Source organism: Panthera tigris, chromosome A3 (genome assembly GCF_018350195.1).
Source record: "Panthera tigris isolate Pti1 chromosome A3, P.tigris_Pti1_mat1.1, whole genome shotgun sequence".
Lineage (NCBI taxonomy): Eukaryota > Metazoa > Chordata > Mammalia > Carnivora > Felidae > Panthera > Panthera tigris.
Window position 1 is genome coordinate 48,710,177 of NC_056662.1, and position 288,358 is coordinate 48,998,534.

The 288,358-nt window shown below is 42.6% G+C and overlaps 1 protein-coding gene across 1 annotated transcript; it reads left to right on the top strand.

Moving 5' to 3' along the window:
• Nucleotides 1–121,360: 121,360 nt before the first annotated feature.
• On the top strand, nucleotides 121,361–243,054 carry SYNDIG1 (synapse differentiation inducing 1). Its single transcript, XM_007096579.2, has 4 exons — nucleotides 121,361–121,395; nucleotides 142,395–142,954; nucleotides 174,082–174,219; nucleotides 241,861–243,054. Exons 2-4 carry the CDS (start codon nucleotides 142,475–142,477, stop codon nucleotides 242,017–242,019), a joined length of 777 nt encoding a protein of 258 aa, XP_007096641.1. The 5' UTR covers nucleotides 121,361–121,395; nucleotides 142,395–142,474; the 3' UTR covers nucleotides 242,020–243,054.
• The last annotated feature ends 45,304 nt before the right edge of the window (nucleotides 243,055–288,358 follow it).

Below are 288,358 nucleotides of genomic sequence, written 5' to 3' on the forward strand. Positions count from 1 at the left end.
TAGGCACCTCTTCCTATTTGTGATGGGTTTCTTTGCTTTCCTTTCTGAGACATGTCCATTGACATATGGAAATATATTATGAATATAATTCAATAACCAAGCTTCAGTGGTAAGAACCATTCATTCATTTTATGGGACATTTCAAGTTTTATGCAAGAGGCAGCTGGAGTTTTATTAAGCACATTGATTATTAATTTATCACACTTACAAGTCTTATTTGCTTATTATGCATATTAGCTCTGTCTACTAGTTGAACTGAGTTGATTTTTATTACATTGGTTTTCACTGTTGATAGTAAAATGTAATAACAATGAGAGTTTTCATTCTCCTGTCCTCCCTTTTCCTTCAGATTAGCTGAGTTTGAGATGGGAGGAAAGAGAGACAGAGAAGATAGAGAGAGAAATATAGGGACCTTTACATCATTCACAGGTGAGTCATTAATCTGTGTGATGGGATAAGAACATCCCACAATCCATCCCAGGACCAAAGTATATCCCTACTACTCACATGGATTTGTCACACCCATAAGTAAAGGCCCTCCCTGCCTCTCCAGCTTGCTAGACCTATGCCTGCTCTCTGTGTTTCCCCCAGAAATTCCTGCCAGCTGTGTCTGGCTTGATATCTCTGACCATCTGATGTGACTTATCTTTTATCACACATATGAAACCGCTCTCAATCAAGAAGTCTTCTCTGAAGCTAATTTCTCTGGCATTTCCTTTCTAAATGTGTATAACATTTATAGCCCACAAAACAGCAACAAAAACAATTTCACTATAAAGTATACACTCTGTTCAAAGACAGTAGATCTAGAGATCCTTGCAAAGAGATATATAACCCACTATGTGTCTTCTACATAAAATACTTTGGACAGTTTCCCACTTCTCAAAACTGTCATCTGATCAATAGTTTACTTTCCATTTGTGTTTAATAAAAAGAGGACTGGAACTTTTACTCAAAAAACATGAGTCTGAAGGCTACCGCCATCTCTTACTATCTGGGGGCTTATCTGAGCTTCCATTTTCTCATCAGTTTGTTGAGAAAACAATAAAAACCTTACAGGACTATTGTTAAGATCAAAGAAGACAAGCCTTGTAAAAGACCTTTGTGAGCTATAAGATAACATAAATATGATCATCATTAATTCACCTGACTACATTGTAGAGAAAGAGTCAGTTGAGTCCTATGGCTTCATTAAATATCTATATACCATCTTCTAATTTGATTTGCACCAAGTTAGCTGCACAGTGAATTTTCATCTTTCTGCACCCAGTGATGGGGTTCTGGGACGAGGGGAGAAGGATAGGGTGGGAAGCACATGCACTACACAAAGGGCTCAGGTTTCAGGGTCTTGTAAAAATGGTTCAAATCCTGTCTGCCACTTCTTGCTGTGTGGTCTTGTCAAAGTTGTTTGACTTATCTGCTCCTCAGTGTACTCATCTATAAAACAGGTTTGGCTGTGAGGAGGCTATAATTCACAAACCTTTTCCTTGGAGTCTCATGATGAAGCTTCATTTCCCACCCACCCCCCTGCACTTCTATTGGGGACATGAGACTGGGTTCTGGGAGATGATATGTGCTGCTTCCAGACCTACCCATAAACTCCCCTTCAAGATCTCTACATATCAATTAGCTTTTACTGAATAACAAATCACCCCAAACACAGTGACATAAAACAACAGCTATTCATTTTTGCTCATGTATCTCTGGGTCCCCTGGGCAGTTCTTCTGATCTGGGCCAGCTTCGGATCTTGGCTGGGCTTGCTCATGCTTCTGGAGTGAGCTATCAGCTCAGTCCAGTGCCCGCAGCTCTAGGGTGGTCTCCCTAACCTGACTGGTGGTTGTTTTGCTGTCAGGTGAGGGGACAGAGATGACCGGGCCATGTATCTCTGATCATCCAGTAAGCAAGCCTGTGTCTGTTCACACAGAAGTGACAGGATTTGAAGAGTGACAGCAGAAATTCCCAAGGTCTCCTAAGGTGCAATTCAGAATCCCAGCAACATAACTTCCGCACTGTGTATTGGCAAATCAAGTCCCAAGGCAGGACCAGGTTCAAGGGGTAGGGGGAATAGTTTACACCTGCTTATGACATGAGTTACAAAGAATCATGTCCATTTTTATAATCTACCACAACAGCATGCAGGGAAGAGGGCAGCATTACAAGATGGCAACATCACAAGTCTCCCTGCCATGCACTCAAGTATGATGTGTACACCCAGCGCACCCAATGAACTCCTGAAAGTGGAGCTGTTGGTTTCAGCAGTCTATACTCTAATACAGTGTGTATAAGAATTGTTTGCTCACAGAGCTCTCATAAGGATTGAATAAGGCAAGTTATGGAATATGCTAACACAGCGTCTCCCATGTGCTCAATACATGGTGGCTATTTTAATAATTTATTTTTATTATAATTAGCATTGCAGTTAAGGATTTGTGACAAACAGATCCACAACAGTACCATAATTATGTATCTTAATGGTCACATGGCTCTGAGGACACACACTCAGCAAGATTTACAAGAAGTACTAGATAAATGCTCCTGGACAACCTGTGAATTCTGCCATTGGAACAATCAAGAGGAAGTCTGCAAGGAGCCCCTTCTCTAAATCTGCACAAGGCTTTGCTTCCTTCTGTCATTACAAGCAGGAAAACAATACCCTCACTAGTGACCCCCTGATACTGCTACTGACCCAAATAAAAAGACCCCATATCTATCTTTTCATTCATCCTTGTGATTCCAGGTTATGGAGGGGAGAAGTCAGACAAACCTTGGTAAGAGTCAGTAGGATTTAGGGGCAATAAAAGCATTTTCTAAACAAATAAATATTAATCTTGAGCAAAAGAAGTTAAATAAAAGTAAGTACACAGAGTAAGATTGCAAAGTACATGCTGTATGATTTCATTTAAATAAAAACTAATTTATGCTGCCAAAATCAGGATAGTGACCCACTTTTGGGAAGCAGGGAACTGATGGGGAGAGGACACTTAAAGGGCTTCTGGGGTACTGCTGATGTTCTGTTTCTTGGTTTAGGTGCTGGTTACATAGCTGTGTCTTGTTTCTCAAGATTAATCAAGCTACACAGTTATGATTTGTGCACATTCTGCATCTATATTTTATATCAAAAGGAAAGTTTAAAGAGAACACGTGCTTTAATAATTTTTAATTAGTGAAGACATTGGTATGTTATCAGTAGTAATGCCTTTAATGTGTATTAGTAAAATACTTATGAAATTATATCAATTAAATCACATTTAACCATGAATTTAATAATTTTTTTAATGAAGATAAAAGGAACTGTCCTAGAAAACCCAGGGGGCATGATTTTTGTTGCAGTTCACAAAACAAACAGTCTTTTATTTTGCCAGAAGGCAGCTCCCTGAAGTCCTCACTGCCTCCCCTTACCCAACCATAAACCAGCACCACCCTTCCATGCACATACACATGGACACCTTTTTTTTTGTCAAAGAAAAACATGACAGGCAACTATTTTGAACTTAAGAAATTATGGTTACTTTAAGGATCACATTTTCTCTCAAATCTCAGCTTCTGCTTTCCCTTTATATTTGCCATTCTATTTGTTCTTTACCTGAACTTGGTTGATCCTTGTTATTCATTTGGCTTTAGGGACATAGTCCTTTCTTTCCTTGGTCCATTTCATGATACAAGGAAAGTCATCAAAAAGGCCATGTGATGGTGAATTACTTACTCCCCATAATAGTGACTGAGGTGTAACAACTCCCTTGCTCCACATCCAGCAACTATAAGAGATGATCTGGCAATCTCCTGGGTGGAAGCTTCTCAGAAAATTGATGGTATTAAATACATAGAATACCTCACAGTCAGCAGTCCAGAACACACATTGACATATTTGGGATTAAGTCACCAATAACTACCATCATGTTAAACCCACAAACTTCTACCTTTTTTTTTTTTTTTTAACCAACAAATGGTCATCAGCCGACTTTTCTTCTAATATATTATGTGAGAAAGTAAACAAAAGGATATTAAACTACCTTTTTCTAAACCACATAATTTCTCACCTTTTGACTGTTGGCCCAGCTTGACTGTCTTTTATGAAAACTGAGACTCCTCTATTTATCATTTAACCCCAAGGAAAGAACAGCTCTGACTTCCTTCCTCTTGTCTCTTTGCTAGAGATGGGTGGATTTTAACCAGCTTTCTCCATTCTCAACAATAGATAATTGGATTAAAGATTCTGCTCAGGACTTTAGCCTTGAACTTTTGAACTGGCCCTAACACAACATGTTAATAAGCCTTCTTGTTCTTCCCAGTTCCAGATCAAGCTTTATCTTAGTTCAGGTGTCCCTCAAAAGCAGACCTTGGGAGGACAACTTAGGTGCAGGTAGTTTATTTGGGAGATGATCCCAAAAGGCTTGATAAGGGGGAAGAATGAGGGAGAAGAAAGGTTTGAAAGCAAAGGGAATTAATGAGTTATGGGGAGGGATGCTGAGGCTCCATCCTGATGGGGACCCTCCAAGAAACCCTCATAACTTTTTTTTTTTCCCTGAGGGACAGGGAACCTAAGATATTTATCTCATGACTTGTCTCTCATTGGTTGAAGTTTTCTCCTGAGGGTATTACATATTTGGCACTTCCAGGATTTCCCTCAAATGTCTGGGCAAGCTGTCATATTGCTGCAGAAATCCTCAGGTAGGGATGTGGATCCGTGCAGGTGTATGAGGTGCAATGCTGTCAGTACACTTGAAATTGACCATCACTGCAAAAGTGGCTTGGACATGAGCCAATGGGATACAGGTCATGCATCAACACATCTGCCACAGTTTCTCACCCGAACCCAGTTTATGCTAATATCCACAGATACATTAACACCTGATTCACATACACAGCTTAGAGTAGAAAAGGCCATGTAAGCTGCTGAAGCCATATGGTGAGGAATAGGCATCCACACTCACACGTCCCACTGAATGAACCAAATTACTCAGGAACAATTAAAGCTGGCACTCTGTTCCCCAAGCCTCTACTCATCATGTATATATTTGTTCAGAAAGCATCTGGACCCCCAGACAGCACCAAATCTACTCATTTCAGTTACCAACATTAAACATCACCAACAGAAAAAATAGGAGCTTTCAAGTCTGTGCAGGAAGCAGGAACCTTCTTCACGTTTATATGCGACGGATGACAGAAAAGAATTCTGTCCTCAGCTGTATTCCCTGGAGCTGAAAAATAATGTTTAATGCCAAAATAATTAATTTGAGTATCTTTGCGGTGCAATATGGTATTTTTCTATTAGTCATAGAACCAGATTATTCATGAGTTTTGGCAGCTTTCCTTTGCTATTTTTCTCATTCTTAAAATTGAAACGTTAACTATCTATTTGGAGGAATAAGTGCATGCACAAGGAGCCCAAGATTTTCCCATTGAAATCTATTTCTTCAGACATGATTGGCCAAAAGTGACTTTTAAGTCAGATGTGATAGGCAAACCTAAACCTGTATTTAGCAATAGAGAAGCCAAGAGACACCAAGTCCCCAGCCAAGTCCCCAGCTACCAGGATACCTGTGGAGGAAGCAACATTGGTTCTGGGTGTGAGCTTGGCTCTAGAACTGCTCCAAGGTCAGAACTGCCCCAAGGTCAGAACTGCCCCAATTTAAGCCTCTCTGGCAGGATAGGAGGAAGCCAGACAAGCAGAACAGACCTGAGTTACACTGAATGCAGCTCAGTGTCCCTGCCCCTGTTAGGGAATTGCCCTTGATATATATGGACTCCAGGCTCTTTCCTTGATCTGGTATGCAAGGTCTCAGGACCCTAACCTAAATGCGCTGACCTGGATCTACCTTTGCCCGTGTATGCATCTCTTGTACGATGACCTTCAGGCTCGCATTTGCCAACAATGTTACTCTGTCACCTTCTGGTCTTCTTACCTGAGCCTTACCTTCCAGTTTAGGCAGGGTGGCAGTCTTGAACCTTGTCATTGCCTGGGTAGAATAAGAAGTCCATTCAGAGTCAGCAGTGGCACCAAAGTGGACATCCACCTAATACCACACTCGCATCACTGCAGGGAGATGGAATGGAGGGTAAATTCTCCAAGGCCTGGTGATTTCAACCCTGGAGGCCCACAAGAATCACCTGGAGAGCTTTAAGAAACTCCTGATGCCTGGGTCTCAACCACAGAGATTCTGGTTTCATGGGCCTGGGGAATGCTCTGTCTTTGGGAATTTAAAATATCCTCAAATGACTTTAATATGGAGTCAAGGCTGAGAACCATTGCCTAAAACAAGCCCAAGGGTCAAGAATTTGGGGCCCACTCTCCCATACCCTCCATACCCACATGAACACCATGCTCATGTTCTTGGGTGATGTGCAATCACCTCCTATTATTTCCTAGGGTACTTCTTAACACTAGAGCCACAAGGACTAGGACAGAGCCCTGGAATTGTCTCTTTCACATCCTTCTTTAAGGGTCTATCTGGTGTTCTGGGAGGCACATAGGTTTTAGGAGTCAGGAGATCTAAGCTCAAGTCTAGGTCTGCACTTGTCAACATGGAATCTCAGGCAAGTCTTAACTTCTGTGCTGTCTTTAAAACACAAAGATTAGACAAGATATTCACAAAAGTCCCTTCTTTTTCTACTGTTGCCACAACTTAGGGATGAATTACTCTTGATATGCTGGGGGCGAGGAAAATGTGGACCTGTCTGTGGCTAGAATGGGGTCTCCTGAGTGACTTCAGAGCATGAAACTGCGCTCTCCCCTTGTGGTACTGCCTGTGGTGAGCAGTTCTCCAATTGCCTGCTTTTTACCCTAATTCACAAGTTCCTCAGGTGTTTCATTGGTGTCAAGATCTACCCACAACCCAGCTCAGAAGACACCCAATCTTTTTTGACTGCTTAGCCAAGCTCCAAAGCATCATGATGGAGGCTCCATTCTGAGGCTCCTTCATTTCTGTTTCCAGCCAGTGCAAACCTTTGGAATTTCTCCAACCCATCGTGTATTATACCACGAGAATGGAGGATCTCCACCGCTCCCTAAAATGCTTATTTAAAAATAGAAGTCTTTTGCTGTATCTAAATCTAAAACAACTCATGTGGAAGATGATTAAGAGTCTGCACTCTGGAGTTGGCCCTAAGTTTGAAGCCTGATCCTGGCACGTACCATTGTACAACACATGTCAGGTGACATACCCTCTCCAAGCCGCAGTATCCTCCTTGGTAAGTGGAGAGGACAATGGGAATTACCTCATCTACTGGTTATGAGGGTTAAAAGAAAGGTGACCTATAATACTGGTGACAGAATACCAAATGTGTCTGGAGTGTAATGACATTAGTCACTGAGCACAGGCCAGGCTCAAGACCAGCTCTCATCAGCTTTAGAACACAAGGCTTCTACACACACAAGAATCAAGGGGGTAGGCCAGTCTTGCTCCATTATGTCTTTTAGCTGAAGTCCAGCCCCATTATGGGCAAGTCTGACCTTAGGAATCCACTATTATTCTCTTATAGTATTAATGGCCAATTCTGAAGAAGAGGATCCCTGGGATCTCTACCTCTGTGTCCAGCCTGCTGGTGCTGCTACTGATTGATGTTGCCTAGATGACAGCTGTCATGTGCTATGGGAACTTTTGGGAAATAAAACCATTTCCTCCTGGAACCCAAAGCATCCTACTGAGATTCTACAGGGGTCTTTGGGGAAGCAGGGAGGGCATGAGGAGCCCATTTACCTTCATGCAGTCTACATATTCTCTTCACCATCTTCGTCTATAGATGCCACTTGAAGAAAGAGGTATGTGCTCATGTATATTAGCTAATAAATACATGTTAATTAATAAAATGATACTTTGTATGTGCATGACTCACCAAGGGGTCTTTTTAAAGTGCAGGTTCTGGTTCAAATGCACATTCAGATGCAGGTCTGGGGGGAGCTGAATCTGCTTTCCTGACAAGCTCCCAGATGTTGCCTATGCTGCTGGTCTGGGAACCACTCTGGGAATAGAGAGGTTCCGGGGACCCCAAAAGACAAGAATGGATGAGACCTTATTACGACTGAGGATATAATTGGAAACTCTCTGGAAGAAAGATCTTGGGGAGACCCTACAAACTTGAAGAGGGGTAAGAGTATTTAAGAAAAAGAAACTTAGCTGAATTTGGAGGTTAGCTCAGAAAGAAAGACCTGTTGATGCTGCATCTGGCCCTTGGATTGGCCTGGACCCCTTAGGGTTCAGTGTAGACCTCCACCAATGCCAATGTAAGTTTTGGGGGGCACTCTGGGCCCTGGGGACTGGGAATCTCATAGCAAAGATTACAGTCAGGCCTGGGAGGTGAGCTTTGACCTAGAGGAGAGCCATGGATTTTTCCACCATGTCTCTGATTGTGCCCATGTGCTGAGCTGGAGAAGCAAGGCCAGGAAAGGCCCTTAGGAAATGCATCAATGGCTTATTCAAAAATCCAGGCAAGACAGTGTGCCAGAAGTCAAGTACAGCCATCACAAACCTCCACAGAAGCTCAGGCAAGAGCATGGCTGAACCCACCCAGAACAGTGGGGAAATGAGAAAGTGAGAGTCGGGAGGGTTCTGCCTCAGGAAGAAGCAAGAGAAGAGGGAGCCTCCCATTATGACCTATTCATATTTCAGGTCTGAGTTCCATTGTGTCAGCATTCTTTAGGTTCATGTTTCTCAGGGAAAAAAAAACACAAAGATATATTGTGCTTTGTGCTTTTTGCTTTGTGCTTTTGTTTGATAGTAAATGAGGTAAGAAAGTATTTAATAAACTTTAAAGCATGATACAAATACAAAGAGCAATTTTTATTTACCTGCATGTAACCAAACTATTTATATTCATCATCAGGTAGGTCACATAGAAATACATTTGGAAAAATTTGCACCTGTTCTTGCTAATACAGTTAACTTAGGATCTGAGATTAACTCAGCAGCCTATGGTGAATAATTCCTGTGTTTCTGTTGTTCTCATTCTCAAGTGAGCAGTCGAACACTTACTCTGTACCACTGACTGTTAGCAAATGCTGTTGGTGGGCTTAGACACCTAAGCCCAGCTGCTGTGAGGGATGGGAGCTTCTCCGTGGGACTGCCCTTGGCTCATGCAACCTCTGCACCTAGAGATGCTGGCAGATTGCCCAAGCCTCTACCCAGAAGGGGCCCATAGCCCCTGATTAGTGATGTGGGTTTAACAGTTCAGACCCTTGCTTCCAGGTGAATAAGTACCTTGGAACCACTGTCAGTCCAGAGGGTCTGTGCAACCAGGCTGTTATGGGACTTCTCCTAAACCACATCTTTGCCCAGCTTCTTTCCCAAACCTCCCCTGCTTCCCTCACCTGTAGATTTCTCCTGAGGGTCCTCCATCAGTAAACCATGTGCTCAGGCCCTGCTTCTAGGGAACTGACCTCAGATGATTTTAAACACTTTACAATAAGACCTATACACATATACACAAGGTACACATAATTCCAGATGAAGAACTTTTCCTCAGTTCCTACAACTAGCAAGTGTCAGAGCTGGGACTTGCATTCAGCTCAGCACATGACATACCTTCTCCCAGTTTTCACTGGTAGGCCTGTAGCATGAAGCTCCTTAGCTGCATCGAAATGGGCCATCCTTTAAAGTATCCATTGTTCACAACTCCTTTATGTATTAATAGAAATATAAAAATGATGCTGCTGCATATTAAATACTAAAAGTTGAGCCCTCATCAAAATAACTGCCATCTGCCCCAGGGCTCAAAGAGAAAAGTTGAGACTTCCACCTCTCCCTAAAGTCAGCTTTACAAAGAAGGCAATCATTTAGTACACAAAATTGCGAATGTGGACCTTGGAGATCTATGTGTGGGCAGTGGGGATTTTCCACATGTAAAACTCTGAGAATTATCAGAAACCAGAATTCTAACAGCCACAGTCTTTTAGTTTCTGTCTCGGGCACTGGAGCCTAAGCACATTTGTCTTCAGACCCAGAAACAGTGTGTCAAGTGTTTTCTGGAGCAGCACTCTGCACTGATTTATGTGCCCAGAGACGACAATGGAACAGTGTGCTTGCAGTTTGTATTCGTCATAAATAACTCATCTGCATGTGAGCTCTGCCACAGCTGGTTTCTGGGCCTGGGCCTTAGAAAACTGCATTTATGCCATGCTCTCGTGGTGATGCTTGTGTATCCTAATCTGACACACCACTCCCCTAGTGGAAAGTTTTGATTTTCAATGCAGGATTGAAAAGGTGCCTGTTACAGAGATAAAGATCTTGAATTTTAGATTGAAAACATATCCTGTCTCCTCTTCTCTAGTGTGCAGCATGGGCTATCGGCTGAAAATGGTCCAACAGATAGTAAAGGTAGTGAGCAGAGTGCAGGGCCATGGGCTTCCACTCATTCCTCCTATGTTATTGTCAAAAATTCCTGAACCTTCTCATCCTTCATTTTGCTGTGAATCACATGAGTACCATAATGCCCACCTGGAGGAGAAGTGAACCAAATAAAACTCCTTTCAAATCTCTGAAGCCTCAAGCTTTAGGTTTTGCAAGTGAAGAAAAAAATTTATCTGTTTGCATCAGGGTAATAGATTTCTGAGGTTTCCATTTAAGCAAAATTTAATTAAAGCACTATTTGCTTTTCTTCAAGCTCCTAAACTAGGCACCTACTCTAAAATTCAAAGTAGGGTCACCTGGCTGGCTCAGTCAGTGGAGTGTGCAACTCTTGATCTTGGGGTCTTGAGGTTGAGCTCCATGTTGGGGGTAGAGATCAATTAATAAATACAAAATTTAAAAAATATAAAATAAAATAAAATAAAATAAAATAAAATAAAAGTAAAATCCAGACAAAGTGTTCTCCTTTTTTGCCCAGGCCAAGTCTGCAAGTTTTCACCCAATTCTCCCAATGTCACTCATCACAGATTGTCTCCAAATACCCTAAAGTAATCTCAGCCACTAGATGGGGTCCACACTTGGTCAGAGTGACTGCAGTAATAGGAACTGGTCTGGAATGTCCCCAAGGCCAGGGCCCCAGTAGCCTTGGGAAATACCCCACTGTTTCCTCCCACTGGAGGGAACTCTGGCAGGATGTGTGGAGTCCCTAATCTGAATGGTTCTTTTGAGAGTTTAAGGTTATATATAATCCAGGCACAAAATGCATATCTGGCTTTGAAGTTGGTCTGCACCTGTGACAACTCCAAGGGCGGCTGCCACAAGTGACAGTCAGAGCCCATGGTGAGGACTTCACTCTGATAGAAAGTATGTGGGTCTGCAGCACTCACTTTACAGTTAATCCTTAGAATCAGAATGGTATGTTTATTTTTTTTCCAATTAATAATAGGTTTATTAAATGTCCTCTGTGAGCCATGTCTGTTATGGGGATGAAAGATGAGGACAAATAAGACCCAGCCTTCATGCAGATTACAGTCTAATAGGGGAAGTAGGCACTAACCAGAAGGCCAAGAAATGCACACAATAAAGTGACAAGTACCATGACAAAAATTGTGCCAAGGATAGAAAATAGATACCATCCTGATCTGGCTTGAGAGAGGTAAGGGTAGGAGTGAAGAAACCTTTGTATAGAGTTGGATCCAGACACAAAGTTGAGTAGAAGTCCACTTAGGGAGGTGGGTGAAGGTGGAGGCAGGTGATGATGTGTGCAAAGGCCCTGAGGCAGGAAGAAGAGTGGAACTGCTCAGAGAACAATCAAAGGCCTGTGGCCTCCTGTGGTGAAAGAGCACTGTCAGGTGGCAGGTCCAGGTTGTCCAGAGCCTGATCACATCCCATACATATCCCACCTGGGGGCAGGGTGTGTGCTAGCTTGTATTTTGCCTTCAGCCTTCATTATGCTCTCTCATCAACAGGGAGCCATGGGTAACTATAAACAAGAGAAGATGACAGGACTCCACAGGTACCTAGACCCATGTGGCTTTACAGTTCTGCTTAAGGATTCTCAGTGAGGGTTCAGCCAGCCCTAGTTCAAACACTGGAGGCCAAGGGACCTCAGGAAAGGCACAGCTATAATGAGGGAGCCTGGGGCAGGCTGAGGACAAAGCGCAAGCTAGGGCATCCCCCACTCCCACAGGATGGGACATGTGTGATATTCCTCAGGCACTCCTGGCTGCGCAAGGACAAAATAAAGGACAGAAAACAAATGGTTAAATTGATAGAGTCTCCATCAGTTTACATATATCTTAGCAAATTATAAGAAAAAGGCAATCTTATCAATAGTCTAATTTCCAGAAACCTATAGACTCAGTTTCCTGGAGCCCCAACATCATGCCTCCATAGTGATGTGGGGAACAAAGAAAGTAGGAAATGGCAGGTAAAATTAAATTTCCTTATAACCTGCAACACATTGACAGATAATTGAGGCAAATACAGAGTATAACATTTCTCCAGGAACCCCCTACTGTCCTAAACAACCTTAACTTGACAATAGCAAGGCCTCAGGTATCTTAAGAGTCCTCTTTAGCATATCAAAGTCCCTCTGGAGGCCTCCCTTTTGACTTTACCTCCCCCAATTCCATAGTATAAAACCAGCCACTCTTCACAACCCCAGTGCAGCCCTTTCTGCCCATGGGTCCTGTCCCTGTGCTTTAATAAAATCACCTTTTTGCACCAAAGAAATTTTCAAGAATTCTTTCTTTGCTATCAGCTCCGGACCACCCCACCATCGCTCCAAAACCTCATCAGTTCCTTTGATTCTATTTAACAGCATCTGGATAATGCTCCCAGCAACGGGACAGCTGACCTCAGAATCCCTGGGCTTTGCAGGTCATTAGTCAGCAAGTTCCCATCTTGGGCATTTCACTAGCCCAGTAAAGCCCACCACATTGAGGAAGAGGCAGGAAGGCTCTTCCAAGGCAGCCCAGAGGAAGGCCCCGCCACTGAGCTTCACCAGCTGCACTGGCTTTTCCTCCACAAGGTTGAGTGGGGACAGAGGTAGAAGGGGTGGGGTGCAAAGACTGCAGGCAGACCCCCATGCCCTCTCTGGAGTCTCACATTCCTCTTCCTCCAGAAGCTAGCAAATAGCTCCTGAGCATGAGTGATGGGGAAGTCACAGGGGGCATCCAAGGACTGCCGACCTCATCCCAATAGAGATCTGACTTCTGTTCCAAAAGCTGGCCACACTGTGGACAGGGAGCCAGAGAATGGTTGTATTTTCTGGACTTTACAGGAAACACAAAGGGAATGCTCCCATCAGCAGTGGTCCTATGCTGAGCAGCAATATGGGGATAATGGCAGGTACTGACTATAGAACAGAATGCAGACCCAGGACAGGGGATGGACCACAAATTCAAAACTGCATGTTGGCTCCATGCCCAATCATTGAACTGAATCAGGACAGAACCTGGCAGGAAATAGCTGTGGGGAAGTGGGAGTGGTCAGCTGGGGAGAAGAGAGGGATCTGGGTTGTGAGCAGGAATGTTGTTAACCACCCCCAGGGTCTCTCCATTGACCTTATTGGCAACTGGCTTCCCAAACAGGAATGGAGATCCAGTTTCCTATTGACTAAAAGCCTCTCTGGGGACTCAGAGAGTTTCTTGGAGTCGCTGATGTCAAGTGGACAGCCTGTGCCCGTCTTTTGTCCATGGAGGACTGGCCAGCAAGATGGCCAGTTTGTCCTCTGAAATGGATATGAGCCTCGGTCTCTGCTAGAGCCCCACCAAGAGAAGGATCCTGGCTAGTAAATCATCCTGCTTAGGAAAAAATCTGTATTTTTGATCCAAAATCAAAGCCTGAAATCCCACAGAGTGACCTCTGTCAAATTCTTATCATTGTTGTGTGTAGTGTGATGTGTGTGAGGTTAGTGGGCACTGAGAACTCTTGTTAACCCTAAAGAGACTTGACAGAGCTGCCTGCTTCTCTGTGCCTGTGGTCCAGGGTGGTGACCCTCCTTTAGCACAGGGCTTGGGCTCTAATAACAGGCTCTGTGAGGCACTGACTGCCTTCTGGGCCTTTATTTTTCTGCTTCAAAGTATGAATTAAATTAATAAAAATTTCATCTTTCACATGAAGTTTTAAAGTAGATAGAGCTCTAAATATCAGATATCATGATATCTAAATATCATAAAAGCAAATGAAAACATGATATAAATTGAAAATATATTTTCCTTCTTTTAGAATAGTTGTTTCCTTCCTTTCTTCCCTCCTCCCTTCTTCCCTCCTCTCTCTCCCTCCTTCCCTTTCTTTTTCTTCCTTCTGCAAAATGGAAAATAAAAATAATGATGTTAGCCATCCTCAGCAGAGTAACAAATGCATCCATTGCAAGTGTACCTGCTGTGCTCTTGTTATTCTTTAGGGGCTGGCGGACATTAGTGAGACAGAATACACAAGTCACCGCTCTGTAGTGCTTAGGAGATCCTGTGCACAGGTGAACATTCACAATTAGAAATCAGGCTCAAGATGTGATTGTCATTGGTAATCCCTTCAGGTGAGACAACTCCATCGTTAGAATCAGTTTCTACCTTCATTTTTTTAGTAAGCATCTGGCCTATGGGTAAGTTCCAACCCCAGCGTGGGATGGTGAATGAGGGGTGGGGGAGGGGCTAAAGGAAAGGGGAAGAGGGAGCAAAAGGTTTATACACCAAGCACCTCCTGTGTGTCATAAATACATTCTCAGATTTGGAAAAGGTAGGATTTCTGATATAAAGTCAGAATCACATCAAATTCAGCAAGCCTCTTTTTATAATAAAGACATATACGGAACTGAAGAATCTCATAACCATCTGTTGACCAGGCCATTCTCCTTTGAAGTTGAGCTAGTAGGTGGGTAGAAGGAGGGCTTCCAGCAGACCTGAGAGTTGGTAAACCACTCTTCACCACCTCACTGAGGTTTTCTCCAATATTAGAATTGTAATATCACTGCTTGGGGACACCTGTCTCCACCTCCACCTCCACTGCCACCTGCACCTCCACCTCCACCCCCACTCCACCTGCACTTCCACTTCCACCTCCACTGGTGGAGGTGGGCAGGTTTATCCCAGAGTAATTAACTAGCAATGTATCCCTAGTTGGAGGGCCTAAAGCTCACCCAAGGCTGAACCTGACATACCTGAGGTTGTCACAAGACTCCTGTAAAGACAGTGCTCAATATTTGGACTCTAACAATGTGAATGTGTTAGGACTACACTTTTCTCCCCCCTTTACTTCAGATACCTTTCTCCCACCTGCTCATTGTTATGTTGTTACAGTACTATGAGGTCATATGTCATGCAAAATTTAATTATGCAGTCCTGTATTAATATGGTAAATATTAATGAACTCATTCATTTTGTGCCCAAAATTTGAAATAATATAAGTGATCTACATTAATAGTTCATCAGGATCCCTAGATTTCAAGGCAGGTGGCCCATGCCAAGTACAGGCCGTGTTTACACTGGGGACCCAGGGATGAGCCTCTTCATGTTTAAACCAAAGACCTGCTCTCCTTTGTCAGGATTGGCCTCAAGTCAGGTAAGGTTAGAATTTGCAAGGTCTCCCACAGAGACAGCTCTTGCATGAAATGTAAATCAACTTTTAGATTCATTGTGTTCTCAATGAAAAGTTCCCATGGGCCATCTCTTACATGTTATGGTAGGTTAGCTTTTCCAAATCAGAAAGAATGTCCTCTAAGTGAATATAAAGTAATATAAATATGCTGATTTAACCATTTTGTCTTTTAATAATGCTGGGTAGTTTCCAAATGGCTTTCAGATGCGTTGTTCCTTTTAATTCTGAGAACAACTTATAAGCTAGTTATATTAGGCAGGATAGGCAAGGCATTATTGTAGTAACAAATGAACCCCAATATTTCAATGGTTTAACCATTATCATAGTCTAATGCAGGTTGGGTAGTCTACCTCCATCTTGTAGCCAGCTACATGATCCAAACACATGGCCTCTGAGGATGCCACAGAAGGTAAAGACCAAAGGATTACACTAGATATACTTTTATGGGTTGGTTCTGGAAGGGATCACACTGCTTCTGCCCATGTTTCATTGGCCAGAAGTCAGTAGCATCACCCAAGCCAATTGAAGGAGCAGGCAAGCAGAGCCTCTGTCTGTGTCCAGAAAGCAGAAACATGTGGAGTCAACACAGCAGTGACTATGTCCAAACCAACATTTCAGCAAATTTTTATTGAACATCTCCTATATTCCTGTCAATGTGTTGTGTTTTAAGGATATTATTCCTTTTAAATATGTTGAAAAATGAGGCTCAGAAGTATTATATGATTTCCTCAAAGCTGTGTCATGAATGAATTGGAGACTTGGATCTCACATTGAATGGTCTTTGTTTTTGTCCTCTTCTTTTAGTTTTAACTGCTATCTTGGTGCAGGTGAAGAGATTTTCTTGGAGGTTTCATCTCCCAGACTCCAAAACTGACCTAACAGTTTTTAATCCTATGAGGAAAATATTTATAATAAATAGTTGTCTTTGTTGTCATGCCGACTACTATGTACAATGGCAAAAGGACTGCTAAATGTGGTGTTAGCCTCTCTAGAAATTAGAAGGTGGACAGAATTAATGTAATCTCTTTACTGATGGTGTGGCCATGTTATATAGAACAAATTCTATGCCACTCAGTAGCTACATTCTCTAAGATTCTTTCTGAAAGAGTGATTCATTTTCAGTCCATGTTATTTCTGGGTGTCAAGATTCCCTTTCACAGGATGGAGAGTGCTCCTGAATGTTAGACATCATTCCTTTGGGCACATTGGTCACATTTGCAGGGGCCATTTTCTGCTGTTTGTGTTGCTTTATCTTTTATTGTTTTTATTCCCAGACATGAAAGTAGGTATAAACAAATATACCAAATGTATCACTATTTGCCTGGGGCTACTTTTGCTTATAGGGATTCTTTGTTCTGTGTTTTATCGAGAAAGCTTCTAATTACTCCTGCCCTTCATTCCTTTTTTAGAGAATGCTTTACTATATTTCTTCACAGTACATAATAGTTTAATGGACTTCAAATAATGGATAACAGTGTCAAGTTAACAGTGACTCAGTCATCTTAATTTTCAAGGTCATATGTTTTCCCTTTGTAGTGAATTTGATCATATGTATACTAAGTTCTGATCTGTTGTTGCCCTTTATGTGCTAGAGTTCAATTAATAAGCATGCAAAAAACCAGGTCTTTGAGCTTGTCTAAATTCTATATTAAGAAAAGTGAAATATTTTTATGCATAAAAATTATTTGAGAAATTGTACATTCTTGAACCAAAACCATTCCTGTCCTTTGTACTGGGACTTATCACTGCACCATTGAGAGCACTTCACAGTAAGTGTGGAGATCTCTCATAATAGCCCCAATCAGAACACTGCAGCTGAAGGGGGTGCTTTCAGTAATGTGTCAACAGCAGATATAAACTTGTACTGTCAGGCAAACCAGGACATAGACCACTCTGAATAAAGCATGCGTGAATCTAGTGAGATTTGGTTTCTTAAATCCCCATATTGTCTTTTTAATGTTTATTATAGAGAGAGAGGGACAGAGCATGAGCTGAGGAGGGGCAGAGAGAGAGGGAGACACAGAATCCAAAACAGGCTCCAGGCTCTGAGATGTTGGATGTGGGGCTTGAACCCATGAAGTACAAGATCATGACCTGAGCCGAAGTCTGACGTTTAATCAAATGAGCCACCCAGGCACTCCAATCCCTACATTGGCTTATCTGAAGTGTTTTGTTGAAAGGATAATTCTGAGACATTAATAAATTCCATTTAATCAATTTTGAAACTTCAAAGACTTTACTATATTTGCCATCATATTTGACCTGAAACACACACATGCACACACATGCACATGAAGCCAAGTCATAGGTCAGTTTGTCTTTCTGCTGCAGCAGAACCAGGCCTGGAAGCAGGTTTCTGCCCCTTGAGCTCTAGTGCTTTTCAATCACACCAGATTTCCAGATGGAGGGGTTTCTAGGCTCCAGGAAACCATCATACAGAGGGATTGCTTCAAGCACAATGTTGTAGAGAGTAAATATTTGTTATAAATGTAGGTATCAAGGTGTCTATCTTATTTCAAAAACAGATTTTCCATTTTCATAAACAAAGTGTAAATTGAATATGGTGATGTATGGCACTTTATGTGAAGACTTTAAGACAAGCATATTGACATTTCATTTCAAAATATTAATCCATTTCCTATGGCTTGTCAAGCACTGAACTCCTTGGGATTTTGTTAAATAATCTAAAAACAAATATATCTTAGTATTTTAAAGAAAGCTATTTCTCTGAAAGCCATCAAGAGTTCACACAATGCATGTAGCATGTTAAATAAAAGAAAATGACACATTAAATAGTTCAATCCTTATACAGAATTAACTTTAACATTTTCTTGTCTTTTTAATATTATAGAAGTATGTATTTACATGGTTAAAACATACCGAAAAGTAGGGTCACTTGATTTGTTTCAGGAAACAACTGAGGAAAATACTGAAACAAATCGAGTCTAAAAAGAAATAAAATAAAATCTAGCTTGACTGTAAGCTTGACCAAAGGACCTTTCAGCAATTTAACTTCTTGTCACACAAAACCTAATATCTTTCAAAGAGTATATAATCCAGATTCCCTATAATGTAAAATTCACAATATTTAACATACAATTAAAAATTATTAGACATGCAAAAAAGCAGGAAATTATGATCTACAATTTAGGGGAAAAAATAGTAGGAACACATGTAAAGCTGGCCCAGATGTAAGAATTAGCATTAAAATAATTTAAGGGGCACCTGGGTGGCTCAGTTGAGCAGTCAACTCTTGATTTGGGTTCAGGTTATGATCCCAGAGTCGTGCGATTGAGCCCTATGTTGGGCTCCACACTAAACATGGAGCCTGCTTAAGATTCTCTCTCTCTCTTCCCCGTCCCTCTCCCAGGCTCACACACACATACTTTATCTCTAAAATATAAATTAAAAAACAAACAAACAAAAGCATTTAAGTAGTGCTTATAAATGCATTCCAAGACTTAAAGGAGAAGTTGAATAGTCATGATTGAACAGATAGAGAATGCCAGCAAAAATGGAAATTGTAAAATAAAGAACAAAATGGAAATTCTAGAACTGATAATTATAATATATAAATTATAAATTCCCTTAGGTCACCTAAGCATATTATAGACTAAAGACGAAAAGAGTCGATGATCTTAATCATAATTAGAAATTATGCAACCTGAAGAATAGACACAAAGAATGTTTGAAAAAAATTTAAGCAGAGCATAAATGATCTGGGCATAATATCATTATATTAACTGGAATTCCAGAAAAAGAAGATAATGAGAAGAGGTAGAAAAATATTTGAAGAAATAATGATGAAAAACTTCTCAACGATTGAGAAAAATATTAACTTCTATATGAAGGAATCTCTGCAAACCCCCATCAGAATAAATACAAGGAAAACCATCAGACCTAGATATATTTTAGAAGTATCAAGAAGAAAAAGATTCATTATCTATGGGAACCAATGAAAGAAATGATGGTGACTTCCTCTCTTAAGCAATGCATCAAAAGACAGTGAGAAGGTAGCCTTAAGGTGTTAAGAAAAAAAAAAACATGCTTCAATCCATAATTTATGTACAGCAAAAATATCCTTAAATATGAGAGTGAAATGGAAACGTATGAAGATAAATAAAATCCAAGAAAAGTTGTCACCAACAGACCTTTACAGTAACAAATGGTAATGACATTCTTCAGGCTGAAGGGAAATAATACCAGATGGATAAATGAATCCAAAGAAAGGAATGAAAACATTGATAATATTAAAGAAACTATTAAGTATAAAAGATTATGTATTTTTCTTCTTATAATTTTCTTAAAATATACTTAAATGTTTAAATAATATACAATTGACATGATGCTGAGAGCTGTAACATATTTATAAAAAATATATGATATGAATATGAATTATGTGGGGTAAATGGAATTATTCTGTTGTAATATTTGAACATTTTATATGAAGTGATGCAGAATTAATTTAATGCAGACTGTGGCTAATGAAAATGCATACTGAAATTCCTAGAACCATTAAAAAATAAAATTATGGAGGGCAACAAAAATGAAAAAACTAACAATTTCATTACCTCAAAGGAAGCTGTCTAGGAAACAAGAGAGAAATAAAAAATTTGGGAGCCAATATTTAAATGAACAAATTAGTAAAATTAGGTATGGTAGATAAGTATAATATACATATATATATATACATATATATATACATATATATATATATCTGTAGTTATAAATGTTATGTACCTATATAAATATAATAGCATATACCATATAGTTACATGTATATATGAATATACATATGAATATATGTGTATATATGTTAACATATATATAATACACAAAAGAATATATAAACATAAGACCTCACTGCTCAAAGAGAAGAATCAAGCTTAATCAAGTAAAATCACTGAAACTATGTTAAATATAAGGAACAAGTCAACCTAAAAGCACTTCTCATTGGCAATCAGTAGTCAGAACAATAAAGATGTTGCACGCAAAAAACAAAAAGAGGCTGATATGAAAAAAAAGAGCAGAGAACAAGAAAGACGATGAGAAAATTTAAGACAGTTATTGCTGATAAGTTATATACATGTGCATACATAGCTATGTGTGTAAGAGCAGAATGGACAATAATTAACAGGGCCACACAAACACCACCAGGAAGCATTTGTCTAGAAAGAAGAGCAAGAAGGAAAAGAAATTATGCATTTCCCACAGTAGAGGGTCTCAACCTGAGAGCACAGAGCTCTCCCCTTGTGTCCAGCTACCTTCTAAGAAATCTCTTACTCCTTCATCTCAAGCATTGGCAGACTTTTCCTCCTTGCAGATTTGCTGAAGGCAAAGGCAACAAACAGTTCTGACCTCAGGCTAGAAAGCCACTGAATAGAATGGTAGTTTACAGGGTGCTGAGATGCAGGGAGGCCACCAGTTGTGAAAACAGCAAGGAAGGGGCTCAGGATACATGGATTCTTGATATTACATGACAGTACACAGTACAGCAATATCATACATGTGTCGTCTAACAATACCCAGGATGAGTGAGGAGAGAACTATGATGTATAGAAAAAATAAAAGAGGAGAGCTCAGACGCTTGGGGAGTTGATTCCTAAGCTGCTATAGATATTCTAGGCTTCTAACAGGAGCACTGAAAAACCCAAGGGATAACTTCCCAGAGTGGACCACTCACCCTGGGGTCCCTGAGGAGCAGAAATGTCTGCCCTGCTGGAACTTACAGATATTGTTTTCCTTATTCCAATTCTTTTGTTTTCCTGAATAAATTGGGAATGCAGTGAATGCACATTCTTTTTTTTAATATGAAATTTATTGTCAAATTGGTTTCCATACAACACCCAGTGCTCATCCCAACAGGTGCCCTCCTCAATACCCATCACCCAACCTCCCGAATGCACATTCCTTTACAGAAATTATTTAACTCTGCCTTTTGCCCTTATTCTGAAAAAGCCTTAAGGCAAAACTGTTTAATGGAAAGGAAATGATTAACAACCTTAATTTTTGTTTCTGAAATTCAAACTCCAAATATTTGTCTACTTAAAAACTCCAGTAAAATCAACTGACCAAGTGGTGGAACTACTACTGGGATTGAACAAGGCAGCTTGACAACAGCTCAACATATAAAACCCAACTGTTCTGTTTCCTGGAAATGATCAGCAAAAGAAAAAAGAGATTACATTCAAAAGAGTGAAAACATGACAAAATACCTAGGGATAAACAAATTAAGAAATGCAATCACTGTTGGTTATAAAAATCCATATCCACACATATCTACATATAGCTTTATACAGCAACATAAAACAGAGGAATACATGTAGAATACACCATGTCCCTAAAAAGGAAATCCCAGTACTATAAAAATATAAATACTCTTAAATTAATCACTAAACTCTAATAATCTTTATCAAAATCCTGTGATAATTTTTAATGAACCTTGGTAAGGTATCTGTAAATTAATACAGAAAAGATAATATAAAATAATAATATGATTTTCATCATATTAATATTGAGATACTTGCTCTACCAGATATGAAACAGGGTATAAGGTTACAGTAATTAAATCTATGTGGTACTGATATAGAGTCAAATAGACAAATGAGAGAGAATAGATAGTGCAGGAGCAGATCCACATATAATACGCCTATGATATTTGATTCAGTGGGGGAAAGATGGATTTCACACATTGTATTTTGGAAAATCCACACCCATTTGTGGTAAGCAGAATAATAGGCTCCCTCCTATGCCCCCATCCCTCCCCATCCTACTCCCTGGACTCTATTAACTTACATGCAGAAGGAACTTCACACATGTGATTAAGGTTATAGACCTTTAAGTAAGGAGATTATCCTGGACTATCCTGGTGGGCTCATATGAATCACATGAGCCTTTAAAACCTGAGCTTTCCTCGCCTTAGTCAGTGACCCTTTAAGAAGGGTCAGGAAGATGAAATGCTGTTGGCCTTGAGGATAAAGGAAGAGGTTGTGAGATGGAAGGAATGCCTGTTGTCTCTACAGACTGAGATAGGCAAGGGAATATATCCTCTCCTGGAGCCTGCAGGCTGCTCCAGGATACTGCCCTGCCAGCAGCTTGATTTTGACCCAATGAGACTGCTGTTGGACCTCCAGTTTACAGAACTGTAATATAAATAGCTGTGTTGATTTAAGTGACAACATGTTTGATAATTTGTTAAAACAGCAATTTAAAACTAATACAACTTTGAAAAAGTAAGATTTCTACCTCATTTAAAAAAAAAAACACAAATTCTGGATTACTTAATTGGCCAAACAAAATATTTGGTTAGACAGTTACACACATACACACACATACACACATTTGTAAGATGTGTGGGGAGAGAGGAATAAAAGAAGCTTTCATAGAACGTGTGCATGCATTTGAGGTGGAGGAAAGCTCTCTAACCAACACATAAAATCTAGAATCAAGAAAATTAAAAGATGGCCAAATTTGACTTCAAAAAAATAAAAATGTTCTGAAGGAGAAAATAAAAACCAAAAAATAAAATTAAAAACAAAAATAGCCTGAGGAAGAATGTAGTTAACATATGTAATTGGCAAAGGGATAGTGTCTTTATTATAGAAAACAAATACTATGACATTCAAAAACGACATAAATGGATAGAAAAAAGATTATACAGTATGAGACCCAGTGATTCCCAGAATAAGCAATTCAAATGGCCAGAAAATGAAAAAAAAAAAAAAAATCTGGGAAATGGTAATGAAACTAACAATACTTCACCCATCAGATTGGCAAACTTTTCAATTATTAATAATAGACATTGAATGAACATTATATAAAGATTTTCCTTTTTCCTCCATAGTGTGTAAATGTATGAATATATAAAAATGAAACAAAATAAAACATTTTTGTATCTAGCTCATGTCACACTTGAGTAAACCCAAACTTTTTTTCCTTTTCTTTCTATTATACAATATAAACATGTGCGTGCACTCACATGTGTACACACACACTCACCCACATGAACATACATGCACATGTGCATCCATGCACTTGCATACAAGGGTCAGAGCAGCTGAGCTGATGCTGAGGGAATTAAAATCCCAGAGACAATAAATCAGTTGCTTAATTCTGCCATTGCTGTAAGGTTGTGCAAATCCACCCACCTGGGCAGATGCAGGAGAGAGGGAGAACTGCTTTTAATTCTTTCAAGGGCTTCCTGTCCTTGACCCTATGGCTGGCAAACTCCCTGCTACTGGTGTTAACATGTTGCCCTTTCCCCTTCTCTAGGGAGCTTTGAATGATTTTATGGGTGGGAGAAAATAAAACTTTAGGTTTATTAATTTGAGACATTACTTGTGAGATTCTCTACCCAGGAGCACAGATTCTGAGTCTAATAAAAGGAATCAAAATAAAACATAAGAGCTTGGCCTCTACCCCACCCTGCAACCAAAAGATATAAAATATAAATATTTCATATTATATATAACATTTTATAATATAAAAATATACAATATTTTATATTATATATAATTATATGTTATATGAATAAATATTATAAATATTTTAAATATATTACATATATTTATACATATACCTAAGGTACACATTATTGCAGATGAAGAAATTTTCCCCAGTTCCTATAACTAGCATATGTCAGAGCTGGGACTTGTGTTCAGCTTAGTCTATGACATATTCCCTCCCAGTTTTCACTGTTAAGTCTTTAGTATGAAGCTGGTTACATGACAAAATGGGCCATCCTTTAAAGTATCTGTTGTTCACAACCACTTCATGTGATAACAGAAATATAAAAATGATACAACTGCATACTAAATAGAAAAAGAGTTGAGCCCTTGCTGAAATAACCCCAGTCTGCCAACACAGTATAAATCCATGCAGCACGTTGAAGAGTGATAGGGCCCTAGCCACTCCTGCAGGTGAAGAAAGATACATGCAACATGGGTGTCACTGCAGCTTGGTTTATAATAAGTTGGAAATTTAAGATAAACCAAATGTTCACTTATCAGGTTGTGCCTGAACAATTGACTACTCTATCCACCCCTCAGAGGCTATATGGTGTATGTGTGCCCACGCACATACTTTCTTTGACTGCCATGGAGGAACTGATGAAGAATGCCACCACTGCCACATTTTAAATCATACTCTGTGCAAAACTGCAGGTACTTAAGCCAGATGCCAGGCCTGACGTTCCCTACACCTGCCTACAAGTGTTCCCTCTTCCTCAAACAAAGCAATGGTTTTAGCAGGAATGTGGGAGGAATGCAAACATCAGAGTCCATCTCAAGAGAAATCATGACACAGAAATGTTTTTAAGTACCTGCTCTAAATATGTCATTGGTTATATTATATCATTTCTGGAGGTGGGGAACATGAATTCTCCAAAATAAGCAGAAAACATGGTATGATGCTTAGAGCTTTGGATTTGGATTGTAGCTCTGTCATTTGTTAAACACATAATTTTGAGCAATTTATTTAATTCTCTGAACCCTGGCTATCTATTTTATGGAGTAGCTCTGAAGACCAAGTAAGTAAATATACATAAAACTTTCAATGGTGCCTAACACTTGACAAATGTCAATTGTTTTTACTTTCCTAGAATAGTATCTCTGCAGCCAGCACACAATAACCTGCAGGCCATATCCAACCTGCCATCTGTTCTTTAAGTCATTTTTTTTAGTGTTTGTTTATTTTTGACAGAGAAAGACAGAGAATGAGTGGGGGAGGGGCAGAAAGACACAGAGACACAGAATCCGAAGCAGGCTCCAGGCTCTGAGGTGTCAGAAAAGAACCCGATGCAGGGCTCAAACTCATGGACCACAAGATCATGACCTGAGACGAAATCAGAAGCTTAACTGACTGAGCCACCCAAGAGCCCCAACCTTCCACCTGTACTCATAAATAAAATTTCACTGGGACACAGCCAGTGTCATTTGTTTATGTATTGTCTGTAGCCACTTCGACTACAACAGAACTGAGTGTCCGTGTCAGAGACAGTCTGGTCCACAGAGTCTAAAATATTTACTTTTGGCCCTTTAAGCAAAAACTCCCTGGACTATCTCATGTTTTTACATCTCTACTGATTTTTCATGAGTGTAATAAAATGATTACAGTATGTGTATGACATAGGAAAAGTTACAATTTCAAGTGTAGTTTATGAATAAAAACCTTCTTGATTGACCTGGGAGAAGATGGCGGCAATAGGAGGATGCTGGGCTCACCGCGTCCTGCTGATCACTTAGATTCCACACACACCTGCCTAAATAACCCAGAAAACTGCCAGAAGACTAGCAGAATGGATTCTCCAGAGCCAAGCATAGACAAGAGGCCCACGGAAGAGGGTAGGAAGGGCAGAAAGGCAGGGTGCACTACACTGATTGGCGGGAGGGAGCCAGGGCAGAGGGGCAGCCCGCCAGCAAAGCAGAGCACTCGAGTCAGGCTTGCAAAAGCCGAGGGGCTGGACGGAGTGTGTTCTGACAACAAGCGGGACTTAACATCTGGAAGGTTATAAGTTAACAGCTCTGCTCGGAAAGCAGGAGGCCTAGAGGACAACAGGAGGGACAGTTGTTGAGCCCCGGACTACAGAGCTCAGCTTGGCAGAGAACAAAGCCACTCACCAGTGCCATCTCCCTCGCCCATTCCCCCAGCCAAAATCCCAAAGGGAACCAGATCCTGTCAGGGAACTTGCTTGCACTGTGCAAACACCCAACACTGTGCTTCTGCGGTTCCATCCCTCCCGCCGGTCTGAGGGAACCACAGGGCCCCTCCTGAAGTGGATCACCAAGGAAAAGCAAGCTGAGCCTACCTCTCCCGCCACTGTGCACCTTGCCAATCCATCCCAGCTAATACGCCAGATCCTCAGCACCACAAGCCTGGCAGTGTGCAAGTAGCCCAGAAAGGGACCACACTACCCCCACAGTGAATCCCGCCCCTAGGAGAGGGGAAGAGAAGGTACACACCAGTCTGACTGTGGCCCCAGCGGTGGGCTGGGGGCAGACATCAGGTCTGACTGCGGCCCCACCTACGGATGCAAGTTATTCAAGACAGCACAGGGGAAGTCCCCTGCAGGTCCGCACCACTCCAGGGACTATCCAAAATGACCAAACAGAAGAATTCTCCACAAAAGAAACTCCAGGAAGTAGCGACAGCTAATGAACTGATCAAAAACGATTTAAACAATATAACAGAAAGTGAATTTAAAATAATAGTCATAAAATTAATTGCTGGGTTTGAAAACAGTATAGAGGGCAGCAGGGAATCTATTGCTACAGAGATCAAGGGACTAAAAAAAAGCCAAGAGGAGCTAAAAAATGCTATAAATGAGCTGCAAAATAAAATGGAGGCGAACACAGCCCGGACTAAAGAGGCAGAAGAGAGAATAGGTGAACTAGAACATAAAATTATGAAAAAGAGGAAGCTGAGGAAAAGAGAGATAAAAAAATCCAGGAGTATGAGGCCAAATTAGAGAACGAAGTGATGCACTAAAGAGAAATAATCTACGTATAATTGGTATTCCAGAGGAGGAAGAGAGAGAAAGGTGCTGAAGGTTTACTTGGAGAAATAATAGCTGAGAACTTCCCTGATCTGGGGAAGGAAAAAGACATTGAAATCCAAGAGGCACAGAGAACTCCCTTAAGACGTAACTTGAATTGATCTTCTGCATGACATATCATAGTAAAACTGGCAAAATACAAGGATAAAGAGAGAATTCTGAAAGCAGCTGGGATAAACACGACCTAACATATAAAAGGAGAAAGATAAGACTCGTGACGGATCTCTCTACTGAAACTTGGTAGGCCAGAAAGGAATGGCAGGAAATCTTCAATGTGATGAACAGAAAAAAAATATGCAGCTGAGAATCCTTTATCCAGCAAGTCTGTCATTCAGAATAGAAGGAGAGATAAAGGTCTTCCCAAACAAACAAAAACTGAAGGAATTCATCACCACTACAAGAGATCCTAAGGGGGATCCTGTGAGACAAAGTACCAGAGACATCACTACAAGCATGAAACCTGCAGACATCACAATGACTCTAAACCCATATCTTTCTATAATAACACCAAATGTAAATGGACTAAATCCTCCAACCAAAAGACATAGGGTATCAGAATGGATAAAAAAAAACAAGACCCATCTATTTGCTGTCTACAAGAGACTCATTTTAGACCTGAGGACACCTTCAGATTGAAAGTGAGGGGATGGAGAACTAACTATCATGCTACTGGAAATCAAAAGAAAGCTGGAGTAGCCATACTTAAATCAGAGAAACCAGACTTTAAGTTGAAGGCTGTAATAAGAGATGAAGAAGGGCATTATATAATAATTACAGGGTCTATCCATCAGGAAGAGCTAACAATTATAAATGTCTGCACCGAATATGGGAGCCCCCAAATATACAAAACAATTACTCACAAACATAAGCAACCTTATTGATAAGAATGTGGTAATTGCAGGGGAATTTAATGCTCCACTTACAACAATGGATAGATCATCTAGACACACAGTCAATAAAGAAACAAGGGCCATGAATGATACATTGGATCAGATGGACTTGACATATATTTAGAACTCTGCATCCCAAAGCAACAGAATATACTTTCTTCTCGAGTACACATGGAACATTCTCCAAGATAGATCACATACGGGGTCACAAAACAGCCCTTCATAAGTATACAAGAATTGAAATCATACCATGCATACTTTCAGACCACAATGCTATGAAGCTTGAAATCAACCACAGGAAAAGTCTGGAAAACCTCCAAATGCATGGAGGTTAAAGAACACCCTACTAAAGAATGAATGGGTCAACCAGGCAATTAGAGAAGAAATTAAAAAATATATGGAAACAAATGAAAATGAAAATGCAACAATCCAAACACTTTGGGATGCAGCAAAGGCAGTCCTGAGAGGAAAATACATTGCAATCCAGGCCTATCTCAAGAAACAAGAAAAATCCCAAATACAAAACCTAAAAGCACACCTAAAGGAACTAGAAGCAAATAAGCAAAGACACCCCAAACCCAGCAGAAGAGACATAATAAAGATCAGGACAGAAATAAACAATACAGAATCTAAAAAATCTGTAGAGCAGATCAACGAAACCAAGAGTTGGTTTTTTGAAAAAATAAACAAAATTGACAAACCTCTAGCCAGGCTTCTCAAAAAGAAAAGGGAGATGACCCAAATAGATAAAATCATGAATGAAAATGGAATTATTACAACCAATCCCTCAGAAATGCAAGCAATTATCAGGGAATACTATGAAAAGTTATATGCCAACAAACTGGACAACCTGGAAGAAATGGACAAATTCCAAAATACCCACACACTTCCAAAACTCAAACAGGAGGAAATAGAAAGTTTGAATAGACCCAAAACCAGCGAAGAAATTGAATCACTTATCAAAAATCTCCCAACAAATAAGAGTCCAGGACAGATGGCTTCCCAGGGGAGTTCTACCAGACGTTTAAAGCAGAGATAATACCTATCCTTCTCAAGCTATTCCAAAAAATAGAAAGGGAAGGAAAACTTCCAGACTGATTCTATGAAGCCAGTATTACTTTGATTCCTACACCAGACAGAGACCCAGTAAAAAAAGAGAACTACAGGCCTACATCCCTGCTGAATATGGCTGCAAAAATTCTCAATAAGATACTAGCAAATCGAATTCAACAGCATATAAAAAGAATTATTCACCATGATCAAGTGGGATTCATTCCTGGGATGCAGGGCTGGTTCAACATTCGTAAATCAATCAACGTGATACATCACATTAATAACAGAAAAGATAAGAACCATATAATCCTGTCAATCGATGCAGAAAAAGCATTTGACAAAATTCAGCATCCTTTCTTAATAAAATCCCTCGAGAAACTTGGGATAGAAGGAACATACTTAAACATCATAAAAGTCATTTATGAAAAGCCCACAGCTAACATCATCCTCAGTGGGGAAAAGGTGAGAGCTTTTTCCTGAGATCAGGAACACGACAGGGATGTCCACTCTCACTGCTGTTGTTTCACATGGTGTTGGAAGTTCTAGCATCAGCAATCAGACAACAAAAGGAAATCAAAGGCATCAAAATTGGCAAAGATGAAGTCAAGCTTTCACTTTTTGCAGATGACATGATATTATACATGGAAAATCTGATAGACTCCAAAAGTCTGCTAGAATGGATACATGAATTCAACAAAGTTGCAGGATACAAAGTCAATGTACAGAAATCAGTTGCATTCTTATACACTAATAACGAAGGAACAGAAAGACAAATAAAGAAACTGATCCCATTCACAATTGCACCAAGAAGCATAAAATACCTAGGAATCAATCTAACCAAAGATGTACAAAATCGGTATACTGAAAACTATAGAAAGCTTATGAAGGAAATTGAAGAAGATATAAAGAAATGGAAAAATATTCCGTGCTCATGGGTTGGAAGAATAAATATTGTCGAAATGTCAATACTACCCAAAGCTATCTACACATTCAATGCAACCCCAATCAAAATTGCACCAGCATTCTTCTCAAAGCTAGAACATGCAACCCTACAATTCATTTTGAAGAAGACCAAAGCAGGAGGCATTAGAATCCCAGACTTTAGCCTCTACTACAAAGCTGTAATCATCAAGACAGCATGGTATTGGCACAAAAACAGACACATAGACCAATGGAATAGAGTAGAAACCCCAGAACTAGACCCACAAACGTATGGCCAACTAATCTTTGACAAAGCAGGAAAGAAGATCCAATGGAAAAAAGACAGTCTCTTTAACAAGTGGTGCTGGGAGAACTGGACAGCAACATGCAGAAGGTTGAAACTAGACCACTTTCTCACACCATTCACAAAAATAAACTCAAAATGGATAAAGGACCTGAATGTGAGACAGGAAACCATCAAAACCCTAGATGAGAAAGCAGGAAAAGACCTCTCTGACCTCAGCCGTAGCAATCTCTTACTTGACACATTCCCAAAGGCAAGGGAATTAAAAGCAAAAATGAGCTATTGGGACCTCATGAAGATAAAAAGCTTCTGCACAGCAAAGGAAACAACCAACTAAAAGGCAACCAATGGAATGGGAAAAGATATTTGCAAATGACATGTCAGACAAAGGGCTTGTATCCAAAATCTATAAAGAGCTCACCAAACTCCACACCCGAAAAACAAATAACCCAGTGAATAAATGGGCAGAAGACATGAATAGACACTTCTCTAAAGAAGACATCGAACACACACATGAAAAGATGGCCAACATGCACATGAAAAGATGCTCAACGTCGCTCCTCATCAGGGAAATACAAATCAAAACCACACTCAGATATCACCTCACGCCAGTCAGAGTGGCCAAAATGAAGAAATCAGGAGACTATAGATGCTGGAGAGGATATGGAGAAACAGGAACCCTCTTGCACTGTTGGTGGGAATGCAAATTGGTGCAGCCACTCTGGAAAACAGTGTGGAGGTTCCTCAAAAAATTAAAAATAGACCTACCCTATGACCCAGCAGTAGCACTGCTAAGAATTTACCCAAGGGATACAGGAGTTCTGATGCATAGGGGCACTTGTACCCCAATGTTTATAGCAGCACTCTCAACAATAGCCAAATTATTGAAAGAGCCGAAATGTCCATCAACTGATGAATGGATAAAGAAATTGTGGTTTATATACATAATGGAGTACTATGTGGCAATGGGAAAGAATGAAATATGGCCCTTTGTAGCAACATGGATGGAACTGGAGAGTGTATGCTAAGTGAAATAAGCCATACAGAGAAAGACAGATTGCTTATGTTTTCACTCTGACTTTTATCCTGAGAAACTTAACAGAAACCAATGGGGGAGGGGAAGGAAAAAAAAGAGGTTAGAGTGGGAGAGAGCCAAAGCATAAGAGACTCTTAAAAACTGAGAAGAAACTGAGGGTTGATGGGGGGTGGGAAGGAGGGGAGGGTGAGTGATGGGTATTGAAGAGGGCACCATTTGGGGTGAGCACTGGGTGTTGTATGGAAACCAATTTGACAATAAATTTCATATTAAAAAATACCTTCTTTATACTTTTATTGGTAAATGTTCTTTTAACTTCATCTAAATCTTCTCCTATAAAAGTTTGACCATATAAGATAATAAGCTGAATTTCCATGTTTTAAATTTCATACATCTTTTGTTAAAAGAAGGATCCAAACTCTTTCAATATATTCTCAAAATGCAGTATTAGTTAAGGTATACCTCATCGAATAGTATATATTTGTCTGCAAGGACCAGAATTCACAACTAAAAGTAATTTTTTTTATGTTTATTTATTTTTGAGAGATAGTCAGGGAGCGAGACACAGAATCTGAAGCAAGCTCCAGGCTCTGAGCTGTCAGCACAGAACCTAATGCGGGGCTCAAACTCACAAACCGTGAGATCATGACTTGAGTTGAAGTCAGAAGCTTAACCAATTGAACCACCTAGGCTCCCCACAACTAAAAGTAGTTTAAATGATACCAAGCTGATTCATCTCACTTTATAAGAACTAAGGGGTTGCCCAGTTTTCCAGGGCTTGTCAATGATCTTGGTTCTTTTTGTCCTTCTACTATGCCATCATCAAGGTTTGGAATTTTCATCCAAGTACCTGTTTGCCTCATGGTCAACTCCAAACAACCACATCCAAAGAAAAGAAGTATGGTTGGGGAAGGGTAGGGGAGGATTAGTGGGAAAAAGATGCTTCCTCTTGCCTTTCTCCTTTTATTAGGGAGGATCCCCCCCCCCCGCCCGGAAATTCTGCAGCCTATCTCATCTTACCTTTCACTGGCCAGAACTTAGTTACATGATCCCTCCTAGCTACCAAAGATGCTGGGAAATGAGCTTCTGAGTTTAGGTAAGTATTTCTGTCTTTAGATGAGCGTTTATCTCAGTTTCCATGGGTATCTGGGTTTAGAGAGATAAAGACAGATAAAGACCTGTCTGAGCAAACAAAAAGGGTTTGCCCTGTGTGTTGGGAGACCAACCAGCACTTGTTGCCACACACAGTGACTGACCTACGTCACGACACCACCATACAGGTGGAAGCAGTCCCTGGCTTATGAATCTGCTGATTCTTCTGGGTGGACCTTTGCTGTCTGCTCCTGCTGTGTCATCCACATGGAAAACTATTCAAGAGCTTGTGGGAAGCCAGTTTAGGTAGCCACTTTGTTGTGCTCGGTGCCCTGGCCCAGTGTCCTTTCCCCCAGAATGACAGAACTCCTCACTAAAGGATAGTTTCCCAAGCAGGAGCTCCTGCATCCCATATGCTATGGTGGAAATTGCAGTGCTATGTGCTATCTTCACCCCAGCCTCACATGGTCCCTTTTACTGCACCTCTGCTAGGGACCGCTGTAGAGCATATGTTTTCCCTATCATTTGGGCATTGGTCTCTTCTGTAAATGAGACTTTCATTGTTTCTGGCCAAAGGACTGCCACAAGATTTATAAAGGAACTAGTGGCTTCAGAGTTAGAGGGAATTCCAGAGCCTGGAAGTAGCTCTCACTACAGAGATGAAGTCACTTTGTAAGAAGAAACCATGGGACCATGAGATAAGAGATCACTGTGATGGCCTGGTGTGATAATTTCACACCCCTCCTCCTTGAGTCCTGATGTCTAAAGCAGTCACTGTCAGATCAAAAGTAAAGTTCAGTTCTGACAATGCAGAAATGCCTGTGGTAAATTCAGACACACAGAGCTAGAAGAAACCAACACGGGTGATTGTACGTTCAAGTTTAAAGGTGTGAGAAGCCTGATGTAATGTGAGAGAAGTCTTACTTCTTCCTACATTAGGAGAACAACAGTAACAAGACAACAAACAAATGACTTGGAAGATAGATTTTACAATAAGTAGTCACCAGAGTCTCCATACCACAAACAACCACTATTAAATGTGATATACTTCTGGTCTTTTTTATATCTTTCTAGCCCTTTGTTTTTTAATGGCATTATATACATATATCTTGCATATGTATTTTGTATCCCTACGTTTTTCATTCAACATCTAAACCAAAGCATTTTTCCATGTTGTATAACAAGAAGGGTTTGATGCAAACCACCACAGAGTTCATTTTATTTTGCAGTGAGGTGTCAATTCCCAAATCTCTGCTCTTGGAGTTGAGGTCACTGATTTGAAACAATCTTAAAGGGGGGTCATTCCTTCAACATGAACATACAGTTCCTCTATTTTTTCAGTTGAGCTTGAAAAATAACCTGAGACATGATGTACAAGACACACCTTGAAAAATCAGCATCTGAAATTATTCATTTGTCCACTTTCCCTGTTTATTTTTTATCTTCAAAACTTAATTTTATTTTGAGTAATCAATATTTAATGATTTGTTAATGAAGTGATGCCAGCAGACTATAGTAACACAAGTTAGACAACCCCAGGTTGGATAGGAAGCAAGTAGGAGAGAGCTTATAAATACAGGAAAAAAAAAATACCATTTGGGAAAGAAAAATTCTGAGTTACACCACATCTGTAATGAAATTAAGATAAAAACTAGAAAGTCTTGCTTTACCCATGGTCTAGAGAAAACTGTTTCTGCCCAAGAGCAAAAGATCTCTGATTTTCCTTGTGCAATTGTATCATATCAGAGCTGCAGAAACTAAATGCCATCTCTACCTATAATAACATCAAGAAGTCTGAGACATGGTCAGTTTTTATTGAAACCACCTACAGTTCAAAAAAATAATACTCATCATCTGCTGAGAATTGGCCTCATGAATGGATGATACTTAACCCTTCATCCGCATTCCTCTGTATTTTATGGAGGAAGGGCTTGGGGGTCAGAGGTGAAGTAACTGACCTCCAGTTTATGGATGATTCAACTCAGAATTTATGCCTGGTTATTCTGGTTACTACCAAATCCCACATTCTCTCCCCAACCTGCAAAATCGGTCTTGAAAAAGCAGCGAAGTAATGTCTTATAAGGTGCCACATTTTTTGGTTAAATAACAATGTGGTAATAGTCCATGGGTATTCTTTGCCCTATAATCCAACTTACTTGGAGTGGATACTACTTCCATACCATCTGTACTATAAATGTGGCTCCATGATAAGGAAATTGGGAGACAGGGTGTAACAACCATCTATCCACCTAGGTGTGACTCTGAGGGATAGCACTAATGAATAGTTAGTTCATTCACTCATTTATTCAACAGACAGCAACTGAGCATCTCTTTTGTGTCTGGCACTGTCTTTCAAAGACTTGAGAAGGTTAATGCCTCTGTGGCTCATAGTTTTCTCTAACTTATCAAGGGCAAGTGTTCTAGTCATCCGTTGCTGAAGAATATACTTCCTCAGAAGTTACTCACTTAATGAAATGGCACTATTCAGGTTGTTCACAAATCTAACTTGTACAGGGCATGGTAGGTCAGTTTGTTCCCACAGTGCATCAGGGGGACAGCACCAAGGCTGGGAAATGGAACCCCTTGCCAGCTTGCCCCTTTCCTGTCTTGCGGCAGAGTAAGGTTGTGGTTGGAGCACATAGCCTGCCCATGGGGCTGCTTGGCTTCCTCACTGCATGGTGGCTGTCTCAAAAGCAAGTGTCCAAGTATACAGACAGAGGCTGTGCCACCTCTGATGATTTTGTCTGTTAAGTTCTGTAGCATTCTTTGCCCATAGTCAAATTCTTGTAGCTCCAAAAGATATCTGCAAAGGTGGAGCCTCCCTCCACATAGCCCTCCAATGCAATATTGTTTGTAATTAAGATTGATCCATGTTTGTTTTTCTCTACTCATCTAGCCAAGAGGAAGAGTGTAGTGTGGCTGTAATGTCATGACACAGAGGTATTATTATTTTATCATGTACTATGATAATCAACAATATACTATAATCAATAAACCATGTGGTAGGTACTTGTATGTGATTGCTGGCTTGTTGGTGGCCACCTTGATTATTCTCATAACAACCTTGAAGAAATGTCCCTGCTATATGGATGTAGGATCAGAGACCGAGAAAGATTGATCATGAATTAGTTATGACGCAAGTACTAAGACTCAATTTCATTTCAGTTGGGAGTTAAACACATAGTCTTTCCAGTGAGCCAGGCTGAAGAGCATAAAGAACAACCCAAGAAAGAAAATGCTGTATCTCCCCCATCAGGAAAGGCTCCCTTGCTGCTAATCTGGGTAGACCATCTGGCCAGTACAGTACACTTCACTGCGAGTTGTTTAAACATCTCTCTGTCTTCACACTTCCCCAGGGAGGTGCTCAAGAAGCCCTCATTTCAATTATACTATGCAGGGTCCCCAGGGACAAACCCTCAGTGGTGTCTCCCACATTCATCCTTGTGCACCTTCTCTTTGAAGATCTTATCCCAGAATGCTGCAGTGACCCTAACCTGAAACATACATCTCCTCACCTAAAAGAAGAGCTGATATTCCACCTACCTCTTCCCACTCAGCAGAGTGAAAACTGGACCCAAGGTATCACACTGCAAATTCACAAGTGTTAATAGCTGGATGTTATTAAAAGTCACTTTCCATGACAGCTTAGAGACATGCTAAATAGCATTCATTTTTTTTTAATTTTTTTTTTTCAACGTTTTTTATTTATTTTTGGGACAGAGAGAAAATAGCATTCATTTTGATGGCAAGGAACAAATAGTTGAGAATTCCTATCTGGTTAGCAGAGATACCCGGGCATGAGTAAAGGAATAAGCATAAGATTATAAGGAAAAGAACTAAATTTTGAAATGCTATATTCCTCCCATTGTTGAGGCATCCCTGTCCTGGCCTGTCCCCCTGCCACCTAGCCATGTAGTTTAGGTCAGAGTTGCACCTGTGAATCAGAACAGCACCTTCCTAATTTCTTCTTTCCCTGATGCCAGTCTGGGCTGGTCACAGAGCAGTCTCTGTGAGTGCAGCTGGCAGGTGCTCCCTACCACAGGCTCCATGAGAGAGCTGCAATCAGATGCTCACTGCAGAGAAAGCCTCAGTGACAGGTAAACATACGGTGGCTGCTTCCCCATAATCAGGGCATGCATCAGAGTGTGTCTGCGTGGTTGTCTCAGCTCTATGTGGGAAGGTGGTGGGTCCTTTCCATCTGTTAGAAGCTTAGCAATGACTGCTTCCTCTGCCCACATGCTGTGTGCCATGTCATGTTAGTGAAAAACAGTCTGTCCTGTCTGGGCATGGGGCATGGACAGCAGCAAAGGGAAGCTCCCAGCCAGGCATTGCCCCAGCCCTGCTAGAGAAGGGGTATTACTCAGGAAGTGCTGACTAGAAAGGGGAGACCAGGATGTGCCAGGAGGGTTGCTAGAATGGAGCCCATTTTTCCATCACAAAGCTGTGCAAACATGAGTGAGTGAGTTGACCTCTCTGAGTCTCAGTTCCTCAACTAGAAATGTGACTTCAATAGTTAACTTTTCCTGGAGGCATCTGTAAGTGTGAATGGGATCACATGTGTAGAGGGTGCTCTGGGAAACTGGCTGTGATTATAAGTGTGATATAAACATGATGTCACTAACGGCTGGTTTCAGCTTTATCATCAAGTTACATTTGGTAAACCAGTTTAACCACAGTGTGACAGGTGAGCTGCCTCTTTTGCTAAGAGAAGCAAAGCCATACTTTCTCAACATAAAGAAATTTTCCTAGAGAGCTAGACCTGGATATGACAGACCTTCCTGGAAAGTCCCATCTGCTTCCTTCATTAAACTCTGAAGGTTATAGCATGAGAGAGCACATCCAGGGACCTACACTCTCAAGAGCCCCACACAGCCACATCCACAACAAATAGGGCCCCTAATTTTGTACTAATATCCCACAAAGTTTACCAGTGATTCTGAATGCTTGCACAGCATCCTCCTGATTCAGTTTTCTAAGTGCTTAACTGGTTCCTCGTGCACATGGCCCTTATTTCTTTTATAGCAGCTTCCAATATCATAGAAGCTCTCTTCTCTTTTCTAGCTCTCTCTTGCCAGATGAGTTGCTTATTCACCTTTGCCCCTTGGAGTGGTGGGGGGGATCCCTATGAGTGGCACATGTATCAGTTTTCTCTCACTTCATAACAAATTATCACAGACCGAGACACTAAAAGAGCACCCATTTGTTGCCTCATACTTCTGTCATTCGGAGCCAGGCACAGCGTGGTGGGGTTCTCTGCTTGGATTCATACATGGCTGAAGCCAGGGTGGCAGCCAGGCCTACTGAGTTCTCACCTGAAAGCTGTGGGTGGGGGGACCTGCTTCCAGGCTCATGAAGGTTCCTATTTTCTAGATGGTCTCAGGGACCACACTCAGCTTCTAAAGGCATGTTCAGGTGCCTGCCACATGACCACTCAGTCCTCAGCAGAGAACCTCTCCTGCTGACTTCCTGTATCTGATCTCTAGACAAGATTGGCAGAGTTCCTGTGGTCAGATAAGACCTACTGGGTATCTTCCCATCTTAAAGTGGACAGCTGTGAAACCCTAATTACATCTGTGAGATTCTTTCTCAGCACTCCCCAGAGTCACACTTTGCTGAGTGACTGGGATGCAGTGCACAGCCAGGAGCAGGACCCTTGGGACCATCCTAGAATTCTGACAACCACATTACACAAAACTAGTGCAACAAATATTCATAACGTGACTGAACAGGATTGAGTTAAATTTTTCGCCAAGTGAAACAAATTGTGTCTTTGCCATAGACCAGGGTTTATATATGTGCTCTAGCTCAGGTCTGGCTCCACCAAAACTAGCTGGCTCCTTTCAGATGAAGGTCCTGGGCCCCAGGGTTTCCCATATGGGTGCTTGGAGGTGAGGTGTGGGCTGTCTGCCTTCTAAGGGTCCCTCCTCAGGGAATTGTGGTGTGTAGTCCTTGATGAAAGCCCCTTGGAATACTATTCTCCTTCCTGGCCTCATCTGAAAATGACAAGAATCTGCCATTACAACTAGGGAATTTGCCAGGCAGGCAATAAAAGAACATTCACCAAGGAGGTCCCACTGGGAGAAATCCAGAGACCACATACCAAGGCAGCCTGGGCCCATGGCTTGCCATGGATTAAAGATGCTGCCAAGGAAACAGTACAAGTCCTCGGGTCCAGGAAGAGAAATGTGGAAATTAGAAAGCCAACCAGAAGAGGAAGTAACAACAGCTGATTCTTATATCTTGTTAACAAGTACAGGCAAATATTTGTAAGAATAGCAGTACAGTACATGTACATCATGGCAATTTGTGGGTCAGTTGAATGGAGAAGTCATAGTCATCAACTGGAACTACATTTATCCATTTAGCCAGCTTTGGATGAGTCAGGTTCTGGGCATTCCTTCTTGGTAGGGACAGGCAGGTACACAAAGACCTCAGAGAGTCAGTAAGCACAAAGTGCATGGTCTTGCTGCAGTCAAAGAGATCATGGAAGGTTAACAGGCAAGATTATGTGTGAGGCCCAGTTTCCCATTTCTCCAGGCTTATCAGCCAGGACAGACCACATTCTCATTACACAGCCAACATTTCAGCCCCCAGGATTGACCCCGTGGCCCATGTCTGGAACCCCCTCTGGAGCTGAGCCATACTTAGCTGTCCAACAGGGTCAGAAGTCGAACTTCCTGTGGCTGGGTGAAGTAAGGTCACCACTAATGATTCCGCTCACTCATGAGACTTGATAAAGACTCAGTGCAACCACAAGTTGTATTAAAATAGCCAGTGTTTTGTTCTGATTGCAAGTGACTCCTGCCCTTCCCTAACCTTCCCCAAAGGTAGTCAGACTTTGTGTTCCTCATCTGGGGGTGGACACAAAAAAGGGGGAGGGCTTCCATGAACTGAGTTGAAGCAGTAGTCACCAGGTACCCAGAAGACAACCACCATTTCCTTCTGGTTTTTAGACCAGTGCCACATATGGAAGAGATCAGATAGGAGGGATGTGTGGAGCTGGAAAGATTACCATGTTTTGTGAGGCTTGGACTAAGTGCAGTAACCAGGGCTGCTTCCAATAATGATGTAGTGCAGACAGCTGCTCTCAATGACCTCTGTGTTAACTCTAACTACGTGGTCTACATGGTCCAGTAAAATCCTACCCATGACAAGTTTAGGGGAACCTTCAAAGTCAAACACAGGAAAAAAGCCTGTGGTCCTCATCTTGCATAAGCATAAGATCCTGCAGGCATGCAATGGGTGAGGGAAGCTCTATGAAGTCCACTTGTACCATGACCTCCTTAGACAAGGTAGGGCTTACTTGAATGGTGAAGCCAAAGAATCATCATCTCAACCCCTCTTCTGATTCCCTTGCTTGTGATGGAGGATAACAAATATGTGCACAACTCCCTCCAGACTCAACAATTCCTCCTGCACGATGAGCCCCTTGTCTTGCCTTCCCTGGGGCAATGTTAGCATCATGGAGTGTCTCAGTACTGGGGTCTACATTGTCCTGTCACCCAGAATATTCTGGATGACTATGGCTAGGAGGACATGAAGCTGCCCAAGCACCACCCCAGCATCCACTGGCATGCTAAAGCCACCCCTGACCTGAATGGGGCACTCACTGCATAGCCTTCCCTGCTTCTACACCCAGTGGGTCTGCCGTTGAGCTGACTTGCATATTTACAGAAATATACCAAATGCAATGACATCAACAAGGTTGTAAAGAGGGTATCAGAGGGACCTCAATAGGCAATTCTGGTTTCAGTAAGGACCAAGTCAACTTCTGAGACATGAACAGTCCCCCAACCTTAGCACTGAGGCTAGCATTACTCTGGATAGCCTATTTGTCAGTCTCATTTCCTGTTATGATAACAAATTCAGCTACAATGACCACTTTGTGGCCCTATGGTCCTCATGGCCTCCAAGAAGAAAAACCCCTGGACCACCAGCACCAACAATAGCATGAGAGGAAGAGAGAGGCCCTCAGCTGCTAGGGACACTTTGACACAACTCACCCTCATACAATATCTCCCACCCTTTACTCTGTTCTCATCTCAAACCCTCTGAAGCAAGGGCTTGGAGAGCCCTACCTTGCCTTGAACCCTCATCATACCATTAAAACCTCTGTACTACACCCAGAAAAGAAAAACACACACACACACACACACACACACACACACACACACACACACATCAACAAGCTTCAGATTGCAAAGAGGAAGCCAAAACACTTGTTGAAAGTAAATATGAACTGCCCTTGGAGTCACAGCAGATTGTCAAGTTATTGTTTTCAGTTGCAATGAAAAAGAAAGAAATTCCAGTAGGGAATTCAACAAAATTGTCTTAAAATGACTAAAGCCTAGGAAAGATGATTGCTGTTCAGCCATGCGTTTTCCATGTGGATTTCCACAGACTGTGAATCTCAAAAGTGAATTTCTATTATATTTAATGATTATCTTTTTTATTTTTTATTTTACTCTATCTGGAAGGATTAAAAAGAAGGCATGTTAAATCATGCAATTAATCCTCTTTCCAGTAGAATTTTATCCCTGTGGTAGGAATGACCTTGTAGAAGGTCAGCACAGACTTTGAGAAAAATTAGTCTCCAACACCGCAAGGCAAACCTAGGTGTCTGGACAGGATTGCCACAGGGCAAGGTGACCTCTGCCAAGTTTGGGTAAAGGTGAATTGTCCTTTGTCTGGTTCCTCTGCCATCTTGTGACACCACTGTCCTTGTCTTAGTGGCCCCACAGTAGCCTCCTGTCTCTCTCATTCAAGTTGTGGCCTGTGACATAAGCTCTCATTCTTATTTTTTATCCCAAACCCAACTGGTTCAGTTCTTTCCATTCAGGTCAAATGTTAGCTCATGTACATCACTTTACCCCAGAAACTGTGGCTTTCCTAGAAGGTGTGGCTTTGAGACCCCTATGTAACCCTGGATCCACATATCCTTGCCCCACTGCCTGCCACCCTATGTCACTGTTGTACCACAGACACAGCATGTTATACCACCACCACCCCAAGAATTGTTTTATTATGTAAAATATACATAAACATAAAATTTAATAGTTTACCCATTTTTAAGTGGATTAACAGCATTAAGAACATTCACATTATTGTACAATTGTCACCACCATCCATCTCCAGAACTTGTTCAACATCTCAGATGTAGATTCTGTCTCCATTAAACAGTAACTCTTGGTTCACCCTTCTCCTAGCCCCTGGAACCACTATTCTAATTTTTGTCTCTGTGAATCTGACTTTCCTAGGTATCTCATATAAGAGGAATCACATAATATTTGTCCCTTTGTGACTGGCTTATTTGACTTAGCATAATGTCTTCAAGATTCATCCATGTTGTAGTATATACTATTCCATCACATGTGATCCTACATCTTATTTATCTGTTCATAATCAATAGAAACTTGGGTTCTGTCCATTGGCTATTGTGAATAATGATACTATGAATACAAATGTGCAAATAACTGATCATGTTTCAGCTTTAAATTTTTTGAGTATGTATAATAGGAGTGGAACTGCTAGATCATATGGTAATTTTTAATTTTTGAGGAACTGCCAAACTGTTCCTAGCAGCTGTGTTACTTTAGATTCTTAACAACAATGTGTAAGGGTTCCAATTTCAATTTCTCCACATCCTTGCCTACACTGACTATTTTCTGGTTTGGAGTTTTGTTTTATTTTAATAGCCACCCTAATGGGTGAGAAGTGGTATTGATTTGCATTTTCCTAATCATTAGCACGTGTTGAAGACATGTGCTTATTGGCCATTTACTTTTTTTGGAGAAATGCCTTTCTTTGCACATTTTTTTAAATTGGGTTGCTTTGTTGTTGATTTGTAGGAGCTTATTATATACTCTAGATATCAACCTCTTATCAGACCTATCATTTGCAAATATTTTCTCCCCTTAAATGAGTTAGATGCCTTTTCATTCTGTTGATAAGGCCACTGGATGCACAAAACTATTTAGTTTTGATTAAGTCCTACTTATCTCTTTTATCTTTTGTTGCATGTGCTTTTGGTGTCATATCCCCTGTGCATTTTAGAACCTGGGAGTCTAGTGCATATCTATGCCTGTTAAAGAGGTTGGGAAAGCCTTGCCCCACCTTCTGTGTCTGCAGCACACATATTTAGGCCTTTGGACTTTCTTAACCATCTAGGTGAGTTATAATTTTTAGCATTTCTTACTCCTGTTATTTTCCTCTTATTACATGCCTTATTTGTCCTCCCAGTAGGGTGTCTGTGAGAAGTACTAACAAGTTTTCAAATTTCTCTGTGTCACTTCCTGGGAGGTATCCCAGATCTCAGTATGATTTTAAGTTAATTGGGAAAAATTGATGCTTTTATTTATTTTTATTGTGCTTTGTGATGCTTTTAATGGGAATCAAATAGAAAAAAAATATTAGTTGAAATACTATGATACTTATATTCCTTACAGTAAAATGGGACAGTCCAGCTAGTCAACTGCTAAAAAAATGTCATCTGGGAGCTTCACCAGAAGGTGAAGCATATGGTATGATCAGATAACAAAAAATGATATAATCTAATAATAAAGTATACAAGGAATGGTAACATGACTGAATTGTGATAATGTAATGTTTTGTGAAAAAAACAAAACTATAGTGTATGAATCCAATTTCATTAAAGGAGAAATATAAAGACAAAAAAAGATTGCACAGGTGGTTTTATCTGGACATTGGAATTAGGGGTGAAATTTTTTTTGTAATTTTACATATTTATAAAGAAAATGTAAATGGGGGCACCTGGGTGACTCAGTTGGATTAGCAACTGACTTCAGCTCAGGTCATGATTTCATGGTTCCTGAGTTCCAGCCGTGCGTGCGTCGGCTCTGTGTGGACAGCTCAGAGCCTGGAGTCTCCTTGGAGTTCTCTGTCTCCCTCTCTCTCTGCCCCTCCCCCACTCACACTCCATCTCTCTCTCTCTCTCTCTCTCTCTCTCAAAAATAAATAATTTTTTTTAAATTAAAAAAAGGAAAAGAAAACTTAAATGGATATACATTGTTTTTTATATTAGAAACACAGCTATGGGGCACCTGGGTGGATCTGTTGGTTGAGCATCTGATTCTGGATTTCAGCTTAGGTCATGGTCCCAGAGTCCTGGGATGGAGCCCTGCATTGGCTCAGCATGGAATCTGCTTAAGATTCTCTCTCTCCCTCTGCCCTTCTCCCCTACTCATGCTCTCTCTCGATCTCTCTCTCATTCAAATAAAAAAAAAAAAGAAAGTAATGCAGCTAATGGATATTTATTAAACACACAGCCCGCTCCTGCCCTTACACCTTTCTGCTCCTTCCCCTACCCTATAGACTGGGACATTCAGGTAGGACCTATGGAGCCTTGGTGGTCACTATGTAAAGAGAAGACTGAAGATCCTTCATGCGGCCTTACGGACAGGTACTCTCATGTTGGCAGAGACACATGAAATGCAGGGATCTTGCCTGATTTCATTAATAAGTTGTTTAAAAGAAAATTTACATAATCACCATAAAATGTATGTGTGGGTAAGTGTGTGTGTGTGTGTGTGTGTGTGTGTGTGTAACCACAGCAAGAAAATCTAGGTTGTGAAGATAACATACTAAATGTATTTCTTTATTTTGGGGCCATAGTTGTTTTCTTATGGGTCCTACTGGAAAACACCAAATTTATTTTTCTGCCAACTATGAACAGGTATGGTACCTGAGGTCTCTCATAATTGGAGACTGAATAAATGCTTGGAGGTGTGGGGTTTTAAGACAAGAGGTATGCTTTCTTGCCCCCATGTCATCCTTACCCCTATTCCAGGTCATCTCATAGGGACTCATGTCCACACTACCTGGGGTGTGAGAAAGCCCCATGACTCTATGCTTGTGAGTAGACCCAGCACATTCACAGGTGCCATACTGCCTCACTCCCCCCCACCCTTTTATCCTTGCTTCAGTGACAGTGGGACCCCTCATCCTCCCAGCAAATACAAACAATGATTCTGGCCTCTAATTGTTTTTCCCAGTGACTGGTTTTCATTCTGGTATTCACCGCATCAGTGGGCTTTCATTTCCCCACCTTGTGTGCTCACACCCAAAAATTTACATGATGGGGGATAATCACAACTTACTCTTTTTCACCTCTCATTCATATTACAATTAGGGCATTAAATGGACTTCAGTTTGAAATTATTTGAGAGGGTTGATGGGGGGTGGGAGGGAGGGGAGGGTGGGTGATGGGTATTGAGGAGGGCACCTTTTGGGATGAGCACTGGGTGTTGTACGGAAACCAATTTGACAATAAATTTCATATTTAAAAAAATATATTTAAAAAGTTAAAAAAAGGAAAAAATTAAAAAAAAGAAATTTGAATTGATGTATGTACCTACATTTTGATGTATATTTTATATGTATATTTGATGTACCTATGTAATTGATGTATATTACCTGCATTTCATTTTGGAAGAGCAGATGGGTGTTAGTTATTTCTTATATATGAGTTGAGGACCAGCTGGTTGTGCCTGCTTAGGTGTAAGTTCCTTTTGTGGCAAAGGTGTATGAAGCCTTGCTTTTGCCTCAACTTCAACTCACATTCTCTGGGTCAGCTTTTACCAACAAAAAACTGAAATGTTGCTATGTACCTGGCCCCTGGGTGTCTGTCAGATGGTCCAAAAGCTAGAAGACTGGGTCCTCTTCACCAATGTTGGTCTTCCAACAAGGAATATGATACAAGGTTAAAGCAAGCTGGAAGGCCATCAAGAAACCTTAACTATGAAAAGGAGAGATGTGACACAACCTCTGTTCACCCCCTTTCATTTGCTCACTACACTGTTCTTGGTAAGTAACTGAGACCCTACTGCGCTTTGCATGGCCGGGGCCAAGAGTGCCTGACAGCTACTGAGTTTTTCCTTCACCTTTCCCCTGTAAAACTCCGCTAGGTGTTGGAAATCATTAGAATACTTAAAATCATACTACAGATGAGGAAATGGAGGCAAAGAGAAGTTAAATGACTCCTTCAGAGTCACACAGCCTTGGATCTGAATGTGAGTCTTCTACTGTCTCCAGTATGAGGGTGTTTTCACATTCCCCATTTACAGAACTTTGGCTTTCTCACTATTAGTGCAACAATAAAATCTTTGAGTTGAAAGGGCCTGAGTACTTTCAGCCACTTAGGACAAGGACACCGTTGGTGGCCCATTCAGAACCAGACTTGCAGGTGCAGGCCTTCCCTCAGGAGCTGTTGATACTGTTGAGGCTGACTCCTTCCCTGCAGCCACTGGCACTTTTGACTCAGCTAGAAGCAGAACAGGTCCAGTCCCCAAGCTGAGCACACATGTAGATACTGCTGCCCTGCTCTTCTGGCCATGTCTCTTTTGTTGGCTAAAAGTGCCAGGTCATGTCCCCTGCCCTCCTGACCAGAGTGCTCATTTATGCATCCCTCCCACGTGTGACTACCTTCTGTACCAGAGTCAGATTTATCAGTGTCCCTCTCAACACAGAGAAGCCAGGGTTATCCTCTTAAATTTGTTCCTTTCAATTCAGGTCCAGCTTCTGGCTTTTCAAGGCCACTTTGAATCTTGCAAGGTGGTGGAGAAAATCAGCAATGCATTTCTATCCTCCATGCCCAGAATTTGTGTTTGTGTCTAAATATGGTAAGTTTGCCTCATACCAGTTGTTTGTGAAGAAGGTAGACTGGACAGACCAGGGACTGAGTCTGTGGCATGAGGCCAAAGACCTCCTTTCTGCCACCGTGGCTATTACTCATGACCACCCACACTCCCCTGAATACTCACACACACCTCCAACATTCCACCCTGGGCACTGTGCCCCCACATACTCTGTGTGCCCCTCCTGAGGGCACTCACTCCTTAATTCTTTCTGCCACCTCTGCTCTGTCTGCTGCTCCAGATCCTCTTCCAGCCTCACTCCAGATTTGTCTTGAAAAGAGTCCAACACATAACCCACTTTCCAAGGGCAGATATAGGTGGAAATAATTGCTTTTATATAGGACATGGCTCTGGTTGCACTTGGGAGATGCCCTCCTTTTAGATAGAGGCCACTATCTCTCACCCCACTGCAATGGTGTTCTGGCCTCACCCCTGCCCTGACCCCGCTGTCATCCAGGCCACAGTGACTTCTTTGAGACCCAACTCAGAGCTGTTCATGTCCAGGGAACCTCTCTCGCATGACACTCTGGGGTGTCACAGAGAGGTGTACTGGTGCCCCATGGAGTTGGGTAAGACAAGCGACTGGCAGGCTGCATCCTCCTTAGTCCAGGGGTCTCCTTTCTGCTTAGGTTATTCAACATTTCCTGCTTGTAGAAATACCCTCTCTTCTTGGTTATGAGGATGGCTCACCCCTGCCTCCCCCATATCCTCATGGTCACCCACCCTCCACCTCTTCTGTTGATCTCTCATTTGCTCTCCCTCTGGAGACATGTGTATTCTAGCTCTTGGTCCCAGACCCTGTCCTGTGCCCCATCTTCATTCTTAGTCAAGGTGATGTCATCAAGCAAGATGGGTGTCAATGCATTGAGATGACCGTGGCAACTCCCATACCTCCCATATTCCAGTCTGGTTTAGAAGGCCACCTGAATTCTCATATTAGCACCTGCCTCTCTGACACCACCCCCCCTTGAGGTGGAAAGACACCTGGAACTCAGCCCAGATGCCCTCTGCCCCTTATCAGTGCTGACAGTCACAGTGATGGGCAGCATCAGCATCAGGTTGCTGTGGCCACAAACCCAGGATTCCTCCTGATTGTTCTCCTTCCCTCATGCCCTGCTTTCACCATCAGCTGAGTTCCATGACTCTGCTGCATGTACATATCAGGCAGGTCCACTCTCCCTACCACCTCCACTGCCCCATCTTGGTCAATGTCCCTATCATCCCACACTGGGCCTTTGAAGTAGCCTCATGACTATTTTCACAGCTCCATCCCCTGCTCCCTCTCATCCATTCTCTGAGCAGCAACCTGTGTGGTTGCATTAGAGATGTAGATCAGGGCACGAGCCTTGTTGAGAACACTCCCTGAACCTGAATTTCTGCAAAGGTCTCTCACTGGACTTGCTGTAACATGCAACCTTCTTCCCATGGCCTATGAGGTTCTCGCAGACCACTTTTCTCTTGGCCCCATGTAGTCCAGCTGTATTGACCTGCTTTCTGTTCTGTAAATAATCCAGGCTCACACCTGATTTAGTTTCTCCCCATGCCCTTCCTTCTGCCTGTGTGTTATCCCCAGATGTTCACATGACAGCTCCTTCTAACAGGAGGCCTCAGCTCCCAGGGTGTCTCCTCATAGAGGTTTCTGACCATGTGAGGTAGAGCAGAAGCTTACCCCACTCATCCATCACCCACCACTCTGTCTTTATTGTCCTCATAGATACTTATAACCATGGGACTGTGTTCTTTCTTCCCCCAATGTAATGTAAGTTCCTTGAGTACAGGGACTAAGCTGCTTTTGTTTAGATTTTATTTCCAGTGCCAGAAAGTGACCTGGCATGTATAAGGTAGCCACTATCATTTGTTAAGTGAATGACTCAATAATCAAGAGATAAATGTAGACCTTCTGTTTCTGTATTTCTCAACCCTGGAGGTACAAAAGAGTCAACTAGGAGCTTTACAAAAATATGAATACTAGCGCACCATACACAGAATTGCTGATTTAATTATTTGGGGGAAGGTCCAGGCATTAATGTCTGTTAAAGCTACAAATGTGAACCAGTTGTGCATCCAAGGCTGAGACTCACCTTGAGCGGAGGTTTCAGACCTGAGTCCAAATACTGTCCACTACCAACTTCTCAAAAGGCCTCCAGGAGAAGCCCTGAAACAGTAAGGTAGGCCCACTTGCATGGTGTCTGCAGCGATCTGCAGAGCAGAGTCAGGGACAGCATTTCTCCGTCTCAGGGTCTGAGCTCAGGGATTCTTAGGCAGGTCTTGAAAAGTGAGGAACTGACTGGAATTGGGCAGAGTTGACAAAACAGCCTTGGACTGTGGGCACAGCAAACAGAGGGTGTTGAAGGGAATCCTGATGAGCAGAATCTTTGTGGTGTTTTGGATTCCAGGAGGAGGAGTTTCCTGGAGCACCCACCTTGTTGTCACCTGTCTGGGCTTCTTTGGCTGCCTCCAGCATGCTCACATGGGAACAGAAATCATGTTGGTTTCAGCTCTCAGCATTAATCACAAGGAAGGCAAGGTTGAATGGGTGCAAAAAGAAGTCTTTTCAGAAAAGGATAAATGGAAAAAAGGATTAGAGATTCAGCAGATGTAGGTGACTCGACAGTCCCCAGGGGAGGAGACCTGAAAGACTTCTTGCTTCTCTGGGTTAGCTACTAATTTTTATTCCAATGTAAACCATTGCATGATTAATGATATAACTCAATCTATTAAGCATAGTTTAATGAATCAATCTAATGCTTTTACAATGAGTGAAACATATTAACAATATGAATGTATTAGTGAATCAAATGATTTGTTCTAAATAATGTAACATAATGATGCTGCATCTAATTAAAAATTGAAATCAAGAAACTGATTAGAGAAAATCATAAAAAATATTTATTTTGTTAAATACGTAGAAGGTTGAAGCTAGGAAAATACACAGTTATTTACCTAGTGTTCCGACAAGAGAAAACACGCACAGAGGTGACCCTGTGGAAATAAGTATCATCAGCCACTTGTGCCATGTCCAGAAAGACTAGCATGAGCATGTGATGTTGTAGCTGAGAAGCCAATTGGGAAAGTTTTGGTAAATGCTTTCTCCAAATTGAGCTACAACAACAGCTAACTGACCACTTCACTGAGTCGGAGCTCCCAATCAAGTCATCTTGATTCAGACCTTTACTTTCTGTATTCATGATGCAATGAAAGGGAATCTTCTTTCTGGGAAGGACATTTATATCATGAAAATATTTAAATTGATCACAAAGCTACATGAAAATAAAACAAAACACTATCTCTGCAAGAATGCATACTTTTAATGTTTTTATGCCACATGTTGAATTAAAAGGTTCTGTGGGGAGATAAGCAGTATGACCCCAGAGGCTCCTTCCAGCTGCCTGGAAACCAGCTGGTGTGGGGGTGGGGTAGGCAGGGGTGGTGAGTTAGGGGCTGTGCACAGCCCAGCCCTCAGGTCAGGCACAACTTCCCTTTCTTTGACCCCACGTCTCCCACTTGGCAATTCCTTCATAGCACTTTCTCCCTTTACTTTGGATGTTTTTGGAGACTCTGTTGTAGTCATCTTTATAACCTCTGTTAACATTTAAGACATTTTCACCCACTAAATGTTTGAGTGAACTGAGTTTCTTGCCTGCCTACTGATCTGAAGGCAGGATGCTTTCTGTAGATGCAGAATCTACTTTCTCAAGGCATGGTTTTATGACTACTCAGGAGTTCCTGCTGATCAATAGCCAGAGATTCAATCATCCCTTCAAAAGTGTGGCCTGACTAGGGCAAAGAAAAGAGACAGGATAGTATAGTAGAAAAAAATAGCAATTGTCTTCTGTCAATTGAAATTCAAAAGATTCCCCAGGGATTTATTTTCTAAATGGTTTCTAATTTCCCTAAGTGTTTTGTCCTTTTTTTCTCTTATATGTGGGCATCCAATGAGCAGACACTAGTGCCATAAATTTCTGACATTCCTTCCCTGGCAAAATCCTCTAATTATAAAGCACTGCTTGCTGTGCAAGCCAAAGGGAAGGGTAAATTACTTCACTTTTGTTTTTACTATTGACCCCAGAGATGGATGTGTTCATGTGCCTCATAGAGCTGAAGCCATCCTTCTTCTGACCCTTTGCAAAGGCAGGTGACAGAAGCTTGTGCCCACCCCACAGCCCATGAGTTGGGTTCTGTCTCCTTCACCCTGGGAATGGGCTGTGCATCTCCTGGCTCCCAGTATGCCTTTACAGAATGCCAGGGACAGCATCTTCTTGATGTATGAGTCTCTCCACCTGTTCCAACCCCAGGGAATAAGACAGGGCCTCAGAGATTCATGACTGGGAGAGAGATCCCCTAGAAACATGACCAGATGCTTCAGGCCTATGACTTCAATGGGAAAAGTGTAAAGGATAGGGTGTTTAATGCATATTGAACGCTAGCATGTGGCTCTATGCCAGACATATTATATGGGTGATCCCATTTAATCCTCCCAAATGGTGAAGATGGTATTATTATCCACATTTTGCAGTTTAGACCGGAGGCCTGAAGAGATTAAGCAGCTTGCCCAAGATCTCTCCCTCACTCTCATAGACATAAACATACATGTATACATGTGTGCACACACTCACACACAGCAATAAGGCAGAGCAGCCTTTTGTCTTGGAGATCTACCTCCAGAGTAGGATGTTATAATGCCTTCTAAAAGCAGTCTCCTTTTATGTTCCTTAGGTGTAGAGTCTTAGGAAGTTAGAACTGGCAGACTCTAGATCAAGTGAGAAATCTGAGCATAGCAGCGCTAAACAAAGTGCCCAAGGTCACACAGAGGAAGTTAACTAGACAGCCTTCCAGACCTTGATCCAGTCTTGAAACCCAAGTGTCTTATGCAAGCTCTTCCAGAATCAGACCCCAGGTGAGGATCAATGGGCCAGTGACTGATTATGGAAGAAGTCCCCCAGGAGAGGCAATAAGGGATCAGGATGGGAGGTTGGAAAGGGAGGAATGCAAGCTTGTGCAGGATATCAGGAAAATCCCAGAGAGGCTTCAGCCTGACCCTTCAGAGGGCTTTGGAGGGTAAGCAATGCCTCTGAGTCCATCCTGCCTTGAGGCAAGGGAGCTGGACTCTCACACCCCTACCGGTCTGTTACTGGTTACTGGCCACAGTGGAGGACATCAACCCATAAGCATCCCCAGTTCTCTGAGCTCCAGTGGACCAAGTTCTCTGAAGACAGTGCACATGCTGGAGTGAGGAGAAAAGCATATAGAAACTGCAGGGTGGGTACACAGGTGAGATAAAGAAGTGAGGGGTTTCTGGATGGAGACTGCTGCACTGGACCCCTGGTGACTAGTATGGTGTTTTCACATGGAGCCAGAGGCAGGCCCCACAACCACACAGTCCCACAGCCTCATGAGGGAGTGAGGGAAGGGAAAGGCATCTGAAATCATGCAGAGAAGTTGGTCAAGAATATTGGAAATAGATTTTGAAAGAAAGGTTGACAGAATTAGAATGGTTAATAGCTTCAAAAGCAGACTAATAATGATCCAGCGACATGCAGGTAAACAGAGGCTTACTACAAAGACAATAACCGCTGATTCAGCAACCAAGATATATAACTGGATGTACAAGAAAATGTATGACATTAGAATGGGCAGCCTCAGAAGGCACTAAGGAGATGGGCACTCATCACACCTGGGATCTGTTCTGCGGGTGACACGGGGTCCCTCTGAAGTGATTGGCTGTGAACATACAAAGCATGACCACAAAGACATTTCTTTTTTTTAAAGTGTATTCATTTATTTTGAGACAGACAAAAAGAGTGTGAGTAGGGGAGGGCAGAGAGCAAGAAAGAATCCCAAGCAGGCTCTACCCTGCCAGTTCAGAACCCCATGTGGGGTTTGAACCCACAAAACTGTGAGATCATGACCTGAACTGAAACCAAGAATTGGATGCTCAACAGACTGAGCCACCCAGGTGCCCCAACAAAGACATTTCTGAGCATCTCTGAAGGATGCATATTTGGGAATAGAAGTACATGAAGACAAGGCTACCACAAAAACAGGAATAGCAGACCTTTTACACCCACCCTGGGCCCTGAGTGAGGGGAGTGGAAGCACTTTTATCCTTCCAAGCATGGGCCTGATATCAGGATGCTCCAGATCATGACCTTTGCCAGCTGAGTGACCTCAGGACATCATCTAACCTCTGTGGACCTCATTCCCCTCCATTGTGTGAGCAATGTCAGCAGCTGTGATCCTTGCCTTGCTAAGCTTCTGCCAGATGCCATCAGTGGGCATAGAGACACTTAGAGGTGGGAACAAATCACAGAATAACTAGAAGGGCTCTTTAAATGTGAATGCATGCCCATGCCTGGTGGAAAGGTGGCATTTGTTGCTTAAAAAACTCATCTGTTAGAGCAGAATTTATTTTGATTCAATACAGTATCATCAAGGGACACCCAAGCATCCTGAATATCTGGTTCATACCCTACTTATATTTCTTCCAGCTATTGACATAGCACCTTCCATCACATCAGTGCTGTGTGGAAATGCAAGTTCATTCATCCTCCCAACGTCCTTGGATGTGAGCTAAAATCTGTAAATTAGCATCTCCATTTTGCAGATACAGAAACTGAGAAACAGATCAAGTCACCACTTCCTGAATGTGGAGCAAAAGCAGGCTTTGCTGCTGGTTTCCTTCCTTGAATCTCCAGTCTCCACTTTGTAAGCCACGCTTGCAAGGCACTTTGTTCCTCAGCCTGCTCTGATATGTATTTTTTCTTACTTCATGTTTTCGTAAAAATGAATGGAGCTTTCTTTGATAGGAGTAACAAATGAGCATGGAGGAGAGGTATGGTAATCTCAGAACTCAGGCCAGGGATCTGGCATACAGAATCTGACACTGCACCCTGATTTATACCCCGAGCCCTGCCCCGTGAGCAGTAAACAAATGGCATATAGCAGGTCGGGCACATTATCACCCATCCAATCAGCTCACTGGGTGCAAGAGTAGGCATCAACTGTGGGGAATTTTCAGTCTTAAGCACAGCCTTCCAAGGTGAATGGGTACACGTGCAGGCCACCTCTGGACTACAGCTGAGGATGGGAGAAAACCCATGGTCTGTAGGCCTGGATGCAATACCATCTCTGCCTCTTTCCAAATGGGACTTTTGGCACCCCCACTCTGGGTTCTGTGGGCCACAGGGAGGTCTGAGTGCTGCCCCCTCCCCTGCTCACACAGACTGTGCTATGAGAGTGGTTGGCCAAGGCAGGACAGCTGGTGTCCAGCATCAGATATAGGGCTGGGAGAAGCTGAGGTCTGAAACAGGGAAAACGATGCTAAGTCCAAAGACTTCCCAACGAGGATAATGGAAGTAAATAACTAGGTCAGTAGCTAGGAAAGTAAAAGTCAAGAAGAGTCAGGGGCAAAAATAGGTTTTGGAGTGTGGTTCAGAGCAAAGCTCCTCGCACAGCAAGGCAGCAACCAGGAGCCAGATATCCCCTTCAAACAGGGTCAATGATACCAGTGAAAGGGGCCACCCCTGAGGAGCAGAGACAACAGGTATGAGTGGCCTCTGCTAAGTGCTGGTGGACAGGGAGGCTCTGGGTTCCTTGGAGAAGGCAGAGACTCCCCTGTCACCACCCAGCCACACCCAGAAACTGCAGATGTTCTCAACTGTATATTGTGGGCTCTTGTACTAGTCTTACATCCTCGGATTCACTCACTCTTCACAACACAGAATGTGGGAAGGGAAAGAACTGACTCATCCAAGGTCACTCTGCAGCAGGTGGAGGTAAGATAGCATCTGGTCTGGCCCTGCTTCTGGCCACCAGGTGGCCCTTCAAGCCCCTCTTGCCCCCTCAAGGAGGATATGGCCAAGCTGTGAGGGGATCCCCATCAGATCCTTCCTTTTAAGTTATAGTGCAAGTTATTGTTGGCATTTGCATCTGAAGACACTGGTGACTCTCCTGTTACTATTTTGGTTTTGGCTAGCAGCTATTTCTGTGACAGTGAGAGCTCAGGGGTCTGCAGACTGTGTCAAGGAAAGATGTGAACATCTTTTGTTTCTCAGGCAAACAAGCTTTGTGGGTCTTGCTTCTTTAAACTTCCCATCCACTCAGCTGGGAGGATTAGCTTATTGTGCCACTGGGGGTAGGGGGTAGCAGACATAAGGCCACCTGAAAGATCCTGACTTTTCCTTTCCTTTTCTCCTTGAACTTGTCAGAAGGGCAGTGGGAGGCAGGGGGCAGTGAGGTGATCTGGAGAGGCTGGAGCGACAGAGCACTGGAGCAGAAATAATCAGACGAGATTCCAGAGAAAGACAGAGATTAGAATGCCCTGTCTAAGCACAAATTGCTGCTAGTTCTAGAAGGTGTGGGGAGGCCTGCCAGCCTGCCAGCAGCTTCCTCTCAGCATGATGCCACCATGGCCTCTGGTCACCCCATATCATGCTGTGGTTTCTATGCCATGAGACTGTCGCAGGTGCCAACCTACAACCTCCACCCTGCATGTCCCTTCCATTTGCACACCGTCTTGAGAACAGACACAGAGGAGAGGGCAGCCACGGGATGCAGGCTTATAGGTGCCACTTCCAAGCAGCTGCCTTGGCATCCTCTTTGCTTCTCCAGAATTTGCCTTTGTCTTGATAATTAGGGAATAGTTGATTTGCAGGAAAAAGACGTGTTTCTATTGAAAAGTGTTTTCAGTGTCTTTAGTGAAGCAACAAAATGTATTTTTCTACCTGTTGACATTTTTGGTACCTTGACAGGATTTCTTGACAAGACGAAATACATTATCCTGGATGCAGCCAGTCTATGTGGGTGAATAAGAGAGGGTGGGCTCAATTCCAGCAGGCCCCGCTGACTATTCCAGTGTCTCAGAGGTGAACTGCCTGTTGCTGGCTTAGCGGGAGATCAGTTGCCCCTGCTGAAAGCCTGCAGCAATGAAAACCTTGACAAAAAATAGTTAAAATTATTGTTACAGTTTTTAATTATCCAATATATTTGTGTAGGAAAGAAAAGCCAAGTAATATGTATAAATTCTAGGAAATAAGTAATTTTGTTTGCAGTTAGAATGTCCTGCAGTTTTCTATGGTATGCACTCAGCTCTAATGCTTTGTAGGTTTTACCATTAACAGGGTTCAGGGCAGCTGCTGTTGGGAATATGCAGATACATAGCTCAAAAAGTCCAGACACCACCAAATGTTGCTGAACCAATGACAAACACACAGACTAGGAAAGACCCATCCAGTTACTTGGCTGCCCAGAGCAGTCTACTATATCAGATACTGCCGCTTTCTATTATTTGTTAAATCATTTTATTCTGTTATTCTTTCCATGTCTGTGGGGATATAATTTAAGTACATTTGGCAAGCTGCACCTTAGCTGACAAAACCTGTTTTGGGGTATATTTTGGATTGTCAGGTGGTCCTTAAACCAAGGGAGCTCTTTCCTTCATGCCACCAGCCAGGGTTTATTTGTCCTGCACTTCCAAGCTGTATAGATTGTGTGTGGCCATGCTCAATCTCTGCTGTGGGAGGAGATCCTCATGGCATCCTAGTGCCCTGATATCAAAGAAACCACATTTTAGTGACCCTGGGAAGGGCTAGCTGCCAGGACAGCTGTGGCACTGCCAAGCCCTGCTTCTCTGGGCCCCTACTCATGTGTAGGACAACCACCCAGGGTATACACCTAGAGTGCAGAGGAGAATGCCATATGGTTTGGTTCTGACACTTGCCTAGTAAGGTTGTTTCAGAGGTGTTCTTTTCTTGAAATATGAGTGATAAACTGGGAATTGCAAAAGTGAAATTGCTTACCTTTGTGCTTTTCCCTCCACTTCCACATCCTGCAAAATTACAGAAGTGCTTATTTTTACAATAGAACTCTTTCTTTTTTGCAGAAAAAAAGAGCACATGCAGCAAAAAATATTTTTCTTGTGCCAAAAACAAGTTCTTAGACCTTTTAGAAAGTGCCAGAAATCATGCTAATAATTAATGACATGTTTAAATGCTTAGTTCTGCACCAGCAATGTTTTCAATGATCCCAACCTCTTAGTTCGTCATTATGTTAGAGCTGCACTAGTACATGTAGTTCTTTTGTACAGCAAGGAAAACATGCTCTCTTTCCATTTAAGTGAAGGTACATCGCTCTGTCCACTTCAGCATGTAGACTGAAGTGGACAACTGAATCTATTTTTTGAGGCTAGTGCTCTGAGCACATGCTAAAAATTCTGGCCTCATTGTTGATCCTGATAGTAAGGTTTTGCAAAGCTAACCTTTTTTCTAATTTCTCTTCTCTTTAACAGTCTTGGAAACAGCCATATTTTCCAATGTTTGACAAATACATTTTCTCAAAGATACTGATTATTCTGATACTGCACTCTGTCATAATAATAGATTTATGTTATGGATCATTAATTAGATCATAGAAATTAGTAACTAGATAAAATTCAAGTAGGAGTTGTCTGCCAAGACAGGACAGGGTTATGTCAGGAGATATAAGGACAAGCTACATCAGGGACACAGGGAGTAAGGGTTGGAGGCTCTGGTGTGAACAGGCTGGGCTGTTACCTGACATCTCCAGAAATGCTCAAGAGAATGTGTGACAGTCTAGGAAGAAGAAATGAACTGTCGAAGTCAGTAGAAGGAATAAATTCAGGGTGGGAAACAAGCAGATAACAGCGGTAAGGATCCACAATATTTGCAGTGAGCACAGAGGGAGCATTGAACTTGACCTCTCTTTACTGATTGATCTCTGGCTGCATGGTGTGTATGGCCTGTTTGCTGGGAAAGGAAGAGGACCTATATCAACTGGATAGCATAACCAAACCTGTCTCTGTGTTTATCAGTTGTCACCCACAAAAATGACCAGCCTCTGGCTGAGTGTCAACACAGGGCCGCATTCAAATAAACAGCAATTTGACATCTAACATCTTGAAGTAAAAGACACATCCTTAAAGTACACGCAAATGATATAAGAATTTCACACACTAAATCATGCAGCAAAATTTTCCAGGATCCTACTTAGTCACTTCTCTTGTGCCAGAGGAACCCTGTTTGATACACAGATACCGCCCAGAAATGTGGGGTGGATGGAGGCTTCTGGACACACACATCCTCTTCATCCCTCTCCTGGGTGATTCTAAGAAATACTTTTTGTCCAAGGGGAGAGAGAGCTGGTTGTTACCTACTGTGACCACCTCAGGAATTAATTCCTCCTTAGACTGGCTCCCCCTTCCTCCCCATGGACCATGCAGGTGGTCCTTCACTTTTTGCTCCTGGGATCCATTCCCCAGTAAACTGCCTGATTGCACTGTTGGGCTCTGGTTTCAGAAAAGGAGACCCAGACCAAGGTATCTTTCTCTATATTGCAGCACCTCTACTTTATTGAGGTGTGACAGTTTTTGTAATTCAGGTGTGTGAAATCATGAGCTCCACTGAGGAAAACTATGCCAACAGTGGATGGGCAGATTTCAGTTTCAGTGGGTCTTGAGGGAAAGGGGGAGAACTCTCTCGCCAGCACAATTCATCATGCTCACAACAACCCAGCTCTTCCTTGGCATCTCCACTCCTATAACTGCCCTGGAGTAGCTCTCCATGGCAAATGTTGTCATACCCATTTTGTAGATGGAGAAACTGACATTTCAAGAGGTTGAGGAGTTGGCTGAATGTCCACTATACCATGGTCCCAGACGTGCTCAGGTGTCTCTCCAGGCTCTGGCTTTAAAGGCCTGGGGCTGAGTGGAGCAGGAAACTCATATTTTCATGCTCTTACAAGAGAAATTAAGGCTGTCTCAGGAATTGGCATAACATCGAAATATGTAGGTATGAGTCATTAGCAGTGAGGTCCACAGAACTGGAGAGTGGGCAGATGGAATCAGTCAGCTAAAGGGATCTGGGAGAACCTGAAGGAATACAACTGTGTTGGCCACACCCAGCCTCTGCCCCCTCAAAACAAGAAGAAACTTGGATGAGAGAGATAGTATCAATCACCCCTCTTATGTAGCGTTTTGGGGGGCTTCCAAGCACCAGCATAGGTTTTGTGCTAAAAATGTAGAATTTGCCATTCCCCTCAACTACCTTGGAAAAAAAGTACCCAGCAACCTTGTCTTCGAAGCTATCTTTAAGAATAATAACCAGCCAACTCTGGTCAGGAAAACATGCTGAGTGCATTGAACCACATTCATGCCTCATACAATGTCAGGTGACAGATATTATAATTATGCTCATATTAGATATGCAGGAATCCAGGCTCTGGAGTAAGTGAGGACAAAGTGATAGGAAGTAGAAAATGCTTACTTGGAGCCTAGGTAAATGTCTGAGCTCCTAACCTTGATGGTAAGCATTCCTCCGACTCCTAACAGACACCTTCTATTAATGTTGGCTACTAGGGAAGTAGAAGACAGGCTGGATCTGCACCTTACTCCTCCTCTCACTAGCTATATGATGACAGGTGAACTATTCAGTCCTTAACACTCAGCCTCTTGAGCTCCTGGGATCACTCCTACCAGGCCCATTGAGCTCAGGTCAGAATTCAGTGAGCTTATATGTATAAAGAACCTATCTCATTTCTAGGTGCAGTAGATAGCAAAAATGGTCCCTAATTCCTCCCACCCCTCATCACATGCCTATTTCTAATGTGACTTTATGGCTCCACCCATCGAAGGTAAAAGCTATTTCCCCATCTCCTATATCTGAGCTGGGCCACCTGACCTGCTTTGGTCAATGACACATTAGCTAATGTGAAGTCAGCTTGAAATCTGTGTGCATTGAAGCCTGTTGCCATTGAGTGTCCTGCAGCCACCACTTTGTAAGGAATGCTGGGCCAGCCTTCTGGAGGGCAGACTTATAGCCCTGTCAGCCCATCACCAAGTCCACAACCAACCTATCCCCAGACAGGTGAGTAAGGCTTTTGGCTGCCAGCTGACTACAGATGCCTAAGTGAGCCCAGGAAACATCATGTGAAAAAGAGGCAATCCATCCCAGTGGACTTAGCCCTCATTGTCAACCCTCAAAATTGTGAGCAAGTAAGTAGTTGCCATTTTAAGTCACTGAGTTTGGGGGAAGTTTGTTATGTAGCAGTAGACAAGGGATATTCTGGCACTATAGGGTTGCTTATAACACACTAACTTTGTGTTTTCTTTGATTCTTTCCAAGTGATGTAATGGATGCAGAGGCAAGATCTGCTAATATGGAAATCAGTAACCTAGACGTGGGTTGACTGTTCCTCCATGCAGCCCTTCTGGAACTGTCTCCTTACAGGAAGAATCAGAGGATGGGCCTAGGTGGTCACCAAGAATTCCTCCAGCTACAACGTTCTGACATTCTACTGCATCTTTTTTTTTTTTTTTCCTATTCTAAACTCTCATGTCAACACGGCCTCGGAAATTATCCTAGGTTTTGTTTCTTTCTCCCTTTATTTCTGATTACAGTTCATGTTTTTTTTTTTCTTAGAATCTTGCCCATCATGTTTACATTGAATATCTGAATGCTCATCTTCCCATCTTTCTAAGTCAGAAAGATTCTACTATCATAAGACTGCAGCTTTTCAATTCCCGGATGTCATCAACTTAAGAAAAACAATTTAGTAATAGATTTGGGGGACAGAAAAGGGAAAAAAACTGTATGATATTAATTAGATTGCTTTAAAATTGCATATACTATTCATCATCTTTAATACTACAATTGACATTTGGGGCAGATCATTTTACACATTTCATCTTACAATGGTTTCTGAATGAGCACTGTTGACCTCCAGACACCATGCACAGCACTATAGCCCCTGGGCTAATGGCTTTCAGTTTGAGACATTTTAAGAAATATTTATTATTTGAAAAACTCAAATATATATTTCCTCTCATCAAGCCTACCTATCTCTAGGGAGGTAACAGCTTCTCTGGAAAGTTGCTGAGAAGCCTGACCGCTGGCTCAATGCTTTAGTGACAGCTCTTCACAACATGTGAATTGGGCCCACTGATCTTGCCTAGCTCTGAAAGTTCTAGAATCTCTTCTAAGAGGTAAGCATCATTGAGAAGGATTCCCATTTTCCAGGAAAATTGGCAATATCTACTGTGTCCCACTGCCCAGCTCTTGGCAACCCCTCATTCCCTTTCTCATTGTAATGTTACATCATGGTGTAATTGTTATGATCACACTCCAGTCAACAAGTAGGGAGGCACACTTCAAACAAACTGCCCTATGTGTGTAGCTACCATTCCAGATCAGCCAAGGTGCCCACCAGGAGCCCTGGATCCCTCCTTGAGCTGCCACATTTGCTGTAAGCAGGTGACATTCCTCTCTTCAAGTTTGAAATGCCTGGTCCTGGCAAGATTCTTTTGCAGTAAAGTGTAAGGTCAATTAGGATTGCAGAAATACTTAAACGCGTGTGTGTGTGTGTGTGTGTGTGTGTGTGTGTGTGTGTGTAGGGGGTAGTGTCAAGAAAGAATACATCTGTAGATCTTGAAGCTCTGTGAGTGGCATGGGAGAATAAGAAGAGGAAGGGAACAGGAGGAGGAAGAGAAGAAATAAACTCACCACATTGTGAACTGTTCCTTTTTCTTTCAAATTACCCCATTTTTTCAGAGACATCTGGTTTTTGACCCCACAATCCAATGTGGTTTTTTTGACAACTATCAATCATTGAGTATTTGGTCAGTATTGTGAATGGAGTAACCTATCGGAGTCCACCCATAACTTTCAGAAAGAAGTTACATATTCATTCCACAACAAAAATAAATGTGAATATTTAAATACTACACCAAATGAGGTGCATTATGAAAACCAACTCTTAGAAAATTTTAGCAAATACAAGCATACAACCCCTATACCCCCATCAATGTATCCATGCTCAATCCATCACCCAGATGAGCCAGGGCATACATATAGTTCCAAAACATCAACCTACAAAGTTTCAAAGCACCTAGGACATGAAGACAGTCCACAACACTCAATACAAAGGCATTTTCTTCTTTTAAATTCTGCAACACTCACTTTTGGAAGGAACACTTCACAGGCAACCAGCAGTGACCAGTGATCATGTTTTACACTGCGAAAGAGGATGCCTGACTACTCTATTAGGACAAACCCAATTTAAAATTCAAACATTACCTAGAGTCAGAGGCAAGTCACAGCTGCAACCCAGGCTGGTGCTCTCTTAGCAAAACAAAACTGTCCTCCAAAGCCCAACCCAAAGACCAGTAAGCAAAAGTTCACTGGCTGAAAGGCAGGAACCTGAGTTCCAGGCTACTTCTGCATATTCTGTAGCTATAGAAATCTTAGTTAACTTTTGTAAAGAAAAACCTCAGCTGCTTCATCTGATAAATGGGAATAATGATTCTCCAACTCAAATGAGTCTAACAAAGTCTTCTCAGCCCAGTGGTTCAGAAGAGAGAATTTTCTGTTTAGGGAAGGACTTCAGGAACAACTAGCAACGTTACTAAGGCAAGGGGAAGGGGGGCATTTTCCTCCCATTTGAGAAGTTCTCCTAGATGAGAGAGATGTACAATGCCCTTTTCTGAGTGTTGCAGACCAGGGACTTGCAGCTCTGGGGATCTAGAGGAAGAATCCCCAGTTGTGCTTTGCCATGCTGCAGAGTTGCAGATGGAACACAGTTCAAGTTGATTAAAGGAAACCACAGATGCCCCTGGTTCTGCTGACCAGCTCCTCCACCCATATGCCTTTTTACAGCCCCACTCTGACTTTAGCATTCTCTTTGTGGGGCTGATGCTCCACAGGTGCCAAGTCCCCCACAAAGGCAAGACAGGGTGGACCTGTGGTTCTGGCACCACCTGCAATGCCTGCCCTTTGCAAAGTCTAACAGAGGCAGCCTGGCAGTGGAAGTAGTGCTTTCTGAGGGGATGAGGGGGGCAAAGCGTTGGTTACTAGGTCAGGAGGAGGTCAGGAGGAGGCTCCTCACCAAGCAGGGTTTCATCGGGGTATAACCAGCCTTGATTATCAGAGCCTAGGCTGGCAAGGCTAGACTGTGGCAGGTCTGCCCCTGGGGTAGAAATGGGCTAACATTGTTTTCCTAAATCACTTTCGCCCCCCTTTCTGACACACCTTTCTTTCCTGGTTCTTTCTCTATGGAATTCACACTGAAAACACTATTTCCCCCTTCCCCCAACACTTGAAATTGATACTATCTTGGGAGGCGGCCTTTCCTTGGCTCTACTTCCCTCTATTCACTCTGCTCACCACAGTTATGCCCTCTACCCACCCATCCCCACAGCCCTAGCTTCCTTTTAATTCCAACAGCCAAGAGGCTGCCTGGTGAGAAAAACAAACCGGTTTGGGGCTGGGCAGGGGGTCTGAGAGTCTGAGCCCACACCTGGTTTCTCCTGGATAGCTGGCTGGTCAGGACATGAACAGATGCCAGGCCTATAAAGTGGGTCCTACGAACCTCAAAACGAACAAGAGCCTGGGGATGCCTTTAGGACCGAGGGGAACCTTCTCAGAGCCAGGCTGCAAATCCCTGTCCACTGAGTACCCAGCGGCTGCCCCCCTCCCCCAGTCTCTGTCGCCTTCACAGTCCCAGACAGCGGCCCCAGGCCAACCGCCTGACGTGGTCACCCGCGGGGCCCGATAGGCCTGGGGCAAAGTTGGCGGCCGCCTTCTCACCCAGCCATTCCCTTCTCCTCTTCGCTCATCCTCCCTCGGAGCCCGTGGCCACCTCCTCCAGCACGCGTGTCGCCAGGCTTGGCCAACCAAGCGGCGCGTCCCGGGACGGCCCTTGCCCAACCAGCCCGCCAGGCGTGCGTCGCGGGAGTCTCCCCGCACCTTTTTTTTTTTTTTTTTTTTTTCCTGGGGGCTGGAGCGCCGGCCTCCGCCCCATCATCGCTTCTAGCAAGCTCCCCGCAGCCCCGGGCTGCCGCCGCTGCCCCTAGCCTGGCGCTCCTGCACGCTCGGGGCAGCCTGGGGCGCGGGTGGCGAGTGCAGGGCGGGGAGCGGCGCGGAGGGGAGGGGAAGGGAAAGAAGAGGAGGGCAGAGGAGGAGAGAGCTGGGGAGCTGAGGAGCAGAGGCGGGCGCCGCACCGCCCCGCGCCCCGCACGCTCACTGGCTCCGGAGACGCGCGGGCGGGCTACTGGGCGCACTGGCTGGGTCACCTTGTCCGGGAGGTAAGTCCCGACCGTCCCGGCAGCGCCGGCTGGCGGAGGGGCTGGCAGGAGCCGGGAGGGGGCCGCGGGCGGGCGGGCGGGCGGGCGCAGGAGGCGGCTCTCACGCGGGAGGGCGCCCAGGCTCCGCCTCGGAGCGCGCAGACCCAGCGGCGGCGCGACGCCCGCGGTGAGTCCGGGTGGTCGCTGTGGCGGGACCTAGGAGCCTCGGGGTCGCCAGGATCTAGGGGAGAACGGAACTGGCGAGGAAGATGCGGAGGAAGGGGTCGGGTGCTGTGAACCCCGGCTGCAGCTTGGCGCCTCGCCACCCCAGTCGCCCCGGCGACGCGGAAGGGCTGTTGTGCAAAGTCGGTGGGAGCTAGTGAGACCTAGACCTCGGAGCGCAGTGGAGCGGGACTGCCCAAGGCCTTGACGGTGCGGAGCTGACATTGGCTCTGCAGGTTCGGGCGACCCCCTGAAGCGACCCAAAGGAGACCAGCTGGGGCTGGTGAGCAGGGCAGCCGCGGAGCTGGGGACCGAGGTCCAACTGGGACTGGGAAGGGAAACCGGCTTGGATTGTCTTTGCCAAACCAAGGGAAAAAGGAAGGCGAGGGTGCGAGAGCATTGGGATGGGGACTCCCAACCCGAGACCGGGACGGAGGTGGGGACTCCGGGAGACCCCGTGTCCGCGAGCTGTCTGGTCCCTGGCAGCTACGACAGCCTGCAGCCTTGGGAGCCGCCAGCCCCGCGCAGAAAGGGGACCGAGTGAGCGGACGCGCTTTTGGAGATCAAGTTCTAGTCTCGCATTCCCTAGGCATGATTTCTGTCCCTTGGTGTACGCTCTCCGAGCTGCTGCGGAGGAAGGAATGGATTGCAGGCAGAGTTGGGCACTTTTCTTAGGGAAGGGGGTTTGATCGCTGTGCGTTTTCTGAAAGACTCCAACAGAGTGGGTGCTTGCATCCTTGCTTTTGAGAGGCTGTCAGTGGGGTCGCTTGGCTTTTCTGAAAGACTAGAGGAAGGCGTCATCTGGTCGCCTTCATTTCCTTGTAGGGGGATCCCCTTGAATGCAGAGGCGTGGGCGCCTGGCACCCAGACTTCAGGTGAGCGCAGCCTTTCTGCGGCGTCAGATGCTCTGGCGCCTCGTGGCTAGTGGCCCGGACTCAATGTCTGTGCCTTCTCTGGCCTCGTTCCGGTGTTTAGTGCAGCAGACGCAAGTCGAGGACTCGGTTGTTTTGAGGGATAGAGGGTGGATAGCTCCGTTTTCAGGTTAGAATCAGGCTCAGGCGGTGGTGCGTGCGCGCGTGTCTGTGTATCTGTCCGTTTCCCTCCTACTGGCCAGCGTGTTTAGTCAGAGCCCAAAGGGAGAGGCGTGCTGCGCAGACCCGCAGCCTGTGGGGTGAGCAGCCTGGTAACGAACCCCAGAGCGGGCCAACTTTTCTTTGCGGAGGTGTGATCGCCAGGACAGTCTGCGTGGTGCTGGGATGTGGTCCTCCTCTGAGAGGGGTCCGATTCAAAAATCCTCACAGCAGCAGAACCGAAGAGGTGCCACCGAGGTGGCACCGCAGCAGTCTGATGTCCCTTCTTGCTAGGACAGGAAGTAGCAGGAGCCAAATTTTCAGATGAATTATTGAATGCTGTGTGCCTGGTGGTTGTGTGGAGTGTCTTTTTGGAGATCAGACCACAGGTGCCACCAGGCCTGTGAGAAGGTGTGAGGAAGAGCCCTCCACCTCCTTCCTTCCCTCCCTCTCTCCAACACCCCTGGCACCTTTTCAAGGAGCAAAACTTGGTTTGTAGCTGGTCTGGTCCCCTCTTCCACCCCTCCCAAACCCACTGCATAAAAATGGAATTGCCATAATCAAGAGGACCTTGTTAAATAAAGGGGAAAAATAGGAAAATCTGTGCTTAAAGGTTTTTTTTTTTTTTAAGATTGAAAATTTCAATAGTACACCAAAGTTGAGAGAATATTACACTGAACCCCAGGTGTACCCCTCATCCAGTACCACTGGCTGGATGTCCTTTGTCCTGGCCCTTTGTCCTGGCCTCTTTTCAACCACCTCTCCTCAGAGTTTTGGAGGCCGTGTTTGATGAAATTTTAAGAACCCATTCCAAGTCCACTTCATCTCTAAATGCAACCCCAGGTATCTCCAGTTGATGATATTTCATTCCATTTCACCTATCACCAGAAACGACTGCTTTAAATGATTCCATTAGAACGGGTGCTATCTTAAAATAGAAATGAAGGCAGCCCCATTTCCATTTTGGGGTAGTCAAACTTGCTGATGTTCCCTGAGGTATGGGGGGGGGGATTGAAGGAAGAAAAAGAAATCTAGATCCTGAGAAAAAGAGACATTTGAAACCATTAGATTTCACTTATACCAGTTGATATTCAGGGAATAAACAAGATTCCAGCTGAACCATAAGAGGGAAAAGAATTTTTTTTTTTTGGTAAAAACTTTAAACTCAATTCATAAATCATAGGCAATTAATTAATTCCATATTTAGCATGACATAAATTAAAAGTGCTACACACTGGACTCATCTTCCTCATTAACTCTGACCTGTATTTTCTAGGGAATTATTTCTATTATAAGAGAATAAAAAGGTATTTTCTTATGTAAGTTTTCTATCCAAGACACTAGCCAGTGCTATTCAGGGGTTCATGAGCAGTACTGAATATTTCATGTCTCAAATAGAAAATAAATGTTTGGTCATCACACTAGCCACATCAGATACACCCTCTGGAGAGACACTAGCTTGCTCAGATTTGAGCTCAAGTGTGGTTTCTGGTGGCTGGAGAAGAATAGCATGGTGAAGCCTCTAGAGACAATGGGAGGGTGCTCCCCCCACATTTGTACATGGCTCCCTCCCACCCTGCCACCTCTGTGCCTTCCCTTTATATAAAAGCTCTTCCTAAAAATTGTCAGTGTTCTTAGAGGATTCAGTCAGACATTTGAATACCTTTATGAAGTGCATTATTTAAAGGCATCCTTAGTTAACCTTTCATAATATGAATAACCATCCTGTAAGTGAGCAGTTTTAAATAAAACCTTATCTTTCTGTGATACCAGCATGGCCCCGAGCCCCTCACTTTGGCCTTTGCAGATCCCCATGCACACTGGAGAATCTCATGACCCACATGGACTGATTGTAATACTGTGACCTGTAGCTTGAGCAGACTTCATGTTACCAGCAAAATTATTTGAGTAAGTGGGCACAGGTGGCAAGGATTGAAGGGTGGGGTGTTCATTTGTCAGCATCAGCAAAGCATTGGGGCAAAATGAGTAGCAAAACAGCCTGTACATTCAGTGGGAAGTCCTGAAGCTGTTTTGCTGAAACATACTGATATGAGGAGGTATTGGAGCCATAGCTTTTGACTTGGCATCACCACACTTGAGACATTGTGCCAACATGTCAAAAAAAGCAAAACGTTGAAGATGTGCATATATTAAATATCCCAAATATTGAAGACAGGCTTACCAGGTCCTTGCCTATGTCACCAAAATTGGAATAATGAAGGTAGTAGCAGGTGGTTTTTAACAAATATGATTTTAAGCATTCTCTGTGCAAGATACTTAGACATTTCCAGTTATTCCTGAGAGTTCATAAGTGTGTGTTTTAATTTTAAGAAAGATTTATTTATTTATTTTGAGGGAGGGAGAGACAGAAAGAGAAAGAGGGAGAGAGAGAGAGAGAGAGAGAGAGAGAGAGAGAGAGAGAGAGAGAATGGGGGAGGGGCAGAGAAAGAGGGACAGTGGGAGAGAGAGGATCCTAAGCAGGTTCTGCACTGTCAGTGCAGAGCCCGATGTGGGGCTTGAACTCACAAACTGTGAGATCATGCCCTGAGCCAAAATCAGGGGCTGAACACAACTGACTGAGCCACCCAGGTGCCCCTCATAAATGTGTTTTAAAGAGGGGCTGAGTAACGTTTTTAGGCATTGGGCTACAATCAGCGTCCCCACAGTGGTTTTCTTTGCCATCCAGTGTACTGGATTTCAGCTGGATGTATAGGGGGAGACAGTGGGGGGTGATTTGGAATTTTCCCAGTACTGTGATTGCCCACCCAACAGGCTTTTCCTGAAGGTCCTGTGAGGAGACCCTTGCTTATTGGGTGATCTTAGAGACTTCACTTAGCTTTTCTGAGCTGCTTCTGTTTCTTTTCATCTGCTTCTTTTTGGGATTTTGAAAACAATGTTTATAGTTGACACAGTGTTTTTTTTAAATGGGGAAGGCGGGACTGAGAACACTTTGATGTTTTAACTGTATGTCTCTTCAGGTGAAGTACCCCTCCCCCCCCACCACCACCACCATCCCTCTGAGTCCCTCTGAGCGCTGGGAGTGAGTCCAGCCCCTGCTCTGCACCTGCAGCAAAAGTCAGAATGGGGACATTGTGCGTTCCTCCTTGTGATCCTGCGGTCCTATGTAGGAATGTGTTTGGGTGATGTAGACATTCATGTCAGGGAATTGAAAGGGAATGTACAAGAGAAGCTTGTGAGCAGAAATATATCCTTAACACAACTCAATTTAGACTCATATCACATTTAAGAAATTACATGGTGCATGTTCTCTAGGAGAAAACATTTTGAAGCAGATTATCAACAAGCTACAAAGTACCAAACCTGTTAAGTTGCATTACATAAAATACTGAAGACCCAAACCTGTTAAGTTTCATTAAATAAAATACTGAAGACCAACAACAACAAATAAGCATTGGGATCCAAGATAACTGTTAGAACCAAGAATAACATGACCAGGAAAAAATATACATACATAGAAAATAACGAAGATAAAACATGCTTCTGAAAGCATGCTTCAGACCAGCCCAGGGGATGGCTTTGCATATTTACTTGCATGAGAATGATTTATCTAGGAGTTCAATTAACATTATTCCAGAAAGATGGAGAGTTTTGCCCTTGAGGTTAAAATCAATGTTCAGTCAGTGTGAAACATTTTGAGTTTTTAGTTCTCAATTGATTCTCAAGATGTTCAAAGATATTTGAAACTTAGGTCTTGATAATGCCATAATGTGATGGCATTTAGGGCGTGTGACTCCGAGGAAGAGGAAACAGAGTGATTTACTGATTGCATGGTGAGTCTCTCAGAAAGGGCCCGCTTAGTTTAAATTCTTATTTTATCTTATTAATGTTTATTTATTTATTCTGTGTGTGTGTGTGTGTGTGTGTGAGAGAGAGAGAGAGAGAGAGAGAGAGAGAGAGCAAGCAGGGGAGGGACAGAGAGAGGATGTTGGGGAGAGAATCCCAAGCAGGCTCCACACTATTAGTGCTGAGCCTGACTCAGGGCTTGATCTCATGAACGGTGAGATCATAACCTGAACCAAAATCAAGAGTCAGATGCTTAACCGACTTAGCTACCCAGTTGCCTCTAAATTCCTCTTTAAAAAAATTTTTGCTTCTCAAGCCTTCGACCTCATTGGGTAACTACTTTCACATGTATCTTCCATCTGTCCCTTTTTAATCTTCTAGAATGGGGAATGTCATTGTTGAAAACAAACCAAAAAACAAACATTTCAGATGTCAGAACTACAAGCATTGTATTCCATTGCCTCAACTTTAAATTAAAGATACTTCTGAAAGAGAAAAATATATTTTACCTCAAATATCCTAGAGCTTCACCTCTGCTTAGGGAAGCAAAGAAAAAAATGTTACATAAACTCACCTTTCTGCCATGTGTACAATATGCAGTTTTTTACTTATTCTTATGACCTTATCCTCAGACCTTCGTGGCATAGACTTATAGCTGGTGTAGATGTTTGAAGTAAGAGGGTTTGTTTTTGGGGTCCTAATGGGATTAAGTCCTGGGACAGGATTAGCAAACCCTGTAGTATTGCTGAGTGGTAGGCTCAGGTTCTGTGTGGCATTGGAATGGACCCCAAGGATGCCTAACTCATCCTACCATTGATGGCTACTAATTCTTTTGTTATTTGCAGTGTCTAAAATTGCCTTTAAATACAGTCCTCCCTTATCTGCAGGGGATGTGTTCCAAGACACCCAGTGGATGCCTGAAACAGTGAATAGTACCAAGTCCTCTATATACTCCTTTTTTCTTATACATACATTCCATACATATCTATGGTAAAGTTTAATTTATCAGTTAGGTACAAGAAGAGATTAACAACAATAGCTAATAGTAAAACAGAAGATTTATAAAAACATACTGTAATAACAGTTATGTGGATGTGGTCTCTCTCTCTCAAAATATCTTACCGAACTGTACTCACCCTTGTTGTGATGATGTGAGATGATAACATGCCCAGGTGATGAGATGAAGTGAGGTGAATGGTGTAGGCATTGTGATGGAGGCTACTGTTGACCTTCTCACTATATGTCAGTATGAGAGGGTCATCTACTTCTGGACCTCAGTTGATGGTTTGTAAATAAAACTGCAAAAAGTGAAACCAGGGGTCAGGGAGAGCATTTCTGAAGGCAACCTTAATACCTGAAATCTGAGCATTAGCCCCTAAACGTTTCCTGTAGAAGGGACCTTATGCTTACCAGTTGGGATAATGGGGCTGTGTCCTGTATGGCAGTCAGAAAAGTTGAGATGTGACAGGTAAACAGGGTGCACCGTCTAACCTCAGGGTATGGCCTGTGCTAGTAGCTCAGACATTTGTGTACGTATTTTGAGAGCCACTCAGACATTCACAGATGTATTTTAAGAGCACCAGGTCTCCTGTAGCCCCTGCATGCGCACAGACAGTGGACAGGACCCTGCACTGGTCAGTCCTTTCACTCGCAGCCCAGTCCTGAAATGCGTTCCAGCATCCCTTGCCTGCATGCAATCCTATTTTCACTTTTCTCCCCCAATCTCTTTCCTTTCCCATAATTCTCTTTGGTATAAAAGCAGTTCCTCCACAAAGAACCATGAGCGGATTAATTAATGGGCATACTGTCCCACAGCTTTTCTTTCATACACTAAACCCAGAATCACAGCACATTCATTATCAGTACTGCCACATAGTACAGTACTCTAAATTCCCTCACAAAGATGGATTTCCACTGAAAGCCAATTTTAAGTAAAGGGGAATTATCTGTTTTGTTATTTTTAAGTTCATTCTCTTCCTTTTATTCTTATATTGATTTTTTTTTTTTAAGCCGCGAACATAAGGGTCCCACCTTTGCACAGGGGCAACTGCTTTGTTGTTCTTTATTCAGAATTAGATCATTGGGGTTCTTTTTGGAAATTTCTTGTAACTGCATCTGGGCTCTAAGGGCCATGCAACCTGCAACCATGTCCCACTCACTAACTCAGAATAAGGAAGACGGTGGTCACTGTTTTGATGGTCTTGGTCCTTCTGTCATGCCCTGTGACCCTTCTTGTTGGGGTCCTCTTGCATAATATTCATTGGCACAATTGCTAATCTGAATGTTCTTGGTGTAGGTATATTAATTGTGAATAGGAGCATTGAATATATTTTGGAACATCACAGTCTATTCTAAAGCACAAGGAAAAATATATGTGTTGATTCAAAATGTGCAGAACAATGTAGTTTCCTGTCCTGATAGTAGGCCTTGAGTAACTGAATTGCCAAGTACCTTTCCAGGAAAAGTATGTACTTCAGATTCTTGGGTCCCAAACATATATTTGCAATCCAGATTCCAGTAATTACTCTGTTGTTCATTGCAGGCCAACAGGACCACATAGTATGTATCAACACAGTGAGTGTCCCTGGTGCAAGGTGTGAACAGCATGGTGATGCCTTCTCTTGGTTAGTGTTTGGCCATGGTCCAGCCTCACAGACCCTCTTTCTTTTCCAGAGAAGAGATGTTTTGCCATGTTTGATAACTTCATGACACCAGCATTCTATTTTGGAAAGGTCATGCTTATAATACCACACCTGGCTTGCACCTCCTTCCTCCCTTCCTTTTTGCCTTCCCGCAATTGGAAGCTCCTTTGCAAGCAAAGACTACCTCCCGTTGATGGTCTGCTGCCATTATTTCCCACTCAGAGTTCAGCACTGCCTGTCTCCAGTTGCTCTGTGCACCCAGCACTGTAGCAACCAAACTCACAGATGGTGTGAGCAAGGGACTTCTTGGTGACCCCTTGAGAAGAGATGAGTTAGCTGTGCTATAACCCATGTAGAACTCCCCTACCTCCCCATGTCTTGTTCTGTAGCTATTCTAATATCCATTGGGACCGGGAAAACTTTCTGGTGTCCTTCAAATAGTCAATTGCCTAGTCCAATTTAGAATTGCAAGTTACATCTAATTTTAGGCTTACTTCTAGGGCTGGAGAAGCTTTGCCTGGTGAGAGGGACCCTCGGCCCTCAGGCACCTAGATGAACCAGTAGATCCTTCTGGTAACTTTTGAGTGCCTTCCCATACCACAGTCCCTGACTCTAGCCCTAGGTTCCACAGTCTCAAGCTTCTATGCTCCTGACAGGCAACCCCAAACTCAGGATTGAAGCTCCTGGGCTTGCCTTGTCAGCTCCCAGGAGAAAGCCATGTGGCCTCCCTGGGAATTTCATCCTCAGACCTGGAAGGGGTCTCTTCATATTCCAGGTGAGGGGCCAGAGGACTATGTATGTATGTATGTATGTGTGCTCTCTGCATGCCAGAGACTGGGGAGTGGCAGTGTCAAGGTGAAATGGGCCTACTTTAGGAGCAGAAGAAGCACTCCATGATGACCATGAGTTTCCAGACTGTGCTTGTGGCTGGTGGCAGATGTCTGACCATCAGGGAGAATGGGAGACAGTGAGTCTCAATGGAGCACATAGCATCCCACTTCCCCTTGACTACAGTGTGTCTTGGGCACCAGAGGAGGAGCTGGAGGCAGCCACGGGCTCTGGGGCATTAGCACTTCAGTGGAAATTGAAGCTGTCTGGTAGTGAGGGGTGAGTGATGCAGGGGCTCATGAAAGCTGAACCCTGGACCATTCCAGACTGAGGAATGACCTCACTTCTGTATGGCTGCAGATATTCCAGATGCCAGGGGCTGGCCCATCTGGACCTATGACACCAATGCAGTCTTCTAGCCTTCCTGACTTCAGGATTTGGCTCTCAGGACTAGATCTGGACACCACTCCACGAGTGGTGGACCTCCACTTTACATTTCTCTCTGAGGGGAGGTGTTGCACCACACATAAAGTGGGGCCATCTACATTGAAAGGAGAAGCCTCATCCTTCTGTTTTCCAGATGAAATTTAGGGAAGTGAATGTATTTGCAGAAGCAGAGTAAGCTCAGGTCTGAAGGGCCAGATTCAGGCTTACAGAGCTTTTTTGGAGCTTGTCATGAGGATTATCAGGATAACCAATGGATGCCTCCTACTGCTTGTGCCTTCTTGTACTGTCTGTGCCTCTCTCCCAGGAAAGAAGAGGAAGGGAAGAGAAGGCAGGGGAAGGATGAAGATTTGAAACATGTGTATTATTCTATTTCATTTCCTTAGCAACCTCCTGAGATGCCCCCATTATACACTTGGTGGGATGAGACTCAGAGGGATTACTCAACCTGCTCTGTAATGTCACGGCTGGTTGTAGGGCCTCTGGGCATGGACAGAGTTTATCAGGGTTTATTTATTTCTGTGTTTGTCTCCAAAGTTCATGTTTTCTCACACATGATACTCAGGTATTTGTTGTTGTTGTTGTTGTTGTTTTGCATTACTAGTATCTGATGTATTGTCCTAAGACAATAACATATCCTATGCAATAGTTGGACAGACAAACAGAGACAGAAACTTCCATTTTGCAGCAAAGACCAAGGAGGACAAATGTAATTAGGTCATTTCTCCATCTGTGCTTTTTGATAGTTTCCTTGGAGGACAGTGCCCAGAGCATGTCAGCAAACTGTGACCCACGGTGTGGGGGAAGGGGGAGTTGGGTTGGGCCAGACCAGGAAGTTGTGTGCCTAGAAAAGTTCAGAACAGAAATCTCCTGCAGAATATACAGCAGTCAGGGTGGCGGGGGGGTGGGGTGGGAGAGAGGGGGAACCCATTCCCTCTAAATGCCATGGGCCCCAGACATTTATAGAGAACATAAAAATAAACTAAACAGGATAGCAGATTGCCTAGTGAGACCTTGTGGGCACTCAAGGCTTTTCCCAGAAGATACAACTGTCCTGTCTCCTTCGATGCTACCCAGAAATGCTGGTCTTCCTGGCATTTGTATTCAGAACTATATATTTCAGGAATATATTTTGGTGAGTTGGACTCTATCCATTGCTTATGTTTCCCTCCTTAGGACCAAGTTGGTGCCTTTATTAGAGAATGAAACACAGATGAACTCCATTGTTTCTTGTGGCACAAATCAAAGGGACTCTGTCTGCACTGTGGTGTGGCTTAGCCCTGGAAGGTGTCTTGGGGGCATAGTCCTGATGGTGCACTTCCCTCTTTTCTGACTCCTCCTTCCCCTCTTTTACCCTCCTTGATTTCACTGACCAGGCCTTTTCTGGCAGAATGGGCTGAGCCCTGGCAAGAGCCCACTGTTTTTCATACTCCCCATACTCTAACTAAACTGTCCTGTGGTCTTGCTTTTGACTGTGATTTATATGCAGCTGGCTCCCAGATTTCTTTCTCTATTCCTAAACCCTCCCAAGGCTCAGCCTTGTCTATCCACATGCCCACTAGCATCTCACTTGGGGACGTCTGCCGCAGAGAACCTCCTTCTGCCTTCCCCAGGCCCTCACACTCCCTGCCCATGCCCTTCCTCTGGTGATGACACACAGCAATCTAGGTATCCAGAAAATTGCTCACCTCTTAGGCTCCTACCTCTTCCTTGTCACCAGATTTCTTACCTTCTCAATATTTTTTACCTCTCCCTTGCATATCTTCCACCATTAGCTCCATCTGGACATTCACCTTCTTCCAGGTGCTCTCAGCAGCTTCCTGCAAGGTCTCATTACCTGCTCCCATGTGCTTCTCATTTCCAGTCTCCAGGACTGTTGGAAGAATTAGCTTTCTAAAATTCACATCTCATCTCGAAGGCCTTCATTGGCTTCTCATCTCCAGTTAAATAGGAAGGCTGCCTGGGGAGGATAGCAAGCTGTCCATGACAGTCCTGTCCACCCTCCAGCTTCTTCCCCAACTCCATAAGTTCCTATAACACTGGCCATTCATGCTCCCACCAACATACCACATGTTTTCACGCCTCTCCCCATGTTGGTTGTCACCTCCTGCTAATCTTCAAGGCTCAGCTTGGCCATACCTGGTGCCTTTCCTTCAAAGTTCAGTGTCCCTGCCTCTGGGTTCCTTGTTACCTGGGCCCACCCCATTCTGGTGTGGCATGAGCAAAACAACCAAAGTAAGAGATACCTGGAAATAATTTTGGCAAGAAATATGTGGAACCATACAAAATAACTGTAGAATTTTACTCATGGAATAAGGGAAGATTTGAATAAATGGAGAGAAACACAATGCTCTCGGATAAGAACACTCAATAGTAACAAGATGACATTATTTTCACCAAGTTAATTTACAAGTTTAATACCATTTCAATCAGAATCCTGATGTTATAATTGCCTTTTGAACTTCACACAATTATTCAAAACCTCATGAAAGAATAATCAGGCTGTGATGCTAAGTTTATTTAAGTGTAGAGGAATGAAGGAGGGCTTATCCTCCCAGATAATGAAACTGAGCATCAAAACTATACCCATTAGGATGTCTATCATAAAATTTTAAAAAAGCAAATAATAAGTGTTGGTGAGGTCGTGGAGGAATTGGAAGTCTTGTACATTGCTGGTGGGACTGTAAAATGGTGCAGGTGTTATGGAAAATAGTATGGAGGTTCCTCAAAAAAATCAACATGGAATTACAATATGATCCAGCAATCTCATTTCTAAGTATATTTCCTAAGAATTGAAAGCACAATCTTGAAAAGATATTTGGATAATCATGTTAATAGCAGTGTTATTCACGAGAGCCAAGAGGTAGAGTCCAAGTATGCAGCCCAAATGTCCATTGATAGATGAATTGATTTAAAAGAGTGTGGTGGGTATACAATGAGATACCACCTCACACGTGTTGGAATGGCTAAAATTAACAACACAAGAAACAAGTGTTGGCAAGGATGCAGACAAAGGGGAACCATCTTGCACTTTTGGTTGAAATGCAAACTGGTATAGCCACACTGGAGAACAATATACAGGTTCCTCAAAAAACTGTATATATATATATATATATATATATATATATATATATATATATATAATACTGTATATATATATATATATATATATATATATACAATACACACACACATATACATATACACACACAATGGAATGTTACTCAACCATCAGAAAAAATGAAATCTTGCCATTTGTAATGACGTGGATGGAGCTAGAATGTATTACGCTAGGAGAAATAAGTCAATCAGAGAAAGACAAATACCATATGATTTCACTGATATGTGAAATCTAAGAAACAAAACAGATGGACATATGGGATATGGGGCAGAGAGGAGAGAAGGAAACAAACCACAAGATATTCTTAATGATAGAGAACAAGCTGAGAGTTGATGGAGGGAGGTGGGTGGAGGTGGGAGGTGGGGGGGATGGGCTAGATGGGTGATGGGTATTAAGGAAGACACTTGTGATGATCACTGTGTTCTATGTAAATGATGAATGACTGAATTCTACTCCTGAAATCAATGTTGCACTGTATGTTAACTAAAGTTAAATTTAAAAAATTAAAAAAAAATAAAAGGATATGGTATAGGCATGCAATGGAATATTATTTAGCCTTAAGAAGGAGGAAAATTCTGACACATGCTACAACATGGATGAACTTTGAGGATTTATAAGAAGTGAAATAAGCCAGTCGTAAAAAGACAAATATTGTACAATTCTGTTTATGTGAGGTTCCCAAAAGAGTAAATATATAAATACAAAATATAGATCAATGGTTACTAGGACATGGGGGCAAGGAAGAGGAAGAATTGTTTAATGGATATGGAGTTACAGATTTGTGAAATGAAAAGATTCTAGAATCTCCCAAAAAGCAGAAGTCCAAGACCAGATGACTTCACTGATAATTCTACCAAACTTTAAGAATAATTAATACCAGTACTTCCCAAACTCTTCCAAAAAAAGAAGAGGGGGAACACTTCCAAACTGATTGTATAAGGCCAACACTACCCGATGCCAAAACTAGACAAGGATGCCACAAGAAGAAATTCACAATATCCCTGATGATCTTAGAGGCAAAAATCCTCAGCAGAATACTAGCAAATTGACTTCAACAATACATTAAAAGAATCATATACCATGATTGAGTGGGATTTATTCCTGGGATGCAAGGATGGTTCAGCATCTGCAAATCAATGTGATACATTACATTAGCAAAATGAAGGAGAAAAATTATATGATCATCTAAATAGATGCCGAAAATGCAGATGCATTTGTCAAAATTTAACATCCATTTATGATAAAACCTCTCAACAAAATGGGTGTAGGTGGAACATATTTCAACATAATAAAGACCATATATGATGAGTCCACAGCTAACATCATACTTAACAGTGAAAACCTGAAAACTTTTCCTCTAAGATAAGGAACAAGACAGAGATTCCCATTCTCACCACTTTTATTCAATATAGCGGATGTTCTAACAAGAGCAATTAGACAAGAAAAAGAAATAAAAGACATCCAAACTGGGAAGAAGTAAAACTGTCACTACTTGCAGGTGACATGATATCATATATAGAAAACACTAAATCCTACACACACACACACACACACACACACACACAAAATCAGTAAAGTTGTAGGATACAAAAATTGATATACAAAAATCTGTTTCTTTTCTATATACTAATAACAAACTATAAGAAATAGAAATTAAGAAAAAAGTTGATTTACAATTGCATCAAAAAGGATAAAATGCCTATGAATAAATTTAAGCAAGGAGGTGAAAGATACGTACACTAAAAACTATAAGACATTGATGATAGAAATTGAAAAAGACACAAATAAATGGAAAGATACTTTGTGCACATGGATTGAAAAAATTAGTATTGTTAAAATGTCCATACTACACAAAGCAATCTACAGATTCAATGTACTCCCTATCAAATTCCAATGGCATTTTTCACATAGAGAACAAACAATCCTCAAATTTCTATGGAACTACAAAAGGACCTGAATAGCCAAAATAATCTTGAGAAAGGAACAAAGCTGGAAACATCATGCTTCCTGATTTCAAGCCCTATTAAAAAATCTATAATAATTAAAACAGTATGATATTGCTACAAAAATGCATAGATCAATGGAACAGAATAGAGAGCCCAGAAATAAATATTTGGTCCATTAATTATGACAAAGTAACCAAGAATATATAATGGCTAAAGAACTGTCTCTTCAGTAGGTGTTGTTGGGAAAACTAGACCACTGTCTTATGCCATACAGAGGAATTAACTCAAAATGGGCAAAAGATGTGAACATAAGACCTGAAACTACAAAATTTCTAGAATAAAATGCAGTTAGTCACCTCTTTTACATTGGTCTTGGCAATGATTTTTGGATTTGACACCAAAAGCAAAGTCAACAAAAGCAAATATTAATAAGTGGAACTATATCAAACTTAAAAGCTTCTTCACAGTAAAGGAAATCATCAACAAAATTAAAAAGAAGCCTACCAAATGGGAGAGAAGTTTTGTAAATCATATATCTGATAAGGAGTTAATACTCAAAATATACAAAGGACTCATAAAATTCAACAGCAACAACAAAAACAATTTGATTAAAAATGGACATTTTTGCAAAAGGCATATCACATAAAGGGTTAGTATCCAAAATCTATAAAGAACTTATCAAACTCAACACCCAAAAAGCAAATGATCCAGTGAAGAAATGGGCAAAAGACATGAATAGACACCTCTCCAAAGAAGACATCCAGATGGCCAACCAACACACGAGAAAATGGTCAACATCACTCATCATCAGGAAAATACAAATCAAAACCATAATGAGATACCACCTTACACCTGTCACAATGGCTAACATTAACAACTCAGGCAACAACAGATGTTGGCGAGGATGCAGAGAAAGAGGATCTCTTTTGCACTACTGGTGGAAATGCAAGCTGGTGCAGCCACTCTGGAAAACAGTGTGGAGGTTCCTCAAAAAATTAAAAATAGAACTACCCTACATCCCAGCAATTGCACTACTAGGTATTTATCCAAGAGATACAGATATACTGTTTTGAAGGGGCACATGCACCCCCATGTTTATAGCAGCACTATCAACAATAGCCAAAGTATGGAAAGAGCCCAAATATCCATCAATGGATGAATGGATAAAGAAGATGTGAGATACACACACACACACACACACACACACACACACACACACTGGAGTATTACTTGGCAATCAAAAAGAATGAAATATTTCCATTTGCAACTACGTGGATGAAACTAGAGGGTATTATGTTAAGCAAACTTAGAGAAAGACAAATATCATATGACTTCACTCATATGAGGACTTTAAGATACAAAACAGATGAACATAAGGGAAGGGAAGCAAAAATAATATAAAAACAGGCAGGGAGGGGGACAAAACAGAAAATACTCTTAAATATGGAGAACAAACAGAGGGTTACTGGAGGGGTTGTGGGAGAGGGGATGGGCTGAATGGGTAAGGGGCATTAAGTAATCTACTCCTGAAATCATCGTTGCACTATATGCTAACTAATTTGGATGTAAATTTAAAAAATTTAAAAAATGGACACTTTTCCAAAGAAGAGATACAGATGATCAACAGGTACCCGAAAAGTTGCTCAACATCACTAATGATCAGGGAAATATAAATCAAATCCATTATGAGATATCACCTCACACCTAATAGAATTGCCATTACCAAAAACAAAAACAAAAAACAAAAAATAGCATGTGGAGAAGAGAACCCCTGTGCAGTATTGGTGGGAATGTAAATTAGTGCAACTACTATAGGAAGCAGTTTGGAGGTCCTCAAAAAATAAAAATAAATAAATAAATAAATAAATAAATAAATAATAGAACCACATAATCCACCAATTCCACTTCTGGGTATTTGTCCAAAGAAAATTAGGTTATAACTCAAAAAGATATATGTATCTCCATGTGCATTTAAGCATTAGAAAGCAACTTAAGTGTCCATCAGTGAATAAATAAAGAATTTGTTACACACACACACGAATATTATTCAGCCATAAAAAAGGAAATCCTGCCATTTGCAATAACATGGATGAAACTTGAGAGAATTATGGTAGGTGGAATAAGAAAAACAAATACTGTATGGTATCACTTGTATGTGAAATCTAAAAACAAAAACAAAAACAAAAACTAAACTCCCTAAGAAACAAATACTGAACTTATAGATGCTGAAAACAGATTGGTGGTTGTCAGAGGAGGAGGGGTGGGGTGGGGTAAATGGATGAAGAGGGTCAAAAAGTAAAAAGTTCCAGTTATAAAATCAATAAGTCCTGGGGATGTAATGTGCAGCATGGTGGCTATAGTTAATAATACTATGTTGAATATTTGAAAGTTGCTAAGACATCTTAAAAGTTCTCATCACAAGAAAATAAAGTGCAAGAATGCATGGTGATGGATGTTAACTAGACTTATTGAGGTTATTTTATAATAAATGTAAATATTGAATCATTATGTTATACACCTGAAACTAACATAATGTTATATGTCAATTATATCTCAATTTAAAAACCCACAATGGTGAGACTAGTTGCTTGGCTGCTTATCAGGCTGATTACTCCATCTCTGGGCAAGATCTGTGGGCTCTCTGGTACCAGATGATCCAGATGCCTGTCACTTAAGATCCCAGGGGACAAGATGAGGACATTGACTCTGGTTCTTTCTCATCTGTAAAATGGTGAGGGTACCTACCTGCCTCCTTCATGGAGTTACTACAAAATGCAAATAAAGGATAGGGTACAGAAGAAAGTTCGGTGTGGGAAGTGGGGGGCGGGGTGGGGAGTCAGTGCCACAAAAATAAATTCTGGACATCTGATTCACAATATGAATATAACACTATTGAACTGTACACATGAAAATGGTTAAGATGGTAAATTTTGTGTTATGTCTTTTTTTATGTTTATTTTATTTATTTGAAAGAGAGAGAGAGAGAGCAGGGGAGGGGCAGAGAGAGACAGAGAGAGAGGATCCCAAGCAGGCTCCATACCATTAGCACAGAGACTGACACGGGGCTCAAACTCACAAGTCATGAGACTTACAAGTTACAAACTCACAAGTCATGAGACTCAAACTCACAAGTCATGAGCTGAAATCGAGTTGGACACTTAACTGAGTCACCCAGGTGCACCTACCATTATGTTTTTATCACAATAAAAACAATCTCACATTCATTGGAGCTCTAAGGTTCTAATTACTAGCAAATAATTGACAGACTGTTCTAGTTATCTATTGTTCATAACAAACTGCCTCCAGAATTTTGTGCTCATGGATACGTGGGTCAGAAATCCAGAAAAGGCACAGCACAGCAGAGATGCTTTGTATCTGCTCCATAATGTTTGGGGCTTCAGCTCTGAAGACTGATGGCTGGGGCTGAAGTCACTGGGGCTTCTTTGCTCTATATTGCAGGTGCCTGGGCTGGGCTCACTTGAAGGCTAAACCCAGATGGGACTGTCACCTGGAGTGCGTACACCTAGCCTTTGTCTGGAGCTTCCTCACAGCATGGCAGACTCAAGGTAGATTTCATGTGCCTTAGCTGGTGCTCCAAGAGTGAGCATGAATGAGGCACAGAGTACAGGCTTATTCAGCCCAACTCCATTTTGTTTTAATAGGTGAGTCTCTAAACTAGCCCATATTAAAGAAGAGGTGACTTAGATCCAACTTCCTAAAGAGAGACGTGTCAAAGAATTTGTGACCACATTCAGTTTGCCATTATAGGCAAGATAGAGAACTCTGGAATAGATTCCAATCCCAAGAGCTTATTGTATTGGCAAAGGCAGCATGGCAATCGGAAAGAGCTGGATTGATCAACAACTGGCATGTAGGAAGTTGGCTGTTTGGATATACAGTCAAATTATATCCCTCCACATTATGAAAATTTCTGAGTGAATATAAAGAGAAACATCGATAAATAAATATAAAAAGCATAAATAAATTCAGCCTACAGTTGAATGTCTTAGTAGCATTTCCAAATGAGAATATTGATAAAGAATAACCAAATATATGTTACTCATTCTGTGCAATAAACACTATAAGTGAAATTTAAAAAGCATAAAATAGCCTGGAAATATACATTTATGACAAATGTAACAATGCTTAATCCTTGCAGAGTAAGCAATAAGAAACCAAACAACTTCATCGAAAACTGAGCATGTGCCATGGAGAAAAAGTTGAGATGAAATGGGAATGACTGATATATAAATGTATGCAAAAGTGTTTATCCTTAGTTATAATTGTGAAAATAGAAAATTTAGTTTCGGAAGACATATCTTCCTTCGAAAACAATTGTGTAGATTCAAAGATGGTGCTGCTCAGGTCAGTAAGGATGCCTGAAGAAAACATGGGCTCTCTGATTCTCTGTGCAGGAGAGCTGAGTCAGCCCTTATCTCAAAAGCTATTTGACACGTTCATCCAGGTCCTTCTGTTACCTCCTGGACCCCATGCATGAACCCATTAAGCTGCAGTTCTAAGGTACCTGCAAAACATGCACCTGTGCACCTGAAGTAATAAATATCAGGGAAAAAAACCCTAAATGCTTGTCATGAAGGGATTAAATATCATGTAGAAATGATGTTCTTCCAATAAATAATAAGATAAACTCAGTACTTGGTTCATTGACCAGGGCCATGCCTGGTATCTATTTGTATGGATGCATGTCCATGATAGGCTAATAAAGATAGAAATCTAGAGAAAATATGTTAAAAATTATGTGAATGTGTTATGCTGTGTGTGTGTGGGGGGGGATAGTTTGTATATTCCTTCAAAAATTGCTGGAAGGCTATTCCCCAAATTATTAATAGTACATAGCTATGAGGAATAGGGCAGAAGTAGGAACTTTCATTTTTTACTTTATACATTGGTATAGTTTAAATTTACAAAAGTAAATGTGTTGCCTTTACAATAAAAAATTAAACAAAAATCTATCCTATGGAAATAAGAGGTCTGGATAAAGCTTTTTAGTTACATGTTCATACACACTTTGGGGGAAGTGGGAAACCTAGGGCCTCCTAGGAGTGGAGTAAAAGGTATGCAGAGCGAGTGATGCATGCTCAGGTTACAGTGATAAAGCAGGACTCAAAACCACATGTACTTACATGTAGAGGGAGAAAAATGCATATGTATTTGGGGAAGATTAGAGAAGAGGCCCCAACATTATATGCAGATTTTTCTTTCTTTATGTACTTTTCTAATGTTCTTATTAATTATTACTGTTTGAAAAAACTAAAAAATCAGAAAAGACGTTATTTTGTACTCCTATACCCTGTGCCTGGAGCCTGGCACCCAGTAGGAGGTACTCAGTCCATGTTTGGCCTTCCTTGATTTCCACTCAACCCCATGCCCTCCTCTGGCAAAAGCTTTTCTGTTCTCCTGCCCACCATCCCCAGCTTGAGTGAGTTCTCATCCTTTCTGTGCACACTCATGCAAGCCCTCTCCCATGGCTCTATGCCCCACAACCGTGTAGACTGTTTAGAAGTAGTTCATTCAACATATCTCAAGTGCCTACCATGCACCCTATCTTGTGTTAAATGTCAGAGAGAAGAGGAAAATTTGGGGACCTTCACTGTACCTTCAATGGCTTGTCTGATGGGATGGGGCTTCATTTGCTCTACATGCCTGCAAGCGAGATGATGCAGGTGAGTACACGGGCTGTGGGGCTTGGAAAGAGACCTCAGTCAGAGCAAGGGGTGGGGACATTCTGGCAAGGCTCAATCAAGACTGATTAGACCAGAGAGGTAGAAAGAAGTGATCTTCCAGGCAGAGAGTTCAGGATAAGGGTCAAAGATCAGATATGGCATTTCTGTATGGCCTCAGAACCTAATCTGCACCAATAGTGTTTATTGAGGTCTAGAGGACTGGATGGGAAACTATAGACAGTCAAATTAGCTCACAAACAACTGTGGCTCTCTATTGCTGCATGCAGATTGCCCCAAAACTTACCACCATAAAATGCTTACAGTGTCTGAGGGTTGACAGTTTGGGAGAGAACAGCTGCCTGCATCCCATTCTGGTCTGTTGTTAGGGTGAAGACAGAGGGTATCTAGCACTGGGAGATTGGGGAATTTGGTAAGCTGGAGGTCAGCTGGGCAGCTCTAGAACTCTCCATGTGGCCTCTCCATGTGGGCTGTATTGGGCTTCTTTGCAGAATGGTGGCCTCAAGATGTTGGACTTCCTCAATGACTTCTCAGCGTTCCAGTGTGAGTCTTCCAGAAGAAGACATAAGTCATGTGGACTTTTCTGCCTCAGGAGGCACATAATGGCACTCCCACCACATTTCATCAATTACACATGAATCACAAGCCCACCTAGATTCAGGAAAGGGGACAGAGCCCCCACCTCCCAATGACAGGAGTGCCAAAGCGACATTGTGAAGTAATTGTGGGATGCAAAGTACTGTTATGTCCATCTTTGGAAAATATGATCTGACACAAATACTTAAAAGCAAACTGACTTGGTAGGTCTTTAGATCACAGATAAAAGTGGAACCTTTCTCAACAGCAAATGATCCAGATCCATCTTTTTAGTATGTGGGTTCTTCCACACCTCATTACTTATTTTCCAGTATCAACATCAATTCTTAGTGTGTCAAATTATGTCTCAAAAGTATATTCTAGAGGGTGATGTTTTGTTAGGTCCATAATCAGAAACTGGGGCATAGGTTAATAGCACCAATATTACATGTTATATAGTGTGTTAGTTATTATGTAAGTGAATTCTAGGTCTTAGGAATTTTGCTCAATTCCATCATTCTCCAGTATTTTCACTCAAGAGATGGAAGGGAAAGGTGAGAAAAAGAATTAGAAGTTTCATGTCCTTGTATGTCTAATAGCTTCTCTAGATTTATACATAAATCAGTGGCAAAGCTGATTTAGATCTAGCTTTTTTGCTTTTTGATTTTTTTTGTCTTTTTTTTGAGGTGCAAAATACAAAGATCTCTTTTTGCAACTGTGTGAGTACATAGGTTAGAGATTGTCAAGCTTGAAAATAAAAGAGCCGGTTATTTTACCAACAAAATAGGCTTATTTGAGAATGGCAGAAAACTTGTAATTTGAGACATGTAGGCTATGGCCAAACTAAAGGCAAGTCTGAAAGACAAAGGAGAGGAGCCATTACTTTATAGAGAAAAAGGAGGAAGTTGGGAGGGGCTGCTTTAATGAAAGTCCATGGAAGGAACATGAATTTAGGATAGTGATGATTTCTCATTGGCTGAGTTGTAGCAGTTTCTCATTGGCTGGACTGTTGCTGGACAAGGAGAAAATCTTTCCTACTCCTTCTGGATCTAGTAAAGTAGGCTTCTTCCTGATGGAAAATGCAAGGTACCTTCCTCCTGAGGTCTGCAATTGAGGGGTGGGAGGGCATGTGTGCTCCCCCTTCTGACTTCTTGGCTCTATTTTATTTTTATTTATTTTTTTCTTTTTTGTGATGACATGCATTCTGGTAGTTGGCCTGTAAGTTGTCAGGCAACATGCAAGTAGTATATTACCTCATTAGAATTAAAAAGTAGTTCTCTATACTTTTGTACAGTGAGCAAGTATTTATTTGTCTAGAATCTAGTTAATAACTATTAGAACTATTAAATACAGCTAAACTAAAATGATTCCCAATAGAGTGGCAATTCAGAAAGCACTGACTGTCTTGCATTGTGTTTGGCTTGTCATGATAGACATTATCACTTATAGTATTGACACTCTGGAAGAGGTAGAAGACTGGAAGGTCTCAAGCATCATGCTATGATTTTCTAACTTATCCAGGGCTTTGAGTGAAAACCATATTATTGTGTGTTTTTCACAAAGAATAAAATATTATGGAAATGATCATCTATTTGCAAGTTCAGATAGAATTATGATTATGCTACCATTTATTAGAATAATGTGGCCAGTATGCAATTTTTTTTTTACTTTTTAGATTTAATTTAATTTAATTTATTTTTTCATCATGGTAAGTGTAATGTTTAATCCCCATAACATATTTCACCCATCCCTCCATTCCCCTTCCCACTGTTAACCATCAATCTATTCTCTAAAGTGTCTCTTGTTTTGTTTCTCTATTTTTTACTCTTGCTCATTTGTTTTGTTTCTTAATTCTACATATGAGTGAAATCATATGGTGTTTATCTTTTTGTAACTAACTTATTTCACTTACGATAATACTCTCTGGCTCCATCTCTGTGATTGAAAATGGCAGATTTCATTATTCTTTATGGCTGGATAATATTCCATTGCATATATATACTATATCTTCTTTATCCATTCATCTCTTGATGGACACTTGGGCTGCTTCCAAAATTTGGCTATTGTAAATAATGTTGAAATAAACATAAGGGGACGTATATCACTTTGAATTAGTGTTTTTGTATTTTGGGGTAAATACCCAGTTATGTGATTACTGGATCCGAGGACAGTTTTATTTTTAATATTTTGAGGAAACTCCATACTGTTTTCCACGGTAGTTGCACCAGTTTGCATTCCCACCAACAGTGCATAAGGGTTCCTTCTTCTCCACATCCTCACCTCACTTGTTTCTTGTATTTTTGATATTAGCTATTCTGACAGGTGTGAGGTGGTATCTCATTGTAGTTTTGATTTGCATTTCCCTGATGATGAGTGATTGAACATCCTTTCATGTGTCTGTTGGCCATCCGGATGTCTTCTTTGGAAAAATGTATATTCATGTGGTCTTCCCATATTTAAATTGAATTATTTGTTTTTGGAATGTTGAGTTTTATAAGTTCTTTATATGTTTTGGGTACTAACCCTTTATCAGATGTCATTTGCAAATATCTCCTCCCATTCCATAGTCTTTCTCTTGACCCTATTTTATTTTTTTTATAATTTTTAAAAAAATTTTTTAACATGTATTTATTTTTGAGACAGAGAGAGACAGAGCATGAATGGGGGAGGGTCAGAGAGAGAGGGAGACACAGAATACGAAACAGGCTCCAGGCTCTGAGCGGTCAGCACAGAGCCCAATGCGGGGCTTGAACTCACGGACCACGAGATCATGACCTGAGCTGAAGTCGGACGCTTAACCGACTGAGTCACCCAGGCACCCCTCTTGACCCTATTTTAAATGAGGTTTCTTTTAGTTTCACAAACTGAAACAGCAAGAATAACAGAAAAGCAGGGACACAGGAACTGAACACTGGGGTTTCTTAGTCTGACGAGCTACCAGCCTACGAGAGGAGGACTGCTTCTGCTATTTGGCCCAAGTCAAGGGAAGGTAGCAGTTTTTTAGCTGAAGATGCTAGAGGTGGGAGGGGCTGACTCAGCAGCTCAGTGCACTCAGGGCTGAAGCTCTGCCATCCTCCTGGGTCCCAGATGGCTGCTGCAACCCAAGACATCACATCTGAGATCAAGGCAAGAAGTGGGAGAGGTGGCCAGAGTCCCCCAAAGACATTTGTCCACAGGTTTCTTTGGCTAGACCATGTCTGCAGCCATTCTTGGTTAAAGGAATGCCTGGAGTAAGGGTGAGGAATTGCTTTTCCTGCCTCCAAGTGAAGGTGGGCCAAAGTGATATCCTAGAGTGCATTCTCCACTCAGCCTGTGATTGTCACCCACCTCAAGACACATGGGATAGATGTAAGGTGGGAAGTTCAGAACATGTGTGTTTCTGAACAAAAAAGAACAGTCACTGGTTTGCTGATGATTCTGAAATTGTGTATAGTGTGTGGGGGAGGGATGGCAGTGAGGTAGGTAAAAGAGAGGCAGAAAACCTTGAGCTTGGGTTGGGGAAGCCAAGCAGAGAACCTGGACTGAGGCCAAGCAGAACTTCTCAGCTTGAGTGAGCACATCTGGGTGCTGGTAAAGCGCAGGTTCTGAGGAAGCTGGGGTGGGGGATCCTGAACCTACACCATGCTCCTAGCTCATGCTGTTGCCTCATTCTGAGTAGCCCAGGTCCAGGTGGTGCTCAGACTTGACTGCACAGTAGGTTCACCTGAGGATATTGAAAAATTGGCTTGCATGCAAATCATGTAAAGAATATAAATTGATTTGGGTCAATAATATTAAAGGAGCAGCTGAATCACTTTTGCTTGCTGAAGCATCTGTTAAAGCTGTATTCCTCAAACTAATACATGCACAAAGCACCTGGGTATTTGCAGGCACACAGACCCTAGTTCATCAGGTCTGGGCTGGAGCCTGCAAGCCTGCATTCCTACCAAGTGTCAGGTGATAACAATGCTGCTGGTTCCTGGGCTGCACTTTAAGCAGCCAGGTAGCAAAGAGCTAAGGTGAAAGGAGTGGGTAGGGGGAAGAGATGGGGGTATTTGGAGCACAGAAAAGCATGACTACCTCTGTTGTCCCTGGTCTGAGCCAAGGGAGGGTAGCAGCTGTTCATCTGGAGATGCCAACAGTGTAGGCTTGCTGAAGACTCTTACATATGGTTTTACTTGTCTTAGGTAAACTTATATAACCTGGATTTGGGGTCAAGAAATATAATATGCTTAAATTTTGTCTTATGTAATACATAATAAAAATGAATTATGAGCATCCTTTTTATTTAAATCTTCAGAGATATAAAACAATGCAAGAGTTGGAGACGACTGCATCTTTGGGTTCATTGGAATGAATGTTGCAAGGAGACATGGTCAGAACCCAGGCTCAGAAGGGACCAGTCCATGACTCTCCTGACATATTTAACCTCTATGCTCTAGTTTTTTCACTTCTAAATTGGAGACAAGTGCTGTTATCTCAAACAACGTGAAGTTTGCAGAGGGTCTAGCACACTTCTTGGTATGCATGAGGCTAAATGAATATGTATCTGCCTATATGGGTATGTTTATGCATGTATCTGCACACACGCACATGTTCATGTATACATGTGTGTGCATGCATGACCATACACATGCCAACCTCCCCTCCCTATCTTATCCCCTCTGTAATATTTTGCCCTTGTGAGGTGTGGTAGATTGTTTGGGAAAATGGGCTGCAGTGACTCCTCTCATCTCCCCACATATCCTGCTTTGCACTGTGATACACTCACATCTCCCATCAAGTAGAGTCCATTTCTCCCCCCTCAAAAATCCAGATGGCTGTATTTCTGACTTTGACCAACATAGTGAAGTGGGGGTGGCACTGCACTTTTTCTGAGTCCAAGCACCACAAAGCCTGCACAACCTGAACTCACTTGTTTGAACCTTACCCACTAGCCAAGCTGGATCATGCAAGTTTCTGCATTCACACTGAACTGGAAAACCAAAATAAACAGATATTTCTTATCCTTCCTACCTGCAAAGTGCTTAAAACAGTGCCTTGTGGAGAAACTATTCTTCTCGTCCATGCTTGATGTCCACTGTCACATAATTGCGGTTCATACTGCCTGATGGTATGTTGAGAACAAGGTAGACCAGATGTACAAGCACTTAAGCAGGGTGATGATAAATCACCACTTTGAACCCTTCAGGCTCCAGACCATTCCTGGAACTCCAGTGACAAGCTGAAAAGGGGCAGGCTTCCTCTGTCCTGGTACCTATAGACATGGGTGCAAGGAGCCCTCCCCTATGCACTGCACAGGTTCCTGCTTTGGAAGATGAATTTCCATTTATGCAGCCTTTGATGAGAGCTTTCCATTCCTCAGGCAGGCCCAGGGTGTCATATCAATGAGGTAAGTGGTACCAAGGTGTGAGTGTTTTGCAGAATTGGAGGCAAATATGGAATAAGACTCTCTGCCAGGATTCTCAGCTAGAGACATCACCCCTGAACTTTCCACTGCCCTTAATGCCAGACCTGTGCCAGGGCATGACTGGGCTCTGGGATGAAAAAGAGGCATTGCTTTGCTGTTCTAGAATGGGGCATTGATCCTTGGGTCAGGATTTCCCCCCTGTTGTATGTAAAAAGCCTTTTCTGTGTTAGTTCTCATTTCCCCTGCAGTGACTTAGCCCTGTTCGTGATCTTGGCAAGTCTAAGCTGCCTGTGGAGGCCAAGATTCCTGCAGGTGCCCTGACCTAGAACTGGATGTCCAGCTTCTTTTATGAGACAATATTTTCTACATATGGAGGCCACCTTCCCATCCACATTCCTTCATACAGATACATAGGCAAACATGTGCATACACATGTTTACATGGGCAGTCACATACCAACATACATACATAGATACACCTACTCACACACACAGAGACATGAACACACACATTAACACTCACATGGACACACACAAACACACACACACACACACACACACACACACACACACATCCTGAGCAGTAAACCCAGTCACTGTGAATATCGCTGCTGCCCTGGGATTCCCACTGGAAAGCCTGGCAGGCAATATGCCAGTGTACAGCACTGGGGACACAGACAGCTGTAGGCACCTAGTCAAGGATGAGACTTTCTGTCCACAGCCCCTGGACTGTTAAAAAGCCTCATGGCATGTTTCATGTCTTCACCAAGCAACACCCTCTGCCCTGGGGGCATCTGAGTCCCTGGTTCATCTAGCTGGCAGGATCTAAACACAGTACTCAAAGATGGGTCCATTGAACTTCTGCCTATAAATAATGGCAGAGGGGTGGCAGGGAGACAGATAGGGCAGCCAGGAGCCTTAGAACACAAGCTGTCAGGTGAGGACCATGGGGTGAATTTGGGACCCCAGGCTTTTAATATGAGTGGATTCTTTCTATTTTGCTCCTAGTAATGACTGGGGTGGAGAGCAAAGAGGAATTCTGTTGTGCCTGGTTCTTTTGGGGAGATCAGTTTGTTTCCATGACTGAATGAAAAGCACACAGGTTACAGTCCCTTGAGTACTTTAGAAAAAGCTTGTCTTTGTGGCTTCTTGATTTTTATTTATAGAGGGTTATTTCACCTAAAACTCCTATTTATGCTTTGCCTATGAGCCTGAAAGGATGGGATTCGCTTGTGGCATTTGGGACATGGAGAGAGGCAGAGAGGAGGGGAAACCAAGTCACAGCAGCTTGATGGAGGGTCAGCTGGGGCCTGGGCAGGGAGAAGGGGAAGGTATGGGGTGTAAATGAGTGTGTGCCTGGGACCTCTGTAGTCACTCTGCCCAGGTATGAATCTGGCCTGTCCCTTGCCTTTTGGGAAATCATCATCCTCTCTGTACCTCAGTTTCTGTGTGAATGAAAAAGAGGCACCAGTTGCTCTGGTGTGTGTTGTCATGGAGATTACATGAGGTGAGAGATAAATAGCCCTTAGTAGGATCTGCCAACTTGGAGCCAGCATGTCATAGCTGTTACTACATTTGCTTGTATGGGGCCTTAGCAGAGGCAAGCTCCAGAGGATGGGCTGGTCAGAAGCCTTGGTATAGTGGATGAGGCAATGCTGCAGCATGGGAGCCAAGTTCCAGGTGGGCACAGAAGGTGAGGAGGCAGATACCATGCCTGCATTCCATGAACTAAAACCATCTGAGTGGAAGCAGAGCCAGGGAGGAAGCAAATCCCAGAGGAGCTGGCTCAGACCAACCTTCCTGAGTCCAGCAAAGATGGCTGAGCCCCATAGTGAGGTGCCACAGGGTCATGGCCCTTCTCTCCCTAATGGGTCTAACTGCTGCAGCAGGTGAGGGTAGGTGGACCTGTTCATGTGGCCGATATCATAAAACTCACAGAAAATAAGGTTTCAATAGGCCAAATATGCTTTGTTCAACAGGCCCTGTGGATTTGCTCTTTAAGATGCCAACCAATTGGCTGGGGTGAATGTGAGGTTGGTTGCAATCAGTTTTGAGAGCTTTTTGAACATATAAGTGGTGACTAGTGGAATACTAAAAAGGTAGAGCATAATAAAGGATGCCCCTGAAGATTTGAGATCTCTACAGGCTGGGAGAATACCATTTGCAAACAGCTTGGAGAGGGCAGGACATTCGTGGGGTCTTTGTGCAGAACAAGTCATGTCAAAACAATGCACACTCACTCTCAGCAGGTTGACAGGTTGACAGGTTGACAGGTAGTTGATTAAAGGGGGGAAGTCTCAGATGCTATTGCCTGAACATTATCAGCAGCTGATTATCACAGAGGTGGGCCCACAGCAGGGCCACAGGCAAGGCTAGTCATAGGAGCTGCTGCATGCAAAGGGGTTTTGGCATTATTCCCACAGTGGACCCAGACAAAGTACATCAAGGATTCCTGAAACCTGAGGGTATAGACATACGTGGGGCACATCCTAGGAGTGGCTCCCAAGTGGGGACCCGACGCTAACATTTATGTTAAGATTAAATGATGACACTAATCAACTGTTGGCAAAGGACATCACTTGACAGCATTTGGGAGTATTTGAAGAAAATTAGAGATATGGCTATGAGTAAAGATGTTTAATTCATTTGCTCACTGAGTGCCAAGTCATTGGGCACCCACTACATGTTATGTGCTTTCTGGGAACACAGTAAAATAAAAGATGCAGTACCTTCCCTCAGGAAGCTGATAGTTTTCTTTGATGCAAATACATTTTGGAAACAAAAACAAAAACACAAAAAGTATAAAAAGTAAGAAGAAAAAAAAATGGCAAAGATGGGTAAAAGGAACAAAAATAGAGTTAAAATAGATACTCCGTTATGTGTGCGTTATGACATCCTGCTATTTCTGTTTAACGGACAGAGCACCTGATGCTCAGCGAGGCACAAGTCTGCTCAAAAGACCCAGGTAACAGGGCCCAGCTAGAGCTGATGCTGTTGACCACTGTGCTTCTCTGCCTTTGTGCTTGTGGTAAACTAGGCGCCCACACAGGCACTGAGTACCACCTTCTCCATCCACGCCCCTGAGAACATGCCCACTCCTTTTGCTGGTTCCTGGTAGACATTATGGTTTTCTGTCAGTGTCAGGGTCCTGCTAAGAGTGACACTGAACCCAGGAAGCAGCTCCCTAGCTCTGCTGTGAGAGGTCAGAGGTGGGCACTTGCTAGACAGGAGAGAGGTGAGGTGGGCAGGTGAGTGAGAGGAAGGGTAGGCTCAGCTTAGCTGCAGCTTTGGAGGCCTCTCCAATGTCTAGTCTGAGATCTGCAGGGCCCACCCCAGGGGACATTTGTATTTCCATCCTGGCTTAGGAGACTTTGGTAAACCTCCAAGTCCCAAAGGAAAAACAAACAACAAAATGCCATCATCACCCCCTTGCAGGATAAAAGACAGGAATGCCTTCTGTTTTCTTCACAGAATGGGCTGAGTCAGATTTTGCAGAATCCCCCATCCCACACCACTGAGTACAGAGAGTATAAGAACAGGGGCAGGTAGGACTGTTGAATAGTGCCCTCCCCCTCTCCATGGAGGATGAAGATCCTCCCTGGTCATGGGGCTGACCGGGATGGGGCTTACTGACCAGCTCACCATCTTCAAGCAGCCCTGCCCTTCCCATAGCAGCGCCGTTCCCTGCCATCCAGCAGGAACATCCTGCTGCCAGCCAGATCCTCCAAGCAAAGGGAAACCACGCATCTTGCGCAGTGGCAGGAGTACAGTGGGGATGTGGATGACTCTGGTGCTGGCTTCATGTGAAATGGTGATTATGATAGTCCCACTGTGCTAACCCATTAGTAATGGAAGAGAATATCTATGACTTCAGGAAGGTTAGGCACTTTGCAATACAAGGCTATCCAAGTATTGAGATGTCCTCAGAGAAGTTAGGGAAGCCTTGAATACTTTGCCCCAAATCATTCTGTTTCCAATTCTTATCAAAGTCAGTTTCACTGGAAGAATTAATTACACCAGCAAACCTAAACAACACTCTGTCATTCTTTGCTCTGAGAATTAACACACATTTGTAATTATAATGTATATCTTGTTAAAGATGGAATGAACTCACTTACATAGCTTTGGGTTTTTTTGTTTGTTTGTTTGTTTGTTTGTTTTTTTGCCATAAAGCCCACATGTGCACATGCACACTATTGTGAAGTTTGGTTGCTGGTTTAAGTGGACTTAACTTTTAACTGGATTTTCCCTCAATATCAAATATTATTTGGAAACAGTAACCTCTTATATTAACACAGGTTCCTGGAGATTTTCAGACCATCTTTCATAAAATTTTCACATACAGGGCTACTTTGACTACTTTGGCTTGTGATTTTCTCACCTCCTGTGCTGGAGAAGATGCTGTGAGCTCACATTCTGTCCTGGTGGCATGCCAAGTATGGGAGAATCGTGACAAAGTAAAGCTAGCACCACTGTCATCAAATGCTTGATGGACACTCACACTTATAACTAGACAGGTTAAGAGCAGACCCGAATGGGTGACCTCATGACCTGGGTGCCTAGTGTCCCTCTGGTCACTGCCATTTCCATGCCCACAAGTGGCTGGCCTGGATAAATCATGAACATGCCAGAGTCAATCAAAATGTTCAGAGTATGAAGTAAAAGTGGAAGTGAAAGAAGCATAGAAAAGTGTGGGCTGGTACCTTCCAAAAAGATTTAGTGTTTTCATCTGACCAACAGTCAAGTATTTTTATGTGCCAAGCTCTGTCCTGGGTGCATGGGATACAGAAGCAGCGGGTCAGACAAGGTCTCGGCTATCATGGAGTGCACACTCCCTTGGGGCAGGTAGAGAAACAGGTACAGAAAACAATCTAGAAGTTTTAGATTGTGATATGTGCTATGAAGAAAAAGTGTTCAGGTGATAGGTTGACTGGGGAAGAGTGGAAAATATATGTGGTAGTCAGGGAGAGCATCTTTAAGAAAATGATTTTGGAGCTAAGATCCTGAAACAAGAAGGATCTAACCATGCCAGGATGTGTGCAAAGGGTCCAGGCACAAATACAAAGGCCTGAAGTGGGGCCCAACCAGGAACAAATGGACATTTTGGGAGCAGGTACCGTGAGGCCAGTGTTGTAGATGCTGCTTTTGGAGGACCTCTAGGTGCAGGGGGTACAGAAATAGGAAGTGGGCCTGGGGCAGCTTGTAGAGGCCAGATTGTGCAGGAGTTCAGGCCAGGCTGATGGGCTTGGACTTCATTCTAAATACATATGGAGGCCCTTGCAGGCTCTAAGCAGAGGAGGGAGAGGGTCTGCCTAGCATTTCTAGAGACATCTTGTGCTCCAAGAGAACCAGATGTGGAGGCCCAAGGGGAAGCAAGTGACTTCCCTGGTCCAGGTGGGCATGGCTGTGGTTGAAGCTGGGTGTTGGGGATGCTGGAGATGGATGTGGTAGGATTGGGCTGCTGAGAATCAAGACAGAAAGAGATGAATAGAGACGAATGGAGGATGATTCTGGGGTTTGGCATTGATGGACTTACTTATAAGATCCATGGGGCAGTGGTTCTGTCTAGCTTGCTCACTTCCCTGTGCCAGGCTGTGGGATTACATCTGGCATGTGGCATGTGCTCTAATGCTTATGTGGAGTTGGTGAGTGGTGGAGGGAGAGTGGGGTAGTGTCTATGGCTCTGAGAGTGAGGGGCTCTCTCCCAGTGGGGTGCCAGGTGGCTGTATGCCCAGAGGGAGACATGGTGGTGCTCCTGTGGACATCCACATCTGGAGGCCATTGAGCCCTAGGATTGGCTAGGCCTACTGAGACTGGAAGGGAAGAAGAAAAGATGAAGGAGGGACCCTGAAGTCATCCCAGCATGTGGATATCTGGAAGAGGAGAATGGACCCTGGAAACTGGGAATAAGGAGCCACAGACATTGTGGGATCCCTTTGAGATCCTTTGTCCTGTGGACGCTCAGCTAGGGTGTCTCAACCACAGTGTCTACTCACTCAGATGTGGGGCTTAGGGAGATGTGTTGGGGGGAGGTGAGGGAATTCAAGGGAGCTGGCCCAGCTAGAGAAGTGTATGTGGAGAGCAGAGTAGCAATGGAGTAAAAGGTCTTTAGGGTGGGAAGATAAAGCCCTTGAGAAGCCAGGGAGGAGGGTGAGCAGTAAAGTAACAAAATGGTGACATGAGTATGGGAAGGAGAAGAGATAGTGGCCAGGTGCTGACACTCTCCATGTCCATTTGTGAGTGATTCTGTTGAAGGTACTCTTGAGGTGGAGCCCTAAAGGATGGGTAGACCAGGACAGAGGAAGGAAGACCCAACTCTGGGAGGATGGAAGTGGCAGAATAGGGACTGGCCACAGGGGTGGACCTGGGACCCTGAGGGTCCAATCTGGTTGCCCTGCTGCTTGCCTATGGAAGGCCAGAGTGGCTGTCCCAGCAGAGCCCCCACTATACTGGATGGTGTGACTGTGCACGTGGCAGACACCAAGTAGTCCTGGCTTTCATGCCATCCCTGAGGGAGGCACTTGGCAGCCCCTAATACCCTCTGATGTGACCCACAAATGCCCTTTTTCCTGCTGGCAGGTCCCACTGGTCACTCCATGGAGGTCCTGTTCAGTGCTCTTTCTGTGGCTGTATAAGATCCCCTGATAAAAATGGTTTACACTGTTTAATTCAAGGTCCCAGAAATGCCAATTGTCATTTGTTACATAACACTTCAACTGATTAAAAAAACAGTTTTGAGGAATGCTCCAGCATATGGGGCACAGGAGATACCAGGATGGGATTTTCCAGTTAAATTTTTTTTTTGGCGGGGGGGTAGACATTTACAACATATTCTGAGACATGGAGAGATGGGATGGGTTCCTTGTCAGAAGTTTCAGACAACAGGTCTGCCCTCTGTACACAGTAAACCTACTTCAGACCATGCCTCCATGCTTGCTGAAGGTCAGCTACTTGATGACCGTTACTGAGCTCCCATCTCTATCAGTGCCTTTTGGGTGGGAGGGACACAAAACACCCATCTCTGCTTGCCACACCTGCCCCTACCCCTACTTATGTCTCAGATATAACCCTGGTTTATATTCTGAGACCATGTCTTTCCATTCCCCGAGCTGATTGATTCCCTGTAGGTTAATGGCAGTGAGGCTAGGGATGTTGCACAGGCAGGGTGGGAAGGACTGCCCTGATACACTGCTTCTGTCTGAGACTTCCCAAATTGACAATCCAAATCCTAGATGGTGCTGGTCACACTTTGAGTAAACATGGTAGAGAGCGTCCCTGTGTAACAATGCCAGTGGGAATTTATTTGGACAGAACTAGGATCAAATCTAGGGACTTGAACCACACTTTCTTTAAACATAAAATGAGTGATACAATCCTACGGATAGGGGGGATTCAAGCAAGAACACATTGGTAGAGTGTGCTAACTCCCTAGGCTAATAGTAGCTGCCTGATAAATGGGTATTGTTATTTTTTTAATATTCAAAAGCTGTTAGGTTTAACTGCACATTGCAGGATCAGCAAGAAAGGAATCCTGTCTCTTGCATTTGTGTGAATTGTAAGGTAGGCTTGTCTTTTTCTGCCAACATGCCAGCTGGGAGGTTGATAGGATTGCATTGAGTCTGTAGATCAATTTGCAGATTATTACCATCTTGGCAATGCTGTTTTCCAATTCGAGCACCCAGAATGCCTTTCCATTTATTTAACTCTTCTGTAATTTCTTTCAACAGTGTCTTATAGCTTTTGGTGTACAAGTTTTCCATGTCTTTTTGTTAAGTGCATTCCTGAGGATTTTATTCTACTGGGTTCTGAAAGTGTGATGTTTTCAATAATGCAATGAGCATCAGCATATGACAAACCTGGGTGTAAATTCTGGCTCTGTTAATGGTCTTGTTTTGTCACCTTGGGCAAGATACTGGCTTCTCTGAACATCTGTTTCCTCATCTAAAAGGAGGCATCCCAATTCATTCTTGCTGAGGCAGGTAGGCTGCTCATGTGGGGTGATGCTCGTGAAAGCACGCAGCACAGTGCTACTGAATATTGGTTGTGTTCCTCCATTTATTAAGTCCACAGCAAAACCTATTATTTTCCCACACAGGATATCTTGTTTGCAAATGCTGCATTAAAATACCACAGCATCATTGGGGGACACACGCTTGCCTACTTTGTACTTTACATATTTAAAAATACTTTTTCACCCTTTTCAGTGATATAATTTTATCTATTTCTAATTCTCAATTTCTCCCCCTCAAAAAAATTCCCCTTGAGTTTTTTTGACCTACATCCACCTTTTGTGGGCTTAGTAAAGAATTTTATCTTTCCAAAGTAGCACTAACGCAATTCACTTCATTTAATATCTCATTACTGGCTCATATGTTCTTAGAGGCATGGGATTTTATCAGAATGTCATTCTTCTCTTCTTCTGTCTTTAAGTATGTTTTATCATGTTTAAGAATATGATGAAATACCTGCGGTGATTGATGCCCAGTCCCTGTAAATCAAGACAGCTTCTTTCCTTTCTTTTAATTCAGTGCTTTCTGTTCTGCATGAGACTCGGGTTTCAGCAGCGTAGTGAAGGACTGACCCTCTGGCTTTGAAAGGACACACCATCTTCCCCTGTCCCACACTACACACACCACCAGCACACAGGTGTATGGAATTGTAAAACCAGAACTTGTGCAGGAACTGTGGATCTCTTTTCCAAAGTTAAATAGAAATAGGGGTTTTTAACCAACACTGGGGACGGTTGCTGTTACAAAACCCATGAACTAGTGAAGAGTATCAGCAGCAGGGGCTGACAAGCCAAGTTTAGCTGACCACACTGTTGAGAATTTGAAGATCATTCACTGTGCTGATTTTAAATGTAACATGTGCATTCACTTTGCTGCTGCAACTAAATGGAGAATGATGGCTAAGCACTAACAGGAATGGCTTTCCCCAAGTGCACTGTCAAAATCTGTGTTTTTTCATGGGAAATAATACACAATGTCATACAAAGTGGTGTTTGTCATCAGCCTGATACACCGACAGGTTATTGAAATAAACATCTAATGATCCTACAGCCTTTGCTCCCAGGGCTTTCCCCATGTGGTGACATCACAGCCTAAACCTTGAAGGAGCATGTTGATGGGCATGAGCATTACCCTGTTAGGGAGAGATAGAAGGCCTTCCTGATATGATTTCACAGGCATGTGTGGTTAGAAGAGGAACAAAAGAATGAGGCGTCTCAGACCTAGTGACTCAGATTTAGTTTCAGGTAGAAGTGAAAGGTAATGGGCTCACATTCACCAGTGCTCACCTCGGCTGCTCCAGGCAAAGCTGCAGTAAACAGGCCATATGAGCACGTGAGAACTGCCAACATAAAACATTCTGTTGTGACATAAACCTCAGTGTTACTTAGTGTTAATGATTAGAAATCACATGGAAAGGATGGGTCGGTACCAGTCCAGCTTTACAAGCTTTGCAGAGACTCTCAACTGTGCAAACAACAGCTCTTCCTGCCTTGGGCAGGCAGGGGCTGCTCCGGGGGCAGGAGAAAAGCAAGGGAGAGGGGTATTCCTGATAAAACAAACACTGACCACTCTCCTATCATTTAAAAAAATCTGTAGAATGGTGTGCAAATCTTTACTAATATGAATGGTTGAAAAATATACAAAAAGCTGATTTCCGATTATCCGCTGAGGGAACAGGGATAATAGATGCCTTGTGAATTGTGTCATTAATTTTGATGATTCTGACCAAAGCATGTTTCTAATAGAAATACCTTAAGTTAGAAATGCCAGAGTCACACTCCCTGCATGCTCTGTCCTGTCCCGAGGTCAGGTGGGAAGTCAGAGGGCCAGACCAGCAAGTTCTCCTTTCACTATCCAGGCTGAGAAGCCAGTGTCTGTACCCTTGTACAGACAAAAGCATGGGGTCTGTGCTGTCATCCCTGCCCTCCAAGTAGTGCTTTGGTTTACACATTTATGTCTCATGAATGGCATTTTAAAAGATGCCAAATAGTGACTGTAATGTTTCTTTAAAAATGAACAAATACTACTGGAAGGTGTTAATATAATTGGAATAAATATAATAGGAAGAAATGCCAGAAAAACTAGAAATACCTTATATACTACAAAAAAGGGATCCAGCACCTTCCTTTAAATCAAATTCTGTTTTTAATCCCTTTTCTGTGAGTTTTCACAAAATATTGGGCTATTTGGGCATTTCTGTATCAACTTAGAGAATCTGATGTTTCTAGTTGGCAAACAGAAGCAAATATTCTTCTTCTGTTTGCTTTTGTGTTGATTGAAGTGAAGTGCCCCTTCCTATTATTTATAATGCCATAGATGTGACTTTCCCGTCCAGCTCCACCACATGCTTAGTTAAAGTACGGCCTTTAAAATGCTGACCATATCAGACCTATCTATCAGAGCATGAGACAAAGAATACGGGATTTCTATAGGAAGTCTGTGCTGTGGGAGATCTGTTTCCCATAAAGCAAAATGAATTGCACTCATGGTCTGACACTGACAGCTAGGACCTGTGCTCCAGACCCCAAGGGGGGGCCCATGGGAGGATTTTCTAATTAGTGAAGACAAATTGAAAATGGAAGCAGATAGCTTACCAACTCTACTATATCAACATTTTTTTAAATTTTTTTTAACGTTTATTTATTTTTGAGACAGAGAGACAGAGCATGAATGGGGCAGGGGCAGAGAGGGAGACACAGAATCGGAAGCAGGCTCCAGGCTCTGAGCCATCAGCCCAGAGCCCGACGCGGGGCTCGAACTCATGGACTGTGAGATCATGACCTGAGCTGAAGTCGGACGCTTAACCGACTGAGCCACCCAGGCGCCCCTATCAACATTTTTAAAAGTGGAAAAAGTGAAATTTCCTCAAGCTAGCAAGAATCTGAAATAATTTGAAGCTTTAGAAAAAGAAATATATATATTTATCTACTAAATTAGGCAAATAACCTACTTGCATATTTCATATATTTGATCATGTTATAAATTCTATTTTGTACTTTATATAGTAGTAGGTACTTTGCTTTGAGAACTATACTTCCATAGATGCCATATTAAGACTCCTAAAAGTTGTTATCCCATTGTGCTATGGGCAGAGTGTTTTACACACCTCCCCCACCCCCCGAAATCCTGTGTTGAAGCCCTAGCACCCAGTGTGATGGTATTTGGAAATGAAGCATTTGGAAGGTAAGTAGGGTTAGTTAAGGTCATAAGTGTGGGACCCTCATGATGGGATTGGTGCCTTATAACAAGAGGAAGGGAGAGAGCTGTTGCTGTCTCCCCACGTGCACATACCCAGGAAGGGCTATGTGAGGACAGAAGGAGAAAGAGGCCTTCTGCTAGCCAGAAAGAAAGCCCTCACCAGAAATCAAATCATCCGGCACCTTGACCTTGGACTTCCCAGCCTCCAGAACTGTGAGAAAATAAATGTCTGTGGTTTAAGCCTCCTATTCTCTGGTGTTTTGATGGTAGCCCAAGAGGACTTTCGATCATCCATAGTACACTGGCCCCAGGTAGCAGCTAAGGTGTCACATATGTGACACTGCTGACTAGGAGCAGCTAATGAAGGCTTTTCCCAGTCATTTGCTTGATTCCACTTATTTCAGGCCCTAAGCTAAGCTGAGCAGAGCTGAGCTGTGTCCATTTGCATGGCCTACTGTGTGTGTGTGTGTGTGTGTGTGTATGTGTGTGTGTGTATTTTTTAAGTTTTTAATGTTTATTTTTGAAGGAGAGAGAGACAGAGTGTGAGTGGGGGAGGGGCAGAGAGAGAGGGAGACACAGAATCTGAAGCAGGGTCCAATCTGTCAGCACACAGCTCAAGCTCTCAGCACAGAGCCCGACGCGGGGCTAGAACTCACAAACCGTGAGATGATGACCTGAGCCGAAGTCGGATGCTCAACCGATTGAGCCACCCAGGCACCCCATGTATTTATAATTTTAAATGTTTATTTATTTACTCGGAGAGAGATAGAGAGAGAGAGCAGGGGAGGGACAGAGAGAGAGAAGGAGACAGAATCCCAACCAGGTTCCATGCTGTCAGTGCAGAGCCCGATGCAGGGCTTGAACCCACAAACTGTGAGATCGTGACCTGAGCCGAAACGAAGAGTCAGATACTTAATTGACTAAGCCACCCAGGCACCCCAGCCTACTGTATTTCTGATGGGGAGCAGTAAGGAGCAGAGGGTCTGAGGCCAGGCTGATTGGGTTCAAATTCCAGCTTTCCCACTTACTAGCTGTCTAACCATCAGATATGACTTTACCTCTCTGTAACTCAGTTTCCTCTTCAGAAAATACCAGTGGTAATAACAATAACCACTTTATAGGATGCTTGTGACATCCTGAATTGTGAGGTGTTTGGTCCATGTTGCTTCAGATATTATCTATCCATCACACTGTACCTTATGGAGTTAAAGAATTCCACCCATCGTGTCTCATCCAGGAGTTTTATGTGCAGGTGTATCTTCTGCACACTTGCCTCTGTAAGCCCAAACTTCGTACAGCTAATGCCTGTGACTTTCTACCATTTTCCCAGAAGTGGAAACCCACTCAGCATACACCAGGGTAAGCTGCAAGGTCCAGGGAGTGAATGCCCTGGGATCAACTCTTGAACAATGATGGACAGGGAGTTGGCATACAAATGCCCCAGTTCCCTTGCCCCTTAGGTCAGATTACTCTGAGTGCACATTCAACACATTCTCTCAGACTTCCCCAGCAAGCCTGAGTCCTAGTTGCCTGCAGCAGAAACTGGCTTAATAGCACATAGTTTCTTGGCTTCTCTCTGTTCCTCACCTTACTCGCCATTACCTGTCCACCTCTTCCTGGAACTACCTCCCAAATAAACAATTTATATTCCAATCCTTGTTTCAGAGCCTGCTAATGGGAAGTTGGGGATCACCGTGGACATAAGAATCATAGCCTTAGTGAAATGATAGGACTGTTCTGCATATGTGCTTCTCTTCTACTCGCTAAGTGAGTTCTGTCCCAGGACCAGTGGAAAACAGGGACTGGTGTCACACTGGGAGACAGTGTCATGTGGGAAGTGGCTTTGCTCATGAATTGATACTGCTCTGATCCACAGAGTGTCAAATCTCTTCAGGGTAAATCATATCCCAGGCATAAACAAGAGTGAATCTCAGGGAGGTAGAATCTCTCTGGATCCTCACAAATGAATGTTCCCCTGTAGAGTCTAATAAGAAAGAATATGACTTGGAGACAATCATTCATTTGGCCTCAGCAGCTATTTTAATAACTTTTACGTGTCATTCCATGGATATCTCATCCAAAATCTCTTAAGAACTGCTTATTTGCTTTTCCAGATCAAATGCATATCCACCACAGTGTATTGCCATTTGGCTTCTGATCAGAAAAAAGTGAAGGCCTGTAGAGCTGTCTTCTGCTAGTAAAGGTAATAATATACAAAGGTCATTGAAGTAAGATAGCATGCCAGCAACCATGTTATAAAGTATCATCAGATCTATGTTTCTGATGTATCTGGAAAGCACCTTCAGGAGAGTTTTATCTGTATTTATATGTATTCTACTTTAAATTCTGACTAAGATCTTCAGTGGAGATGGACTTTTACAAAACTATGCTCAATGCTCATTTGGAAGTCATAGCATTTGTTTCTAGATTTCAAAGGTCCTTCATCCCAGATATGTGAATGGTCCTTTACCCCAGATTCATGGTCAGGTCTCGGAAGCAATGTGGCCAAGTGAGACTGGTGAGTGAACCAGGGCCTCTTCCCTTCCTCTCAGTGGCTGGGAGGACCTTCCTGAGGACCATGGAAGAAGGCTGGCCTCTGCTGCTAGAAGAAGGGCTGCTGATGTATGGAAACCTACCTCAGGAGTGGGTTGCTAACACATAGTATTTATCATCCAGGACATGACAAAGACATGTGGCAATATAATAAGATGGGTTAACCAATTAACTAAATAAATAGGTAATTCCAAAAAGGCTAAGGGAAAAGATGAGAGGAAAAAATGAAATAAAACCAGGACAGAGGTGATACTCCAAATATATATTTTGAGGTCCAGAACTGGCTGTAAGCTCACCAGCAGCAATGCAAAGAGGGAGACACAATCAGAAACATGACTCACAGTGTCCAAGTGGTAAAAATAGACCAAGGACTCATGAGAAGCTCATCTATTTCTGTTCCTGAGATGAGATGCAAAGTTCTCATTGAAGCAACACTGCACTGCAATAAGCAGCATCCCCCAAAATACCCTAGTGGGAATACCTCCCCCAATTCTCCAGTCTCCCTAACCCTGCTCTAGCTTTCCATGACCCTTATCTACATAACTCACTAACTAAATTCATGGTCTGCATCCCATCCTTATGTAGAACATAAGCTTGGCAAGGACAGAGGCTTTGACTGGCTCCCTGATGCACCCCCAGCATGGGTAACAGCATCTGGTACAGGGCAGGTGGTCAGGGCATGTTTGTTGAATAATTGAACTGAAGAAATTTCATTTCGTTAGGAGTTTTGCTTACAGAGTGGATCCATGGGATTTGGCAAGGGTAGTTTTATGCTCTGCAGACATTCTTGGTGTGTGGGTCTCTGATGGCTTGTTTCAGTGCAATGTGGATTGTGGTGTATCTAGTCCAAGGATCAAATAAAAATGCACATGTGTAAATGGAGCACATAAATAACAAAAATGTTTAAAGAAGCCCCTTGAAAGAAAATGGGGGGGGGGTGGGTGGGTTTGGAGATTGAGAAAGGGAAGGGACCCACGCAAGCTGGACTGGGTAACTGTCAGGTACCTGTGTGCCAACCAGCCCTAGCCTTGGCTGTGGATCTCCATCTATGGCTGTGAAGCTACTGGGGGCTGGGTCCTGGGGTTTATTTGCCTTGTTGTAAAGCATAGAAACTCTTAATTTTCAGTTTTCTTCAGGGTAGATCAAGCTCTAAACTTGGAAACTGTAGTTCATAAAAAAAAGCTTTTACTTCAGAGTAGTAAAAGAAGGCGAGTGGGACCAACAGAAAGTTGTGGATGGAGATGGTGTCTAGGGGGTGGGGATGGAGGTAGAAAAACAGGGGTTGGCTTGTTATGGGCCTCCTAAGCTACACTGAGGCCTTTGGACTGTACCCCAGGAGCACTGTCACTAAAGGAACATGCACAGGGGTGTCACAAGATCAATTATATGTCTGAAAGACCCTTATCTGCTGCATTGGCCAGAGGTAGATGTTGTGGAGGAGCTAGGAGATGTTGAGGTGGTCTGGGTGAGAGATGGTAACAGCTGGCTCTAGGGTGACAAGGGAGATGAGTGAAAGGATCAGCAGGACTTGTTGATGACACTATTTTGATGGTGAGGAGGAGGTGGTGGTAATAGAGACTCCAAGGTTTGGGATTTAGACCAATAGTGATTCGTGGACACAGGGAGTGGGGAAGGGAACAAGTTAGGTTTTAGTGTGCATTGAATCTGATTCTTTTGAGAAGTCCTAGTGAGGATTCCAGTGGGTCTGGTGGTCATTGGCACATGGGCAGTAGTTGGCACCATGGGTTACAGGGAGACTGATGAGTGAGAAAGGATCTAAACACAACACTTAAAGGCTGGACAGAGAAGGATGACCTGGTGGAGAATGGGTGGGAAGACCTGAGGAGGGGGCAGGAGAAGCAGGGAAAAGTGCAGCCAGAGAAGCCATGGGAAAAATTATCTGGAGGAGAAGGAAGTTGCCAAGGGGTCATATGTTTCTGAGAACTCAAGCATTGAGGAGGTGAGAACCTATCCTTTTGGCTCATTGACATCTAGGCCATGGGTTTTCTTGGTGGAATGGCCAGGAGGGGACCAGATTGGTTCCTGCACACCCCTGCCCCAGATTTGCCCTCTTCACTCAACCTTGCAGTTCAATTTGGGTGGATCTGGTGCATCCACATTGGTTTCTTATACCATGGGATTTGGTTTTCGGTGGCACTGCAAGATTTTTAACAGAATTTAAATTTAGTAGAATCCCAGGTGTTCTCCATGCATACTTGTTTCATAGTTTACTCCATCCACCAGGTTAAGGCGTATCTGCTGATGGCTAATCAAAGCATCATCCTGAAGAACCAGACCATAGACATCAGAGCATAGGGAGGCTAGAGTTTACTGAGTGGGTCAGAAATCACAACACAGGAAGTAAGAGGCTAGATATTACCTTGTAACACTTGAAGCAAGTTTTTAAGTGTGTAGCTAGTGACATGTCACTAAAAGTTTCATCCTTTCTCGGTGGTCTCACTGTGTCTATCCTGCTGAAAGGCATGGCTTAGTGGTAACCAGCCAGAGGCTGGCCTCAGAACAGTGCTGCTACAGGGAAATGACTTATTTTAACCAGTCCAGAATAAGTGTTCCAGCATGACAGTAAATAAAAGAGTGCTATGACATAATCTCAATGCTGACCCTGAGGCTTGGGGTATGACTTAGTCCCTCCATACCATCAATTTAGCTCAAGTGTTTCATTTTGGTACTACATGGTTCCATTTATCAGTAACCCCCCCCCCCCCGCCAGGAGGAATTTCCATCTAGGTTGATGCAGCTGTGACTGGAAGGATGCCCAGCAAGGGGTCTGTCTTCTAGGCATCATTATCTTCAGCAGGTTTTAAGACCAAGGACACATGGAATAAGGTAAAGTGAAATCTTTATCCAAAAACATGCCACACATCCAAACAGCAGCAGACCCACATACCCAGAAAAGAAAATGTAAGTGAGGGAGTACATCCAAGTCATCAGCAAACCAAGTCAGCTTTGAGAGAAAGAAATCCTCCTGAAGATATGGACATTGTGATAGCAGTCCTCCTGATGCCACCAGAGTGACCAATGGCCTGGTATATTGTCATCTTATTTTTCCTTGAAAGCTGGAGAAATGAGATTTCAACATATAAACTTTCTAAAATTCAAGTCTCTGGCAGTCACATAACATTAACACCCACCAGAAAAGGCCCTTATCTGGAAGCTCCAGACTGGCCTCTTTGCTGCAGCAGATCTGTGGCCAGCAATCCAGAAATTGTACTCCCCTAAACTAAAATGCCTACTGGTTTCATTCTGGCTTGTTTAAAGTCTGCTATGCTCTGATTTTCAGGGCAGTGGCTCTTCCTTGACCTGCTAACCCAAATTAGCATGGCCCACAGCAGACCACACAGTTCCCAGAACTGACAGAGATGGCACCTTGTCACCCAGGTCACATGGGAGGGGCAGGTGCAAGTCCACTATACAAAGAGAGCAGCTGGGCAGAGGGCAAGGCAGCCTGTAGCCTGGCCCCTCATTCAGTCCAGGGGGGAGATTGGGCTAAAGGGTTTGGGTGTGTGTGGCTTTCTTGGGAAATGATTAGGGTGAGAGTAGAAAAGTGAGAAGGGAAGAGAGGGCCAAATAATGGCTCTTTATCAAGAGTCACCACTGGCATGGGTGAGTGGTGGCTGGGGTCAGTCCTGCTGGGTGAGTTCTGGGAGACAGAGTAGGACCTCTTCAGAATTTTGACACCTGCAGTCCAGGGCTGGTGGATTCATTCTCCACCTCAGTCCACAGTGGCCAAGGCTGCTTCTGGGGGCACTGACTCCCTCCTGAGCTTGCCAGCGTGTGGACCAAGACAGCACCTTCATTTGCTTGCAGTAGGATGCATCAGTGCATGCTGTGGGGATGAGTGCAAAGGGTATACAGGCAGGGACCATCACATCTGCAATGCCAGAAATGCCTCAACTTTCTGATTAATCATCTATATTCCCTAGCAGTTCCAGAGGGAGGAGCAAATAATAGTCATTATCATTTTGTCCCTGCTATTGAGACCCCTGGCTTTTCTGGAAGATGCTGTTGCAGCTCACTACTTAGGCTCTTCCTTTGTACAAAGGCATGTTCCTATTCCACCCCTGGGCACCAGCAGGAACACAAATCTTGCCATCATTGGGCTACTTTGAGCAGTACAGGAGCCCAGAGGGAGGAGAGCTGTAGGGCCCATGAGGAGGCACCTACTCAGCACACAGAGCAGGTGTCCACAAGGCTGTAGGTTCCTCCTGTAGCTTCTGAGGATCTCCCTGATGGAGAAAAGAAAGTGGACCGTCACAGGCATAAGCAGGACATCAGTGACTAAGCCAAGCCTTCTCCATCATCTGAACATGAGAGAAGCAGCCTCCAGTGGTCTCCTGCTGGTTGTCTGTCTCCTCATTGTCCAGAACACGCTGTGGGCACAGTTTGCCCACAACCTGTGGATCCCACGCAAGGAACTCATTGCCAAGAAGAGCCAGGGGGGTTGGTTGGGAAGTGCGCTGTTCACAAATCCAAGAACCACTAAGTAGGGAAGTAGGGAAGTAGGTCAGTGGACCCTCATAAGAGCCCCAGTCTGAAGTGGTCACTTGGGCAGAAGTAAAGAGAAGGATCTGCATCTTAATGTGTGCTTTAAAAAAAGCTAGAAAAAAAAAGAAAGAAAACTGCTAGAGAGGAAGAGGGCATAAAGAAAGGTGGGAGAAAGTTAAGAGATTAACACACAATAGTAATAATGGGTGAGTAGAAAGTTAATATTAAGAGGGATAATATTTAAATGTCAGATGATTTAAAAGCTCCAATGAAGAAAAAGATATATGAAATAAAAAAGATTAAAATTAAAAAAGAAACCACAGAACCAGCAAAGGGGAAAGCCCAGAAGTTAAAGATTGTGTTTTAAAGAAAAAACAAAAATGAAATGAACAGGTAAATGTTAAAACAAGACTAGGAATTGGTAACAAAATGCATACAGTTCTTTAAAATGATAAAAAAAAGTGTGATTTCTCTGGCTCCCAACTCACCTGCCCACAGGCACACAGTGGAATAATTGTGGTTATTGAAGGATAAAGGAAATAAATAGAGGTAGAAGTAAGGAGCTTGAAGATTAAATTAAGAGTATTGCTATCAGGTCAATAAGAAATAAAAACCACAATTGCCTAGATGCCAAGTCCTACAACATAATGAATTCATAGTTATTTAAGAAACCAATAAATACAGTGTAAAAAGATGATACATAAAATATATGTAGTGTTTCACTGGCTTGATGTGTAAATCTCTCTGGAGTGAGTTATCAGTTTCCCATGAGATGTCCTTGGGTCCTTGTAACTTTTGCAGGAACTCTTGGCACAGACAACTGTCACTCAGAGTTTATGACCTGATGCTCTATAGACATGTTTTATTTAGTCCCTAGAGGGATTTAGGGGATTCACATGAATGCATGTGCACGCGCACGCACACACACACACACACACACACACACACACACACTTCAGCTGTCATTTTAAAATAAACCTGGATCCAAGTGTCTCTTGAGCTCTCTATTGTTTTCTTCTCTCTCAACTTACTTAAAATGTACACTTTTTATTTATATCATTAGTTATTAGTCTTAATTTTTTAATATGTGTTCCTTAATGTGCAAATTCCAGAATTAATGCTATCACCATCCTTCTCAAGAATATAAGGATCTTAGAATCCCCTTTCTGAGTTACATTATTGTTCAGTATTTTAGTTCCTTCTTACTTTTGTCACACCAGAATTCATCCTTGTTATTGTCATTATTGTTGCTATTTATATATTCAGTGCTTATTAAAGATGACTCATATTCCTCAATTACCTTATATTTGCATCTATTTCTGCCTTCTGTGATGGATCTCCTCTTGTCCAGAGAATATGGTTTAGTCATCCTTTTAGTGAAAATCTCTTAGTGGTTCATTCTTTCAGTCTTTGGCCAAATGGATTTTGTTCTTATTGGTGAATTAATAGTTCAACTAGGTATAGAATTCTAGGTTGAAAGTGTTTTTACACTCAGGAAATTTGAAAGTATTTTTTTAATGTTTATTTATTTTTGAGAGAGAGGGAGAAAGAAAGCACAAGTAGGGGCTTGAACTCCTGAAATGTGAGAGATCATGACCTGAGCTGAAGTCAGATGCTTAACCTACTGAGGCACCCAGATGCCCCTTTGAAACTACTTTTCATTTTTGTATGGTTTACATGGCGGTTACTGAGAAATCTATTCTTGGTTTGCTTTTTTTATATAGGGAATGTACATATTTTTTCTTTAGTTAAGTCATATTTTTATATAGTTTTAATATAAGATCTATAGGTGTGGAATCCCTTTAGTTTAATTTGTATTATGTGTTTTTGGGTCTGCAAATTCACATCTTTCATTAGTTCTGATAAATTCTCAAATCTCTTTAGACATTGCCTCTTCCCCAATCTTAGTGTTATCTCATTCAGGAATCCCCAGTCTATTCTTCTAGAATTTCTATTGGTTGACTAAGAGACATTGCCATTTTTATCTTCATGCTTTTTAAATTGTCTTTCATGTTTTCCATTTTATGCTGAATTCCAAGTAATAGCATTAGTTCCACATTCCAGTTCATTTATTCCTTCATGGGATAGTTCCAGTTTGATCATTCACTTTTCCATCATGTTTTAAATTAAGTATATATTTTTATTTCAGGAAATTCCAATTTACCTTGACTCTTTTGATAGCATTTTCCCCTAGGTGGGTTTAGTTCCTTCCTGTATTCCTTGAGAAAAATCTTCAGAGAGACTTATTTTGTTACCTCTGTCTTAATGTTTATTATCTGAAGTTCTTGGGCAGCTGCTTAATCTGTTAACCCAGGCTCATGGTGGATTGTTTCTTAGTAAACTTTAGATTTCTGAATTGTGACCCTCTTAACCGGAACTCTAGCTGAAAATTTGGTTGATATCCTGAGGTGAAGGTGTGTCACACAGGTACCCCAGGGGTTCACTGACCTGAGCTTACTTTTTCATGGGAGTTTCTCTGCTGTCCAGATCATGACATTAAAATCTCAAACTTCAGCTCCCCCTGGGGTTGAATTTCCAGCAGAGAACTTTCTCCAGTCTCAGGCCAAGTGGACCAAGCCCTGTTTTCTCCCTCATTGCACTGATGGGGCAGAGTGAGCACTTTTACTGGGGGTCCCATCTTTATGTGGGGTCTCAATTCCTGCTCCTTCTCTGAGGAGACCCAAGGCCTGTCTCCTCTCTCTACACGACCGCTACAACCCAAGTCTTGTTTACTGAGACTTCCCTCTCTCTTCAAAGATGCAGCAACATCAGTTTACATTTCTGGCTCTATATTTCACTTCTCTCTTTAATTTTTCCCCCTGAATATTTCCCTAGCTTTCTTGTGAGCTCATCTATACCTTTAAAGGAATCTTTGCTGTATTATGCAACATGCTTAGATACTGTGTTTCAGGAGGTTTTCACATTGTATAGTCAGTCTCCATGATTAAAGCAGATTTCTCCAGAGAGATCTGAAGATCTGGCAATACCAGGTCTGTTTCAGCAGGACTGAAATAGGCTAGAACCTTAAGCGGGGGAGTGTGCTCTGTTCAGTCTGTAAGTTACAACTTGCAATATTTTTCTCATCCCTGTGTTGGCATTTATGATCCAGCATTATATGGTGCCTACGTTGCCTAACTTTGAGGCTTCTTCTGTCAAAGCCCACCTGCTAAAGACCAACATGAGCACCTGTAGTCAAATGAAATTTGTTGTATTTAGCCCCCACAGCAAGCCAAATGGGCAAGGTGGGATCTTGGGAGCATCCTCAGTAGGGAGGAAAAGGTCCTTAAAGGATTAGAGCTGTGCTAAATTATTCTCAGGAGCATGTGGGGCAGGAGCAGCCATGGGTGTGATACAGTGGAGAAGCATAAATACAGTTCAGTAATTGGATGTTTCAGTAACCTGTGTTCAAGAGGCAGAGGAACTAAGCAGAGTTGGAGCCACCACTGGTAAGAAGGGCACTTGCTCAGAAGCAAAGTTTGAAAGCACTTTTATAGCTGCAGTAGGTTTCTTGTGCAAGAACATGATTTGTGGGGTTTGTCCTGTCCTGTTAGAAACATTATATCAGCAGCAATCAGCAGGGTTGATTTTCAGTTTTCTCACTTCTTAGGGCTTAACTAACCTTTAAATGAACTGTTTTTGTCAAAGAGAAATCCCTTGTTCCAAAAGAAACCTCAGTTCTTCTGAAGCTCCTGCAGAAGGGGTAACTAGGTGCTTGGACCTTCCAGTGTCCCAGTCTCTGGTTTCCTGCCGGGTTGATTCATAAGGGCCATAAAGCTGTCATATATGTGACTCACCACATTTCACCGCTTGAGTATATCTCTTAACACTGTGTTTTCACCCTTTAAAGCTCATTAAGGAATACACCTAAGAAAAAGCCAGCTCCCATCTGTTGACAATGTAATGAAATCAAGGAGCCATCCCCACCCTATTTTTCTAAAGCCTTTATTCACCCTTTATCAGTCTAAACACCCCAGTATGAACCAAGGCTGGCCCAGCCTGTCCTTGGAGCATGCGCCTCATTCCAATTTGTACCCCTTGACCTTCACTAGGTTTGTGAAAGCCATCACTGATGGGCAGAGAATAACTGAAGAGTAAACGGCCATGGGAATAAACTTGAGATATTAGCATAGGACTGCTGGGTTGAAATGTGACTCATTTTCTATGTCAGAGCTCTGATGAATTAATTTCAGCTGCTGATTTTTCTTATGTGTTTCTCAGGCTGAGCTCGCCTTCTGTCACATGAAAGTTCAGGAAGCAGCCTGAGAGTTTATTTTGCTAATTAATTCAAAGGTAGGCCATGTATGCCACCCATGAGATTGTGCATTCATTTCTTTGTAATAAAGAAACCGTGTTTCTATATTGAAGAAGCACTTGGTTATTGGAAAACTCTGGGGGGATATCATTTTTTAGTTTTTATACCTTCAGTTTATTTTAGCAAATCTGAGGTTTAGAAAAACCAATGCATGGGGAATAGCAAATCACTTCACTGTTTTGTTTTTGTGGATATTTGAGATCTCATGTTGTATCCTAAGTATCTTTTAGTAGATGATTTATGATGTGGATGATGACCTTGACCTGGCCATGTTTTCACTTTTGGGTTCACTTATGTGAACTTGGAAAAGTATAAAGCATATTACTCTTTTTTTAAATTAAATATATTTATTTATTTTGAGAGAGAGAGAGAGTACAAGCAGAGGAGGGGCAGAGAAAGAGGAAGACAGAATCTGAAGCAGGCTCCAGGCTCTGAGCTGTCAGCACAGAGCCTCCGGGGGCTCAAACCCACAAACTGTGAGACCATGACCTGAGCCAAAGTCAGACACTTAACCAACTGAGCCACCCAGTGCTTCAGGCACCCCTGAAGCATATTATTCTTGTGAAATTCTCCAATTGTAGCATGCACATTCCTTTCACATTTTAACATTTCTTAAATTCTGAAATAGGGATGCATCTTACAATCAAAGCCTACTGAGACTTGATGAAATATGACAAGGTTTTCCCCTGAACAAATCTTTATGTAAGTGAGTAAATCTAAATGAATATTGACTGTATAAAGCAATAATAATAAATTATTATGGGGCCTAACTATATGTATTAAATACAATTATAGATATCTATTTAATAATATTTTATATATTATATACCATTTAAAATAAGGACAACAGCAGTGCTAGATTGAAAGACTGTGGTCAGACTTAACATGTAAGTTTCTTGTATTTTTCAGGAAATGGTGAAAGAACCAATTTATATTAAACCCAAATCAGTTCAAAGGTACCATATCTCATTGGCTTGGACACCAAAGTTATTGCTTATGTTTTTAAAGAAAGTCATTTTTTTTTATTATGGTAAAATATACATCACTTAAAATTTACCATTTTAGCTATTTTAAAGTATACAGTGAAATGACATTAAGTGCATTCACATTGCCCACAAACCATCTCTAGAACTTTTTCATCATTTCAAACTGAAACTGTGTACTCATTTCTTCCTTGCTTTGGTCCCAGGCAACCACCATTCTGTTTTCTGTCTTATAAATTTGATTATTCTAGGTACCTCATGTAAGTGGAATCATATAGTATTTGTTTTGTGTCTGGCTTATTTCACTTAGCATAATATTTTCACGGTTCATCAATATTGTAGCAAGTTTCTACATAAGCTGTGCTACATAGCAAGTTGTAGCATAAGTCGCTTCCTTTTTGAAACTGAATAATAATATTCCATTGTATGGGTAGCTCACATTTTGTTTATCCCTGAATCTGTCGGTAAGCAGTTAGGTCACTTCCATCTTGTGGCTATAGTGAATAATGCTGCTATGAACATGGGTCTACAAATACCTCTTTGAGACCTTGCTTTCAGTTCTTTGGGGTATATACCCAGAATGGAATTACTGGATCTTCTGGAAATTCTATGTCTAATGTTTAAGGAACCACCAAGCTGTTTTCCACAGGGGCCATGACATTTTATATTTCTACCAGAAATATATGAGGCTTCCAGTTTCTCCATGATGAAATGATTAAAAAAATATTTTTGTTTGTGGTTATTTTGACTAGGATAAGAAGCTCAGGTAAAATATTAAGTAGTATGCAAAAATCAATAATGAAAATTCCAAACCTCTCACCTCGATTCCTAACATATTGTGCCATATCCCCAACCTGCTTCCCAGAGGCAACTCCTTTTCACCTTTCTCTTTTGACAGTTACGCCATGCCTTGACTGCTATGTTCATCCAGTTATTTCTTGATCTGTTGAGTTTATATTCTGTCCAATGGGTTTCCTGCTTTGAAAAGGTAGAATTTAGGTCACTCAGGGTTATAATTTAGTTCACTAACACTATTCCCCATCTCCTCCCCTCCTCTAACTTTCTGGCGTTGTATAATTTTGAGTTCTCCCATAGGTTCCTATTATATCTTAAACTTCCATATCCTGTCTTCCTATGAGGCAGGATGAGGCTGTGGGTGGCAGGTTTTTTTCACGCTGCTTCCCTTGTTCCCATTTACCTTCCCATGGAGGTTGGCTATGTCCTCACTTTTACATTAGAAGTGAGTCTAGCTTAATGGCTATGAGTCAGACCCTAAAATCAGACTTCCCGGACATGATTCCAGCTCTGCTGCTTACAGGGGGAAGGCATCGAGCAGGTTACTTAGGTTTTTGGTGCCCCAGTTTGCACATCAGTGAAGTGAAGTAACAGCAATACCTACTTCACAGGGTTATTTAGGAAATTAAACATGATAAGCCTCATAAAGATCTTAGCACAGTGTCTGGCATTTAGGTGTCTGGTCAAAATGACAATTATGATTATGGAGTTGATGGTGACTTTGTCAGAACTGGTAACCTTTAAAATCTGCTTTTTAATTGTATAGATTCCAAATGTTAAATTATTAAACAGTTATTATCATGCTTCTAGAAATGCTAGGACTATAAACCCAAGTTGTAGTGATAAAACAGTATTTCTTCTCTTCTGGTTTCCTGTATCATGACCACCTATACTAGAAGAAAGAAAATATTTTGAGTATCTAGATCAAGTGCATTCTTTTATATTTCATAGCTGCTTAAAATAATGGGAAATTTTGTTTTGCTTTTGCGTTTAGATCCGTGGAATTCTTATACAATTTTTCTGCTGTGTGGAGTTTTTTCCCGGAGTTTCTAAATGACTTTCCTTTAATATTGAGGGAAGAAACCTGCGTCTTCCTCCCAGAATAGCCGGTATCTTCCAGCTTTGTGTTTGATCTTTCCTCCTCAGAAATATGGCCTTTGTGAAGCCCACAGATGTTTGTTATAAATTGGACAGATTGTTGATGGACAGCTGCCATACGGGGATTTTTTTTTATTCATTTCCGGAATTATTCACTGTATCTTTTGTCCCTGATTATCCACTTCCTTGGTGTCCATTATCATTTGTTTTTCCCTAGAGTGAATTTGTAAGTTACTTAATTAGGGAGAGTATATGTGAGAAAAATTTTATGAGTGCTGAAAATATTTGTTGTTGTTTTATTTCCTTTTTTTGCTTTTGCTCACACTTGAATGATTGGTTGGGTGCATAAATTAAAAAGTGTTTTCTGCCTGCATGTTCATACATTGTGGAAGGATCACCACAGTCCAGCTAAATGACTTACCCACCACCTCTACTGGGTTACCTTTGTATGGTATGTGCATGTGCACACATATGCACACATATGCTGGGAAATTTAAGATTTATCTTCTTAGAAAATTTCCAAAAAGTACAATACAGTATCATTAGCTGTCATCGCCACCCTGTATTTAGATCTCCAAAACCTACTTACTCATGCTCTAAACTGAAACTTTGCAACCTTTAACCAACATCTCCCCATTTCCCCCACACCTTCCATCCTTGACAACCATCATTCTACTCTGCTTTTATGAGTTCAACTTGTTTATATTTCACATGTAAGAGAGATCATGCAGAAATTAATGTAACATTGTGTGTCAACTATTCTCAAATAAAAAAGTTTTTTAATTAAAAATGTTAACCAAAAAATAGGAAAAAAAGTTTTTTTTCTTCCAGCTCTCAAGGCATTTGCTGGTTGTCTTTCCAACATGTGTTGTTGTAGTGGAAAGTTCAATGTCAGACTGTATGTCTCTGTCCCCTTGGCCACCATCTACCTCCCCCACCAAGTCCTGGCTGCAGCTTCCACTGACTTTCCTTCAGCAATTTGAACCACTCCTCCTCTACTGTGGCTTTTTAAGTCTTTATTTTGTTAAGTATTTGTTACTACTTTCACTTCTATTAAAATCTTTTTTTATTCTTTTGCAAACATTTTAATGAGGTCTTCTTCAAGAGACAGAAGAAAAATAATGTGTGCTCAGTGCTTCCTCTTGCATCAGAAGCAGGGCCCCATTATGGATGTATTCTCTGTCTCTCTGGTTAGTCTTATTAGAGCCTTGCTTTTAGAGAGCAAACTTCTGGCTTTGTTGTTTCTCCATGTTGTATCTTTGCTTTCTATTTCACTAGTTTCTGCTCTTATCTTTATTACCACCTGTCACATATATTACTTCCTTTTACTATTACTTTAGCTAATGTATTTATTTAGATGTCAACCCCTTACTTTTTGGCCTTTATTTCCCTGATAAATGAGTTTAAGCCTCTATGTTTCTCTCTTGTATTGCTTCAGCTGCATCCTTTGGTTTTGACCTGTATTTTGTGTGGTTTGGTTTGGTTTTCTTTTTTTTAATTTTTATTATTTAAAAAAATATTTTAGTTAACATACAGTGCAATGTTGGTTTCAGGAGTAGAATTCAGTGACTCATCACTTCTACACAACACCCAGTGCTCCTCACAAGTTCCCATCCTTACTACCCATCACCCATCTAGCCCATCCCCCACCCACCTCCCTCCATCAACCCTCAGTTCTCTATCATTTGGAGTCTCATGTGGTTTGTTTCCCTTTATTCTCTTCCCCCCTCTTCCCATATGTTCATCTGTTTTGCTTCTTAAATTCCACATATGAATGAAATAATAGGATATGTGTCTTTCTTTGATTGACTTATTGTGCTTAGCATAATACATTCTAGCTCCATCCATATCATTTCAAATGGCAAGATTTCTTTTTTTTCTTTCTTTCTTTTTTTTTTTTTTTTTTTTGGTGGCTGAGTAATACTTCATTGTATATAGTTTTGATGTGTAGTTGTTCAGTATGATTCATTTCTAAATAAGTTTTCATTTTGTTTTAATTATTCTTTGGTCCCAACTAGGAAAGTATTACTACTACTACTAGGAAAGGTTACTCAGTTGGTTAAGCATCCGACTTCAGCTCAGGTCATGATCTCATGGCTCATGGGTTCAAGCCCTGTGTCAGGCTCTGTGCTGACAGCTCTGAGCCTTGGAGTCTGCTTCAGATTTTGTGTTTCCCTCTCTCTCTGCTCCTCCCTTGCTTGTGCTCTCTATCTTTCTCTCTCTCTCCAAAATAAATAAGTAAACATTTTTAAAAAGATATTAAAATTCCTTTGGTTTAAGTCTCAGTTTTTTAATTGATCTTTAAGTGTCTTATTTCACTTTGTGAAAGATAGTTTTGTTGTACACTCTTCAAAGTCAACAGGTGATTTAGCTCAATATAGTGAAGATGTTAGTCCATTGTCCTCTGGCTTCAATGATTCTCCATGTCTGTCACCATTTTATCTTTATTGCTGTGTAAATTATCTTCCCTTTACCTTTCACCACATTTAGGATTGCCTTTCAATTCTGTTTGCATCAATTTAATGACAGCATGTCGATGTGGTGTTTATCAGTAAATTTTTCTTACCTATCAGTTTTGAAAATATCATAGGTGACATTCCTTCAAGCATTACTTCTCTTTTCCCCAAGATTCTTCTCTTTTTCTGGAACTCCTCCGAGAAGTAGGTTAAATCTTCTTATTCCAAATTCCATTCTTTTAACTACCAATTCAATTTTTCTATCTTTTTTTTTCTGCTAATGATACATTCTGAATACAAGAATACCTCATTTTCTTGTTCCTCATAGGTACTGCATTTTTTTTACAGATTGATGGCTTGTGCCAACTCTGTGTCAAGAAAGTCTATTGGCACCATTTTTCCAACACCATTTTCTCATTTTGTGTCTCTGTCACATTTTGGTAATTCTTACAATATTTCAAACTTTTTCTTTATTATATCTTCCCTTGAGCCAAAGCCTAATTCAGAGCAAAGCAAAGTAAATTCTGTAAAAGTTGAGAGAGGTGAGGAAGCTGCAAAAGAAAAGTTTGTAGTTCACAGGGGTTGGTTCATAAGGTTTAAAGAAAGAGTTGTCTCCATAACGTAAAAGTGCAAGGTGAAGCAGCAAGCATTGCTATAGAAGCTGCAGCAAGTTCTCCAGAAGATGTAATGAAGATAATTAATAAAGATGGCTCCAATAACAATATATTTTAATATAGATAAAAATAGTATTTTATTGGAAGAAGATGCCATCTAGAATTTTCATAGCTAGAGAGGAGAAGTCAATGCCTGGGCTTCAAAGCTTCAAAGGTCAGGCTGACTTTATTAATGCAGCTGGGGATGTAAGTTTAAACCAATGCTCATTTAGCATTCCAAACCTCTAGGGCCCTTAAGATTTATGCTATATCTGCTTGTTCTATCTAAATGAAACAAGAAAGCCTGGATAATAGCACATCTTTCACAACATGGTTTATTTTAAACACACTGTTGAGAATTACTGCTCAGAAAAAAAGATTCCTCTCAAAATACTATTGCTCACTGGCAGTGCACCTGACCACCCAAGACCTCTGATGGAGAAATACAACAAGATTGATGTTTTTGTGCATGCTCACCCAACATCCATGGATCAAGAAGTAATTTCAACTTTTAAGTTTTATTATTTAAGAAATATTTCAGTAAGCTATAGCTGCCATAGAAGGTGATTCCTCTGATGGATCTGGGCAAAGTAAATAGCAAACCTACTGGAAAGACTTGATCACTATAGATGCCACTAAGAACATTTGTGAGATTCATGGAAAGAGGTCAAAATATCAACATTATTGGGAGTTAGAAGAAGTTGATTTCAACTCTCATGGATGACTTTGAGGGGTTCAGGACTTTTAACAGAGGAGGTGACTGCAGATGTGGTAGAAACAGTGAGAGAAGTGGAAGCCTGAAGATGAGACTGAATTGCTACAATCTCATGGTAAACTTTCACAGATAAGGAGTTGCTTCTTTTGAATAAACAAAGAAAGTTATACCTTGAGGTGGATACTACTCCTGGTGTAGAAGCTGTGAAGACTTTTGAAATGACAATAGAGGATTTAGAATATTACATAAACTTAGTTGATAAAGCAGCAGCAGGGTTTGAGAGGATTGATTCCAGTTGTTAGAAGTTCTGTGTGTAAAATGCTATCAAATAGCATCATCTGCTACAGAGAAATCATTCATAGAAGAGTCAATCAATGTGACAAACTTCACGGTTGTCTTATTTTAAGAAATTGCCGCAGCGGTCGTAGCTTTCAACACCCACCACCCTGTTCAGTCAGCAGCTATCAGCTTTGAGGCAAAACCCTCTACTAGCAAAATGATTAAAACTCACTGAAAGCACAGATTATGGTTAGAATTTTTATCAATAAAGTATTGTTTAATTAAGGTATGTACATTGTTGTTTGCTTAAACATAATGCTGTTGCACACTTAATAGACTACAGTATAGTGTAAACATAACTTTTGTATGCACTGGGAAACCAAAATATTCACTTGACTCACTTTATTGCACATTCACTTTCTTGCAGTGGTCTGGAACAAACCCACAATATCTCTGAGGTATCCCTATATTTTTCTTGAGTCCACCTTCTAGATTATCTTTTTTTTCCTCCATCTGTGTCTTTTTGCTCTATAAATTTTAGTTCTTCTTGTATATTTTTATTTCAATTGAATTTTTTTTCAGTTTTTGAAGTTCAATCCATTTTTATTTTTCTACTTATACTCTCTTGCTACTTGCTCATTTTTCAATATTTCTATTTATGTTTCTGTAAATATTTTATAAATCATTTTTATATTTCTATCTCTTCTATATTTCCATAAATATTTTATAAATAATTGTTCTATATTCTTATGATTTCATTACCTAAAATCTTTGATTGCCCAAAGCTATTTTTTACCTACTGATTCTCACTCACAGTGACATGCATGCAGTCTTTTGTGCATGCTGATCTTTAATTGTCAGCTCATCGTGTGATTCGATTATGTGGTTAAATATGGGGATCTTTTCACCACAGAGGTTTGAATCTATATCTGCTGGTAGCCAGGGCTCATCACTTACTTGAAACTATGTCAGAACCTACAGAATGGCAGCTCTCAGAGTGTGATCTTTGGATCAGCATCATCAGCATCACCCAGGAACTGCTTAGCTATGAAAAAATTTTGATACCCTCCCACAGTGAATAAGAAACTGCTGGTGGAGCCTAGAAATCTATACTTAACAAGCCCTCCAGGCGATTCTAAGGCATACTTAAATTTGAGAACTTTTATGAAGAACCGTAGCTAAGAATGAGGGTTCAGTCTCAACTTCTTCATCTTGTTTCTCTACCAAGCCTGTATAATTTACTATCAGTTACCGTTGGCATTGTAAATCAATGTAATTCTGCCCCTTCTAGAAATGTTTTATAGGATGGTGGTAATTTTGATGTTTTCCTTCACAACGAACAGTATCTCAAAGTATATTCTAATCCAGGGTCTTATTTTGTAGTAAGAGAAGCCCTCAGAGCCTCTAGTCAGCTTTAATGCTAAAAGTGACACTCTGCCCATTAAGGTTTTAATTTGACAAATGTATTTTTTTTGTTTCTAAAGTTGTAATTCCTTCATTTGTAAACATATTAGGCACATTTATTTTATAACCTTTATCTGATAATATCAATAGCCCCGGTCATTGAGACCTAATTTGGGTAATTTTGCTCACCCTTACTAATTGTGACTTATTTCCTTATGTGTTTAATTTCAAACTGAGGTTTCTTTTAACATTGTCTATGGACATCTTCTGAAGCCTGTCTTTAACACATTCTTCCAGAAAGGATTTGCATTTGCCTCTGCCAAGAATCCGGGTGTGAGGTTCCAGCCCCAAACTCTCCAAAATAAGAGTTCAATTGCATTTTTCAAGGCACATTGAGAGTGGGAAATCTGAGTGTGAGTGCAGACTTGTGGTTAGAAATTCTCAGAGATAAAGTCATCCTAGCACCCTCTAGAAGCATCGGGTTACCCACAAGAATTTTAGAGACAAGAATACCTTCAAGGCTTTCTGTCTCTGTCACTCACTTATGAGGAGGAAGAATTCTTGCTTAAGTCTGTATCCACATTCAGTCTTCTCATTGAATTCTTTGATCACATGGGCAGCCTGTATATCTCCAAACCATAGAGTGGTATGTGAGTTGGAGGTGGGGGTGTCACTGCTATTGATGGTAATGGTAGAGGTGGCATTATTTGTGCTGATGATAGTGGTGGTGTTAATGGTGGTGGCATGATGGTACTGATTGTGGGTGGTGGTGATGGTGATATTGGAGGGGTTATGGAATTAGTAAACTTTTTCTGTGAAAAGCCAGATAATAAATATTTCAGGCTTTACAAGCCATATGGCCTCTGCACAACTACTCAACTCTGCCTTTTTAGTGCAGAATAGCCATAGGCATATATGAATGAATGGATTTGGATGTGATTCAATAAAAATTGATTTATGGACACTGACATTTGAATATTTTATGGTTTTCATGTGTGTTGGAAAATACTTCTTTTCAGCCACTTGAAAATTTACAAAAATCATTCTTAGCTTTTGGGCAATACAAACAAGCTGGATTTGTCCTGTGGGCTAGTTTGCCAGTTCCTGGTGGTAGTATAGTGTTGAGAATGATGGTGATGGTGGTGGTAATGGTGGCCGTGATGACAGTGGTAGTCATAAAGGTTGTGAAGGTAGTAGTGAAGAAGGTGGTGAAGGTAGAGGTGGTGATGGTGGTGATGGAGATGATGGTAGTATTGATGATGGTGCTGAAGGTAGTGGTGATGGCAGTGGTATGCAGATTGTGGTGGTGGTGGTGGTGGTGGTGGTGGTGGTGGTGATGGGTGGTCATGAAGATGATGGTGGTGGTGGTGATGGTGGTAGTGGTAAAGTGGTAGCAGTGAAGGTACTGGTAGTGATTGTAGGATGAGGATGTTCCTAAAGTGGTGGAATTGGTAGAAGTGGGTATGTAGGTTCTGTTGGTGAAGAAGTCACTTCCCACATCTTTCTTAAAACTGAGATGGAGTTTCACAAAACTAAAGCAAGTTGGCAGAACTTTTATAGGCAGCAGTGGCCCTAATACACAGGTTTTTCTTATTTCCAGTACCACAGCATTTCCTCTGCACTTCTCTGACTGACCATTAATGAATAAGATTTAGAATTCCTGCGGATCCTTTCCCAGAGGTATGGTAACAAAGCCTTGCTCACCAGAAGTTTGGATTGGCTTTGTGCTCAGGAAGTCCCAGGTCACCAAGTGATAAGTTCGATGATGCAGCATTTTGCAATTGTAATGTTCCATTTAAATGTTAAATAACAATAACTGATCTGGTTCTGAATGCTTCATTAACTGTCTCCACTGCCAAATCACAGGCTTTTCTATGAGTTTCTGCCAAAGGCAAACTTTAATTGTTTTAATGAGGATTTGCAAGCAGCTCTTTTCTCTCAACACTTGGGCACTGGCGGAAACACATACATCATTTGCTTAGCAGGAGGGAAGTATTTCTGTTTACACAAAAGGCTTCTAACAGTGCTGGGGTTTAGGGAAGACCCAGCACCTGGTGCCCTAATGGTTTCCTTAATTGAGCTGTATGAGAAGGGATTAAAAGTGTTAGGAGCAATCCATGCCTGTCACACATCCCAAGCGTTCTGGCTAAACTAATCTGCTAATTAGTTAATTTTCCACATCAGTTGCATAGTTTGCTCTGTTCCGTTTTTACTTGGAGATGCTGCTCTAAAGGTTGTTTTATGTGTTAAATGTAACTGTTACTACACAAAATCCTTGGCATATAAAGGTTCTTAATCAGCCACAGAAGTACAGATATTAGATACTACTTTGTAAAACTCCTTCTACTCCACACTAAACATATCCTAAGCCCACAGTGCAGATGGTTCAATCTTCCTGTGGGAGGGGTGTGTGTGGGGGTGGGGTGGTGCAGGAGACAGAATCATTAAACATATAGAATTGTTCACAGACTCAGAAAAAAGAAAAATACGAGACAGAGTACTTCCGTTTGTCTCTATTTCTGTGTTGAGGCCTTTGTTTGGAAATCACTATACTTGCAACACTGGTTCCCAAAATTTATATTTGATTTTTTCTAGTTATTTCCTCAGAGTAAAGCATCTATTAAACATTAGAGACAATCCCAATTTCTCCACGGATAGGTCCATGTGTAATTCTGCTGTATTGATAGTACGTAATTCCTGGTGGAGCATGCTAGAATTCTTTTAAAAGGGTGTATGTTGTAGGGGCTAGAAGCAGAAAGAACATAAAATTGCTCAGATCCTGTTCTTAGTGAGGAAGAGGGAGGCTTTGGCTGAAGCATGGGCTGCCTTATTCTGACTTGAAACTCTGATATACCTAAGCATCTGCTGTGTTTGGGTATCTGAGTATTCCATTTCACAGGGAGGAGGCAGGCTCAGCCTGCAGTGTTTTCTCCATTAGCAGGTCACATGGCCTGCCTGTCAGTGGGACTTCTCTGGTCCAGCTAGTGTTTGAGAGACTCCATCTCTACTTACCAAACATCTATGGCACCTGTCACTATGTGTTCCCAGCCATACATGAAATGCCTTTTCCTGCAGAAGTGCAGACTGAAGGTTTTTGTTTTGTTTTGTTTTGTTCTTAAGACAATTTCATTCTCACTATATATTTGCCAGAAAAATAACTCACTATTTTATCAACCATTCAATAAGAGAGATGCAATAAGAGTTAGCCCAGTAGCACATAGGAGCTCAGTGGTAACAACCATACCCCAATGAAAGCAATAAATAAAATGCAGTATATCCCTAAAATGGATTATTATTCAGGCATAAAAGGAGTGAAGTGCTGATACATACAGCAACATTGAGAGCATTATGCTAAGTAGAAGAAGGCAGACACAAATACCACATATTCATGATTCCATTTATGTAAAATGTCCAGAACAATCAAATCCATAGAGACAGAAGGTAGATTAGTGGCTGCCAGGGGCCGGGGAAGGGAGGAATGGGGGAGGGGAGGGGCTGCCTAATGGATATGAAATGATGAAAATATTCTGGAATCAGATAACAGTGAGGCTTGCACAACTCTGTGAATATACTACAAGCCACAGAATTATGCACTTTAAAAGGTAGTGAATTTTACAGCCTGCAATATATCTGAATAATGCTATTATTTTTTAAATGAATGAAACTACTAATGAAAACAAAAAAGAGCAACAGAACCAGGATCTTCCTGAAATATTGCATACTCTTCAGATGTGAATGCTGATGATGCAGGCCCACAGTCTGACATGCTTCCCAGCTTCTCAGGTGATGCATCACTATGACTCCACCTGGACACAGATATACCTGGGTTCAAATCCTACCTATTCCTTTGCCTCACTGGAGTATCCTCTCTGTATGTATTTAGATCATTCACTGTTAGGATTTAGGATCTTGTAGAATTTGAAAGACACCACCAGAGACATGACCCCAGAATTGCTGAGGCCGCTGGGGGCTTTATTTTTCTTGGTGAAGAGTTGGTGAATCAGTCTTAACCTGTGCATTAGAGGCCAGAAAACCTGATCCCCAACTCATCGTGAGAGAATCCATCTTTTAGAGGGCAGGCTTATATTATCCTACCTGAGACTGCTCTATGGACCCACATTGCCAATTTATCAATTAGTAGTGAGGAATCACTCTCTTGGGGACCAAGGGCATGAAGCTTGTATGACCCCACACACCCTGTCCCTGGAATAAGGCAGCTTATGAATTTGCAAAGAGAATTAACAGTCTCATAGGCTTGTTTTTAATTTTTGTTTTAAAATGTGTTAATCCGGGGTGTCTGGGTGGCTCAGTTGATTAAGCATCCAACTCTTGATTTCTGCTGAGATCGTGATTTCATTCTTCATAGAATTGAGCCTCATGTTGGACTTGTACTAACAGCGTGGAGCCTGCTTGGATTCTCTCTCTCCCTCTCTCTCTGTCCCTGCCTTGCTTGTGTGCTCTCTCTCTCTCTCAAAAAAAAAAATGAATAAACTTAAAAAAATAAAATTAAAAAAATAAATAAATAGTATTTATCAATAAAATGTTCATCTAAGCCAGCATGTTCCCTTTGCTGTGGCTGGCCTAGGAGGGTTTCCATCTCTTTAGATGGCTTCTGTTTGGGTATGTTAAGGCAAATAGGTACCTCTTCTGTAAGTTCTGACAAGAGAACCGAGTTCAGTCATTCAATAATATCATAGTGTTGTGAGCTTGTAGACATATAAGCTGGTTTACTTGGTTCCCTTTTCTCTATAGAAATGGTGCTAGCACCTCACAGGCTTGTGGGATATTAGTCTGATGCCTTGGGTTCCTTCTCCAAGAAGCAGGTCCCAAGATAAAAATTCAAGAGCACCAGTAGCAGAGAAGGGAAACGAGATGGTTAGGGAAGGTGCCAACAATTGTCATGTTGCCCAGTAAGATAATCTCTGGGCAATTGAGGGGGCAGGCCTTCTGGGGCCTTAATAGAGTATGCAGAACACCTGCCTCAGACTGTCCCACTAAGGGACAAAGAGGCAGGGCATTCATCCATCAACTTCCCATCTCTCATTAATGGAAGCTGCACCAGGGGCCTTAACCCCTCTGACCTGGCCTGTGACAGCCAAGATAGCATGGTCAGTTCCTGGAATGGTGGGACTCAGGGCAGGGGTAGGAGCAGGGGCACCCATGGATTTAGCTCACCTGGTATCTGTGAACTCATCATCATCATCCCTCAACTTTTCCAAATCCATCCCTTACCCATTGTTTCCTACTTTGGTGACATCTCGTCCACCAGGGGCCTAGGTCAGAAGGAGGGGTGCTTCATCTGCACATTCTCCACTCCTCTGCCTCATTATACATATTCAAGAGAGCACCCAGGCCTATTGACTCTGCCTCCTACTTGCCTCCTGGACATCTCTCCATTCATGGGCCTTCTTGAAGTCTAGCCACCAGCACCTCAGTCAGGATTCCTGCCTCCAGCCTTCTCAGATACACATATGAAGGCTCCTCCTTTCCATCCTGCTGCTCCTCACTGGATGCTTGAGGTTGTTAGGACAGGCTCCAGTACTCCTGCCACCATTCCCACCCTCTTGTCTCTCCCAGACCTCTGCTCCATCCAGCTACACTGCCCTTTGTCCTGCTTGTTCCCTGCCTCAGAGCCCTAAAGCATTTGACAGCTAGAAACACTTTCCTCCCATCTTGACCCTGAAATCCTCCTCACCCTTTAGGTCTTATCTTTAATGATACCTCCACAGGAGGCTCTTTCCCAATCCCCTGGCCAGGTTATTGCACCCAGTTTCTTGTGTATTCACAAAAGGAAGGCTTCTCCTTGTCTAGAGTACTGGGTATACTTTAGTGCTTATTCAAAGACAGTTTTTCTCCTGTGCCCACAAAATGCCTGTCAGGTGGATGCATGGAAGTCCCTGGTACGTGCTTACCATGTGCTAGTGCTGGATACATGCCGTTTTCCTTCCTTTCTGGTTTTGGGGGAGGAAGTTCAAATTATTTTGAAACTTTTCAGGTGATGTTGCATTAGGGGCTGAGGCTACCTCTGCTCTGGAGATCTGGCTTTTGTCCCCCTGGAGCCTGATTCTCCAACCCCAGGGTGAATTTCAGTTGCACTGAGAGATCACTGTCACTTGGGGTGGGGAACATTTGCTGGTCCAGGTTAGAAAGCCTTCAGGATCCAGACTCATGCGGAAAAAGTGCTTCTATTATCTGTAGACATCATTCTCTTTAATTAAAATAATGATGGGATGGGAATAATTACCTGTTTGGGAGCAGGATCATAGTAGTTTGCTGATTTACCACTGGCTCATGTGCACAAACTTTCTAGATGAGAACAAAATGCTTGCTATTTGTGCCAAAGGAAGTACTGGGAAATTGCTTGATGAAAGTCCAACCCTCATCACCACATATATGGAAATATGCTGTCTCCCTATAGGATATAGAATTTCTGGCTGGAATAGCTTTTTCCTAAGTAAAAAGATTATTTGTGAATCAAAAAAAAAAAGTCATAGCATTCAATAACTGAATCTAACATAGGTGAGCTTTTAAATGACCCACCTCTCTAGGCTAATGGCTAAACAGGTAATTTCCCTTAATTGATAAAAAAAGAATGTTTTGTTTTCATCAGTGCAGCTCTTGTCACATGTATTTGAGGGTTCATTAGTAGCCTATAGTAGCAAAACATCATTAGCTATTCATCAAGCCCTTGTGGACTCGATGGATGATCCAGGACGCATCTTCTGAGTTGCAAGGATGGTAGAACTGGTTCCTGACCTGGAGGAACTTGCAAACCAGTTGAGACAAAGCCCTGTCCCACGTGAATCCCAAAGGGAGTATGGCAGGTGTTGTCACAGACGTCTGACCTAGACATTGCTCCGTGGGGGAGGTGATGTGTAGCAAAGACTGCTTCTGGAGTGAGCAGAAAGCCAGGGACAAGAGAGGAGGGACAGAAGAATGAGATAGACACAGTGGGCTCAGCACATGCAGACACCAGCTCAGAGCATAAATTTGTCTTCAGGAAAATGAGACATGGGGCATCAGGCCTTGTAGTCCAACCTGAAGTCTGCAGTGTGGACAGTGGGCCTACATGACCCTCTCCAGAGAGATATAATCATGAGCCCCAGTGTAATCCTGGCCCTCACACCAATGACCCTGGGGAGGGACTTGGTGAGCAACAGTATCTGTCCACTCAGAGAGCACCATTCATAGTTTTTCTACAAAAATGCAACAATGTGAATAATTTTGGAAGATTTTTCATAAACATTTCTATTTACCATGTCTTTTGAAAAATTAGAAATGGCAACGTGGAAACAATTCAGCATGGGCAGGGGCAGCAAGTGTCAGGGGCCAGCGGCTGCCCCCAAGCTGGACGGCGGTGCACCCTGACAGGTCTGGGGGCCAGGGGCAGTGACGTGGAGACCTTTGGTCTGACCACCAGCTGAAGAGGGCTCTCTGGGTGGCCTGAATCTGAGGGATGTGTCAGGTATAACAGAACTGGTGATTGTAGTAAAAGTTGAGAATGGCTTCTGAAGGGATGACCTGTATGAAGAGTGATTTTGAAATTTAGTTTGTTGTCAACAGAAGCACCAAGAATCAAACACCAACTCACACACACACACACACACACACACACACACACACAAAAGAGTGGGAGGACCAAGAACTCTATCCTGAGCCCTGCTCCCAACTTTTGTGCCCCCACCTTCCTCATTATTACCTGCTTTAGCTGTTTCTCTTCCTGGGTGGATTCTCTCTGGGAGGCTGTTCACAGCTCTTTTTCCATGAATTATTCAGAAATGGTTTTAGGTAAATCCTGTCTCTTGGACCTGAGGAGCAATAGATGTTGAGGCCAGCTGTTGTTGCCTTCATCTCCTCCCAGCTGAGCCCCACTCTGCCTCCAAACCAGTGAATGAGATGTACTTAGTACTCAGCTTGTGATCCTCAGAGACCCCTGAGCAAGTGAGGTTTCCAGCTGCCCTGTCTCTCAGGGCCCTAGGGGCCCCATCTCAGTGTTCCTGGGTCATGGGGGCTGTGCTCTGAGCACTGTGTCCCTAGCCCAGAGCTCTCCCCCTGCTTCTGGGAGTCAGTCTCAGGCCATCTCAGTGTTAGAAACCCCATCTGTCATCCACAATCCTACCTAAACACAGTCTTCTGAAAAGTGAAAAACTACCCACAGCTGGAAGAATGGTTGTACTTATGATGAGTAAGTGAGAGACAAACACCTGTGTTTGTCACCCTTACCTTCCAGACACCCCCACACAGACCCCCACAGTTAAATAGGAAGTACTTACTGTGAGGAGCACATGCTTTCTAGCAGGGTCTCTAAGTACCTGTGCTCCTCGGGAAGGCCTCCATCATCTGCTGTGACAGCAGCACAGGAACTGCTGGTTGAGAATCCTCTGGCCACTGATGTCACTACTCATGTGGCCTCTTTATGATCGGTTTGTCAGAAGATGGAATACACAAAACTCAGGAATCATAGTGCTCTCATGGCTCGTGCCACCCTAAAGGTTCCTGCAGGGCTTTGGTCCCTCCCCACTGCGCTGAGGGTGGCTGAACGTGCACAGAGTGCTCTGTGCATCAGAGCCAGGCCCCCAGGGTTGGCAGTGTTTTCTCCTCCACCCACACCCCATGCTGTCCGCAGACCCAGCTGCCTCTGAAATTGTCATATTCCACTCAAAGGCCTTTCTTCCACAATGCCCATTGGTTGTCAAAGTTTTTCTGTACATTAGCATTCAAGATCCTTGTAATAAAGCCTCTGCCCCCTTTAACTTATCTCCTGGCCTTACTCTGCTAGAATTGCCCCAACACCACCCGTACATGTCCCTGCCACTTTGCCTGGTCTCATGCACTTCCCTCTACCTAGAACATCTTTCTTATATCTTCACCTGTTGATTTAAAGAAAACAAAACAAAACAAAACTTTTTATTATAGAAAATTTCAAACCCAGATGAAAGTGGAGAGAAGTAGACAATGGACCCCATGTACACACCAACCAACTTCACTGATTATCAGCCCATGGCCAACCTGTTTTCTCTGTACTCCACCCACTCCTCCTCCCAAAACAGATGGTTTTTAAACAAATCCCAGCCATCACATCCTTTATTAAATCTGTAAATATTTCAGTATGAATCTCTAGAAGTTGGTAGCTCTTTTTTTTAGGTAGCTCTTTTTAATCCTCATCATATACCTTCAAAAATTAAAAATACCTAAAAAAATTTACAAGAACTCCTTAGTGTCATCAACTACCTAGCTAATGTTCTCATTTCTCCAAAGTCTCAACATATGTTTGTGAATATATGCATAAATGTAGAGATGTTGTATATAAATTAGTGTATGAATGTTTCTGTGTATACATATACATGTACATACATATGTACATATAAAAACATGTCAGTTCATTTGTTTGATTAGATCCAAATAAGATTAATATATTCAACTAGTTGCTATATCTTCTGAGTCTCTTTAGTACATAGAATCTTTCTTTATTCATTGCATGTGTGTGCTCTCTCACTCTCTCTCTCTCTGTTTCTTAATTCTTAAATTTTCTGGTCATTCTTCCTGTAGATTGTCCACATTCTGGATTTTACTGATTGCATACAGCTATGATGTCATTTGGCATGTTCCCCTAACCTCTGAATTTCCTATAATTGGTAGTTAGGTACAGAGATTTGATGAAAATAAGGCTATGTTTTGTTTCATTTTGCTTTGTTTTGGCAAGAAGACTTTTGTGGGTGTTGACCCAAAATGAACAAAGCTTTTAAAACATTTTAAAGAGAAAGGAAAAGAGATTTATTTGAGTCCAAGTGAGGACAGCTGTCAGGGATATACAATCTTCATAAAGAAGAGAGTGATCTGGGGAAAGAATGGTTGGTGCAGGATTATACATGTTTTTTACATAAAGAGTTACAAATCATCATGGCAAAGGACATTCCAGAAAATTATAGACTTTATCTTATGTGTTTAGTATGTGTAAGGCTGTAGAACTCTAATCTTATGGGAACTAGGGAGGATATGTGTGTGTGTGTGTGTGTGTGTGTGTGTGTGTGTGTGTGTGTGTGTTTTATATTTATGCTTGGAATACTCCTTTTGGTTATTTATTTATTTTACTTTTTTGTAACAAAGCAGATGTACAATGTGTTCTGGAGGCAGAAATAGAGCACATGCTTTGAGGTTTTGCCAAGTCATTTTGCCCTTGGTAAATGTTAAATTATAGCTTCCCTGGGAGCCCAGGAGCAGGGCTCACAAACATTAAAAGTTGGAAATTTCCTTTATCATGGGTGATGGCATGCATTTCCAACAGAAAGCATGTAATGTCCCATTGTCCTTATTTTTGTCCTGCTCACAGCCATCAATAGCTACTAGCCCTTATGTAACATCTGCTGGTCATTTTGATTGTAGCTTATATTCATTTAGATTCCACAGGAAGATCTTGTGTGAACATTTCTGTGGTTCTTTGTTAGCTTACCTACAACCTTTAAACCTGGAGGTCAGTTTGGCTAGATATAAAATCCTTGATACACGTTTTAGTATATTGAGTATCCAGTACTTCACTCCACTGGCTTCTGTTATTAAGCATTTTTGTTGACAAGTCTAATGATAATCTGGTTTTCTTATCTTTTTTAGTGGCTCAGGCTGTTCTGTTTTTTTAATTTCTGGATAACCAAAGGTGTTTTTATATTTGTTTTCCTTTAAAGTTTAGTAGATTTACTATAATTTATATTGGAGTTGGTCATTCTGGGTCAGTTTTCCCAGGTACTTAGTGTACCCTTTCAACATTAATTACAGGAAAATTTTCTTAAATCATAGTTTTATAGTATTTGCTTTTATCCATTATTTTCTACTCTAAGGTCTCCCTTTATATACATACGGTGCTTTCCTTATTCTATATTTGTTACTTTCTTTCAAAATGTTTTCAGTACTTCAAATGCATACAGTGTAATGCAGGTCTTTTGTGTTACAGTTTGATCAGCTCTGGAAAATGCATATGTCTGTGTAACCTCTGCTCCCCCAAGATGCAGTGTGTGTGCATCACCTGGGGATGTCCCCATGCCCTGTCCATGCAGAGCTTTTCCCACCCTGAGCCAGACAACCTTGCCTTTTCTTCTGTAATACAAAACTGCTCTTGAATTTTATATAAACTATTCATGCTTTTTAAATTTAACACATTTTTTTATTTTCCATATTCTCTTTCCTTTAAGGTGTGACCCACTGTGCTTATTCACTCATGTCTCCCTTCTGCTTTAGCCTTGATTTCTGAAATTACTTTATTTCTAATTTTTCCAAGTTCTGTTCACATCTCTTTCTATTCACAAATTACATTGCTTCTGATTTGTTCGCCAGTTCTGATATATGTTGTTCTCTCATAATTTATATCATTTTCTCAATTGCCTTTAGCTCATTTTGAAATATCAGATTCTGGTTTCACATGACCATGAGTTTCTGGTATGTTTATTGTCCAACTGCTATTACAGTGACTTATGTAATTGCTTTCCTTCTCATTGATTTGACCTTTAATATTAGAAATGCATCTTTTTATTTCCAGCAAGCACCTAACATAGTGTCTTACAATAATAAACCATTGATAAATATATATTTTATTGAAATTAAACCTAGCATATTATGATCAACGTGAGATTTTTCACCACCTTTTGGAAAAGCTGTGTCTAATCCCATGAAACCCAAGACTCATGGGCCAAGAGGTACAAATCATGGAGCTGAAAAGCACCTACCTTAAAGTTTCTCTTGCTTAACTGCTTAATTAATAATTCCACTCTCATAAGCAACTTGCCCAAGGTTATGTAAACATTTAGTAGCAAAGCTGGAGCTAATCCCTTTTTTCCTGGTTCTTAGTATAGTGCTTTTTATATCATGACTTACTCAAAGTAAGGAAAACCTGTTTCTATATGATACGAAGTTTTTATGGATGTTGCATAACTACTTTCTGTTTGTCTTTTCTTCTTCCCAATTGTTGTTTTCTTATCTGCCTGATATTCATTAAACTTGTGGGTAGGAGGATTCTTTGAGCAGTGGTACAGAGAGTAAGAACCAGGGAAGAATGAATAACTGGGGATTATAGGCAGAGACATGGGGGCCCCTCCCCCTTTCATCTGCCAGCAGCTGTAAAAGCAGCAGGTGTAGCATGACTGACATGATGCCCTTCCTGTAGCTTTCTCTGCTAGACTCACAGAAACAACTTCCAAGACTTCACCCAGAGAACAAAATTGGGAGCTTGGCCATTAATGCAGTCCAAAAAGAGTTTTATCAATAGGAGGCAGCATCTGAGACATAGCAAAGTCTGTTTAAGCAAAGGATCAAGTGAGAGGCAACCACTGGTTCTGAATATCATGAACTGAGAAAGAAACACAAAATAAGCAAAATATTATTTGTTATACAATATAACCAATTATAGTATATATATATATATATATATATATGTGTGTGTGTGTGTGTGTGTGTATACACACACACATATATATATGTGTGTATATATACACACACACACATATACATATATGTGTGTGTGTGTGTGTGTGTATATATATATGTATATGTGTGTGTGTGTATATATATATATATATACGTATATATGTGTATATATATATATATATATATATACGTATATATGTGTATATATATGTATGTGTTGTAAGGATAGCATTTTCTATCCTTAAATGTAGCAGCATTTTCTTTCTGTTTTATTTCTGAGGTGCTAAACTCTGGCTGGGGGAAAGCTGTTATCAGATAGGAGGTGGTAGAAGTAACAGAGGAAATAAACTGTTAGGAATTATGATGTGAAATACAATATTGACAGATGCTGCAGTAACAAAAGTAAAATTCCACTAATTTTGGCCTCTTTTATTCAAATTTAATAATAACTTATGATGCCCAAAGTTGAAAAAATCTACTTCAGGGAAAAAAACAAAACTTCTTGGGGCACCTGGCTGGCTCAGTGGGTAGAGCATGTGACTCTTGATCTCAAGGTTGTAAATTCAAGCCCCATGTTAGGTGTAGAGATTACTTAAAAATAAAATGTTGAGGAGAAGTCAAGATGGCAGAACAGCATGGAAGTTTTTTGTGTGTCTCACATCCATGAAATACAGCCAGACCAACAATAAACCATCCTACACACCTAGAAAACTTATCGGAGGATTAACACAACAATCTGCACAACCTGAACCACAGAATCTAGCAGAAAGAGAAAAAATTCATTTTTATTTTCAATTTTTATTAAAAATGTTTTTCTTTAATTTTTTTACTCTACTTTTTACTTTTGTGTAATTTTTTCAAATTCTATCTTACTTCCATCATTCTATTTTAGTTTACTTCAGTGTATTCACTTTTTCAAATTTTCAAACGATTTCCTTGTTTTCTTTTTTCTTTTTCTTTTTTCTCTTTTTTGTTTCTTTTCTTTTTCTTGAATACAGAAAGTGAAAAACTTTATTTTTATTTTAAATTTCTATTAAAAATATTGTTCTTTAATTTTTTTACTATATTTTTTGCTTTTATGTAAATTTTTTTCAAATTCTATTTTACTTCCATCATTTTATTTTAGTCTACTACAGTGTATTCACTTTTTAAATTTGCAAATGATTTCTTTTTTTTCTCTTTTTTCCCTTTTTTGTTTCTTTTTGTTGAATACAGAAAGAGAAAAAAAATCATTTTTATTACAAATATTTTTCTTTAATTTTTTTCCTACTATATTCTTTACCTTTGTGTAAGATTTTTCAAATTCTATTTTACCCACATCATGTCATTGTAGTCTACTTCAGTGTATTCATTTTTTTCAAATTCTCAAACGATTTCCTTTTTTTCTCCCCCTTTTTTTTCTCTAATCTGTCAAACGACTTTCAACACCCAGACGAAAACACACCCAGGATCTAGCATCATTTATTAGATTTGTGTGTGTGTGTGTGTGCTTTTTTAAATTTTTAATTTTAATTTATTAACTTTAATTTTTCTACCTCAAAAATTCCTTTTCTCCCTTCAAAATGACAAAACAAGGGAATTCACCCCAAAAGAAAGAGCACAAAGAAACAACAGCCAGGGATTTAACCAACACAGATACAAGCAAGATGTCTGAGCCAGAATTTAGAATCATGATAATAAGAATACTAGCTGGAGTCAAGAATAGACTAGAATCCCTTTCAACAGAGATAAAAGAGGTAAAAAATAGAATGAAATTAAAAATGCTATAACTGAGCTGCAATCACGGATGGATGCAGTGGCAGCAAGGATGGATGAGGCAAAACAGAGAATCAGTGATATAGAGGACAAACTTATAGAGAATAATGAAGCAGAAAAAAAGAGGGGGATTAAGGCAAAAGAGCACTATTTAAGAATTAGAGAAATCAGTGACTCATTAAAAAGGAACAACATCAGAATAATAGGGATACCTGAAGAGGAAGAGAGAGAAATAAGGTTAGAAGGGTTATGTGAGCAAATCATAGGGAAAACTTTCCTAACCTGGGGAAAGGCACAGACATCAAAATCCAGGAAGCACAGGGAACCCCCATTAGATTAAAAAAAAAAAAACAACAACCATCAACAAGGCATATCATAGTCAAATTAACAAAATACTCAGACAAGGAGAGAATCATGAAAGCAGCACGGGGGAAATAAAGCCCCTTACCTACAAGGGGAGACAGATCAGGTTTGCAGCAGACCTATCCACAGAAACTTGGCAGGCCAGAAAGGAGTGGCAGGATATATTCAGTGTGCTGAACCAGAAAAATATGCAGCCAAGAATTCTTTATCCAGCAAGGCTGTCATTCAAAATAGAAGGAGATATAAAAAGTTTCCCAGAAAAACAAAAATTAAAGGAATTTGTGACCACTAAACCAGCCCGGCAAAAAAATTTAAGGGGGACTCTTGGGAGAAAAATGGGAGATATATATATATATATATATATATATATATATATATATCAACAAAGATTAGGAAGGATCATAATGGCAATAAATTCATATTTTTCAGTACTCACTCTAAAGGTCAATGGACTCAATGCTCCAATCAGAAGACATAGGGTAACAGAATGGATAAGAAAACAAGATCCATCTATATGCTATTTACAAGAGACCCACTTTAGACCTAAAGACACCTTCAGATTAAAAATAAGGGCATGGAGAACCATCTATCATGCTAATGGTCAACAAAAGAAAGCCGGAGTAGCCATACTTATATCAGACAATCTAGACTTCAAAATAAAGACTGGATCAAGAGATTCAGAAGGGCATTATATCATAATCAAGGGATATATCCACCAAGAAGACCTAACAATTGTAAACATTTATGCGCCAAATGTGGGAACACCCAAATATATAAATCAATTAATCACAAACATAAAGAAACTCATTGATAGTAATACCATAATAGTAGGAGACTTCAACACCGCACTAACAATGATGGACAGAGCATCTAATCAAAAAATCAACAAGGAAACAATGGCTTTGAATGACACACTGGACCAGATGGATTTAACAGATATATTCAGAACATTTCATCCTAAAACAGCAGAATATACATTCTTCTCCAGTGCACATGGAACATTCTCCAGAATAAAACATATACTGGGACACAAATAAGCCCTAAGTAAGTACAAAAAGATCGAGATCATACCGTGCATATTTTCAGACCACAACGCTATGAAACTCAAAATCAACCACAAGAAAACATTTTGAAAGGTAATAAATACTTGGAGATTGAAGAACATCATACTAAAGAATGAATGGACTAAGCAAGAAGTTAAAAAGGGAATTAAAAAGTATATGGAAGCCAATGAAAATGATAACACCACAACCCAAAACCTCTAGGATGCAGCAAAGGCGGTCATAAGAGGACAGTATATAGCAATCCAGGCCTGCCTAAAGAAGGAAAGATCTCAGATACACAACCTGATCTTACGCCTTAAGGAGCCTGAAAAATAACAAATAAAATCCGAAACCAGCAGAAGACAGGAAATAATAAAGATTAGAACATAAATTAATGCTATCAAAACAACAACAACAACAACAACAAAAACAGTGGAACAGATTAATGAAACCAGAAGCTGGTTCTTTGAAAGAATTGACAAAATTGATAAACCACTAGCCAGTTTGATCAAAAAGAAAAAGGAAAGGACCCAAATAAATAAAATCAAGAATGAAAGAGGAGAGATCACAACGAACACAGCTGAAATAAAACAATAATAAGAGAATATTATGAACAATTATATGCCAATAAAATAGGCAAACTGGAAGAAATGGAAAAATTCCTAGAAACATATACACTACCAAAACAGAAACAGGAAGAAATAGAAAATTTGAACAGACCCATAACCAGTAAGGAAATCGAACTAGTAATCAAAAATCTGCCAAAAAACAAGAGTCCAGGGCCAGATGGTTTTCCAGGGGAATTCTACCAAGCATTTAAGGAAGAGTTAACACCTATTCTCTTGAAACTCTTCCAAAAAATAGAAATGAAAGGAAAACTTCCAAACTCTTTCTATGTAGCCAGCATTATCTTGATTCGAAAACCAGACAAAGACCCACTACAAAGGAGAACTATAGACCAATTTCCTTGATGAACATTGATGCAAAAATCCTCAACAAGGTATTAGCCAACCAGATCCAACAATACATTAAAAAATTATTCACCACAACCAAGTGGGATTTATACCTGGGATGCAGGACTGGTTCAATATCCACAAAACAATTAACGTGATTCCTCACATCAATAAAAGAAAGGACAAGAACCATATGATCCTCTCAATAGATGCAGAAAAAGCATTTGACAAAATACAGCATCCTTTCTTGATAAAAACGCTCAAGAAAGTAGGGATGGAAGGAGCATACCTTGAGATCATAAAAGTCATATATGAATGCCCCAATGTTAATATCATCCTCAATGGGGAAAAACTGAGAGCTTTCCCCCTAAGGTCAGGAATAAGACAGGGGTGTCCACTATCGCCACTGTTATTCAACGTAGTATTGGAAGTCTTAGCCTCTGCAATCAGACAACACAAAGAAATAAAAGGCATCCAAATCAGCCAGGAGGAGGTCAAACTTTCACTCTTCACAGATGACATGATACTCTATATGGAAACCCAAAAGATTCCACCAAAACAAACTGCTAGAATTGATTCATTAATTCAGCAAAGTTGCCATATATAAAATCAATGCACAGAAATCGGTTGCGTTCCTATACACCAACGATGAAGTGACAGAAAGAGAATTCAAGGAATTGATCCCATTTACAGTTGCACAAAAAAGCATAAAATACCTAGGAATAAATCTAACCAAAGAGGTGAAAAATTTGTACGCTGAAAACTATAGAAACCTTATGAAAGAAATTGAAGAAGACAAAAAAAAAAAAATGGAAGAAAGATTCCATGCTCCTGGATAGGAAGAACAAATATTGTTAAAATGTAGATACTTTCCAAGGCAATCTACATATTGAATGCAATCCCTATCAAAATAACTCCAGCATTCTTCACAGAGCTAGAACAAATAATCCTAAAATTTGTATTGAATCAGAAAAGACCTTGAATAGCCAAAACGATCTTGAAAAAGAAAACCAAAGCAGGAGGCATCACAATTCCAGACATCAAGTTATACTACAAAGCTTTAATCACTAAGACAGTATTGGTACTGGCACAAGAACAGACACTCAAATCAATGGACAGACTAGAGAACCCAGAAATGGACCCACAAACGTATGGCCAACTAATCTTTGATAAAGCAGGAAAGAATATCCAATGGAATAAAGACAGTCTCTTCAGCAAGTGGTGCTGGGAAAACTGGACAGCGACATGCAGAAGAATGAACCTGGACCACTTTCTTACACCATACACAAAAATAAACTCAAAATGGATGAAAGACATCAATGGAAGACAGGAAGCCATCAAAATCCTTGAGGAGAAAGCAGGCAAAAATCTCTTTGATCTTGGCCACAGCAACTTCTTACTCAACACGTCTCCAGTGGCAAGGGAAACAAAAGCAAAAATGAACTACTGGGACCTCATCAAAATAAAAATCTTCTGCACAGCGAAGGAAATAATCAGCAAAAGTAAAAGGCAACCGACAGAATGGGAGAAGATATTTGCAAATGACTTATCAGATAAAGGGTTAGTATCCAAAATCTATCAAGAACTTATCAAACTCAACACCCAAAACCAAATAATCCAGTGAAGAAATGGGCAAAAGACATGAATAGACTCTTCTCCAAAGAAGACATCCAGATGGCCAACTGACACATGAAAAAATGTTCAACATCACTCGTCATCAGGGAACTACAAACCAAAACCACAATGAGATACCACCTTACCCCTGTCAGAATGAGTAACATTAACAACTCAGGCAACAACAGATGTTGGTGAGGATGCAGAGAAAGAGGATCTCTTTTGCATTGTTGGTGGGAATGCAAGCTGGTGTAGCCACTCTGGAAAACAGTATGGAGGTTCCTCAAAAAACTAAAAATAGAACTATCCTATGACCCAGCAATTACATTACTAGGCATTTATCCAAGGGATACAGGTGTGCTGTTTCGAAGGGACCCATGCACCCCCATATTTATAGCAGCACTATCAACAATAGCGAAAGTATGGAAAGCGCCCAAATGTCCATCGATGGATGAATGGATAAAGAAGATGTGGTATATATATACAATGGAGTATTACTCAGCAATCAAAAAGAATGAAATCTTGCCATTTGCAACTGTGTGGATGGAACTGGAGGGGATTATGCTAAGTGAAATTAGTCAGTAAGAAAGACAAATATCATCTGGCTTCACTCGTATGAGGACTTTAAGAGTCAAAACAGATGAACGTAAGGGAAGGGAAACAAAAATAATATAAAAACAGGGGGGAGCAAAACAGAAGAGACTCATAAATATGGAGAACAAACTGAGGGTTATGGAAAGGGTGTTGGGAGGGGGGGTGGGCTAAATGGGTAAGGGGCACTAAGGAATTTACTCCTGAAATCATTGTTGCACTAAATGCTAACCAATTTGGATGTAAATTTAAAAAAATAAAAAATAAAACAAGTTAATAAAAAAAAGAAACTGTGAAAAAGAAAAAAGAAAAAACAATCTGCCCATAAATGAACCCATTCAATTCAAACCCATGTTGTCAAGGATCAACAGTAGTTTTCAATACAAACATAGGAGTGTGGAAGACAAGCCAAACTAGCTGCCATTTGCACTTGCCATAAATGTAAGATTCCCATGAAAAGCTGGTTCATTGTAGGTTAGGGACACTTTGAATTCCAAGTGTTGAAATAAAGTAGACCTCTAAGCTCTAGCTCCATACACATAAAAGAAAAGAAAAGAAAAGAAAAGAAAACAAAACAAAACAAAACAAAACCCTTAAGAATATTTGATATATTAATTTGAATACTTTTTTAAAAGATAGTATATAATCCATTGTATAGTCAAGCCAACTGTGCAACTAGCCAAAACTTGCACTATATACGATAGAACAGCACCCCTCTGTTTTATGTGCAAAATAATCACTTGGCATGGTGTTAAAATGCAGATTATGATTCAGTAGTTCAAGGTGTACTGAAGATTCCACCTTCTAACAAACTTCCAGGTGGTGCTCATGTTTCCAGTTCTCAGCTAAGCATTATAGGTGTCAAACTGTGGACAGCACCTCAGAGACCTAAGCTGTGCATGCCTCAAGATGCTGTAATATCAGATTCACATTTGGGACTTGTGCAGCTCAAGGTGAGTTGCCTTTTATAAGGGCAAGGGCTGGAGGAAGATATTGACATTAGCAGTTTTGATGTTTGCAGAAGAGGATGTAACAGCACCCATAACAGAAATTGTAGCACAGTGTCTGAGAACACACCAGAAAAGGGGAGATCCTTCGTCTGGGCAAGAGTCTGTGACTCCATTGAAGAGATGGGGTTTGAACACATGCAACCACATGTCTTTTGTAAGATACTTAATACATATTTGAGAAGAAGGAGCTCAGTTTGAGAAGTGAACTATACTTCAAGAAGGTTATCCTAAGCTTGGTGGTACATCTGGCCTTCACAAACCATACAAGGGGCCCAATTCTGAGATCAACCCAGTGACTTCTCTGTAGAAGAAGAAGATTAGAGAAGCTGAGGGTTTGGACCACAAGTACCTCAATGAGCATATTATGCTGCCTTGGAAGAAGAACAGTCCCAAAGATGATGCTTATATATTGTGCCTCACATGTTGCAGGTACTCAAAAGATCTTGTCCAAATAGTTTCATGGTTTCAGTCTTAAGATGGTAAATGCCAGAGCTAAATCAGCAGAAGTGGCAGTGAGTTTTTTGACCTGTCTTAAATCTGACACAGTGTCACATATATAATACCCACCATCTGTCTGTGCTTATGCTGTAGTTTCACTAGTCATTTGTCAACTCTACTAAAATGTTATTTTCTACTTAGTCACAAAGGTATCCTCCCTATTTCTCGGTTGGTCTAAAATTTTGAATTCTTGTAGCTACCACCAAATAAAGCAGTTATAATATGAGAAAATTATGAAATCTCATAGAAAGCCACAGCTCTCAAAGTCCCAACACTCAAAGTGTTTTCATACATAATAGCTATTAACTTGCAAATAGGAAATGCCTGAGGAAATTTATTCTTTTTGTTGTTAGGAAAAACCTTAAGCGTTCATAAAATCTTGAGAAAAGGTGCAAGTGTTCTTAAATCATTATTATTATTTTTTTTACTTCTAGGAAAATTGCTCAAATACTTCTAAATTATTCTATTTAAAATTTTAAAATGTTTGTTTAATTTTTTATTTAACTGTAGTTGACATACCACATAGTTTCAGGTATATAACATAGTGATTCAATAAATCTATACATTTTTCAGGGCTCACCATGATGAGTGTAATCACCATCTGTCACCATATGTTACTACAATATTGACTATATTCTCTATGCTGTACTTTTCATCCCTGTGACTTATTTATTTTATAACTGGAAGTTTGTACCTCCTAATCCCCTTCACTTGTTTTGCCCATCTCCCCATCCTTCTTCCCCTCGGCAATACTCTCTGTATTTAGGAGTCTGTTGGGTTTTTGAGTGTGTCTGTTCTCTTGTTGTGTTTTTTTAGATCCCACATAGAAGTAAAATAATATAGTATTTGTCTTTACCTGACTTGTTTCACTTAGCATAATACCTTCTAGGTCCATCCATGTTGTCATAAATGGCAAGATCTCATTCTTTTTTATGGCTGAATAATATTCCATTATATACATATAATATATGTATATATACACATATATTCACCACATCTTCTTATCTATTCATCTATTCATCTATAAATGGACACTTGGATCGTCTCCATATCTTGGCTATTCTAATTAATGCTTCAATAAACATAGGGGTGTATATACCATTTCAAATTAGCATTTTCATTTTTGTGGGGTAAATACCCAGTAGTGGAATTACTGGATCATATGGTATTTTTATTTTTAACTCTTTGAGGAACCTACATACTGTTTTCCACAGTGGCTGCAGCAGTTTACATTCCCACTCCAGTGCACAAGTGTTCCTTTTTCTCCACATCTTCACCAACACTTTATTTCTAGTCTTTTTTATACTAGTTATTCTGACTGGTGTGAGGTTATATGTCATCGTGGCTTTGATTTACATCTTCCTGATGATAAGTTATGTCCAGTATCTTTTCATACGTCTCTTGGCCATCTGTATGTCTTCTTTGGAAAAATGTCTATTTAGGTCCTCTGCCCATTTTTAAATCAGATTGTCTTTTGTTTTGTTTTATTCTTTGGCGTGAGTTGTATAAGTTCTTTGGATATTAACTTCTTATCAGATATATCATTTGTAAATATCGTCATCCATTCCATAGGTTGCCTTTTTGTTTGTTGATGGCTTCCTTTGCTGTTCAAGGATATTCATTATCTCCAAAACCTTAATCTTTGGTATCTTTCTTTCTTTTCCTCCTCCTCCTTCCTCTCCCTTTTTTTTTAAATATTCAAAACCCTAGAAAGGAACATGATCTAGCTAGAAACAATTTAGAAGCCTTCTTAATTGTATCCCAAATATGTAGATGTTTCTCTAAGTTGAGGGCTATTAAGGCAGGGGAATTTCTAGTTCAATTCCTGGGCCCATGTTGGAAGACCAGTAGGCATTTCTCATACATACATTAGAATGTACTTGAATATACATGTGAGTGTTTCCTCAGTTGGGGAATTTTGTCCATACATGGTACTAATAATGTGGGTTTTCCTGTCATTTATCTTCTAAATCTGTGTGGGACATTATTTTAAACCCTTTCTTTCTTGAGCATGTGTTTTCTGCTCGAATAAATAGCCATGGACCTGGGAAAAGTCAATCCCCATTACAGATTTACAGCCTTACTTTCCCTCTGGCCTGGCCCAATGCTAATGTGATTGGATTTACCCAAGGATTTCAAGCTGTCTGCCAGCAATCACAGGTTTCTCTAGAGCTACAGTGGTTCCAATTCCTGCAGTCTCCTTTATTTGGAAGCAAAGTCTTTATAGAGATGTGAGTAATCAATATCTGGCTTTCTCTGACTGGCTGCTCAGATAGAGCCTTTTTAAAATTGGTAGAATAGGTAGGACTAGAATATCATCTGACTCCCCAGTTTCTGTGCATATTGGCTGACTAGTACACGCTGAAACAGCGACGGTCCGGGTAATTAGCTTTTTGTCAGGTGTGATTTTCTTGTCTCATCTCTGTTTCCTCTGCCTTCAGGAGAAATGGGTCCCATGAGGCAAGTGTGACCCTGGAGTGCAGCCTGCCAGCCTTACACCCAGTTGAGGAGGGAGAGCACCATGGATGGCATAATTGAACAGAAGAGTGTGCTGGTGCACAGTAAAATCAGTGATGCTGGCAAGAGGAATGGCTTAATTAACACCAGAAACTTCATGGCTGAGAGCAGAGATGGCCTGGTGTCTGTTTACCCAGCACCACAGTACCAGAGCTGCCGGGTGGTGGGCAGTGCAGCACCAGCCACCCTGGACAGCAGCAGGAGTGAGCCAGTACAGCAGCTGCTGGATCCCAACACCCTTCCGCAGTCTGTGGAGTCCCATTTCCGTCCCAACATCATCCTCTACTCGGAGGGTGTGCTGCGCTCCTGGGGGGATGGCGTGGCTGCCGACTGTTGTGAGACCACCTTCATTGAGGACCGGTCGCCCACCAAAGAGAGCCTGGAGTACCCTGATGGGAAGTTCATTGACCTCTCGCCTGACGACATCAAAATCCACACACTGTCCTACGACGTGGAGGAGGAGGAGGAATTCCAGGAGCTGGAGGTCAGAGGATGTGTTTATCATAAGCCTTTGGGGATGGGGCATGGGGATTGGGTGGGGACCCATGAGCGCCTAGCAAAAGTTAGGGAATGAAACTTGTGTGTGAAAATGCAGAGAAACTGAAGCATCCTTAAATATACATTGAAGTTGGAGTAGAGAAAGTCTAGGTGACCAACACCCAGTGGGGGCTTCAGCAGGGATGCTGGCAGAGACAACACAAGGTAATGGCCATAAGACTGGAGCTACTGGTGGATTTAAAGATTGCCAGCACTGGAAATCAACTGGGTATTCCTGCTAATACCCCACACTCAGGAGAGAGGGGTTATTGGCAACAGTGATCAAGGTGAGAGGGAGGTTTATGGTCCTAGAGCCACATTAGGCTGAAAAGGCATGTGTAGGGAACAATTTGAGAAGTGTTTTTGCTGCCACATGTAGTTTCCTTAATTTGGCATTCTAGAGTTTTTTCTAAGGGAGGCTTGGTATAGCTAAAGCCTGCTGGAAGAAATAGTAGGAGTGCTAGCCTAAAGGGAAGATGAGTTGAGTTGTTTCAAGAGTCACTTCTTCAGGAGATTGGAGGGCAGGTAAGGGCATTTGGATTACATGCTCTGAAACATTCATTTTGGACATATTGTAACACAGCACAGCAGCCAAGCAGACCAGAAGCATCAGGCCTGGAAGTGCACTGAGAACCAGAAGCAGCTGGAGAGAGACGGTTTTAATCGGAAGGGAAATTCAGAAATGAGAAATGTCATGTAGCAATCCTTGTGTATAGAGCCCATGAAAACCAACTGTCAGGGAGTACAGAGAAGTCAAGTTGTGGGAGAGGCCATCAGAACGAACCTTCACACCCTCTGGTGGCACCTGTTAAGGGGAGGAGGAGGATATCATCTCTGGCCATTCTAAAGTTTTGAGAAAGCTGCAAGAAGTACTTTGGCTTGCATTCACAAGCCACTGTCAATTGTCCACTCTTTTCCAAGGCCTGACGGTTTTGTTGAATGCAAACATATAGATGACACTTGAACTGCTCGAAGTTCAGGAAGCAGGTATACAAAAGTGCAGTTGCCACATAACACAGGAGTTATGATGGTAGAGTACCCAGTCTTCTCTGAGAGCATCCAAAGTAAGGGTGATGGGACTCCAAGCATAACGTGGCAGGTCAGCAGTCATTACAGAGGAAGCACTCCCTGCACTGCATCATGAGGTAAAGAACCAGACTCTAAGCAAGAGGGCTCGTGGGGAGTTAGCAAGAGAATTCTGGTCAAAGAGGACATCATGAGCAGATAAAGCACAGAAGTATCCAACCTAGGTCAGCAGGGGATAGTAACTGATTATACTTGTAAGACCTATGGATCATGGTGAAGTCGGGACACAGGACCAAAAGGAAAGTCCTGTAACTGAGGACTGTACCAGCCTTCCAAGGGAGGCTGGATTTTAGGTGAGGTCACAAACCCATATGCTTACAAGAAGGAAGGACATGTAATAACATCAAGAGAGAGCCCTAGGGAGGGGTGTGACCCGAGACTAGCCCTGGCCCACCCATCTACAGCTTCAGCCCTCCTCAGCTACCACCCCATAGACCATGCTGCTAGATACCTTGAAGGATGCTGTGGCCATGGAAACCACTGAGGAGTTTCAGGCAGGAGAGCTGGGGTCAGATTCAAGTTTTTGGAAGCTGCTATGGCTGCAGAGTGGGACAGTGGGACAGAATGGAGAGATGGAGGGGTGAGGGGAGGGACATGGGGCTAGGGCCAAACTGGATGCACAGAGCTTTTGGGAACTGTCATAAGACACAGTGAGGGAGAGAATCAGGATAGCAGTAGAACTGAAGAAATACTTAAAAAGTGAAGTGTGCCATTGTTTGGAGATGGTGCAAAGGAAGGGGTAGGCCTATCCTGTGCAGAGATGTCCTTAAGCCTCCAAGTGGCCAAGCTGGCTAGCAGAGGATTTTCAGCTTTGTTAAGAATATTTGGAAAATAAGCTCCAATATATAATATCCATTAGAATTTAAAATTTTGGGATTCTTGAATGTCTCTATCATTACTCTGTTACTTGTGTGGGCTTCATTCCTCCCTCCCTTTCCTTGTATCCATGCACTTAAAAGTCCATATCCTTGAATAACTACATTACATCAGTATCAGTGAAGATGAACAAGTGAATAATACATCTTCTTGGTCTTTAATCCACTTCCATTCTGTGGCTTCACAACAAACCACACTGAAGGGATCTTACTCCTTTTCCTTTAAGACTTGCATTGGCTTCAGATTGAGCTTGCAAATAAATACAACCATTATTTAAATGCAAGTGTTCTTTTCATAGTATGTCTTAATCCACATTTTTGTCAATCAATTACTGAATCCATTTTTTTGCAATAATTTTCACAAAGTGATCTCAGCCAGTAGATGTGGTTTTGGAACTTTGCAAAGGACCACAACCTACTTACAGTCAATATTTTAAATTAAATGTTAGGATATGGGTGGCTGGGGCAACAGGATTTTTTATCTGGTTAGTCTAAGACTTTGACAGGTAGTGCAGGCTTCTGGGGAGGTGAGCTCTGCCGCCCAGTTTGTTTCCCTGTCCTGACAACAGTAGAGGCAGCCCATCAGAAACAATTATTTTAATGATGCAGCAGCTGGAATCTTCAGTCATGATTATAGTGTTTACTGTGTACTAATATTTTTGTAGTCACCTTTGACTGTAGGGGTAAGGCAGAGCATGTTGGCATTTGTACCTTTGCCAGAAAGGGTCCACCCAAAGACATCAGTGGAACAAGTACTTTAAAAGCTGGGCTGTCTCTTACAAGACTTTCTGTTTGATATCCAGGGAACAAATCCAAACCAAGAGATGGATCTTCCCACAGGCTCTGAGGGGAAGGTATCAAGGCACAGTTATGGCAGTTGTCACTCCTTCATTGCTGTCTAGCATAGCCATAGAGTATTGTAGAGGATCATTCAAAGTGGCAGATTTGGTCCATTAGGAATTCTGTAAAAATAAGATATTCTCTCAGCAACATTCTTATGGTGTGGCCATTGCACTCTTTATTCATGAAAACAAACAAAAAAACAAACAAACAAACAACTAGTGAGTGGTTAGAAGTGTCAGCATGCAAAGGCACCTGAGTGGCTCAGTCAGTTAAGTGTCCAACTTCAGCTCAGGTCATGATCTTGCAGTTCGTGAGTTAGAGCCCCCTCCTCTGGCTCTGTGCTGACAGCTCAGAGCCTGGAGCCTGCTTCAGATTCTGTGTCTCCCTATCTCTCTGTTCCTCCCCCACTTGCACGCTCGCTCTCTCTCTCAAAAATAAATAAAGATTTTAAAAAAGTGTCAGCATGCATGGAGCAACTGTTCTAAGGTTGATTGTTTTTCTATTCCATGAAATAATAAAGGGGCCTGTATCAGTTAGCATTTGCTGCATTACAAATACCCAAAAACTTAGTGGCTTAAAACAACTATTTATTTAGGTCATGATTCTCAGGGTCAGCAACTGGGATTGAGTCTCAGCTGGATGGTTCTTGCTCTGCTAGTCTTACCTGTGTCCCCTCACTGGTCTGTGGGTAGCTGCTGCTCAGCTACCCAGCTGTACTTGAGAATGCTGGCTGGCCATTAGCTGGGATGACAGAAGTGGCTGGACCACATGACTCTCATCCAGCAGGTCACTCCATCACATAGCAGTCATGATAGAGATTCCAAGAGCAGCAAGAGAGGGTGAGTCTCAATGTGCAAAGACTTTCCAAGTCTTTGCTTGTGTTAGGCATGTTGCTGTCTTATTGGCCAAAGAAAGACACGCAGCTAAGCCCAAAGTCAGTGTGGGAAGGACTTTTTAGGGTGGCAATATAGGAAAGTGCCAACAAATTGGTTGCCAATTATTGCAGTCTATAGTCTATCATAGAGAAAAAAAGTTTCCTTTTTGACATATATATATTTTTAAGATCATCTAATTGAACAGAGTGACAACAGTCATGGTTATATTGTCACTTAAACAGAAAATACAATAGTTATTGATTTGGAGCTCATCCCAGAAGGCAGTACTACTTCAGATAAAACAACAACAAAAAAATGACAATTTAACTTCTCAGGGAATTCTATAGCTTCACTTGGTCTATAGCAAATTGATACCATTTCCTGAAAATTGTACTTTTCAGAAAGCCATTGCCCTGGTAAAGATCAGGGGTTCTTGTCCTTGAAGTTTCTGTGTACAAGGAAACCTGCCTCTTACCTGCCCCCTTCTCACTCTACCTGGAGAGGTTTGCCCCTGACATTTATAATGGAGAGTCCCTGATCCAGAGAGGTTTGCTCACCTGACACACATTTCTACAAGAACATGTGAAGTTTTCAGTTAGTCTTTGAGGTCATACTTATGCGAATAGGTTCTGTAGCTAATTTCAAGAATCTTTATGTAAGGGCCTCAGAAATTGAGATTTGCTCTGCTCTACCCAAGAGGGAGTTGCTAGTCATGGTGAATTGTCAGGACTCCAAATCAGACAGGGAGATCTCAGGGGGGCTCTGAGGGGTTGCAGGAATGCAGAGGTGGCTGCTCATCTTTCGGTGTCATTGCACTCAGTGTAACCAGACAAGCCTCCCCGTGGGCACCCTCAGGGCACTCTGGGTGCATGATGCTGGGCCTGGTGCTCTACAGCTCCAGGGCCTCCTCCCTGGAGTTTGACCACTGCTTCATCTAGTGCCCAGACTGCAGTGAAACTACAGCTTTTAGGAACATCAATAGCAGGAAAACACTTCTCCTTTTCATACACTGACACTCAGAGACTTCAGGCACCAGTGATAAAGCAGTTGTATGAAATATAAAATTTGGGTTTAAAGCTATGAAATGAAGTAGGTGAAGTTCAGGGCTAGAGAAATGAAATGGGTTTAAAGCTATGAAAAGCTATGAAAAGCTATGAAATGAAGTAGGTGAAGTTCAGGGGGCTCCTAAGAGCCCCCTTGCTGTTAGAGATGCTTATCAAATGCTGAAAGGCCAATTATGACCCATTTATTTGTGATAATGCAACTCCTTCAGGATCCTAGAGCACATGGAACGTCATCACTTAGAAAGAGTGACCAAGGTGGGTGAGCCTTTTCTTTGCAACGGGAAGGAAGGAGATGGCAGGCACCTACTGGTGGAGCATCTATGTCAGGCTCTTCATGCACCCTCTGCCATGTAACCCCACAGCAACACTGGGCCACAAGTGTTAATCCTGCCTCACCCTGTGCATAATGACACTGAAGCTTGGGTGGTGTCCAAAGTCACACAGTTGGATGTACCGGCAGCTCTTGGATCTGAGACATGCTGACTTCAGACTCCTGCCTCCTAATGGTGATGCTGTTCCTCCAACATTAGGAGGGGGAAAAGTTTGTGTTATAGTGAACTGCGGTTTCAGAATCCACAGGTAAAGTATGAAGAGGCAGAGCTGGGGCAGGCACAGACCACTCCCTCGCTGCCCTGAGCTGCAGCTGGGCCTCCCCAAGATCAGGAGTCTGCCCTCCCATTACACACTTGAAGCCTGTCAGGAGATTCAGGATTTCACAACTGCAGTTTAGCACTGATGTACTCCATTCATAAACATGAGCAAAGAGGGAGGACTCAACAAACACTTGAAGAAAGCTCAAAAGAGTGAATGAAACAGAAAAACAATAGAGAAATTGACCCAGAGGAAATAAATAATTCAGAAAATAATCGATAATATAGAAAATATTTTTAGTCTCCCCTAGAGAGGTTTGGGGTGGGCGATTTGAGGTTTGATTTTCTTTGTTTTCTCCATTGCCACTGGCTAGAACCTCAAATATGATGTTGAAGGGACATGGCAAGCAGGAGGCATCCTTGCCTTGCTCCTAATCCTGGGAAAGCACTCAGACTTTCCTGATGAAAGATAATGTTGTTCATGTTCTTAAGCAGGAGTAGGAAATTCCCTTCCATCACAACTTTGTTGAACAGTTTTTTTTTTAAATAAGAAAATAGGTGTTGCATTTCATCAAATGCATTTTCTCTATTTAGATGATCATGTGTAAATTTTTCTTTTGTCCTTTATTCTATTAATGTGATCTATTACATGAACTGATTTTCAGATATAAAAGTGTCCTTACTTTGGGGGATTAATCCCCCTTGGTCATGGTATATATTCCTCTTTAAAGATTGCTAGATTTGACTCACTAATAATTTGTTAAGAATTTTTATGTTTGTGTCCACGAGGGATATTGGTCTGTAGTTCCTTTCTTGTGATATTTCTTCCTGGTTTTGGTATCAGGGTAATACTGGCCTTATAGAATGAGTAAAGAAGTGTTCCCTCCTGTTTTCTGAAAGAATCTGCATAGTACTGGGGGGGTTTGTTTGTTAAATATTTGTTCAAAGTCATCAGTAAAGACATCTGGGCCTTGGCTATTCTTTGTGGGAAGAATTTTTATTACTGATCTGAAATCAGTATCAAATCAATAAGAAATAAGATGATTTCTTTATTGTTTTAAATCTATTATTTTAAAGAAAATCTTCAGATTTTCCTTTCTTCTTGATGCAGTTTTAGTAATTTGTGTCATTCTAGGAATTTGTCCATTTTATCCAAATTTTGTAATTTGCTGGCATAGAGTTGTTCATAATATTCCACTTAAATCTTTCTACTTTCTGTATGATTGGTGGTGTCGCCTCTTTTATGTATACTTTTGGTAATTCAAGGCTTTATGTTTCTTGCTTGGTCAGTCTAGCCAAAGGTTTATAAATTTTGTTGATCATTTCAAGTAGCTGACTTCTGATTCCACGGATTGTTCTCTTGTTTTTTGGTTTTCCATTTCACTGATTTTCATTTAGATGTTTATGATACCCTTCTGTCTGTTTCCTTTGGGTTAAATTTGCTCTTCTTTAGTTTCTTTACATGGGAGCTTAGTTTCCATTTGAGATTTTTTCCCCTTTATGATATATATGTTTAAATTTATACTTTCTCTCAAATACTGTTTTAACTACAAATTTTTGATAGGTTGTGTTCATTTTTAATTGAGTTCAAAATATTTTCTAATATCGATTGTGCTTTCTTTTTTTTTTAACTTGTTTTATTTTTTATTTTTTTTTAAATTTACATCCCAATTAGTTAGCATATAGTACAACAATGATTTCAGGAGTAGATTCCTTAGTGCCCCTTACCCATTTAGCCCATCCCCCCCTCCCACAACCCCTCCCATAGCCCTCAGTTTGTTTTCCATATTTATGAGTCTCTTCTATTTTGTCCCCCTCCCTGTTTTTATATTATTTTTGTTTCCCTTCCCTTATGTTCATCTGTTTTGTCTCTTAAAGTCCTCATATGAGTGAAATCATATGATTTTTGTCTTTCTCTGACTAATTTCACTTAGCATAATCCATCTCCTCCAGTTCCATCCACACAGTTGCAAATGGCAAGATTTCATTCTTTTTGATTGCCAAGTAATACTCCACTGTGCTTTCTTAAAGTGGGTTATTTATAAAAGCATTTCATTTTTCAAATATTCAGAGATGTCCCAATTTTTTAAATTATTTACTCCTCAATTAATTTAATGTGGTTGAAAATGTAGTGTGTATAATTTCTCTCTTAAATTTATTGAAAATTGATATGAGGCATAGCATATAATGTGCTCTGGGAAATGTGCTATGCACACTTGTGAAAGAATGTATATTTTGTCATTATGTGAAGCATCCTATAAATGTTTGTTAGGTCAAGTTGACTGATGATGCTATTCATGTCTTTTGTTTTTGCTGTTTACCCATTAATTTTGTCAGTTTTTGTTTTATGTATTTTGGGGCTCCATTGGTAGGTACATGCACATTGATGATAATGATGATATTGATGATGATGATGATTACTATTATATCATGCTGAAGTATTGACCATTTTATCATCATAAAATGTTCCTTTTTATGTCTAATAATATTTCTTGTCTTTAGGTCTATTTTGTGTGACATTAATATGCCACTCCCATGTTTTTATTATTACGTTTTCCATGATACATCTTTTTCTATCTTTTTGCTTAGAATTTATTTTTATCTTAGAATTTAAAGTATGTCTCTTATAGAAAGCATGTAGTTAATCTCATTTCTTTTCTTTTCTTTTTTTTTTTTTTTTGTTGTCTTACAGTCTTTCATTTGATTGGAATATTTAGTCCGTTTGTATTAAATGTAATTTTTATATGATTGGCTTTATGTCTGCCATTTTGATTTTTGTTTTCTATGTGTTTCTTGTTTTTGTTATTGTTGTTTTCTTTTTATCTTTTCTTGTGTTAGCCACCATGTCAGCCGGGGATGTGAGGAGAGCTTACCAAGTCCCTCTGTGGTTATCTCATTTCCAGGAGCTCCCTTTTAAATTCCTGGGTTATTCTCCCATCTGCCACTTGACCCAACCAGGACTATAGCCATTGGTTGGGAGAGCTTCAGACTTTTCCCATTCATAGCTAGGAATGGATTTTCTACTCCCAATCAATTAAGCCCCTTTCAATAATAAAGCAAATGGTTTCCATGGCTAGGTCCACCCTAGCAGAAATACTGCATGGGCCAAGCTGGTGTGAAGCATGGTAACAACATCACAGATACTCACTTTTCTTACTCAAATTTCATCAGTTGTTGGTAAGCAAATACTTTTCAATATACTGACCTTTGGTCGGTGTATAAGGCTGTATAAGGCTGTGTTGATATTTTTTTCCAGTTATTTCTGGAAGACAAGATATGCCTACCTCCTGACACTATCATATAAGAAGTCTTGCCAAGATACTGCCTGAAGTCCTAGATGTGCATTTTCCAGCATCACTAGATTCAAACAAAGAATGTGTTCACATGTCCATAGATGGCTTATGGTTAAGAATTTTAATCAAATTAATTACTTCAAATAATATGACATATATTTGCTTATAGCATTAGAAAATCAAATTATCATTTTCCTCCCTTGGGATAGTCTATAAAGAATTATATTTAGATATTCCAGTTTCTTGTTTATCTACCTGTGGATCAGTCACACAAGGGAATAGTTTTAGTCCTTATAGTCATAGCCCATTTTGTGTTGCCCAAACTGCAGCAACCACCTTATTCTGTAAAGAGGCAATGTATTAGTAACTTTTATTCATCTAGAAATTAAATTTACTTTCATGAAATAAGTAATAGTTACCAGTAAGGGCATTCTAAATACAATTTCCAAAGAAAAATTCAGAAATATTTTGTGAAACATAAACATGATTGGCATAATAGTATGCCATTTATTGTTTTAATTTTCTGTATCAAGGCTCTCATCTAAATGTGGAATTCAAGGCATGTTTCTTAAAAATCGATCTCTTATGTTCTCATCTAACATATTCTCATCTTATATATAAATAAAAGGCACTGAAGTGTGTAACTATAACCATTTGATGGGGAAAGTGTCTCCCAAGATCATAAATCCATCTGTCATAATAATACAGACCGATAATTTTTCATATTCCTCTGAAACACTTTTTGATAGGTAAAAGGGAAGAGGCATCAAACCAAATTCATATGTCAAATAAATAAAAGCCTTTTTAATTTTTCAAATTTGTGCTGAAAAGATTTCTTGACTGGGGCTTCTGAGCCACTAGTCATAATTGTAGGTGAGGAGGGGCCTGTTGTATCTACAGCTGCCTTAATGAAGGGAATCAGTGCCAGAGAACTGGAATCTTCTGTCATTGTAAGACTATTTCTTGTAATGAAATCTGCTTTGATACATTTACATGTTGCTGTGAGCTAAGTGCTTTCTAACATGTGTAAATATAGCCTGAATAATAGTGAAGAGAAGGCCCAAAAGCCTCTGATGAATATGTTCCATACTCAGTTTTGAACAAATATCAGCAAAATGTTTATTCTAAACCCAATTTTACTTTAATAAAGTTTCCCCAAGCTTAGCCAAAGGGCCACTTATCTCCCCTCATATTCATTTGAATGAAATCCAGTACAGACAGGATCCTTTAGAGTTGTATAATGTAGATGTACACAATGGTTTATGAAAACATTTCTCCTCCAGGCCTCCACCAAGCTCAGTGTCCTGGAGACTCTTTAATAGGTGTGTGTAAGTAAGTCAGTCAGTCTGCATTGGTGCCAACATGTCAGAAGACCAATAACTAGACATCTCATGCTTGGGAAGGTGAGAACTACCAAGGGGTATGGTGGAAGTCTGTTCCATCATAAAACAAATAGAATGTGTGGAGTCAGGGAACATTCCTAACAGTTATGAGAAACATATTTAGAAACATAATACATTGCTTGGAACCTTATAACCTTATATAAGGTTATTATCCATTGAGGTCTAGATTGTGAAATATAGATTCAGGAATGAGTTAGCAGAGATAAGGGTGTTTTGGGGAGCCTTTCTGGTGGAGGGTCCATCTAAATGAGATCAAATCCCAGAGGATAGCCCACTTTTCAACAAACCGCCCATGCTGTGCTGGCCTAGGCTGGATGCAATCAGGATGTGTTTCAATATGGTAGATTATATGGAATTTTACTCTGATGCTTCTTCTAGAAAATAGAGGAAAAGTAAAGTCTTTGGATAGATTCCTTAATCATTGAGCCTCCTGTTCTAGGACTTTTGCTTTTATCTCTTTTAAGTAATCACTAGGTAGCAGATCACCCAAACAGAGTTCAATAAAATGAACGCCCTGTGGGCTTTCAGGGACACCGTGAGCAGAGCTCCTCTCCCACAGCCTCCACACCACTCATGCCCTCCCTACTATCTCAAACCTCAGGAGCCTCCTTCAGTCTCTCAACCTCCATTTGGGCTTTTATAGCTATCCCTGATGCCTGAAATGTTCTCTTCCTTGCCCTTCACTGGGCTGGCTTCTCAGAACCAATGTTGCCATTTCAATTCATTGTCTGTTTGCTTACTTATTTATTTTCTGACTTCTTTGCCACAGTTGTCTTAGGTTGAGTTCACCAGAAACAGACAACAATGTGAGGATTCATGAACAAGTGAATAAGGAAATGCACTCAGGAAACACTGGCTCGCCAGCCAGATGGAGGACCTAGCCTAGGAAGGGAGTTTCAGGCTAAGTTCCACAGAGGAGGCCTCAGTATGGCCCTTTGGGGACTTGAGTGTAAGTTATGTGCTGGTGGTCTAAGACCACTTCTCCCACAGGGGCTGTAGGTGAGTGGTTTGCAGCCTCCAAGGTGAGGAACAGAGGCATAAACTCCTGCATATGTCTCCAGTGCTTAGGCCATAGCTCCACAGTCTAGGAATGCAGTTAATATTTGTGCTCATTAATTTATTAATGAATAAATGAATCTGTCAGAGGGAGAAGAACTCCAGGATCAATTTCTAAAGATTTTTTTAATAGAAATGAAGCCAAACTGTGTGAGCATCCAAGCTCGTTGACAGTCTTCTTGGTGAGAATTTTATATGACCTTGACTTGGTTTAATAAGTTCTTTACAAAGTCACCTGTGTCAAGTGCAAGAAACAGAAATAGAATGGGGGCCTCCTGGTACATGGTGAGCTGCTCTGCAGTAGCATCCTTGTATCTTCCTGTCTTGGGGACTGCTGGTTAGTGGCACATGTTAAATTGCTCCCAAGCAACGTTCAGCACTGTGTTGCAACACGAGAGCAGATTGTGTTTTTCACAAACCACAAAAACAAAGACAGACTCCACATAAGGAATAAGGAGAAATCATGACATGAAGAGTATTATAAATGACACACCATTGGTATTTTATTAAAAAAAGAAATCCCGCAGTCATTTTACCCAGATAGATCTCTCTCTGTGCGCTGTAGAGTAGGAAGAAGGAACAGAAAAGCTGGAGCAACCAGAAGGCATTGGGGGCCCAGACAGTACCCACCCTGTCCCTGGGCCTGTGCTCAGCCCAGAGCCCTTCCCTCAGCTGGCATCTGTGTCCTCTTTGTCTTTTAAACTCAGTAATTCAGAGGTCACACCCCAAAACCAATTAAATCACAATCTCCAGGGTCAATATTTTTCTTTAATGCCTGTAGGTGGCTGTAATTTAAGACCACCCCCCAGCCAGTCGGATATGGCATTCATATGCTCTCATACGCCACGATCTTAGCCAGACCAGCTGTTCTTGGTCATCTTATCACATGAACTGTGAGATTTTTCTGAGTAGATGTGGAGGCAGTCAGAACCCTGGCACAGGTTCCCTAAAGTGTGTCCCATGGAACACTCATATGGGAAAATAGAAAGGGTTTGGCAAACCCTTGGAAACTCCAGATACTCCCTACAGAGTTACAGCCCCACAAGTTCTACAGGTCAGTTTTGGCTTAGCCGGAATCCACAGGCTGACTTTAATTCAGTGATTCCTGGGTTAATTTGACTCTGAGCCCTTGGTTTTCAAAACACCATTTATTTTGACCTCCTGAACCAGTGTACCACAGCACACACTGACCTAGCTGTTCCCAAGCAGATTGGTACCATGCCAGATGAGTTAAGTGGCAGCAAAGAACCTAGTGACAGCTGGGCTAGCCCCTGTCATGAGGACCTGCATCATGTCGCAGTATGAAGTCAGTGCGGACAAGCTCCAGAGGGCCACTGTCACCTGGAGAGACTCCATTTGGAACAAGATGCAGAAACTCATAGGGTCTGAGGATCCTGAAGGAAGAATGGAACAGAGAACAAGGGGAGTGGCTGTTTGTTTGTTGCACCATTGTTACTGCTATTTGTTTGCCAAAGTAGAGGCTGGACAAAAAAGTAGCTCAGGCAGAAAGCTGGGGAGAGTCCCAGCTAGGGGACTCCCTGCAGCTCTATGCTGGAGAGGAGCTCCCAGGAAAGGAGCCATCCCTGGTGACTCCTCATCTACCTTAGCACTTTTGCTAAGCCTTGTCCAGTTTGAGTGTGTGAGCAAATCACTTTCTGAAATTGAAGGGTTTGAAATTGAAGGTGTGGGTTCAGGCTGTCCAGGGTATGGCCTTAGGGTCTGCATTTCTAACATCTCCCAGTGGATGCTGCTGCTGCCCCTACACCACACTCAGCATCAAAGACAGAGACCTTCCCTGACCAGTGATCCAGACAGCTTCTTCTAATCCTCTTACCGTCAGAGAAGATTCAAGATTAACCCTTACTGGAAACATTTTCCATCTCTAGAGGTGGACTTGCCCCTTACAGCTCCTTCTGAAAGCCCAGGGACCCATGTCTACCTTCTTCTAAGGAGGGCCCCTCACACCCTTCTCCTTCCCCAGCAAGGCTGCCAGGCCCTGGATGGAACACTGCCAGTGTCTCCACTTTTCCTGGTATGATGGTATTCTACTCTTCTGGCCATCTAGGTCACTCTGGATCCCCTATGAAATGAGCCGAGAAATGGATAATCCAGAAGCCGACTGAAGCCCCCTGCCTCTCCTGGTTACTTCCCTCCTTGGAACACCTCCTGCTCTGTGACCTGTGAGCTCTGCCAGGACCTTGTGCTCATCTGGGTGGGATCTGCTTCCATCATTGCCTCCCTCTGCATCCCACTGTGGCTCTGGAACAAGGGTGGATATCTCACACTGCTTTACAGTCAGCCTCCAAGTTGAGGTATTGAGTGTAACTGGGACTGGGATCTTCTACACCCTATGTCCTCTGTGTGCTTCTAAAAATGCAGCCACTGGTCCAGTTTTATGGAAGATGAGATCCTTGCACAGTGGCTCCTAGAGGCTTGAGCTTTCTTGTTGCTTCAGGCAGTGACCTGGAGGAGATAGATGCACTCATGAAAAGGACTTACACAGCTCTCTTTGCTTTGCTAGCAGATTGGGCCATATTGTTCCAGCTGGAATTGTCCCCTGTAACAGCCCCATCTGTCTGTTGTTAGCATGCACTGGGCAAGAGGTGCGAATATCAGGCTTCTAGAACTGGATGCCCTTGGCAAGCTATCTCTTCAGCAGGCCAAATGCTGATCTGCCCATTTTGATGTCCTTGTAGCACCTGGAATCACTCTGGCTGGCAGGACTTCAGTATTTGGAAGACCTAACATAAAGTGATATGGACTTTGAGGAAAGTTTTGAAAGAGGCAGCTGCCAGACAAATGAGAGGCACATGCCATCCCAGTCATCTCCATTTCCATAAATACTCAAAATGTGCTCTCAGAAGTAAAAGGTAGCCTTAATAACATTTGTTGTATCTCTAAGAACTAGTCTTCAAGATGGGGACGAAATAAGACAATGGTACATTTTTTTTTTCAATCAGAAGATTCACTGCAGCTTAAATTGGTTCAGTTGAACAGATGGTCATCCTGGACCCACTGCTCACACCTCTTAGAAGTGTCGGGAGTCACCAAGTCCACTACTTCATAAACTGTAGTTCTCTGAGATAGTATAAGTACATAACTCACTGTAAAGACTGAAGAAACTGTGACAAGGGTGGGAGATAGGTGTATGGCAGAATTAATATGTACTAGCTTATCACAGAATCTACTTAGAGAAAATGTCTCACCCCCTGTCAGGAGGCAGAAAGTATATGTGCTCTGTAAGAGCCAACCTGTTGAAAGAGAAATGGGTGCTTGTCAGTATCAGAAATATAAACAAGATAAATTATTACTCAGGAGGTGCTGGAATGTCTTCAAACTGACAGTTAATCCTCTTCCTTACTCTTAAATTTTTAAGGGTGTTTATGATTGGACCATATGAGGAGAATTTCTATATGGGGCAAAAAAGGCAAGAAGAAACAAGTCAATACTCAGGTACTATGTAGCAGGAAGAGGGACTCATGCCCCAAATGTTTCCATCCCTAGTGCTTTCACTAGCTTGATCAGGAAGATGTAGGCACCCCTATTTTATAGATCATGAATTTGAGGTTCCAGCCAGTGGTTTTCCATCTTGGCTGCATATTAGAATCACATATAAAACTTACAATGAAGTATAAAACACTTACAAAATCCCTGATGGTTAGAGCATCAGAAGACCCAAGCATCAGGAATCTTAGAGCCCCTAAGTGAGCCCCCAAGGATAGCCAAACCCCAGGACATTGGTGACTTGCCCAAGGTCACACAGCTAGAAGGGATAGACCAAATGTTAGCTCTAATTCCTGTACTTTTTCTATTCCACCATAATAAGTAACTTGTATCTCTGGGTCATGTTGATTGAATTATCTAAATTAGATCTAGAAACTCCAGTTTTCTATTAAAATCAATTTTTGTCATTTTTACTCTGGAAAACAAATCTGAACCTCAGCTGATGACATGCATGCTTCAGTTTCTAGGGGGAGTGTACTGATGTCTGCAGCTTACTTTGAAATGCATCCCAAAGAGGGTTAGATGAAGTAATAGATGGACAGAAGGATGAGCAACTTGGTAAATATCTGATAAAGTCAGTATAGTAGCTATGCTAACAATAGAGTCTGAGTGAAGGATACGTGAGCATTCTATATATGCTTATTTTCAGTCATGTATGTTTTATCTATTTGAGTGCATATTGATGCAAGGAATAGGAGAGGTGTTATCACTGCACCATTTATGAGCTAATCCATTTTTAACCTTCTGTTTTGCAATTATCATACACCAGCCCCAGTGTTGTATTTCATTTCTGGAGTTTGTGTTGACAAGCATGTGTTCTTGTAGCTGAGTTAATTTACTGCACAAATGGTAGCAACGTTGCTCTGAAAAAGAAGTGGTCATCACATTCACATTTACATTTAAATGTAAAGTGTATAACTATAACACATTTAGAGGAAAATGTAGGAAATCTCTGTAACCTAAAGTTAGGTGAAGAATTTTTAGGGGCGCATGGGTGGCTCAGTAGGTTAAGTTAGGTGAAGAATTTTTAGGGGTGCCTGGGTGGCTCAGTAGGTTAAGCATCCAATTCAGCTCAGGTCATGATCTCGCGGTCCATGAGGTGGAGCCCCATCTTGGGCTCTGTGCTGACAGCTCAGAGCCTGGATCCTGCTTTGGATTCTGCATCTCCTTCTCTCTCTTTCCCATTCACACTCTGTCTCTCTCTCTCTTTCAAAAGTAAGTAAGCATTAAATTTTTTTTTAAGTTTTTAGATGTGAAGTTAGAAGGACAATCCATAAAGGAACAGATAGATAAATTTGACATCATCAAAGTTAAAATTTTACTCTGCAAAATACATGTAAAATAATGAAAAGACAAGCTGCTGCAGAGTGAGAGAAAAATATTTGCAAGTCACATGTCTGACAAATAATGTGTATCCAAAGTATATTTAAAAATTCTCTAAACTCAAAAGTAGGAAAATAAACAAACCAACTTCTAAAATGGCAAAAGATTTGAATAGACACTTCACCAAATAGGGTGTGCAGATGGTGGGTAAGCACACAAGAACATTCAACATCATTAGCCATCGGGGAAATACAGATTAAAACCATGGTAAGATAGCAGGGCACACCTCTTAACAATGGCTGAAATCCAAAAAACAGACACTACCAAGTGTTGGTGAAAATGCAAAGCAACTAATTCTCATTCATTGCTGGTAGGAATGCAGAAGGGTACAGCCACTCTGGAAAAGGCTGTCACTTTCTCACAAAGCTGAACAATTACCATATGACACAGTAATCCCACTCTTGGGCATTTGCTCTAAAGAAATGAAAACTTACATCCACACAGAAACCTGTTCCTGTACATCGCAGCATTTACTTGTAATAACTCAAACCTAGAAACTAATATCCTCCAGTGGATGAATGGATGAGCTTCATTCATGGATGGTGGCACTTCCTCATCATGCAATATTACTCAGGAATAAAATGAATGCATTGCTGATACACCCAGGTATTGTACTGGGTATTGTGCTGAGCAGAAAAGGTGGGTCTCTAACAGTCACATACTGTCTGATTCCATTGCTCTGACATTCTCCAAAAGACAAAAGTGTAGCAACAGGCAGCAGCTCTGTAGTTGCCCGGGGTCAAAGGTGAAGGAAGGGAGGTAACTATAAAAAGGCAGCAATAACATGAAGGAGCTTTTTAAGGCTATAGGACCTTCCTGTATCCTGATTGTTGTACTGGTTATATAAGTCACACATGCAGCAAACCCATAGACCTTTAGACAACAAACAATCAAACAAAAGGGAGGGCATGGTTAAGCTGTGAGATCTGATTTAGGTCTGTGGTTTAGCCTTGTTCTCCGTGTCAATGTCCTGGTTTTGATCATGTGCTGTGCTTATGTAAGAGGCACTCTAGGGTATGTGGGAACTCTCTGTTCTATCTTTGCAATTTCTACAGGAACTCTGTTCTATTTCTGAAACTTTTATGTGAGTCTAAAATTGTCTCAATTGCACACACACTGAAATAGTTTATACATATATACACATATACATATTTCATGAGGTTCTTTAATGAATTTTAACATTCTTTTTATAGGATGTTAATACAACTTAAATATATTCTTTCCCCTCAATAAAGCAGAATACTTTAGAATAAAGAAGATTGGGAAATTAACGATTTTTTTAAATAGTTGATATCTGATTACCTAGAACACCCCAGTCAGTCCCTTGATATGTAGCCAGATATTTACTATAATTGGATTTTGCACAGAAGCAACCTTTTGATTTGGAAAAAATTCTAATTCTTACAAACTAGGGAGCCCACTTGGGCCACAGGTGCTTCCAGATGTGTGGGGCTGTATTCCATGGACCAGCAGTGAACTAAGAGAGACTGGGCAGGTGACTTCTGGAACCGCCTACACACAAGGTTCTCCTTGATCCCCTGTTTCAGGAAGTTGTTTTTTATTGTAGAGATGGAAGATGTGGATTCAGGGATCTGACAGTGTATAGGGGCTGGTGGCTTTGGCCAGTGGCTGAAACTCTGAGAGGACAAAAAAGACATTGAACAAGTCGGGTAGGGGATCTACACTCTGCCCATTCTGGAGCAAGGTGGACATGCCTCTCACTCAAGCAAAAGAGGTTTCTGGTTTACTCTGTGATGGGGCACAGGGCTGGACAGGGTATGGGAAGCAGAGATGACCACTGATCTCTTAAGAGAGGGCACTGTGATGTTCACCTGCACCCCTCCCCCAGTATCTAGAATAATCTCTGGCACTTATTAGAGCTTATAGACTATTTGCTGGGTACATGGATAGTTGTGGATGGGTGATATCACATTCCCCCAAGCTTGCCCATAGTTCTTAGGAGGGCTCACATTCTGCTAGGCTCCTCTGGCTCCTAGCCTGTCCCTCCTCATGCTTCTCACCCTGAACTTTCATCCATTGTTTTTCTCTGAGCTCCTGAGGTTGTGCATTGTGTGAATAGCATTGGCACTCATGAGCCATCCTCTGCCAGATTCTTCCAGGAACCCTTTGCTACATGGGCCCTTGGCGGTGGCACTCAGTTGCCCTGTCCTGTGAGATGATACCTCTGACTATGCACGGCATCCATGCTTTATTCTGGAAGCCCCCTTAGGTTTGTTTAGCTCAGGCACACCTCTCTGTGTGAGCTCTCTGAGCTCCTGTGGGCAGGTGTGTGATATCAAATGCCACCAAGTAGCTTCTCTGTGGAAACACGAAAAGGACAGGTTTCATGGAATACCAAATTGCAACGTAAAATGAATTATTCATATTTCATGAAGAAAGTGAATTCAGTATTTTCTTCCCTGTTTTCCCCATAATGTTCACAGTGTTTTCATTAAAACACAATCAAGAAAAGAAAACAGGGGTGTTTGGGTGGCTCAGTTGATTAAGCGTCTGACTCTTGGTTTCAGCTCAGGTCATGATCTCAGGGTTTGTAGATAGAGCCCCATGTCGGTCTCTGCGCTGACAGCACAGACCCTGCTTGGGATTCTCTCCCCCCAACTCCTACCCCATTTGCATGGGCACATGCTCTCTCTCTTTCAAAATAAATAAACTTAACAACAAAAGGAAAGCAATATACAAAAAAGGAAAAAAAATCAATTTAAAGTAAAATTTTTGCCTTCTACAGTGGTGTATGTAGGAGGGATTTTTTTTTTGACTTTTTATTTTTAAAATAATTTGAGACATTTAGAAAAGTTGCAAGACCAGTACAAAGAACTTCTGTATGTTTGTCACCCGTTTTCTTCAGCCTCAATAGTTTACTACACTTGCTTTATCATTCTATCTATATACAGGTGGTCCTTGAACAATGCAGGGGGTAGGGGCACTGGCTCCACACCGTCAAAAATTTATAGCTTTTGACTCCACCAAAACTTAACTGCTAATAGCCTGCTGTTGGCCAGAAGGCTTACCAATAACATAAACAACACATGTTTTATGTGCTATATGTATTATATACTGTATTCTTACAATAAAGGTAGCTAGAGAAAACATTATTAAGAAAATCATAAGGAAGAGAAATATATTTACAATACTGTTTTATTGAAATAAATTCACCTATAAGGACCTATACAATTCAAACCCAGATTGTTCAAGGGTCAGCTGAACACAAGTTTTTCTGAGATATTTGCAGTTAAGTTACACACATGAATTTCCTTTACCACTAAATGAACCATATGGGTTTTCTAAAAAAGTCACTTATAAAAGTCAGGAAATTAAAATTGTTACAATACTATCATCTGTTCTATAGATTTATTCAAATTTTTCTAATTCTTTCAATATTGTTCTTTGTAGTAAAAGAAAAAAAATTGGGTTCAAAATCCCACATTCTCGTTTTTTTGCCATGCCTCATTAGTCTTCTGTAATCTGGAACCTTCTTCTGTCTCTCTTTCTCTTTCGTAACCTTGACGTTGTTGCAGAGTACAGGTCAGTTATTTTACAGACAGACCCAGGTTTGGGTTTGTCTGACGATTCGTGTGGCTGCATTTTTGTCAGGACCACCACAGAAGTGAGGCTGTGCCCTTCCTAGTGCAGTGCATCAGGAGGCCACGGTGTCAGTGTGACCCATAACTTTAGTCACTTGTTGACAATGGTGCTGGCCAAGTTTCTCACTGGCCAAGAGATGGTGTTTCTTTGCAATTAATTAGTATCTTGTAGGTAGGTAGATACTCTGAGACTGTGGGGACACCCTATGTCCCAGTAGTTATCCATCTAGGTTTAGCATTCTCCGACACATTGGAAACCCCATAGTTCGTTCTGTATTTATTAGTTGGCATTCCACTATGAAGCAGAGTTTTCCCTTCCCCCATATTTATTGTTTCCTTCATTTAGAACTTTATTTCAGGCTGGGCCAATTGGTTCTTATTTTATTCAGTGGGTTACTGTTCCATTTATTACATTATTTATTGTGGTACTTACTTTGTTATGTACTCGACAGCCCCCTTCAATTTGGCTTCTGTGCACTTTGGATGTAACTCATCATTCTTTAATCATCTTCATCATTCCCTGGTACAGCAAGCTATTCTAGATGTATCCTGTTGTGTTGGCAATCCTAGCCCTGAAATCAGCCATTTCTCCAAAGAACCCTGGGTGCTTTTATTGGAGAACAGTATTTAAAAACTAACATTTGGGTGCTAAGTCTGCTCACTGCCCCTGGGGATGGAGATCACTGTTTCTAGGCACTCTCAGCAAACCTAGATGGAAAACACCTATGTGCACATGTCGCATATCAGTGTAACTGTGTGTATCCATATATATACACACATTTGATCTATTTATAGATAGGTAGATACAGATACCCTCAATTCCAGTCCAGCCAGCTCACAGTGGAGCACTTCATATGTTTTTAAGCTGCATTGTATTCCATTGCGTAGATGTATCACAGTTTATGTGAACACTCTCCTTTGAATGAGCACTTCAGTCATTTCTAGTAGTTGGGAATTACATATAATGCTGCAGCAAATAACCTCATGCATATGTATTTCCATATTATTGGAGGTGAATCTTCCGGATAAATTCCTAGAAATGAGATTACAGGGCCAAAAATAAACACATATTTAATTATGTTATATTGACAAATATGCTTCCTAAGGCTGCACCCATTTGCATCTCAATCAGCCTGTTTCCCCACAACCTAATAATATCGTTGATTGTGCTTTTTAATTTTTGACAATAGGTGAAAAGTGGTGTCTTGGTGTAGTTTTCCTTGTCCTTTCTGTGAATGTGATTGAGTATGATTCCACCTGGACTCATGAGGCAGGCACAGAGCCCAGGCCATGTAATTCAGGAGGCTTTCCATCTAGATACTTCTGTTGATGAGGGACTCTGGGAGTGAGACACACCACAGTGGCAAGAAGGCTGGACTAAGATTTCAGTCCTTGTTTCCCTCTTTACCTTCAAACCAGTCCAAATCCACCTTGTCACAACTACTTGGACTTCTCACCTGAAAACAGTGAGGAACTGGGTAGATTATGTGTTGAGTTCCTCAGACAAATGTAACATAAACTGGAAGCAAGAAAATCTAAAAAGGACAATCGTTACCTTATGCAATAATGAATCATACTAAAGCAGGGATGCACGTTTAGAAACTGGATCAACAGTTAGTGATAACTCGACATGCTAGGGCTGGTTAGTTGTAAACCAGCCCTCTGGGTTGGCCATAAAAGAATAGGTCCCTGTTTATTTCCTGGTCAGTTGGTTGATGTAAGGTAAGACCTGGTTTTCTCAAGCAGTGGAAAGTGACCAGGACTCTGCATGGTCTGGCTGTGAGCACCTCTCTGCTCCCACTTCACACCATTTTCTTTCTAGAGCCTTATGCATGTACAGTGCTCCTCACCCAGGCCTTTGTACATGCTGCACCCAGGTCCTTAATTGAGCAAGGGACCTTCAGATGGAAATCTCAATTTCTTCACAAAATCTGAAGTCCAGTGTACAACTCAGCTGCATCCACACTATGGATTAAAAACAAAAAAATGAGTGAAAAAGTAACCTAATTACCAACACACAATGATTACTTGCTATGCCTAGATCAGTTTTACCTCATTTGTGTGGTGTTATTTTACATCAAGTCTTACACACATGATGCATGTTTTTTCTTTGTGCTTATTTACTTGGTAGGGATGGGGTTTATCATCCTGGATGCCCAGGTACCTTGTGGGCCCCCATTTTCTCACCCTTCCCAGGTGTTCACTGAGTGTGGTTCTTGCTCCACGTAGCACTGCCCTGATTCAAGCTTTTAGGGTGTCTAACACTCCCAGTTTCTCCCTGGGCTCTGTAGCACTTGCTATCAGTAGTCCTCAGGAGAAGGTCCCCTGGCCTGGCCTCCACCTACCTGAGGACTTTCTCTGGGGACCTGAGAGACCATCTGCAAAGTGTAGGAGAACCTTTGGCCCTAGGAACAACCCTCACCCACTAACCAGCAGGAGGTAGTTTGGGAATGATCTCACTCTGGTTCCTTGAGGTCCCAGCAGGACCAAGCCCCAGAGGTCCCATGGAGGTGCCTGCCTCAATACACATCCTTTATTGGTGGTGTATTGGTGGTGTTCCCAGACATGTCCCACTTCTCTGCCCTGTGATATTTCCTGTGCTCATCTCCCAGGAAAACAACACACCCCAATTCTATACTCAAAGTCTGTTTCTAAGAGGAGTTATGCTACTGCGGGTCTTAAAAAAGCATTTTGCTAAGATTCTTTCCCAGGGCCCCTGAGCACTTTCAGACTGCAAGAAGACCTGACCTGGTAGGGGAAGTCATAGAGGGAGCTGGTTCTCCTAACCTAACCATTGGATTAAATACTCACACCTAGTGGGGTGCCTGGGTGGCTCAGTCAGTTAAGAATCCAACTCTTGGTTTCAGCTCAGGTAGCGATCTCACAGTTTGTGGGATTGAGCCCCACGTCAGGCTCCGTGCTGACAGTGCAGAGCCTGCTTGGGATTTTCTCTCCCTCTCTCTCTGCTCCTCCCCAGCTTGCTCTAAATAAATAAATAAATAAATAAATAAATAAAACATTTAAAAACATAATATAAATACCCATATCTAGTTAGAAAACAAGCACTTAAATTAATACAGGCATATGGAATAGCCCTGTAGTGTGCTCATGTGTTACCCTCACACCCCACTTTCATAAGCAGTGATAAACCAGGAGTGACCCCCAGACATAAATCTTAATGAACCTTGCTTCATTTGCTCCTGCTTCCAGAACATTACAGGTCCTAAGGCTACAACCACCCCTAGATGATAATTAGACAGTTCTCAGATAAGAGATGATTTTGCACTTTGTCCATTACAAGTAACCAGCAGCAGAAGTTTCTGTCTTGAGAGCTTCTCTGTGTGAAGGAATGCCTGTCTCCCCAGAATGCTGCAGACCTGGCCCTGAAAACCTTGTTTGTGTGTTCCCAGCCTCATCAGGTCAACCTCCACTGAGTTTGCTTTCTGAAGGTAATGAATGCAGGATGCAGCCTGGCAGGGGCTCCTCCTGAAGCCCTCCTGGAACCTGATGTGTAGAAGCTTAGCCGTTTTAAAAGGAAATTAAAGTGGGGTGCCTGGGCGGCTCAGTTGGTTAAGTGTCTGACTTCAGCTCAGGTCATGGTCTCACAGTTCATGGGTTTGAGCCCACTTCTGATCCTCTGTCCCCCTCTCTCTCTGCCCCTCACCTCTCTTTTTCTCTCAAAAGTAAACATTTAAATAATAATAAAAATAGATAAATAAAAGGAAATTAAAGTCACAGATTAATCAAATCTATTGATTATGGGAATGTAGCCTTCATGGGACTATACTAGGAACTAAGACAGGAAGCCCCCACCACAAAGGAAAAAACAAACTTGGAAGCAATAGAAAGAAGAACACGGTTACTGGAGGTGACCCACCAAGCAGTGTCTGTTTGGTTTCCACTATCCCATGTTTGTACACCATGTTGGTCTATTCCATACAGTCTCCATGCAAATAATCTCCTCACATATTAACTAACTCATTCATCCACTCGATCCCCAGAATCAAGCTGGGAGCTTCCCAAAGAGAAGGGCGAGGTGCGAAATGAGTACTGAGACATGGTTGGCCCAGTGTTGCATGCGCCTGTTTATACAGATTGGGGACTGGGTCTCATTCATTCTGGAAAACACAAGATGCTTATGTGGTATTTGATATCCCTTCTGAATTAACTTTATTTTCTCCCATCTTTGGAAAATTTTCATATTTTTATGCTCTTAATTGGATTATTGTCTTCTAAAAATACCTCCCTCCTCAAGAAATATAAAATCATTTAGGGAATATTATGCCAGATATTACCAGGAGGCAAAAAAAAATTATTTCTGAGTGATGCATTAACTCTCTCATTTTCAACCTTTCTTTGTTCCTTTCTTTTTTTCTTTCTCTCTCCCTTTCTTCCTCTCCTTTCTCCCTTTCTTTCTTCCTCTCTTCTTTCTTTCTTTCTTTCTTTCTTTCTTTCTTTCTTTCTTTCTTTCTTCTTTCACTGAGTGTCATTTGTTTTACCAAAGTTTGTCTGGGAACCCAACACGCACACAGAAAACAGTGGAGCTGTTTATGCATAGGCAGGGGGTTTGGGTCTGAGGGCTTCCACCCCTCCCCTGCCCTTCAGGAGGCCCCTGGCACACTGCATGAACTGCAGCATGGAAACACGCCCCCTCCCAATTAAGTGAAAATGATGCAACCTGCATTGTCATGCAAACTGTGATGTTCCTCCAAAGAATAAATGCATAGGTTGTCATTATTGGCGGAAAATTGAACATGTTGTGAAAAATACATATATATTAGGAAACCTTGTGTTTCTATTCATTGAACTGCCTGACCAATGGGGAGTTAATTAACAGAAAAAATGGAATTCCCAGGTTTTAGGAACTAGAGAGTGAAATGCATGTGATACTTTACTGACATTGCACATAGTTTCATTGTCTGTTGATGATGCAGGGCATGAGTTTGGGAGCGATGGCTACTGAGAGTTGCTGAGGGGAAATCTGGTCATACCTGCTTTGGGCTGTCTTCACTTGGGACACTAGGGAGCATGTGCTCCAAGCATCCCATACTTGAAAGAGATTAGGGCAAAGGCCAAGGCTCTGGCTTCATAATCTGCTTTGCTCCTTGTCTGGTCTGATTCCCAAATTCTGAAGTCACAAATTCCTTGGCCCTCACCGAGCACCAGGAAGGGGTGACATACATGAACTTGGGATTCTTTCTGGGATTGTCTCTACTCCTGTGAGGAAGAATACAATTGCTCCCATCCTAAGACCATGCCAGATGCTGGTGCTCTCCCTTAATAGTGCCCCAGGCTCCTGACACCCTAACCCTCTCACCCCCTCCCTTCCCATTCCCCTTCCACCCCTCCTACACAGGCTTTTGAGGAAACCCCCAAACAGTGGAGTCCCTTCCACAATCTCCACCTGGGCCATCCAAATGTACCAACACTGTCCACAAACAAGCTCTTTCAAAGTGTCCCAAAGAGGCAGTTTCAGTGTTCAAGTAGATTTTGTTGGTTTTTTTCTTGCCCCCATTGCACTGATATAGCAAATAATCTCTGTCTACAAGACAATTACTACCTAGTAGGAGAAACTAAATTACATGCCCAAAATAATTACTTAATAATTTAGGACAAAGTGTGTTTAGATACTAACATATTCTGTGTTACTGATCTGATTCCAGGTGTCTATATACCTTGTCATCTGTAAGCTATGTGTGCATTACACAGAATGAGTACGCAGCATGCATCTGTCATCTTTATGTAATCTGATGTCAATACAGGAGAGGCCAGTGGACCTCAATGTGGCAGGGAAAGCCTGGTTCAGAGATGAGTTGACTGAATGATGAAGGGATTAGGGTCTTCCACAGACAAGTTGGCCATGGAATACCCTTAAGTGGACACAGGTGGATCCCTGGGACCCACCTGATAGTGCAGGTGAGGGCAGGTGGTCCCAGTTCTGGCCCTGCAAGGACTTTAGGAGTTAAAACCTAGCATTGACCTTGCCAACGTAGCTCACTAGGAGCTATTTCCTCCTTTAGAAGTAGAAGCTTTGTTGGATATTGACTTTTCTGGGGTATCAAAGGCACTCACCCACACTTCACTCCTCTCATGTAGGCAGGGGATCTCACAATCCATGCTGGCTACAAGACCATAGAACATTGGGTGTGCCTCTTACAGACACACGGAGGCTGAGGGAGCTGTGTCCATCTGCCTACATCCTCATAGTGGCTTATCCTTATCATCAGCTGTCCTAAGACAGCCTTGAACCTGACCGTGTCATCATTCTTCCCCACCTTCCCTGTGGTCTCACCTAAATGGATGGTTAGGATGTGCATTCTGGAGGGCATAGGGAAGGCACTTCCAGTGGAGAAGGAGAGGAGACAAGGTAGAGCAAATCCCCTGGTTACTCCAGTGCACTCTGGGCAAACTCTGGGGGTTTTGCTGCTTCAGCTGGTACTGTCCATGTTGGCTTCATGTACTTGTGAATTCTTTCAGCACATGTGCTTTGGGTACCTACTATGTGCAAGACACTGTTCTGGGCACTTAGGGTGCAGCTGTGACCAAAACATGCAAAATTGTCTGCCTTCTTAGTGCTTAGAGGAAGAGAGACAGTAAACAAACTAGTGCCACCTGTAGTGCAAAGGAGACAGGTAAGGGGATAGTAATGGGGGACAGCAGTGACAGCCTTATGGGGTATCTGGAAAAGGCTATAATGACAAGTGACATTTGAGAAAAGCGCCAGATGAAGTTGGGAAGCCAGTCATATGTGTCTCTGGGGTAGAGAATTCTAGGCTGAGAGAACAGCAAGTGCAAAACCCTGAGGCATCTTGCAGGAATATCAGAGTGTTGCCTGTGGGTGGAGGACAATGAAGTCAGTGTTGTCCAATAGAACTTTCTGAGATACTGCAAATGTTCTACATCTGTGCTCAGTGTGATAGGCATTAACTACCTGTGGCAGCCGAATACTTGGAATGTGGTAGTTTGGCTGAGGAACTAATTGTTGGGTGTGTTTGATTTTAGGTAATTCAAGTTTGAATAGATCCATGTGGCTATGGCTGCCATGCTAGTCAACACAGAAGAGTGGCATGGGCTGTTCTGAGGGCTCTGGTCTTGACCCTCAGTGAGATAAGGCCGAGGGACCAGTGGCAAGGTCAGGTCTGACCTGTGTCTCAGTGAGTGAGCTCAGGTGTTGTATTGAGCTCCAGTCCTGATCCAGCAGCTGCTTTTCAGGCTACAGGCCCATGTTATGTGATTTCTCTGTACCTAGTCTCATTGAAACCATAGTCCACAGGGTTCTAAGTGAGGATGAAGGAATGGTGGAAGCCCCCGCACCTGTTAGCACATCTGCACCTTGATAATTTTCATTGTTAAATGAACTTACTTAGTATAGAAAAATGCTAAAACCCAGAAGTGCAGAGATAAAAAAAAAAATAACCAATATCCTGGCCATCCAGAAGCACATTCTGACATCCTGGAGGGATATGACTTATTCCACTTTCTACTCTAGTTTTTCACCTAAGTTCTTATAAACATCTTTCTAAGGAAATAAACATTTATATTACCATTTTCCATGATTATATAGATTTCTTTTTTTCTCCTTTTGAAATCTTTTTTCCATGATTATATAGAATTATATGTAGAATTATTTTGTAATTTTGGTGTTTTTAAACACTGCTGTCAGGAACACTCTAGAACCAACCCCCTACATGCCTGGAAAGTAAGCCTCCATGGGGAACCCTGCATTCAAGCTGCCCAAGGCCCGCTGCTGTACCATCCTGCTCAATGCACCTACACTCTCTCCTTGGGGCCACGTGGAGCCGCACTGCAGATGAGCAAGCTATACCGGGGGGTGGGGGAGGGGAGGCAGTGTGAGACCCAGAGGGGGTGGGCAGGGGATGTGGGAGGCCTTGAGTGACACCAAGTGACATGGCTGAGCCCAGCTTTGCATCCCTAAGATGGCATCCTCACATCCCAGACTCACATAGCTGAGTGAATTGTTATGTGCAAAACACTGGGCATTGTGCCTGGCATTATGATTGTTTTATTGAAGTATCCTAAGGAAAAAAAAAAACAAAAAACAAGGGAACAACTTCTGAGTGGAGGTGGTAGAAATGGGCAGAGAATGGGTCCTTTGTGTGGGGCACCAGTGGGCCAGCAAGGCACAGCAGAGGGACCAAGCAGCCCCTTCCTCTGCCCACCCAGCATTGGCTGCCTCAGAAGGGGCGTCTTTAGGAATTGTAAGTCCCCTTGGAATGCTTTTAGTCTGCCTTGCAATTCTCCAATCTGATGACCCATGAAAAGGATTTTTAGAAGCAGCTGCTGTGCATGATGAATTTCTTGGTACTGGTGGTTGTGTGTTTTCCCTATTTGGTTTATTGGTATCTATGCAGCCTTGCCCAGGCTGGACTCATCTCCTCTCCTCTCCTCCCTGTTTAATGGCAAGATGTCCACGGCTGCTTATACCCACAGAACAGCCGCCAGTGGAAGATAGAACATAAAATGAACTGGGCTGTTTTTGTCTGCCCTGTAATTTGTCTGAATCTTTAAAATCTATTTTGATCAAAATTGAGTAATTACTTTGGTACCCTGTAGCCACAACTTTGCAATTTACAGAGTGTGGTTCCCTTATGCTTCTAAATAAAAGTCTGTGAAGATTTTGGGGGAGTGCCCTGAAATTTAATTCTTTGCTTCATGGGGATAGCAGTGTAATTCTAAGCAGGTTCCAAAAATAGAAGCCAGAGCTCAGTGTACCTGTGTGGTCTGCAGCACAATTCACATGCTCTGGCAACGTGATTGAGAAGGCTCTTACTGGCCACTACTGCCACTGGCCATCCCACTGCTGCCATCAAACATATCAGTCCAGAAGCAGTCATTGTAATCACTGGGGCGGGCGAGGCAGAAAAGACATCTCACATTTGCACAAGAAGCAAATTTAGCCAATGGGGTTTGCTTTGAGCCAAGTGGTTACTGCCCAGCACAGTTTACAGTATAGTGTTCTGGAAGGAGTGGCCACTGACTGGGCAGTTCTGTGATTTGGCAAGGCTTTTAGCTCTCAGAGCCCAGCTTTGTCCTTCATAAAATAAAAAGAACAACAACAACAAAAATAGTAACAACACTTATTTCCAGAGTTGCTGTGAGAATCCAGAGTGCAGGTATATAAAACTCTTAGTAAAATAAAACAAACAAGAAGTCCCACAAAAGCCAAAAAACTAAAATACTCATAGACAAAGTTGTTGGTTGTGTGCAAGCATATCCACCTGCAGCACGCTGACTCATTGGTGTGAAGATTATTAGCTCAGGGTCTGGGTTGAGGGCTGGAAGAAGTGGCTGTCCTTTTATCTCTGGTCCTCTACCTCTCTCAGGGGCTCTCTGCTCACGAGTTGCCCTGGGATTGTCACTGTAGGTGCCTCCCTTCCCAGAGATCACCAGCATCTCATGCAAAGGCCCATTCATGGTATGGCTCAGCCACATACACAGTGCTGACAGCCAACTCCTGTTTCCAAAGTGAAGGTCTGGAGGCCAAGCATTGTCTGGAGATGCACAGCTGTGAAGACACTCAGGCTCTGCCTAAAACATTGCACATCCTTCATTCAGATCAAAGATATTGGCATCCCAGCAGGTACATCTCTCCCTGGCTAGCCCTCTGGGCCCAGGTCTCACCCATGAATTGTGCATTCCTGGGGCTGCTCAGTGCCCTCCCCAGACAGGCATAAGGACAGAGATTTTCATTTCCCGTCATTGTTTAGGAGACCACATGGAAAGCAGTGCTGCAGAGTGAAAAGAATAGAATTTCACAGACAGGGCTCTATGGAGGAGAAACCATACAGTCCCAAACTCATGGAGGGGATGTTGCCCCAGTGGCAGGTGACTCCCCAGGGCAGAGAGCCTGCCTAGTGGAAAGGAGCCAGCCCTCTGTGAGAAGTGATGCCTTCCAGTCCTTGACCCGCTGGGGTGTGTAGGTGTGTGCGCATGTGTGAGAGTGTGTCCACACCCACTGTCTAGCGCATCACCCACTTCAGTCACAGGTCCTCTGGAGAAGGTCCTTGTTTGTGATTTGAATGAGATCATCAGAATTTGCCTGTTCTTCTTCAACTACATAGAAACAGAGTCCTAACAGGAAGTTTCCATTAGTTCCCTGCAGCTCCTCATCTGTCTGCACGCTGACTAGAGGCTCTGATTGGCAGTGATATGTGCATTTAGTTAACCAAGAGAAGGACCATGGTCCCACGTGGGCTTTGTGTGTGCATGCAAATGTCAGGGGAGGCACATGGGGGCACTGCCGGAGGTGGACCGGGCAGCGATGACGGCAGCACAGCGCTCACATGGGGTATCCACCGGAGTGTTTGGTGCCTCAGGTCACTGCCTGCCCCTAAAGCCACCTGAGGAAGCAGCCAGCATGGCTGCATTGAGCACTGAATGTCTCCAGCCTGCATCCAGAGGCTGCATGCTTAACAACCTCTGTCTCTGGCAAAGAGAGTGAGGAAGCTAATGACCCTCTTTCAGAAAGAAATGCTCCATTTCTTTTTTAGGAAACAAAATATGGAGTAAAATGAGATTTTATCTTTGCATAAAATAAGCAGTTAGAGAGGCTGGCCTTGGATTTTGGATGAGTCAGCATGAGTGTGCCATGTTTTGATGAGGAGAGAAAATTCATGATGGGGGCCCAGCAAATGGAATAACCAATTAGGCAAAAAGCATCCTCTAGTCATAGCATCTATGACTGGAGCACCTGGAGGTGCTGGCAGGACAGCAGCCATTTAGTGCGTGGAGCTAGTACTGAGATTTTCTGCAGGGAGGTTTGGTCCATGGCTGTCATTGCTTAGTGAGGGATGGAGTCTTCCATGGATTTTTACAAAGCCCCGTGCCAGTCCCTGACCCCCTACCTCAGGCTCCCTAGGAGGCTCTGGCAGGGCTGTGCTGAGCTCACAGGCCCACTAACTGGGCTCATCACAGAGAAGCTTCCAAACAAAGCAGCCATCAGCTCCTCTGGAGACAGCACTTTCACCCGGGGTTGACACCAGGCCCAGCAGTGTCCTAACTCAGATCAAAGTCTAGGGAAATGAAGGGGGCTCAGATACAGTGTCCCCTTGCCCAACACCAGCCCTCCTTGTCCTATAAACCTGTTTGAAGTCTTAGAATAAAGAGAGGAGTCCCATCCTTCTGTGGCCTTCTGAGAGTGCCTGTCCCATCCTCGCATAGATTAAAACTTTATCCCCACTGTGTGTCACTAGGTCCCAAAGATCTGTGAAATAATGGGCTTCTGTAGGATTTGATCTTCAATGGAACAACTCAAGAGCCAAGTACTTAGTATTTTTTTCTTTTGTTCTTGATAAGGATCTCCTCAACTGGGGGCTTCCTTTCTTGGGGGAAGTCTACTTGTAGGCAATAACAACAGTGACCTTCCCAGAGGGGCTTTCTCCATTCCAGACTCAGCACCCATGTCTAGAGGCATCGTACAGTGACTCCACTAGTGATGCTCTCTTCTTCTGTACCATCCCTGTCCTCTTCTGTCTTGCAGAGTGACTACTCGAGTGACACAGAGAGTGAGGACAACTTCCTCATGATGCCCCCAAGGGACCACCTGGGCCTCAGCGTCTTCTCCATGCTCTGCTGCTTCTGGCCTTTGGGCATTGCAGCCTTCTACTTGTCCCACGAGGTAAGCCTGTCTCTGTCAGCCACACACACAGCCTACCCAGGTCGCTGAGGAAGAGAGCCTGAGAAGCCTGTTCACCCCTTGCTATCTGAGGGGCCTGCAGTTTATAGTTGGAGGACAGGCCCATGAGGGAGGTCATGGGCCTCACCTCAGGCTGCTGGGACTGGTGAGTGCTGGAGTCTTCTGCTGCTTTTCACAAATCTGGGACCGAAGCTGCCTGTGAGCAGGCACCTGGGTTGTGCCAGCAGGACTGACCCAGCTCTGAGAGACGCTGTGCCCAGGGCAAGGACAGCAGGTGAGGAGTGGTTCTGTCTGTGACAGGCTCATTCATATAAAACAGGTTATAGTGTCTGCCGCCTGTACTTCAGTACTCCTCAGCTGAAGTTCGGTGAGAGGAATGGCCCATCACAGGGTGAATCACGCCCTCCCTCCTCCAGTGTGAAGGTTTCTGGAGGTATTGGTTCCCAGGTCTTTTTCATGCAAAGCATTTGCCCTGTTGTGCCTTCATGGAAGCCAGGCTTTGGAAGATGTTCTCTAGCAAAAGAAGACTATTCATGCAGAAACAGTTTCCGTTCCCATTTTTATTAATCAAATTGACACACACCTGCCAGTTACAGTGTGTTTCAGTGTTACCACACCCAAAACCTCAGCCCAGCCCAACCAGAGGAAGACAAGGTGGCTCCCTGGGTCGGCAAGGTGGAGAGCGTGGTGCCCACACTCATGTGTGTCCTCTGGGTGCACAGCACTCAGGGCTTCCTCTCCAGCATCCAGGGTTCTGGAGCTCAGGCTGAAAACAGCAGATTCAGGCAGGCTTGGTGTCTGAAACATTTATTTCTCCTGGCTTGAAAACAGGTTTCCTGGCTGACCCCAGCATGGCCTCTCACTGCTTCTTACTGGTTTCTGTGTTGATCTCATTTTGTTTGGGGAGAGAAGAGTCCCTTGATACATTGTCCTTTCTCCCTTCCCCCTTTCATGACATCACAGAGGAACAGGGGAGAGCAGTGGACCAGCTAATAATGCTGGAGCCCCTGAAAGCAGGTGCTTCTTAGCAGGAACTCTCAAGAGGCCCTTCCAGGCAGGGATGAGGCAGAGCTCTGCTCAGCACTGCTCTGCTGTCCTGGTTCTAAAGGATAATGGGGCAGTGGGGGGTATATAGGCAGCCAGTCCTGCACTGCTGCGGTTGGGCTAAGTGGTTGTTCCATATTGTTCCAGCTTGGCCTGGAAGGTCTGTCTGAGCTTCACTTTTGTGAGTTTATCCCACAAATGCCAAAGACCCCCTTCTCTGGGGGAACAAGCATGGGACAGGAAGCAAGACTCCAGGTCTGGCAGAGGTCAGCCTGGCTATGGGGCAGAGTCAGGCCTAGGTATACCCAGACCCCAGGAAGGGGACATGGGCACTACATGGGCTAAGGACACACAGTGGGACCTGGAGAAAAGCATGTGGACAGATGCCCTCTGTGTGTAGAACACAGAGCCTGCCTGTTCCTGTGTAAACTGCACTCTGAACCTGGGTTAACATGCTACAAATAGGCCATGATAGTTTCACTAAGAAAAGGAAGGTCAGGAGGGTAGAGCAAAGAGAAACAGCTTCTCACACATCACATGCCATTCAGATTTTCACTTAAGCTCAACTTAAGCCCTCCCCCAATATCCCAGTCCTGCCACCTGCAATGGTGAGGCAGGGTGGGTCACTCCCAGTCTCCTGGGTCAACCCTGCCAAAAAAGCCCTTTACCTACCCTGTCTGGGAGGTGGGGGGAGTACTCAGAGCTATATTTTGGTTGCCAAATTTTAGATGGGGACAGATGTGTTCAAACATCCAACATTGACATGAACATGTAGGCAAGGTGCTGGATGAAATGAGCACCGAGTAAATGGCTGGGCACAGGGAAAGGAGGGAGAGGCTGCCCCTGTCTTGGCTGCTCCACATCCTGGGTGAGGCCCCTGTCTCTGGAGCAGGGCAAGCTGTGCACAGCACCTTTGTCTGAAAAACCGAGGCCACAGTTGCCAAGGCTGGCATTTAGATCCTTTCTTGGAGAGTAATTTTATTCTTCACACCTTAAGAACCTCTTACTTGGGCCTGATGCATCAGACGTTTAATACCTTCAGTGGTAAAGACGATTCTGAGTATTTGTTTAATAGTGAATGTGAAATATAGTGTCTATGGAGGCCTCTGCTCACACTGCTCTGAGGTGAAGAGCAGACATTGTTGAGGAGTTTAGGGGTTTCCTGCAGCACTGGAATTAGAAGATGGTTTCCAGGGGATCCCGGGCTCTCAGTCCCCCTTTTCATTATGCTGTGAGCATGGATTTCCTTCAGGGGAACCCCAACAGAGAAGAGGTGCCACATTTCATAGAGAACTCTGCAGGTGAGTGCGCTTCACAAGGCCTGTGTCCAGATCCTTCTCCCTGGGCTGAGACCCATGCCCACAAAGCTCACTGCTTATAGCCCACAGCTGTGGCACTTTGGGGCTTTCCTGCAGACCTGGGAGACAACCAGCCTGGGCACACAGCACTCCAGTCCAGCCATCAGGCTGCCAGGCATTCTGTTTGTGTCTCTTCGGCCCAATTGCAGACACAAAGTCTGCAGCAGGCATTGGAGGAGAGCTGCCAAGGGGAGAGCACTCAGCTCGCAGTAGAACAGACACACTCTGAGAGTCATTACACTAAATTAAATCAGTGCTTTCCTGGGCAAGGCCAGCTGGGAGCTCTCCCTGGGGCACTGGAGAGAGGAGAGCCCAGAGCCGGTTTCTGCAGGGTCCTTTGTTGGTGGCCATAGGCCCCTCCTGCTGCCCTCAGGGGCTGGGGGGCTGGGATGGTGATGTCAGAGTGGAGCAAACAGCCTATCTATGAAGCCAGGAGACCTCTAGGTTCCAAACGCTGATTCACAAGGAAATCTTTGACATCTAAGTGTGACTTAGGGTATTTTTTTTTCTTTTTATCATAGATCATACCTCAGCGTAGTCACTGACAATTAGATGATATCTGTACATTGTCAAAATATCCACTCAATGGACTACTCAGTAACATGTGAGTCCATTCCAGGAAAACACAACAAAGCAAATCTCAGTGGTTAGATGACATAGAGCAGTGGGGAGGAGAGTTAATAGGATCCCTGGACTTACAAAACCCAGTTTATTTTTTTTTCTGCCTTATTCCGGCTGGGTCCAGGTCGGCAGGCAACTTTGCCAGGCCTGTTTCCTGATCCAGAAAACAGTATCAAAATAACCTACAGCATGCAGCTAGCTGAGTCAGCGAAGTGAAGTTAGAGAGAAAGTCCCCAGAAGGTTCCTGCAAAGAAGCAGGTGCTGATCATGCTCTACTGGAAATCCCACTTGTCTGTATACATGTGGGTCTCTAGGTGAAGGGATACCTGGAAGGAGACAGGATATTTTCTCTAACATGTTTTATAATTAAAAAGGTGTTAATTAAGTACCAGTAACAATAGTACTGAAAGTGTTAGTAAAGCAGGTGACATCTGCTGAGCACCTATTAAGTCCTATGTTAAATACTGCGCACCTGGCTGCTTGGGGAGTGGTCCTGACCAGCAGCATCAACAAACCCAGAGCTGTCAAAAATGCACACTATCTGGCCCCAGCACAGACCTGCTTGATCAGAGCATCTGGGGGTAGAGCCCACGAATCTGCATTTGAACATAGGAAGACTGTGAGGCAGCAGTACCATCATATGGTACCCACTCTGTGGGTCATAAAACCGGGGTCCAGTGAAGTCAGATGGTGTCCTAAGGCCAAAGGTGGCTGACAGTGAGCTGGGATTACCAGAATGGCCTGGCTCAGAGCCACCTTTGGAAGAGGCAGCTGGCGGGGCCTGATCAGGAAGAAGGGCTTGATGTGGAGGCCAGTGGGGGGATGAGCATGGCATTCATCACAACCTTATTTTACTCCAGCAACATTAATTGTTTGATCCAGCCCCCAATGCAAGCAGATTTTGTAAACCAGTTTACAGAGGGGAAAGTGTTGTATGCAATTTTGGCAGATTCGTCTAGGAACTAATGCTTCTCAATGATGTGGAGGATGGAAATGAATCCATAATTTGCCAAGTGACTGCTGTGAGCTACTTATTGCACACACTTTTTCTTATTTAACCTTTGCAATGAGTCTGAAAGGTGGACAGTTATTATCCTCACTTTGTGGATGACAAAGCTGAAGTTTCAATGGATTAAATGACAGATAGAAATCAGAGAGGTAGCAAGTATGGGTACATGATGCAAATATCAGTATTTCTAACCCTTAAAATGCAATCTTCTATGACGTATTATTGACTTTTATCTGTTAGCAAACAGAATTAGAAGCACAGGACTTCTTCTAAACCCACCATCCCTGACCCCACTTATAGCAGGGTAAAGTGAGAAAGACACATCCACTCTAGTGGACCCTCAGTGCCTCACTCAGTCCCATGGGGCAGGTGCTAATGAGGCAGAGGCTGGGGGCCCTCCCCAAGGAGTCCTTGGGTCTGGGCTCAAGTGCTGGGCAGGCCGGAGGTTTGTATGTGCTGCGTCTGCTGCAAATGTCTCCTGAATTCGAGTATTTATTATGTCTTGATTTCATTTCATTTCATAAAATGTTTCTTTCTTTTACTAACTGAAATATCATAACAGTAATTAAATGAAAAATGGGTATTAAGAATAAGATTATGAATCTTATGAATAGCACCAGCAAAGGGAATTGGACAAATTAGGGGGAGGAAAGAGGAATCTCTTTATAGTATAAAACCAAGAAGAACGAGAGTCCAACCTGGCATATGATAGTGCCCTTAAAATCCAGTCATTCATCTGACATTTATTGAGCTCCTACTATGTGCCAGGCCATCCTCTGGGTGCAGGGATATAGCAGTGACCAAAACAGAACTCCAGCTTCACAGAACTGACATTCTCATGATGAGAAGCAAAGAACATACAAAAGTAAACTTATAGCATATAGTTTACTATAGTGTTATGTTATAAAAGAGAAAAATTAAGTTGGAAATGGATATGGGGCATACATTTATAATTAGGGTGGCCATGGAAGGACTTGCTGAGGGAGTGACATTTAATAATGAAACTACAGGCTGATCCATGAGGATCTCTTGAGGAAGAGCTTCTGGGCAGAGGGACAGCCAGTGCAAAGGCCCTGAGTGAGGAACATTCCTGGTGCATACAGGGAATGATTTGGAAGCCAGTGTGGCTGCAGCAGGTGCCCTTTGATTGTGGAAGAGTAAATAAGACAAGAGAGGGGTGAGGTGAGGCAGAGCCCACAGGGCCTTTTAGGTTGTAACAGTGACTCGGGCTTTTTCCTTGGGCTGAGAAGCCACTGGGTTGTTTGAGCAGAGGAAAGACACCATCTGTCTACACTCTATCAGGGGAGCATGTGGAACATAAGGATAGGAGACACCATGTTGGAGTCTGGTATAATCATCCAGGAGTAGACCATCCAGTAGTGATCTGGACCACTGTCACGGTTGGGAATTTAGTGAGAGGTAGAGACACCAGGATGGCTTTTGGAAGAATGACCAACAGATTTCCGTTGTGGGTGTGAGACAGAGAGAAGGGAAGGAACTACTGGATGATGGGTTCCACTGGCTGGGGGGACACGCTGGCTGTGTGCCACAGGAGCAGATGGAACCAGACTTTGACCCTGTCAGGTTTTCAATGCCTGCTGGCATCCAAGTGGAGACACTAAGAAGGCAGCTTGTTGTGTGCTGCCTTCTGTGAATTTGGGATTCAAGAGAGAAGTCTGGGCTGAGGACGGGAATGGAGGATGAGGTCTAAACATTGAGCTCTCAGCAATGAGGAGGGTGGTGGCAGCATTGGCAAGAGCAGTTTCCAGAGTGCTGGAAGTGAAAGGCTATGTCTATGGGTTCAAGAAGGAACAGGAAAGAACAATCCCTGAGCTGTGCTGCTGGGAACTGGAATGGCAGGCACTGTGCAGGGGGCATGGGAGGTGGTCATGGGTGCTGAGGATGTTCCATTTCTTGACCCAGGTGCTAGTTACACACTTGCCAGTATTCCCACAAAGGTAAAGCTCGGTAAGTGAAAACTGGTCATTTATTGAGCATTGCATTTAATGATTTGTGCACTTTTCTGTAGGTATATTTTAACCAAAAAAAATTTTTTTAAAGATTATGGGAAGAAAGCGATTGGATATGATGCATCAAGTTATCTTTTTTGAAGAAATTTGCTGTAAACAGAAAGAGAAAGGGGGAATAGTTAATAGGAGAGGTCATGTTAAGAAAAGTTATTCTAAGTGGAAGAAATCATAGCATATTTGTATGCTGAAGAACATGATCCAACAGAGAGGGGAAATTGACTTGGCACTCGAGGGGAAGGGGGAGCTGGTGAAAGAGAATTTCTGGAGAGATGATCTTGAGTGGGTAGGCATAGTAAGTGGAAGCAGTTGTCTTTCTTTGAAAAAAATATTTATTTACTTTGAGAGAGACAGAGACAGCACGAGTAGGGGAAGGGCAGAGAGAGAAGGAGACGGAGAATACCAAGTAGGTTCTTCTGTGAGCACAGAGCCTGATGCAAGGCTTGAAGCCACAAAACTGTGAGATCATGACCTGAGCCAAAACCAAGAGTCGGACACTTAACCCACTGAGCCACACAGTCACCCCGAAGCAGTTGTTGTCCTTAAGAGTTCCCTAGTTCATGCAGCGCCACAGGAGGCAGGTGGGGTGCAGAGCCCTCATCTTAGGGCTCCAGGTTCCTGAGTTGCTCAGGAAGCTCCTAAGGTAGCAGGGGTTGAAGTCCTAGAAGGAAGGAGGAGCTGAGGGCCAGGGAGAGCATGCAGGATTGTGGCCCCTGATGCCCCTGTGCATGTCTTGGCAGCAAGACCCTCTGCAGGGCTCCCCTGCCTAATTCTTTGGGGCCCAGGCAGAGGGGATGCACCAGGGCTGCCAACTTGCCTGAAGAAGACCACAAGCAAGGGATGCAGGGACTCAGTACATAGGCAAAGGAGTAGGTGTGAGGATGGGCTGCAGAATTTGGACAAAATAAGAAGGGAAGGAAGGATGCGAGGGCAGTGGGGGGTGGACAGTGATAAGTGCCCTAGTACTGCACATTTGCTGTGCTCAGGCACTATGCCCTCACTCACTCCCTGTGCCTCTGAGGAGAGTCCTCCTGTCCCCATTTTCAGGTGATAAAATAGGCCCAGAGAAATCAAGTAGGTCACATCTCCAGGGGCAGAGCCAGGATCAGCCCCCAGCCCCTCACCCAACATCACTGTCCAGGTTGCTGCTCAGTAATTATGTACTTGATTACTGATTCCACCCAAAGAGCACTCAAGTGTTAGAGAAACTCTGGGCCTTGCTTTAGACATTATGAATACTCATATAGGGGAAAATATCTAAGTCTTAGATCTTTTCCTCTTGTTTTCTCAGTGAAATAACAACCCTGATTATAGCTCCTAGAGATATGCCTGTCCTTCCCCCATCTGACTCCAGTAGGACTGGATAATATTAAATTATAGGAGAGAACCAAGCAGTCCTGAGTAATAATATATACTAAAGGTACTTGTTCTTTTTCCTGAATTTGACTTTCTCTAGCAGAGTAGAAACATAAGTCAAGTACATTGCAGGCTGTCTTCTTCCCTCTGAATAAGTGGCTGTACAAATTCTGCAAAGGTGGAGGGAGACAATTATGGCATTTGGGGTGTGAAAACATGTCACTCAGATAAGCCCTGGTAGAAGACATGGGGAACATCTTTACTGTCCAATGGGAATTAAATGCTTCCCTCCTGAATCTCCACCTTGGATGTTAACACTAATTGATTATGGCTGATTTGTAGGATTCTTGACAATGTTTTCACCCAATTTCCCAGAAAGAACCCAAACTTTTCTGTAATCACTCAAGACATTGTGCCACTCAAAGAGAGTGACGGAATGGTTTCCTTGGAGATTGCCAAATAATGCCACTTGCTGGATTTGCTGTTGTAGTTGATTCTTGAGCCACCACATTATCGGTACTAAAAAGAACCAACCCATGGGGCCATTGGGACATTGGGCCATAGGTGACTTACCCCATCTTCCTATGTATTGATATGGAAAGAACAAACTGATCTGCCCTTAGAAAAATGTGATATTGGTAAGATGATTTGAAAATAGGGAGCAGGAAACTGTTACAGACTTCTGCTCATTACCTAGACTTTTGATGTCTTGCAGCTGGAATAACTCGTGTGTGTGTGTGTGTGTGTGTGTGTGTGTGTGTGTTTATTTTGCTAAGAGCAACTTGGAGAGATGATTAAATGTGAAGAAATCTTTTTCCTTGCCACATTGCTTCTTCACAGCACCCACATATGTGTTTTTCTACATGAGGTTTCTGAGTCCTTGCCCTTCCCCCAAGTCACCCTCAGATGTCAAAGACCATCAACCGGACATCTTCACATTTATGTGGTTAGTCTGTGTGCCAGCCACAGGGGTGTCACTCGCTGCCCACAGGTGTTGTGACTTGTGCAATAGGCAAAGGAGCATCTGACTTTGAGCATCTGATATTCTTGTTGCTGAGGTGCAGAGCTTCCTGACACCACAGAGAGGTACATGCAGTGTCTGGGGGTGCTGAGGCAATGGGATTATTTCCTCCACGGGGGATCAGGGAAGAGATGGACCCTAAATTTCCTCCTCCTTCCTTCCTTACCCCCAGCCTACCACTCAAATCCTTCTCATGGTCTTCCACAATGCATTCAGAGGAGCTGTCTTGACAGCACTGCTCAGGAGACAGATGATGGATATCCACTGTGCATTTGTCTGCAGCTAAAAGTGCAAGCTAAGAAGGAAGAAATAGTGTGAGCACAAGAGATCCTGTCTTTATATTATGGGAAGGGCTGCATGTGCTTTTCCGTATTTCTGTTCTAATATTTCAGAACACATTTTACCTCCCCAGGGACTGCCCTATTCCATGTTATGAATGATTGTGAAAGAGCTATAGTTATTACAGAGTGTACAAATTTTGGCCTTATTCATCAGGAGCTGCTGGGCTGGGAGAGGGAGAGCCCTAGCTGCAGTGGCTGAGTGTGGCCCTGGCCCAGCCTGTGGGGGCTGGGACGGGGGTCACTGCCTCCCCTGTGGGACCCTGGGAGATGCCTAACGCCATAGCAGCAGACTAATAAGCACCGAAAATAAAGATTTGCCAGCCTCTTGGACTTTCCCTAGGCTCCCTAGAACATGGAACCTGCAGCAAGGTTGGGGTTCTAATGCTTTATTTGGAGGTACAACCCCAGGTCAATGAAAGTGAAGGGAAATGGAAATGGTGCATGGAAGGGAAGAAAGAAATGCAAGTGGGTGCCTTACCATGCTGGCCACCACCTCCCAGTGGAGGAAGGTGGCTGCTCAGCACACAGGACCTCTCTGGCAGGGGCCACTGGAGAGGGAACTTCGTCCTGCTCCCATGGCCCTGCACAGGTAGAGTGATGTGCCTGCCTGGGATGTAGTGGAGGAGAGGCCTGGGGCAGAGGAGGCAGTGACCAGCCGGAGGCAGGAACCTGAGGGGCTCTGAGACACAGGAGATGTGTCTCATGTCCCTCCTCCTGAAAGCACTGAGCTAATCACCTGGGCATCCAGCAACCTGAAGCTTTAGCTCCTGTTATCCTCCAAGGACTGCCCCTCCTCCGAGGACACAGGAGTATTGAAAACGTAGCAGGAACACTTGTGGCCCAAACCAGACTGACACCAAAAGTAAAGTGTAATAAGTAATAAGGTAACATCCAACCTTTATTCTTTACAAGGCAAGAGCAACAGCACTCCATAGAACCAGAACTGCAGTAAGAGCATTGCCTTAAATTTGAGCTGGGAAGTGTGCAAAGTACTTTATGGGCACCTAATTATTACAATGGCCCTATTAAATGAGGTACCGGTATTATCACCATTTCACAGATGAAAAAGGTGGGTAGACCCTGTTCACATCAGGGTATGTGCTATTTATGAATCCTTCAGATACACTCAGAGCCACTTCTTCAGAACAAGTTTACAGCGGATCACCTTTCATCCTCATGAGGACCACTGGCTGAGAGGCAGTTTCCCTCTGGCCCAAGTGAGGAAGCTGAAGCTCAACAAGGCTGTTTAACTTATTCAGAATCACACAGCAGGTTAACTGCACAGTAGCGTGGGGCTCACAGGGGGTGAGGTTCCAAGAAAACACCGCAATACCAGTAAAGTCCCTCTGTGCCCACCTTTGGCTCCTAGAAGTTCTAATACAGTCTCATCTATGATCACTTTTTGTTTTCAATTTAATGCTGATTGATTTGGGTTTACTACTTTTCTCTTGTAGAAATTGTTTTTTATTAACTTTCTTATCAGTCCCCTTTTGTCCTTCCAACAAAGAGCCAGTTTGTGGCTTCAAAATTAATCCCATGGTCATTTGTTGGAAGAATCAGTCAAATGATTTCTTTTTTATGTCTTCAGTTTTTAAAATGTTGCACTCTCCAGATGTGGGATATATTGTTATACATTTTTGAAAGTCAGAAAAATAGAAAGGGATTGGAAAGAAAATAACCCCCCAAATAGGCAATGACTGGCTTTTCTATCCTTTCCACACATGTGTTTTTATTTGTTTGCATGGTTGGTTTTTTGTGTGTTGTGTTTTTTTTTAATATTTTATTTTTAAGTAGTCTCTATCTCCAACGTGGGGCTCAAACCCACAACCTGAGTTCAAAAGCTTCATGTTCTATCCACTAAGCCAGCCAGGTACTCTCATTTGTGTGTTTGTTTTAACACCATTAATCTGAAGATGATTTTTCAATCCAATTTTAGTTTGAAAATAATACTCACACACATAATTGTATAGCTTAACAAATTATTATAAAACACACAGCCAAGTAACCATCAGCTAGGTCAAGAAATAGAATATCCAGTGTCCTCTGCCATACTGCCTCCTGATCACCGCCCCTGTCCCCACCAGTGAGCACTGTGGAGACTTTCACAGGACTCACTTCTTTGCATACCTTTATGATATTACCCCCTGAGCTTGCATCCCCAAGCCCTCATTGCTTTATCTTTCCTGACTGGACTTGCAAGAGATACACTGAATATAAGTGACATTCTTATCATGTCTTGGGTATCTAAGGGGACATTTCCAACCTTAATAGTGACATGGAACCTTCCATGTACCTTATTATTTGATCAAGAAAGGATGTTGAATTTCTCAAAGGCTTTTTGTGCAAATGAAACCTATGTGAATGTTTTCCTTCAATCTACAATGAGAGGAATTGCATTGGCTGATTTGAAAATGTTAAACCGACCTTGCATTTATTGCATTTTCTTTCTTTTCTCTGAAAGTTTATATAAAACTGAAATTATTTAGTTGTTGAAACTTTTATGGCACTCACTGGTGGTGTCATCTAGTACTGGAGCTTTCTTTATAGGGAGATTTTTAATTACTAATTGAATGTATTTAATATTGATAAGTCTAATTAGTTTGCATTTGGGTACATTGTATTTTTCTAGAATTTTGTCAGTTTCATCTAAATCATCAGTTTTATAAATCTTTTCAAATTATAAATTTGGGCCTTTCTTATTTCCTTTTTAAATATAAATATAAGGGTAGATAGACAGATATAGATACCACCAAGAAGACATTATTGTTACCATCTTATATTGTTAGTATCTATATGCATATACTTGCAAAATCCACTTACTCCATTCCTTATTCCTTCCTGAATCCTTGACCTTATGGCTTGAATAACTTTCCTCTTATCAAAAGAATTTCCTTTAATATGAGTCTGCTGGTGAAATTCTATCTGTTTTGTGTCATTGGAAATGCCATATTATTACTTTTATTCTTGAAGGTGTTTTCACTAGATATGGAATTGTGAGTGGCAGTTCTCTCCTCAGTTATGTTGAGGCTTCTGATAAACCCATTCACTGTTTATACTTTTTATAGAAATTACCTGCCAACATTTCAAACCTTTTTCTTTTGTTTTCTTGAACATCATAAGCAGATGCTTATAATGTTGGGTACTCCTGCAAGTCTATTTTTTTGTTTCCCTCTCACTTATGACATATTTTCTTAGATTTTTGTTGTATATGGGTCATTGTTTTGTGGTGTGTTTCTTTGTTTCTTTGTTTGTTTTGAGAAAGAGAGAGAGAGAGAGAGAGAGACAGAGACAGAGACAGAGACAGAGAGAAAGTGAGTGGGGGAGAGGAGCAGAGGGAGAGAGAGAGAGAGAGAGAGAATCTTAAGCAGGCTCCATGTTAAGCACGGAGCCTGACATGGGGCTTGATCCCACAACCGTGGGATCATGACCTGAGCTGAAATCAAAAGTTGGATGCTCAACCAGCTGAATTACCCAGGCATCCCATGCTGGTCATTGTTTTGGGGGATAAAAAGTATTCATGGAATATTTTGAGGTATTTCTTTGCTTTTGCCGGGATGTGGGGCACAGAGAATTCAGGGTCACCTTAGTCCAAGCTCAAGTTTTGAGCAGGTGCAAAGCCAGCCTATAATTCAAGGGAGGGTGGGTATACATCTACTTCACTGTTTCTTCTATGGCTTAGGTCTGTGCTGCTCGATCCTGTGCACCAGCTAGTTTGCTAGGATATTCCTCTTTGGTGGACTTTGTGCCCCAAAAGTAACCCCAAACGCTGCCTCTCAGCCACCTCTTTTGGGTCAGCACACATCACCCGGGCAGAAGTGTCTCCTTGTGCCTGTCCTGTCCCACAGGATTCTTTTCCTCTCCTGGGCCTTGGCCTAATAGCCCCTCATTTTCTTATCTTTTTGATGCTTTTAAAAATGTTTTTTAATATTTGCTCTAGAGTTTTTAGCTGTCTTTCTGCAGGGAAGTTACTAGAAGCATTACCAGAAGCAGAAGTGTACATTCCTCTTTCCTTAATTGTTTATATGGGGAATATATTTATTTCATAATAGGAATTTTTTATTAGAAAGTCAAAGGCTTGGTTGAAGAACTCAGATTATCCATTGCTTGAATTCCCCCTTCCTTCTGGTGCTAACAGAAAGTTGAATGGGCTCTTTGCTGTGCGTGAGTGACCAAGTACAAAGTTACCAAGGTTGACAGGTGTGTGAGAAAATGGGGCAGAGACCATATATGCCTCATTCGCTCTCAGAGGAAGCAGCATCCCTGTGTAAATGATACCAAGCACACAGTCTGGCACTTCTTAGATGCTCACTAAGTCCTGGTTGTATTTGTGCCTGATGCAGAGATGTGCATACCCATGTTCCACTTGGTCATTTCCTAAAGATGAGCCATGTGGCTTATAAATGAGTTTCCAGACAGCTGGAAGAAGTTGGCAATGACTGAGATCAAATCAGTCCTCCAAACAAATACTCTGGGAACATGACCCATGAAGGACTGTGGACAACTGGTACTAAGCCCAGGGGGATCCTCTGGGTCACAGAACCCATCTCATTCCTCCAAGGTGCTCCACCTACAGAGGACGGTGCCATCAGTCATAGGTTGAGGGCTCCTACTGTTTTCATAGTCAGGAAGCACAGTATGGAAACAGTATGTTCTAAAATAAACTTATCTTTAGATTAAAAAATCTTTTCACAAGAAAATGAGCAGACATATTTGTCAGGCACTGTGGGGTGTCTGTGGATGCCTCCTGTACACCCTTGGGGTCACTGGAGGTACATGGAGGAAGACCCAAGACTGTTCATTTTCCTCCACCCTCCCATCAGCCAGAAGCGTAGTTACAGTAAATCTTTTGTGTGAAAATGAACTAGGACTTTTTCAGATGTTTGAAGAAAAATGCTCTGGGTGTTTTCAGAAGCTGTCACTTGTCCATCTTTGTAGCCACTTCTTTTCCCAAAACAAACCAGCATTTTCATGTTCTCCCATATAAACTTTGTCACAGGGGCAGACTTCCAAAATTGTCACTATTCTTTTTGCTTCAAAACTGTGTGTTTAGAACAGGTGCATTTACATAAAACCAGAACGTTGTGCATTCCACACACTGAGTGGTGTTGTTCATAATCATCAACACGTCCTGGAGTTCATGTTTTATATACTTCACCATCCCCCTCTCTTTTGTCATCAAGTTCATTATCTCAAATGTCCCCTGATTCATAGTAAACTGAATACCACCTAATGAATGCATCGGTGGGCACCAGCAGATTCTGAATTGGGACAGGATCCAACTTTCTATTTAAGAGTCACCAGTCATTCAAGGTAATAGGCAGAGAGTTAGAGATTTTCTGGTCCAGCAAGGTAACAACTCTGTGGCTGGAGTCTGGGAAAGAGACCTGGCAAAGCATGTCCCAGACCTGGGAGGTGCAGAGAAACAGGAGTGAAGGGACCACATGGGGAGGAATATGCTACCAAGGGACCAAGTGCATGGGAGGGGCTTAGAACAGGTCCATCTCAGCCTTCCAAGGTGAGTGTCGTGTCAGTTAATGTTTTGGAGAGGGAGCTTCAGGGCTGCAAAAGCCCAGGTACGCACAGAAACAGAGTTGACTTGCAGACAATGATTTAAAAACATGGCTGAGGGATGAGCTGACTAAGCTGGATATATTTTAACCTGTATCAGAAAATGTGCAATGGCAGCTGGATGGACATCAAAGATCAGATCTCCCCCTCTCTCCCTCTCTCCCCCTCTCTTCCCCTCTCTCTCCCTGTCTCCCCCCCCTCCCTCTCTCTCCCTCTCTCTCCCTCTCCCCCCTCCTCCTTGGATATCTCTATCTCCATGTGCACATTTAATTGCTGATTGTAGCTTTTGAGAGTTGTTTTGCAACTTCTGGATTTAAACAACTCCATATAAATATTAATGATCTGGGGCAGCCAAGACAAATCAGATTTCTGATATGGTTTTTTTTTTTTTTTGCCATCTGGAATCTATGCTGGATGTAAGTTACTGATTTTAACTAGTTTTGGTATATAAATGAACAAATACATCATGTCTGTTTTGTTTCCTGGAGTGTATTGTATGGATTTTTTTTTCAGTTATAGGTGATGCTTTGTTTCAGTAATTAGTATCTTGACTTTGTGATTATTTGTCTGTAGCAGAGAAACCCACATGTTGATTGATTGTGCAAGAGCAGAGCCCAGGAATTGCCTGCAAATCCCCAATCTAAGGATAAAATCTCAATGTATTAAATTTTACATTCTTCCATCTGGCCTTATGGGTCACCTCAAATTACATTTCCAAATGTGTGAACTTTGAGAATATAGCATGCCTCTAAAAGCAAGGTTGTTCATGTTTCTTTTGCATCTCTTTTAAGATTAAAGCCCCCACACAGGTCCTGTGACATCCTGAGAACCAAACAGAGGTGCAGTACCAGGAGTTCCTGGTTCTGGGCAGTGGCCCTTGGCCCCTGGCTATGCTTATAAAAGCTGAGTCCAGCCTGGCTAGGCATGCACTGGTTTATAACAGAGGCAACAAAGGGTCATCACAAGTGTCTCTGGGTGCAGCTACATGGACAGCCCCTGTTAGCCTCAGATGGCCTCAAGTCAGATCTCAGGGCTCCCCGTGTGTTGGGGATATGACTGTGACAGTTAGTGGGACACTCCTGCCTTCCCTCAGAACTACAGACAGGCCAAGGCCACTAATCCACCTTGCATCTTGCATAGCATTAAGTGCCACTTTGCATGAAGGATAGCAATTGCATATATTTTGACTCATGTGTATATTGATGCAAGCTGAACATACAAATTCAAGAAGGATTGTGATACATCATTGGTTGATGAGTACATTATACATTCTCATAGGAATCTAGGGCCATATTTGGTACATCTCTGATATTTTCATTTTGCCCTCAGCGGAACTCAGTCTTTCTCACTGATAGAGACCCTCTCACTGGGCTACCTCACCCATCAGGCCAACTCTCTGTGGGTGTTTAAAAATATTTTTTTAATGGTTATTTTTTTTATTTTTGAGAGAGAGAAAGAGAGAGAGACAGACAGACAGACAGACAGAGCATGAGTGGGGGAGGGGCAGAGAGAGAGGGATACACAGAATCCCTGAAGCAGGCTTCAGGCTCTGAGCTGTCAGCACAGAGCCCGACACCTGAGCTGAAATTGGCTGCTTAACTAACTGAGCAACCCAGGCACCTCATCTCTGTGGTTATTTTAAAGGTACTTTAACATTGCCATCTGCACCTCTGCATAAAAAATGGTCCAGCAAGAGGACAGGGCCCTGCCTGACAACTCTGGAGGTAGCTATTTTTGGCAATCCCCTTGTTTTCTTGCTTCCTTGATAAGCGTTACCTTTTCCTGGAACATGGAGAGTTCTATGAACCCCATACATAGAGCTTAGCAGATGCTGAATTTAGAGCTGAAAAAATTATTTTGAGCACAGCATGTAGTATGACCTGCAGAGCATGTGTGTTATACTCCTTGTTTTTATTTCCCTACCCTACTTTTATATGGAGAACTCTTTATTTTTAACCTGTTGAGGCTATGTATAAGATAATAAGGAGTCTCTGAAACGCAACTACAGAATGTGTTTACATTGGTCTGTATCCCTGTCCACCTGAGCTTTGTGTGGCAGCAATGTTCCAGCCAACACAAGAGCAGAGAGCCCACGTCTTCAGCTTGTGAGCTTGCAGGGAAGAGCTGGAGGGCTGGTTGTCCCAGAAATAATTCAAAGATAAATGATGAAGCAATGAATTCTTGGATGACATGATTGTGGTTTATTTAGGGAACTAGGCAACAGCAAGACATGCAGGGAGAGAGAGGTGTCTTCTAGAACTGGCCGTGCACTGGGACATACTAAAATGCAAGTGGTGAATTTCTGAGTATGAGTAAGCTGCTGTTGGTGCCAGTCACCTCCTTGGACCCCTGCCATCCTCCATCTCAGCACAGCTGTGGCTCTCCAGAAAGTCCCATCATTTGGGACACTTTGACTTTCTTATTTGAGCTCCCCTTATAAGGCCCACTTAGTAGCATTCTTCAACAGTCTCCCTGGTACTGTTCCCTCCATCCAAACTGGGTATTTTCAAAGTAAGCGTGAACCCCATGGCTTCTTCATTATCCCCCAGCTCCTGCTATGTTGCTACCCTCCAAGGCCACCTACCCCCTTCCAGGCCCATGCTGCCTACCATTACCACCTGGGGTCTCTGGTGGTCTCTTCTTTATCAACAAAAGAGCCATAGGAGCTTCCTGGCTGTCCTGGGACAGTTCACAGGCACAGAAAGCATCAAAAACAGACTGGCAGTACTTCATGGTCATCCCAGATATCCTTCTAAATGCAGTGGAGACATAATAGGTTGGTGAAACAGATGAGACATTTTGAGACTGTCCCTAGAGCTCCATTTAAAATAATTCTCTGCATTCCTGAGATGATTTTGAATATTTTGCTCAGTGCCTTGCATTCCTTTGGAAATGACATGCAGAGTTCGAAAACCAAAATGAATCTTGTAAGTGACAAATCTTCCTCCCAGAGCCATCTGTGTCCATACAACGATTTGGGGTCACCCTGTCAAGGGCATTTGGGAGCATGTTTATGCATGTAGCATTGCACATGAGGGAGCCAAGCGCTAATCAGCCAGACCTTGGGTAATAGACCCATCTCTGATTCCACTGCAAGGTGCCTGAGTCATGCACACCACCCACAAAAGAAGCTCAGATTTATGCAGCACCTGATTGCTCCTGCCCTTAAGCTGGTTTTTAGGTAATTGGCAAGGTAGCTCACAAGGAACACTCACAGTGTGGCATGATTTATTATGCATGAATGTTGAATCATGAGAAATGGAGTTGCCTGAAGTTCAGCTGACATGCTCAAGTCTGAAGGAAGCCAGAGCCCCAAACTGAATGTAGCCCCCTGGCCTGTCTCACAGGTGCTGTATATTAGCTCAGATACCTGTGCTGTTTGCCAGAGGTGGGCTTATCGCTTCCCAGGAAGGGGAGGATGTGCCCATGAATGAAAGTTGCTCCAAGAAGCCTGGCCTTCTAGAGAAGGCCTATCTCTTTCCTGCATGCCCTTCTGCCCAGTTAACAGCAACGGGGAAGATCTGGCATCTCAGTTCTTGAGTTAGAGGGACGTTTTCTGTCCACAGTGGGTTGTCAGGCACAAATCATCTAGAATCTGCTCCCGTGTGTGAATCATGAGATGCTTGGGATATTCTGGGTGCCGCCTGAGTGTTCTCTGGATTTCTGTTCATGGAAGTAACATTTGCCTTCATACAAGGCCCTTCCCCTCTGCTCAGTACATCCTCTTTGCTGGGAATCCTCAAAGCCTCTCTGTACAAAGGTCTTGTCAGCACTGTGCCTCCCTCAGTCCCTTTGCCCAATTCTAGAGCCTAGTGAGCTGTTTTCTGAGAATGAAACATATTCCAACTCACAGTCCTGTTCCAGAGCCTCCCTTTCTAATATATCTGCCAACGCCCTGAGTTAACATTCCTTAGGCAGATAGGCCCAGTTCACAGACTGCCTGGGCTCCCACTAGTCTTCAGGGCAGACTGGAACCCTTGTGGACTCAGGTCTCTTCCTCCAACAGCCCGTCCTTCCCTCAGCCCTAAGACCTGCTCATGGCCCCCATGCCACCTCCCCAGGAACCCTTGGCTCTCCTACCTTGGGGACTTCCATTTGGTCTGCAAAAATGTGTGCAGGGTGCTCTCTCTCAGCCTCTTCTTGTACAGCCCCTCCAGGGAAACACCGTGGTCCTTTCTGGCTGTTTCTGTTCCCTGGCACCCATCTCAGTCACATGAGGGGACCAGCCTGGCTCAAGACTCACAGGGAATTGGGCCAGACCCATCTTCCTGTGGGTGTCAGATGTGATCCCCAGGAGGGGATGGGCCTATAATTCAGGAGTTCTAAAATAAAATCCAGGGAATACACGGAACTCTCACTGTTGTCCTGTAATTATACATCTTCCTGGGAGTATTCTGCTTCATCCAAGTCCGTTGCATAACTATGCTAATGGGTACATAAACACTTGATGGCAATGGCAAGAAAATATTGCCCAGGTGAATATTGCATTAATTTATCCATCAAGTTCTCTGAGCGCATGACTGGTTAAGTGCAGGTGAGTTCTGCTTTCCTCCATTCTTGGTGTAAGAGCCTTTCATGAGAAAGACTAATTTTTTCCAACATTCTTTGTTATTCCTTATCACTTCAGGAGCAGGGAGGCCCCAAAGTGACTTGGTACATCTCACCAGCGAGTGATCTCTTCCCCAGAATAAATTCTGCTTCTTTATTACATAGAAACAATCTGACTCCAGGTGAAGATGAGGAGGAGGTGGTGGCTTTGATTTAGGATTTTTACCTTTTGTGGCCAAGACAGAAATCCAGCACACCCCAAACACCAGCCCGAGTCTTGTTGGGAAGATGGTGACTAGCCCTCTGATGTAGACCTCCTGGTGTTCTTGTCTTAGAGCAGGGGAGGAAAGAAGTGCGAGCCCATCCTGTGTGGCATGGAGTGTCACATGCCAGAAAACCAAAGAAGGGTTTTCAGAGCTGGGCTTAAAAGCAATGTTAACACAGGGGCGCCTGGGTGGCTCAGTCGGTTAAGCGTCCGACTTCGGCTCAGGTCATGATCTCACGGTCGGTGAGTTCGAGCCCCGCGTCGGGCTCTGTGCTAATAGCTCAGAGCCTGGAGCCCATTTCAGATTCTGTGTCTCCCTCTCTCTCTGCCCCTCCCCTGTTCATGCTCTGTCTCTCTCTGTCTCAAAAATAAATAAACGTTAAAAAAAATTTTTTTTAAAGAAAAAAAGAAAAAAAGCAATGTTAGCACAGCCTCTTGCTACCCTGTAGAATGACTGATCTTATGTCCCAGGAACTTAACAGAACTCAAAAGCTAGGGGAAAAGCTTAAAGCAGAGTCAACCTTAGCTGTGCTTCTAACTACATCTTAATTCAGAATGAGTCCCCTTCAGCTCCCAACATAGAATCAAAATAATAATTTGTGACCATCAAGAAGGAGGAATTAAGGGTTTCAGCTCATGGGGGTCAAGAAAGAGATAATTATACAAGTGAGGTACTCGGTGTCTGGGGAGGTTCCCTGAACTAGGAACATCACTGTTGGCCACTCAGGGACAGGACATGTCCCCCACCACCCACTGCAGGGGCAATAATAGTGACAGTGGCTATTGTTTCCCAGGTGTTTGCATGTTCACTATCACATATGTCCCCCAACGATTCTGAGGTGACAAGGAAGAGCACTTTGCAGACAAGGGAACTGAAACTCAGAGAGATCGGGTAACCTGTCTGAGGCCCCAGCCATAAAGGCAGGTGCACAGGACACAGACCTGGACTGGAAACCTGCCTCAGAGCAGACACTTCCAACATGTCTCTACCCAGCCTCCCTGCAAAGCAAACCAGGAGGTAACATATCTCCATGCTATTCAGATAAAAGATCTGGGTGATTGGGGTTGGGATTTTGGAGACCATCTCAGGGACATTTGCTCCCAGCTGGGTGACCCAGAGCAAGTTACTCACCCCTCTGTGGCCTTCTAGGTAAGACAAGACTAGGTCAGATAAGGCTATGGGTCCCATCTGGCACCACAGCCAGAGTTGTTGTATGCACTGGGTGACAGCAGGTGAACATGCTCTGCATAGTCAGTGGAATGGCACCATCTCATACCTGGACAACCTCTCCACATCCACATATGCCTCTCAGAACAGAGTGACATCCCCAAGCCCCATGAAATCTGCTTGCTGGCCCCATGGTCAGCTTCCTAAGATACACACCTGCCAGTGGGACCCCTGCTTAGGAGCATTAGGTCTCTGCAGAGCCAACAGGATAGAACACTTGCCCCACAAACACCTGCCAAGGTGAGGCCATGTCTGCAGCCGTGTCTTGCCTACACCTAGCCTAGTACTCCCACCCATTGAAATTGCCAAGGCCACCTGCCCCACCTGCCTTGGAGTCCCCACCAAGAGGCTCTCCCTTCTTGCCTGCTTTCCTATCTTTATGTAGGAGCAGCTGCTTATATAAGAGTGAGAGTAACCTCCTTGCTACCATCCTTCCAAAGATCCTCTGACTGCTGAGTTCTGCTGCCTGCCTTACTCTGTAGCCCGTTGGGCAGCAAGCTCTTCTCCAGTTACATGATGGGACCGTGACCCCCAGATGACAAGGATGTAAATAAGATTTGGAGTCTGAATTCTTAGCATCTTGAGGCAGGAGAGGATGGGCTTTTGAGACTTTGGGGGTGGCTTGGTGGAGAGGGTGTGCTGCCTCCCAGGTTGGGCTGGCCACCGTGCCGATTAAGTTGACAAAGGAGAGCACACCGGTGATCAATGAGGTCGTGCATCCTTTCACAACCCTAACGTGTATTATTAAAGTGTTTAGTATTCATGGGATCTGTGGCCTGGTAAAGGAGTGTAATAAATACACTTTCATGTGTTTGATTGGTTTGTGTAAACAGTAAAACATGGAAGCAACATCTAAGAAAAAAAGACCTGGCATGAAAGAGCACTTTTCTCAAAAGCCATCCATGCTCATTGGTTGAAAAAGGCAATCTTGGGGAACTAATTTAAGGCCCCTAATTTAAGATTCTGGAGTGATCAAGGCAATATATTCAATTAGACCTTAGAAACTGGGGCTAGGGAAATGCAATGAGAAAGGATCACTTACATGCAGGAAATGAGCTAACCCTCTGCTGGAATCATTTTGGAGGTTGTCAGAGTATAAATAAGATATAAATATGATTAAAGTACTAATTGACAAATTGTCGTCAAGGAGAAGTCCTGCTTTTCCTGTTAAATGCTCAGAATATAGAGTATTTATCATGTGTACATTAATGTAACCCAAAGTCACAAGCCGTCCTTTCCAACAAGGGTGGGCATGTTGGGGAAAGAAAGGAAAAGAATGTAGTAATAGCTTAGATTTGGGCTATGTGGGGGGGAAAGTCCTAAAAGATGTGAATGGTGAATTTTAATGCAGCATTATTACTTTCAAGGACTTCTGTCACCTGGAAATTAACTAGTTTGTAATTCAAAGGAGTATTTTCAGTGGCTGACTTTAATAAATGAAAGCTAATCTTTGAAATTAACAAATGATTTGTGCATGTTAATCAAATTCCTACAGACTGTGGTGTCAAGTAGGTAAGGCAGCTTCCTTGCCAATATTTTAACATTCATTTAATGGGTCGGCATAGTTTTTTTCTATCCTAATAGCTTGCCCCTCCCATGCAATGCTCTTACAAAGCTGCAGGTATCCTAACACCCATCTGAAATGAGCCAGGGGACAGGCATCACTCCAGTGTGGCAGGAGACACATCTCTGAGAATCAGAGATACTGCATGACCCATCATAAATCCCTACTCGTGACTCAGGCCAGGTCTTCTTAACTCTACATCCTGCCTCCTCAAGGTTCTTCTCTGCAGCCCCTTACTCTTCCTGAATTGACCTCCTATCCCTGTGTGGGATGCCATTTTTCCTGAATTACCTGACACTTTTGGGGGGCCTGCTGTGTCCACTTTGTCCTCCCCATGGCCCAGAGCTAAGCAGCCTTACTCCCCATGAAGAACACACTCCAGCCTCTCTCCAGGTGGTCTTTTCTCACAGGCACCTTTGCAGAGGGGACACAGGTCCTCAGTTTACCACACACTGCTGTTCCTGAGACAGAGGGTCATCAGGGTCTTCTGTCTTCCACCTCATCCACCCAACATGGTGCTCCCCAGAGCATAGGCTTGTCCCCCTTCTCCTTTCTTGTCCAGAGGGGAGGTCCCTGGACCCCTAAGAGGTCGGTGGAGATCATTTGGAGTACCCATGAGCTTAGATGGGAAATGAGGTACATCATGATTTTTACCAACCTCTAACTGAAATGTTTCATTTCCTTCTACTACGAATGCAGGCAACAAACACATTGTTGTGGGTGCATCATCAGGGGAACTGACATGATAGAGATCTCAAAATATTACTTACGTTTCTCACTACTTTGAAAACCTAAACCCAAGTACTAGTTACTATTTAGTTCCTTAATAAAGTAGCACATATGTTAATATAATCACAATTATCACTTTTTCCACAGTATATTTCAGTAATTTGGCTCCTATTGTAACCTTTTGCATTTTATTTTGTGAATTTAAAAGCCCCAAGGGAAGGCCCATTAACCGTAAGGGAACCGGAGGAGATGAGAGTCCCAGGGCTCGCCCAGGAAAGCCATTCAGTTCCTTCTAACCAGGGGTGGAGGGGAGCCCCAGACAGGGGTCCTACAGCATCTCTGCAAGTCAGAGCCCCAGGCCTCCCTGCCACTGAGGGCCCAACCTGCCTCTCCTTCTCTTGCCAGGGCTATTTCTGACCCATCAAATTATGCCCCTGTTAGCATGTTACTCTGCCAGCCTGCAAAGGCCCTGAAGAGAAAAAGACATCACCCCTACAACAATTTCATTACCTTTATATTTTACTCTTGTCTTTTGAAACTAGGAAAAGATGTTCTGTATTAAAATGTTCCTTCCCGCCGTGCATAATGCTAATGTCCTCCACATAATAAAGCTAATGGAATATTTTACAGACTGAAAATAGACGCAGTGACCTTTTCTTCTCTCTGGAAGAGCCTCTTATTTTTTTTTTTGACTCTCTCACTCCTTCCCTCCACTTTTTTCTTTTTCATTTTAGATGTCAGACCCCTGTAGCCAAATGACCAGGACATCTTCTGGAATTAGTGTTTCCTCAATTTAAGCAACAACAACAAAGAAAATCATCAGATAATAGAGAGGGGAACAAAAGCACTCATTTCCTTCAGTTATGGCCTCCGCAAAATATCAGGCTCTTGTATGAGAGTATTCACATCTTGGGGAGAGCTGGGAGTGCACTTCACACCCCAGATGGGGAGGCTTTTGTTTCAATCAGCTTCCTGTAGTTTAGATCTGTCAAAAGGGTCTAAAGGGAGGCTATTGTCTTGAGTTTATCATTCTTTTTCTTTCCAGTTTAATTGAAGTATAGTTGACAAATAAAATTCACACAAAGTATACAGTGTATCATTTTGTTTGAATGCTGGAAAAGCATAAAAGTCTGTATTAAGCCTGGAAATCTGACTTACTGGAACCCTCAGCTGAACATGATCATTATTGGGTGCGAAGGATCCTTAACCAGGATGAGAAGGAAGGATGTGGACGGGGTAGGGGCAGTGTATCCTTGCAAGCTCCTCGCAGGGCAGCAGCCTGAACTGCACCCCCTCTGAAGAACAGGAACCCCAGGGCTGTTCTGTGTTCAACTGTCACTTGTTAGAGTTAAGTCTGTTCTTTCAATGTTGCCATTACTAAGGGAACTGGAGGCAGCAAGTCACTTGTACAGCATAAATCATGCCTCCTTTGTTCTTCAGAATTCGGGAGGTGATAAGAGAAACAAGACAGAGGTTGGCTTGTTTATATCTGGCCCCAGCATGGGATTCACCAAAAGGAATGGTCTGGAAGGCAGTAAGAAGTAGGAAGGAGCAAAGTGTCGAGTATTTATTCCGTCCTTAATAATTCTCCAGCCAGAAAGGGCCTTTTCTTCTGGAAATTTTGCTTGTTTCTTACAATGGGAAAGAGAGTGGCAAGGATATTGAGGCTTCCAAAAAGAGCAGCCACACACCAAAGAAGAACAGGGAGAAAGTTTCATGGGCCAAAGACAGCTCTCAAATCCTCCTTTCCAATGCCTTCCCCGTCCACCTGCTATCCAGGTGTTCCTGTTCGTAGATGAGTCTAATGGGAGCTGATATCTATTTGACATAAAAAGGAACATGCATTTGCATGTGCACATACACACACCCCCCCCCCCACACACACACACAATTTAAGAATCTTACCATATGGTTTGCTTCCTTCTCTGTCTGTAACTTTTTTTTTTCTGAGAACAAACTAAGGGTTGAAAGTGGGTGGAGGAGAGGGAAAAGTGGGTGATGAGCATTAAGGAGGGCACCTGTTGGGATGAGCACTGGGTGTTGTATGGAAACCAATTTGACAATGAATTATATTTAATATGAAAAAGACAAAAAATTTATTCCTCTACATTTCCTGGAAATGATGCATTTTAAATATTCAATGCATGTTGGAAAAAAAAGAATCTTACCATATATTGTATTTATTTTTAATGTTTATAAGTCAAATAAATGTATCATTGTGATCATATAATAGTATATCCCTTACTGTTTATATTTTCATCAGCTTACCAGATGATAAGTCTCCAGGGGTAAAAAGGAAGCCATCTCCTAAATAGTCACCAGAACATGCCATATCCTTGACACTGTGTGGTATGACCCAACCCAGCCTCCCTTTCTAAACTACACAGTTCATTATTGAACTAGAGTTCAGACCATCCTTGGTATGGAGGAGAAGGGGTGGAGCCAAGCCTTGTGTGTTCATGAAGTCTGCATGAGCCAAGATATGTTTTCAGGTTCCATGTGAGGCAGCTGAGAGCCAGGCAATTTAAATATGGACTCAAAAGCCTATCCACTAATAAGAGGAGAATTGCCCTCAGGAGGAGGTGAATTCTGCTACCTCAGGAACCTCGTATCGTTTCCTGCAAACTTCTACGGTCTATGTAATTCTTCCTGGTTTTACAGTGAAAGTTGAGTTTTGCATGCAACAACTGCTTCCAGTTTTATGGTAAACCTCTAAATTTTATAATCCAGTTACTTCTAGAAAACAAGCCACCTTATATGTAGTGACAGAAAATGACCGTTTCGTTATACTTACAGTCTCTGTGTGTTGGGAGTTCAGGAGGCACCATTTGAACAGTTTGTCTCTATTCCTAAATGTCTGAGAAGGCTGGGCTGGAAACATTTGTGGTATCTTCACACCCATGTCTGGTAATTGATGTTGGCTGTTGACTGGGACTTTAACCAGACTGTCCACAGGAGTACCCCTTTCATGGTGTTTCCATGTGGTCTCTCCACATGGACTAATTTGAACTCACAGCATGGCAGGAGCAAGTGTCTCAAGTTATCAAGGTAGAGCATGAGACCTTGTATGATCCAGGCTTAAAAACCATGTGGCATCACTTCTGCCAGGCTCTACTTGAAGAAGAATTTGTAAACGTCCATCCAGACTCATGAGAGAAAATGTAGACCTCAAGGCTCCAGAAGAATAAGAGGGATGGGAAATATTTCAGCAGCCATTTGGGGGAAAACATAGTCTGTCAGAGCTACATCTGTAGGGATGAAGAAAATTGTACTCACAACATATTTGTATTATTAATTTTATAGGAAAATGATTAATGACAACAAATTTCTTTCCTAAATACTGTATTCAAGAAGAATATATCAAACTAACACTTTTGAGACCTAAAATGCCTTCTAATTTCTGAGGCCATGGCGTTATTACAGGCATCTTTACTCAGAAGCACAGGTCGGCATGTGTAACAATGATGATAAACACATTGCCTAATGAAGACGGAAGGGCTAAAAATCAGCCCTTCTTTGGAGATTGTGAATCTCCAATCAGCAAGGCAAACAGCATTATGTTGGTAAAGCTAAATAATAGCATTAAATATTTTAAATGATTTTTAAAAATAAAGTTGGAATATTTCTTTAAATATATACTACCTTTCTCTGTATGACTTATTTCACTTAGCATAGCACTCTCCAGTTCCATCCACGTTGCTACAAAAGGCCAGATTTCATTCTTTCTCATTGCCAAGTAGTATCCCATTGTATATATAAACCACAGCTTCTTTATCCATTCATCATTTGATGGACATTTAGGCTCTTTCCATAATTTGGCTATTGTTGAAAGTGCTGCTATAAACATTGGGGTACACGTGCCCCTATGCATCAGTACTCCTGTATCCCTTGGGTAAATTCCTAGCAGTGCTATTGCTGGGTCATAGGGTAGATCTAGTTTTAATTTTTTGAAGAACGTCCACACTGTTTTCCAGAGCGGCTGCACCAGTTTGCATTCCCACCAACAGTGCAAGAGGGTTCCCGTTTCTCCACATCCTCACTAGCATCTATAGTCAGTCTCCTGATTTGTTCATTTTAGCCACTCTGACTGGCGTGAGGTGGTATCTCAGTATGGTTTTGATTTGTATTTCCTTGATGAGGAGTGACGTTGAGCATCTTTTCATGTGCGTGTTGGCCATCTGGGTGTCTTCTTTAGAGAAGTTCCTATTCATGTTTTCTGCCCATTTCTTCACTGGATTGTTTTTTGGGTGTGGAGTTTGGTGAGTTCTTTATAGATTTTGGATACTAGCCCTTTGTCTGATATGTCATGTGCAAATATCTTTTCCCATTCCGTTGGTTGCCTTTTAGTTTTGATTATTGTTTCCTTTGCAGTGCAGAAGCTTTTTATCTTTATGAGGTCCCAATAGTTCATCTTTGCTTTTAATTCCCTTGCCTTTGGAGATGTGTCAAGTAGGAAATTGCTACGGCTGAGGTCAGAGAGGTTTTCTCCTGCTTTCTCCTCTAGGCTTTTGATGGTTTCCAGTCTCACATTCAGGTCCTTTATCCATTTTGAGTTTATTTTTGTGAATGGTGTAAAAAAGTAGTCTGGTTTCATTCTTCTGCATGTTGCTGTCTAGTTCTCCCAGCACCATTTGTTAAAGAGACTGTCTTTCTTCCATTGGATGCTCTTTCTTACTTTGTCAAAGATTAGTTGGCCATACTTTTGTGGGTCCAATTCTGGGTTCTCTATTCTATTCCATTGATCTATGTGCCTGTTTTTGTGCCAATACCATGCTGTCTTGATTATCACAGCTTTGTAGCAGAAGCTAAAGTCGGGGATTGTGATGCCTCCCGCCTTGGTCTTCTTCTTCAATATTGCTTTGGCTATTCAGGGTCTTTTGTGGTTCCATACAAATTTTAGAATTGCTTGTTCTAGCCTCAAGAAGAATGCTAGTGCAATTTTGATTGGGATTGCATTGAATGTGTAGATAGCTTTGGGTAGTATTGACATTTTAACAATATTTATTCTTCCAATCCATGAGCATGGAATGTTTTTTCCATTTCTTTGTATCTTCTTCAATTTCCTTCATAAGCTTTCTATGGCTTTCAGCATACAGATCTTTTACATCTTTGGTTAGGTTTATTCCTAGGTATTTTATGCTTCTGGTGCAATTGTGAATGGGATCAGTTTCTTTATTTGTCTTTCTGTTGCTTCATTGTTAGTGTATAAGAATGCAACTGATTTCTGTACATTGATTCTGTATCCTGTGACTTTGCTGAATTCATGTATCCGTTCTAGAAGACTTTTGGTGGAGTCTATCGGGTTTTCCATGTATAATATCATGTCATCTGCAAAAAGTGAAAGCTTGACATTATCTTTGCCAGTTATGATGCCTTTGATTTCCTTTTGTTGTCTGATTGCTGATGCTAGAACTTCCAACACTATGTTAAACGACAGCAATGAGAGTGGACATCCCTGTCATGTTCCTGATCTCAGGGGGAAAGCTTTCAGTTTTTCCCCATTGTGGATGATATTAGTTGTGGGCTTTTCATCAATAACTTTTATGATGTTTAAGTATGTTCCTTCTATCCAGACTTTCTCGAGAGTTTTTAATTAATAAAGGATGCTGAATTTTGTTAATTGCTTTTTCTGCATCAATTGACAGGATTATATGGACAGACACCATATGGTTTCACTCTTATGTGGATCCTGAGAAACTTAACAGAAGACCATGGAGGAGGGGAAGGGGAAAAAAAAGTTAGAGAGGGAGGGAGGAACACCATAAGAGACTATTAAAAACAGAATAAACTGAGGGTTGATGGGGGATGGGAGGGAGGGGAAAGTAGGTGATGGACACTGAGGAGGGTACCTGTTGGGATAAGCACTGGGTGTTGTATGGAAACCAATTTTATAATAAATTTCATATTAAAAAATAAAAATAAATATCTACTATGTGATGCTATGTGTATGTAGGCAAAAGAAATGGAAATGTATCAACAAAAGAACCACATTAAAGCATTTGTTCATCTTCAACATGAATCTCATTTGTTATTCTAAAATCAAAGTGCCAGGAAAACCTATAATATTTGCTTTTGCTACTTAAGTAAATAATTTATCACATCAAAGTGCATTTTGCTTCAAAGGTTTGAGTTTGGCTTAGCACAAGGTTAACACCAATTTGGCACACTCTCTTGTTTTTAAATGGCCATTTACACAATGTATCATCTCAGATTTGCTGAAATACTGCATTTCTAAGTCAACACCCTGCTTATTCATATTTTTAAATGACTCTTTTGCTATTTGGTCCCAAGCCCCTTTGGTGTCTGTGAGGATATCATTACCTCCTCTGTATTCATATCTGCAGTAAGGCGGTCTCTGGCTTTTTTTTTTTTGATAGGGGTGAAATCTCTACCCTAGAAAGGGTTACAGAGTTTATCACTCTTTGTGCAGTGTACTCCAGGTCCATTATGCACTCCAAAAAAATGAGACTTAATCAGAAGATCAGAGAACACCCCTCCCCCATACCCTGTCATTGCTGCATAAGCCTCCAGTACAATAACCATGGATTTGAGCAGGGAAAGATGAAAGACAGACTCTGTTTAAAGAGCAGTACATAGGGAAGCCCCAAAGCCAAGAGGGAAGATGAAAATAAGGACTTTGAAGCTTTTTGTGCCTAAGCCTACAACAAAAATCAAAGATGTTCCACTACTGGGCAAATTAACAAAAACTGTCACACTAAAGGCTTATTTACCTCAGTATCTACTGCCCTGTACAACAAAATATTGCAAAGAATGATGGAAGTCAAGAAAAGACTGAAGAGACAAAGCAATCATAAAAACCAAACTCAAATGTGACTCCAATGTTGGTCGGTTGGAATTATCAGAGAATTTAAAACTGTGATCAGTGTGTTAAATCTGTAATGGAAAAGGTAGACAACATGCAAGAACAGATGAGTAATGAGAACAGAGAAATGAAAACTGTAAAAAGGGTAGAAGTTAAAAACAGTAACAGAAATGAAGAGCATTTTTGTTAGTAGGCTTAACACAGCTGATGAAAGAATCAATGAACTAGATGACAAGTAACCTAAACTAAAACATAACAAGGAAAAAAGAATGGGGGAAAGAAGAAACCAAACACCCAAGAAATGTGGGACCGTACGAAGAAGTGGTGTAACATGTATAATGTAATTGAAATATTAAAAGAAGGAGAAATAAAAAAAATATTTAAAGAAATAATGGCCAGGAGTTTTTCAGTATCAGTGACAGACACCAAACCACTGTTGCAAGAAATATACAGAGACCATCAAGCAGAACTGAACAAAAACCCAAACCAAACAAACAAAAACATAGATATGACATATTTAAATTATAAATTTGAAAACAGAAAAATCTTGAAGATCCCTTAAAGTGAATAAAAACACCTCAGCTCTAGAGAAACAAGGATAAAAATTGCAGCAGACTTGTCATCAGCAATCATGCAACTAAGAATTCAGTTGAGTGCAATCTTTTAAAGTGTCGAATGACTAAAACAAATAAACAGAACTTGCAAATCTAGAATTGTATATCCTTCAATGAGAAGAATATCTGTGAGAATAACCTTCAAAAGTCAAAGGTAAATAAAAACTACTCCAGACAATTGGAGGAATTAACTGACAGCAGACCTGGAGTCCACAGGAAAGTTCTTCAGGCAGCAGGAAGATGATACAGGTTAGAAAATTACATCTATATTTAAAAAAACAAAGAAGCAGCAAAAAAGGGGATAAATAGAAGTTAAATGTAGTCTTTTATTTTTCTGAATTTATCTCAAAGTTTATTGTCCATTTAAAGCAAGAATAGTAACAGTGCATCAGATGATTATAGCACACATGAAAGTGAGAAGTAACAACAGTGTCATGAGGGAGCAGAGGAAAGATTTGGGAGTGTTCTGTCATAAGGTACCTGCACTGCACATGAGACAATGTGGTATTATTTGAAAGTAGACTTAAGATTGGTTTAAAGTGTTATTATGAACCCAGAGACAACCACTGAAAGATATATATTTTAAAAAGAAGTATAAATGATAAATCAATAGAGGATTTAAATGGAATCCTAAAAAAAGTGGTCAATTAAAACCAGGAAGCCTAAAAAATAGAGGAAAATAGAAACAACAGATACAACAGATATGCAAAGATGCCAGATATTAATCCAATTACATTAATAATCACTTAGATGTAAGTGGTTTAAACACACCAGTTGAAAAACAGATTGTCAAAGTGGTTTAAAAAAAGAAAAATGAGAGGCTCCTGGGTGGCTGAGTTGGTTCAGCATCTGATTTCAGCCCAGGTCCTGATCTCACGGTTCATGATTTCGAGCCCCACATCGGGCTCTTTGCTGACAGCTCAGAGCCTGGAGCCTGTTTCAGATTCTGTTTCTTCCTCTTTCTGCCCTTACCCTGCTCACACTCTCTCTCTGTCAAAAATAAATAAACATTAAAAAAAATTTAAAGAAAAATGAGACCCAACTGTATGTTGTCCACAATATCAATTATGTATCATCTACATTTAAAGAAACCTACTTTAAAGGTAAAGACCCAGATAGATTAAAATTAAATATTTAAAATAATAATACAGAGAAAGCTATACCATGCTAACACAAATCAAGATAAAGCTGGAGTGTCTGTATTAATTTCAGACAAAGCCAACTTCAGAACAAGGAAGATTATCAGAGATAAAGAGATACATCACTTAGTGATAAAAAGGTCAGTTCTCCAGGAAATATCACAATCCTAAATGTGTATGCATCTAAGCACAGAACCAAAATATGAGGCAAAAACTGGTAGAACTGAAAGGAGAACTGGATACCATCACAGCAGGATACTTCAACACCCTCATCAGTACTGAATAGACCAACCAGACAGAAGATCAGTAAAGGCACAGATGGCCTGAACACTATCAAACAACCTCACCCAACTGACATTAAAAGGACAGCCCATCCAACAACAGCAGAAAACCTCTTCTCAAGTGTGCATGATGCATTCACCAAGATAGCCCACATTCTGGACTACAGAACAACCCCTAAAATTTTTTAAAGAATACAAATAATACAAAGTGCATTCTAGATCACACAGAAACCAAAATAGAAACCAAGAAGAGAAAGATAGCTGGGTATTTCCTAGATGATTGAAACTTCACAATGTACACTTCTCAATAACCCAAGGGATCATAAAAAAGAGAAATTTTAAAATATTCTGACTAAAAATGAAAATAAAACAACCAAAATTTGTGGGATGTAGTTAGAGGAGTGCTTAGAGGGAAATTTATAGCCTTAAATTCATATATTAACAAAGAAAATGGATTTAAAATTCATAACCTAAACTTTGACCTCAGAAAATTAGAGAAAGAAGAATAAATTAAGGCAAGAAGAATGAAGAAAACAATTAAAATTCGGGAAGAGAAAAATAACACTGAAAACAAGCAAACAGTAGAAAAAATCAACAAAATTAAAAGTCAGTCCTATGAAAAGATTTGAAAAGAAAAATCAATAAAATTTTAACATATCAGGAGTGCCTGGGTGGTTCAGTCAGTTGAGCATCCAACTTTGGCTCAGGTCATGATCTCATGGTTCATGGGTTTGAGCCCTGCATCGGGCTCTGTGCTGACAGCACAGAGTCTGGAGCCTGCTTCCAATTCTGTCTCCCTCTCTCTGCCCCTCCCCCATTTGCACTCTGTCTCTGTCTCTTAAAGATGAGTAAACATTAAAAAAATTTAAAGATCAAGGGGTGCCTGGGTGGCTCAGATGGTTAAGCATCCAACTGTTGATTTCAGCTTCAGGTCACAATCTCATAGTTTGTTGGTTTGAGCCCCCGAGTTAGGATTTGCAGTGACAGCACAGAGCCTGCTTGAGATTCTCTCTCTCTCTCTCTCTCTCTCTCTCTCTGTAAATAAACATTAAATTTTGTTTTAATTTTAAAGATCAATAAAATTGATAAACTTCTATCCCAGCATGCCAAGAAAGGGAGAGCAAGAACACAAATGATCTGTGTCAGGAGTGAAAGAAGGTCATGGCTACTGATGCTTTGGATATTAAAAAAGAGAACAAGAGAATTCACCTAGAGTGAATTCAATAACTTAGAGGAAAGGGACCAAGTCCTTGAAAACAAACTGCCAAAACTAACTGAAGGACTGATGGATAATCTGAATTGCCCTACAGCTGTGAAAGCCATGGTTCTTAGGCTTAGATGCATGTTGGAACTACCTGGAAAACTAAAACCTACTGATGCCTGGGTTCTGGTCTCAGCAATCTTTATATGGCTGGGGTGGGGCCTGAGCACCTAGGTGCTAGGACCCATCCCCGTGTAACTGAGATGCCCAAACTACTGCTGCCTCATGTCTGCACATTCTGAGGTCCATTGAGCAAAATGGTGTCTCCCCACTCTTCATATGCCTTTCTCTTCATGGCTATTTGAATAGTTAAAAGCATGAAGTCTCTCCCCAATTCCTGTGATTAGAGCTGATTTTTGTACCCAGCCTTAGAAATGGGAAATAGTTCATCCTCAGCAACAAAATTCTCTACTGCCAAACTAAAAATGAAGCCCTTGGTGAGCCTGTGTTTGACTCTATAGTCTCACAGCCACACTGAGCACACCTCTTCAGGACTCCCTGTGAGCAGGCCCTCTTCACACAGACGTGCATAAACATGGCATTATAGAATTAAGTGTTCACAATTGCTTGGCGTGGAATCCTCAGGGCCTGGAGAGCAAAGGTGGTGATAAAAAATTGAAGAGTACCGACTCTTGGCTGTGACAGTATCTTCAGATCTTTTATTCATGTCATGGGTGTACAATGTGGATGTGAAATCATTTTTGATCATTTGTAGTTAAGGCACTCAGATGACAGAGGGCTGGTCCCCAGCCAGGAATGAGGAAACTGTGTAGAGAACATTGGGCAGTCTGTCTGCACAACTCCCCACCAGGCTGTCCTTGGTGTGTTCAGTCCCTGCTTCCTCATGTAAAAATCTGTAGGAGAAAAAAGCAGAAGAATTAGTACCCTGATGTGAGTCTTTATTTGAGGCTGCCTCACTCAAGGGTTCATTGCTGTACAGCAGAAGGGATGAAATGACTTCCAAGTGAAGAAAGCTTTCTATGGCTCACTGACATGTATATGAAACAGTTTCCAGCCTTCCCTTGGTCATCCCAGAACCAAAAGTGAAAGCCAGCCTCAGCTGTCAGAGCTCAGGCAGGAGGGAGATCAAGTCCATGTTGTATCCTCTTCAAAGTCCCCATATAGACTATAAGATCTGGACCTTGAAAGGTGAGGGATCTTCTGGATGCAGTGGTCATCGTGAGCAAGGGAGCACTGCTCTGCGTCTTTGGAATCCCCCCCAGAGCACACTTCCACACCTGCTAGGGGAGACCCTGGCAGACAGGGTGGGGCCCACAGCCATCATATGGAAGGAGATCCCAGCAGGTGACATCAGTGACTGCCCAAGGCCATATGACCAGAGATACTCTGACACAGCATCTGCTCTGCCCTGCCTCTGCTGCTCCTTCTCACAGAGCTGCAGACACTGGCAACAGCCCTTGGGGACCTGCTGGCCTGACATTATACACAAAGGTTGACTTCCTGCCTGAAATGGAGGCAGCACAAGTACTGAACAGAGGCTGAAATACTCTTTAGAAATACAACTCTGATCAAGTTGATAAGGAAATGTCTGCTATTTCTCAGAAAACAACTATGGGATTTAGAGATTTAGCAGAGTTGTGCCCACCACTGCTCTCTGTATCTGTCCCCATCAAACATCATGCAAACGGCCCAGTGGGGCTAAATGAAAGCAGTGTTTGAACAGTTTTGAACAAGTGATGGTGGTGGGCATCCTGATGACAGGCTGATGACAGGCACATAGCACATGGATGAGAAAGAGGGATTCCAGCCTGTTACACATGAGCCACTCTGATGGCAGGGTAGGCAAGGACTCACTCTGCCATATACCTATGGGTGTGCATCTCCCCACTAAAGCCAGAAAGAACTCTCCAGAGTAAGGGAAGTGTTCCTCTAGAATTACACAGATGGCACCTGCTACCTCCCTTGGTGAGACTTCCTGAGCCATGTCCTGAGATGAAGACAGGTCCCATGTCCAATTTCTTAGGCAAGGCAGTCAAAAATCATGCTTTGACTTCAAGGCCTTTCAAAGAGTGATGGCAATTTTAAAATAACAGTATACCAAAGAGAAAGATAGAGATAGGAAGGAGGAAGATAGGAAAAGGAGGGAGAAAGCGGAGGAGGAAAAAATCAGGCAGGAAGAAAAATAGAGATCACAGGGAAAAGGCATGGACATGCACCCTAGCTTTTCCAGTGTTCCTAAACTTTCTAGAGTCCACAGTGTATAAACACACCACAGAACAAGCTCACCGCTGTCTTTGCCATGCTGTATGTTGGGAACACATGCAATCTGGGGCCTTTCCATGCATTTGCAAAGCACTGGGTCATAAAAACTGAAAGTGATTTACATAGCCCAGCATAATACCAGCAAAGGGAAATCAATATAGTGGAGGTTTGGCAAAATCATGTTAAAGCACCCTTTCCAGGGAGTTTGATGACAGTGAGGGACACAGGCAGCTTCCAAGAGCTGACAGCAGCAGCAGCCAAGGTAGACAATGCAGTTACTCGTCCCCCTGCCCCACTCCTCACCAGACACTCTGCTGTGCAGTCAGGAGGGCCGCACTTTGGGCCACACACAATTACACAGTCAGAAGCTGGATCCCACTGCCACATAGACAAGCTGCATGGATGCTTCACCTCTCCATGTCTCATTTGACTCGTCCATGAAATGGGAGATGCTACCTATACAAAAACAGTAATATGGAGACTATAGAAAGAATGGCAACAACTCAATAATAAGACAAATCTTTATAGTTCATTCACAAAGGAAGATACATGAAGGACCAAGTAGCACAAGAGAAGGTGCTATAACCATTTATCATCAGGGGAGTACAAATGAAAACCATCATTGCTTACCCAGTGGAACGGTAAACATTAAAAATGCTGACATCACACCACTGGGGATGGGCTGGAGGCCTGGGACCCAAACCTACTGCGGTACAAGTGTAAAATGCTACAACCACTGCAGAAAATGGTCTACATTTTCCTTACAAATGTAAACATTGATATCCCTATTTCACACCCAGATATTTGCCTAAGAGAAATGGACTGAGGGACACACAGAAATACCTGTACAAGATTGTTCATAGCAGCTTCCATAGCCCCAAACTGGAAACAGCCTGGAGGCCCAAGAACAGCCAGAGACCTAAGGGCTCCTGTGACTAGAGAATGGTTTACTTGATGCGGTAACCTGAGCCCTTCTGTTTCAAAAACACAGAATCCCTTCTGGGGCTGCTGCAGTGCCCATGCTCCTGAGATACTGGTTCCTGGAAGCCCTTGTATTCTATTCTTCAGAGCTGGCATCAGCTTTGCCCATTGGCACCTTGGTTGTTACCACTTTGAGCCACCTATGCTGTGAGTTCCATTTCCCTTCCATTGCTTTTCTAGAATAACCCCTGAGTTATGGAGTTTCTTGTCTAGGAGCTATGTGGCTCTGAAGGATCCAGCTGCAGTGATGTTAATACCAGACAAATAAACTCTAAGGAAAAAGCTGTGAAGAGTGACAAAAATAACACTATAAAGATTAGAAGACAGCCCATTAAGCAATGACAAGGTCCAGAAGTTTTACTTGCTTCTGTTATGAAGTAGGGTAAGTTTTTAAACAGGGAGGTCACGGGGCGCCTGGGTGGCTCAGTCGGTTAAGCGTCCGACTTCAGCTCAGGTCACGATCTCGCGGTCCGTGAGTCCGAGCCCCGCGTCGGGCTCTGGGCTGATGGCTCAGAGCCTGGAGCCTGCTTCCGATTCTGTGTCTCCCTCTCTCTCTGCCCTTTCCCCGTTCATGCTCTGTCTCTCTCTGTCTCAAAAATAAACGTTAGGGGCGCCTGGGTGGCTCAGTCGGTTAAGCGTCAGACTTCAGCTCAGGTCACGATCTCACGGTCCGTGAGTTCGAGCCCCGCGTGGGGCTCTGTGCTGACAGCTCAGAGCCTGGAGCCTGTTTCAGATTCTGTGTCTCCCTCTCTCTGGCTCTCCCCCATTCATGCTCTGTCTCTCTCTGTCTCAAAAATAAATAAATGTTAAAAAAAATTTTAAAAATAAATAAATAAATGTTAAAAAAAATTAAAAAAAATAAACAGGGAGGTCACAGATCCCTATGTCATCTACAGGGCATTACTGTTCCCTAGGATGATGTTGATAATTCACTACTGCCCCTAAAAGCCCCACCTGGTGAGCCTCTACCTGTCTATAGGTAGAAGCCATGAGAAATCCAGGAAGGGGCTATGGTGCAGGTGGCTTCGAATCAACATTGAGGGAAATTGGAGAACAGGTTCATAGAATGTCCAGGCAGTAGACCCAGGTGAGGTTGAAACCATGCTGTGGCATTACCATAGCTCAGCTGCCCTGGTGTGGAGCACAAATCACCCAGGGTGGGTGTGAGGGCTGTGGAGGGGGGATGGACAGCAGAGGGTCATGGAGGGCCATGGAAGGCCTCAGCAGCCACAACTGCCCACTCCTGCAGCCACTGTGGACTTATTGTCTCATCCAGAAAAAGAACGCAATTGGCCACATCTCCCCAGGACTGCCAGCCTCCAACACAACATTCCTCCTTCTTGAACAAATTTCCTAAAACTTTTATTTTCAAAGAAAAGAGAGATTTATACATTATGGACAAGGTGGAACAACATTAGTTTATCAGTATATTAGAAAGGACTTCAAAGCATAATTTCATGATGTAAGATGTGTTGGGGTATCTGGACCTTTAAGGGTCTCACCTGGAAACAAAGTAAAAATTGTAGAAAAGAGCCTAATGATTCCTCTTGTCTCTCTTGGTAAATAATATGCAAAAGCAAACCCTGTGAAGTCAGTCTTATTTTCAATGACAGTTTAAGAAATTGTAATAAAATAAACCTCCTTGGCAGTTTCTATACCCCACCATCACCTGACTTTTGTTTTAATAGTGGGCTTGCAGTATTGATGGTTTCTGGAATCAGGGGCCCAACATTTGGATGACAGCTTAGATTTCTGGTAGTTACGCTAACCAGGACTCTGGAAAATTGTGGGCAAAAGGTCAGTACTATCCACCTCACATGTCTCTGTGGTCTGTCCTCTGTCCTCAGACCAGACCAGAATGGTGCTTCATTTTCTAAATGTACAGCTGGAATGCAGGCAGCTGGCCATGGGGTGAGGGCAGCGTGGACAGTGAGGAGCTCAAAAATCCATTCATTTTAAACCTTTCTAGCCATGTGAAACCCTTGCTGCCTGGACTTAGCGCCTAATTTACAGCATTGCAACCCCAGTGAAAATACACAGGAGATTCTAATTGTACCATTTCAATGAGATTTTTATCAAAACTGTCCAGGGACTCTAGTCCCTCTTCTTCTTTGTAAGGAGTCCAGATACCAAAAGGGTAATTGAGCCACTGGTGGGGTGAGCCAGGAAAAGCAGCAGGAAACTGCCTTTTCTGTCAAGTATTTCATGAGTGTTTTGGGGAAGAGGGCAGTAAATAGTTGTGCCTTTACCAGGAAACAGGTCTTTTGGAGCTGAGCACTGAGAAAGGAGGTAGGCGTGGGAGAGAGTCACAGCCTTTGAGAGACAGGGCCTCACAAACCGTTTTCTTCCTTCTGGAATAAATTTGTGAGAAGCTAAAACAATGTGTAAGAAACCATGGCATTTCAAAGGCCCTAGAGGATACTGCCATGGATGATGAGATGTTTCTTATTTTTTCTTGGCCAATGAATTTACTGTCAGCTTCCTCATCACAGAGTAATCTCTCCATCATTTCCAGTGGCTCTTCATGTTCTGTTCTGGTCCTTGTCTCCTCAGGACAATCAGAAGTGATGAATGGATTGTGTTTAATGTGAACACAATGTGGTTTGGTAGGTAGCCTGTGGCAAGTTTGCTGCCATTATAAATATTCGGTGAGTAGGCAGGCCTGGAAATTGTCTCTTGCTGATCAAAGATCATCCCCAGACCAAGAATGCCCTTGCCTTGCTAATTTGAGCAGATGTTACAGCCCTAAATGCAAACATGGGACCACTGGCATCTGCCTTCCTCTCCAACATCACCCCTTGGCATTCCCCTTGTGCCCAACCTGGAAGTTTCTGAGCCAGATGTCAGGTCAGCCAGACCTTCCCTCACCTCCAGACTTTCTCAATGCACTGTGTTCTGGAATGCCTTCTATCCCTCATCACCAGGTTGTTCCTTATGACAATGGTGAGAAGTCTTCCCACCCCACCCTGAACCCCAACTGAGTCAGGTGTCCCCACCACCTGCTCCGTGATGGTCTGCACAGGCTCCTGTGAAGGCCCCTTCACATAGGGTGTGGTTCTCTGCTCTCACCTGTGGGCTGAGATGGGGTGGACTCCCATCTGTTCAGGTGTCCTGTCATCTGTTCCCATGGCTGGTACATGATTGGGACTCAGTTCAGTATTGAGTTGGAGAGATGAGTTCTAACAGGCAGTTTTCTTAGTTATATGGTGGAGGGAAGTGATGTAAGTTTACCTTTCTAGCTGAACAGATTGCCTAAAAGTGTAAAGAAAGAAGAAAGAAAGAAAGAAAGAAGAAAGAAAGAAAGAAAGAAAGCAGTGTGTTATGAAAAAAATAAAAACCAAAGTTTAAGTCATAGATGAGGCTTTGAGTAGGACAGGTTTGCTCTGCTTCTGCATTTCGCCACAAGGAAATGGGGAGCTGAGTGCTTGATACCCTGCACCAGATGCCCTGTTTTGGGACATGGTTGAGGACTCCCATTATCACAGTCAGTTGTCATCTCCTTTAAGTTCACCAGCACCCCTTACCCTATGCCTCGTATTCCTTTAACTATCAGGGAACCCCATGGACATACGGCACGATTCATTCATTGCCTTTGTTACCTACCTGACTACACTCTCTGGTAAACAGAAGGAGCAAGAGATCAAAGAAACAAGGACAAAAGTGAATCTCCCTCTCTCTTCCCCTTCCTCAAAGCCTCCCCCAAGGGGACCTACTCATACAGTGAGTTTATAAACCTGTGCATGCATGTAGTTTGGGTTTAAAAATAAACCAACATGCATTGCAACTTTCTTTTTCACATAATGTAAATACTTTTGGTATCAATATGTAGAGATCAACATTTTTAGTGATTCTGTGGTGTTATGTATGAATGTGCACTGTCTAATCATTTCCCTAAAATGAGCATACAACTTGTTTCAGTTTCTCCTTTTGCAAGCACACCCACAGGTGAAATTCCATTGAACCAAAGATTATGCACATGCAAACTTGGTAGATACTAAAAATTGACCTCCAGGAGTCTGTGCCAATTTTTACCCTCGCTAAGAAAATTTATCCTTGCTACTGTCTTCTCCACTAGGGCTCAGAGTTCAATTTTCACTCATCTGGTAGATAAAAATAGAGATCTTGTCACTTCAATTTGCATTTCATCGATTACTATGATGTTAAATATCTTTGCTATTTTTATTATTTCTTCTATAAATTGCTGGTTCATACTCTTACCTATTTTTATTGGGCTTTTGTATTTTACTGCTTTGTAGGCATTCTTTGTATATTGTAGCTATTAGCCTGTTGGCCATTAGCTTTACCATATTTTCTTCCAGCGGACTTGTCAGTAGTGGTGTTTGCCATACCCAGAAGTCCTGGGATCTCTCTGTGGTTGTTGGAAGGGAATAAGAAAGCATGGGGTCCATGTATAGCTTATATGGGCATCTCACCACAACTTAGCAGAAAGCAGAAGGCAGTGCCTGTGTTCAAAGACCCTATCTGAATGAGAGTCTCCCACAGAGCAGCCTCAAGAGCAGCCTACCTGTGTGACTCAGTGGCCTCCTATTTTTCCCAGATGGGAAGAAAGCATGGGCTTCCAACTGCCCCCTGCCACCAGCAGGAAGCCCTCCTGGAAAGAAAAGTGGTAAAGACCACCACTTGTTCCATGTTGGACTCTGGGGCCGGGTGCTCTCCTGACATTGGTGAGTCATGAACTCATGTGGAATTGTGTGCACTTTCTTCCCACCATGAGATGAGGGCAGAAAAGGAGAAAGTTGTGTATGGAAGAGCCCTGTCATCCTGACATAAAACCCACTGCTCAGCTCACATTTTATTTCTACATGCACCTCCTGTATATGCTTCACAGAACCTCCTACCAAAGCAGCTTTATCTTGTTCACTGGTTTTGTAACTTTCTGCTTTTCTGGCTGGCCTTTTCATTCCCTGATAGTCTTTTATGGTTTTGCAGCTGGGATATTGAAGAATGGACACAATGAGCATGATAAAAGCTACTTGGAGACGTGGTTGGACATTGTCCATTTTCCTAAATGGACAATGTGGTATCTCCTAGGGGCTGCATGGTCTTTTCTCCAGTTCTCCTGCTTCCTGATAAAAACTTGTGTTTCTAAATTGGAAAAACATCTTAATGAGGAGGCCAAAGGAATACCTTTTTTTTATAGTTTTTGTTTTTAATTTTTTTTTTTTACTTTTTAAAAATTTATATCCAAATTACTAAGCATATAGTGCAACAATGGTTTCAAGAGTAGATTCCTTAGTTCCCCTTACCTATTTAGCCCATCACCTCTCCCACAACCCCTCCCGTAACCCTCAGTTTGTTCTCCATATTTATGAGTCTCTTCCCTTTTGTCCCCCTCCCTGTTTTTATATTATTTTTGTTTCCCTTCCCTTATGTTCATCTGTTTTGTCTCTTAAAGTCCTCATATGAGTGAAATCATATGATTTTTGTCTTTCTCTGACTGACTAATTTCACTTAGCATAATCCCCTCCAGTTCCATCCACGTGGTTGCAAATGGCAAGATTTCATTCTTTTTGACTGCTGAGTAATACTCCAATGTGTGTGTGTGTGTATATATGTATATATATATATATATATACACCACATCTTCTTTATCCATTCATCCATCGATGGACATTTGGGTGCTTTCCATACTTTGGCTATTGTTGATAGTGCTGCTATAAACGTGGGGGTGTATGTGTCCCTTCGAAACAGTACACCTTTATCCCTTAGATAAATGCCTAGTAGTGCAATTGCAGGGTCGTAAGGTAGTTCTATTTTTAGTTTTTTGAGAAACCTCCATACTGTTTTCCAGAGCGGCTGTACCAGCTTGCATTCCCACCAACAATGCAAAAGAGATCCTCTTTCTCTGCATCCTCACCAACATCTGCTGTTGCCTGAGTTGTTAATGTTAGCCATTCTGACAGGGGTAAGGTGGTATCTCATTGTGGTTTTGATTTGTAGTTCCCTGATGATGAGTGATATTGAGCATTTTTTCATGTGTCAGTTGGCCATCGGGATGTCTTCTTGGGAGAAGTGTCTGTCTATTCATGTCTTTTGCCCATTTCTTCACTGGATTATTTGGGTTTTTTTGGGTGTTGAGTTTGATATGTTCTTTATAGATTTTGGATACTAACCCTTTATCTGATAAGTCATTTGCAAATATCTTCTCCCATTCTGTTGGTTGCCTTTTACTTTTGCTGGTTGTTTCATTCGCTGTGCAGAAGCTTTTCATTTTGATGAGGTCCCAGTAGTTCATTTTTGTTTTTGTTTCTCTTGCCACTGGAGACGTGTTGAGTAAGAATTTGCTGCGGCCAAGATCAAAGAGATTTTGCTTGCTTTCTCCTCGAGGATTTTGATGGCTTCCTGTCTTCCATTGATGTCTTTCATCCATTATGAGTTTATTTTTGTGCATGGTGTAAGAAAGTGCTCCAGGTTCATTCTTCTGCATGTCGCTGTCCACTTTTCCCAGCACCACTTGCTGAAGAGACTGTCTTTATTCCATTGGATATTCTTTCCTGCTTTATCAAAGATTAGTTGGCCATACATTTGTGGGTCCATTTCTGGGTTCTCTAGTCTGTCCATTGATCTGAGTGTCTGTTCTTGTGCCAGTACCATACTGTCTTAATGATTACAGCTTTGTAATATAGCTTGATGTCTGGGATTGTGATGCCTCCTGCTTTGGTTTTCTTTTTCAAGATCGTTTTGGCTATTCGAGGTCTTTTCTGCTTTGATACAAATTTTAGGATTATTTGTTCTAGCTCTGTGAAGAATGCTGGAGTTATTTTGATAGGGATTGCATTCAATATGTAGATTGCCTTGGAAAGTATCTACATTTTAACAATATTTGTTCTTCCTATGCAGGAGCATGGAATCTTTTTTCCATTTTTTTGTATCTTCTTCAATTTCTTTCATAAACCTTTCTATAGTTTTCAGCGTATAGATTTTCACCTCTTTGGTTAGATTTATTCCTAGGTATTTTATGGTTTTTGGTGCAACTGTAAATGGGATCGATTCCTGGATTTCTCTTTCTGTTGCTTCATAGTTGGTGTATAGGAATGCAACCGATTTCCGTGTGTTGATTTTATACCCTGCAACTTTGCTGAATTCATGAATCAATTCTAGCAGTTTTTTGGTGCAGCCTTTTTGGTTTTCCATATAGAGTATCATGTCATCTGTGAAGAGTGAAAGTTTGACCTCCTCCTGGCCAATCCGGATACTTTTTACGAGCTTTATTTCTTTATGCATTCAAAAAAACATACATAATTGTGCACAATTGCACAAATCCAATTATTCACACATGCTTCTTATTTTTTAGTGCAATCTTTTCTCCCTCCGTGTTCTGCTTGGGTCCCCACATTAGTTCCCTCATTGGGTGCCTATGTTAACCACCTCAACTGCCCATCATTGACCCTCTATCTTCAGCCATTTGTATGTGCACATCTATGTACTTTTGCACCAAGCACATCTACCTATGTGTGCGTCCTATCATTTTTTTTTAAATTGGACAAGATTTGACACACTTACTGCATCTCATTGCTTTCCATGACACTATTTCCCAACACTTTTGAAGTTTCTTACTTAAACCATATTGCTCGTCTAAATGCCCGTGAAGTAATCAACTTGAAGATGATTACAATTTGTTCACCTGTCTTCCATCACTGTGAATTTACTCTTTCTGGGTTTGGGGAGAAACTGTGAACAAAGATTCAGTGAAATGTGACCACTAGTGAAAGCTTATGTCTCTATTTACTGCTTCATAAAACTAGAGTGCAAGTAGGATCCTTCCATTATTGTGGGAAAAAATTAACTCCTTTTCAACCTGCATACTTGGAAGACAATTTTAATGTAGCATTATAAGGGAACCCTATCTTGATTACACAAATAAACCTAGATGGGCTCTGGAATGCAGCAGCAAATCTTAAATTGCCACTGAGGCCCCAGTCAATCCTACAGGCAACTCTTGAGAACATCCCCTTCTACATGTGGCAGTCATTGGTGGACTTTCTGCTGAAAGGGAACCTATCGCAGGAGAGTTCCTGAAGCCACAGGCAGTGCCCTGGGAGCCACTGGCAGCTTGTCCTTTGGAGCATTGGTCGTGATGAGGGGTTGAAGGGTCAGGGCACAGCACCAACAGGATTCACCACACACAGCATAGGTGCCCAATACATAGCGAACAGGCCAGTGAGAGAAAAGCAACCAACCAAATGCACTATGCATGTGTGCGTCTCATATGCTAACTTAAAATTCCTTCCACCCAGAGCAACATTTTCCTCGAGATCCTCCCTCTGCCCCTCCCCCTTCCCTCCTTCAAATAATCTCTTCCCAGCAAAAAGCAAGCATGCTGGAGAAATGAGAAACTAGACTCGCAATGGAAATCCCCCAATTAAGAGAGGCATGTCCTCACATCCTACCTGGTCATCAAATCTTCTTCAAGAGCCTCTTCCTAACCTGGAAGACCCCAGAAAACTTCAGGCCCCCCTAACCTCCTGCCACAGGGGAGAGCTTTCTCAAATGCTGATATCCCTTGATGTGATACATACCAAGTCATTAAAGTCCTAAATTTGAAATCAAGAAAAAGAAGGCAGATGTTCCAGAAGCAAAACAAACAAGCAAAGAGCAGAACAGATGCTTCCCCAACAGGCACCATCCAGAGATCTGACCCCAGAGGCAGCAGGTCTCTCACCAGGAAGAGGGGGCACAAGAACAGGGATGATAGCAGGCGGGCTGCATTCTCTACACACCAATGTGGCCGGGTGCATTCTCTACCTACCTGGTGCACCTTGCACTTCCCCCACCCCTCCTCCCAGAAAACTTCTCCATTTCCTGTGGACTCTCTGGACTTCCTGTGGAAACATCTTAGACACTGCTGAGACCCTGTGGGATTAAATGCTTTGACAAAGCCCACAGCTGGTTAATGGCCAAGCCAAGACTATTACATGCCTATCCAGTGCCAGAGAGTGCTCCCTCCAGATGTCACATTTCCTAACCTCACAAGGATCATAAAATGTGAAGGCGAACAGGTCCCCTAAGTGAAGAAGAAAAGCCACCAGCACAGTGCAGCACTGCTACCTCGTACAGGAGCTAAGCCCCTCAGTGACAGTGTAGGCTGAAAGTAACAGATAGTGACAGAGAACCCAGACGAAGCTGGAACAAGCAAGCCAGCTCCCATGGAAAGCAGGGTGGATAGGTAAGGCTAGACACTTGGTGGAAATATTCACCCAGTGAAAGGCTTGGCCAAAGAGCTGGAGCCTGCATGTGTAGAAGCCTGAGCTGGCTCCTGACCCAATGCTGCTTGCCAGGGGGAGTGGGGCTTCAGAGGAGGAGACTCTCTGAGCTTCAGAAGGCAAAACCTGGCCTCACCTCATCCCACAGGACACAGAAGTGGGAGCCAGTTGCCAAGTTTGTCAAAGGCCTTGTGTTGCCATAACAACATCCTACGTGTAAAACACCCCTCCCCACTCAGCTTGGGAAGAGCAGGAGCTGAAAGGGAAGGGATAGATAACCCAATGTGGTGCAGAAAGTCTGAGAGGCCGCAGAGCAGCTCATGCCCTGGCACACAGGTGAGGTCACCCCCCAGAGCACAGGCACCTGCTCACCAGTCCTCCTCTTTCTGCTGCAGTTGCAAAATGGGATGTTTTACCAGACAGGACAATAACTGACAAATGTGCAAATATATTGAGAACAGCAATATGGCAGAAGGTAAAAATAGAATTGGTGTTTTGGTTTTTTTTTAATGTGCCCCTGGGTGATTGTCTATAGATGTGATTGCTACTGAAAGCAAACCAATCAACCCACAGAAAATGGCAGAGCAGTTGTCAAGATAAATAGCATAGTAAATGTGAAACCAAAGCCCAGGATGCTGATACAAAAGGCTCACTGTTCAGGGCTGTGATCCTTTCTTTTTCTAAGCACACAGAGTTGTTTATGAAATATCCCCTCAGTGACTCACAAATGCACAAGGTCAAAGTCCAGGCTTTCAGGCCTTACACTGAATCAGCAGGCAGTGGGGGCCTGGAAAGCCACCCTGTTCTCCTCACAGGACTCCTCTCTCCAGGGGTAGCTGGTGCAGAAAGGGGCCCAGGAAGTAGAGGTGAGGGAGGTGTGGTCCTCAGGCAGGAGTAACAGAGGTCCTCACATGATTACTACATGTGCTGCAATCTGAAATGTGGAGACAGAAGAGGTTGATACCAAGCAGCACAGAATGTTTGGCTCTCTATGAGGTGAGTGGTGACCAAGGAGAGTGTAACCAAGTTCAGGAGAGGGTTGTCAGATGGCCAATGAGGGATTTACATCCCCCAGGGAATCACACCCAGGATCCAGCCAGGTGCTGTGCATCAGAGTCAGAAAAGGACAGTCATACCAAGGTAAGTTACCCTCACACAGACACCCAGATATGAGGGCACTGGGTCTGTGCCATGTCCCAGCATCCACAGTGCTGGAGGAATATTTAGGGTCACTGTACTTGAGTTTCCCTGACCCAAAGGACCTCACTAACACCTCTCCACTGCATTCATTTGGAGACAAATTGAGTGGTCAGCCTGATGTTGTCTAGGAGAAAATGTCATCTGCAGTATCAATATGCACTTTCTGTTTACCACCATTGAAATGTTGGAATAACTATGAAAACAATAGGGTAAACTTTAAAAACAACTACATTTAAGAATTTAGTGTGTTCCTTCCAATCCTTTTTTATTCTATGCATTATTCTGTATGTAAGTAAGATTATGTCTTAAAATATGCCATTTTATAACTGATATTGAGAGCATTTTTCATGTAATTAGCAATGCTCAGAAAGCGTAATATTTACCAGATAGCCCACCATAAGTAGATAGCATGATTATTTAGTTACTCACCTTTTAAGGCACTTACATTTCCCCCAACTTTCCACTCTAATAAGTAATACTGTGGGTTTTTTTTTTTTCATTTTTTACTTAAATCTGTGCTAGTCTTTACTGTCACTTCTTAAGAAATAAGCTTTTCTTAATATCATTAATTCATGGTTATCTAGTAGCCCTTCTGTAGGAAGACTTTTAAAAATGATTTGTTTTCTTTATTATGTAATTGGTTTTCTGTGAAATGGACTGGAAAGAGGGAATAAAGAGGAGAACAAAAGAACTGACATGTCACCCATACTATAGCAATTATGAGAAAGTTTAATGTGCACACAAATTCAAGTTCAAGGGGTCTCTTCTGTAAACATCATGGGGTGGACGCCCTGCTCCATGGTGACACTGAACTGGCTCCCTCACAGATTTTCACAGGCACAAAACAGCTGTTGCCCAGGTGTCAGGGAGGCACTGCACACAGAGGAGCACCCTGGTGCACGGGGCAGACATTGGCCAGTGTGCACCCACACAGTGCCAAAACATTCATTTTTGTTCCTAAGAATTTTTTAAAGTTTATTTACTTATTTTGAGAGAGAGAGAGAGAGAGAGAGAGAGAGAGAATGCATACAAGCAGGGGAGGGGCAGAAAGGGAGAGAGAGAGAGTCCCAAGCAAGCTCCAAGCTGTCAGCACAGATCTGGACACAGGGCTCAATCCTATGAACCATAAGATCATGACCTGGGCCAAAACCAAGAGTTGGACACTTAATCAACTGAGCCACCCAGATGCCCCAGTTCCTAAGAATGTTTATATGTTCCCCATGAGTATTTAAGAAAAATATCTGTTATTCCTCTCCTAGCTTTTAGAATCTTCGATCTCCTCCCCATTTATTTTCAGGAAAGAAGAGGGACTTTTGCCTAGAGAGTGAGAATGAGAGCAGTGGTTTCCATAGATGAGCATGTGTTATATAGTTCTGAAGTGAAAGCTGCCACTCACCAGCTATGTGATTTTGGATAAGTTCACCTCACAAAACCTTAATTCTGTGTTTCCAGGGTCTCATTAGTGGATTCACATGCAGACGTGTTTAGCAGGAAGTATCTGCAACTTACATTGAAATGTACCCCAGAAAAGATAGATTGATGGATGAATAGAGAGTTATATAGATGAATAGACATCTAATAACATAAATATAGTAATATCCTAATGGCCAGCTAAGGTGGTGGATATCTGGGTATTCACTGTAAGTTCTTTTAACTTCTCTGTGTGCTTGATAATTTTCATAAAACATTGTTAGAAAAAAGTATTAATAATGGTGTGTACTTCAGGTTCTGTGCAAAGGAGTAATGAGATGAGACAAGTAGAATTTCAGTGTGGAGTCTCACATAAAGCAGAAGTAGTGTGTTATTGTTGCTAATATTTGTCACAACAACCAGCCAGATGGGTATCATAACTCTGTTTTACGGAGAAAAGTAAAATTAGATACTCAAAAAATAGTGAGTAGTTCAAGGGCTGAGCTAGTTTATGTCAGCCCTGGATTTGAGCCAGGAGTACCTTTCCCAAAGTCCTGCCCTGCCCTCAAGGTCCTCCAAGACAGAGCACAGGAGGGTGGGCCTGCATCTGTGGTCACTGTTCCTGGTCTCCCACGTGCTTACATCCAGTACCCTGACCTTTTTTTAAATAAACTTTTATTTTATAATAGTTTTATGTTTACAAAACATTACAAAGGCAGTACAGAGAGTTCCCATCTGCCTCTTGTCCGGTTTCTTCTTTTGAAGACATCTTAGGGTGTAGTTCCTTTGTCACAACTAATAAATAAAATACATTGTACAAAAGGTTTGAAGTGTCACCAGTACTTCCCAGCTTCCAAGCCCTTTCCCAAAGACACCTCTTGAACATTTTAGTAAGTCTGTCTGGTATTTAGTAATTTCTTAAAAAGTTATAAAATTTATGGGGTGCGTGGGTAGCTCAGTATGTTAAGCATCCAACTCTTGGTTTCTGCTCAGGTCATGATCTCAGGGTCATGGGATCAAGCCCCACTTTAGGCTCTGTGCTGGGCATGGAGCCTGCTTGGGATTCTCTCTCTCCCTCTGCCCCTCCCCGGCTCATGTGTGCTCTCTCTCTCTCTCTCTAAAAGTTAAAAACTAAATTTAAGGTATATATTTTCTTAATTTCTTAATCTATCGGTTTACCATTTATTTATCACAGGCCAATTATTGTGATGGATGAAGATTCACTTTCTTATAAAAGTTCTCTGTCCCTGTGGCCTCCCTCTCCTCTGCCCCATGTCACCTCTGCCCATCCCCATCCTCTCAATGTGGTCATCACAGCATCTTATTAATTCATTATCTGACTACAGATGCCCAGTCACTGCTAAGCCAAGTGCACGGGTATTGTTGCTTTTCAATTCTATTCAATTCTATTCAATTCAATTACTATAGTTCATGGACTTAAGCTTTCTCTTTACTATACTCATCAATAGCCTCTAGATATAATTTTTCATGATGTGACCAAATGTATCATATAAGCTATGGATTCTTTTTTTTATTTTCCTGGAGACCACACTCCTGGGGTCTTCTGTCTTCCTGCTCCAATTGAAGTTGACTGCTCTTTGATGCCATCCCTTTAACCTTTTGATTCCCTTGTAGTTTTGGCTCCTTTTTATTCCCTGTGTTTTTGTTTCTTGGATCTCGGGCCTGATCTCAAGAATATTTATCTCTGCAACACCTGTTATTGCCATTGGTGTATCCATGAAAGACAATATGTCTTGCATTCCAGAAAGATGGCAAGCTGCCAACATGGCAGACCAAGGGTAATTCATTTCCAGGAGATGGGTCTGGGAGCTGTGGCTGGGCTTCTCATTCTTTTGAGGGGAGAGAGAACATGGTGTTTGACCAGGGAGGACTTACAAGTCCCATAGCCTCAGAGTGTGCCATCTATGAAAGAGGCTAGAAACTTCTCCCCCAGGCTTCTTAAACCAGGAAGTAAGCTCTCTGTCTGTTCTGGACAATCAGGGCACAGTCAGAACCTCAGGGCCAGGCTAATCCTAGGTGTGGGCCCTCAATTTACATATAAGCATGGTGCAGGATACCCACTGAAAAATTAAAATATACGTAATTCAGGATTCACGCTGTGGCAATAAAAAGATGCTTCCTAAGGACAATGAAAGTTTTGCAAACCAGCAAAGAGGAAAATAATTAATCCTAGCTCTCAATAAAAACACAAAAGAAATGTATAATCTATATGAAGGGGAAAGACATACAAGAGGGTCGTCAGTGGATTTTCTTCCTAAAGCAGAACTATTACTTCCAGAATTCAATTAACAAAAACAATTCATTTTTAATCTCTTTGAGATTATTATAGAACTCTACAATAATCCCAAGGAGATTAAAATAATTAAAATAATTTAAGTGATTAAGAAGGAATAGAGATCCATAGTGAAAGAATGAGAGATCATAGTTAAAAATATTTTAAAAATCCAAACTTGGAAAATTCACAACTAGAATTTTTAGAATTGGGAAGTATAGAGTACCTGTAATAATAATAACAAAAAAAAAACATTTTTGGTTTAAGCAGCAGATTGACTGGATGCAACTGAAGAAAGAATTTATATACCAGGAGATAGATACATGGGAATCACCCAGATAAGCACAGAAAGAGAGATGGAAAACAGGAAAGAGACATGGCACACAGAAAGAAGAGGTCCAACATGCAACCAATAGAAATTCCAGAGAGACAGAAATGAGGACAAAATAGAATAGCAGTGATATTTAAAGTCATAATGGCTGAAAATTGTCCAAAGTGAAGACAGGTATACATCATCAGATGGAAGTAGCTCACTTCCTGAGTCCTGAGCAGAGGAAAGTAAGCTTAATAACACATAAGGATACATCATGGTGGGGCTGTAGAGCAGGAATTGGAAGAATCAACAAAAGGCTTAGCAATTAGCCCTTCATAGCCCTGTTTTACTATTTTACCCCTGGCCATCTCATTGTTACAGCTTTGACTCTTACCTACATATAGGTAACTTCTGGTTCCTAACTCCAGTGCAGATGCATATGGACAAATACATGTCTTTGCTTGGATATCTGAAAGGTAACCTTGAATCCTAGGCCAAAGGCCAACTTTGTCATCACCTTGCTCCTGCTCCACTAAATATACCTACTTCCCTTTGTTTCACTGGTGTCACCTTTGACTTGCCACAGTCTTCTATCCCTGTCCCTCACTTGGGCTGTCTGGAAGAGGCATGGGGAACATCTGAAATATGCACATCTCTTGCTCTCCCACCCATACTCCCTTCTTTCTTCTGCAAGCAGACCATCAGTATCTTCCATTCTTAAGGAGCACACCAGACCTGGATGGTCTATGCCTCCCTACCTCTTCATTTTTTTTTCTCCTCTCCAGCCCCACCAGTCCCTTCTCCCTATACTCCACCCTCATTCGAAGTGCACCTTCCCCTAGTCCCACAACAGGACATCTCCAAGCTCAAGCCCTGAGTCCCCAAGGAAGGCTTCCCTGGCCCCCAAGTCCGGTCATGCTCTTCTGAGGCACGCCTTCATGGAACCATTTACAACAGTAATGTCAGCTCCCCACTAGACCATAAGCTCCAGGAAAACAAAGTCTGCCTTCTCACTGACTTTTTTATCTTCAGCACTTAACACAGAACCCTGCAGGAGGATGACACTAAAAACCATTCCTTTAATGAATGAAGAGTGTTAAGGAATAATTTTGCAGATATATCCCAAACACTTAAGTGAATTGGTGCCTTTTCCAACATTAATTCAAACTGTGTGCTGACTTGTGAATGAAACAATGATGTGTCCTGCAGACACGCCCTTCCCCCTTCAAGCTATGAGCATCACAGTGTTTACTGCTGAGATTGCATCTGGCTCTGGTGGTTTGGTCTCTGTATTGCTGAACTTGGTTTTCTCACTCATTTCTAATATTCATTCTTCCCTCTTATGATGGCTTGCTTAGCAAAGGAGCTGGATTTGAACTTGTCAAATTTGTTTAGTATCTGCTGCCAGTGAGTAGCCCATGCTGGTCCCTGTTTTGGGCTTACTCCTGGCCGTCTGTCTCTTCGTGAGGAACCTCTCTGCCTTCTGGTTGGCTGCACAGCCTGCCAGCTGGGGGTGGGGGTGCACTTTCCAATTCTACTCCCTAAGGGGCCTGTAATTTGTTTTACTTTCCTGCTAAAGAATTCCTGACCTGAAGCAACCCCAAATGTGCAATGACCTAGTGGGAAAGAGGGAGTTAGGTCTCAGAATTTACCTTTAAGTCAAGTGGAATGAAGGTGAGATGGTCATGGCAGGAGTCACTTGGATGTGACACTGGGGAACTCCCCAAGGGACACACAGGAACCTTCACAAACCACCTCTGCTAAAAGGAAAAGTGTCCACTTCAAGACAGGGGCTTCAGTTCAGTTGACTTTGCTTCTTTGTCCTTCAGAAGCATGCCTGTGAACCAGACTGCCAAAGACTGTTTGTGTCCCCAAATCCAAATGTGAAAACCCTGACCCCCAATGCAATGGCATTAGGAGGTGAGGCCTTCTGGAGGTATAGGGTTGGGATGAAGCCATGATGGGATTAGTTCACTCGTAAGGGGATAAAGGGACCACTGTGCTATTGCTGAATCATGTGAGAACACAGCAAGAAGGCAGCTGTCTGCAAACCAGGAAGAGAGTTCACACCAGAACCTGACCCTGTTGGCACCCTGATCTGACCTCCAGCCTCCAGAACCGTTAGAAAGGTGAGTTTGTTGCTTAAGCTCCCCTACTAAGGTAGTTTGCCAAACTAAGATACAAACTTCCCAGTGCATCCCCAACCTCCCATAGGGCTCCATTGCATGTACCTAATTACAAGTATAAAATACTCATTTCTCAAGTTTTGTTGTTTATCTCAAATGAAAAAAGACATTTCTATTTGGAAGCCAAGTTCCAGTGGGACCAGCCATAATAAGTAGGATTATTTTATGAAATGTGTCCAGGCGACTCCTGCTGCCCCCGTCCTTGGGAGATGTCATTTGAGAAGTATCCTCATATTTCAACCTGAAGTGAACAATGCCTGTTCTTTTCCACAAATGCCTGTTGGGCCACATCCCCTGTGCCACATTTTGGGAAACATTTCATTCAAAAAGGATGTTTCTCTAATGCTACTTTTCCTTCCCCTGCTTGGTTTGATGTGATATTAATGCACAACATACAGATTCCCCTTGATTCCACTGCATCTGTTGTGCCATTTCAGCTCAGATGCATGGATTTCAAGCTACGGAGAAAGCACTGTTGTTCACTCTGCCGTGTGTGTACAAACTACTCCACATTGGTCCCCAAGGTCCACCAATTGGGAGCAGAGTGCAAAATCACAAATATGCCTATGCTGACTTCTTTATTAGACCTTCTAATGATGTGCCAGATGTCAGATGCAAGCTAATGGAAGCAGCTTGAGTCGAATGAATTCAAAAGTAAACACAAGAAATTTTCTTTTATTGGTTTTAAAAGAATAGAAGAAATTTTTAAAAGTCCTCTAATGCCCTGAGGCAGTAATTCAAAACCACCCTTGTAAGCAGGCAATGCGGCTTGGTTGTGTGCTGGAGTGTGTACACATTCCCTGGTCTGTCCATGGGCTCTCCCAGATCGGAGGGGAAATATGGGTTCCTTAGAATGGCAGTTAGACATGAATTTGGGGTTTCAAAATGAGATGCTGGGTGTGAGAAGGCATATTTCTACTCTCACATCAAATATGATTGGAAAAGAGCTCAGACGTGGATGGGGGAGCTTCCTGGAGGCTAAAGAGGATGGAAGCAGCTCTGTGTGCAACAAGGTTACATGCTAGGATCCATCCCCAGCCAAGCCTCCAGCTTGGCTTTTGTCCAGGTGAGAGAGCGTGCCTCAATTCCTGCCAGCCACTGTTGGAGAAAAAAGCCTGTCCTTTGCAGCTGGCCAGCACCAGGAACTCTCACTATAGCCCACTGAGTTAGGGAGGAGGGAACCAGGATCTGAATATTTTCATTCCTAAAACTCTTGAGACGGTATCACATGAGGATTTGCTGAGAATGCCTACCCTTGCAAATATAAGATAAATTCAGTGGTAGCCATATATACTGGTGGTATCAGGTTCTCTCTCCCCAGCCTCCACCATTCTCAGCCCAGGTGTAGACCTGCAGCTTGTAGGCCAAACGGGCAGCAGAACCATCTGGTAATGCAGACATTTAATTTGCCAGAGATCCTTCTCAAAGCTGAAGGCTTGCCTCACGCACTAGCAAGAGCTTTCTTCCTCCTACTTCCTTTCCTCCCTGTTCCATCACCCCCCTCTCCCTCCTTTCTCTGAAGCCCTGAGCTGGATTTCCTTGCTGAGCTACTCCAGTGCGAGCTACAGCCACAGGAACAGACGGTGCCTATTCAGCCATCAGAATCCCGACTGGCAGCGTGGGAAAGCTGGCTAGTGGTTGGAAAGCTACTTGGTCTGTTTATGCTGTGTTTTGGGTAAATGGGATGACGTTCCTATTCAGATGATCCACATCCAACAGGATGCAGATGCTTTCAATTGAAACAATAATGATAACTGTAATGAACAAGCGTGTTCAAAGACAGTTTGGCTTACTTCTTCTAACAAGAGGCTCAGTCCACCAACCAGGAGAGAACTACGCTGACACAGCATCATCCATCTGACTACAGTGATCTCAGGTGGTATGGCTGATGACTTTTAATTTTTCTACAGTTTCCTTCTCAAAGTGCCTCCCAAGCATTTTTGAGAGGCAACATGGCTTAATGCAAGATCAGTTTTCTAGAGTCAGACCTACAGGTTTCTGATATATTGCTGAATAGTTGTATGACTATGAACAAGTTACTGCCCCTCCTGTGCTTCATTTTCCTCATCTGTAACTGAAGATAAGCAAAGTCACTGTGTCACAAGGTCTTGATACTAAAACACAGTACCTAGGACAGAGTAGTGAACATTCTAGCGATCTATTGCCCTTTAGCTAAGTACCCAAACAGTTTGAGACAACTACTAGATGCTCATGGATATAGATAGATAGATAGATAATAGATAGATGATACATAGATTTGAAATTTCCTAACTCTATAGGGAGAAAGCCCATAATCAATGGCACTTCTATAGTGACAAGCATACCCAGTGCCCAGATCTTTGTTTCTAACACCAATTTTCCAATAAAAGCAATCAGGGGTCCATGGGGAAATGGCTGATTATAGGATTTGGGCAGGAAATATACAGGATGAGCCTGAAGCAGCATCCTACAGTACAAAAAGGGAAAAGTGCTCCAAAATCAAAAGGATGGGAGCATGTCAAGGGGACATAGGAGCCAGCCTGAAAAATCTTTTCATGGTCAAAGTGACAAATAGTATTGAATTATAAGCCAAAGTATAAAGTATAATATCAGGGTCCATACTGATATAAATAAGTGACTGGATGAATTGATTCATGGGGGAGAACACACAAATCTCCTGTACAGATGAATTCCAAATGATTTATGTAGACACTCCACCCTGAAGGAAGAAAAGCACATGTCTCATATCATGTGTGGGCTATGCAGTGACCTCCTTTGACAGAGGACAGTATGCAAAGGTAGAAAGAAGAGTGACTTTAGAATAGGGAAACCTGATAAATACTACTTCTGCCAGACAATCAAGGTCTGTATGCCCAGTGATAAGTCCTGTTGATAGGATGTACTCTTGACATGAAGTGATTAGAAGGGCACTTTACCACTGTGGTATTCCTCCCTCAAATCCATTAGACAACTGTCAGTAGAGGAGCATCCTACAATATGTATGACCAGTGCTCCTCAACATTGTCAAGGTCATCCAAAGCAAGGAAAGCCTGGGAAGCTATCATAGCCAAGAAGAGCCTAAGGAGACATGATATCTGAATGCAATATGGTATCTTGGATGGGATCCCAGGACAGAAGGTGGATAGTAAGCTTAAAACATGGACTTTAGTTTATGATAATGTATTAACATTGGTTTATGAGAAACCTGCATGCCTATTACTGTGAGTATAAAATCTATTTTACAGACTGAACCTTATTATGCATACCTTATTATCAACAAGTCTACCCCTAGCTGCATACCAACAAAAATAAGTATATATGTTCATTAAAAAGTACTAGAATGCTTTTAGCAGCCTTATTCATAATAGCCCAAAACTGGAAATTATCTTTACACAAGAAAATGGGCAAATTAGTTACAGAATATTCATACAGTAGGACACTAGACAATAAATTATCTATGTAACCAACAGGGATGAATCTCACAGGTGAAGGAAGCCACACACACTAGTGTCTACACTCTAGGATCTGTTATAGGAAGTTCTGAAGTGATAACTGCTGGGGGAGAGTGACAGCAAGGGGCCAGAGAAGGCTTCCAGGAGCTGACTCGGTTCTGCTCTCCAACCAGTAACCCGCTGGTTACACAGGTATGTGCATGTTGTAAAAATTTACCAAGTTGTATGCTTATGAATTGTGCACTTTCCCTATGAATGTCATATTTGGGGAAGGTGTGCGTGTATAATATATATATATATATATATATATATATATGTATGTATATATATAGGTATGTGTGTATATGTATATATAATATATGGTATGTGTGTATCTATGTATATAGAGATACACATATATATTTATATAGCACATATTTTTAAAATAATGAAAGATACAGAATAAGCCAATAGCCAAATGTATAGCCATTTATAGCTGTTCAAATTTGAGAAATGGGGAGGGTGACAATTTTCAGTCCTGCTAATTTTGTCTCTAATTCTTATTTAATAATAGAACTTCCTATGATCTCATGATCACTTTTATTCCCTAACAATCTGCTTTCTGACCACATGTGACCCTGGAAGAAGCAGGTGGGGCTGGGGGCACTGGGCAGGCACACAGAGGGTGGCCTGGGCAGGGAGGTGGCAGTGGGAGACACCAGGAGACAGTGCAGAGTGGAGGTCTTCTCACCCTCCCCAGGGGCTCCCATTTTGCCTGGGTTCCACTCAGGTTCCCTGGACTCTCACTTGAGGAGTCCCAGCCTTCCAGCCCTCCCCTAACAGGCAAACAAACAAGTGTGTGGAGAAACCAAGGCAGTCTTCTCTCTGGATGGGGCCAGAGGCAGCCTCTGGGGGAGAAAGGGTGTGAATGAGTTGGAAACCTCGGCCACAGGGTGGAAGGCCCCTTGGGAAGGACTTGCAGGAGCTGAGTGCCCTCTAGGGTTTGGTGGCTTCTCTAAGCCCTCATGGAGAATGCGAGGTGGCAGTAGCTCATACATCCCACATGAGCGTGGCACAGTGGTCACTGTTGATGTGTGTGTAGTTGCAGTTGTGTTCTCTGTGAAATGAGATCCGCAGAAGAAATGATTTTGATGACATTTCTACAGGATGTTCCCTTCCCCCTGAGTTCAGGGGCCCAGACCAAAGGCAGGTGGAGTGGCTCCTCGAAGGCCGGTGCTCTGTGCCCATGCCCAGGTGACTGAGGTTTGAGTCAGGTTTTACCCAAACACAATCGGTATATTTGTTTCCTAACGGGTCTCTTTTCTGCTGTTCGGACCTAATTAGCAATAGAAGATCTGTTGTTTTAAATGGCTTAAAATAGGGGAAATCATAAAAATGCATGTGGAAATAAATACATGTGAGGAAAGAAACATGCATGTTGAGGATTGGTGTGAGAGCACCTGACTCTGAGAGGTCTTCCATTCTTGTGGCTTATGTCCCAATTATCTTGCTGTTCTCCTTTAGAATGTTACATGGAGTCTGCCTCTTCTTTGAGTACAGCTCTGAGTACCTTAGTACATAGCAAATGTTAACTGTAATGAATAATGGAAATAACCTTTGCAATAATGCAAAGCAATGTAATCCAGCCAGACAGATATTGGTACTAGAGGAAAAATGAGTCATAAAATATCCAAAGTGCTATAAATTTCCAAAGCGATGATTCTGGAGGCAGCAGGTGTCTTCAGGAGCCTGTCACAAATCTTGGAGGTTGGTGTTAGGTGCTGGCATTTTCTGCTCAGGCCCTCCCACCTGTGCCTGGACCCAGCTCCTCAACAGGAATGAAATGAATGTGTCCGTGGATGATGTGGAACGTGGAAACATCCAACCTTACCTATTCTTCCCCTCAAAATGAGTGTAAGAGAACCAAAGCAGCAGGGTGTCTCTAAGAGAAAATCATGATTTTACTAGACCCTCAAACAATACTTCTAGCCAAGGGAAGTGAAGACTTTGACAAAGATTGTGAGAAACTCAACCCAGAGCTAAGACAAATGTTGGCCCATGGTTCCTGGCCCATGTGTGAAGGACCAGAGTCCAGACCCTTTAAAACATTTCAGATCATCTCAAGAAGGGGAGATGGTCTCCTAGCAGGGGGATGGAGCTTGGCATAGAGAACCTTGCCAAAGTGACACGAGGTCTGGGGCTAGTGCATGTCCCCATGAGAGATTCCACAGTCACGCGAGGCACATATTCTAGTGGCCACCATGCTGGACAGCACGGACATAGAACACCTCCATCCTCATAGAAAGCTCTCCTACATGGCACACACTAGACAGTCCCTCTCTGACCCACCTTCTGACCCTCTTCCTGGCTCTTCTCTTCCCCTCCTCTCCTGGATTCCCCGAGGAGCAGCAAACCCTTCTCCCTCTGTCACGCAGAGCATTGCATCATGCCCAAACTTAAAAAGCCAAGTCCTTTCCTGTGCTCAGCAGCAGAGCCAAGTAGGCTTCACCTTACACAGAAGGGGGTCATGATTATAAATATTTCCTTTGTGGATACCCCTGATTTATATCTTCCTTATCAGCTTGTAGACTCTATATAAGGCCAGTGACTGTCAGCCACAGGGATGCCCCAGAGGGTTCCTGTTGTAGTGGAAATGTTTCTGACCAAAGCGTGTTTGCACTCAGAAACCATGGTAGAAAAGGCTGTACTGTAATCTGTTCTATATTCATGGAGTAAACTGTGATGAACCCATCCAGGCTCCTGAAACATGCAGCTACAAGGCACCAGAGTGGTGAGTGCTGGACCCCCAGCAGCCCCTCCCTCAGCAGGGGCAGGTAAGGCTCTCTGAGGATATAGTAGGTGAGTTAAGAATTTAAAAGGCCACTGCAAATACAGAGCTAGAGAGCAGTCTGTAGAGAGAAGCCAGGGCATACCTTCACTTGATTTGCATCTGTCTGTATAGAGAATTTAGCATCTCCTTTCCTTCCCTCTTCTCCTCTGGTTTGGATATCAAGGTTTTACTAGTTTCATAAAATGAGTTTCTCTATTCTTTATGAATAGTTCTCATATGGTCATTTAATTTTTGGTAGAATCACTTCTAAAATTATCTTGGGTGCAAGAGTAGATTTTTTAAACTATGCTTTCTTCCAGTTACTGACCCTCTCCAAAGATATCCACTAACCTACTTCTATGCCAACAGCATAGACTACTTTAGCCTGTTTTTTACTTATGTAAATAGAATCCTGTGTCCAGCTTCTTCTGTTCCACATTATGTTTCTGAGATTTATTTCCTTACCATTACTGGGTATCATTATTGTTTATCCTTTTTACTGCTATTGAACATTTGTCTGGCTTCCTGTTTGGAGCTATTATGATGGTCATTGTTACAAACATTCTTGTAGATGTTCTTTGGTGAACATATAAGTAATATTTAAGTATTTACTAACAGTAGATTTGTTGTTGTATAATGTGCTCATATGTTCAGCTGTGAGAAGACTGATAGTTTCTCAAGTAGTGATAAGAATTTACACTCCTACCAGGGCTGTGTGAGAATTTGTTTTTTCCACATTCTCACTAATAATTGGTAGTGTGTCCCTTTCCCACTTGAGCCTGGTGGGGGGGGTGGTGGTGTACAGCACAGTTCTTTCAAGATGTGCTTGGCTGGGGCATGGCTGCACGCCTGGGAAGGAGGGGAGCAGTATCTCCCCCACTCCCCTCCTCCCTGCTTGCCAGCCATGGTGTCTTCCCCTTTCACATGGTAGACATGGCCAGATAGAGGGTAGAGCAGTCTTACCCAACTCAGGCTGTCATGTGAGGCCTCATGATTTCTGGGCCTGGAGGATGCATACAGCTTTTTTTCTCATCTAGGCATTCTTGTGGGTTCTTTGCAGATATCCCACATGCATTCTGCATCCTCAACTACAGTTTGCATGAGACAAGCCATGCATCTTTGTCAGCATTTTCTGTGGAGGTCTGCTTGACCCTCAGTTGGCCTCTGTTGGACAGGATCTAAGACAGTCCCAGTGGCAGCCCACCATGTCTAGTTCTTGGTGGGAGGGCCTGGCCTGTACCCACAGAGCAGCACTTCTTTCAGCCCTGACCCTGAAGCCACTGGCAAGCCCACATCTGCCTTTTATATTCTCCAGACAGGAATTGGTCATGTTCCCTCAGTGCAAGGAACATACATGAGAACCCCAGTGCCCATTTAACCTGCTCACCCTGGGCCTACAGTGAAAGGCAAACACCTGCCCTCCTAATGGAGTGGGCCTGGGTCTCACAGCATACTTTAAGATTCCTTCAAATTCCCTTCCCTGCCTCCAAACACCCAACCCTTTTGTCCTCTCCAGGGGGACACAGGGCTTCAGACATCTGATTTGGTTCTCCTCTCCTGTTTTGAAAATTGGGAAATGTTCAGCGGCTATATAGCTATCCAGCACCATGTCTCTTATGATATTGAGCCTCAAACAGAACTTCTAGCTATTGTGAGTGAGCAGAAGAAGAAAGGTAGGGAGCATCAAACAAATATGGTCAAGGGCTTATAAATCTCAGGTAAACCCAGGACCTGGGTGGGCAACAAGAAGGGGAGCCACATTGGAAAGTGGGTAAGAATTGGACAGCCTGGCTGATCTCCAGCTGTGGCAAGACCTGGACACACAGGAAGCATCAGAGGAAAGCAGGGCCTAGAATCTAGTCAGAGATCATGCGAAGAAGCCAGTCCCTGCAGATGAAACCCCTAAAAGTTACGACTAGGAAAGTTCTGTCACCACCAACAGAGAGACGTTTCTGTGGATAAATAAGCAAAAGTATTAAAAAGTGCCACCCAAGGAATGTAAATTTAACTAATTCTCTGCAAGATGGACTGTCTCATCATGAAAACCTGAGCAAATTTAAATTCTTAAATGAGTATAAGAAGCTTCCTGCCTTGTGATAGATGACTTGTGCCCCTGATGTGGTGGTCTGATTTGGTGCCTGGCCTCACCTCAGGAGGTGTGACCCCAGTGGCACAGCTGACTGACCTCACACTTAGCCACAGTGTGTTTGTCCTGGTTGTGCATTATTTGTTTATATGATTTTTAATTCCTCAGTTTAAATCCCTTCACTCAAGAGAGAGGAGAAGAAGCCAGTGGCTTTCAGGAATTTTAGCACTGTTTTCCTTTTGCTCTTCAGTTTAAAAGTCAGGTTTTCTATGTATCTTCACAACCAGATAAATGAGGGTAGTTGTGTAACCAAAGAACCAGAGTGCCCATTTAGTGTTTCAGTGTGAAATGTTCCATCAGGCTGTTGAAGAACTCAGTGCCTCCAAGGTATGGGGGGAGGGGGACATTTCCCCAGTCAGGCCTGTGGCTGAGCCAGGCCCCCAAGGTGCCCTGTGGAGTCTGAGGCTTCTTGCTTTCTGATTGGAGATTCTTTCTGCCCCAGTGTTTTAAGGCTCCCCACTCCCTTATGACTTTAGCCACCTTCCAGAGGGTGCAAGTCTGGGTCCCACAGAAGGTACAGCTAGGTGCTGGTCAAGAACTTGCTAGCCACCTGTACTTTCTTCTAAGCAAAAGACCCCCAAAAGAAAGTAAAAAAGTTCATTCATGACCTGTTGGAGGAAGGGTAGGGAAGGAAAACCCAGCCCCAAGGGAGAAGTTTCCCACCCCAAATCAGGAGCAGGTGGATTTCCTGTCCTGTTCATGGGTACAAATGGGAACAGCTGCTTATAGATTGGGCCAGAGGGCCTGGCTTACAGTGTCATGCTTCTTTCTGTCCAGTTGGTGGCCCTCCCAGTTCTGCCTTCAGGGGTGACAGAGGTGATGCTGAGGGAAAGCTGCCTGTAGGCAACCACCCTGTGAACATGAGCTCCATGGGAGGACTGCCTCTCAGCCTAGTCCCAGGAGCCAGAATTGTCACTGCCCCAAGAGTTGGCACAGATTTGATTCTGATCTGACTGGAGGAGCTCCTGACTGTGATACCATGAGTGCATCCCTTGGCTTCATGGGAGTTCACATTCACCTGTGCAAGCAGGAGCCAATCTGAGCCATAGCTACACTTTCGTGAAAGGGTCCCCAGGAGCAGATCCTGAGATGCCCGAAGACAGGCCATCTGTCTAGGAGGAGAGTCCGGGCAGACTGGAGGTGAACAGGGCGACGAGGAAAGAGCCAGAAACTTCCAGTAAGGGGACACTGAGCCAGTGAGACCTGCCTTTCCCCAGCCCTGTGGCCTGCCTCAGCCCATAACTCAGTAAGGATGTTGAGGAAAGAGTAAATGCAGCCCAAGCCCCACTTAGGTCAGGACAGAGCCACCTCACTGAGCAGTTCTCAAACTCCTGACCCTCAGAAACTGGTAGACATGGAAGTGCTTATTCTTGTTTGAAGCCAAAGCTGGGGATGATGTGTTCCTCAGCAATGGATGATAAACACAGCCATCAGGAGAGAGAAGGCTGCCCAGGATGGGTGCCTGGAAGCCTGCTGGCCTCTCACAGGCAACAAAAAGCCTGCAGGTCAGGTCTTCAGGGAGCCTGCCCCAGGCCCACAGCCACGTCACAGCTGATGCAAACATTTTATTGCTGTCTTAGCTGTAGCTGGTCAGTCAAGAAATAGATGACTCACCCCAATTAGATCATTTGCAGAGGGCTGATTTACAAAGATGGCTGGCGTGGGGACCACAAGGGACAGGGATGTGACTGGAGTGGGCATGTCAGAGAAGCCAGAATGAGGAGGCCTGGAGAGAATAGGATGGAGGATTTGAACCTGCAGGAGTCATCAGTTCTGCAGCCCTCACAGGTGGTGAGCCCTGTCCCCCTCTTCTAATCTCCCTGAGAGGCCCTTAGGGAGAAGGAACCAGGGCAGCTTCCCAGCCACAGGCAGATAAATGTGGGAAGAGCGTGGGTCTGGAGAGTGAAGGGCAGGAGCCAGTGTCAGAGCTTCCACTGACCAAGCGTCATGCCCATTGGTCCACTGCACAGATGGGAACCCCAAGTCTCAGACTCCCTCCTCCCCTTTTGAAGTAGGTGGATGGGGCGCCTGGTGGTTCAGTCGGTTAAGCGGCCGACTTCAGCTCAGGTCATGATCTCACGGTCCATGAGTTCGAGCCCCGCGTCAGGCTCTGTGCTGACAGCTCAGAGCCTAGAGCCCGTTTCAGATTCTGTGTCTCCCTCTCTCTCTGACCCTCCCCTGCTCATGCTCTGTCTCTCTCTGTCTCAAAAATAAACGTTAAAAAAATTTTTTTTTAAATAAAGTAGGTGGAGCACATGATTTTAAGTAAAGTCACACGCACACTCCCAGGGGCTGGCAGTATCCTTGACCCCACAGTGGGAGGGCCTTGGTGGCAGGTCACCCCACTGTGGGAGAAGATGAGGCTGAGCAGTATTGGGGTTCAGGGTCAAGAAGGCCATGCATGCTGTGTGCAGGGCACGAGGACTATAGCAGGCACTGCCGGAGACAATGTGAGTGGGTCCACCTGTGGAAAGGTCTGTAGCCGGCAGCTAGAGAAAGTGGGAAAGGTGTAGGCAAGTCAGGAGGAAGGGGCCCCCGACAAGTACAAGACGACTCAAGTAAGTTATTTGAGTGCCTAAAAACAAAGTGCGAGAGGGAGTTTAAGCTGTCCATTTCCTTTGGCACACATCACCTTCCACAGCAGAAGGCATTTTCCAGGAGGACAGACTAGGATCAAGGATGGGGCTCCCACCTGCAGGGCATGTTGGCCCCACAAAAACAGAGGTCAATCCCATGTTGCCATTAGAAAGGAGGCTATTAGGAGGTAAAATGCCAGCCAATACTCCTTAGGGCCATAAACCAGAGGGAATGAGGTTTAGAAATAACACCCCACAAGCTAAAAACAAAAGTGTGAGAGCTGAGGGTGTGAGTGGCTTCCCTTTCTGCAAATGCCCACATGCAGGAATCAAAGAAGTGCCTTGCATGGTGAACGGAGAGGCCATCAGGGCACACAGCTGCCACGATCTCAGGTGGGGACACCCAGGAGGCTGAGTTCACCCCCTGAGCTCCGACTCTCCCAGTTTCATTCCTTCTATTGCTAACATGGAAAGGTGATTCTGTTGGGAAAAGGTGGGTCATCAGGATGCTCTCCACGCCAGACCAGGGCTGCCTTCTTGAAAAGCAGTGAGTCTCATCCCAGTTTGCCTGAACTGTCCCTATTGCAGCACCGAGTGTCCCAAGTCCTGGGAATCCCCTCAGTACTGAGCAAACTGGGACAATTGGCCACCCTGGTCTCGACCTTGCCTGCACACTGGAATCACCTGGAAGCATGAAAGGCACAGAAGCCAGGTCCCAACCCAGAGCCTCTGACTTCCCTGGCCCAGGGTGTGGCCTGGGCATCAGTTTTCAAAGCTTCCTGGCAATTGGAATGTGCCCCAAGTTTGAGAAGTCCTGCTGCAGAGCCATCTGACATGGTGCAGTCTGTGCTGATGAGACCCACATGCCGTTCCAAGTAAGGCCTCTCAGCATGCCTGCAGCACACTCACTTACAAACCATGGGCTGCATGTGCACACTGGGGTGTAGACAAGTCTAGATCCCTAGTTAAGGCAAGCAAACAACATCTGCTTATTCCAGCCAAGAAGCAAGCATCTGCAATGTCCTCCTGTCCCTACCAGGAGATGCCAGGTTGGCTCTGTTCCTTGGTATCTCCTTTCCTTTCCCACCCACTCCAATGCAGCAGTCAGAGCAGCTGGGAACGTGGCTGCTGGGGGAATCCAGTAGGCCTGGCTGACCCTCAGCTCATAAAAATGCACATGCACACAGTCCTGCTTTCAGCATCAGGGCTTCACAGACCCCTGGATCCAGGACCAGACCCCTGCACTCCTGCATAGCAAGAAAAGCCTGGAGACTTAGCCCAGAAGTTTTCAGTATGGAAACATTTCTTCAAGGTTGTACCTCAAAGGAGATACAAGCTGATTTGTAGCCACAGGGTCCATTTTCTGAAACAAAGGATGTGAGTCAGGGACCACCTTTGTTAGACCAGGATGCCCAGTCTGTGGAGTGTAAACAGCATTGCTACCTCACAGGAGCTTCTGCAAAATGCAGATGGTGAGTGGCATTGCTGAAAAGCAGCCTGCTTGCCAATGAGGCTCTATCTGTTTGCTGTTTCTGATACATCTCAGCAGATAGCATCTCCAACACAACACACTTCCTGTTGGAACAGTTGCCCTATAACCAAACAAAACGTAGAGGGTGTTCCCAGCTTGCACTGTGAGAGTAAACTGTGGAGCTTGATTCCCCAGCCGACACTTCTGGGCTCCTGGGGACTAGAGCACTCGCACCATGGGCTCAGAACCTGCCAGAGGAGATGTCTGCAGAGTTGGGCCAGAGCTTGGGTCAAGGCTGCCCAGTGCCACTACCTTCCTCACACAGACCACCAGAGAACCCAGGAGGGTGCATCTGGTGCCAGTACCACCTGGAAGCATTTGAAGGGAGCTGATCTTGTACAGTCCACTCGGTCATTCATGAAATGTTCAGTGAGTTCCTACCATCCACCCAGGCTTCAGGCAGACCGTGTGGACAAGGCAGGTGTGGACCCGTCTCTGGAACTTAAAGCTGAGCCAGGAAGGCAACTACTAAACATAGTTACTGAAACATGTGAGCCTTGATGAGATGGGTCAGTCGGGACACAGGCACTCCCGGCAGGGCCTGTTTTCAGGGGGAGGGAGTGCCCAGTGTCCCCTGCCTTCCTGTCTGTCCTCTCCTGTAGCAGGGCCCAGGGCAGATTGCCTTAAGGGTAGTGGTAATGAGAGATAGTAGCAAAGCCCCATTCTGATGGAATGTGGCCGCCTGGCTAAGGATGGGCATTTCTAGGGAATCATGTTATGAGACACTGGGGTGTTTGGGAGTGCTGCTAGAGAAAATGAAACACAGCTAATTGAGGCTTAATTAATTAATTAGCATTGTCCTAGGAGGCTTCTCATTCAGCCTTCCCTTAGCTCTGCTTCATCAAGAATTGTCAGCAGTGAGCTCCCAAGCTCCTTTCCAAGAAAGAAAATCAGGAGAGGAAGGCAAAAACTGACCTCCAGGATCCAACAGGTAGGAAAAAGAGAGGTCCCAAGCAGACCAGAGTCCCTTCTCAACCAGACACAGAGCTCCACATTTCATCAGTCAGGGTCAGGACTGGGCAGGGTGGAACTTCATCTCATGAGTTACTTCTGAGTCTAACCCTTTGTGGTCTGTTGCAAAGGTTTTGGCATACCTTAGTTTGAGTAAACAACATACCACACCCATACCGGCCTACACAATGCAGAAATACCACTGATGACACATGGAGATAGGACCCAGGGAAGATCTGGTTTTCTGGAGATGGGCCAGAGAGTGAGTTAGGACATTGACCTGGACAGTGGGCTCTGCCTTTCCCCGACCACAAAGAATCCCCAGCCATCTTGGGGTTAACCCTCCTCAGCATCACTTGACCCTCCCAGGGGTTAGGGGGTCCTGGTAGCTTCTACCCCCATCAGCCAAATTCATCATTTTCCTCAAGTGGTCCTTTCAGGATGGTTACAGCTAAAACTCATGACAGTCTCCATGCTCTTGTGTAACATTTCTAGTCTCACTTGTGGAGAGGGACAGCTAAGGAAGGGGTTGGGGATGAGTACATAGGGTCTGCTGCAAAATACCCAACCAGATACAACATCCCAAGCCTCCACATTCCTATCCATCTTGTGATCCCAAGAAACATGAATTTTATCAAAGCAACACCTCATTAGGCAACTGAGTGACCAGAAATGGGGGTATTGGTCTTACATCATAATTTTATTGATGGTTGAATTTTACCAACTGCAGCTATGGTGAAGAAGGTCAATGGTCAGGAATGCTGGGTTCCATGGCCACCAGCTGAAGACTAAAGTGTTAAGTATCCTGAAATTGCTTTAACAGTCTTATGCCATAGTATCCTCTCTGGGAAATGAGAACTATAATTTCCTTCCTCACGCCCCTACTATGTTTTAAAGTTAAATCAGGTAAGTGTGAACATATTCTAGTGTTATTCGGGGTGCCTGGGGACTCAGTCAGTTAAGCGTCTGACTCCTGGTTTTGGCTCAGGTCATGATCTCACAATTCATGAGTTCAAGCCCCACGTCGGGCTCTATGCTGAAACGGTGAAGCCTGCTTGGGATTTCTCTCTCCCTTTCTCTGTACCTCCCTGGCTTGCTCACTCTCTCAAAAAAATAAATAAATAAAAATTTAAAAAAAGGAAATTCAGTGTTTTTCCAAATAAAATAAACTATCATCTATGGGTAGAAAAGAGGGTGCTGAGGCTGTAATATCTACTCTATCCCTCACATCCTGGTTCCCAAGACGCTGGACCCCACATTGGTGGTGGAGTACTGCCAGCCATGGGTATTCCTGGGGACAATTTTCTTTTTTTAAGCTTTAACTGCCTTGCAGTCTGGGGAAGCAATACCTCCCTATTTCTTCTTTGCCAGTTATAGAACAGCTGCATCACACCTGGGAGCACACCCAGTTACCCCTTGGCAAGTCCTTCCTGTCTGTTGTCAGCTAAGTTCAAAGTCGGAAAGGCACCAGAGGTGAACACTACAGTCACTTCATTTGCTCTGACTTGCTCATCTTGACTTCCTTTTTTCCTCTCTCTTTTCTCTCCAACAGACGAACAAAGCCGTGGCCAAGGGTGACTTCCACCAGGCCAGCACTAGCTCCCGGCGGGCCCTGTTCCTGGCTGTGCTATCCATCACGATTGGAACTGGTATCTACGTGGGCGTGGCTGTGGCCCTCATCGCCTACCTCTCCAAGAACAACCACCTATGAGCTTCCTCCAGGCACATAGGAGAAGAACCTGTGGCCAGTTGTGTGCAGATGCACAGAAGGCAGGGCTGGCAAGGGGAGGACACACAGACACACCTGTGTGATGCTGTACACTATAAATTATTGCCAAACGACTCCATAAAGCCCTGGGATTTTCTACCCATGGGTTTCTTTTGTTTTTACCCTTTAATTTCATTTTCACAGCACTGTGTAGAGCACGAGGCACATGGGCACTGCTGACCCTTCCAAAGGGAAGCTCCAAAGATCCTGACCCTCAAGGCCGTCTCTGGATGGATTCTGGTGGATTCATGACAGTGCAGCTCTCTCTGCAGCCTGCCAGTGCCTGGAATGCCATAGCATTAGCAATACACAAACAATTCAAATGTGTTTATTTTTTATGGAATATGGTGCAATAGGCAGAAGGCAGAGGACTCGTCACTTCTGTCTGTGGCCCTGCTTCACTCCTCCATCATTTTCCCTGTCCACGATCCTTCCCTGCAGGAAGAAAATGGGGCTGGCAGGAAGAGAGGCAGAACTGCTGGCAGTCCTCCCAGCTGCCACTGGTCTTCAGATGGGTCCAGCCCTAAAAATGCAAGTCCAGAATCACATGGGGTCTGTCTCCAGGCCCAGTGGACACTCCCTCCATGCTGCCCCCAGCCTGGGAACATTGGGCCTCCTTTGGAATATGTCCAAATTCAGCAGCCACCACGCAGCAATATGCAGTCTTCGGGCCTCGCTGATCTAGGGTGGGGGGCAGGCCACAGTTCCTCCCGAGACCCCTCCCAGAAAGACCCTGAAGTTTGCTCCAGGAACTGTAGGCAAAGGAGCTGTGGACACCATCTCAGCATAAAGATGCCTGTGTTGACACTCACCCTGGTGATGAGCAGTGACACCAGTGATCTTTAAAAGGAAATGAACCTTCCCTGTCGACTAAATGAATAGCTATTTTCTTGTCATTTTTTTAAGTGCAACTACTGCTTCATGCTGCTTAAGTTATCCGATGAATGCTGAAAAATAAGTAATCAGACATTTTAATACCATTTCACTGCTGTTTTACGAGTGTTCATTATTTAACAAAAATTATCTTTTAGCTTTTTTGCTTATGACTTTTTTTTTCTGATGAATATCAATTCTTGGGTTTCATTTCTACTTTTCACTTGTTTTAAATAACCACAGAGTGACCAAAGACTTAGCTGGTGGAAAAGTGGGAGTGTCTCCTAAGATAAGGGTCACAATAGCCCTGGCTGCTTACACTTTTACTTTGAATACCATTAATATTATTATCCTAATAATAATATTAGGGGACACAGGGGCCATCTCTCTAGGACAGTGATTCCTTCCACAGCACTTACAAAATACCTGCTGCCTGGGTCCCAGCCCCAGAAATTCTGATGTCATTGAGCAGGGCCACAGCCTGGTAATGCCAGTGTCCAGCACAAGTTAGGAACCACTGTCCTGGAATAAGGACTTGGGTTTGATCTCCTTCACCTGCCCCTCTCCCCCTTGAACTTAAATGCTTAATATTCTGAAAATTTGTAGCACTGCCTTCCTGGATCAAATCCAAGATCCATCTAGAATTTGTCCCTAGCGGATGCTCCAAAAACATATTCTAAGACCCTAACCCGAAGAAGAATATATGAAAGAAGCCCAAACATCCCTGTAAGAGTCAGAATAACCTGGTGATAGAGTGCATGGATTGGGATCAAACCAGCTGTGTGATCCATATGGGTGCATGTCTCTGAACCTCATCTCTAAGAGATGACAGTTAAGGCCCACTTCTGAGGACTTCTGGGGAATGCACGGGCACAGAGTCCAACGCCTGGCCCGGGTTGGTGTGCTGGACATGGGATGGCTGTGGTCACTCTCAGTGTCCTAGATAGCCCATCCCACAACTTGTTCATGTCCTTCCATTTCTTCTGCCCAGTACCTCAGGGTTTATTCATCATGAGCCATTGTGTGAAATGATCTTTTTACTTGTCCTAAATTAGCCCATTTTAAGTTCAAGAGGTGCTCAAAGTTCCATATCTTTGGATTTAGTAAAGAAGTAGAATCTACTCCCTATGTCCTCCCCACTGTCTCCACTGCCACCAACATGGGTGCTTCATGCCAGCCCCGTAGTGCCCAGGTGCTCTGTCTCCTGCTAGACCACCTTCCCATCTTCTCTCAGCCCCTGTCTTTCCACATGGAAAAGCTTCAGGTTAAAGGGGTTCAGGCCTCTCTGTGGTTTCTCAAGCTCTGCCAAGACTTTCCCAAGGATCAGCACAAGAGCATATGGTGCAGATGGCCCTATGGGTGTTAGGGTCAAGGCCAAACCATTCAGAGGACAACTAATAAGGCATGTGTGGCCTTGAAGCTCATATGACAAGTAGACCCAGTGTGGCCCCATCCTATGACTGGCTTGGCCTTGCTATCAGAGGAAGTGGCTGAATGTGATCTTCAGTAGCTGTGTTAGTGACTGCTGCACAGCACAATAGTCTTCTAGGCTTGTCTGTGGCCCATATGCCTTTCTAGACCTTAATTTTTCTAGTTGGTGCAGCCACAGATGAGGCACTATGCTCTGTAGGCCCTGCCCTGGGCACTGGACCCACAATATCTCATGTAGTCCCAAGAACCCTGGCAGGCAGGTGACAGAACTGAGGTTCCAAGAAGGTAACTCCCCCAGCACCACATAAGTGGCAGCTGTAGAGTGAGGATGGGAACCACAGTCTGGTGCCACAACCCCCAGACAACAGGTAAAACCTGCTACCTCTCCCCTGACTGCAAGTTTCCCCAGTCCACAGCAACTCATTTCATTCCTGTAAAAACTCTTTATTACAAGCATTTTGTTGACAGAGACCTGGAGTGTGTAAGTAATTTTCCTAAAATCATGCACCAGGGAAACAGCAAATTAAGATGAAAACCCCACCATCATATCCTAAGCCTGTTCAGCTTCCTCTTATAAACCATGCTGCCTTGGCTGTGGGTCTACAAAGCAAGAAAAATTGCATCGATGCCTAGATCACATTTTGGGGAGCAAGACTCTTAGGAATTTAAAAGGTATTTTGGTTTGTGTTTCACAATCGTGTCTTTACCAGCAGGTGATGGGAACAAGTTGGGGGAAGGTTGGGGGCCTGAGGCGACTTCTGTGGCACTGGTGGTTAGGGCAGGGCCTAATCCTCTACACATCTCCCTCCTGCCTCATTAGAGATGTCCCTGCCTACCTATTTCCATCTCCCTCAAGCTCTTCTCTGCCTATGCTTCACTAGGCATCCCTGCCCATGTCCCCTATTCATCAAGGATTGCCACTTCACCAGGTGTCCCCAAGTTGACCAGCCATCTTGTCCTCACCTGGTTTCTCCACATCACCAGGTAGTCTAGCTACAGTGGCTCCTGGGGAGACCATGGTGAGAGAGGCATCACTGTGCCCTCAGCAGCTGCCCAAGATGCCACAGTCAAGCCACAGAGCTAACTAGGAACAGGACTCCACTGGAAACAGGAACAACCTCTCCAAAAGCTGAGACAAGACATTCTTCAGGCCTAGCCAGTCACTCTGTACCTCCCAAGATGCTAGAGGAAATCCCATCCAAAGAAGCCTCTGGGTTTAAAATGCATCAATGGGAGAGTCTGTCCATTTGCCAAGAACTTCTGTTGCTCCAGTATATGAATGCCAAATGGTTATGTCAGCTGATGCCATGGCCAAAGCTGCTTTTCAGAGGCCCTGGCCTGAGTTTCAAAGCCTTGCCTTTGAGGTTTTATTGGGTCTCTTAGAGGCCCCTTGTGGACAGGCTTGAGCACCAACTCTCATGAGGACAATTTTATGCACCTGAAAGTTCACTTGTATTTGTTGTCATGGGTGTTGACATCTGTTGACCCATTTTCCCAATAAACCATTAAGTGTAAAATTCACACCCTGAGCTGAGGTTGCCCACTTGTAAAATGCAGCTGTCCCATCTCTTATCTGCAGGACACATTCCCACCTGTTCTACTTTTGAAGTTGGGAGCTTCAGACAGACCCAGTGGTAGGAGGCTGTGGCTGTGGCTGTGATGTCCCCCATGACCCCTTGAAAGCCCTTCTTCAGGTTGAGCTGAGCTTCCCAAGAAGTGATTACCTCACTCCCAAGAGGTTCTATTCCAAAGATTCTACTAAACCTAGCAAAGCAGTGGTGGACGCCAAGCCCGCAGATGCTTGGGGCCAGCACACTGCTGGCTCCCTTCCAGATAAACATATAAAACAAGTAATGAATTTGTTGTCTTGCTGATCCCCTAAGAACGAGGTCAGAGCTCCACATACATGGGCAAGGAAGGAAGGGGCAGGAACTGCCAGCCCCATGTTTAGGGCACAGCAGGCTTCTGTGGACCAGTGGCTGCCCTGTGCTGCAAGGATGATGGGTGTGGCATGGCCCACTGCAGCCTCTAAACAGACTCCAGGGAGATGAGAAGAGCAAGTTCAGTGGGCCCACACAGCAGGACATGGTGACCACTGGGAGTGAAATGTCACATGGGTCTCTGTAGTAGAGAACACATCTTAAGTAATTCACAGGGCAGGGAAAGACCCTCAGGGGCTCAAAAGATTTAATCAAACCCACCAGGAAGAAAAGACAGTGGGCTGACTGAGGTGGCATCTTTGGGGTGATAGAGAAGAATGTGGGTGCCTCCAGGGAGAAGCATCAGGCTTTCCAAACCCAGACAGTGCTGAGAGGAGCAAGGCATGGTCTGACACATGGTCTCAGCTTTTCTGCCTCCACTGAATTCAGTAACGGGGTTGCGATTGCTCTGGCCTTTGGGCCATGTTCCTTACTGCTGCTTCAGCAGGCCCTGCTATGTAGATCCAGGATACAGGCATCAAGATGACTGTTCTTTTAGCTGAGTACTGCCATTAGTTCCCTCTGTTGCCCACATGTCCTTTCTTCTAGCACGCAATGAGCTCGGTTTACCCAGGCCAGTGAGATAGGTTCACTTGTCTTAATTCAGCATTCAACCATGTGCCCGACTGACTACCAAGAATTAATTGAATGCAAGACACTCTTCTAGGGGCTGGTCAAGTGCCAGGGGGTCATCCACTGCATCCTTATGGCCTCCTGGGGACAGAGGCTGGTGTTTCATGAAGTCAGGTCATTTGGGGCCAATCTGAAATATAGGTAGGTTGGCAGATAGGTAGATAGATGATGGATAGATAGATGATGATGATAGATTGATATAGATAGATAGATAGATAGATAATAGATAGAGAGATGATAGAGAGATAGATGATAGATAGATATAGATAAAATTTCTCTACATCTACAAGAAAGAGAAGATTCAGGATATCACAGGGCTGCACCACATACAGCTCTCCATTCTCTTGGGCCTTTGGCTATGACACCTCATGTCACCTGATCCAGCTCATGACTCAGCTGAAAAACAGTGATTTGCATCTGTTGTCAGTCTACACTAGAGAATCTGTATTTAGATTCAAACAACTTTATTAAGATAATCAAGATTTGTAGATAGGACAAGATGGGAAATAGCATTCTTCTAAATCAGCTCATGTCTTCATTCCCTGGATATGGTCCCAGCACATTTTTTAAATATGCATTTTCTACTTGGCATGGTACATGATGTATCCCTGGTAAGTAGGAAGAGCCTGCTAAAGTCAACTAGTGCTGAGAGGCTGGATTAGGGAGGACTGATGAAAAGCTGTACAATCTCCCCATTGGGCACCTTGAGGCAGGTCTTTCATTTATTCTCTCAAGAGTTCCTTGGGTAATTAGAAGCAAGAGATGATCACTTTCCAGTGACTGTGCATGATTAGAAATATAAATCAGGCCACTCCAGTATCCCTCAGCCTTCATTTTTGTCCCTGATGGAGTTAAGTGTGGAGGACCCCAGATGATGTCTGGGGACATCAATGTCTGAAGACATTTTTGGCTGTCACAACTGCCCATCTATTGGGTAGAGGCCAGGGATGCTGCCAACATCTTACAAAGCACAGGACAGTCCTGCACAACAGAGAATCCACAAGTCCCAAACATAAGTAGGGCCAAGAACCCTGCACTCCATTATTCATCCTGACCACCTGCAGCATAAACATTAGAAAACCAAGTCTGAGTTAGCCACCACCCAGGTGGAGCACCAACCATCCAGGTGAGCTTGGAACCACTCACAGAACAGTCACATGTCACTGGCAATCCCTTCTCATAGTCACACTAGGAGAGAAAGGAAAAGGCAGGGGGAAAGGAACAGGAAGGCACCTCCTATTTTCTGGAAGGAGACTCCAGAATCAGCCCCACTGCAGCTGCCCAGCCACACCCCCACCGGCCTCTATCGCCCTGTTCAGTCTTAGTAAAATAGTCACAGGACAGTAATAATGCCCTTCCCACCTCACAGGACTTAGGGCTTTGTAAAGGAAGCTTTCCTGTACACTCAATCTCTGAGTGCTGCTGAAATCCTCTGGTTCACAAGAGGCTGTGGGCCCCTTCATGAGTGATGGAGTCAGGGCTCCATATGGAGGGGACTTAAGTCATCATGGACAGTTTGTGGTAAAGGAGACTCGGGTCTCCCCATCAGGATGCAGTCACACCAGGCCATGTGCACTGTCATTTCCATGACACACGGGTCCAGATGCTGTCAGGGAGCCACCTGCCGCCTCTCTTCAGCTCACTGCTGGGAAGTTAGATCCACACAGAGCTGGTCATGGAAAGGGTGCTGTTTCTTCTCAGCAAAGAAGGGAAGAGCAAGTTTGAAAATGGAGGTTCAACAGGGGCCATGGGGAGCTGTAGGCTTTAATCTGGTTATCCACAGGATTCATCCACTCAGAGTCCCTCGACATGGCTTTGGAATAGAACCAGAGGCTCAATGCCTTGCAACACCTGTTTCACCTCAGGGCAGTTCCACAAGCATTTGCTGAGCACCTACTGTGTACAAAGTTTGTGATGGGCCCTTGGATGACAAAGACAGAAAACGATCACACATGGGCAAGTGCACAGGCTCACAGGAGACAATGCAAGAGTAGAAACCAAGACTGTAGGTACCAGTGCCCAAGGAGATGGGTTACAGGATCTGGTGGGTGGATGTCTGAGCAGGAAAACACCTGGGTCCAAAAGCATGTGGCAGTGGGGGTGTTACTCAGGCCCAGAGCAGCAACCTCAATGAAGGTCCGACTTCCATCCTGACTTCTGTCTGGTAGTTCACTCAGTTCTTACACTTGCACTGACATTGTTCACAAATGCAGAACTTGGCCCAGGGTACATGGTCACAAACATTTGTGCAGGTGGTAGATTTGTCACCTGCTCTTGCCCAGCCTTGAGGACAAGATGGACAACATTCTCTAAGTCTAACTGAAACTGGGTGATGGTCTCACCTCCCAAATGTGGTCAGTGAGTGGCCACAGTATTTTCATCTTCTCTTCAGACAGACTCTTCAACACATCTCTTGGAGCTGGGCTTGGCTGAATGCTTAAGCCTCATTTCCTACAGACCAGAAAAGCCAGCTTCAAAATAATACTCTGGTGGCTGAAGAATTGGTTTGGGTCCTCCCCTTTTGGTCAAGAGAAGTACATCAATCCAAGACTAAGGATAAGGTAATGGTGACACTGAGGATATCAGGGCATTATGAAGGGTGGGCCATCTTCCAGTCACCAAGCTCTAGGGATGTAATTTCTGCCCATGCCAGGGGCTATGTGCTACATACCACTGTTGCTCCCATATCTGGCAGGAAAACCAAAGCTTAGAGAGGAGAAGAATTTGTCCCAGGTCACACAGCTAACAAGAATCTGAATTATACTTCAGTTCTACTTAAATCTAAGGTTCATGGTCTTAACCACCTCAACACATGCCTTATGGTTTAATTGGGTTTATTTGCCACTGGTGCTCAGGACAAACACAGTGTGGCCTTTCTGGTTTTCCAATAGTATCAACTGTCAAATGTGAAGTCCAAGGACCAACTTGCTCTCTCCACTGCCCTGGTCCCCTCCCCTTTCTTGCATAGAATGGGTCATATTTTATTCTGAGCCTGGGAAAATCAAAGGTATGTCCCTACATCCCTGGAATGATGGTGGTGGCCCTAGGGAAGAAGGAAGGACGTGTCCTCAAGGCCAGCACATGTTCAGTGGATAGTAGATGCCACCTTGCGCCTCTTCCTCTGAAATCTCATCCCAGCCCTTCAAGGTGGTCAGTTTCTTCATTCCTACTTCACAGATGGGGAAACTGAGGGTCTGAGGACCAGGACCTTACCTGTTAGCAGATTCAAAACAAGCCAGAGTTCAGATGAAAGAACTGTCTCTTCCCCAGCAGCATCTCTACTTGTGTGTCAGTTATAGAACAAACCCCAGGAGGCTCCCGGGGGCCCTGCCCAGGCCAGGAGCAGAGATAAGGATGCACAGAAGACCCGGACATCCTGCAGGAACAAGGCATCACAGAGAACATACACACCAGGCTGAAATCCTGTGCCTGGGATAGTAAATGTATTTTCTGGAAGAGTCACTACCTAAATTAGTGTTCCTAGGGTCACAATGACAAAGCATCACAGACACTCCTCATATATCTGGAGGGCAAAGTCCAACAGCAAGGAGCTGTGGCCTCTCTCCGTTTTGCAGATGTCTGTCTTCTCTCTGTGTCTCCACATGGTCCTCCTCTGTATGCGTCTGTGTCCTAATCTTCCCTTTTTATATGGACACCAGTCATATTGGGTTAGGGCCCACCCTAAATATCTCATTTATTTACCTTATTTACCTAACTTATTTACCTCTTTAAGGGCCTTATCTCCACATATAGTCACATTCTGAGGTACTGGGGATTAGGGTTACAATACATGGACATGGCGGGGGCAGGTACACAGTGCAGCCCATATACCACCGAAGCTGGCAGGTCTCCCATCCCTGTGACTGCTGCCCCTCGATCACATACACTACCCACAGTCATTTGGAACTCACTGCCCCTCCCCTCCATCCCTGCCCTCAGCCCCAGCTATGTTTGCCTATCTGTGCATCTGTGCTTGTGGGTCCCAACCAACTCTATGTTTGATGGGCATTCAGTATCCTAGACCCCACTTCCTCCATGGCAGGAACTGTGTGGGATCTTGAGGAGCCTGTGTGGCTGAGCCAGGCCCCCAGAATCCTGAAGACAGAGGGCACACTAGCATCTGAGGGGAGGAGCCAGACTATACTCAGGACACAGGTTTAAATCTTCCGAGGCTGGAAGCCACACATCTCTCACTTAGCCTGCCTTCAGTCCAGCCACAGCTGAGCCCTGACAGGGGCTCCCAGTAAAACTCAGAGATCCCAGCCTGGAGCTCTTCTCCCCTCAGTGATTTCCCTGGCATTCCTCAGGTCAGGTGGGAAGCCTAGACACAGGGCATCCCCCAGGTGGGGCAGAGAGGAGAATTGGAAATTATCCCCAGCTGCAGGTGCTGGCACAAGATGGTGTCCCTGAGGAATGCCCAAAATATTTTGCAAGCCAAAGTTTCAGAGTGATGAAGTCCTACCTGAACCTTCTGAGAGTAGGAGCCAAGTCCCCTTCAGCTGCTCTTACATGACCCTGTGTGTGACACAGATGTTATACCAAGACCCTGGCTGCCTGCTGTGAGGAGCGTGGCTTGCTGGCAGCCTGTGGCAGTGGAGCTATGGCCATGTGATTCCCAGGACAGCCCTGGCCAACAGCTGAGCCAGGTGGTGGCAGAGAGCCTGGCCATTTCCACCCAACACCCATGTCCCCTACCAGCACTTGACATGGCCACATGTGCCTGATGGATGCCCAGTCCAACTTCCTCCATTATTCACACACAAACGTTCACTCCCCCAATAAACATCTTTACCCCCCACCTTAGAATCACTTCCAGGAGAACCCAGCCTGCAGCAATCCCTACTGCTGAGTTATGGGAAACAACACAAATTTTAGGAAGCTGAAGCCTAAAGAAGTGAAATGGTATGCCCAGAATTCATGAGCCATCACAGACTAACCACAGGTGCCTCTCTCTTCCCACCATCATACTCCCAATCCACACTGCCATTTGTGAAGTGACTTCACATCCCTTGCCTTGCCCCCCCCCCCCACAGCCCAGGCTCTGCTCTTGCCACAAATGAGACTCAGGTGATGAGCTGGTGATAATTGCTCCAGGACTCCATGGTGTGCCCTACCTTCTCCTGGGCTCCTGCCGCACTATGCTGCTAGCAGCTGTAGTCAGTGTTCACCATACACACATTCACTTTGATTGACACAAGTTTGACAGACTTAGCAAATCTACTCAGACTCCACAGCAAAATTCAAGCTTCTGTCTCTCTATCCCCAAGACAGTAGGCCTGTGTTTCTTTGCAGAGGCCGCTATTAGCAGAACTGAAGAAAGGGTGCAGCCAATGTTCAGTGTAAATGTTTGCTGAACCATGATTTGCAGAGCCATGGCAGTTTATACTGTTTTTCTTTCTGTGGTTCCTTGTGCAATTAAACTGACTCAATTTTCACTTACTTATCAACATGAAGGAGATCCCCTCCTGGACTAAAACCCAGCTCAATGTTCTGGGAGCAGAGCTAGATTACCGTGGTACAGCTGGGAAAACCCTCATCCTCTCTAAGTTGTGTGCCAAAGAGAAAAATAAATATGCTTTTCAGCTTAAAAGTTAGAAAAGCAAATGTGATTTTTGGAAAATGAACCAGACCAGATGTTCCACCCACAGCTGAGCCACAGAGCCTGGAGGATGGACCTTGGGGAACGTGCAAAAACAGAGAAGCCATGAGCAAGTGGACTGCCCTGGCCTCTGTTTCCCACACCTCCCCAGCAGCCCAAGAGCATTTTCTGCACCTTCATTGAGCAACCTGAAATGCAAGGAGCCCCACGTTGGTCCTCTGGATAATGCCCACCCCCACAAACAAATGTTGGGGTTTTCCCTTAGGATCCAATGGGGCCTCTCCTGACCCAAACTTCCAGTAGAGATTTTGTACTCTGGCCCATATTTAAAAATACAAAGCTTTGCACCAACCCAGGTAGCACCCTGCATACCACTGCCCTGAAGCCAAAAGTCAACTCAGAATTCTTCCCATCCCAGACACAGCTGGAAGGTGTCTGATGGTGGTCCAGCCACACTGGCCTTTGGTACACCTGAAGCATCTTCCTGGCTCATCCAATGCCCATGAACCATTCTGCCCATCTTTCAAGGCCAGCCAAGTCCCACCTTCTCCAAAAGCCTTCTCTGACCACTCCCATAGCCCACAGAGATCCCACCCTATGTGAACTGCAGAACATTTAAATTAGTCCCCAGAACTCATTCCCAAATGATTGGTGTATATAACTATCTGTGCATGCATTCATCCAAAACCCTTTTCATTCCAGTCCGCAGTGCTATTTTGAGCTCATAGGTTATGGTGTTCAGTAAGAGAAAGACCCAGTCTTTGCAGGGGACAGACAATGATCAAGCAAACCAACAGCTGATAAAGTAACTGAAGGACATGTGGACGTCATGAAGAAACAAAGGCAGGGGACAGAAACAAAGGAAGGGGGCCAAGCAGAGGTGGTCAAGGATGTCAGGGATGGTCAATCCAAGGGGGTGACACTGAGATGCCCTGAAGCCAGGTCAGGTGCCACCACATACACAGAAGTCCTGGGATAGTGAGAGGCTTAGAGCCTGGTGGTGACTGGCATACTCCAACCTGTTCTTGAACCTCATGTGTCATCAGTTATGAGGACATCACACAGATGTGCCTGAGGTCAGCTCAGGTTCATTCACAGCCTCTGACCCAGGCTGGTGTCTTTCCTGGTGTACAAAGTCATGGACATAACTCACTGTCCCTGTTCCTCTTTCTGTAATCATCAGCAAAGGATGTGGGAGGCTTGTGGAGAAGAGATAGGATGGCAAGGATGAGGGGTGAGTTCCGGTTGTCACACCAGAGCGGTGACAAATGCCAGCTCTGCTAATAATCACTGATAACATAGATGATGAAGATGGCTCTATTTGTGTGTTACAAGATCTCAGGTGATGCCCTGGAGATGCATCTTAAAATAGTTTCTGAAAGAGCATAAAGTGAAAATCTCATGCAGTTAAAATTACTCTTGAAATTTTGTGATGCAAAATGTAAACATCCTATACATTAAGAATGTAATGTAAGAGGTTTCCATTATTTTAATTGATACTGTGAACTGGGGTTCCCAGCCCTGCATAGCAACACTCCAGTACTGTGTGCACTACATGGTCACTTGGTTTATCTCATCACACAGAGGGACCCCATTCATCAAAGGGGTTATCATGTGTGTCACTGCTGGTAACAGTGCAACAAGTACATGAAGATTTCAACTTGCCAGCCTTTCCTGTTGGTCACTGGCCTTCACCTGGAGACAGTGTATCAGAAGGTCCTCTGAGTGTCCCTTAGCCAGTCTTCTGTCAGACCACCAGTTGCTTCTTTGATTATTCCTTGAGAATATTAAAATAACCATCACCTCACATACACTGTCCATCCCCTCAGGAACCTCTTTCAACCCTTCATCAGTGGCAGAAAACCTTACAATCACTCATGTATTCTTCGCCTGAGTTGGCTTTAAATGCGTTGATTTTTTTTCAGGCTTGATTGCATTTGTGGCCTCTAGATAAATGCTCATTGATGGAAACACTTATTTAAGGAGTGTCCCTCCCTCTGCCCTGCCTTCAGAGCTCTCTATTTCTTTGCATTCGTGGATTGCAGGTCAATTAAATACCTTGATGATAGAAGTCTGCTGTAATGTCTAGAATGATGTGGAGGGAAGCCTTCCTTTAAACGTTTGTTGAATTTAATTAAACTGAATTTGTGATTTTATGCATACCCATCCTCTCCAGGTGAATGATGTGCTAAGCCTGTCTAACCCAAAATGAGAGGCCCATCTTAAAGTGAGTAAGAGCTGGGAGCTCAAGAATGAAGGTCATGGATCTCGGTAATAGAAGATTGTGTGAAATGTCACTGGATCATCAATCACCCGGGCTGTCTCCATGGCCCTTTCCATCATCCCTGTCATGAAAGTTAGTCCCCTGGGCCAACATCTTCTAGTCAGAATGCTGGGGGGTCAGCTGGGAGCACCCTATGCTCTGGGGTTATCCTAGGGTCCCACCTTCAGCCCTGGTTTGTCAGAGTTTGAATCCTGGTACTTCCAAGCCCTTTGATTACAATAACATAAACTTCTTCTAAGACCTCTAGGAAGGGACTCCGTTTCAGGCTCTCCAAGGCAGCTCTTCACCAACCTGAGTGGCTCTTTGGCAAAAGTAGAGCATGTGAATGTGATCCTACCTGGCTGAGAAACTCAGAGAACGAGGGACATTGTGAGGGCGAGTGCAGAGGTATGGCTTTTTTACATTTCTCTTTCTGATGTGCACACATTGGGGAGAGAGGATGTAATATAATTATGGAGGAAGGTGGGCAAGATGGGACCACAATACAGTGAGATTAATTTCCTGCCACTGTGTGTGGACTCTGCCTGTGACCACAGCTCTACTCTGTACGTGCATGTGAAAATAGGTGATGAGGATGCCCAACACCTGAACACCCCTCCTAAATGTGCATCACATGTCTTTCCTGCCTCCTCTCACATCTCCCAAGAGCCGTTCTCTCCAAGTTTTGTTGAGCTTGAACAGTGAGAACAAAGGAAAGTGACTTTGACCTCCTCTGACTTTTCGGTTGATAAACCCTTGCAGCCAGCTCACTGAGCCACCAATGTGTTCCTTAACTTTAGTCAAGTTTGAGGTTAATTCTTTTTTACTTAATAAGTGACTCAAAAGTGGATATTTCCCTGACGCCCAGAACCAAACTGCCTCTCTTTCTCTCCCTGACAGGCACACACAAAATAATAGAATTATGCATGTAGGTATCACATTTCTGCCTGAAAACCTTCTACTGTTCCTGCAGAGTGGAGTCCTATCTCCTCAGCCTGAGGGGCAAGTCCATCCCATCCGACCTTAAGCCAGTCTGTGGCTTACCCTTTCTAGGACATACTCTGACCTCAGAAACACCAAGCTGGAATGGAGCCTAAAGCAGAAACCACCCCATAGGAAAAACAGAGAGAGCCACAGAGTTTGGGGACGTGTGGCTCAGGAGTCTGTATTCCAAAGGACCTCACCTGCTAGCACTGACCAGGGCCACACTGAATTTTTGTCAGTTTGTATCTGTGGACAGGTGTCCTGGGGAAAGTCATGGATTGGCAAAAGGCTGGGGACCCAGAGAGCATGCAGGAAGAGTCTCTCTATGCCTTGTGAATGGGCACATCAGGGGTCCCACCTACCAATAGTGGCAATTGGTGACTCAGAGCTCATCAGTGAGCAGTAAGTATGCACCTCATCCCTCCTGTTCTGAGGTAAGAGAGACTGTGGAATCAGGATGTATTCAGGGCCTAGCTTTTCTCCCCTTGTAGTGTGCATCTAGGAGACTTCTCCCAGGTGAGGGTGAGGACCAGTGTCTGTGCAGGGAACTGAAATCCTAACTTTGGCCCCCAGGAGTCTCCTATCACTGAGCTTTTCCCTATCTCTGCCCTTGGTCATGCTGATCCCCAAGTGTGGCACACCCTGTCCCACCCAGGTCTCCCACCATCCCCTCATCTCACCCCCAGCCCACACAGGTACACATCAGAGATGGGCCACAGGTCCAGGCAAATGCTGATCCCCACCAAGCCTTGCCTTCAGGCTGTCTGTGGACTCAGAACTTCTCTCTCCTTCCTCTTTGAACAGCACAGGTAGACTTTTATCCATTCATTTACTCAACAGCTGTTTATTGCAGACTCACTGCCCTGGAGGGACTCTGGGGCCCTGAAAACAAAGGAACAACAGTTTAACAAATCTCAAAACATGACAGTAAGCAAAAAAAGCAAGTCACAGAAGATACAGGTTGTATTTCATTTAGATCTGGTTCAAAGGGAAAACCAACCATAATGAAGGATACGTAAGTGATAAAACGAAAAGTTCGAGCATAAAATCACACAATTCATGGTAGTGGTAATTCTCATGGTGGGGTGGGGGACGGTCAGCAGAGGGAATGGGCACAAATCTATTTCTCAGGCTGGCTGGGGTTGCATGGGTGATTGCTCTTTAGTTGTGAATCTACATTACATATATTGCTTGTATATATGGTATGATTCATATTTTTTTTAAAAAGTCACAGATCTAGTTTGTGCCTGCCATATTGCTGGTTTGAGGCATGAAGAGGTTAAGAAGGCAAAGCCCCTCTGCTCAAGGGCTCCCTGTCTCCACTCCCATGAACTTCCACTAATAGGTGTCAGGGTCAGCAGAATGTGCTGGGGTCCTGGGTGGCATGGTCTTGAACACCCCTGAGCCTCAATTTCCTCATCACTAAGGTGGGGGACCTGTGGTCTTGCACAGAATTGCTGTGAGTTGCTGATGAGGTGAGGCAGGTAACAGGCCCAGCGCAGCACAGACTTTAGGGAGAAAGCAGGTATCATGCTATCATTGTTGTCATTATGATTACTAACTCAGCCCTACATCGTGGTTGTTGACATGACTGTAACTACTCTGTATTTTGACTTTTTTTTTTTTGAGAACAGATGTCTTATTTTATGCATTTCTTTATTTTGCTCTGCATTTGTCATTTGGTAAATGAAGTATTCTACATATATATTTGAATCTGACTAAATTTAATCCTCTCAAAAAATGCCCTTGTGAAGCAGACGGGGCATTAATTCTTTAAATTATGAGTGGGGAAATTGAGACTCAGAGAGGCCAAATGGAGGCTCCTCTCAGCAGACAAGTCAGTTCCTCTCATGAAAAGGGAAAATGTAGAAACAGGAAGCCTACTTTAAAGAGTATGTATTTTCTCTGCATCTGAAAATTCAACCACAAACTTAAAAAAAAAAAAAAACAGGTTCAAAGTGTTGGGGGAGATAGTCCAGCATTGCTGTCCACCCACCATGAAAGCCAACCCTTCAGCAGCATCAGAAACCTCAGTTTCCTAAAAGGGGAACTGCAGATATTAGCTTCACTTAGAAAATACTTTGCTTAAAAACTAAAAAGAAAAGTCTCCTTGGAGGTGCTTTGCTTTATGACTTTACTATAACAAACTTCTTCCTTTAGTCTACAGGAAAAATAAAAGTATCTTCACTGGAACTAAAGCAGAAATGAGCGAACTTCTCCAACACAGCTGTTCCCAGAAGCATATGTCCTGGTTGACTTTCTTGGGCAGTGAGGACACAGGGAAGGAGTCAAATGTAAGTCCTTGAGTCTGATATGTGGATGTTATCAAACAGCTGACCTCTCTGCCTGCAAGAATGATGTTCATCATGAGGATGATGGAGTGGGGGTGGGAATGAGAAATGGCATCTTCCTCTTTCTGCTTCACATGAATGTTGCTGAGGTTAAAACAAAACCTAGCAAGAGCTAAAGCAATTTTCATTTCCTAATAACAAGACTTAAGGCCTGACCTTGTTACTTCTGTCTCTAATCTTTGATTTTCATAAAAATTCCTTACATGACTGGCTTGTTCCAGTTCCCCAACTGTCACAGACTTTGAGTCTGGAGTTCTTTCTTGCCCAGCAAGAGAGTGGATGCAGAAATGAATATGAGAGAGGCTAACGTCTGGGAGGAGACAAGAGCCCTGAGTAAGCATCCTTTCTCTGTATTTATTAGGATCAGAAGGCTTACATACATGATGGATGTGCAGAAAGAAACAATAAAACAGTAACCATTAACTCATGTGTGTGAGAGAAAAGGGGTTTCCAAAGACATGCGGTGTTAGGGGTTAGAGTCAAGACAAATCAAAATCACCGTGCCAAGCAGGCAGTGTTTACTGCAGGCACAGCCATTTAATGCAGGCATGGTATCTGTTTATCTTAACTTTTCTGGGGACTAAGAAGAATGGGGCATGCCACCTCAGGGTTAATAAGGCATTTTCCTCACTAGCTAATCTGGGGTGCTTTCACCCTGTGGTGGCTTTCTACCCTATGCTTTGTTTTACTTAATGACTAACCCTGGATGCTTTCAACCTGCAGCTATGGCTTTCCTGTTCTCAGAAGCTTTCATCCTGTGGAAGTGGCTTTGTGCTCTATGCTTTGTTCTATCCTGGGTGCTTTTGCTGGCTTTCCACCCTAAGCCTTGTTAACTCATTGGTGCAAGCTCAGAGAATTCTTAAACTCATCCCCCACACCCAACCAGCACTGAGATCACTATATGATGCAGTGTTAAGCATTGATGTAATCAGGCATGGTCTGCTGGCTGTAACATAATTTAACTCAGATGCCAACTCAATGGCCAAAATTGTATTTTCCTCTAAAGCCAAGCATAGGAAAATGCACAAAATGTATAGTGAATAACAGTTTAAATATACCTCTGATGGCTGAGTCACAGTTGGATATTAAAATAGAGTTAAAAACACATTGATTTTTGGCAAGTTCATTCATTCATTCATTCATTCATTCATTCATTCTTATATCGTCTCATTCAACAAACATTACAGAGCACCTGCCATGTCCCAGGCACTGTGCTAGGTGGATTCCACCAGAGAGGAAAGAGGAGGAATGGTCAGTCTTTTGTGTATGAGTGAGTGTGTGTGGCATGATTATATATGAATTATATAATATATACATGGTGAAGCAAACATGAAGGACTATCTAGGCCAAAAGAGATTGTTTCTTAAGAGATATGCTTGGGATGTTCTGTGGGAAATGGAAACGGTTCAGAAGGGCTCTAAGCAGTCCCCAAGACAAACATGGTGGATGCCCAAAGTAGAATGATGGGAACAGCCAGGAGCAGAAACCAGAGGCAGGAAATAGTCCATCAGTAACCACCATCAGTCCTCCAAATTAAGCCTTAACCATTAGCCATTTATCTTGCCCCCAAATGTCCTAGAGCTGGAACCAGAGCCCTATGGTATGGTTTAATGGAAGCCACAGTAATTGGATTCTGCAGATCAGCAGCTATGTTCCTGCATGTGCTGAACATGCAGTGTGGCCTGTATTCTGGGGCATACATGTAGTGAACATATGGTCCTGACCCACTCTCAGCTGAAAGAAGTGACAGGGCCCATGGGAAGGGGGCAGGTGAGTAGTAGGGGCTTAGTAGGGCAGGAGACCCTCCTAAGGGGAAGTCCAGGGCAGGCTTCATGGAGGAGGAAAGAAGGGAATCAGAACTGACTAGTGGTGAGAGATGGGGGTGGTTAATGTGGGGTACTTGCCAGGATGGGAGAAGCATGGGGGAAATGCAGGGATGAAGTGGGAGACACAGGGGGAAGGGGGGAGGAGGGGAGGCCTGGAGCATGAGCAACGGCTCTAAGCTGGACTCCCAAGAAGGTGAGGGCCATGTGCAGTGCAATGGAGGGAGTGGTGAGGGCAAAGTGGTTCTCAGGCACAGGAAGAAGTCCGGGGGTGGGAGAGCAGACAGACAGTCAGGCACATGTTCCCTTTCCACTCAGTGTCTGAACTGGGAAGAGGCAGTGCTGTGTGGGCCTCACCCCTGCAGACAGCCTCATGGCCTCACAGGGACATTCTGAGGAGGCAGAGGGACTGAAGGGCTCAGGGAGGGAGCCACATCAGCTCAGCCTCTGGAACAATCAGCCTGGTTGCCCACCTCCAACATCCTGCTCTCAGGGACTTCCCACCTTCGAGATGGGCCACCCAGGGAGATCCGTTTGCCTATCTTGCATTATTTAGGCACCAGAAGCAACGAACTGGATTTGTGCTAACTTCGGTGATTCAGACTTTTGGTTGCACAAGGGATACAGGCTGAACAAGCGGACTGTCCTGCCCCCACAAGTGGACAGGTGCCCTGAACCTATAGGCTGTCACAGTCCAGAAAGAGGACATCCAAATCCCACTCTGCCACTTCTAGCTCTATGATCTCAGACAGCTCTCTGAACTTTGTGTCTTCCGTGGACAGAGAGACATTCTGAGTTCCTGTCTAGCGGGTTGTGAAGAAAGGAGGAGGTGCAAGGCAAAGAGCTGAGAGCAGCTTGTCCCCATCAGGCATCAATGAGGCACCTTCCTCCCTCCTGCTCTTCTTCACTCACACCTGTGCTGTGAGGCGCTCTTGAGGGCCTGCCCACCTGTCTGTCAGGTGTTTTCCTTCTTCCTGAGTGCCTAGCAAACTGAATGCTGCCGTTCTTGCAGACAGGTGCAGCCAGGTGACCACAGAGTTCCTGCCAATGGGATGTGGGTGAGGGAGGTGAGCCAATTTCTGGTCCAGGACTTAAGAAGTGGCTATGTCTTCTCCATACTCCTTCCCTTTCTGCAGCTGGATACAGGTATGGACAATGAACCTCTAGGGAATGGAGTACATTGATGACAGACCCCTGGGAGGAATCTTCAGATGGAGGTGAGCTAACTGCCAACCAGGAAGTCACCATCGTGAACTTTTCAATGAAGAGGCAATAAACTTCTGTCTTTGAGACTTTGGACATTTGTGGTTCTTTTTTCTATAGCAGCCAGCAACCCTAACTGAGGCAGACCCAAATTATCTGCAGAACTTCTTAGAAGTAGAGTGGCATATGGAAGATCTGTGAGAACAAAGCAAGGGGATTCCGAAAAGAATAAAAGGCTGTGCTTCTAAGATCTGGTCAAGTCCGAGACAAGCACATGCCTCAGACAAGAGAACAAGCCCTGTGCCTGCTTAGCCCAGGGCTCATGGCCTTTCCTTAAGATTGGCAGGTTCAGCCCATAACACAGAGGCAGGGCAGTAAGCCATAGATCCACACTCTGAAGATCTAACTTCCCAGAATAAATGTCTGACCACATGTAACCCATAATCATCTAATGTGATTAGGTCTAACAGCCCTACTTAGCCTGATGAAGAAAAAATCTGAAAAAGCAGCAGCATAATGCTCTAATTAGGAGGCTAGAACAGCAGGACAAGCAACATTTATTATAGGGACCCAGACCCAGCTGTCGTTGCCACTCCTAACAGCTGCAGGCCACTCGCTGCTCCCCTGCATGTCCCTCAGCATATCTGCAGCTGGTGCAAGACCCATCACACATCTGGCCTGGCTCTTGTGTAGTCCCCATGTGCTGGAACAAGCCAGAAAAACTCTCCTTTTGGAAGGAGACATGGCAAACTTCTGGACAGAATTCACTTCTGAACCAGGGGACTCCTGGTTGGGATATTTAACTGACTGGAACATGCTCCAGGATGTGCTCTCAAAGCCCAGACACACCTGTGCATGGAACATGGTAAAATCTCCCTCCCCTCCTTTCCCTGCCTTCCTGCTCCAGTGCCAGAGTCATAGCACTGCAACACACTGCAGGTGGGAGGGGGGGCGTGCAGGTGACTAAACCACAGACAGGAAACACCACACCCTGGGCCCCGCCCTGTTCTCTAGCATGGGCACATGGAATCCCAGCTCAGCCATTCACTTGCTCTGTGGCCTGAGGCAAGATATTCAGCATTCCTGGGCCTTTCTCCTCAGCTGAAAAGCAACCATGCAATTTGCACTTATTTCACACGTTGCTGGGATACCAGGTGGACAATGTGCTCCAGCTCAGCACCGATGCCATACGACTGCCCATATCATCAGCATCCTCATGAGGCATGAAGCCTTGACAAATCATAGCTGAGCTCATGTGAGTCACAGAGCTTCTGTGAAACTCCGTTTTATTTTCTGCTGGGTGATGGAAGAGCCTCTGCCCTGCTGTCCCTGGTGGTGGTGCAGTGAAGCACACAGGATGCACAGAAACCGGCTACAAATGCGCCATGACCACCTGCTGTCACTGATTCCTAGCCATGGGACACCAGGGCAATTCTCAGGATGTCAGAAAGCACAGGCACTTGCAGTAACTGCTGTAGGTGGCCAGTGCTCAGAGCGTGAACTTCCTGAACTCCATGTGAGTATGGAGTGACTATGTGAAAGCATGAAGCGTTCTTCACTCATGACCCAGTGGTCAGGGCAATCTTATCAACAGCTCCATTTGAGGATGAGTAAAGAACACTTAAATTAATTAAGAGTACGAACATTTCCGTGTCCAGGCAGGGACATGGCTTTAACAGGCCTCTATCCTACAGTTTGGCTCAGCTCTGGGCAAGGCTGCTGGGTCTGCAGGCAGAGCTCTGGCTTTGCTCCCCAGGCTCCTCAGCTGGGGACGTGGGGATTCTCAGAAACGTGTGTTGACATGCTCCTGCCTCCCTGCTTCCTACTGCCAAGTCTTCTAAGTGAGCCACCAGCGTCCTTTACCCACACCATTCACCTGCTTCCCTCACAAAGCTGTCACTGGTAGACTTGCGCTGGAGCCACCTTCCCTTTTCTACATCATGATCAAGGGTTGCTGCTTTGTTCGAACAAAAATTGTGCAGAGTTTCAGAGTAACTTCTAGTAACAAGAGGACATGTGACATCCTAGAAGTTGGAACAAAAGCCAAACCTCATGAAGAAGCCACAGATGACTGTAGTAAGCATGGGCATGTGGGGACCCTGGGGTGGAAGTGTGCAGAGACTCAGGCCAGGGAGCAGCCCCCATGGCTCCAGGAGGGTGGGTTGTTCTTTGCAGAGAAAGTAACTCCAACAATGTGTGTGTTTCCAAGGACATCTTTGCTTGGGCCTGTGGCCTGTGGGGAAGCACTGGGTGGTGAGCGAGGATGGGGTTGTAGTGGATTCTCATAGGGGTTGAGGGGAGGCAGCAGCTCCTCTCTCAGGCAGCTCTGTCAGTCCTTGTTTCACATCTCTGAATCCAAATGTGACTGGGCTCTTCTTTGGGTCACTGAGTCCTCAATGGTCAATAACAGCAAAACAGCAAATGTGCAAAACTGAACAAGAAATTCATGGCATTATGTGTGTGGCTTGTAGCAAATAATGGGAGCAAGTTTGCACCTGTGTGCTATCCCCTCAGCTTCTCCTCAAGGTGGGGTTTGCCCCTGGGGGACATAGATGCCAGCAAGGAGCCAGCCTTGGGTCCTGGGATCTCCTACTAACTCTCCATATGGACTTCTGGATTTGAGGTGTACTGGCTTGAAAAGCAGCACAGTACCTGCAAGTGGGAAGTGAGATGCAAGAGGTCTCCCAGTAGGGACTGATTAAACACACTGGAAATAAACCACAGGCATTCATTCAAGGGAACACCATTGGCCCTTGAAAGCCTTAGGGTGCACATGCTCAAATGCCTCTGGAAAACTCTCTGAGACTAGCGGCTAAGGAAATCTGAGGCTGCAAAAGTCTGATCACTTCATATTATATAGGCATACATAAATTATTGAGAACAGCTGTAGCAAAACATGTACTATACCACCAGTGTGATTCTCTCTAGGCAAAATTATAGAGAACATTTTTCTTACAACTTAAGAACTTTCTTCCTAAGCAGGGAGGTCTTTCTTCCTAAGAACCTTTTAATATCATCTCAAAATCCCAGTTTCCCAAATACATACATAAATAATAATTATATGTATGTATTTGGGAAACTGGAACTATATAATATATACCATGTTATATACTACATAAATATATACTATACCTTAATGTGTTATAAAATTAAATATCATATGTTATTATATAATTATATACATTTATATAGTAAATATATTTGGATAGCTGAGATATTGAAAAGTTTTAAAAAGTCTCTTAGAAGAAAGACTTCTTTGCCTCAGTCAGTTTCCCAGTCTGGGACTTTCGGGAGTGGGCTGGATTGTTACTTTCCCAGCTCCTGAAGCTCGGTCCTGCCAGAGGTGGGATCAGGCTGCTTGACAAGGGGTGACTGTCCAGAGCAGGTTCACTAACTCTGTGAAGTCCCTACATCATTACCAGGGAGAAGGGAGGCTGATGACCCAGCAGGCACAAATTTATGCCCCCAGTAAAACCACACTGATTTGGAACTGGAATTGATCTTAATCTCTGTCCCTATAAAGCAGAGCCTGAAACAAGTGTCCCTGCTAACACTTCCCTGGGAAATCCAACCTGATGGAAACAGGCATGAGCAGGGAGGACAGTGAGGTAGGGAAGGTCAGAACCAAGGGGCTGTATTACTGGGCTGGTCACAGGTCACAGGTCTCTGGACTTCCTCAGGGAGACACCTGATCTGCTGTCTTAGAAGAGTTTGTAGAGGTGGGACAGACACAGAGGAAAGGAGAAATCATCCTCTGGCTTGCTTCTATATCCCATTGATCAAAAGTCATGCCATGACACAGCCACCCTCTCATACATATAGGCTGCATCATCTGGCCATCGCTAGCAGCCACCAGGGAGGGAAACCAAATCCCAAGAAAACTCTGGGCCCTCCGCTGAGCCTTGGACACTACAGCCCCACCACCAGGAGGCAAGGGAGCTCCAGATAGAGACCTCCATTCTGAGGTCTACAAAGATGAGGTTGGAGCCAGGTGATCTTCCTGGAGGGTTAGCAGTGCCATAGAGAGGAAAACCAAGGCCAGGACTCAGTCACTGAGTGGGGGGGCCAATCCTGGGAGCATGAATTAAGCCTAAACTTCCTTCATTCTCCCTGCCCCGCCTAGGCTGTTGTCAGGGACAGGAGAGGGAGAGGAGGTGTGTAAGCTGCCTAGCCCACAGTGAGCAGGTTGGTAACATTAGGGTTACTATCAGCATTAATATTACAATAAGAAAAATGGCTCTTACACATGTTTTATTTGGGTAAGTCTGAGAGCCAACTGTTACATAGGCAGCAATTTTGGGGAGCTCATTGTTAAACTGTTGGAATAGGTGTTTACATCAACCACAGAAGTCAGAAGACACTACAGGTCAGGGTTTCTTTGTCAGTTATTTTCCTTCTGGATTGCTGGTTTATTGGCACACCACTGCCTGGTATAGTCAAATTTCTTTACTTCTCAAATTAAATTAGAAAAGACGGTCCTGGAGTCACCTGCATGGACTTTGTCACTGTGTGTCTATTAACATGTAGATTCTCAGGTTCCACTCCACACCTCCAGGGGCTTGAAGACTGTGAAGACTCCTTTCCACTCTCCTCAAGCCTCTGCTCAGGTGGGGCCACTTTTGCCTTCACCTCCTTTTCATGCTCAATACAGTGTCTCTGTTTGAACAGTTAATAAAGAGCCCCATTTACTGATTTTGTCTAAGGATGGCCACAGTGGCCTGGTATGTTAATGATTATAAGTTTAAAATGTAAAAAGCTGATTGTTTGATGTATAGGTGGCAGTGAGACCTTCAGCAGATGACTCACTCCCTTTCAAAGGCCTCCAAAGGAGACAGACATGTCAAAAACATGTGTGTGCAGGGAGTCACAACCTTCTGCCTGCGTGCTGCTCAGAACAAGGCATTCCTGGGGGCTCACAGATGGGGGATCCAGGCCCACACTGCTATGCTTTTATCCAGACCAGCATGTCTCAGACCTGAACATGTACATGAAACACCTGGAAATTTTGTGAAGAGGCAAGTTCTGATTTGGCAGGTCTGGGGTAGGGCCTGAACTATTCATTCATTCATTCATTCATTTATTCATTGAAATAAACAAGCCACCAGAGCATGTTGATGCTGCTGGTGTGGGGATGACACTTTCATGGTAAGGATCTGTGCTACACTATAACCCACAGAATCTTCGTGAAGTAGGTAGTTGGTGTTCCAACCCCATTACTGATAAAAGTATTATCACTCTTTATGTATTAATTGTTGGTGCTTGCTACCTTTTTCTCATGGTGTCTCAGCTCAGACCCCTAGTCCTCTGTTTCAGTTATCTGTTGCTGCGTACTTCAAAACTTCTCAGCTTAAGTCATAATAACAAATTTGAGCTGGGCTCATCTGGGCAGTTCTCCTGTGCTGATAGTTTATGCTAGAGCTGTGGCACCTGATGTTCATCTATCTGATACTGCAGTTAGGAGAGAGAGAACCACTAGGAAGTGAGCACGCATAGCTCTCTCTCTAGGTGACCTTACCTCCCACTAGCTTAGGCTCTTTGACAACACAGTGGCTTCAGTCCACTTGGACCTCTTACATGGCAGCTGGCTTCCATGAGAGAGTGTTCCAAGAAGACAAACCCTAATGTGCAAGTATTTATCAAACCTCTGCTGGCATCACATTTGCTAATAACCCATCTTGAACAAGTCAGATTCGCAAGCCCAGGGCCAAGGGGAGGTGGGCCATGCAAGGGCAAAGTCACCAGGCAGGGTGGTTCTTGAGCCACAAATGCAACAGTCTGCCATCACCTCTGACCTCTGATTCCCTTCTTCATTCATCCTCATTCATCAATCCTTATCTCAAAAAACAGTTCCCTTAATAATTATCTCACCAAATAGCTCACTTAGGGGAGTATTGGATCTTAGCAATTATCATTAGCTGCTTTTTGAATTCAGCTTCATTTTAACATTTTAAACAGTTCATTACAAGTTCAGAAACTCTCATTGTCATGCAAGATTTGCTTGCTTAAGTTATTACATTGAAAATTAATTAATTCTTTTAGTCATATTTTTTAATGGAAGATGAATTTAATTCTTTCTATAATATGACAAATTTCTGCTAAAGACTGACAGATGTAAGTATTAATCACTGTTCTCATTTCAGAAACCATCCTGCCAACCCAATTTTATTACTTTGTGGTGAAAGAATGGGTTAGCATTGCCATTGGCAAAAAGAGAATCAGGGCCTCACAGCTAGGGTTATTATTATTACCAACAGGGGACGTGACTAGTGGGACACTCAGAGGTCATCACAGGAGACCAACAGTCATAGCACCTGTAAGTAGCTGTCAGCATCCTTGGCTTGCATTTCAATGTTCTGTAGTTATAAGGAATAGGTGTGGGGAGATCCCTCTGGCATTTTCCATAAAACCCATTTTGTGCTCACTTTTTTTTATTACAAAATAATAATATTTTTCACTACAAAGTAAAAATGACTCAGATGGATGGAAAGAATGAAATGAAAAATCAGCTTCTTCTTACCTCACATGCTTAAGTGCCAAACCTCAATCTTCCAGAGTCCAGGTTCTTGGGTGCTCAAAAAATGTGCATGTAACACAACAATGCTCATTTGTGTGCACATGTTCATGATTTGCACCAATGGCAGCCCACCCTAAATGTGGGTGTGCACCTGCATGCCCTTGAAGGATCAACTTGACAAAGCACCTTGGAAACCTTTCCATGTTGATGCATGCAACTCCTTCCTGGTCATAATCTCCTTTCTCATTGGTGATGCTTCTTGAAGATAATCTGAGCAATTTCTCAGCTGCAGACATGGCCATTGGCCATTGATCTGTTTAGATTTCTTGGGTCTTCTGGAATCAATCATCTAGTTTATATGAATTTTCAAATGTATTCATATAGAGTTAAGCAAAGTATTCTTTTGAATTTGAATTTGAAACATGTTTTCTCTATCTGTGGCTTCTTCCACTTCCTCCTTTTGAATTGCCCTTATTTTAATCTGCTGAATTGATTGTGTGTCTATGCATGTAGTTACATACATATAGCATACGTGCTCATGGGAGCACATTATGAATGTGCACGTACGTGTAAATTCAAATCAGCTCCTGAGATTATTTTCTACTTCTCATATTCTGTTTTCAACAATTTCTGCTTTCATTTTACTAAATTTCCCACCTTATCTTTTCTAAGCCTAACATTGTTGGATTTTTTTCTTTGTCCAAATTGAATGCTTAGTTTATTTTCTTTACTTTTGTGAACAATACATATATTGAAGGCTAAAATAAATTTATCTGAGCACAGCTTCAGCTAAATGACATTATTTTTACTATTATCTAGTCATCAAAGTTGATTTTATTGAATTATGTTAAAAGAATGTGGTTTTTGATTTTTTAAAGAACAAAAAGGGGGGGACCTGGGTGGCTCAGTCGGTTAAGCATCTAACTTAAGCTCAGGTCATGATCTCACAGCCTGTGAATTCAAGCCCCCATTGGGCTCTGTACTGACAGCTCAGAGCCTGGAGCCTGCTTTGAACGTGTCTCCCTCTCTCTGCCTCTCCCCTGCTCATTCTCTGTCTCTTTCTTGTGCTCCCAAAAATAAATAAACATTAATTTTTTAAAAAAAGAACAAAAAGGTAGAAAGGAAGACAGAACTTTTGATATATACAGTGCTTTTCTAGTAGTTTAATAGACAGAAGGATTTTGTAAATCCTTCACAAATAATTGGAAATAATGGTCTTCTCTGTTTTCAATATATAAAGTTTCTAAAACCTGCACATTCTTTGCTATTCCTGATATTGGTTTATTTTTTGATCAATCTCACCAGGGTTTATAAATTTTATTAAACTTGCAACAAGACAACTTCAATTTTGTTGACTATTTCTATTATATATATGTTTCCTACTTCAGTAGTTGCTGCATTTTTAGTTATTTTGTCCCTTTCATTTATTTTGGGTTTAGTTTCTATTCCTTTTATAATTTCTTGATATTTATATCATAAATTTCAGCCTTTCTTCCTTTTTAACATATACAATTAAAGCTATAAATTCCCCGCTAATCATATTTTTAGCTTTACCTCACAAGTTTTAATATGTTATAAATTTTAAATTATTTTAAAATATTTCTAAATTTTTATTTTGATTTCTTCTTGTTCCTATGGATTGTTTTAGAAATAGATTAACTTCCATACATATGGGGATTCTCTATATGTCATTTTTTTTTTGTTTTCTATCTTAATTCAGCTGCTGTCATAAAACATACTTTGAATGATCTCAATCCCTCAAACTTAGGAGGCATGCTGTGCCTCAGCAGCAAACCATGTTAATGCTCTCTGTGAATATGAATGTTAATTGTATCTGAAAAGTTTAGTTCAACATCTAGACATACAATTTAGGTCAGGTTTCTCAATGTTGTTCAAACCTTCTATTTCCCTACTGCCTTTTTTTGTTGTTGTTGTCTGCTTATTCTATCAACAGTTGAGAGAAGGATATTGAATTCTCCCACTAAATTGTGGGTTTGTATTTTTTTCCTTTTAGTTCTATCAATTTTGCCCTATATTTTGATTTTACATTATTAGGTGAATATAAATTTAGAATAAGTATATATTCCCTTATTATCATTATGTCCATTATTATTATTATGAAAAGATTCTCTTTTATAAGTGTTTTGTGCCTTAAAGCGCATATTGACTGATGTAAATATAACTATACAAGATTTCTTCTGGTTATGATTTCATTTATATACTTTATATCCTTTTGTTTTCAACTTTTTCTTTCTCTATATTTAAAATCAGTCTATTATAAGCAATGTGTGCTATATTTTCCTCACACAACATAAAATTATTCATCTTCCAATTAGAGAATTTTTCCATTTATATTTAATGAAATAATTGATATGTTTGGATGTGATCTACACATTTCTCGTCTCTGTATTGCCTGTCTGTTCTATGTTAATTTCTTGCTTTTTTGGGATTATGTTTATCATTCCACTATCATATTTTTATTAGTTTGTTAATTAATTATATATTTTTTGCTATGTGTAATGATTACCATAGAAATTACAATAGCAAATTCTCATATTTTTGTTGTTTTTACTTCTTCCCAGAAAATTCTAGGAACTTGAACATTTTAATTTTAGTTACCCCAACCTATAATTATACTCACTATGTATATTAATTCACTATATATTTTAAACCCCACAAGACATTCTTATGCAGTCAATACTTATTTAAATTTCCATAAATTTACCTATTCTGTGTTTGTTCCTCATCAAATTTATAAATCTTCTCCAGGGATTATTTTTCTCTTCCCTTCAGTATATATCTTACTGTAGGTCTGCACTTGACTTATTCTCTCACTTGTGTGTGGGTGTTTCTGAATGCATCTTTCACACTAATTTTTGAATGATATTTTCACTAAGCGTAGAATTAAATACTGTAAATTTTATTTCAGTACCTTAAATTTTATTGTTACATTGCATACTAACTTCCTTCGTGTCTGTTGGGAAGTCAGATTGAAGTATTTCTTTTTTCTCTGAATACTTTAAAGGTTTTGTCTTAGTTTTAGTTTCTCAATAGTTTTACTATTATCTGCCTAGATGTGGTTTTCTTTATATAGATCTTACATATTGTTTATACTTCTTGAATCTGTGGGTTGATGACTAACCAATTCTGCAAAGTTTTCAACAATTATCTCTTTAATATTATTTTTACCCTATTTTTTTGTTCTTTGTTGCAATCTCTAATTAAACATGTTAGATCTTTTCCATATGCCCTGTCTCCTAAAATCTTTTCTCTATTTTTAATTCCTTTCACTCTATGTATCAGTCTAGATATTTTCCTTGAATTTATCTTTCAATTGACTAATTCTCTTTTAACTGTGTCTAGTCTGCCATTAAACTCATTCATTAAGTTCTTAATTTTAGTTATTTTAATGTTACAATAATAAAATTTGAATTTGATTCCTTTTATAACTTCTGATTTTTGGCTAAAAGTTTCATGCTAAGGGCACCTGGGTGGCTCAGTCAGTTAAGCATCTGACTTCGGCTTAGGTCATGATCTTGTGGTTTGTGAGTTTGAGCCCTGCATCAGGCTCTGTGCTAACAGCTCAGAGCCTGGAGCCTGCTTCAGACTCTGTGTCTCCTCTCTCTGACCCTCCCTTGATCATGCTTTGTCTCTGTATGTCTCTCAATAACAAATAAACATTAAAAAATTAAAAGTCTCATGCTATTCTTTTATCTTCTGTAACATAGCAAATAATTTTATTTTAAAGTCTATATCTAATAACTCCAATATCTGGGTCCCCTGTGGATCTGATCCTATTGTTTTGTGAATATTATTGTTATTGTTGTATTTCATTCATGTTATCTTGTCTTATTGTATCATTTTTATAAAAGCTTCCACTTTTAGTTGAAGGTTACTTTTTCAGGAGTGGTTGATGTATGAATGCTGTTCAAGTTTTGGTATATTTGAAAACGTCTACTTTTAAATTTATATCAGAAAAACTTTCCAGAAATTTAACTCTTGGGTTTTTTTCATCTAATAAATTCAAACATATTGCATTGTAATCTACTTGCATTCACTCTTCCTTTAGGGAAGACTGGAACAAAACTGATTTTACCCATTTTCTATTAACTGTATATTTTGTGTAAGACCCTGAAAAATTATTTCTTTATCTTCAAATACTGAAATGTTCACCAAGATACTTTTTGGAAGATATTCTTTCTATATCGGTTTTTCTTAAGTCATGACATTCCTTCTCATTCTGTTCAATCAGGTTACTTTATTCTAGGAGTATTTTCTTGTGTTCTACTTTAATATTTTTTTCTCTTCCACTTCTTGAATTCTTGTGTTCTTGACCACCATTTATATGTATATATGGTTGTATCTTTTTTAATTTTTCCCCTAATTATTTGTATCTCTTTGTTATTTTCCAAGTATATGATCCATACCTCTGCTTATACTTTTAATGTTGGCCTTTTTTTTTTTTACAGTTTGTGCTTCTAATGAGACTTTATTTTTACCATTTTACTTTTATTTTCTTCCTTAACTCATCCAGTCCAATATTATCCCTCCATTATCTTACCTCTTCTCTTATTTCTAGTATATTTTCTTTGTGTTATTTTTCCTTACAACTTATTTCATCAGCCAGTGTCCAATTTAAAAATAAGCCTCCTCAGGCATGTTAACAGAAAGAATTAATGTAAAACATGATCAATCAAGTATTGGAGAACTGAAAAGGAAAAAGAGAAACACTGAGGTATCATGAAGATAATGACCATTGAAAGCCACTACCATCCTTAGGCCAGAGAATCAAAGTAAAATGTGGGAATATTAAGGTATATAACTTTGGCAAATGGACATCCTCAAGCTGGAAACTAGACTTTTGAATAGGGGTTGCTGCTTGGTTATGCTGGTGTTTCCAAGCTCCGTGGAAGTTTCCCAAGGGTCTGTGGCCCAAATATCTCTGGGTGGGACTAATTGGCCAGTGATAGTATATCAGGAACTGAGAGGAATATACTGGAGCTAAGACTCCTGATGAGGGGGTGCTACCTGTCCGATACTTGTCTCTCTAACCTCAGAGGGAGAGGTCCAAGGAGTTGAGACCAAGAACAAGAGAAGAGGCAATGCTTGGCTGGTCATGATACATCAGGATCTCAAGGAGGGGTCTCATAGTACTATGACCCAGACTCAAAGGAGGGGTCCCAGCTGAATGCTGCCTGTGTCTCTGAATGACAGGAGGTGACTGGGTTCTATGAATGTGAGAAAACTGTAAATAGGATTCAGCTGCTGCTATAAGAAGAAATTGCCACCGCTGGAGTGAAGAGTTACTCCAGTAATGCTGACAGGAACAGGAAGTGTTCAGGAGGGAAAGAGTGGGTTCTTGTCCCTCTTACAGCCTTGAAGTCTCCCTCTAACATCCTCCTCTTGGAAAAGCCCAGTGGGGAGCCATTAAGAGATCAGGATGTGTCTGCAGAGTCCCAGCCCTTGTATCAAAGAGCAGAGAGTAGGAGGGCAACAGCCAGGAGGAGACAGCTTTGTAGCCAACATACTTCACAAATGTTTGTCGAAAATTCCTTTCTATTTATAGCTCAAGCCTTCAGACATGTATTGTTTTTTAAGTTCTTTCCTCTTTTGGGGGTAGTATCACTGCATTAGTTGCTGGTTCCTGTCTGAGTGTTACCAACTGAAGGGAAAGGAAATAAACTGGGCTGGTAAAACATCTTACACAAGTGCATTGTTTCATGTTATGGTCACTTAGTTTTTACTTAACTTTAGCTAATCTGATCTATTGATGGTTGTGTGTGCTCCCACTTTACCCCACCTGGGTAGTCATCATTACTTTGTACTTTTTTATTTTTGATTAGGTACAAATTATACCTTATTTTCCAGCCATTCTTCACAGTGTGTGGTTTGAGGTAGTGGCTTTTTTTTCTAGCTTAGTTGAACATGGAGACTTCCTCTCCATTTTTTCCTTCCTTTGGGATCTTTTTGGTTGGTAAGTAATAAAATATAAATAACTTTACATTGGTATTTTCAACTAGAAACCATAAAATTAGTATTGAAGCCATTATGCATCATAGTTGTTCAAGGTCCATTGTAATTAAACACTTTGAATTTGAGTTCAAAAAAAGACTGCTGTTCTTCTGTAACTCATTATGCTTCCTTTTTACTAACTTGGCTCTTAAGAAACTCAAAACAATATATAAAGGTCAATTTCAGTAACTCTAGTTTTTATATTCACTCTCTAAATGCTTCTTTCAATTCCTTTATGATGTAGATATCTACTTGAAGTCTCTCTCTATGCCACTTGAAATTCTGTCTGCAAGCAGATAATGTATAAATGATAATTTTTAAAATTCAATAGGATCAATTAGTTCAGATGTGGATATCATACTGCAGCATTTAAATGAATTCTCCAGACATTTTTCTAAGAGGGTCCCCCACTGCTAATTAGGTTTCTCAGTAGTAGCATTTTAGGCATTTTGGGGAAAGATTAGGCCAGGTGCAGGGAAAGTGACACTGATGAGCTTTGGTTTGTGCACCTTCCTCTGCTTGGCCAGGACTAGTGAGTGCCACTTGCTGCACTGGGACTGAAACCTATGGCCGGGTGGTCTTGTGAAGGTCTGCAAGTCACCCTGAGTCTTCCAGCCCTCACTTGTAGAGTGATAATGAGTAATGATATCTTCCTCATAGGATGTTGTGGGGAGTTGTGTGCTTGTATATATTTCCTGTCCTTTCCCCAGATTAGAAAATGTCACCATTCCCACCCATGCTGGTGTGCACATGATGGAATATGAAACTTTACCTTTATGCAGAATGGACAAAGTTCTTACAGGAGTCATAGTCAACAGAGCATTGAACTTAGGAGGTCTGAGTCCTCAGTAATCAATTGGTAACTGTTGGCTTATGTACTTCAATGGTAGAGGCCCACAGGTTCTTCTGGAATCCCTTCTTCTTCGTATTGGCCCAATGAGTCTGAGCTATACTTGCCCAGGTCCCAGGACATGTATTTTAATGTCCACCATGATCATGATTTTTACTCACTTTAACTTTACTCATTTTAACAGACAAATATCTTTAGTCTGTAACTGCCTACCCTTCTTTAGTTATGAGCCACTAGAGGGTCTCATTTCTGCTTTCATTGTACTCCCTGACCACCCCCTCCAGATGTTTTATCTGGTATATAGTGGGTGCTTCAATAAATTTTGGCCGAATTTAATTAAAATGGCAGTGCTTGGCACATAATGTGTGTTAAAGACACGAAATATATGAGTGAGGAAGGATGGAGCAAATGAGTAAATGAATGAATGCTGTGAAGACATCTGGTAAGTTACCTGCAATTAAGCACGCACTCTGTGCCAGATAACATGCAGGGTACTGCTTAAAGGAGAAATAGAGATGGGCATGTCCTCCTTTTTCAAAATAAAGAATATTCTCTCAGGTCTGAGACAAAGTGGTTTACTCACAGAAGCGTAGGATGATTTCCCAGCGTTGGGCTTAGAGCCCTTTCAAGAGAAAATGACATATGGTCAAAGAGAAAAGTAATCATAAATCTTTCTATTATATATCCTTCTGGAGCCTAGGCAAGCCAAGCTCCTTACTGAGAAAAGCAACTCAGGATATGTAATTTGGCATCATCACAACATGCAGAGATTTTCTTTTGGTGGTATAAAATTTTATGCAACATAAAATTCACTTGAAGTGTAAAATTCAGGTGGTTTCAGTATATTCACAATATTTTATAACCAGAGTCACTACCCAATTCCAGAATATTTTCATCACTTCACCTCCAAAGAAACACATACTCATTACCTGTCATTTCTATTGCTCCCTTACCCCAGTCTCTGGCAACCACTCATCTACTTTCTGTCTTTATGGATTTACCTTGTGGACATTTTATATAAATGCCATAGATATTGTGAGTTTTACATAATGGTGGCCTCTTGTATCTGCCATCTTTAATTTAGCATAGTATTTTCAAGGTTCATCCATGATAGCATGTATCAATACTCTCCTCCTTTTGTAGCTAAATAATACTTCATTGAATGGGCATACCACATTCTGTGTGTCCATTACACTTGAAGGTCTTTGGGTTGTTTCAACCTTCTTTATATTGTGAATAATGCTGTTATAAACATTTGTTTACAAAGCATTTGGGGAAATATGTGTTTTCAAATCTTTTGGATATATACTTTCAAGTGGAATACCTGAGTCATAGATAACCCCATGTACAACTTTTTCAGGGACTTCCAAACTGTCTTCCACAGAAGTTGAATTTTTTTACATTCCTACCACCAGCGTGTGAGGGTTCTAATTTCTCCACATCTTTATCAATACTTGTCATTGTCTTTCTGATAATATCCATTCTAGTGTGTAGGAAGTGGTATCTTAACATGGTTTTGATTTGCATTTCCATGATGGCTAATGATGTTGAGTATCTTTGCATATGCTTGTTGGCTATTTGTAGATCTTCTTGGAGAAATGGCTATTTAAGCCCTTTGCCCATTTTTTAAATTATTGTCTTTTTACTTGATCTCTTTATATTCCAGATACTATATCCTTATCAGATATATAATTTGCAAATATTTTCTCCCATTTTGTGGGTTGTCTTTCCACTTTATAGGTAGTGTCTTGCGATGCCCATAATTCTTAATTTTTATAAAGTCCAGTTTATTTTTTGTTTGTCTTTTTTTATGATTTTTATATCATATCTAAAAAAACTATTGCTTAATCTAAGGTCACAATGATTTATAGCTATATTTTCTTCTGTACATTTTATGGATTTGGCTCTTACATCAGGATCTTTGGTCCATTTTGAGCTATTTTTTTCTATATTGTTTGAAGTAAAGTCTAACTTCATTCTTTTGCCTAAATCCAATTGTCCCAGTACTATTTGTGGTAAAGACTATTCTTTCTTCATTCAATCATTGTGGCACTTTTATTGCAATCAATTGATCATAGATGCATAGGTTTATTTCTGGACCCCAATTCTATTCCACTGATCTATAGGTTTGTCTTATGCCAATACCACATTATCTTGATTACTATGTTTGTAGTAAGTTTTGAATTAAGAAAGTATGAATCTTCTAATTTTGTTCTTTTTCAAGACTGTTTTGACGATTCTAGGTCCTGTTTCCATAAATATTTTAGATCAGTTTGTTAATTTCTAAAAAAAATTTTGATTAAGAAGGCATATAATCTGCAAATCAATTTGAACAGTATTGCCATCTTAACATATTTATCCAATCCATGATATGGGATGCCTTTTCATTTACTTAGGTATTCTTTAATTTCTTTCAGCAATGTTTTGTAGTTTTCAGCATACAAGCCTTACAGTTCTTTGGTTAAATTCATTAGTTTTGATGATATCACAAATGAAACTGTTTACTTAACTTTATTTTCAGATTGTTTATTAGCAATATATGGGAATACAACTGATTTTGTATATTGATTTTGTATCCTGAAACTTGGCTGAAGTCTCTCATTAGCTCTAATACTTTCTTTGTGCATTCTTTAGGATTTTCTATGTAAAAGATCATGTCAGCTGCAAATGCATGTAGTTTTACATCTTCATTTCCAATCTGCATTTTTTTTTTAATTTCTTCTTCTGGCCTAATGGGCCTGGATAGAACTTCTATTACAATGTTGAGAAGTGGTGAAAGGAGACATCCTTATATTATCGCTAATCTTATGGGAAAGTTTTCAATCCTTTGCCTTTAAGTATGAAGTTGGCTGTGTGTTTTTCATAGATGCTGTCATCAGCTTGAGGAAATTCTCTTCCATTCCTAGTCTATTGAGTGTTGTTTTTTTTGTTTTTTTGTTTTTTTTTATCATGAAAGGGTTTTGGATTCTGTCAAGAGTTTGTATCATTGAGAAGATCATGTGATTAATACACTTTTTTTTCTATCAATATTACGTATTATGTTGATTGATTTTTGTATATTAACCAACCTGGCATTCCTGGGACAAATCACACATGGTGAATGATAATTTTTAGGTGCTGCTAGATTTGGTTTGCTAGTATTTTGTTTTTTGTGGTATATTTGGTTTTGATATCAGGGTAATACTGGCTTTGTATAATGAGTTGAGATTTCTTTTTCCCTCCTCTACTTTTTGGAAGATTTTGTGAAGAATTGGTGTTACTTCTTTAAGGGTTTGATATAATTTATCAGTGAATCTATCTGGTTCTGGGTTGTTCTTTGTGGGAAGTTTTTTTATTGCTAACATAATATCTTTGTTATAAATATATTCAGATTTTCTATTTACTCTTAAGTAGGTTACATTACATTGTGTCTTTCTGGCAATTTTTCCATTTTATATAGGTAATCTAAATGTTGGCCCTCAATCATTTCATGGTATTTCCTTATCACCTATTTTACTTCTGTGTGGTACATAGTAATGTCCCCCTTTCCATTCCTGATTTAGTAATTGAGTCAATTCTCTTTCTTCCTTAATCAGTCTAGGTACAGGTTTGTCAATTTTGTTAATCTTTTCAAAGAACCAACATTTGGTTTTGTTGTTTTCCTGCTGTTTCATTTATTTCCATTTTTTCTGTATTTCCTACTATTGCTTTGGGTTTAGTGCTCTTTTGTGCCTAGTTTCTTAAGGTAGATAGCTACATTATTGACTTTAGATATTTCTTCATTTTAAATGTAATCATTTACAGCTATAAATTTCCCTGTGAGCACTGCTTTCACTGTGTCCCATATATTCTGATATGTTGTGTTTTCATTTTCATTTATCTCAAAATATTTTTGAATTCCTTGTGATTTTCTTCTGACCTATTGATCACTTAGGAGTGTAATATTTACTTTTTATATATGTGAATTTCAAATTTTCAATTTTCAAATTTTCAGATTCCTTTGTGATATATTAATTCCTAACTTATCTTACTGTGGCCAGAGAACAAACTTTGTATGATTTCAATCCTTTTAAATTTATTAAGACTTATTTCACAACTTAGTATGTGGTCTATCCCAGAAAATGTTTCATGTGCACTTGGGAAGAATGTTTTCTGCTGTTAGATTGTCTTATTAGGTATCAGCTTTTATAGTGTTGTGAGTCTTTTCTATTTGCTGATCTTCTGTCTATCCATCTTCTATCCATCAGTGAAAATGGGGTATTAAAGTTTCCAACTATTATTTTGAATTTTCTATTTCTCTCTGTCAGTTTTGGTTCATGTATTTTGGGACTCTGTTGTTACGTTTATAGTTACAACTTCTTGGAGGATTTTCTATTTTATTATTATAAAATGTCCTTTGTTTCTAATCTTTTCTTGTTTTAAATTCCATTTTGTCTGATATTAGTACAACCATTTCATCTCTCTTTAGGTTACTATTTGCATGGAATGTCTTTTCCCATACTTTATTTTCAACCTATTTATGTCTCTGAATCTCGAATGTGTCTCTTAGTTATCATATGGCCGCATCATGCTTCTTTATTTATTCTTCCATTCTCTGCCTTTTAATTAGAAAGTTTGAACCAGTTGAAACTTGCCTTCTTCAATAGAGATAACAGGAGCAAAGCACTTATTTTACCTTCTACCCACACAGTATGAACCATTATCCATTCTACTCCTTGCCAAGGCATCTTGAAGAAAACTGCCAACCAAATGGTTATTAATTTTGTCCATCACATTCTCTCTCTGTCTCAGCTTCCTCATCTATAAAATAATACAGACTTTTACTATTCTTTCGACACCCAACATGAAAATAGCACACTGCACACCTGTCCATAGAGGAGCCAAATTCTAGACTTCTTCCCCTGGTTCCATAACTTAGAGTCAGTTGAGAGACTGAAAAGCAATTTTTTTTCCATCTTTGGAAAAATAAGGGTAACAAGGATGAGATTTTGTTTTCCTTTAATCCCAAAATAGTTTAAGGTATCATCTAATGACCTCATGTTACTTCTAATATCCACCCACCCACCCCCCCATACACACACACACAGTATTTGTGCCCAGAGAATCAGTCAGAAACCTGAGACTGGATCCCCCTTTCTTTTATCTGCACCCCGTTTTGGTGAGTCACAAACACCTGTCATTTCTACTTGCCAAATATGTGTCCTCCCACCTCCTTTCCTCCCTGCTGCCACCCCTGCCTAATGTCTGCCTTTCTCAGTTCTCAGATTCTAATTTCTCACATCCCTGCTTCCTGTCCCTCTGTCCTCTCCATATGCCAGATAATGCACTGTCACAGCACCAAACAAACTTTCTAAAATGGCCCTCACCATCCCTAGCCTGCTATTTAAATATCCTTTGAAACTCCAGAATCCTTGGCTTCTCACCCAAGACCTCTGTGATTAGATGCCTCTCCACCCACAAGCTCACTACATTTCCCTCTCCTGACTCAGTCATTCCACTGTACCTAAATAGACAGCTTCAAGCAGTTTTCTGGAAACAGTGGGCTCTCCCCAACTTCTGTCTCAGCAGCTCCCCCACCATTTCACACACTCAACAGAATTTTAACACAAGTGTGATGTTCCTCTCACATAGTTTTAAAGTTGCATCTAACTTTTTCACACAAATATACAATTTCTTATATATTGTAAATACTGACACCTAAAAAAGAAACTCTTAGGTCTCTCTTTAGAATTTATGCAATAGGAAAAAAACTACCAAAACAAGTTAAAACCCACTATTATCCATTTTTAAAATGTTTATTTATTTTGAGAGAGAATGTGAGGGGCAGAGAGAGAGAGAGAGAGTCCCAAGAAGGCTCCACACCATTAGCATGGAGCCTGACATAGGGCTCCATCCCGCAAACCATGAGGTAATGACCTGAGTTGAAATCAAGAATCAGGTGCTTACCCAACTGAGCTACCCAGGTGCCCCTCCATTTTTTAAAAATACATGAACAACAAAAATAACATGGATAATATCCACTTTAACAGAAATCTTACCACTTTATTTTCTTCTTGAACATAGTTTCACTCTACTTATTTCATAGAATTTTATTCTAATGTCATAAAATTTTATGCTTGAAAGTGCTTTATTATCCTCATAAAACTCTGCAACAGAAACATGTATATAAAGTGAAATTATTTTATTTCTTATGAACTAAAGGCTCTGGGTGTTTGAAATTTTTTTCTAGGTTGAGTTATTGCAATTATTCTTGATATATAATTGATCAATTCAAGATAATAGAATAGAGATGTTGATAAATTATTATATATGTATAAAGCGAAATTATATTGGGAATGCTTCTCTTAAGGAGATGATTTTCGAGTTGTTCTGTTTCCTGAGGATCTGTCCCTTGTATCTGTCCCCTAGATCAGGAAAGAAAAGGGAGGTACAGCATGACTGGTCCACCTGTCCAGAGGTCATTGCAGGCCCTCCTCCTGGGTTTCATACAGAAACAAATTCACCTTGCTGAGGTAACTTGTCTTTTCAACCAGGGGTGAGGGGGGAGGTGGAGCAGGGCTTGCCATGGATAAACTTTGCTTATTTCTAGAATTCAGCAAGGCAGATTTGGCCTGAATTTTATTGTCACCTTTTGTTTTTTGTGTTTTTTGTTTTATACCTGTAAGCACATAGAAACTTTGTTCACTTCTGAGAGTAGGTGAGGATTTTGTTATACCAACAACTATTACTCAGTTCTTAGAACTCCTTCTGAGGTATAGCAGTTATATCTCCTTTTCACTTTGTTGAAAACAAAGAATTAGAAACAACCTGCCTTAAAAAGGGGATATGTCATCAAGTCGTTCAGATCATACTAGTCAGTGTCTGGGACATCTTCACAAAGGCCCCATTACAAAACTTGCAGAAGACCATCAAACAGGCCTGACTGCTTCCATTCAGAGGCACTGGGTTCAACCTATGAAGAGAAAGAATTAGATTTTATTTTATCATATGCTTTAAATATATGTTTATCAAGATCTTGAGGCTGAGGCTTAGCCAGCCCAAATGACAGAGAGCCACTGATGGCGTGCCTAGAAAGCTGGGCATGGCAGCTTCCACGGACTTGAATTAACTGCCAGATGGGACTTCCTGCTGGGTGAAGGCACATGCCATTTCTCAACTCAACCAAACATGTGCATGTGTGTTTCAAGAAATAGTATAAAAATCACTGACAAATAAATTTGGATATGTATCTTGTGCAATCAAGATTAAACTTAGATGATACTCTTAATCTAATAAAAGATCAGTATCCAAAATATATACGGAACTCCTAAAACTCAGCAATAACAACAAAAACAACCCAATTCAAAAATGAGCAAAAGACGTTGAATAGACATTTATCCAAAGAAGACATACAAATGGCCAATTAGCACATGAAAAGATGTTCAACATCACTTGTCATCAGGGAAATACAAATCAAAATTATGAGGTAACGCTACACACCATTTAGGACAGCTACTTTCAAAGAAAAAAAAAAAACAGAAAACAGGTGTTGGCCAGGATGTGGAGAAATGGGAATTAACACTGCTAGTCAGAATGCCAAATGGACAGCCACTGTCAAAAAACAATACAAAGAGTCCTCAAAAACTTGAAAATAGAATTACCACATGATCTGGCAACTTTACTTCTGGATGTATGCTTTCCCCCAAAAAATTGAAAGCAGACTCTTTAAGAGATATCTGTACACACCTGCTCCTATCCTCATTCACAATGGCTAAAATGTAGAAGCAGCCCAAGTGTCCACTGATGGATGAATGAATAAGCAAACTGTAGCATTACAGTCAATGGACTATCGTTCAGCCTTCAAAAGGAAGGAATGTCTGTGATAAGCTACAATATTAATGAGGACATAACAGTAAGTGAAATAAATCCATCACAGAAAGATTAATACTGTGTGATTCTTCTTCTATGAGGTACTTGGAGTAGTCAAATTCCAGTGGCTTGGAGGAGGAGAGAATAGGGAGTTATCATTTAACAGATACAGAGTTTCAGCTTTACAAAATGAAAAGAAGGGCGGATGGTGGTGGTGGCTGCACAACAGTGTAAATGTATTTAATGCCCCAGAACTGTACACCTTAACAATATTTAGGATGGTGCAAATGCCACAAAACTGTACACTTTAAAAATATTTAGGATGGTACATTTTGTGTGATGTGTATCTTACCACAATAAAATATTAATGCATATTCTTAAAGTATAATGTATAATACTTTAAGGTACATTAAAAAACAAAGAAGACAAAAATTGATACAGTTAATTCCATATTTATGCTATAACATTATAAAAACAAGATTTTTTTTCAACTTTTTTTTTGGGGGGGACAGAGAGAGACAGAGCATGCATGGGGGAGGGGCAGAGAGAGAGGGAGACACAGAATCGGAAACAGGCTCCGAGCCATCAGCCCAGAGCCTGACGCGGGGCTCGAACTCACGGACCGCGAGATCGTGACCTGGCTGAAGTCGGACGCTTAACCGACTGCGCCACCCAGGCGCCCCAAAAACAAGATAAGTATAAATGCTGTTTCTCATTGTAGAACTTGTTATAGTGTAATATGATATGTAGGAAAGATTATTTACAAAATGAAATATAAGATAAAAGCCTTGTGAATAATTAAGAACCCACTATTAAAATCATAAATGGCCTCATCAGCTTTATGAGTCACAATAATTGAAGTTTCTCTTGTATTCAAGAAAAGAGATGGTAAAAGTGGTAAAAACCTAAGGGTATGGCAGTTGCATATAATTTTTTGTTAATGAAAATAAGAAAGTAGTAAATATTTATTTTGATAAAGATAAGGACTGACTGTAATTTGAACAAATATTTCACTCTTTGATTTGATAAAATGGGTTTTAACATCCTTTTGAATAAGGCACACAATATTCTAATCAACAAATTTTTGTTTGTGTATCTTGAAAAAAAACTGGTGATTCCTCCCAAATTTTGAATTATGTTTAAACTATAATTTTTATTAAGCTGTAAGCAGTACTACTCTGGCTGTTCAGAGATACTTTCTTTCTGGCAAAATGACATATCCAGATGACAAGCATTGGCAAGATTAGAGAGAAAGCTGTTACTTTTAAACTCATGAAAAAAATTGATTGCAATGTTTCTTATTGATGTTCTCTCTGCTCCCACAGGGCTGTCTGCCAAGAGCATTGCAGTCTTTGGCTACAGTCTGGACATGGAAGGGACATGGTCATTAAATGAACATTAAGTGAAAAATTTACCAATCCCTCTGCTGCACTCTGTGACACCTCTAGATTCAGAGCATTCCAACACTTCACCCCAACACTGAAGGTTTGATGCAGGGAAAAGCTCTGTTGGGCTTGGATCCCACATTCACCTGCAATCTTCCAATGGTCCTGCTTTCCAGAATAGGAGACATGAGGAATCTGTGGGCATCGCTGACAGGGAATGGCAGAGGGAACCTGCATGTGTCCCAATATGACTTAGTGAGGAGATCATGTAGACTCTAGGCATGTGTAACTGTTGCCAAGAACCCCGGCAAAGTCTGTGTACCCCAGGGCTCAGGTGTCCAAGTGAAAAGTCACATCATCTGTTTTCCAAATTAATTTGGAGTCCATATTTCTCTCCAGGCCATGATTGTCTCAATGTCTGACCCACTACTCAGCCAACATTCAAGACCTGTGTTGAATTGATACATATTAAACAGGTCGCCCCTTGCTAAGAGGCCAAGACAGGCCCACCTAGCCATGGGCAGAGGTATGGGCTGGAGGCTAGAAGTCACTTCAGCTCTAAGGAAAAAAGGTAGACATACTTTTCTGTCAGGACAAGCTCTGACCCCACAAATAGAATCTGGTTTCCAAGGCCCAATTCTCCAGGGAGGCTGGGTGATATCCCTCACTCCTCCCTGAAAGCCACTCAGTGCCCCAGAAATCCTCTTTTCTTACCACCACGTTGCAGGCTGTAGGCTTACCAAACTGTACTTTTCTAGTAAATCACTCACAAGCTTGTGTCTCCACTGGTATTTGCTCTTCCGTAATTGAATAATTAGACATGATTAATAACCTCATGCATTAGCATAATCCTAACATTATAGGTGTCAGGAGGATATAAGTTAACTGGAGGTTAACACTTTTGGCTCTGAATCAGATGCTTAAATTGTGTGTTATGTTCTCATCAGCTGAGGAAGCATGAACTGTGCCCCCTTGACTAATTTGGCTATGTTTCTAGGGTCTGGAACAGCAAATAAGGAAAACACTGATGTCTTGGGATTTGGTAATTTAAGAGCAATTCCCAGATAACCACATTGATGTTTGTGTGTCAGCATTTATTGAAGACCTACCTTATGTGGGACTACATGCTATCCGCTGTGGAGGACATGAAAGATGCAGACCCCATCTTTATCCCTACAGCCATGAAGGTAAATAAAGGTATATAAATAGGTCCCTATGACAGTCACTCTCGGCCACTTCTGGCCCGCCTGTGTGTACCCAAGGAAAGAGAGTGCTTTCAGGCAGACAGCCAAGGAGACATTGGCTTTCAGAACAACAGCGTGTGGGTTACTTCCAGAGGGCCCTAAGGAGACAATAGGAAGGTGTCCCCAGCATTCTGATCCATGGGAAAAGACTGAATGGGGAGCTAGGAAGAGTACCTGGAGGGCTAGCCAGCTGTCTTAGATGTGCTGTCAGGGTAGAGTCTGGTCCTGGCCACTAGGGGCTCTGACATCACTCATGGTAGACATGAGGCCCACCTTCAGATGAAGCCACAAGGTGCAGAGTTACAGCATGGTTTGTTCACATTACCACGCTTGGAAGGGAGGCTTCACTCACATACCCTGGGACCTCTTCCTCCACATTCATACTCAGGATTCCCTAGAAGGTCTGATCCACCAGGCTCCTCCTTCACTTGACTTTCCTACAGACCCCGGTGTGCTGGCACCACCTGGGGTGCATGTGGGCAAAGGTAAGGTGTGGCCCTAGTGCACTAGAATTGTTGGAAAGGATGAGGCTCTGTGATGCTCAGGCTGCAACCTGCTCCATACTCTGCTCACCACCAGCCAAGGATCTTGCTCTGTGCTCAGGGGTTTGGCTCCCCTCAAAACGAACTTGGACATAGATAGCTTCTAAGACCTTTGAGGTTTATGGATGTACAATCAAGTGTGCATGTGTAAGAACTTGTGTGCCAGGTAAAAATAAGTCACTCAACACAAAGTCCTGTTTGTTCATATAACACCATTGGGGAGACTTGAAAATGCATTTATGCCAAGCTGAGAGGTGGTATTTCTACATTGTTGGTTCAGGGTGGTCAGGGAACGTTGAGCTGATTGACAACCTTCTCCCCAGGGCTTCCAAGGAGGAATATGCCTGCTGCCAGTGAGGTTGGGGCCCTGTGCCCAGAGCCAGAGTGTACAGGAGGCCAGCAAAGGTGCACCTGGCCCTGGGCTGGACTGCAGGGAATATGAAGCACAGCTAGTGACCAAGGTTCAGCAGCATCTGAGAAACAGAATTCTAGCAACAGGCAGACACTCCAGGTGGCTCTGACCATAAAAGCTGACCTCAAAGCTCTTTCATGGACAAGCCAGTACCAAGGCTCTGCTTGTCCTGCAAGGCTAGAATCATGACACAAACCCGCTGGCTGCAGCTACACCCAACCCCATTAAAGGTTCAACAACAGCACCTTATTCCGAACAACAAAAAAGTGAAAATAGAAAAAGAAGAAAGAAAGGAAAACCAACATGGCCAAGATTTTGTCAGTAACTTGACTCATGGTCCTGCTTCTACAGGAGAATTGAAACATGTCTCATTGCCCTGAGTCACTGATGCTGTTGGACAAGGCAGCCTGGGGGACCTCATACGTAGGAGCTTCAGGGGGCTGGAGACATTCTGCGTCTTGATCTATGTGCTACTTACAAGGTGAGAGGTGAATCAGCTTGTAAAAAGTTTATGAGCTGTTCATTTATGATTTGGACTTCATACAACTTCAGTTTAAAGTTTTTAAAGTTTGTTTTCTGTTTGTTCTTGTTCTTGATTTTGTTATTTTTAGCAGAGCAGGATACATCATGGCATAGAAGAGTATTATCTCTGGGGCAAACATTTAACAATGGATAGGAAAGGAAGTGAGAAGTATGCCAAGTGAAAATCATCATTGCTTCTTTGTGTCAAGATTTCTGGTGTTTTGATACTTTCTAAATGCTTTATGGGCATTTATCATGATTTGGTAATTTAAAAAATAAGTTAATTACACTAGAAGCCAGATAAAGGCCCCAGTGGCTGAGCCCCATAAACTGACATAAAAGAGACCATCTGTGTCTTCAATGGCGTGTGCTGTCCTATGGAAGACTGCAGGGAAAACAGTAAAAGCTGTCTGGCCTCTAGATGCTTCTGGGGAGTGGGGTCAGTGGAGGGGAAGTTATCTTTAACAACCAAAAAGTCCTGAAGGAAAGAGACTTCTATGAATTAGCTTCACCTTGGGCTGTTTGTTTCATGCCTTAAAACATGAATATGTGCACTAAACCACATGGTACCTATCTCTCAGAGCTGCTGCTTGGATCCCAGACTCAGTCTCAGAGAAAGCAATATCTGCCTTGCTTCCTGCATCCAGAGAGTTCATGAACACTCACCGCTTCCCTCCACACATTGGGCACTCATTTAAATGTGTATTGTGGGCTTTACCTCCTAAGATGCTGATGTGTGCTCATCCTAAATAAATGTGTTTTTTTTTAAAGCATGCCTTTTTCAGGTTCTGACAAAGCTTTACCACTGAAGCTGAAGTCCAATGTATGGAGCACTCTTGGTCTTCCAGGCTAGTTTAAGTGCTAGGAAGAAACGTAAGGCAGAAAACACAGGTGCCAAAAAGAAGTTTGGAAGACAAGTAGAATAGAGTAGGTCTGGCAAGGTTCGTCTCAAGATATTCACATAATAAAATGGGATGATGGGAATACATACATACATACATACATAAGGAAATAAGATGGCCAGAAAAATAAGGTCAGCAGAACACTTATTTTCTTAAATTGTTGGCTGATCATCCAATTAAAAACGATGAACTGAATGCATAGTTTATCTCTGCTCTTTTCCCAAAGTACAATAGGTGACATAAAGAGAATAAACATACATAAGCCCCCCAGTAATAAGAGAAATATGGGCTTAGTCCCTTGGAAGCTGGCTGAAGAGTGCAGCCTGTAGATGCAGACGCTGGGACCCCAGGGAAACAGCCTCTGTCTGCTGCACCCTCAGGAAGCCATCAGTGAAAGGCCAACACAAGCCAACAGCACTTCTTTTTACATTCATAAAAAGATAGCGAGGGTCACCAGACATTGGAGGAAAACCACAAAAATGAACTCAAAGACTAATAATTAAATGAGCTAAGAATAGCTTCAAAGCATTTTACATGAGTCTTGTGAATTCTCATTACATTTCATAATTCGGATATAAAGAAATAACTTAAGTTTCAAAGAGGAATAAAAAAGCCCAGGTCCACACATAAGACCAGCTATTTGAATGTCATTAGAATGTCGCAGCCACCTCCAGAAGGTAAGAAGACCAAGAACAAAAATTGAGGAACTGGAGGGAAACTTACACTTAATCTAGTATTTATTTCTTCATTTTGAGAAAGAGAGAAAGAGAGAGAGAACCAGCGGGGGAGGGAGGGAGAGAGAGAGAGGGAGAGAGAGAATCCCAAGCAGGATCCATGCTGTCAGCACAGAGCCTGATGTGTGTCTCAGTCTCCAAACTGTGAGATCATGTCCTGAGCCAAAGTCAAGAGTCAGATGCTTAACCGACTGAGCCA

Excerpts from the sequence above, each read along its gene's own strand:
- SYNDIG1 (XM_007096579.2), top strand. The coding sequence starts at position 142,475 with ATGGATGGCATAATTGAACAGAAGAGTGTGCTGGTGCACAGTAAAATC. Across the intron at positions 142,955-174,081 it reads AGGAATTCCAGGAGCTGGAG|AGTGACTACTCGAGTGACAC; the intron begins GTCAGAGGATGT and ends TCTGTCTTGCAG. Across the intron at positions 174,220-241,860 it reads CCTTCTACTTGTCCCACGAG|ACGAACAAAGCCGTGGCCAA; the intron begins GTAAGCCTGTCT and ends TCTCTCCAACAG.